This window comes from Pogoniulus pusillus, chromosome 9 (genome assembly GCF_015220805.1).
Source record: "Pogoniulus pusillus isolate bPogPus1 chromosome 9, bPogPus1.pri, whole genome shotgun sequence".
Classification (NCBI taxonomy): Eukaryota; Metazoa; Chordata; class Aves; order Piciformes; family Lybiidae; genus Pogoniulus; species Pogoniulus pusillus.
The window spans coordinates 4,984,833-5,228,625 of NC_087272.1; the positions used below are offsets into that span (position 1 = coordinate 4,984,833).

The 243,793-nt window shown below is 43.0% G+C and overlaps 2 protein-coding genes across 5 annotated transcripts; one reads left to right on the plus strand and one right to left on the minus strand.

The window, feature by feature from the left end:
- Nucleotides 1-32,035: 32,035 nt before the first annotated feature.
- On the plus strand, nucleotides 32,036-136,080 carry RAP1GDS1 (Rap1 GTPase-GDP dissociation stimulator 1). 3 transcript variants are annotated; one of them, XM_064148362.1, is made up of 15 exons: nucleotides 32,036-32,210; nucleotides 70,928-71,038; nucleotides 86,486-86,608; nucleotides 93,596-93,721; nucleotides 105,172-105,318; nucleotides 115,305-115,433; nucleotides 117,865-117,990; nucleotides 122,553-122,696; nucleotides 122,953-123,084; nucleotides 123,499-123,633; nucleotides 125,761-125,886; nucleotides 126,809-126,948; nucleotides 130,057-130,183; nucleotides 131,404-131,532; nucleotides 135,418-136,080. In XM_064148362.1, the coding sequence occupies exons 1-15, from the start codon at nucleotides 32,207-32,209 to the stop codon at nucleotides 135,543-135,545; spliced, it is 1,827 nt and encodes a 608-aa protein (XP_064004432.1). In that variant the 5' UTR covers nucleotides 32,036-32,206; the 3' UTR covers nucleotides 135,546-136,080. The 3 variants fall into 3 exon arrangements, with proteins under 3 accessions (XP_064004432.1, XP_064004433.1, XP_064004434.1); XM_064148363.1 differs by having other exon boundaries at nucleotides 70,931-71,038; XM_064148364.1 differs by lacking the exon at nucleotides 105,172-105,318.
- Nucleotides 136,081-139,556: 3,476 nt separating this feature from the next.
- TSPAN5 (tetraspanin 5) lies at nucleotides 139,557-233,939 on the minus strand. Of its 2 annotated transcripts, XM_064148380.1 has the most exons (8): nucleotides 233,457-233,935; nucleotides 168,664-168,714; nucleotides 156,189-156,335; nucleotides 153,353-153,523; nucleotides 148,974-149,099; nucleotides 145,475-145,522; nucleotides 145,232-145,348; nucleotides 139,557-144,705 (listed from the first exon to the last, which is right to left on the minus strand). In XM_064148380.1, the coding sequence occupies exons 1-8, from the start codon at nucleotides 233,535-233,537 to the stop codon at nucleotides 144,640-144,642; spliced, it is 807 nt and encodes a 268-aa protein (XP_064004450.1). In that variant the 5' UTR covers nucleotides 233,538-233,935; the 3' UTR covers nucleotides 139,557-144,639. The 2 variants fall into 2 exon arrangements, with proteins under 2 accessions (XP_064004450.1, XP_064004449.1); XM_064148379.1 differs by lacking the exon at nucleotides 139,557-144,705 and having other exon boundaries at nucleotides 144,707-145,348; nucleotides 233,457-233,939.
- Between the last annotated feature and the right edge of the window lie 9,854 nt (nucleotides 233,940-243,793).

Sequence of the window (243,793 nt, forward strand, 5' to 3'; positions counted from 1 at the left end):
GTGAATGAAGCTATTTATTTACAGCTGGCACAACATACAAGCAGATATTTACAGTATATACAGAAATGTACAAGATAAAGGTAATACAGAAAGATCTCAGGTCCAGCCAGCATGGGTTTAGGAAGGGCAGATCCTGCCTTTCTAACCTGATCTCCTTCTATGATCAGGTGACCCGCTTGGTGGATGTGGGGAGGCCTGTGGATGTGGTCTATCTGGACTTCAGCAAGGCCTTTGACACTGTCCCCCACAGCAAACTGCTGGCTAAGCTGTCAGCCCGCGGCTTGGATGGTAACACTCTGTGCTGGGTTAGGAACTGGCTGGAGGGCCGGACCCAGAGAGTGGTGGTGAATGGTGCCACATCCAGCTGGCGGCCAGTCACTAGTGGTGTCCCTCAGGGATCAGTGCTGGGCCCCATCCTCTTTAACATCTTCATAGATGATCTGGATGAGGGCATCGAGTCAGTCATCAGCAAGTTTGCAGATGACACTAAGCTGGGGGCAGATGTGACTGAGCTGGAGGGCAGAAGGGCTCTGCAGTGGGACCTTGACCGCCTGCACAGATGGGCAGAGGCCAATGGGATGGGGTTCAATAGCTCAAAGTGCAGGGTGCTGCACTTTGGCCACAACAACCCCATGCAGAGATACAGGCTGGGGTCGGAGTGGCTGGAGAGCAGCCAGACAGAGAGGGATCTGGGGGTACTGATTGATACCCGCCTGAACATGAGCCAGCAGTGTGCCCAGGTGGCCAAGAGAGCCAGTGGCATCCTGGCCTGTATCAGGAGTGGTGTGGTCAGCAGGAGCAGGGAGGTCATTCTGCCCCTGTACTCTGCACTGGTCAGACCACACCTCGAGTACTGCGTTCAGTTCTGGGCCCCCCAGTTTAGGAAGGACACTGAGATGCTTGAGCGTGTCCCAGAGAAGGGCGACGAGGCTGGTGAGAGGCCTCGAGCACAAGCCCTACGAGGAGAGGCTTAGGGAGCTGGGGTTGTTTAGCCTGGAGAAGAGGAGGCTCAGGGGTGACCTTATTGCTGTCTACAACTACCTGAGGGGTGGTTGTGGCCAGGAGGAGGTTGCTCTCTTCTCTCAGGTTGCCAGCTCCAGAACAAGAGGACACAGCCTCAGGCTGCGCCAGGGGAAATTTCGGCTCGAGGTGAGGAGAAAGTTCTTCACTGAGAGAGTCATTAGGCACTGGAATGGGCTGCCTGGGGAGGTGGTGGAGTCGTCATCCCTGGGGCAGTTCAAGGCAAGGTTGGATGTGGCACTTGGTGCCATGGTCTAGCCTTGGGCACTGTGGTGAAGGGTTGGACTTGATGATCTGTGAGGTCTCTTCCAACCTTGGTGATACTGTGACTACTGTGACCACAACTCCCCTCCCAGAAACCTGAGTCCCCAGGAGGGGCTCTCAACTGCCCCTTTCACCTTCCTCCTACCCTTCTCAACCTTACCCCAGTCCCAAGGAAGAATGGAGGTTCAGCCAAGAGGTTAGGAAGCAAAGTGGGTTAGCCCAAAATGGAGGGTGAGGTTAGAGAGATGCAGCTCAGCCAGCAGCCCCAGCAAGAGGTGCCCAGAGTGTTATCTAATGTTTTTATTTCTTGTTCCTATACATCTCAGCAAGGCTGTGAGCCAAGCAGACATCACCATTGTTTTCTTTCCACAGCCTGGAATCTAGTTCTTCTCACCAAAACATTCTAGCCTGACTCAAACTAGCACACATTGCCTGGATGATGGGTCAGCCACTTCAACAGAAATTAATAATTACACTCCTGAAAGATGTCTGCATTCTCACATGAAGGTGTTCATTACTTCCCTTAACAGGCAGAATCAAAAGCCATCAGGAGAGTTCTTTGAAGCACCTTTTGTCCCCTCCTTCCAAAAAGTTAAAGCACACACATACCTAAACTACTACCTGAAATTGTCCAAACCTAGAAATCAGAAGCTTATCTCAGATGGAAATCCTCACATCCCCAAACACCTTTTCAGTCAACCATTTAATCACCTTACTTTAGTCCTCCATTTGTACAGCTACAAGTAGCCACACAGATTCTACACACTGTTGCATGTACACTATTGTCATGGTTTTTGAAGAGAGCTGACAGAAATGAAGCTCTCAGATTGGAGAAAAACTGCAGAACTGCATTTGGAGAGGTACAGAAATCACAGAAGCAGAGACAACAGCCATGCTGAACCCCCCTGAATCTTCCCCCAGCCCAAAACTAAATCTGTAACCCCCAGTGCTCCAATCCTCCTCCCATGCCTCTGCCATCCATAGGCCTACACACAAGCCTCTGGAGGCTCCAAAACAGGCCAACTGCTTACATGCTTGTCCGATAAAGTGGCTCCCGCTTGACACAGGGCAGGAGGGGGAGGAAAGGAGAACAAGCTGGCCTTGCCATGAGTTTATAAAGAGCTAGCTGAATTGTGGCATTGAATATTAGCCTTGTAGTCCCCAGAGGGTTTTTAACTCTGTCATTCTCAACCTGGGACAGCTATTCATTTTGCTTATAGTTTTTAGTACACATGATGCCCTCCATTTGTACAACAGGCATCAGAGAAACTGAGATTGCTGCCAAAAACTAGCATTGGCCTGAAACACATTGTGCTAGTTTGAAGCAGGGAAGAATGTTTTGGTGAGAAAAAGCAGATCATAGGCTGTGAAAGGAAAACAATGGTGATGTCTACTCCCCTCAGAGTCTTGCTGAAGAAGAAGCAAAAAACATTAGATAACACACTCACCATTTTGTCACACTTTCTGGCTGGGCTTCTGACTGAGCTGCAGCTCCCTAACCTCACCTTCCACTCACCTTTGCTTCTTAACCTCTTGGCTGAACCTCTATTCTTCCTTGAGACTGGGGTAAGGTTAAGAGGGGCAGGGGGAAGGTGCAGGGGTGGTTGAGAGCCCCTCCTGGGGACTCAGGTTTCTGGGAGGGGAGTTGTGTTTCTGTATTACCTTTTACCTTGTATATTTCTGTATATAACTGTATAGATTGTAAATAGCTGCTTGTATATTGTGCAACTGTAAATAAATAGCTTCATTTATATTCCCAGAGCTGGCTGAGTCTAGTCTGGGTGATTTCTAACGTGTGGGGGGGTGGGGAACACCCAAACCATCACACACGTGGAAATGGTTACATCCTGGATCAGCTACATTATGTTGCTGCCCTATGATGCATAGCTTGGAAAAATAATTACAGAGGAAAACAGGAGTCAAAAATAAGCACTCTGTTGGTGGGTTTTGGTTTTTTTAACTTGGTTAATTATGAACCATAACTCAGTCTATGCTATTACCATTGCTTAAGCATCCTCTCTGTCATAAATCACAGTATCACAGTATTATCAGGGTTGGAAGAGACCTCACAGATCATCAAGTCCAACCCTTTACCACAGAGCTCAAGGCCAGACCATGGCACCAAGTGCCACGTCCAATCCTGCCTTGAACAGCTCCAGGGACGGCGACTCCATCACCTCCCCGGGCAGCCCATTCCAGTGTCCAATGACTCTCTCAGGGAAGAACTTTCTCCTCACCTCCAGCCTAAATTTCCCCTGGTGTAGCCTGAGGCTGTGTCCTCTTGTTCTGGTGCTGGCCACCTGAGAGAAGAGAGCAACCTCCTCCTAGCTACAACCTCCCCCCAGGTAGTTGTAGACAGCAATAAGGTCACCCCTGAGCCTCTATATATAGCTGATGTTACTGCTTACGAATCATCTCTCACAAGGAACAGCAAAGAGCAGCTACTGCAGTCTTTCCACTGGAAGGCACCTCAGTGTGCAACTTGAGATTACATGATAGAATCATTCAAGGACAGAGTTTATCACAATGTTGTATAAAGCTTACATGTCACAGCAGAACACAAGACACGTGACAGGATTTTGAATCTGCAGTGTCTGAAAATGGTTTTATAGTAGGAAGTCATCTCATCATTAAAAGAACATATGTTTTTCAGTGGGGATTTGAGAGCAGATTTACAGCCTTTCAGCTATGAAAGTGAGTGAACGGTCTGAAAATATTTTACTACTAATTCATTCTTTGAATAAGCAGTAGGTTGAGCTAGAACTATAAAAATACAGACAGTACAACAAGACTTTGGAGTAAGAATAATGTCATTTACAGTCTTTAAAAGTAGGGGAGTTGCCACTTTTGTCAGCTCCTGTGTTTGCAGTAGTCACAAATTCCAAGTATCTCTGGGGGGTGGACGGGTTGCAAAAGAACATCATAAAAAACCCACCTCTATCCCACTCTATTGTGACCTACAGTGATGTCATAGAATCATAGAATTGCCAGGGCTGGAAGGGACCTCAAGGATCATCTAGTTCCAACACCTCACACTAGATTAGGTTGCTCAAAGCCACATCCAGCCTGGGTTTAAAGACCCCCAGGGATGAGGCTTCTGCCACCTCTGTGGGCAACCTGTTTCAGTGTCTCACCGCCCTCATGGTGAAGAACCTCTTCCTAATGTCCAACCTGAAACTACCCACTTCTAGTTTTGCTCCATTCCCCCAGTCCTATCACTCCCTGACACCCCAAAAAGTCCCTCTGAGCTTTCTCGTAGGCCCCCTTCAGATACTGGAAGGCCACAATAAGGTCCCCTCAGAGACTTCCCTTACCCAGACTGAATGACATTCCATCATCCAATATGGGTTTTACCATTCTCACTTAGCCCCATGCTTTAAATGGTCTAATTCTTTCCATACTTGCACTGGTTTATATATTTTGTAGCTGTTGGCATTGATATTACTTCAGTCATGCTATACTTTTGTTCCACAACATTTACCCCACATATTAAGGCTTAAAATACTGTATTTTCATTTTTCTTCTTAACATAAGGATATAATTACCATCTAAAGATGGGTTTCATTTCAAGTTATAAGCATCACTCTTCTTTGAAAGTAGTAAGTACTGCCTCAGGCAAACAACATCCCTGCTCAGCTTCCCGTGGTAGAAGACAACGTTTCCACACATTTATCTTTCTTAGCAGCTAGGAAAGAAGAGAGCAAAAAATCCCCACTATAATGCTTAGAAGTATTTGAGAAAGCATTAGGAAGATGAGACAACTGCATTCCCAGAACAGGACAGCAATAGCAGCATTTCCCAGCGCAAGCATGAAGGAGCAAGGAGAGCTTGAAGGACATCTCTTTCCACAGATTTCACTAAAGTCATGTCCAACCCTGACTTTCTGACCTCATCCTGCCTTTGTGCTTCCCAGCTAAAACACCAGCAGTCTATGTGACACAAACTTAAAGCCACAGCCTCCCTCCAGCTAAGAGACCTTGCACCACGGCAGCCAGCAGGTCAGGCTTCAAAGCAGACTTCCCGTGGCAGCCTCTGCTACTGCATGCACAGCAACATCTGCTGCAGTCTCTGCCAGGTTTTGTTCCCATCACATAGAAACACAAGAATTACAAAGTTGGATCAAATTGTAAGTTCACTTGGCCCTGTATCACCACCATCTTTGCTGATCTGCTGTAGAAGGGTAAACACGCAGCAATGTTTCTCTAAATACTCACTGCCAGGTTCCAGCAACCTGCAGCTGAAGAACTTCCTACTAAAGTGCATTTAATATCACTTCAGAATTTCTACTTCCATTAATTTATCTATTTTTAATCACATAAGTAGGTACCCTTTTGTTCTGAACATTTTACTGGAAAATTTCACATAATATGCCTTGGGTTTTGCTATAGGAGGCAGGGGGGGAAATGAGAAACAGTCCCTTCTCATTCATCTGTTCTGTGAAATTGAACACTACACAGACTTACATCACCTTGGTTGTAACTCTTCCAGGACTAAGAACCTTAATCTATCTAAAGACTCCTTAACTTTCTTACCAATGATCATCTCTGTTGTCCTTCTCTGTATGCAATTTTTTAAGAAAATGGGTAACAATCATAGAATCAGTCAGGGTTGGAAGGGACCACAAGGATCATCCAGTTCCAACCCCCCTGCCAAGGATAGGGACACCCTACACTAGATCAGGCTGTCTAAAGCCTCATCTAGCCTGACCTTAAACACCTCCAGGGATGGGGCTTCCACCACCTCCCTGGGCAACCCATTCCAGGGTCTCACCACTGTCACGCTAAAGAATTTAGAATCATAGAACCAGCCAGGTTGGAAGAGACCTCCAAGATCATCCAGCCCAACCTATCACCCAGCCCTATCCAATCAGCTAGACTTCTTCCTAACATCCAGTCTGAACCTACCCATTTCCAGCTTTGTTCCATCCCCCCTAATCCTATCACTACCTGACACCGTGAAAACTCCCTCCCAAGCTTTCTTGTAGGCCCTCTTAAGATACTGGGAGGACACAATAAGGTCTCCTTGGAACCTTCTCCAGACTGACAAGCCCCAACTCCCTCAGCCTGTCATCACAGCAGCCCTCTGATCATCCTCATGGCCCTTCTCTGGACACCTTCTAGCACTTCCATATCCCTCTTGTAATAGAGGCTCCAGAACTGGACACAGTACTCCAGGTGAGGTCTCATCAGTGCAGAGTAGAGGAGGAGGATCACTTTCCTTGACCTGCTGGCCACACTTCTCTTGGTGCAGTCCAAGATCTGGTTGGCTTTCTGGGCTGCAAGAGCACAGTGACAGCTCATATTGAGCTTCTCATCTATCAGCATCCCCAGGTCTCTCTCCTCAGGGCTGCTCTCAAGCCAGTCACTGCCCAGCCTATATTGGTGCTTGGGATTGCCTCGACCCAGATGCAGGACCCTGCACTTGGCCTTGCTGAACTTCATGAGGTTGGCTTGAGCCCACCTCTCCAGCCTATCAAGGTCCCTCTGGATGGCACCCCTTCCCTGGGATGAACCTGCAGACAAAATGCAGCATTTATACAAGAACAAATGAAGTTTTTATGGCTTGTTTTCTATCCCTTTTCTAACTCCCAATAGTCTAGTTGCCTTCTTTTTGACTGCTCTTGTGCTTTGAACTAACATTTGCTTGTAACGAAACGTTAAGTTCTCTCGTGTGCCATATGTAACAGTGTCCTTCTATTAACAGGGAAAACAAGTATTGGTTTTCCAACGTACATTTCTCCACACTGAATCTCACGTGTCACTTCAGCACTCCATCATGCAATGCAGTCTTTCTACAGTTCTTTCTCACAGAATTTTGCTTTTGCTACCTTGAGTAAATCAGCACTGTGAGTAAATTATCACCTTACTCATCTCTTTTCCCCTTCTTTTCTCTTTGCTGACAATTATTAAACCTTGATACATGCAAGTTAAATTTAAACTTATTTAGTGAATGATACCATCCACAGCCATTCTATAAACTACTGTACAATACATTAGTTAAATCAAAATTCCTGCTTCCAGTGGGTTTGTAAGGCACCTTTTACATGTTGCACAGTCTCTCCCATTATATTACTCTGATCCACATGCCAACACCGCCAAATAACTTTGTATCAAAGCCAAAGCCACTAGTTCAACAGCTCCCAGGGTTTCTGTTAGAACTTCAAAAACATGTCACAGTATCACAGCATCACCAAGGTTGGAAGAGACCTCACAGATCATCAAGTCCAACCCTTTAGCACAGAGCTCAAGGCCAGACCATGGCACCAAGTGCCACGTCCAATCCTGCCTTGAACAGCTCCAGGGACGGCGACTCCACCACCTCCCTGGGCAGCCCATTCCAGTGTCCAATGACTCTCTCAGGGAAGAACTTTCTCCTCACCTCCAGCCTAAATTTCCCCTGGCACAGCCTGAGGCTGTGTCCTCTCGTTCTGGTGCTGGCCACCTGAGAGAAGAGAGCAACATCCTCCTGGCTACAACCACCCCTCAGGTAGTTGTAGACAGCAATAAGGTCTCCCCTGAGCCTCCTCTTCTCCAGGCTAACCAATCCCAGCTCCCTCAGCCTCTCCTCCTAGGGCTGTGCTCAAGGCCTCTCCCCAGCCTCGTTGCCCTTCTCTGGACACGCTCAAGCATCTCAATGTCCCTCCTAAACTGGGGGGCCCAGAACTGAACACAGCACTCAAGGTGTGGTCTAAGCAGTGCAGAGTACAGGGGCAGAATGACCTCCCTGCTCCTGCTGACCACACCATTCCTGATGCAGGCCAGGATGCCACTGGCTCTCTTGGCCACCTGGGCACACTGTTGGCTCATGTCATGCACACCACCAACTGTTCTCTGAATACTGACAAAAATGCAATTTCAGTTCATTTTAAAAGAGTTGTTTACCAAAAAAACAATAAACAAAACACACAACTCACTTGCATGATGTGACTTACAGGGACTCTGGTTGGGTATAGTTTTATTTGGGCTTGAGGATTCATTCTGCATTATGAACTACAACTAACACAAAATACACCACTGACCTGGAAGAATTCATATGCTGACAAAGACGGGTTGATGGATGGAAAGAAAGAAAACAATTTCTGCTATATTATCAACCAGGTTGGAAGAGACCTCCAAGCTCAGCCAGTCCAACCGAGCACCCAGCCCTGGCCAATCAACCAGACCATGGCATTAGGTGCCTCACCCAGGCTTTCCTCGAAGTCATGAAAAGTTGTCATTTTTAGGCTTAGTGAAGGTGAAAAAATTGAACTGGATTAAAACCATCATATTTATATGCTATTCTTTTTCTCCTTGTAACAAAAGAAAGAAAGGAGGGGAAAAAAAAACCACCAGAAATCCTCACTGCAAAGAAATATAAATACACATTTACACATCAGTGTGCACCAACTTCTACTCAAACTTCTTTCCTGAAGCAGACTGACTTCTGTTCAACATTTACTTCCACTGAAGTACACAGACTTCGACTGCAAATTTACTTCTACTTCAGGTAGAACTGGAACCACTCAGTTTTTAACCTTGAAGATGTTATTACCTCACTACTCAAGAAGGGCAGAGATATTTCACAAGAGTTTAACCTAGCGTGAGGAGAAAACGTGGTTTTAAGGTTTTTTTATGCAGAGCATAGGGAACTCCAAGCGCAAGTTAAGTACCTGTGACAATCTCGCCGAAGAGCGGAGCAGAGGTGAACTTACACCGCCGAGCACGGCCCGGGCCAGAGGCAGGCATCACCAACTGCAAGGCTGCGACACACGCACATGGCCGACCACCAGCTCCACACGGCCCGGGCCAGAGGCAGGCATCACCAACTGCAAGGCTGCGACACACGCACATGGCCGACCACCAGCTCCACACGGCCCTCACGCCTCTCCCGGCCACGCCGCGCCTGTGGGGAGCCAAGGCCTGCACTGCTGCTCCTTCACTGCCCGCTCTGCGCGCCTCACGCAGCCACGGCTCAGCGCAGCCCGCGCAGAGACCGAGCCCCCGCGCGCGGAGGCGGGCGCCCAGCAGAGCGGCCGCAGCACCGCGGGGAAGCGACATGGGGCAGGGCGGCAGGGGCGAGGTGGCGGCAGGTGCGGAGCGATAAGTGCGGAGCGGCAGGGGCGAGGTGGCGGCAGGTGCGGAGCGGTAGGTGCGGAGCGGCAGGGGCGAGGCGGCAGGGGCGGGGCGGCAAGGGTGAGGCGGCAGGGGCGAGCCCGGCGGCAGGGGCGAGGCGGCAGGTGACGGCCGGCAGGGGCGGGGCGGCAAGGGTGAGGCGGCAGGGGCGAGCCCGGCGGCAGGGGCGAGCCCAGCGGCAGGGGCGAGCCCAGCGGCAGGTGACGGCCGGCAGGGGCGGGGCGGTGCTGCGCTGCCGCCGCGCGTGCCGCGAGGTCCCGGGGGCGGGGCCCGGCCCGGCCCGCAGGGTGCCGCTGCACCGCGGACGCCGGCGCTCTCCCTCCGCTTGCTCGGCCTCGCCGCCCGGCTGCCCGCCTTAAGGTGTGCACTGAGGCACGGCTGGCGCGCCCGCGGCCCGCACTGCCTTTCCCCAGACACCAAGTCAGGCCGCTGGAGCACAGGCGTGCTCCGAAAGGGGCTCCTCTCTCCTCTTCTTTCGCTTTATGCTTTAAAGGGGTACCTGACCTCCAGCAGAGCTTCGCTTCACATGCATCCAGCAGTAGTGGCTGCCGCTATTAGCACCCTGAGAGCGCTGTTTTCCAAACTGCTGACACCTGGCCTCGGTGTTTGCTCTTGAAATGCAGCGCTCTTCTTCAAACGTGCCCTCCTTCTGCTTGGACCCTAGGAGCTGCTGGATTGCTTCTTTCTTTGCACCAGGCTCACCACTAAGTAGAATCATAAAATCAGCCAGGTTGGAAGAGAGCTCCAAGCTCAGCCAGTCCAACCTAGCACCCAGCCCTGGCCAATCAACCAGACCATGGCACTAAGTGCCCCAGCCAGGCTTTGCTTCAACACCTCCAGGGACAGCAACTCCACCACCTCCCTGGGCAGCCCATTCCAATGCCAATCACTCTCTCTGCCAACAACTTCCTCCTAACATCCAGCCTAGACCTCCCCTGGCACAACTTGAGACTGTGTCCCCTTCTTCTGTTGCTGCTTGCTTGAGAAAAGAGGTTGACCCCCACCTGGCTACAGCCTCCCGTCAGGTAGCTGTAGACAGCAGTGAGGTCCCCCCTGATCCTTCTCTTCTCCAGGCTAAACAACCCCAGCTCCATCAGCCTTCTCCTCATAGAGCTGTGTTCCAGGCCTCCTGAAGTCAGCTGGTAGCACAGCTTGGTAGATCCAATTAGACCATGCAGAAACGTGGGAAGACAAAGGAGCACATTTTCTCTCCTGGCATATGCAATCAGTCAGGAGATGCTATGTCAAGTATTTCCCAGTGCAAAAAACTGGCAATCATAGGTAAAGCAGTTACCTCCAAGCAGGCATGGAACAAGTATTCACCCAGTTTCTCCCAGTATCCCAAGCTGTCTTCCCAGTGCTCTCAACAATACCCAGCTCCTCCTGTTGTTCCCAGTAACTTCAAAATCCCTTCTAAGTAATTCTCAGTGACCTCATAGTGCTCCCTGCAAAGCCTTCCCAGTGGTCTCATTGCTCCCGGTGTGACACCAGCGCATTGCAACTCTACTCCTGCTTGCTCTGAGTAACTCTCATTGCCTCCCCAGCACCTCCCATTGCTCCCAGTAACTCCCAAATCCCTTCTCAATGCTCCAGGTAATTCGCATTGACCTCCTAGTGCCTCCCAAGAGTGCAGTGGTGCAGTGACTGCAAACTCCCATTCAAGTGCTCCCAGTAACACTGAGAGTCCTCCCAGTCTCTCCTGGTGTTCTCCCAAGTTTCCCAGTGCTCCCAGTAATCCCCCAATCTCCTTCCCACTGTTTCCAGTGTGGCCCCAGTGCCCTGCATTCCCTCCCAGTATTTCCAAAATCCCTTCCCAGGCCTTCCAGTAATACTCAGTGGTCTCCCAGTTGCTCCCAGTGTTCCCATGGTAGTCCAAATCCACTTCCCAGTTCTTCCAGACCTCCCAGCACCCTCCCAAAGGACCCCAATGTTCCCTGTATCTCCAAAAACTCATCCAAGTGCTCCAAGTAACACTCTGTCGCCTGGACAGATGGGCAGAGTCCAATGGGATGGGGTTCAATAGCTCCAAGTGCAGGGTGCTGCACTTTGGCCACAACAACCCCATGCAGAGATACAGGCTGGGGTCGGAGTGGCTGGAGAGCAGCCAGACAGAGAGGGATCTGGGGGTGCTGATTGATACCCGCCTGAACATGAGCCAGCAGTGTGCCCAGGTGGCCAAGAGAGCCAGTGGCATCCTGGCCTGCATCAGGAATGGTGTGGCCAGCAGGAGTAGGGAGGTCATTCTGCCCCTGTACTCTGCACTGGTTAGACCACACCTTGAGTACTGTGTTCAGTTCTGGGCCCCCCAGTTTAGGAGGGACATTGAGATGCTTGAGCGTGTCCAGAGAAGGGCGACGAGGCTGGGGAGAGGCCTTGAGCACAGCCCTACGAGGAGAGGCTGAGGGAGCTGGGATTGGTTAGCCTGGAGAAGAGGAGGCTCAGGGGAGGCCTTATTGCTGTCTACAACTACCTGAGGGGAGGTTGTGGCCAGGAGGAGGTTGCTCTCTTCTCTCAGGTGGCCAGCACCAGAACGAGAGGACACAGCCTCAGGCTGTGCCAGGAGAAATTTAGGCTGGATGTGAGGAGAAAGTTCTTCCCTGAGAGAGTCATTGGACACTGGAATGGGCTGCCCGGGGAGGTGGTGGAGTCGCCGTCCCTGGAGCTGTTCAAGGCAGGACTGGACGTGGCACTTGGTGCCATGGTCTGGCCTTGAGCTCTGTGCTAAAGGGTTGGACTTGATGATCTGTGAGGTCTCTTCCAACCTTGGTGATACTCTGTGTTTGTGTGAATACAACACATTGTGTTGTATCACATTGTACCACATGGTGGTAATGGGTTTGTCCGCCTCATTTGTGATGGCCACGTGGTAAAACAAAGAGAACCAGGAACAGGATGGTGATGCTGGTAAGCAGGGAGCACAGAGAGAGAGAGAGAGAACAGGAAGGCCCCCTGCTTTTATGGGTCTTTAGACAGGAAGGGGGAGCAAGCTAACCATGAATCACCTGGTGGTGTTCAGACATCCCCCCCCAGGGAGGGGTCAAGACCACCTAGGGTCAGGTTCAGGGTCACTCTCCCTGGAGGGTTAAACCTGTACAACTTCCTACTAGGCCAGGCTGCTCAAGGCCTCATCCAACCCAGCTTTCATTGAACAGAATGGTTTGGGTTGGAAGGAGCCTTAACGACTATGCAGCTCCAATGCCCGTACTGTGGGCAGGGACACCTACTAGATCAGGCTGCTCAAGGCCCCATCTGACTTGGCTTTTATAAACCAGAATGATTTGGGTTGGAAGGAACCTTACAGATCATCTAATTCCACCACCCTCCCCCACCCTGGCCAAAGGCAGGGACACCTCTTAGTAGATCAGGCTGCTGAAGGTCCCATCCAACCTAACTTTGAACATTGCTAAGCTTGGAGCCTCCTTCGGCAGCCTTTTCCAGTGTCTCACCACCACAGCTGTTTGGTATCACCAATCAGAGTTTGAGCTAATGACTTCCTTAAAGATGGAATAGTTTTCATCCTATATTACCAAGAAATGCTTCATTCTCTTTCTCTTGGTCATCTTGAGATGCTTGGAGAGTACAGCCCCTCAGTGCTGTGCTGTGATCAGGGACCTTTGAGGGTCCCTTCGCAGCCTGATGTGCTCTAGGGTAGAACTTGGAGCCTTCTGTGGCTGTGAGGCCAGGCTGAGGCAGCTGGGGTTGTTCTTCTGCCTGGAGAAGAGAAGGCTCCAGGGAGACCTTCTGGCAGCCTTTCAGTCCTAGAAGTGGGATAGTTACCTAAAGCTGCCAAGTTCCTTCCTTCCTGCGGCAAGCAGAGGATTCAGGCAAGTGTCTGGTTGGTGGAAATCAGGTTGGGAAATTTTCATCTGAACCTCTTAATTGCCAATGTTTTGTTTTTTGAGAGGGCAGATGAGAGAGTTGGGGTTGTTGAGTGTGGAGAGGAGAAGGCTCTGAGGAGACCTTCTTGTGGCCTTCCAGCATCTGAAGGGGGCTCCAGGAAAGTTGGGGAGGGACTTTTTAGGATGCTCTTGAGCATGAGGGCGGTGAGAGACTGGAAGAGGCTGCCCAGGGAGGTAGTGGAAGCCTCATCCCTGGAAGTTTTTAAAGCCAGGCTGGATGTGGCTCTGGACAACCTGCTCTAGCGCCGCCAGTGCTCAGTGCTGCCACCGTGTGTTTGCATGTGGGCACTGCAGTGGCGTGGCGGCGTGCGCTGTGCCGCCAGTGCTCAGTGCTGCCACCGTGTGTTTGCATGTGGGCACTGCAGTGGGGTGGCGGCGTGTGCTGCGCCGCCAGTGCTCAGTGCTGCCACCGTGTGTTTCCTTCTCCACAGCGCAGTTCCTCAGCCGCGGCGGTCCCCCGTGCTCCTGCCTCGTCTCTAAATGCCGTGCACGATTGAAGTGCCTGAAAGCTGAGGGGAGGGAGGGAGAGATGCGAACTTGTTTGGATTTGTAAGTATCCGAGTGAGGAGTTAAAAGCGGCAGCCACCGGGAGCGGGGCGGCTTCGGCGTCTGCGCTTTAGGGCTCGGCATTTGGACGCATGCGCCAGTGGGAGCGGGGCGAGGCATGCCGGGTGGAGCCGAAGGGAGCGGAAGTGGCGCTAAGCCGGCTACAACGGAGCGGCGCGCTGGCACGGCGTAGGTGTCTCCGCTGTGAACAAGGGACGTACGCAAACGGCGTAGGTGTCTCCGCCGTGAATAGGGGACGTACGCAAACGGTGTAGGTGTCTCCGCTGTGAATAAGGGAAGCTACGCAAACGGCGTAGGTTTCTCCGCTGTGAATAAGGGAAGCTACGTAAGCGGCGCAAGTCGCTGCTGTGAATAGCGGAGCAACTCAAACTCCTCCTTTTTCCTTTTTTTCTCTTCATTTCCTTTTTTCCCTCTTCCCTTTTTGTTCTCTTATTTTTCCTTTTTTCCTCTCTTCCCTCCTTTTTTCTTTTTTCCTCCTTTTTCCCCCTTTTTTCTATTCTTTTTCCTTTTCTTGTCTCATTTTTTTCTTTATTCCCTCCTTTCCCCCCCTTTCTCTCCTTTCCCCCCCTTTCTCTCCTTTCCCCCCCTTTCTCTCCTTTCCCCCCCTTTCTCTCCTTTCCCCCCATTTCTTCCCCCTCATTTCCCTCATTTTTCCCTTTCCCTCCTCCTTTTTCCCACCTTTTTCCCCTCATTTTTCCCCTTTTCTCCTCCTTTTTTCCACCTTTTTCCTGAGGAGTGTTTAACTTTCTCTCAAGAGTCTGCCTTGCAGCAAAGATTTTCAGCTGCATTTGAAATGAATTCTGCAGCCTTTCTTTAACAGACCCTAGTGGCCTGACTCGGAGAAACAGAATCCTAGAATGGTTTGGCTTGGAAAGAAACTTAAGAGATCATCTTGTTGTAACCCCCGGCCATGGGCAGGGACACCTCTTAGTAGATCAGGCTGCTGAAGGTCCCATCCAAGCTTCCTTTGAACACTGCTAAGCTTGGAGCCTCCTTAAGCAGCCTTTTCCAGTGTCTCACTGCCACAGCTGCTTGCTAGCACGAAGTAAAGTTAGAGTGAATGACTTCCTCAGAAAGGGAATCTTTCCCATCCTAGATTACCAAGAAGTGGTTCATTCTCTTTCTCTTGGTCCTCTTCAGGTGCTTGGAGAGTACAAGCCCTCGGTGGTGGGTGTGCGGTAATGGTGCTGTGCAGGCCAAGGCAGGCTTTGAGCAGGCTGTCCAAAGGAAGCAGCTGTCCGGTGCCAGCAGAAGCTGGAGCAGAAGCTGGAAGCCCAGCACAGGTAACTGTGAGAAGCATCCGAGTGCTGCTTGCAGTCTGCCTTTTGTTGTCTCTTGCAGCGCTTGACCTTTCCAAAAGAATGATTGTGTTCATCTGGATAGATGGATTTGCCTGCACTCAGGTTGTTGCCAGGAGCACTTCCAGTAGGCCGTGGCTGCAAACATGCAGTTGGTGCTTCCAAAGCCACTCCATGCAAATCTGTGCTGCTGTTGAATTCTGCAGGTCTCTCCAGCAAGCATGAAATGAGCTGAAGGAGCATCAGGAGCAGCATGGCCATTCTCCCAGGCAGCAGGATGTTTCAGCCAAGCACAAGCTCATCCGGGAGGAGCAGATCCTGAGGAACATCCCCCACGAGACGCAGGTGGCAAAAGAGGCTTGGTCAGGTAAAGCTTTCTGTAGAGTTTATGCTCCTTCTGGCAGTCAGTTCTGATGAGTAGAACCATGCACATGGTTCTGATGCACATGTTCTGATGAGTAGAACCATGGAGTCATTCCTGTTGGAGAAGAGCTCCAGTGCAGCCCTTAAGCCAGCACTGCCAGGTCACCCCTAAACCACGTCCCTGAGCAGCACAGCTGTAGGACTTTTCCTCCCTTCAGGTAGTTGCAGACAGCAGTGAGGTCAGTAATGAGACTCTATGCTCCTCAAGGCTAGCACCAGACTGACCCCACTTGGCTACAACCTCCCTCCAGGTAGTTGTAGACAACAGTGAGGTCACTAATCAGACTCTCAGCTCCTCAAGCCCAGCACCATGTTTGTTGCTGTGCAGGCAGATGCTGAGCAATGCCATGAGCATGCTGCACTGTTACAAATAAACAATCCCTGTTTTAACTAGAGCAAAGTACTGTCTCTGCAACCCACACAGCGCAAAGAGAGGCTCCCCAAAAATGGGGGCTGCTTAGCAAGGCAGGGAATGAAAATCACTGAGCTGAACTGAACCTGTACCATAACTGTAGCTATGTTGACTGCAATTACCCAGTTTGGAAGGAGGCCAGAGAAGAAGCAGCAGACAAAGTCTGCCATCTGTTGCAGCCACCTAATCTCACTAAAATCAATGGGCAGAGCTTGGCTCAACACTGGCTAAGCCCTTGGAGTCCTGGGACTTAATCACTCCAAGTGGCCAGGACCTTGGAGCTGTGCCTCTTTTAAAGGAGGAATAGATGTTTGATGGATTACCTTTAATCAGCTGACTTGCACAATCTTCAAAACAGTAAGAAACTTCTATGGCCACAAAAAATAGCTTAGAACATGACCCTGCCAGCCTGGAAGAGTAGGGGAGAAGAATCAAGTATCAGATCTGAAATGGGCTGCATTTTAATGTGTGCAGGGCAGTGCCATGAGGATGAGCAGAGGGCTAGAGCACCTCTGCTTTGAGGAGAGGCTGAGGGAGTTGGGGCTGTTCAGTTTGGAGAGGAGAAGGCTCCCAGGTGACCTCATTGTGAACTTGCAGTATCTTAAAGGGGTCTACAAGAAAGCTGGGGAGAGACTTTTTAGGCTGTCAGGCAGTGATAGGACTGGGGGGAATGGAACCAAGCTGGAAATGGGGAGATTCAGGCTGGAGGTTAGGAAGAAGTTGTTCAGCATGAGGGTGGTGAGAGCCTGGAAGGGGTTGCCCAGTGAGGTGGTGGAAGCCTCATCCTTGGAGGTGTTTAAGGCCAGGCTGGATGTGGCTTTAGCCAGCCTGATCTAGTGTGAGGTGTCCCTGGGCATGGCAGGGGCTTGGAACTGACTGATCCTTGTGATCCTTTCCAACCCTGACTTATTCTATGATTCTGTGATTCTATTATTCTATGACTGGATAGAGCTGATCTTGAAGGTCTCTTTCAAACTGGTTGATTCTATGACCCTATGATTCTATGTTTCTACACTTTGATAGGGCTGATCTTGGAGGTCTCTTCCAACCTCGCTGATTCTATGTTTCTATGCTCCTATGATTGGATAGGGCTGATCTTGGAGGTCTCTTCCAACCTCGCTGATTCTATGTTTCTATGCTCCTGTGATTCTGTGATTGGATAGGGCTGATCTTGGAGGTCTCTTCCAACCTGGTGGATTCTATGATCCTATGATTCTATGATTGGATTGGGCTGATCTTGGAGGTCTCTTCCAACCTGATTGATTCTATGATTTTATGATTCTATGATTCTTTGATTTTATGATATTATGATTCTAGGATTAAACCGTTCACAGTTCATTCAGAGACATCTCTTGCCATTAAGATGCCTCAGTGCCACAACTGGAGTGAGACTTCAATGTTTCTGAGCCTTAATTCAGTGCTCTCTCATCTGTCACTCATGACATGAAGTGTCCCTTAGAATTGCTATGACATCCAAACCAGAATTTAATGAAAATAGTTTGTTAACCTTACTCCCAATGCACCTCAATCTTTTGTCATGCTTGGATATGACCTTTTACATTGTTTCCCCTTTATTATAACCAAGTGCATGCAGAGAAGTTCCTGCTCAAAGTCACCTCTGCAGCCCTGCAGCAAAGAAATGGGAATGAAAAAAAAGTCTGGCAATTTATCTCCTCGAGGCTGCTGGCCTCAGAACTTTGCTTCCTTTCAGATAAAGGCTAGCATGATACTGTTAGCTTCTCATCAGAACTCACCAGCTTCCTCAGCTAGCATCACTTAGGTGCTGGAGATGGTTGTGAGAGATGTGGGGCTGTTATCAGAGAAGCACAGAATCAAGCAGGTTGGCAGAGACCTCCAAGCTCATCCAGCCCAGCCTAGCACCCAGCCCTGGCCAATCAACCAGACCATGGCACGAAGTGCCCCAGCCAGGCTTGGCTTCAACACCTCCAGCCACGGCCACTTGTGATGGTTTGGGTGTTCCCCGCCCCCCCACACTTTAGAAATCACCCAGACTAGTCTCAGCCAGCTCTGGGAATATAAATGAAGCTATTTATTTACAGTAGCACAATATACAAGCAGATATTTACAGTATATACAGTTATAGACAGAAATATACAAGGTAAAAGGTAATACAGAAACACAACTCCCCTCCCAGAAACCTGAGTCCCCAGGAGGAGCTCTCAACCACCCCTGCACCTTCCCCCTGCCCATCTCAACCTTACCTCAGTCCTAAAGAAGAATAGAGGTTCAGCCAAGAGGTTATGAAGCAAAGATGTGTTAGGCCAAATGGAAAGTGAGGTTAGGGAGTAAGATGTTGCTCAGCCAGCAGCCCGAGGCAGAGTGCGACAAAAAGGCGAGAGTGTTATCTAATGTTTTCGTGTCTTCTTCAGCAAGACCCTGAGGGGAGTAGCCATCACCATTGTTTCCCTTTCACAGCCTATGATCTAGTTCTTCTCACCAAAACATTCTAGCTTGCTTCAAACTAGCACAGCCACAGAGCAGTGGGGCTTGGAAGGCAACTCTGGAGGTCATCCAGTCCAACCCACCTGCTCATGCAGCTGCGCCTCTCTTGTGGGGAGCTTCCTAATCCACCTGGGCAAGCTGCTGTGGGTGACCCTGCCTCAGCAGGGGGGCTGGGCTGCAAGACCTCCAGAGCTGCCTTCCAAGCCCCACTGCTCCATGGCTCTGATAAGCAGCAAGCATGAAAAGTGATGGCTTCAGAGATCAACTTCTGCTGTCTCACTGCTCTGGCCAACAGGCCATGCAGAAGCTGAAGCCAGCTGCCAGAGGTGATTCTCCACACTCTGACCAGGCTCACTCGGGCTCCTCCAAACAACAGCTCCCTTCTGAACAGACTTCTGTGTTCAGTTCCTACAGCAAACCCACCACAAGGCAGCAATAGACAGATTCTAGAAATCAGCATCTCAAGAGGCTGCCCCAGCACAGGCTCTCAACCCTGAGGCCAAAAAACGTCACAGGAGTCCCAGCAAGTAAAAACAGCCTGTAACACCCAAGTGCCTCCTGTCCAGGAGTGCAGCATCTTCAACATGGGAAAGGCTTCCTCCCAGACTGAGGCCCAGAGCAACCCCACTGAAACCAGGACAGCTCCTCAAGAGCCACCCCAGCTGCCTCTTCTGCACCCAGCCCTGCAGCTTCACTTTCCACAGAAGGCAGCAACCTCTGGAGACCTCCAGCCTCACCTTGTTCTCCTCAGGGCTGAAACGGATGTGGTAAACAGCAGCCATGCCAGGTACTACTTTCTGGGACATATCCTCAGGGCCAACCAGCTGGAAGTAAGGAGAGCTCCCCAGAGTGACCTTCACCCACTGAAGAACCTGCAGCGAAGACAGAAACCAGGACTGTACCACCTGTGGAGCTGTGAGGAGAGGGAACCTGGCTCTCCCCACCTGCCAGCCTGCCCTTCCAAAGCACTCTCAGCTTTGCAGGGACATGCACACAGGACAAGGGAGGAGAGAAGTTCCTGCTGCCTAGGCAAAAGAGCTCTAGGGCAGAGGCTGCAGGCCAAAGCCCTGCTGGCAAGGAAACCAAAGGAGAGCCCCAGGACAGGAGAAACCGAGGCACACTTTCATGAGCAAAGGGGATGCTGCAGCCCAGAATATATGCAGTCAGTGTGCAACACACAAGTGCTGTCCCATGAGCGTCCTTCTAACCTTCCCAAACTAAGCACCAGACCAGGAATGGCTCCCTTTTCTCTAGGACTGCACCTTGCACTCTTCCCTGCCCAAGGCCTTCTCTCTCCAGCCGCAGCCCTGCCAAAGCCTCTACTCTCTGCACACACTTGGACTTCTTTTGCTGCTCCCCCACAGATTTTGCTCTCCCCTCATTTCCCCCAAGAGGCAGGTTGGGCAGGGGGCTCCTGCCCCTGCCCTCCTGCAGGCTGCTTCTGCCTTCCCACCTGCTCTCCTCTCCCCTACACATCTTGCTTCCCGCTGCAGAGAAGTAGCTTTCAGGGCACCTTCCTTTTGCTGCCCCCTCTGCCTCCAGCACACTGCCTGCTGCACAGCCATAGAACCCCCTGGCTGCACAGTGCTCTCTCATGGAGCACTTCCCAACTCAGCTCCTCTCCTGCTCCTGTCTCTTCCCACCAGCTTGCTCTGGGCACCTGCCTCACTCCAGCAAATGTTTCCCCAGCTGAAGCTCAAAAGGCCTCCAAGTTCTCTCTTTACACAGGAACAAAATTGCTGAGCTCTAGCTACAGCCTCCCTTCAGGTAGTTGTAGACAGCAATGAGGTCCCCTCTGAGCCACCTCTTCTCCAGGATAAACAACTGAGCTCCGTCAGCCTCTCCTCATAGGGTTTGTGCTCCAGGCCTCTCCCCAGCCTTGCTGCCCTTCTCTGGACATGTTCCAGTATCTCAACATCTCTCTTGAATTGAGGAGCCCAGAACTGCACACAACACTCAAGGTGTGGCCTGACCAGTGCTGAGTACTGGGGAAGAATAACCTCCCTTGTCCTACTGGCCACACTGTTCCTGATGCAGGCCAGGATGTCATTGGCTCTCTTGGCCACCTGGGAACACTGTTGGCTCATGTTCAGACTACTATCTACCAGTACCCCCAGGTCCCTCTCTTCCTGGCTGCTCTCCAGCCACTCTGTCCCCAAAGAGGGAGGTAGAGGCCATAACACAGAGCTAGGAAAGGCAACAGAGAAAATTGGAGAACTGTCATTTACATTAGGAAGGCTAAAACATAAGATACTGCTCATAAAAAATTCTTTTTAAAGCCTCCTCCTTTATGTGCTCTCCCTCAGCTTCAGCTTGCATTTTGAATGTTGTTGAGTGGCTGTGTTTTCTCTTCCAGACTACAGGTCCTATGCTGCTAGTGCAGCCCTCACCATGCCAAAAACCATCCAGAGCACACCAAGTCAGCACTGTAGGCTCTGACTCCTGCCTTCCCCATTCTCCTGATGGGGAAACATAACCTCCACTACCTGAAGATCAAGGCATGTGGTAGTTACATTTGTTACAATTTCCATCCCCACTTGCACTGTTATGGCTAAAATTTCAAGACATGACAAGTACCTACAAGGTCTTCCAGTTTGTCACAGTGCTCAACAGGCTAAAGTGAAAGCGGTGGTAGGAAATTTCTGTGGCACTAAAACAGGACAACTTCAAAACAGTTCTAAACTTCAACATTAGAAAGCCTAAGGAGTAAACCCAGTATATTAATACCCATTACTAAAAAAGTGTGGATCTAGCAGTTTTTAGAAATAGACCTGTGACAAGTGTACCTTCTACTTGTATGATCTGGAGGCTGGATCTGTATTGGTAAAGTCATGCTCAGCACACCCAAACACTGGGAGCACACATATTCAGCTGCTGGAAAACTAGGTCTGAGTTCCATCACATGGACTCAGAATATGAGTCTGTCACAGATTCACATCTGTCCCACAATGTTTTTCTCAGTAAAAAACACAACAGTGTAACTTTCCATACTTACACATTCTTGTGTTATGCCAGTTATGCCTCCAAACAAGGAGGAATAACTCCAACTTTGGCCTAAAATGCTAATGGAAGTAATCCTTACATTACTCATGCATTTAATTGCCTTTTTTTTGTTTTGTTTGTTCATCTGGTTTGTTTTCATAGAATCATAGAATCAACCAGGTTGGAAGAGACCTCCGAGATCATCCAGTCCAACCTAGCACCCAGCCCTATCCAATCAACCAGACCATGGCACTAAGTGCCTCAGCCAGGCTTTTCTTGAAGACCCCCAGGGACGGTACCTCCACCACCTCCCTGGGCAGCCCATTCCAATGCAAATCACTCTCTCTGTGAAGAACTTCTTCCTAATATCCAGCCTATACCTACCCTGGCACAACTTGAGACTGTGTCCCCTTGTTCTATTGCTGCTTGCCTGGGAGAAGAGGCCACCCCCCACCTGGCTACAATGCCCTTTCAGGTAGTTGTAGACAGTAATAAGATCACCCCTGAGCCTCCTCTTCTCCAGGCTAAACAGGCCCAGCTCACTCAACCTCTCCTCATAGGATTTGTGCTCCAGGCCCCTCACCAGCTTTGTTGCCCTTCTCTGGACATGTTCCAGCACCTCAACATCTTTCTTGAATTGAGTGGCCCAGAATTGGACACAGTACTCAAGGTGTGGTCTGACCAGTGCTGAGTACAGGGGAAGAATAACCTCCCTTGTCCTACTGGCCACACTGTTCCTGATGCAGGCCAAGATGCCATTGGCTCTCTTTGTTGGCTTACTCAGTAGATAATGAATATCCAGCAATATTAAAGGATCTTTGCATTTCTAATTTCACTAGCATTCAGTTGGGTCTATGATCTGATCCTCTCTGGCTGCTGCTATAGCCTGGATGCATTCCAGTTTGGCAGCTTTCCCTACATGTCAGAACACTACTGCTGACCACACATCTTTCCCACCATGCAATATGAACAGTAGATTCTTTTCATCTCTCTCTTGCCTTTTCTCCTGTTGCATCAAATCAGCTTTCCCACACTACTAAATATATATACATATATTTCTTTATCTCAAGTGTAATTTCACAGTACAAACATGCAGACTTATCATCTCCTTACTCTCTAGCCCCCCTCCTAGTCTGACTGCCACATCTGCCACTGAGCTGCTGTCATGTATCTGGAACTTTCAATCATCAAGTTCAAACACTGTTATAGCCTTTTGAAGCATCATCTTAAAAATTCTAGACTAAGCAACACTTCTCTTTTACATTCATCAACATAGAATCATAGAAGAGACCTCCAAGATCATCCAGTCCAACCTAGCTACCAGCCCTATACCATCATCTAGACCATGGCACTAAATGCCTCATCCAATCTTTTCTTGAACACCTCCAGGGACGGTGCCTCCACCACCTCCCTGGGCAGCCCATTCCAATGCCAATCACTCTCTCTGTGAAGAACTTCCTCCTAACATCCATCCTATACTTCCCCTGGCACAACTTGAGACTGTGTCCCCTTGTTCTGTGGCTGGTTGCCTGCGAGAAGAGACCAACCCCCAGACTACTATCTACCAGTACCCCCAGGTCCTTTTCTTCTTGGCTGCTCTCCAGACACTCAGTCCCCAGCCTGTAGCACTGCTTGGGGTTGTTGTGGCCAAGGTGCAGAACCCTGCGCTTGGCCTTATTAAATCTCATCCCACTGGCCTCTGCCCACACATCCAGCCTGTCTAGGTCTCTCTGCAGGGCTCTCCTACCTTCCAACAGATCCACACCTGCTCCTAGCTTGGTGCCATCTGCAAACTTACTGATGCTGGACTCAGTCCCCTCGTCCAGATCATCAGTAAAGATGATGAACAGTACTGAGCCCAGCACTGATCCTTGGTGAACACCACTAGTGACTGGATGCCAACTGCATGTGGCACTATCCACCACCACTCTCTGGGCCTGGCCCTCCAGCCAGTTCTTGACCCATATCGGAGTAAAACTGTCCAAGCCACGAGCTGCCAGCTTTGCCAGGAGCTTGTTGTGGGAGATGGTGTCAAAGGATTTGCTGAAATCCAGGTAGACTCCATCCACAGCCTTCCCCACATTCACCAGGCAGGTAACCTGACCATAAAAGAAGATCAGGTTGGTGAGGAGTTTAGAGGCATCTGAATCTGTCTTTCAAGGCAAGAATATTTCTTTTTTTTCAACAATACCATTTTTTATTTCCAGTCCTAATTGGAAAGGTAAAGAACTTTGTTTATGTGTGGAATATCAATGTGTTTGGGTTTTTACATGAACCAAACTTCACAAAGGCAAGCAATAGAAGTAGAGAAATGTGCTTAGTGAAGTACTTTTCATAGTATTTTGTGGGAGACAGTTAAAATTTCATATTTCATAACTTTTAAGCTCTCTTGATACTCTATACGGATTAAAGTCCTTTTTGGAGAAAAAATAAAAGAACATTAAGGAAGGAGAAACTAAGATAAACAGTTTGAGATATCAAGAAACTAAGACAAACAGTTTGAGATATTTAACTTTCTGTGGAAGCAAATCCCAAGATTGCTGCTGTCTGGGCTGCACTCACACTGCAGGCTCATGTTGAGCTTTTCATCAACCCAGACCCCCAGGGCCTGTTCCTCAGGGCTGCTCTCAGCCATTCACCACTCAGCCTGGAGTTGTGCTTGGGATTGTGCCGACCCAGATGCAGCACCTTACACTTGGCCTTGTTCAATGTCATGAGGTTGCCCTGGGCACACCTCTCCAGCCCGTCCAGGTCCCTCTGGATGGATCCCTGCCCTCTAGCAAGTCGACTGTGCCACACAGCTTGGTGCCATCTGCAAAGCTGCTGAGAGTGCACTCGATTCTTCTGTCCATATCACTGACAAAGATGTTAAACAGCACTGGTCTGAAGAAACAAACATCTAGATTTAACCTGGAAGTAGTTACAGACAGAATGAAATGCTTCAATGTCTCCAAAGTAGCTCTCGTGGCATTTAAAATCTCAGAATTGTCTTTCTGAAATTCTCAGCCTCAGTGAGCAGTACAAGCTTGCCAAGAGCTCACTGCAATATTTGGAGAACATAAAGGCCTCACTGCTGTTTTCTAGGTGCAAAATTTTCCCAATTCTTATTTTGGAAGACATTGATTTTATCTAGAATTGCTGCAACTTGTTCTTGATTACAGAATGTTTGGAGTTTGAAGGGACCTCTGGAGATCACTGAGACCAACTCCCCTGCCAAAGCAGGATTGTGTAGAGCAGGCTGCACACAACACATCCAGGCAGGTTTTGAAAGCCTCCAGAGAAGGAGACTCCACAACCTTTCTGGCCAGCCTGTTGCAGTGCTCTGTCACCCTCACCTCACTGATACTACAATGGATGTGGTTTAGACTAGTAATATTATTGCTGGTACCTAGATTTCAACATGGAAAAAAAGATTAAAAGAATGTAAAATTCACAACTAATAAACCAGAAAGAGACATTTGTCAATCCCTTCACAAACAGCAGCACGTTCATTGCCTGAAGCAGCACTTAGGGTTAATTGCTCCATCCAGCACCTTGCACAAACAGGCAGATATACACTCTGCTTTTGCTATTACACATTAATAACTTTCACAGCTGTTCCATCCTAACTTCCTAAGCCACATGGCAGAAGAAAATCCAAGGAGAAGACGATTGAGAGTGAGCAAATCAGAGCTCTGTCTGAAAACCCATTTGTCTTCTCAGATTTAGCAACGGTATGCTTTTAGTCATAGCTATCACAGGCTACACTTCTTGCAGTATCTCAGATAGGGTGTCCCTGCCTATGTCAGGGGGGTTGGAACTAGATGATCCTTGTGGTCCCTTCCAATACTGACTGATTCTATGATTCTACGAAATGGCCTAAGAGTTTTGAGAGCTTGCCTGGGGAAACTGACAACTCAAAAAATAACTTTGGATCACCAGATTATACCTGGAGCTGCTTGGCTGCAAATTGTGCAAAGTGGGCTCTATCCCTAAGATCCAGGTCAACAGGGTGCAACAGTTATTTATGTTCTGAATTGCAATCAGAAAAATATGTTACAGTAGCTGAATGGTGTTGTGGTGGGCCTGTAGGCCTGAAAATAGGCTTGTTTATGCCTTGCCCTGCCTGGACATGTTTTTCTGCCCAAACCAGAGGTAAACACATTAAGTGGATAAAAGGGACACAACAGACCAGACCTGGTGCCACAACGTCTGGCCTGCCAGGACCTCTGTTTGTAAACGTGTTGTGTAAGCCCCACACACCTAACTCATGTCTGCCTGGTATAAACCCATGTGATCCCCATACTTGGGGAAAGCCCAGGCAAGTGGCATTTGCCTATTATGGTAAGGTTTGGCTGACTACCAACCTGATTGGTCATTCTAGTGGCCAAAGGGGCCATTAATCTCAGCCCACATTCAATAAATAGGGGTACACAGGTAAACAATGGTCTCAGACCCCCCATGCTCAGACGCCCCTGTATAGCTCTGACTCACTTGCAGCTCAGACTCCCCTGCCTGCGTACCTTACTTGCAGAGCTCACTTAAGCCTGCCTATATATATGTGGAGCTCATAGTCTCCCAGCCAGCTGTGCACATCTGCATGGCACTGTGTTATCAAGACCACATCCTGCATTGCCTGCCTTTACCTACAGAGCTCAGACTCCTGAGCAGCCATGCACAACTTGCATGCCCACCTGGTAAGCACCACTGCCGCTAAGATAACCAGGAAGCAGACTCCAATTGTTTGCACAAGATCGGCCTGTCTGGCCAGCTTTAGACCATGCTGAGACTGCATGACATCCTTCTCCTGCACCTGAGATCCTGCCTAAGAATCCCTGGAGAGAGCATCCAGAAGAAGCCAGCAGCACAAAGGCAGAGACTGCATCCATCGCTAAGAGAACCAGGTCAGAGACTATTTCCCCAGAAGCCAGGAAGATTCATCCTTTCCCCACAAGCTGGGAGGACTCCAGCCTCAAAGTCCACGGGCAGAGATTCCCTGAAGTTTGGACACTAGGCATAGGCTGTGACATAGCCCCAGAGGGTGATTATTAATAAGAATTGTAAGTAATTGCTTGAAAGACTCTGTAATATCTGTTGTCTCTGCTATAAAACAGAACCAGTTTTCAGCCCATTCTGCTGGGCAAATAGTATATAGACCCCAAATGGTATTTGCCATGGGGAAAAACTCCTCTCTCTGTTTATAGTTTGAATGTTTGCTAGTTATTAATAAGTTACTGTAGATATTTATCCTAAAATGTTTTCATGACCGTGTGAGAATCCATTTTAATACTAATATACAGTGGTTGGGGGTGGTGAGAGTTCAGAATATTGAATCTAATAAATATATATTTTAATAGAATATTATCTCACACTAATTAATGTCTCCCCTCTGCCAAAATCGGCGTAGGTGGCAGAATACCCCTCTGGGACAAATGGGTAGAAAGAAAAAAAAAAAGGTGGGGGATGAAAAGAGATGGGAAAAGAAGGGGGAAAAAAAGGGTGTGCAGCTGCGGCAAAAGAATGCATTCGACAGGAATGTGAAGACTGTAACGTATTTGGGAAAGTGCCAAATACTACAGCATTGAAAAAGCCTAAGGATTTTGTCTGTGATGTTGAGTCACTAGTTCAGACCTCCACAAATGAAAACAGATCCTTTTTTTTTTCCAATTTATAACCAAATTGACAATTTAAAGACATCTGAGAAATATCTACGCATGTATACATTTGTGTGCATGTATCTAGGCATGCATACATATTAAATATTTGTGAAGACACAGATGTGTATATTTAGTGAAATCTATTTGCTGAAATTCCCATTTTGGAAACTCAATGAACCCTATGGCCAGTTTTTCATTAAAGAGTGTTGTGGAGGCAGGGAATTAATGTGTCCGAGTCAGGAATTTTTATACAAAAATATAGTTGTTTTATTTTCCCAAAAACCTGCCCCCAAAACTATATATACAAAGATTAATTTAGTTTAATTAACAGATTCAGTTGCTTGAGAATATCTACAGGGATGCCATCAATCATCTGACTATATTGGAAATCAGAAGTTGGAAAAGGCTTTAGCTATTAATTAATAGCGTTTTCTTACTAATAAAGTTGAGCCAAAATAACTCACGATCAGGCTGACTTCCTCCTGCGGCCTGTCCCTCTGTTCCTTTTCAGCAGCTGCAGGTGGATCGTTAAGGGTCGTTAGGCTTACAAAGGGTGTCAATCGGTGAAGCAGTCCTTGAAGGTCATATTTATACCCTCTCTAGACAAAGAGCAAAGTTACCACTTCCTTAGGTGCGAAAAGGCACAGCCAATCCCAGCCCGATTCCTGCACAGGGCACTCCTCGTGCGGGCAGGACCCCTTTGCTCACCCCCTTCACGCCTGCAGGGCAGGCAAGGGGGGGGGGGAGGGAACCAGGCATCTTTTCCTCTCCCATTTCAAGTGACTGAGGGAGAGCAATTTAGGGGTATACAGGACTCCAGGACAAAGAGCCACAAAAAATACAAGGTCCTGCATATATATATATACACACTCTAAAGAAATTTTGTGTGTAAATATATATGTAAATATATATTAAACCCAAATAATTTAATATATAGCCTATAGTAATGAATTCCTGTACTAAAGAACAAAAATAATTTAAATAAAGGTACATAGTAAACAAACCCCCTATTTGATGTGCTTCAAGCAAAGAAAGGATTTCAAAGGGCACCATCTGGGCAGATGGCTATTCCCTTCTCCAGATTAATGAAACACTAGCAAGTTGTGAGCAATAATGTGGTCAGACACTGCCTCTGAAGAGAGTCATCTGGCTGTCACAAATTTGTTAACTTCAGTCAGAATTAGTTCAGTCATTAAGTGTAGTGAAATTATTTCCCATCAGGGATGAAGCAAATTGAGTTAAAACAGAGTTAAAAGAATACTGGTGAAGGTCAAACTTGCTGGATTGCAAGGTTGAAAAAGGGCAGAAACATTTAAATACAAAAGGCTGATGTACACATCTCTTTAATTTCTTATTTAAATTCTGTGAGCTTACTAATGTTCTTAGAGCACAGAAGTATTGAACCTCTCTCAGAGGGATATACTATGTGGTACAGAATAGTGGGGTTTGTCTTGGACTTCAAGTGAGGAGAGAGGTTGATTCTATCAGAACACACACAATCAACAACAGCCCAATTCTTATCCATCAGTGAAAGGTTATCCTCATGGACATACAATCACAGACTAAAGTAACTTGTCTGTATTACCCAGAAAGTATAAAAGGTTTCAAAGACTTCAAAATGGGTCTGTTTTGTAACTCTACCCTAAAATGTCCTTTTGCTTGTACTGTAGTCTTTTGGTTTCCACATCACCAACAGTTGAACACAGTGGCCTTAGCTACACCTTAGCTCACTCAATTATTTCTTCTTAGGTAGAATTCAAATTATCTCCATTAGTATTATCAACTCAGAAGCTGTTTTTACAGAGAATAACTTACTTATGGGCTTAGTTTTCATTTGCATCAAAGCAGAGATATTGGTGGAATCATAGAATGGTTTAGGTTGGAAGAGACCTCAAGGATCATCCAGTTCCAACTCCCCTCCATAGGCAGGGACATCTCCCACTGAAATAGGTCGCTCAAGGAAGGCCCCATCCAACCTGGCCTTGAACATCTCCATAGAGGGAGTAGCCACAACCTCCCTGGGCAACGTGTGCAAGTACATTGCCAACATGACTGTAAAGAACCCTTGCCTAACATCTAGTTTGAATCTCGCCTCTGCCAGTTTAAACCCATTACTCCTCAACCTGTCATTACAAGACCTTGTAAATAGTCCCTCCCCAGACTTCCTGTAGGTCCCCTTCAGATACTGGAAGGCCACTATAAGGTCTCCGAAAAGCCTCCTCTTCTCCAGACTGCAGAGCCCTAGCTCTTGTAGCCTGTCCTCATAGCAGAGGTGCTGCAGCCCTCTGATCATCCTTGTGGCCGCCTCTGAACTCACTCCAACAGTTGCATGTCCTTCTTGTGTTGGGGGCTCCAAAACTGCATGCCATACTCCAGAGAGAAATAAACAGGGCATAATTCATACTGTAGAAGAGTAACAATATTAATGTAGTAAGAAATTATAAAACGCTTCATTACACTTACATAAAATATCTCTGCCAGATGCATGCAATTCACTGGGTTAAGTGCAAAACCATGTGATTTACACAGATGAGTATATATAAAAGCTGTACAGTTAAAAATAAAGAGCAGTGTGTGTCGTGGAGAGGTATTCTGCTGCCTATGCCTATTTTGGCAGAGGGGAGAAATTAATACATAAAAATATGTATTTATTAAACTCAATATTCTGGACTTTTGCCACCCTCAGCCACTGTATATTAAGATGTTCTACACAGTTATGAAAACATTCTAGGATAAAATACATACAGTGACTTATTAATTAACTAGCAAACACTCAAACTATAAACAAAGAGAGGAGTTTTTCCTGTGACAAATACTGTTTGGAGTCTATATACTATTTGCCCAGCAGAGCAGGCTGAAACTGATTCTGTCCTATGGCAGAGGCAACTTATATTACAGAGGTATTAAAGCATTTACTCACAATTCTTATTAATCAATAATCACCCTCTGGGGCTACGTCACAGCCTATGCCAGTGTCCAAACTTCAGGGGATCTCTGCCCGTGGATTTTGAGGCTGGAATCCTTCCAGCTTGTGGGGAAAGGATGAATCTTCCCGGTTTGTGGGGAAACATTTGGGACAGTAGCAAAGCCAAAGCAAAACCAAGCAAAAGAAATAAGGAGGCAAAAACAGAGGACAAAGACAAATTTCAGGCAAGATTTGAAAACTGACAGAACCTGAAAAACCTACAACTTCCCATCACAAGGACTCATTTAAGAATCCCAGTATTTCATTAGATATTGAGTTAGACAAAGCCCTTCAGTTAAAATTTCCAACATGTCCAGGTTTGAACTATTTGCAGCCACAGCGTAAAGAAAACAGTAACAAAAGTGATTTGGTTGTCTAGCCATTGCCGAAATATACCAATTTTCTATATCAGCTGCTGATAAACTTATCAGACTCTGCATACTGGAACAGTGGTCAACCCTGCTCAAGGTAACTGCAAAATTCTGATGTACTACAGAAAGTGTTGATGAATCATTGGGCTACACTAAATTAAGTGGACTAACTCCAACATCTTCAGTCTGTACTCCATGGAAGAACTGATTAATTATTCTTTGCTTGTCATATCACACTGCCTTTTATAGGCATGAAAGCTCCCAGTATCTCTTCCGGAGAGGAAACCCCTGGCAGCTGCTGACTGCTGCTGAAAGAGACTACTGCTGTCACTTGTGAAGCCACTGAGAAAGGTGACTCATCCACAACTTCTTTTTGCATCATTCATCTGAACTGTCCCTGGTCTGCCCATTTCTGAAAGAGCAAGCAAGACTCTCTATCACATTCTTTGGTCCTACTCGATTTATCCGTACTTTTAAGACTTCCTCGGGTAAACCTGTGACTACGTCAATAAGCAAAGATGTGGAAAAGGCAAAAATGCTACAAGAACTACTCAGTCAATGTCCACCACCACACAAAGCTGGTTCCCAATGAAAGCGCTGTAGCTCAAGGGCTGTGTGAACAGTTGCACATTGTTCCCTGCACTAGAGAAATGAGTACCCCAGGGTGAAAAGGGAACACCGAGTCAAGCGACTCATTTTCTTGTTTAAAATGCCTTCCACACAAGCACCTTGTCAGTTTTGTACGTAAATTGGTTCAGCAAAATGTACAGCAATTGGACTTCAGCTAGCAGCAGCCTTCACTGCTTTTCTCCTCATCGCACAGCCCACCTAAAATCCTCTTTTCCATCCATCTTAATTCCTCCCTTCTCCAAGATTCCCCTAAGCTGATCCTATATCCTTAAACATAAACAACCTGGCCACCCCTCCTGGTAGGTTCAACTTGGTCCCGACCCCGCGACGGAGGGCTGCTGGAGCACTGCGGCCAGGGACTCTCGGCAGGGCCTGGGCCTTGCGGGGACTGCCAAGAGGCAGCTGCCTTCCCACTCAGAGACCACCGGCCTTTGCCACGCTGCCTAGCCCACTCTCAGCTCCTCTCTCCGTCACCAGCCCGCAGCCCCGACCACAAGCCACAACCGAGGCGGCCCGCCTTCCTCAGAATACCTAGGGGTGACCAGAACGGCAAACACGTTCCTCACGCCGCCTTACGGTGTTGCTAACACTCAGCTCCCGCCTTGGGCACTCGGACAGGTGCAGGGCAGCGGGAAAATGAAGCAGCGGCCCCAGGCACCCGCAGAGCAGAGGGGTGGGGCAGCCAGCACGCGGCGCGCTCGCGGACGCTCCTCAGGGCTGGCCCCGCGCCCCTCACTCCCTCACCACCGCAGGATCCCTGCTGGACACCCCCACTCCGGCCCCTCGAACAAAGAAGACCCGGGGCCGCGCCGAGGGGCGGGAACGTCTGCCTCCCCGCGGGAGCCCGCCCCACAGCTCCCTCCTTCCCGGCCGGCTCACGCACCGCCTCCTCCGGCCATGGCTGCCCGCCCCTCCCCGGCGGCGGCAGCGGCAGCGGCAGCAGCGGCAGGGTGCCGCCGGGCGGGCGGGGTGTCTCCCAGGCGGCCTTGCCCGGATGTGCTACCCTGACTCATAGTCGCGCCGCACGCAGGCTCCGAGCCGCTGCCGCGCCCGCCCGTTCCGCGCACACGCCTCCCGCGGCTCCCTCCGCGCTGGCGGAGAGGCGGCCGTAGCAGCAGCGACAGCAGGAGGGGAAGGAGGAGGAGAAAGAGGTCGCGGCGGCACCATGGGTAAGTCTCCACAGCTCCGCGCCGTGCAGTCTCGTGCCGCCGCCCCTCTGCCCCCGGAGGCCGCCGCCGCCCGTCTGTGGCAGGCGGGGAGGGGCGACTGGTGCGATTTCCTTATCGGCCACCTTCCTTCTCTCCGTGTCTTAGCCCGGGAAGAGGGTCGGGGCAGTAGCGGGTCTCACCGAGCATCTCCAGAGCTGCCGTGGCCACTGCCTCGGCCCCTGCGGCGCGAAGTTTCCGAGGCTTCTGCGCTGGCGCTGGCCGGCTCTAGCCCAGCCCAGCCCGGCGCCCGGCTAGTCAGCCCAGCGGTGCTCGCCGCACGGCACTCTTGTTCTGGAGTGTGGATTCAAGTGGGGCCGAGGAAAAAGAATTTGCCCGATTACGAAGGGGGGTTCAGAGCAAGGAGTTATGTAAGGCCCCCCCAGGACGCTTTCCCAGTTACTGTTTGCATAATGGAGACAGTTAGGGTAATAGGTTTAGGAGATTATTTTATAATCTCCGTACATTGTTTATGGAAGACACAAAGATCTTCGTATTTCTCTGGCTTAGAGAAAGAGCATTACTCATACACACTAATGCAGCCATATTACTTCTGCCTTTTTTTTTTGTTTTAAGATTGCAAATTTAGTATTTTCACACTGATCTCCACTTGCGTGGAGCTTCCAACGCATGCCGTGTGAATCTGCAAAGTAGAGTATTTTTTTCTTTGCGAAGTGTTAAATGATTAGTTTTCTCCACCCCTTCCTCTTGTATGCCCTACAGCTCTCCCAGTGTTAAGCAGCTGCTTTAAAACAGATTTTGCATTAATCTTGTTATAATATAGATAGCAGAGATGGGTAAGGAGTGCCCTCCTTGAGCTGCCAAAGATTCAGCCAGTCTGCCAGATGCAGATCTGGATGGCCAAGGAGTTGTTTGCAACCAGAGAGAGGAGATGGAAGTTCCTGGATTCTGCTTGTGTTTGACATCAGCATTTCCTGTGGCCTTAAGTAAATCGGTAGTTTCTGTGTAGATCGCACTTCTTTCGCTTTTAACTGGAAGTTTCCATGGCAAGAAGCAGTTGCGGTGTCTCAGATAAATAGTTACTTAACTCCTTTAAAACAGTGAAGAATCTTTGGAGAAAATTTTAAAATCAGAAGCTGCCCAGGTCAGGTGTAAGGTGTAACTGTCAGATTCAGAATCAAGGTAAAACTTACACAGTGTAGTGAAGATTTCTCTTTTCATATGGGTGGAAAAGACACCAGAATTTAGTTTGTGTTCAGTTGCCTGCTTGCATTCACAAAGTAGAACTGTTGATCTCATCATACTGGTCAAAGTCTAATTGTAGCTAACTCTGGTTTGGCTTCCAAAAATGCTTCAGGGCATCATCTGAAAGCTGTTCAGAAAAGCTGGTGCAGAATGAGCACAGCAGTCCTTTTTTAGGTGCATCTGTGCGTTGGTTGCAGGTAAGTTTGTGAAGCATTGTGAGATTCAGCTGTGGCTTCCTGCATAAGGAAGGGTAATTACAGTTATCTTCAGGAAGGCTGAAGTGGTTTTCCTGTAAATTCTATGAGCACTTATCCATAATTGGCCAGAAAGATTGCTTGTGAAAATAGAGGATTTTTTTCCCCTCTCACTTAATGTATCAGGCCTGATTCCACTGTTTTTTTGTTTTGTTTTGTTTTTTTAAATCAAGGCAGCAGATCTTGTTATTCCTAGTGTCAAGGACTGAAATCAGTTTCATGTTGACTATCATTAATGCCTTTCCATATTTAAGATTTATATTTAAGTCCACACAAGCAGTGCAGTAGCTTCTCTCATCCAGCCTGTAGTATTTTTTGGTAATGCATTGCCCAAAGGCTGAAAATTCTAAAGATTGAATCAAGGATTAATTTGTACTTTCTGTACGTTGTGTATCGTTCCGTAAATCGTGTTCAACAAACAAGTGTTTTGTGACAGACTGTAGTTGTGTCTTGCAGTTAAACATATGATGCATTCTCTCTTTATGAAGGTTGGCATGGCATGAGCTGGTTTGTATACTAATGATAGAAAGTGAAATTCCAATGTAACCTAACTCAAATCAAAACATTTCTGTTGTTAAAAATACATTATGTAGACATGGATCTGCACTATCTTTACTGTATAGAAATATCTCTACAGCCACTCTGGTTGTAGTTGTCTGAAGACACTCTCATGGCAGTTGTTCTCTCCTGTTATTAATATCAGTTCTTTCCAAAACTACTATTTTTGTTGCTTGCATTTAAAGTTATGTCTGAGTACAGTTTAAGCAATATTCAACTTTTGGGTTGAAGAGACAGGTTGCTTTAGGTACTCTTGGCAGTAGAACACTTTAAATTCTTGAGATGACATGTTCATCCACCAGTGCTTCTTTTGCAAGACCAATTATAGCTTTTTTACTTCTCAGTTACCCCTTTCCCCAGGCTATTCTTCCTTTAACCTCAAAAACTCACAACTGATGTACTCTCAAAAACACTGTACTCAAGAAGATCCTTTCATTTTAGAGCAGTGTCTTGTGATAGTTACTGTAAGCAGGCTGCAGTTAGCCCAGCAGTAATCCACGGGCTGCAAAAAGTGGAGAAACACCACATCTAAGAGTTTTTGTCTAGAATACAAATACACATCACCATTTTATTTTTTAATGGCACATATCAGTTTGTTTGAAGTGTTCTTGTGGTCTACAATAGTGTAAACTTGTAAGTATTTTTCCATTTTGTTAGCAGCAAATGGAAGGTACTCTCTACTCTGAAACTTAATACACAGTTAGGTGCTTAGGTGGACAACAGACTGGAAGAAACCTGCTCGACTCTTTTTACAGTGCCTAGCAGTAATAGCCCAGTGACTGGATATGTAAGGTACAGAAGCTGTATTTGTCAAGGCTCAGTTCTGTCTGGGCACCAGCAGTTATTTAAGGAATGTTTGCATGATGCTTTTGTGTGAACTCGATTTTTTAAAACATAATACATGTTGAATCAAGTCTTAACTACAGCCATGCTTAAATAGCACTGAGAAAGAGAACTGTATCTAGGTCCCTCCTGTGCCTGTGGTGTCCAGGATCTCTGCTCTGACTTGAGAGAAAACATTTGGGCTGCAAGCAGGGACCTGGCTGCTCTGAGAATGGAGATGTATTTGGTGCAAGGGGATCAGTTTCCAGGCTCCGTTTTGCTTTGGTTGAGGTAAAAGTAGTTTTATCACATCAGGATTTGTCTAAACTAGTCACTTAGTAGCCTGTCATAGGTTGTCTTGCTGTAGCAGGGACATTGGGTTCTGGATGATCTTTCAAGGTCCCTTTTAACGCCTGTGGTTCTGTGGGATCCTCACCTCTTAAGTGCTGTCAATTTCGCTACACTGTTGTCAGGACAAGGGCCAATGGGTTTAAACTGGCAGAGGGGAGTTTTCGATTAGATGTTAGGAAAGGGTCTCACTACCCTTTACAGTGAGGGTGGTGAGACACTGGAATAGGTTGCCCAGGGAGGTTGTGGCTGCCCCTTTCCTGGAGGTGTTCAAGGCCAGGTTGGAGGAGGCTTTGAGAGACCTGTTCTAGTGGAAGGTATCACAGTATCAACAAGGTTGCAAGAGACCTCACAGATCATCAAGTCCAACCCTTTACCACAATTCTCAAGGCCAGACCATGGCACCAAGTACCACGTCCAATCTTGCCTTGAACAGCTCCAGGGACGGCGACTCCACCACCTCCCCGGGCAGCCCATTCCAGTGTCCAATGACTCTCTCAGTGAAGAACTTTCTCCTCACCTCCAGCCTAAATTTCCCCTGACATAGCTTGAGGCTGTGTCCTCTCATTCTGGTGCTGGCCACCTGAGAGAAGAGAGCAACCTCCCCCTGGCCACAACCACCCCTGAGCCTCCTCTTCTCCAGGCTAAACAATCCCAGCTCCCTCAGCCTCTCCTCATAGGGCCTGTGCTCAAGGTGTCCCTGCCTATGGTGGAGGGTTGAAACTAGATGATCTTTGAGGTCTCTTCCAACTTTAATCATTCTATGATTTTAGGACAGAGATTTATATTGCCTCTCTCCTCCCAATATACTGTAAGTTGTCTTCCACTTAAAGAATTACCACATGCAACTATATATCAAGTTTTGGAGTCAGCCTGGCCATGACCAAACACCAAACAGAACCACAGGTCAGGCTGTAACAAGGCACTGCCTGTCTTCTGGATGTCAGCTCCGGAACTAAAGGAGGTTTGAGGACAGAAACCTTCAGACATGGCTGTGTGCAATATTGCTTCTGAGAAGATTAGGAGTAAACTTGCCTCTTTTTTGTTAAAGAATTTAATCAGCGGCCTCAGATGTGAGAGGAATAAAAGCTAAGATAAAAAACCTCCTCACTTGAGAGTTGTCCTAAGTGTTATCTTATAAGAAATGCAAGTCAACTAAATAAACTGCTTGGAAAAGACACTGCAGTTGCACAAAATATTTTTTTTTTGTTCTTTCCAAGTTTTTGGTAAGACGGATTTCCAGCAACACCAATGTATTAGTTCTAGTGAGCCACAATACACTAGTTTGAACCAGTATAAAATGTTGTATTGTCATTTCCTAAAAGAATGGTTTTGGGAAGTCTTGACTGTAAAACAAACACACAGGAAATTGCATTTAGACTGCAACTTTTTACTTCAAGTTCCTCAAAATGTACTGCTGAAGCAGCCAGAGAAGTTAAGTTAGTCTGGCTGACTTGACTTAATGAATACTGCTCCTATATTCAGGCCAATAGTTGTGATTATTTTTTTTTTGATATGTGAGACTGAAAGCAACTGATTTTTGTCTTTAAAGACTTCATTAATTTGCTTCCTGAGAACAGATTTTTCAGAGGTAGTTTCAGAAGTCTTTGAGGAACATCTGATTTCTATAGCATCAAAATGACAGTGAGAAGAGAATGGGTAAAAGAACAGCAGAAACCTGAAGGAAACAAAGTGGTAATAGAGGAAATGAGAAAGGTACCAAGACAGGAATAGAAGGGAACAAAAATCCCTTAAGGGGAGTTTGAGGAGTGATAGAAATACAAGAAACAGAGGAAAAGCAAGGATAATCTTCACAGAGAGAGTGACTTGTCATTGGAGTGGGCTGCCCTGGGAGGTGGTGGAGTCGCCGTTCCTGGAGGTGTTCAGGAAGAGACTGGATTGGGCACTTAGTGCTATGGTCTGGTTGATTGGCTAGGGCTGGGTGCTAGGTCGGACTGGATGATCTTGGAAGTCTCTTCCAACCTGCTTGATTCTAGGATTCTATAATAATGGATAAGTGGAGCAACATAAGAAATAGGAGAAATTAAGAGTTCTACCCTGTGCCTTCCATTCCCCCACCCCAAAAAAACCCTGAAGACAGAAAACCCCAAACACACAAAAAAGCCCAAACTGGTATAAAAGCAAATAAAATCAGATAAATTTAACCCTCTTTTTTTGTAGTACCATCTGACAGTTCTTGAGAAGACTCATAATTTTTCATCTTCCTCAATTAAAGCTGATTTATTTCTGGAAGTTCTGAGAAGTTAATTATAATTTTTTTTTTTTTTTTTTACTAAAAAGAAAAGAGAGAGAAAAAAGAGAATGATAGTAACATAAAATAGCATTTGTTAAATAAAGGGGAGAGTGGTATCATCACCATTTGAAAGCTACGGAGATTCTTCTATGCCATCTGTCAAGCAGGTTGGTTGTTATCCCTTCTTAACTCGGTTGCAGGATGTAATTCATGTTTTAGGATAACACAGGGGCATTAGATAGTGACCTAGTTACTTACATAAGAGATAACCCACTTCCCACTGTGGACTACTCCACCTGGATCTATTCACATGCAGTGTGTTCAAGAAGACGAGCATCCCTGCTGTCTTGATACTGTTGGAGGCATTGCATTTCAAATTCTGCCTTGTTTCCCGATAAAATAGATTAGGAATGTTTAAGCTTCTGGAATAAGGAGTCTTAAAATGTTCACATGTGTTCTCCAGCTAATGGAGGATTTTTTTCAATGACAGTTTCAATTTTAGTTGGACAAGGAGATTTTCCTAGGAAGGTGGTTTTTTTAAGTAGCTTTCATTGGAAGTACAAGCTTTCAGGTCCTGTTTGTATTGGAGCTGGCCTAGTAAATTTTTTCTATCAACAAATTTTAATATAATGGCAACCGAACAAAATGTGTTTTAGTATAATATGATAGTAATGATTGTTAAAAGCTACAGATTTTTCAATGTTAATCTCCCTTCTAGCTGAAAAAATAGCTGTTGTGTATTAAAATTTACATGTGCTCCAGATATGCCTAGTAGAATTTGTAAACTCTGGAACAAATGGCTGTGGTTCAAGGAACCTTTAAATCTGTGCACACAGCTTGGTGATGTTTATTGAGACTGAAAGTTATGTGGTTCCAGTCTAGGGGTCTTTATGCAGGAACCATGGTAATCTGTTACCCATCTTAAGATGTAGTTCAAGTAGATGACAAAGTCAGCAGGTATCTAGGAGAATTTGTCAGATCTCAAAACTGCCTAACTGCTGTTCATTTAATCACTGAATCAAGCAGGTTGGAAAAGACCTTCAAGATCATCAAGTCCAACCAGAGAATTTTTTTTACAATCCCACTTTTGCAAAGGAAGTCCTTTAAGTGATCCATTTCACTATTAGGTTGCATTTTCCTCATGTTTCACAGCTCTTACTGCTTCCTAGTCATATATTATGGGAACATCTGAGGCACAAAACAGTTCTGAGATGTTATTAAAACGTTGACCTATTAATTGTGTTGGTGATAGCTCAGGGAGATTCACAAAAGTTAATCAATGTTGTTTAATGGAGCAAAGCTGGAGATAGGTGAGTTCAGGCTGGACGTGAGGAGGAAGTTCTTTACCGTGAATCATAGAATCAACCAGGTTGGAAGAGACCTCCAAGATCATCCAGTCCAACCTAGCACCCAGCCCTATCCAATCAACTAGACCATGGCACTAAGTGCCTCATCCAGTCTTTTCTTGAAGACCCCCCCGGGACGGTGCCTGAGAGTGGTGAGAGCCTGTAGTGGGTTGCCCAGGGAGGTGGTTGGGGCCCCGTCCTTGGAGGTGTTTAAGGCTAGGCTGGATGGGGCTCTGGCCAGGCTGATCTAGGGTTGGGTGTCCCTGCCCATGGCAGAGGGGTTGGAAGAAGATGATCTTTGTGGTCCCTTCCAACCCAGACTGATTCTGTGATTCTAAATCCGTCAGTTAGTTCTATGCACTGATACTTACCAGCCTCATGGACATAATTTTGAAGAAAAATGCAAAGAGTGTGTGTAAGTTCAATTTATCCTATCACAGTTGACTCAGATTTGACAAGTTATTTCAATATTTGATTAGATGCAGTTAACCAGGTTTTTAAATTCATGGAGAAAATAGCAGCCTTTCTTTCACGTTTACTGCCTGTGCTCTGCAAACATACTTGGAGGGAAAACTGGATAGAGAATAATATGAAAATTATGACAGAGATGGAGACTGAGTGAGAAGTCTGAGATTCAAGGAGGAGAGCAGCTAAGCACTGTGATGTGGATGATGTGATGAGGATTGAGCAGAACTTTGGAGAGGGACATCAAGGCTGCCAGGGAGCCTGTGGGGAACAGGCTTCTGTCTGGGAGACCTGAGACCTGTTGAGGTGACAGCTCAGCATCTCCTGGTAGTCTTGAGTTTGCACATCCACTATCAGCTGTCTGTGCATTTTTTATGACCTTCCTGATACACTAATGTGGAGCATCAGGGCACAAAACCTGCAGTTGAAATCCTATCCTTATTCCTTTCTCCATGTCTCAGTAAATGTCTTTATCTCTACATTACACTAGTCTAAAAAACTCCCTAGATATAACAGCATTCTCATCCTGTATTCCATACAATAGAGGTCTGCAGTTTGAAGAGACTGTTATATCCATCATTTTATGAACTCCATTCTCCCTCTTTTGCTTTTAGTTATACCCAGACTGGAAACTAAAATTGCCTTGTACCACGTGGTTTAATTCTGTGATAATGGATGGAAGCTGAAAATTCTATTATCCTAGGTATTAAATGTAGAAGTCATAAAATATGGTCTCTAGGGTGAGTGGAGAGTTTGGCTGGGGTGGTCTGCGTGTTGCTGAGTGCATCCTGCTCTCTGGCACCTAGGAACTTCTCCTGGGAGTGTATCAGAAATGCTTCCTGTCTTTGGTGTTGAATTTGACAATCCAGCTACTAATAGTACTACTTTACATTTCTGGCCTTAAATGCAACCTTGCAAGTACATGTCACTATTTACAGGGCCAGTAGCAAACCTTATTCCCTTCTCTAGCCTTGCTAAGTTTATTCCTGTATCCCTTCTCTGTGGAGAAATGCCCATTGTGATTGCAGTCAACAGCACCCAGTATCCTGCAGGCGTAAGTTGAGCTCAGTACTGCCAAATAGCTACTTGTGCTACATGAAGGCTTTGGAACAGTTCCCTTAAATCAAAATGCCAGTTTATCTTGACAGCAGGAACAAAGCATGGGAAGAGAAATGAGATTTAAAACCAAAGGAGGATTGTACACATCTTTCTTCTCTAAATCTTCTCAGACCACAGATGTTTAACTTGTCCCTCCTGGGCCTCTAGAGGAAACTGACTGAAGTCAGTTTTCTGAGTCTGATGTACCTGGCAATAGCATCTTCATATATGACCACTTCCTTCAGCAGTCTCTTCCAGTGTGCATGCTGGAAGTCACTGGGATGCTGGTCATGGTAGGACTCTGTTGTACAATATAAGACCCCCCTGCTGAACTTCACTGAGCAGTGTGCAGGAAATGGAGTGAATGTGACCATCAAGAGGAGTGAAAGCAGCAATGAGCTGCTGCAAGGTGTTTTCACACATACCTTTGTCATCTTCATTTTCCTCTATCCTGATTTCAGGAACAAGATGTTCTATGAGGAGAAAAAAAAAAGGCCACCTATGATGTAACACCTGTCTGTGAACACATTTGTTGTAAAAATGTCAGGCATGATTAAATACATTGAGAAAACTGTTATTACAGTTTACATTGAATACATTTGCTCTCATCCTGCAGAACCTGCTGGGCATTCTCTTTTCTTACCTGGTTCTTCACAAAGCTGAAGGAAGATAGACAGACATGTTGGCTTCTGGCATGTGGAATTAGGGGAAAAGCAGGAAAACATTCTTGACTGAGGGAAAGAGATGGTGGAACATGACTGTAATGGATGGTGCTTTAGTCCAATCAAGGATCAGAGACATAAAGTTCTGGCCCCCTCAATTCAAGACAGATGTTGAGATACTGGAACATGTCCAGAGAAGGGTGATGAAGCTGGTGATGGGCCTGGAACACAGCCCTGTGAGGAGAGGCTGAGGGAGCTGGAGGTGTGCAGCCTGGAGGAGGCCCAGAGATGATCTCATTGCTGTCTACAACTACCTGAAGGGAGGCTGTAGCCAGGTGGGGGTTGGTCTCTTCTCCCAGACAACCAGCAACAGTCTCAAGTTGTGCTGTGGGAGGTCTAGGCTGGACGTTAGGAGGAAGTTGTTGGCAGAGAGAGTGATTTGCAGTGGAATGGGCTGCCTAGGGAGGTAGTGGAGTTGCTGTCCCTGGAGGTGTTGAAGCAAAGCCTGGATGAGGCACTTAGTGCCATGGTCTGGTTGATTGGACCCAGCTGGGTGCTAGGTTGGACTGGATGATCTTGGAGGTCTCTTCCAACCTGCTTGATTCTATGATTTTATGAAGTGAAAGCTTTTCCACAGCATGTTTTGCAGACTGGGTTATTGTTGTGCAAACAGTTGTCTGGCATGGGACCTATGTTACATGCTGAAGACAAATCCTTAACTGAAAACAAAGCTCTTTTCAGAATTTCTCATTGGTCAGCCAAAAATGCTTTGTAGACACTGTAGTAAATGTTTCCTGAGAATAACGGGGGAATCCCTCCCAAAAAAACTATCTGGCTGAAAAAAAAAGTTTATTCCATAAGGTTAATGTGGGAATTTACTGGCTGGGTTCAGTAGCTGTTGCCAGGGCTTTGGGTTTGGTTTTTGTTGTTTTTATTTGCTTATGTCTGCTCTGTGAGAGGGTTTACCTCTCGTTTACCAATGCATTTATGTGCAGCAGTGCCTGAAATACATGATGCTCTTTCCAGGCAAACCCCACACTTCTCTCTCTGTTGTTACAACATGCTTATTTTCTTCAAGTCTTTTCTATTTTATCTGAAAGTTCTTTTGCACTGTCTTCCACAGACATCCTATTTATTCAGGTTTCTTTATTTCATTGCCCAGTTTACTATAATGTCTTCTTCCTCTCTACCTCCTCCAGTTATCACAGAATCAGTCTGGGTTGGAAGGGACCACAAAGATCATCTTCTTCCAACCCCTCTGCCATGGGCAGGGACACCCTACCCTAGATCAGCCTGGCCAGAGCCCCATCCAGCCTAGCCTTAAACACCTCCAAGGATGGTGCCTCAACCACCTCCCTGGGCAACTCATTCCAGGCTCTCACCACTCCCACAGTGAAGAGCTTGCTCCTTGCAACCAACATGAACTTACCCATCTCCATCTTCACTCCATTCCCCCTAGTCCTGTCACTTCCTGATACCCTGAAAAGTCTCTCCCCAGCTTTTTTGTAGGCCCCCTTCAGATACTGAAAGGCTACAAGAAGGTTACCTCTGAGCCTTCTCTTCTCCAGACTGAACAGCCCCAACTCTTTCGGTCTGTCCTCATAGGAGAGCTGCTGCAGCCCTCTGATCATCCTCGTGGCCCTTCTCTGGACGTGCTCCAGCACATCCACATCCTTCTTGTAATGGGGACTCCAGAATTACACACAGTACTCCAGGTGGAGTCTCACCAGAGCAGAGTAGAGAGGGAGAATTGCCTGCCTCGACCTGCTGGTCACACTTTTGCTGGTGCAGCCCATGCTCTGGTTGGCTTTCTGGGCTGCAAGTGCACACTGCTGGCTCATGTTGAGCTTCTCATTATTTGTTATCTGTTCTTTTCCTTCTTTCCTCCCATCTCCCACTCTTTCTCCTCCTCTTGTTCTGTCTTTATTAATTAAATGTGACAGCATCTTCCATGATCTGCCCCTTCTACTTTCTTTATTGAGGAAAGAGTTCTGATTTCAAGAGCTGAAGTGATTTTTTTTTTCCCCCTCCTTCAGTTAAATATCAGAATCAAGCTTCAGGTTTGCCTAATGTACAATGAATGTGAATACAGGGAAGAATGTGTCTCTTAGGAAATAAATTGTACAGAAATGGGCCCTCTTCATGTAAATACTATTTATACAGCATTCTTGTACCCACACAAAGCCCACACTGATGCCACTGAAGTCACTGGGATCTGGCTCAGAAGTAGTGGAGCTTAAACTGTCCTGTTTTGGTGAAACCATGTAAAATAGCATATATCACCCTAACCCTTCAAGATGTAATTATATTTGCTCTCCTGTTTATACAATTGGAGGGAAATAGGCAAACATTGGACTCCCACTGACCATCAGAAGCACTGTTAAAATGTGTTATTCATAGGTACAGTGCTATACTAACGTGTAACACTAAATTAAGAGCCATATCCTGTGATCAAGATTTGGTGAACTCCATTTTTCTTAAAAATGGAGGGAATGACATAGTTTATATAATTTGTTATATCAAAGAAGAAACAAATATAACATGGAGATCATCATATCAGAACATCCTCCTCATGCAAAAGGAACAGTAAGCACAGTGTCATAAGTTGTTAAAATACATCAAGTTATCATAGAATTAACCAGGCTGGAAGAGACCTCCAAGATCATTCAGTCCAACCTAGCAGCCAGCCCTATGCAGTCAACTAGAAAATGGCACTAAGTGCCTCATCCAGGCTTTTCTTCAACACCTCCAGGGACGGCGACTCCACCACCTCCCTGGGCAGCCCATTCCAAAGCCAATCACTCTCTCTGCCAACAACTTCCTTCCAACATCCAGCCTAAACCTCTCCCTGCACAACTTGCGACTGTGTCACCTTGTTCTGTTGCTGGTTGCCTGGGAGAAGAGACCAACCTCCACCTGGCTACAACCTCCCTTCAGGTAGTTGTAGACAGCCATGAGGTCACCCCTGAGCCTCCTCTTCTCCAGGCTGCACACCCCCAGCTCCCTCAGCCTCTCCTCATAGGGTTTGTGTTCCAGGCCTTTCATCAGCTTTGTCACCCTTCTCTGGACACATTCCAGTATCTCAACTCTCTCTCAAATTGAGGAGCCCAGAACTGGACAGAGTACTCAAGTTACCTTTGTTTTATCTTCTAGCAGCATAGGGGAAAGAGAAAAAATATGTTTTCAGAAGTCTGTTTTAGAACCTTGCTTTGTAGCCATTAGATGGTAGCTTTTGATACTGATACTCCTTGAAAATGTTAGGAATCCCTCTTTGTGAGACTACTACATGTTATGCTTCTAAGGATATCTATCAGAGTGCAGACATTTAATGCTCCAAAGGCAAGAATGGTGGAAAGAAATAAAAATCAATTCATACACTTCTTCAGAATGCATTTTGGTCCCAGAAATGACCTGAAGTGACTGTTTATCTTTATGATGACCATAACTTCTCCCTTTATGAGCAAAGGCAGCACAGTTCTTTTGTGGTCTGTTGAGAATGAGGTAGAATTTAAGACTTATACAGTCTCTGGAAGAGAGTGGAAGAGCTCTCTTGTGAATGTGAAATTTGAGTTTAGTGCATGTACCTGGTTCAAAACAGATGTCTGGGGAAAGAAATACCCTAGATAATACAGGGCTTTATGTTATCAAGGGGTGGGCATGTTTTAGTTTTCCCTTTTTTTCTTTAAGTTCATATTAAATAGTCTTTCTGATAAAAAGTTGAGGGACTGTTTTTAGCCTACTTAGCTCTTCCAGTTTTGAACATTTTTCTTTATTTCACTTACTACAACAGCAAGATGTCACCTGGAAGCCAGCATACTGAGCAACTATATAAACCAAACTGCTTTCTTCTCAAAAATCACAAATGGTCATTAATGAAAGAGCCTTTTATATGTATGTAACCATCTTTGCAAAAATCATGGAAGTTCTTTAATAGGCACATTATGCAAAATGGTTTAGTCTTTGGCAATGTTTTTTGAAACAGAAACTCTTCTGCTTGACAGAAACTCTTCTGCTTGACCCCTTTTATCATAGAATAAGCCAGTTTGGAAGAGACCTCCAAGATCATCCAGTCCAACCTAGCACCCAGCCCTGTCCAGTCAAATAAACCGTGGCACTAAGTGCCTCATCCAGGCTTTTCTTCAACACCTCCAAGAACAGCAACTCCACTACCTCCCCGGGCAGCCCATTCCAATGCCAATCACTCTCTCTGCCAACAACTTCCTCCTAACATCCAGCCTAGACCTCCCACAGCACAACTCAAGACTGTGTTCCCTTGTATTGCTGGTTGCCTGGGAGAAGAGACCAACCTCACCTGGCTACAACCTCCCTTGAAGTAGTTGTAGACAGTAATGAGATCACCTCTGGGCATCCTCCAGGCTGCACACCTCCAGCTCCCTCAGCCTCTCCTCACAGGGCTGTGTTCCAGGCCTCTCGCCAGCTTTGTTGCCCTTCTCTGGACACGTTCCAGCACCTCAACATCTCTCTTGAATTGAGGAGCCCAGAACCGGACACAGCACTCAAGGTGTGGCCTGACCAGTGTTGAGTACAGAGGAAGAATAACCTCCCTTGTCCTGCTGGCCACACTTTTTCTGATATAGGCCAGGATTCCATTTGGCACACTGCTGGCTCATGTCCAGCCTACTATCTACCAGTCTCTTTCTTCCTGGCTGTGTATCAGTGTATTTCCCTGCATTCTACCCCTGCCCTGCCCAGTGTTTTCCTAGACATAAGCTATTGATCATTCACTGTTGTAGACAGCAGTGAGATCACCTCTGGGCTTCCCCTTCTCCAGGCTGCACACCCCCAGTTCCCTGAGCCTTTCTTCAAAGGCCTTGTGTGCTAGGCCTGTTTTTTATGCTTAAAAAATAATAAATATATGATCCTCTTTTTTTATGCCCCATTACCAGAAATCACCTCCTTAAAATCAGAACTATGCTGAAGAGCCTGCAGGTGGGTTAAGATTAGTTGCTGCTTGGGCAGATAGAGATACAACTCTGTGATTAAGATATCAGACTTGGAAATTCAGGAATTCTTGCAAGGTCCTCAGTATTTTTAGCATTTTTTCTTTTCCTCAAACTTCTTGTAAAAGCAGCTGTTTTAATAGAAGAAGGTTTTTCTGGTTTTGATCACAATTTGGAAGGAAAATGCTGTTGGTTTAACACTTATTTTTTTTATTTCTCAAAGCACAGAGTAAGTTTTTGATATCCTCTGTGGTTATTCTATTTATGTAACAGTAAAGGGTTCTGTACTTAAGCTTTCATTCTGTAGGACATGTATGTCTTTGGTATCGTTTTCTAAGACCTTCAGAAGGACAGTGTAAGTTTAATGGCAAATTCTGCTTGTTTACTTGAGCTTATTCTTCTGCTCTATATTTGTGGAACTTGTTTGTCCCCAGAATTCAGTGTATCATTTGAATCTTTTAATTCTAGAGGTTTCTTCTGCTTCATCTAATGCAATCTAAGGGTCAAGTAAAATCGTTAGAGAAGAAAGTCGGGTTACTTTCACGTGAAAGATCTGCATGCTCAACACAGAGCTTAAAAAGAGGCATTAACTTAATGTAAATAAAACTTATTTGGTGTCAAGATGTGATGGTTTGGGTGTTACCTGCACCCCCCTGCCCCTTATGAAAAGCACCCAAACTAGACTCAGTCGATCTGTAAATTAGAATGAAGCTTTCTATTTACAGCTTAGTACAATATACAAGCAGGTATTTACAAGATATATACAGCTGTATACAGAAATATACAAGCTGAAAAGTAATACAGAGACACAACAGCCCTCCAAGAAACCAGAGTCTCCAGGAGGGGCTCCCAACCACCCTTCCACTTGCCTTCCACCCCTCTACCTTATCCCAGACTTTGCCTTACATTCAAGGTGAGTTTGGAGAATTGGCCAGGGGAGTTAGGAAGCAGAAGGATTAGTTACACAGAGAGCAGGTTAGAGAGAGAAGGGAGGCAGCCAAAGCCAGAGAGCAACTCTGTTATCTATGTTTGTGTTCTTATTTTTACACATCTCAGCAACCCTGTGAGTGCAGTAGACATCACCATTGTTTCCTTTTCACAGCCTATAATCTAATTACTCTCACCAAAATATCCCAGCTAGGCTCAAACTAGCCCAGACATGACTTCTTTGAATTAAATACAGAAATCTCTGTGGAATGACAAGTTTAAGTATATCTTGTAGTTTTAAATGATACTATATTGGAGCAGAGTATTTAGCAAAGGTAATGTCTTGAAACAAGCATTGCTGCTGAAGCCTCTGTGTAGTCACATTATGGCCTCAGTTCTCCAGTGTCCTTTATTATGCATAAAGTGAAGGCAAGTTTGATTTAAGATGGTAACTGGGCCCAAACTGTAGCTTATGTATTCTGCCTGCTCATAAATGCCCATAGGGTAATGGGTAATGATGTGGTAAGTAATAAAATGATACACATGATGCCTTCATATTTGAGATTACTTGGAGTCTCATTTTAAAGTACTCATCACAGTTTAGTGGAATTAATGGTTTTAAAATCTGTATGCAGTTTTGAGGCTGCTGTGACTCAGCTGTGGATGCCAGAAGAGGCTGCAGATACAGTACCCTGGAGTATTTGCTGCAGAAGACAGTTGGCACTTTTATTCTCATCCAGGCTGGATGAGGCCTTGAGCGACCTGTTCTAGTGAGAGGTGTCCTTACCTATGGCGGGGAGGTTGGAACTGAATGATAATTGAGGTCCTTTCCAACCTGAACCGTTCTGTGATTCTAAGACTAGTCATTTCAGTGTGATGTCAGGCACAGATGGGGAAATCTGACTTCTCAAGCACTGGAAAGAACAGGTAGTATAAAAAGACAAAAAAAAAAGAGAAAGATCAAAGCAAACAAAGAAAAAACCAACCCCCAGAAGCACCCCCCTCCCCCAGCAGTTGCATGAGCGATGCTGTGAAGTCAAATCTTCAGTGATAAAGTGGCAGTGCCTTTCTTTTTTGTGTTCACCCATTCACCCCATATGCAACTGCTGAGCTGAGGGCAATGTGGTGGACAGCTTGTGGTGGGCATCTCGCCCTCCCCATGCCCTTGGTCTCCCAGAGACAGCACCCAGCACCTGTCAGGGACCTTTTACTGGTGCTGTTCTCCTGAGCTGTTCCCGGCTGCCCCAGGTTTGAGGCCCTGTCCCTGAAGGTATTTAAGGCCAGGCTGGATGAGGCTGTGGCCAGGCTGATCTAGGGTAAGGTGTTCCTGCCCATGGCAGGGGGGTTGGAATTAGATGATCTTTGTGGTCCCTTCCAACCCTGACTAATTCTGTGACTCTACCATAGAATGATTTGAGGTGGAAGAGACCTCAAAGATCATCTGGCTTCACCCCCAGCTGCCATGGGCAGGGACACCGCCCACTGGTCTAGTTCATGTATTGCAGAATGCTGCTATTGACCCAGTTAGGGAAATGGGAAATAGTGGAAACTGTGTTTTTACACTGAACTCTGACTCATGAAAGTAAATAAGTAGCCTAACAATTGAAAGGCATGTTGTGCAAAAGAGATGCTGCTTCAATATGTATGAAAACATTGGTCCTAAGAGGTGGTTATCTAGTGTGACACTGCAGCATTAGAGGAGATGCCAAGGTGCATATGGTGTTATAATGACAGCTAGAATTCAAGCAATTATTTTCAAAGGCCTGTGTTCAGACCACAGCTCCTATTCATAGAATCATAGAATGGTTTAAGTTGGAAGAGACCTCAAGCATCATCCAGTTCCAATCTCCTGCCATAGGCAGGGACACCTCTCTCTAGAACAGGTTGCTCAAGGCCTCATCCAGCCTGGCCTTGAACACCTCCAGGGAGGCAGCAGCCACAACCTCCCTGGGCAACCTGTGCCAGTGTCTCACCACCCTCACTGCAAAGATCCCTTTCCTAACATCTAGTTTGAATCTCCCCTCTGCCAGTTTAAACCTATTACCCCTCATCCTGTCATTACAAGACCTTGTCAGTAGTCCCTCCCCAGCCTTCCTGTAGGTCCCCTTCAGATACCTGGGTATTTTGATAATTATTTCCTTATATACACATGTCCCAATAATTAATAGGCTGGGAAGTTCCTAAGCACTTGTTTTAATAGGAATGTGAGAGTTAATGTATTTTTGTAGCTCCACTAGTAAACAGTTCCCAAAGTCTCCCTTGTGCTGCTTCTGTTCCATTTATGTCATGCACGCTGTCATATCACAAATCTCAAGATTCTTTTTTAAACCATAATTGAAATTTTTAATACTTTTTTTTCCCCAGAGATAAAAATAATTAATAATCTTCCCTCAGTATTAAAATATTGCTACAGAAGAAAGCTTCATTCAAGCTCTTTTTGTTTGCCCTTACAACCAAAGAACACAGTGTAAAGGAGACTGTCTTCTCAGTTCTTTAAAACAGTGCTCAGAGCCTTCTGGAATAATTTGAAGGATTTACGAATCAAGATGATTTTGCATCATACTCAACATGTTGCTTTTTCCCAATAGTAAGACCTAACCTCTGTGACATTTTATAATCACAGTCTGTCTTCTCATATGTGAGAATTCAAGCAGCACCAACCATAAATAGGCTGTTGAGCAAAGGCAAGATAAGAATATCACAATAAAAAATAAGGAGTTTGTTAGGAGGAGAAAGGAAATAATTTTATTCATATAAAGAAGTCCTCTGTTACCTGTGTTTGGAGGAGTTTTCTTCTCGAGCTCCGAAGTGCTGCCTTTTGTAGAACAAAAGGGTTACTTGGATCTTTGGGAAGAAAAGATCTGTTACACAAAAGTTAGAGAGCAGGAATGGTCAGATCAGGATTTTCCAATCTGTGCTCTGCTAATTCTTAGTATGACCAAGCATTTACATTTCTGTCACACAGGAAGACTTAGATGTACCTGTAATAAACATGTCCTCCCTGATGGCACTGTAATGAGCTCTGTGTAGAAACAGTGAAGGTGTATTGAGCTGAAATGTCAACAGTTGCATGGAATCACAGAAGAAATACAGAGGGGTCACTTGGAAGGATTTTTGAAACCAGAACTGTTGCCAACACTAGAACCAGGTCATGTATGACTTCACTGCTTAAAGATTTCAGAGGCTATGCCCCTTCAGGTTACTGCAGCTCCTCTTAGCCTTCTCTTTGTCAGACTAAAGAGGCTACCAACTGCCCCTTATATGTCCTGTGTTGTGAACACATGCCTCTATCTTGGTAGCCCTGACATAGACTCTCCCCAGTTTTACAGCACCCTTGGTCTGTGACACCAAGAACAAGACAATGAATTTTGGGATACAAATCCTTGCCAAGCATCAAGCAGAGCCTTTGCCCTGCTGGCCATGCTCCTAATACAACCAATATACAGCTTGTTTTATTTACCTTGAGAGCATGCTGCTGCCTCATGTTTTACTTGGCATCCACTGCACCCCCCAGGTCTTTTCAGCAGTTTGTTCCCAGCCTGCATCCATGCCTCAGGTTATTCTGCCTTAGCTGCAGAACTTGGCACTTACCTTTTTTGGACTTCAGAAGACTTCTGTTGTTCCAATCCTCAGATTTTTGAAAGGTGCTTCGAGGTTGCAGTTTGGTATTTCAGCCATTCTCTGAAGTTTAGGGTTGTCTGCAGAGGATTGCAGAAGTGTATCTACCTTCAGGCTATACTGCTTTCAAACACAAAAACCTGCAGTTTAACCAGTTCATATAGGGCTATGTAGACTCACTTATGACTTCTTGCTACTAATTAAAACAATGATAAATACTTCATGTTTGTGACTGTAGGAAAACTAAAGGAGTCTGTATACTTGCAAAAATGCCTAGAAGTATTTGTTAGATTAGCATTTGCAGTTGCAAGTCAACATGAGTTACTAGCAACCATTTAATGCAAGTGAATAGAGGATGGCAGACCTTAAGGTTGTTGGGTGTGTACAAATTAATTCTGCAGAATCACACTGGTGATGAAACACGGATTCTCAGGTGTAACCTAAGTGGAATTTCAGTTCATTCTGTGCTACGTTACATAGAATGGTTTAGGTTGAAAGGGACCTGAAAGATCATCCAACCCCCTGCCATAGGCAGGGACACCTCCCACTAGAACAGGCTGCTCAAGGCCTCATTCAACCTGGCCTTGAACACCTCCAGGGACAGAGCAGCCACAACCTCCCTGGGCAACCTGTGCCAGTGTCTCACCACCCTCACTGCAAAGAACTCTTTCCTAACATCTAGTTTGAATCTCCCCTCTGCCAGTTTAAACCCATTACTCCTCAACCTGTCATTACAAGACCTTGTCAGTAGTCCCTCCCCAGCCTTCCTGTAGGTCCCCTTCAGATACTGGAAGGCCACTGTAAGGTCTCCTTGAAGCCTTCTCTTCTCCAGGCTGTGGAGCCCCAGCTCTTGCAGCCTGTCCTCACAGCAAAGCTGCTGCAGCCCTCTGAGCATCATTGTGGCCCTCCTATGGACTCCCTCCAATAGTTCCATGTCCTTCTTGTGTTGGGGGCTCCAGAACTGCACACAGTACTCCAGGTAGAGGTCTTAAGAGAGCAGAGTAAAGGGGCAGAATCCCCTCCCTTGCCCTGCTGGCCACGCTGCTCTTGCTGCAGCCCAGCACACAGTTGCTGTCTGGGCTGCACTCACACTGCAGGCTTGTGTTGATCTTTTCATCACCCCAGGTCCTTTTCCTCAGGGCTGCTCTCAGCCATTCCCCACCTAGTCTGGAGTTGTGCTTGGGGTTGTGCTGACCCAGGTGTAAGACCTTACACTTGGCCTTGTTGAATTTCATAAGGTTGGCCTGAGCCCCCTCTCCATCTTGTCCAGGTCTCTCTGGATGGTATCCCTGCCCTCTAGCAAGTCAACTCTGCCACACAGCTTGGTGCCATCTGCAAACTTGCTGAGGGTGCATATATCACAGCTAATGAGAAATGCATTGAGATTGACTTGCAGGAGCAATTGATGGGAAACCATTGGGTCCAGATCTCCCACTCATCCGTGAGAGCCCTACGGAGCATACTATGGCTTACACCTTGTTTACTCATCCAGTTTCCTTGCTACCTAAGCAGGGGACATTTCATAACTCGAGCTTTCTTTGACATGGAATATGGTGAGCCAGAACACAGAAGCCTGTCTGAATCTGTAAGTGTAGTCATAGCCAGAATGTGTCTCACATAGAGGTAAAAGCCCCAACCTAAATTAGGGTCATTTATCTGAACACATTGTGCTTTTACTTGTGTATTGTTATTCCCCCCTACCCCCTTCCAGCTTCAGTAATAACTTTTTATCAATTTGGAGCAAAAAGACACTTTTTCAGGACAGGTGAGTCTACACTATCAGAGTTATTTGATAGCATCTGCCATTATTTTTATCCCTCTAGAGCGTGATGTAGGCCTGAAATAGGACAATAAAAATTTCTGCTCAGACACATCAGAGAATAATTCCTTTTGACAGAGGCATTTAGTGCTTTTCTTGTGGAATGCAACAGTGCTGTCTCTCAAGGAATTACCACAGTGGGTCCTAGTCACAAGAAAGAGAGACTTCAGTATGGAAGGATGGAAGTGCACAAACATATTTCCTGGGATGTTTTAGATTCTTCAGTGATAGTAGAGTTTGTTATTCTCTCCCTCTAGGCCTTCGTGTAGTCTTTTCTGTAAAGGAGTTCAACTCTGATTACATGTGAAAAGTGCTGACATAGAATAGGGAAATACTTAGTCTGAGAAGGCCTCCTCCGTAGATCAGGTGCAGAAGGAGGTGTGCATGTCCTGTCATCTACTGAATTTATAGGAGATTTGAAATTGCCAAGAGTTACCAAACTACTACTCATTGTGTCTAGATGCCTATTTCAGTGGGACACAAGGAAGAAGAGAAATAGGTTGTGTTTATAGCTGAAACATTAGCAATTTTCCTTATAAATATTGCTTTAAAGCTCAGTTGCTCACTCCATATTACCTCAGTAACATCCCATATGAGGCTTTTGTGTATTAATAAAATGGAGAGGAAGGATATTAAACCTGATAATGCTTTTTAAAAATGTCATATGCAGCTTCTGGAATATCAGCAGCAAAAAAGCTGCACTGATTTATACCCTACTGAAGCACCCTGGTCTTTTCCTCATTTCATTATAACCTCAGCGTATCAACAGTAGTTAAAATTGACAGCAGCTTTAGGCTTATGCTTTATCCACACATGTACTCCATGAAATACATCTCTAAGCTTTCCTCCTATTGCATGTGACAGCTGCTGAACTATTAATTCCTTTACTTTCCCTTCCTTCCATGTTCAAAGGAACAATTATAGCTGAGAGAATAAAGTTTCAGGAAAAAAGCATAATTGGAAAAATTAATAGGAGAGATTTTTGCCTCAACTGTGGTCCATTTGTGGCTGGCATCTGTGGGAGTTATAGGTGCTGACCAAGAGCAATTTCCCTGGCACAAGCACTATGATACAGAGAGGACCATGCTGTTCCTTATGATGTTAGTGCAAGATCCTTAGTGGAGGATGGGCTAGAGCATGTTGTTGGGAGTTTTTCAGGCAGTACAAGACAAGACTGTTGTGAAGGTTCTCGCTCGCTCTTGGTTGTCAAGCAGTCCATAAATAACTCCTCAGTGCACTCAGTTATACTGAAGCAGCATCCATGTGAAGTGCAGTTCAGGAAATCACCTGTCAGAAAGTTGTGCTGGGTTTTGACTTCTGTTCTCTGCATCTCTGCCTTCTGAAGCATGACTGCATCTTTCAGCCCTAATGGCAAAAGGACTGGCAGTTCATCAGTAGCTCAATACTGTAAGTCTGTCAGTGTTGGGAAGTTTAGAATTGTAGAATCAAGCAGGTTGGAAGAGACCTCCAAGATCATTCAGTCCAACCTAGCACACAGCCCTAGCCAGTCAACTAAGTGCCTCATCCAGGCTTTTCTTGAACACTTCCATGGACAGCAACTCCACCACCTCCCTGAGCAGCCCATTGCAATGCCAGTCACTCTCTCTGGCAAGAACTTCCTCCTAACATCCAGCCTAGACCTCCCCTGGCACAACCTGGGACTGTGTCCCCTTATTCTGTTGCTGTTTGCCTGAGAGAAGAGACTGACCCTCACCAGGCTACTTCCTCCCTTCAGGTAGTTGTAGACAGCAAGGAGGCCACCCCTGAGCCTCCTCTTCTCCAGGTGATGTTACAGACAAGTGTAACAGAACTGCAGTTAAGTGATACACATTTCTGAGACAATGGTTAAAAGTGGCATAAAATAAAACCCCTGAATTGCACTGCAGTGGAAGTTTCTCTGTAGTCATGTCATTAAGGACAGACTGCCTTACGCACAGGCTCTGGATTTTAGTTGCTGGTTCCCAGTGTGGTATTCAGAAATCTAAGCCAGGAGTTTTGGCTCTCGAAATAGCATTGCCTGGAGAGTTCAGAGTAGTTTCAACTACTGAGCTAAGCAAGAAACCACTTGTAATTAATATGCATGCCATTTTCTGATCAACATACTTTTGGCCTGAAGTCCAGGGCCTGGGATTGTTAGAAATGGATGTCTGCACCTCTTCTATGGAAGGCTGAACATTCATTCCTCATTCTTTTCAAATGTGAAGGGAGGAAGGATCCAGTTGGGTTATCATCTTCACCCTCCTCAGGACAGACACATACTTCCACAGGAAAGGGAATAGTCCAGACTTTTTTTCTCTGCCCAAAATCGAAGCTGTGCCCTGAAACAGAACCAGAAAACAGCCTAATAGTAGTATGCATTCATAGCCCATTAGTCAAGGCACATTTCTTAAATGGTGGAAGTGTTGAGTTCCAGTGCTTTTTCCTGTGACTCATTTGTTTTATGCAATGAATGCTTAATATAAACTACATGTCAACAAGAAGAGGTAGAAAACAGGAAAATTAGAAAAAATTTTATTTGAGTCTGCTTCTGGGGAATAGTGTTTAAGTCCTTTCAGGCAGAGAGCATAATTTGGTTTATTTTCATGTTTAAGCTAACATGATAAGGCACTTTCCTGGTTTTGCCATCTACTTTCTGTTGGATTCTAGTGCCTTATTCCAGGGATTCCTGCGTCACCTGTGTGTATGAGGCACATTTTAAGAAGGGCCAAGAAGAAAAAAGGTTAATACATGGAATAACTGGTGGATAACAAGTTATCCGTGGCACAGCAATGTGCCCTTGTGGCCAAGAAGGCCAATGAGATCCTGGGGTGTATTAAGAAGAGTATGTCCAACAGATCAAGGGAGGTTCTCCTCACCCTCTACTCTGCCCTGGTGAGACCTCATCTGGAATACTGTTGTCAGTTTTGGGCTCCTCAGTTGAAGAGGGACAAGGATCTGCTGGAGAGGGCTAGGAGGATGATTAGGGGACTGGAGGGCATGGCTTATGAGGAGAGGCTGAGATACTTGGGAGTTTTTAGTCTGAAAAAGGGAAGACTTAGAGGGGATTTGATAAATGTTTCTAAGTATCTGAAGGCTGGCCAGGAGTTGGGGACAGGCTCTGCTCACTGCTCCCTGGGATAGGACAAGGAGCAATGGGTGTAAATTGCAGCACAAGAGGTTCTGCCTCAACACAAGGGGGAACTTCTTTCCTGTAAGGGTCCCAGAGCACTGGAACAGGCTCCCCAGAGAGGTTGTGGAGTCTCCTTCTATGGAGACTTTCAGGGCCTGTCTGGATGTGTTCCTCTGTGATCTGTGTTAGATAGTGTTGTCCTGCTCTGGCAGGGGGGTTGGACTCAATGATCTCCTTGGGTCCCTTCCAACCCCTAACATCCTGTGATCCTGTGACCCTGTGATTTTGTTATTAAGCTGCCTGAGAGGACTAGGAGAGTTCTGGGTTTGGGCTTAAGCTGAATGCATGTGAAACTTCAAAAGGGAAAAGGTTATATTTATCCAGAATTTGGTGACAGATGAATGGGACCATCAGAGGTAGGCTTCCTAGAATCCCCTCTTGTATATAAACTGGACTTTTAATTTTTCTTCTGTGATGTAAATGTCAGCCAAGATCTGCTTGGTCATCAGGGGGATAAATACATCTTTGAAAATACAGCAGACGTTCTTGATTTGAGCAACATAATATTTACAACTGTGCCTGGTTGTCACAAAGTCTTGTCTCCCTCATGAAACATCCCAAGGACTTCCTTGACCTCCTTTCATAAGAGAGAGCTGCAGATTTTATGCAGAGCCTGATCCATTTCAGTTTCTGTCAATATAACTCTTTACTTAGTCTGAGAGATGATTATTAAGCAAAGCACTCCTCCACTTGGAAATACACTTGGATCTGGCTTGAGAGGGAAGTACATGAGTTGCAATTTCATGTAAGGAGTGGCATTTTACAGAAATCTTGTCTTTAAAATATAATTTCATAGAATCAACCAGGTTGGAAGAGATCAGTATCACAGTATCAGATCTCCCAGATCATCCAGTCTCTTTCCCAGGCAACCAGCAACAGAACAAGGAGACACAGTCTCAAGTTGTGCCAGGGGAAGTCTAGGCTGGATATTGAGAGGAATTTCTTGACAGTGTGATTTGCCATTGGAATGGGCTGCCCAGGGAGGTGGTGGAGTCGCCATCCCTGGAGGTGTTCAAGCAAAGCCTGGATGAGGCACTTATTACCATGGTCTGGTTGATTGGCTAGAGCTGGATGCTAGGTTGGACTGCATGATCTTGGAGGTCTCTTCCAACCTGCTTGATTCTATGACTTAATGTTCTTTGTGTCTGTCATCAGTATTAGAGATTATTAAAAGTCTTTTTCTTCAAGGCATGAGGAAACTGTCACATTTCTATCAGCCCTTTAGTCATTAAGGAAAATTATTGAATTGCAGGTTCTAACAACTGTGTTGCGAGGAGGAAGGGCACATTCTTACTGATAGTCATTCCCTCCCTTCCTTGGGATGAAAATGTTTTGGCAAGAGTTAATTTCAGTAGGAGCAGTTACCACCATGTGAATTTTTAGTTGTAAGATATTTGTAAATAAAGAGGTTTAGAGTCAGGTAACTGATCTCTTTCTAACAAACTTTCATTCAAAACCAAGCCATAGTACAAATGGCAGTCAAGAACTCTTTCCTAACGTCCAGCCCACACCTCCTGCAGCACAACTTGAGACTGTGTCCCCTTGTTCTGTTGCTGCTTGCCTGGCAGAAGAGCCCAACCCCACCTGGCTACAACCTCCCTTCAGGTAGTTGTAGACAGCAATGAGGTCACCCCTGAGCCTCCTCTTCTCCAGGCTGCACACCCCCAGCTCCCTCAGCCTCTCCTCACAGGGCTGTGTTCCAGACCCCTCACCAGCTTCACTGCCCTTCTCTGGACGTGTTCCAGTGTTTGAACCAGGAAAAAAGAGTTTTCTGAGAGTGCTATGATCAACATTGGAAATTAAAACTAGGTGCCTGAGGATCCAGCAAAACACTTTCTTAGCTTGGAAGAGGACTGGAAATTTCAAGACTCTGTGATGTAAGAGTTTTTAAAGGGCTTACCATTTAGAAAGATACTCAAGGTACAGGCTTCTTCCAGTATAGGATGCACCTGCAGGCAGGTTCAACAATTTGTGTTCCATAATCACATGCAAAAACAAAGTAAAAAAAAAAACAAAGAACAGTTATTAACTGATAAAAATGTAAGGTTTCAGACCAGAAGTACAGAATCAGGTTACATTAATTGTTAATTTTCACTGACAACTTCATTCACTCCACCAGGATACCTTTAAAAATGTAACACTGAGTGATTATAGAACCTGAAGAAGCATCATTATGTGCTGTTATTAGGTCTTTTGTAGCCCTTCTTGAAAAATTCTCAAATTTTTCTAGGTTAGTCATTATTTTTTCACTGCTCAGGCCTACTTTTGTCCTCTAGTAAATTCATCTTTGAGTCCTAATTATATGTACATTAGGGCTTTGAAGATTGCAGCAGCTAGTTTTAATTAACTCCACAGTCTAGAGCTGGAAAAGAATGTCAGAGCAAAGATCTTTCTATTCAGATCCTATCCAAAACTCCCAATTTGTTGAATTGCCCACAAAAGCAATAACAAAAATAGTCCTGTTTTATTCCCTGTAGTACCTCATCACATGTTGGGACCTCCAGTTGTTGATGCACTGTAGTGGTTCTGGGCATCACCCACTCAGATCCACCAAGGATTCATCCAGACTAAATTCAGCTGTCTGCAAGTTAAAGAATGAAGCTTAGCACAATTTCCAAGCAGATATATGCAATATGATACAAATATTAGCACAATTTACAAGCAGATGTATGCAATATAATACAAATATTTACAACTATATACAGTTATATATAAGTTTAATCAGTAATACAAGACTTCTCACAGCAGTCAAAGGGCCCAAGAGGGGCTCCCAACCACCCTTCCAGCTGTTTTCTGCCCTCTCCCTTATCTCTGAACCTCTCTTAGGTGTAAGGTGAGCTGGAAAGGTCAGCAAGGAGTGTTAGAAGCAGAATACTCCAATAAGAATGAAAAACTTACTCAAAAGTAACTAGTGAGAGAATAAGGCTCCTGAGCTCTTACCCTACAGAGATTGAAGATATAAACTAATCCTATCAATGTACAGATCTTATAGTTCATTCAGTTAAAAGATGTTGAGGGCTAGGAACGAGGGATGTTGCTACACCACTTCTTAAATAGCATTTTTGTCTCACTTTGTATTTCTCACATCCCAGGCAATCGATCCTCTAGCTGAGTTTGGAGCATTTGGTATTGTTTTACTTGCCTCGTGACTTGATGTAATGCAGATGTGGATCACTTAGGTTCTCTCTGCCAGTTTTGCAGCACCAAATTCTCCCTGATAAATTGGCTATTTCGTATTGCAGACTGTAGACCAGGCCCAGCAATTCAGTGCTATGTGTTTATGATGTGTACAAACTTTCCAGACAATTTTTCATGTGATGCTATGAGCTTTAAGTCAGATACCAGAGGTTGCTGCCTAATACAGCCTCCTGTGCCAAGCTGGGCTAATACTGAAAGTAGATCAGGTTGCCTAGAACTTGGTTTTTAGTTGGAGTTTTGGCAAACCAATTTTGCTTTTCCAAGGCAAATTTGAATATAAATTATTTTTTCTGTATTAAATGCATGTATTTTAGAACAGTGACTAGAAAATTAACTGATTCTGGCACTAAAAGATATGTAATTAACACATACTGAGTGTAGTATCCATCCATTGCTGAAATGTCTCTCATTGCTCAGAGTGGTTTTTGAGATTTATTTCCCAAGTTTCCATACTGAACAGTTAATTTGCTCTCTGCTGTAGCTTTAACTCCCTGTTACCTACTCCCATTCCATTGGCCCTGGACAGGCTGAGCAGGTTCTTACTGTGTTTGCAGTTTTAGAGCAACTGTGCACAAGGTTTTCCCTTTCACATTGTGTTTGCTTAATAAGAAACTTGGAGCAGCAGCAGACTGAACAATCCTAAATGTTAGAGAAAATAAAGTATAAACCCAAGTAACAACCCAAAGAAAAAAACCTCAGCAGTTTACTTGCAAGGTTAGTTTCAAGTCTACATGCAAGTAAACTTGTTAGAACCCAACCATCTGTACACTATTAGGTGCATACTTGACCAAAAAAAAGGTGAACAAAAAAGCTGTCAAACTGCTCTTGAACATTCAGACAGCTCAGAGGCTCTTTGTGTGGTAATGTTGGCAGAGCTCCTAAGTGACCAGATGGAAATTTATTAACACTCAACAGAACAAGGGCTGAGATTTTGTTTCTTAACTTACTATATTTGAAACACTTGTAAAGAGTGTGTCAGAAAGCTTCATTTTTTTTTCTATTAAAAAAAAAATACACATGTACCTTCTGTTAATGCAAAGATGTAGACTCCTTCAGAGGTAATTTCTGTGATGTGGATAAGAAAGGAGATAGCTGATGTATGTTCATTTAAATAGAACAGCTTTTTAAGTGAAGTTTTAAAAGGTGGAATACTGTGTGCAGTTTCAGAGCTCCCAACACAAGAAGGACATGGAACTATTGAGTGAGTCCAGAGGAGGGCCACAGAGATGCTCAGAGGGCAGCAAGTCTGCTATGAGGACAGGCTACCAGAGTTGGAGCTCTTCAGCCTGGAGAAAAGAAGGCTTCCAGGAGACCTTAGAGTGGCCTTCCAGTATCTGAAGGGGGCTACAGGAAACCTGAGGAGGGACTATTGACAAGGTCTTGTAATGACAGGATGAGGAATAATGGGTTTAAACTGGCAGAGGGGAGATTCAAACTAAATGTTAGAAAAGGGTTCTTTGCAGTGAGGGTGATGACACACTGGCACAGATTGCCCAGGGAGGCTGTGGCTGCTCCCTGCCTGCAGGTGTTCAAGGCCAGGTTGAATGAGGTCTTGAGCAACCTGTTCTAGTGGGAGGTGTCCCTGCAAGGTGTCGCTGCCTATAGCAGGGGATTGGAACTGGATGGTCCTGGAGGTCCTTTCCAACCTAAACCATTCTATGATATACAGTTAGTGGTCATACACTAGCAGAATTTAGAAATAGGCTTTTAAATAAGCAGACTTAAAGAATATTTTTATAAGAGAGATCAAAAGTATATCTGTATTAAAATAACCTTGATTTCTGACATCAGTAACCACTGACAATGATGACATCAGATTTCCAGTTAAGAACTCTGGTAAACGTCTACAACTATATGAATGTAAGTAAGTCTTCCTTCTCTGGAATTATAATTGGTTTTTCAGTAAGAAGAATCTGAACACTGAAAATCTTCATCAGCTCTGATGAATCACAGGATGTCCTTCAAACCAGAGAGCTTAAAAACCAAAACCTGTAACACGCTATGGGCTCATCCTTTGCCCTGTGTCTTTTCATAGAATCAACCAGGTTGGAAGAGACCTCCAAGATCATCCAGGCCAACCTATCCCCCAGCCCTAGCCAGTCAACCAGCCCATGGCACTAAGTGCCTCATCCAGGCTTTTCTTGAACACCTCCAGGGACAGTGCCTCCACCAACTCCCTGGGCAGCCCATTCCAATGCAAATCACTCTCTCTGTGAAGAACTTCTTCTGAAATGTCTATCTTACAGTCCAGCCTTTGCAACTCGGGATTTAAGTAGTGGAGGAAGGATCGTTAGCAGACATAAACCAGTTACAGCAGCTACAGATCAATGTAGCTTGCAGTACTGTAAATATGTTTGTATTCATATCTATTGTTTACCTGGGACTACAGATCTCCAAGCTGGAAAAAAACCCAAATAAACAAAACCAAACCACCCAGAAAATGAGAAAAAGTTATTTTAGCTAATCTCTGTTTCTGCTTATCTTCAGAGTTGAACCTTTTAATTCTGCTTACAGACATATTATTGTGGCAGTTCCAAAGTAGTAAAACCCCCCTTGACAACACCACACTATCATTTCTGCTTAAAATTAGCCAGAATTCTACAGCAAAATGAAAATTTGCATTGGCAAGAGATTCCAAGTGAACCAAATGCTGGGTGATGCTACTTTGTTTAGGTTTCCATCCTGATTTTCAGTATAAGCTAAGTGATTGTTAGTAGGTATTGACTGACCTGGTAATTACAAAAAATAATTAGGTAGCTTACTGCTCAGGTGGCAATGAGTCATAGTGTGTCAGTATTTTTAGGTAATAAGAAAATGAAGCTTCAGGAGAAATCAAGATGTCAGAAGAACAGATGCTGAAGCAAAGGGATAAATGAAAGAGTAACAAGTCTCTAAGAGCAGATGGTATATATCTAAGATTCACAAAGTGTTTAAGAATGAAGCAGCTGAGCTGCTGACAAATATAGGTACTCTTATTAAAAGTAGTTACTATGCTAAAAAAGTAGAGCGAATCTACCTAAGTTAAAAACAGGTTGCAGCAGGAGCCCTGCAGTTAATGATCTATCAGTATTTCCCTGGAACTAGTAATATCAGATGAAAATAAAACCCAACCAAACAAAAAAAAAACCAAAAAACCTCACACATCTCAATGGACATGGCAGGACAGGAAAAAAAAACAAGCAAGATTTCTGTTTAAACAAAGAAAATAAAATTCCTCCCTGATTAGGATGTCTGGATTCATGGATTTAAGTGTTAAGGGCCAGGATCAGCCTCAGGACCTGTTCAGCACCAAAAATTCAGATAACACAGGAATTGCTGTACTGACTGTGAAGAAGCCACAAATCTTGAAGTCTGTTCAAGCTTGCTAGATGCAAACAGATGTCCCAGGAAAGTCTAAACACATCTGAGGAGATTTGTTTGTCTATCTTCTTATCTTGGTGAACCAGAGAACTGAGGTGCAATGTGGCAATGCAAATGCCATATGACCACCTGTAGCCAAAAGTCGTTGCACCCAGTTGTCCTGTTTCTAACAGTGAATGATCAATAGCTTATGTCTAGGAAAACACTGGGCAGGGCAGGGGTAGAATGCAGGGAAATACACTGATACACAGCCAGGAAGAAAGAGACTGGTAGATAGTAGGCTGGACATGAGCCAGCAGTGTGCCCAGTGGCATCCTGGCCTGTATAAGGAACAGTGTGGCCAGCAGGACAAGGGAGGTTATTCTTCCTCTGTACTCAACACTGGTCAGGCCACACCTTGAGTGCTGTGTCCGGTTCTGGGCTCCTCAATTCAAGAGAGATGTTGAGATGCTTGAGCGTGTCCAGAGAAGGGCAACAAAGCTGATGAGAGGCCTGGAGCACAGCCCTGTGAGGAGAGGCTGAGGGAGCTGGGGGTGTTTAGCATGTAGAAGAGGAGGCTCAGGGGTGACCTCATTACTGTCTACAACTACTTCAAGGGAGGCTGTAGCCAGGTGGGGTTGGTCTCTTCTCCCAGGCAACCAGCAATAGAACAAGGGGACACAGTCTCAAGTTGTGCCAAGGGAGGTCTAGGCTGGATGTTAGGAGGAAGTTGTTGGCAGAGAGAGTGATTGGCATTGGAATGGGCTGCCCAGGGAGGTGGTGGAGTTGCTGTCCCTGGAGGTGTTCAAGAAATCCTTAGTGCCATGGTCTAGTGGATTGTTTGGGGCTGGGTGCTAGGTTGGACTGGATGATCTTGGAGGTCTCTTCCAACCTGGCTGATTCTATGATTCTGTGATATTCTCAAAGCTTCCAGTAATCTGGTGTTTAGTAATTTCCTAATCCAGGTGGTTTATGCATATCATAGTATGTATGGACTTTAACTTCCTCATGTAGCATGTGCAGATCCATCTCCTTTCTGCAGCAGGCAATTGCTAATGCAGTCTGTGACTATGTCAGGTCTGTCAGACACAGTTCACGCCGAGGTTATCCTGGCTACATCCTGGAAGCATGTAAAATGCCACATTTGCAAGGACCTGCTGTCAGCCATTTGTCATTTCTGAGGAAAGAAGAATGTGGGAATCGAGTGAGTCACACTAGACTTTCTCTGCCATTAGAAGAGCACTGGTACTTCTGTTACTTTAGGAGGCAGCAGCCAGTAAGTTTCTTCTGGCATTACCTATCAAAAATTAATTCTTCATCTCCAATGGCATATATCTGCTTCCTGATCAGATGTTCAATCACAAAATTCCCTGGCTAGGCTAAGAACAGAAAATCATTTCTGGTAACCAATTGAGGTGGTTTGACACAAAGCACTGTACACTTGGGAGGATTTAGAAGGCAGCTGCTGTGAAGGAGGGAGTTATTTCTTGGCAATGGTCTAAACATGAGAACAAAGCTCTTTGGTCCTCAAGAAACTGTCTATATTTTGGGTATTTTGTGTGGCTGTATTTTGGGTATAGCACACACCTTGGTAGTTAAAATGTTGTATCAGACTAGGTATCCTCTGGCAAGGTCAAACAGGAAAAGCATCTCAGCTTTTCCCTATGCAGATTCATAAAGGACCCATCCTATGGATTACTGCCATCTTATTCAATGTCCTGTGAACTGAGTCCCTTCTTATCTGGGGAAGTGACATCTGATATCATGAAAGATCAAGGCATGCTGCAGATGTCACTAGTTGCTGCGCTTCCTGCTGCAAAAAGTAATTCAGGCTAGATATGCTGCTCTGCAGGCAGCCAGCTTCAGAATCAACAAACCACTCCCAAACCCATCCTCACATACATCCACACACTGAATGCTCCCCTAAATGTATTGTGTCTGTCTGGTCTTTGCATCAGTTCATAGGTTCTCAATTAATATAACTTTAATATTTCATAGAATCATAGAATCAAGCAGGTTGGAAGAGACCTCCAAGATCATCAAGTCCAACCTATCACCCAGCCTTATCCAATCAACTAGACCATTTATATATGTGTAAAGAGTGAGTGTCAAGAGAGGATGGAGCCAGGCTCCGTTTGGTCATGCCATATGCCATGACAAGGAGCAATGTGTGGAAGTTGAGGCATAGGAAGTTTCATGGAAACATGAGGAGGATTTTCTTTTTTTCCCTGTGAGGGTGACAGAACCCTGGAACAGGTTGCCCAGGGGGGTTGTGGACTCTCCCTCTCTGGAGATAGTCAAAACCTGCCTGGATGTATTCCTGTGTGATCTGTTCTAGGTGATCCTGCTCTGGCAGGGGGGTTGGACTGCATGAGCTTTTGAGGTCCCTTCCAGCCCCTGACATTCTGTGATTCTGTGAACATCATTCAAAAACAGTTGTGGTGTGTCCTCCATACAGTGAGTTTGCACTGAAATTAGAGGAACCTGAAGTCTGTGCAAGAAAAGTAAATAATTTCTGATGTCTAGTCTGTGTAGATGTACATGCTTGCATTTTAAAGATATCCTTGCCATTGTAACAGAGGCCCATAACATGCTGGAGCATGTCCAGAGAAGGGCCACAAGGATTATCAGAGGTCTGGAGCACCTCTCCTAGGAGGACAGACTGAAAGAGTTGGGGCTATTCAGTCTGGAGAAGAGGAGGCTCCCAGGTGACCTTCTTGTGGCATTCCAGTATCTGAAGGGGGCCTGCAAAAAAGCTGGGGAGGGACCTTTTAGGCTGTCAGGGAGTGACAGGTCTGGGGGTTATGGAGCAAAGCTGCAGGTGGGGAGATTGAGACTGGAGGTTAGGAGGAAGTTGTTGAGCATGAGAGTGGTGAGAGCCTGGAATGGGTTGCCCAGGGAGGTGGTTGAGGCCCCGTGGCTGGAGGTGTTTAAGGCCATGGTGGATGGGGCTGTGGGCAGCCTGCTCTAGGGTAGGGTGTCCCTGGGCATGGCAGGGGGGTTGGAACTAGATGGTCCTGGTGGTCTCTTCCAACCCTGACTGATTCTATAATTCTAAAATGATATAATTCTTTCTGCTCAGTTTGGTGGCTCACTGTTTCCTGAGAGGCAGTGAAACAGGCTCCAAAGACTCTGAGGCTAATAATTCCCTGCTATGGCAGAACTGCTTGAACTTCTTATCTGATCAGCCTGTTTCAATACATCCCATTTCAATGTCTATTAATTTTGAATTTTTTATCTGTTCAGCTTCATGTATAATAGAAGAGTCCCTGTAATAACAACAATATATGATGTGCCAATCAAAAGATACAGGAAATGTTCAAATGAATTCTTATTTATAAATTAAATATCTGTAATGGAAAAATACCCAAAAATATATTAAAAAGCTATCTAGACAACACCTATCCATCTAAATACTCAGCTAAAACCTTCTAAGTATGTTTTAACATCAGTCTGAGAAAATAGCTCCTTTTTTTTCGTGTGTACTGTGGCTTTTTCTGTGGTTTGAAGATGCTGTACGCTTCAGGCAAAATTAGCAAGCTGGTTCTTGTCCACAGAAGCTGCATTCCAAGATAAGCTATTGAGTACCTCGCAGAACTATCTGCAGCCTAGGCAGCATTCCTGTGGCCCTGACCCTAAACGACTACCACATTTCTTCAAGATGAAAGAACAGTTCTGCTGTGTGAAAACACATTAGTGATTGAAAATAGAGATGAGTCACGGAAAAGCTCTCAGAAAATGAGGTACAGGGACATGAAATGGAATATTAGAGCATTTACTTCTGTTAGTTTCTTACTCTTTCTCTCTGTAAAAAAAGCCAGTGCAAGAAACAGAGCAACAGTTTCTGAGAGATAGTAGTGATGCTCTGCCACCAGAAGCAACATGAGCTACTGTAGGATTTAAACCACCTCGTTTTTGTGAGTGTTTGTGTGGGAGCAGTTATCAGGGGAAAACCTGCAACTGTAGGTGGGATGTGCCAGACAGCTCTTGCCAGACTCCACTTCCTGATTTACCAGTTTTTATCATTAGGGTATATGGGATTAAGGTGTATGGGATTCAGGGCTTTCTGTCTAGATAAAAGAACCAAATCTTCTGAAAGCAAACCACTAATCCACATGTAACTGAGTAACTGCCTGTGATCAGGTTTCATAATAAAACTAGATACTTAGGTTAAATATCTAACTTGGTGTCTCATAAATTCATGACCTGATACCAGACTGCTGAACAACTGCCACAGGGAATATTACTACCCTTGTTTTTTACCATTACTATCCTGATCTTGCTCCATTAGGTCTTCCCAACAAATGTGAGCTTTCTCATGACCTTATACGTTAACAAAATCTACTTACATTTCCATGACACTCAGCCAAAAAGATTGTTTTTACCCACTGGGTTTTTATCACTGCAAATCTGATCAGCCTGTGCAGTAACAAGCCTACTGGAAACAGCTTCTGTAGAAAGGGAGGAAGAGAACAGGAGATAATCACAAGAAAACAATGGGGATTTGGTACATGAAGACAAGCATCCGCAGCTTCTTCACTAAATGACAGGTTTAGGGCAATTGTGGAACTGCAGAAGTAAGGAAGCCTTGTGTAATTGTATGGTGAGAGCCCACTAGAACTCTGCAGTGTTTCCTTTCTGAAATATGCCTGTCAGTGTCAGCTCAAAAGGTAAGATTTTGTTCTTCTCAGAACAGCAAAAGGAAGAAAAACAAAACCAAACGAACAAAACCTCTGAATCTGTTTAAGCTGTAATTGCATATGTCCAAGATTCTCAGGTTTCAGATTTAAATGTGACTTTCAAGGTACTGACCCTGTTTAGAAAACTTTGGGTTTGCAGAAAGAGGGAGAGAGGGCCAGTCTGACCTGTGTTTTTTTCCTCTGTGCCCATGGCCCTTTGACACCAAGCCAAGAGGTCTCTTGTTTCTACAGTATACCTACTTACTGTTTTTTCCTTTGCACAGTGTGCTAGTTTGAGGAGTATTTTATTGAGAGAAAATAGATTATAGGCTGTGAAAAGAAAACAGTGGTGATGCCTGCTGCACTCATAGGCTTGCTGAGATGTATGAAAACAAGAACATAGATAGACAGCGTGTGTCTCTGTTGGAGTTGGTGTCTATGCTTTTCCCCCGGGCTTTTGCTGTGTAATCCAATTATTTTTGCTTTCTAACCCCCCATGCTGATCCTCCAACCTCACTTTGCACATAAGGCAGACTCTGGGATAAGGAAGAGGGGCGGAAAGAAGATGGAAGGGTGGTTAGGAGCCCCTCCTGGGGACTCTGATTTCTGAGGGGGGTGTTGTATTTCTATATTACTTTTAACTTGTATATTTCTGTATATAGCTGTAATATATTGTAAATATCTGCTTGTATATTGTGATAAGCTGTGGATATAAAGCTTCATTCCTTAATTTCCATCTGACTGAGTCTAGTCTGGGTGATTTCATAAGAGTAGGGGGGGGCAAGTAACTCCCAAACCATCATACACAGAATGTGAAGTCTCAAGCAGCAGCAAGTTTAGAGTTGTATGTCTGTTAGAAAATCAAGGGTTGTTCTAAATGGGTTTAGAAGCATTTCATGCATATGGTTTCTAATTTAAGTTCTATTATTATTTTCCAAGTACTTACAGTATCCAATTATCTAGTGAAATGGCAGTTTGGCACATATTGCTGCATAGTTGCAGGAGACATTTTAAAAGGAACGTGGCATTCCGTTGCCACACCTGTCCATTGATGCTTGAAGTGTGCCTGAGGTTTAAGTTAAATGTCTACATATGTCAGTAGGATGTGCACATGCTCAGTACCATGAAAAAACAAGCTGCTTGTCCTAGGGGATGAATGAATAACTCTGCATATCATATGTAACTGTATCATATTAAAATAGTTTTCTCCAGAAAAACTTACCGTGGCACTGGATAGAAATGGGAGGTAGGGAGAAGAAGACTGGAGAGACTGTGGTAACTTATTAGAGGTAGCAGATGTGGTGTGAACTGGAAGAAGTCCCAAATATTTGAGATAAAGCACTCAGCTCTTTGTACAATAAAATTAAATGAGTGGAAACTTCAGATTTAGTTGGCACATGCAAGGTGGAAGAGGCTGTAGGAGAGAAATGAAGTTTGGGTGTTCTCTCCAATAACAGTAGCCTCTCTCCATAGTCAGTAAAAACTGGTATGAAGGTGAGCTTTTTACCTGTGATAAGTAACCCCCCCCTCTTTTTTATATATAGTAAGTTTAGCTCTCTCACTATAAATAGTTGCAACAGTTTCAAAGCTAAGTGTGTGACTATAAAAGGATGCGAGGTGCCTGTAGGGTGAAAGAGAGATGAAGAAAGAAATATGAGATGGGAGATAGATAAGGAAAGTACAAGGTGAAGTGGAGTGCCCAATGTTAAGTTGTAGTACTGGGGCTTGTGACTGGGTACCCTGCACCTCTGTCTCTTGACTAATTATAGTGTTATGTCCTGAATAATTGGTTTAAGCAATGAGACTTAGCAGTACATGTCCAGCTCTACTGTTGGTCACCTCATCCAATAAATTTGCTGCAATAAATCTGCTAGACAGTAACAAAAGTCAGTACAAGGGAAAATTGTATCTTTTTTCTCTTGGTATATTGTTCCAGGAGGTGTCATTTTAGTGGTGCAAGAGGTGATAGAAAGACAGGTATCTTAAGAAGCATAACTAAGTGCAGCTACCCCAAAAGCTTTTACAGTGTTGCCTGCACATTGCTGGCTCTGTGCTGGTTATAGTATAGCTAAGAAACTTGTTTGTTGCTGAATAGACACTAACTGCCTGATAAACAATTCCTTGATGGAGCACTTTAAAAAATGAAGCAACTTACCTTTACCTCTATGGGATATTGGGCTACAAAAGCAGACACTACTACGGAGATGGGACAAAGCTACAGCGTTATCTAAGAAGCAAAACAGCTCCAGGAGGAGTGAGATTCCATGCTTTGTGGGATGTTTGCTATATCTCTGCTGGGCCACCGCTGCCTCAAAGCCTAATAAAGGCAAGTTCTTGCCATGCCTCCTTTGCTTTGCGCCATTTCACATGTGGGCAAATGGAGAGGAGGCAAAGCTCAACATCTGCTAGCTTGTTTATGAAAGGAGCTTCCCACATCAATGTGAAGCTCTAAGGCAGCACTTGGCTGCCTTTGAGGTGCAGAAGATACCAGTGATACATTGCAAACAAACTGTACCTATGGTTCTGTAGGGCTTGGATCAAGGCTTTCTGATTAGTCCTGGAGAACAAAAGAAAGGTAGACACTATTTAGCATTATTTGTTTTGAGTAACATATTCTGCTTACTGACAGAGTTGGCATGGAAACTGAATCTGCTCAGTTTTAAAAGGATAGTTCATTCAGAGAGGGGTTAGTCATTCACAGGCAACCCAAAGAAACTCAGGCTGCAGCTGCTAACACTTAGACATTGCTCATGAACAGACAGAACATTTGAAGTGGTAGCTGTCATATAACCCCAACTTATGTGGGAAAAAATAGGCTTCTGTTGAGAATTACATTATGTGGCTTGGGTGTTGTCTTGTTGTTTTGTTTTATAAGGAGAGTAGAAATATTTAATTATCTGACATCCACAACAGAACTTTCTTATTTCTAGAGGATACCTTATGTGTTTATGGATCTGTTGAATTCAAGGAGTTAACACAGTTCATATGGACAGTGGTGATTCTAACATTGTGGTGGAAAATGGCATCATACTTAAAAAGCTGTAAGCTTAGCACTTAGCATCTGGGATGTATAGCTAAGATGGAAACATAGACAGCATGCAGAAAATGGCGTTTTCAATTACTTTCCCTTTACTGAGGCAGAAGTTCAAGAGACACTAGTTTCTATCATTTTTTCTTGCACACAAGCATAGAATTGAAGAAGCTGTTGCTGTGTTTCTGCACCAACTAGGCTGAGAAAATATTCATAGAATCATAGAATCAACCAGGTTCTAAGGGACCTCCAAGCTCATCCAGCCCAACCTAGCACCCAGCCCTATGCAGTCAACTAAACAGAGGCTTCTCTTGAACGCCTCCAGGGACGGCAACTCCACCACCTCCCTGGGCAGCCCATTCCAATGCCAATCACTCTCTCTGCCCACAACTTCCTCCTAACATCCAGCCTAGACCTCCCCTGGCACAACTTGAGGCTGTGTCGCCTTGTTCTATTGCTGGTTGCCTGGGAGAAGAGACAGACTCCCACCTGGCTACAGCCTCCCTTGAAGTAGTTGTAGAAAGCAATGAGGTCAGCCCTGAGCCTCCTCTTCTCCAGGCTGCACCCCCTCAACTCTCTCAGCCTCTCCTCACAGGGCTATGTTCCAGGCCCCTCACCAGCTTCATCACCCTTCTCTGGCCACATTCCAGTATCTCAACACCTCTCTTGAATTGATAGCCAAATTACCATTCTGTAGCATTTCATAAAGTGCCTGCTGGCAGCCTGTTCTCAGATGGGGAATGATAAATGTGCATTTAAATTTGAAAAGTTTCATTTGACCCTTAGCCTTCAACTCCTGACTTTATGTATTCTCACTTTTGTTGACACTGGGTCTTGTTTGCTTCACGGTAACTATTTACATTCAAGGCTATGATGCTGTTACCAAATTGATGAGGGCACTGATTTTTCTGATTTGTGTTTTTCAAGCAGATAATCTAAGTGATGCCCTGAAAAAGCTGAAGATAGCAACCACTGACAGCACAACAGATAGCTTGGAGGGATGCTTGGACTGTTTGCTTCAGGCTCTGGCACAAAACAGTAAGTGGCATGGACTTTTCAGATGTTATGTATAATGAGATATAATAAGAGTACAATGAGATCAGTCTTTCTGCCCCATTTTAATTCACTAACTCAAGCAGTAGGCTGTTGGATTGATTGTTTTGGACTTCAGTGTTATTAACCACTATACATCAGGAACATTCAGGTAACACTGAAAACAGTGACAGTGTGTACCTGGATATGGATTGGTTGTTTGGGTTTCAGTGTTTTTTAACCCCTGTATATCAGGAACATTCAGGTAACACTGAAAGCAGTGTCATTGTGTGTACCTAGATATGGATTGGTTGTTTTGGGTTTCAGTGTTTTTTAACCCCTATATATCAGGAACATTCAGGTAACACTGAAAACAGTGACAGTGTGTACCTGGATATGGATTGGTTGGTTGGGTTTCAGTGTTTTTTAACCCCTGTATATCAGGAACATTCAGGTAACACTGAAAGCCGTGACATTGTGTACCTGGATATTTGGCACAGCTGTAGTCCAGTCTTTTTTTCCAGTACAATGAAGCAGCATAATTAGTTTTCCAATTGATCACTCAAGAAACGAAGGACAGAGACAGGCAAATAAGCCTGATAGTATAGGGAGAGGGATATGAGAGCTGCTTGCTGATTCTGGTTAGAAGAGCATAGTTTTGTCTTTGTAATGTATTTTTCCTCCTACTTCTTATTACGTAGTTGTTATTTCCAATAGTTTCAATTAGGAGTAATAGGCTGGATGTCCAAAGATGGTACAAATTTGACAACAGCCCCAAGCAGTGCTACAGGCCAGGGACAGAGTGGCTGGAAAGCAGCCAGGAAGAAAGGGACCTGGGGGTAGTAGGTTGAACATGAGGCAGCAGTGTGCCCAGGTGGGCAGGGAAGCCAATGGCATCCTGGCCTGTATAAGGAACAGTGTGGCCAGCAGGACAAGGGAGGTTATTCTTGCCCTGTACTCAACACTGGTCAGGCCACACCTTGAGTGCTGTGTCCAGTTCTGGGCTCCTCAGTTCAAGAGAGATGTTGAGATACTGTAACGTGTCCAGAGAAGGGCAACAAAGCTGGTGAGGGGCCTGGAGCACAGCCCTGTGAGGAGAGGCTGAGGGAGCTGGGGTTGTTTATCCTGGAGAAGAGGAGGCTCAGGGGTGACCTCATTGCTGTCTACAACTACCTGAAAGAAGGCTGTAGCCAGGTGGGAGTTGGTCTCTTCTGCCAGGTAACCAGCAACAGAATAAGGGGGGACAGTCTCAAGCTATGTCCATGTGCTAGTTTGAAGCTAGCTAGAATGTGTAGGTGAGAAGAACTAGATGACAGGCTGTGAAGGAGAAACAGTGGTGCTGCTCTGTATATGATTACGTTAATGATATATGCATGCTAATTATAGTTCAGTAAATCATAGCGTTAGAGCAACGCTCAAAAATTAAGCCATGCAATGAATAGAATCATAGAATCAACCAGGTTGGAGGACACCTCCAAGATCATCTAGTCCAACCTCGCACCCAGCCCTAGTCAATCAACGAGACCATGGCACTAAGTGCCTCATCCAGTCTTTTCTTGAACACCTCCAGTGATGGCAACTCCATCACCTCCCTGGGCAGCCCATTCCAATGGCAAATCACTCTCTCTGTGAAGAACTTCTTCCTAACATCCAGCCTATACCTCCCCTGGCACAACTTGAGATTGTGTCCCCTTACACTAATGCAACTCATTCCTGTATACAGTATCACAGTATCACCAAGGTTGGAAGAGACCTCAGAGATCATCAAGTCCAACCCTTTAGCACAGAGCTCAAGGCTAGACCATGGCACCAAGTGCCACGTCCAATCCTGCCTTGAACAGCTCCAGGGACGGCGACTCCACCACCTCCCCGGGCAGCCCATTCCAGTGTCCAATGACTCTCTCAGGGAAGAACTTTCTCCTCACCTCCAGCCTAAATTTCCCCTGTGTCCTCTTGTTCTGGTGCTGGCCACCTGAGAGAAGAGAGCAGCCTCCTCCTGGCCACAACCTCCCCTCAGGTAGTTGTAGACAGCAATAAGGTCTCCCCTGAGCCTCCTCTTCTCCAGGCTAACCAATCCCAGCTCCCTCAGCCTCTCCTCGTAGGGCTGTGCTCAAGGCCTCTCCCCAGCCTCGTCGCCCTTCTCTGGACACGCTCAAGCATCTCAGTGTCCCTCCTAAACCCAGCAGTTAAGCCCAGTGTTAATGCAACATTGGTTTTTTATAAAGGAAATAATATTTTCCACAATTTCGGTTTGAACATATTAAATGTACGTAGGAATATTTCAAATGCTGTTACACTGCTCTTAATTGCTAATCATGCATGCAGCATAGGGTGCAGAAACAAAGAATAAACTTCTTAGTCTCTAACAACACAGTGACAATTACTCTTCGATTTACTTTTCATGCAGTCTTTTAACCTTTCATTATGTTAAAGCATTACAAACCACTTTCTTCTCATAGTGTCTACTATATAAAAAGGGATGACAAACTTACAATGAATGTTGTTGCTTTCAGTTTCTTTTTATGCAATATGCCTCTTTTTTCTTCAGCTTGGAAAAGCTTCTTGTGGTCTTCCAGTATCTGAAATGCACCAGAAAAAAAAGCTGGGGAGGGACTATTTACAAGGTCCTGTAATGACAGGATGAGGAGTAATGGGTTTAAACTGTCAGAGAAGAGATTTAAACTAGATGTTAGGAAAGGGTTCTTTCCAGTGAGGGTGGTGAGACACAGGTTGCCCAGGGAGGTTGTGGCTGCTCTCTCCCTGGAGGTGTTCAAGGCCAGGTTGGATGAGGCCTTGAGCAACCTCTTTTAGTGAGAGCTGTCCCTGTCTGTGGCAGGGGTTTGGAACTGGAGAAGCTTTGAGGTCCTTTCCAACTTGAACCATTATATGATTATTTTGTTTTTCACACTCCTCCAGACAGTAGCCTGGAACATGATACCTCCTGTCTGGCTTTACAAGCTGTTTGTCACAGCAGTCAAATTAAGGTGTATGCACACACACCTGCTGTAGTACTCAAGGGTAAGTTAAATACCCTAATGTGATAACTGCTGGTAAATATTTGGCAAGCCAAGTTCAAATTGGTTTAGCTACTATTTGTCTAGAGAGAGAGCTGTATAGCTCTTTCCATCTGAGACATAGGTCTAAAAATCCTGCAGAGTTGGTTTCTTCATGGGATATGTTTGGAGAGATGTATAGTCCTATTTATGCAGATATTTTAGTTCTTGTCTGGCACCAACACTCCTGGCTGAGTGCTGGAGCATGTCCAGAGAAGGGCCACAAGGATGATCAGAGGTCTGGAGCACTCCTCCTATGAGCACAGACTGAAAGAGTTGGGGCTGTTCAGTCTGGAGAAGAGGAGGCTCCCAGGTGGCCTTATTGTGACCTTCCAATATCTGAAAGGGGCCTACAAAAAAGCTGGGGAAGGACTTTTTAGGCTCTCAGGGAGTGACAGGCCTAGGGGGTTATGGAGCAAAGCTGCAGGTGGGGAGATTGAGACTGGAGGTTAGGAGGAAGTTGTTGAGCATGAGAGTGGTGAGAGCCTGGAATGAGTTGCCCAGGGAAGTGGTTGAGGCCCCATGGCTGGAGGTGTTTAAGGCCATGCTGGATGGAGCTGTGTGCAGCCTGCTCTAGGGTAGGGTGTCCCTGGGCATGGCAGGGGAGTTGGAACTGGCTGATCCTTGTGGTCCCTTCCAACTCTGACTGATTCTGTGATTCTGAGGCCAGTCTAGCACTAAGATAAAACCAAGGCATTTAAGCTGCAAGAGGTGGCAACAATAAGAGAGGAATAGAGATCAACCTGCTTTAGAAATGCTTTAGAACAATAAGAACATACCTAATTTTGTGTGGCCTTCCTTCAGCATTGCCAGTGAAGTCTGCTGGAGATGGCTCCAGACTTTGCACCCATGAAGAAAGCCTGCAGTAATGAGGACATTGCAGTAACATTAGTTTAGATTCTCAGCTAATGTAAGGTGACTCAGCTCCTTTCACCTCTGAGGTTCAGCAACTCTTTTTTAATTCAGCTTAAAAAAGCCCTCTGAGATTAACTATGTGTTGGAAAATTCATTTCAATTTTATATCACATGTGTCAAAATTCCTTACATTACAAATGGAGACTTTTAACAAATGTTCATCATTTTCTTCCCTCCTCTAACCCCCAGATGGACTAGATTAAGAAACAGCTTACCTTTCAGCTGTTTCATAAGAATGTGTGTGAAGAGGGAAGGAATTGAAGTCTGCAGATGTGGTGGGTTTTAGGAACTTTCAGCACTCCACACCACTGTTGGAATTTGCCAGACTAGCTCAGATGGCTTGGAAGTAAGATGAAACTCTGCTTACAGCAAAGCAAAATGTACAAGCATATATACAGAATACATTTACAAGTATTTACAACTATAGAATCATAGAATCAACCAGGTTGGAAGAGACCTCCAAGATCATCCAGTCCAACCTAGCACCCAGCCCTAGCCAGTCAACTAGACCATGGCACTGAGTGCCTCATCCAGTCTTTTCTCAAGGGACGGTGCCTCCACCACCTCCCTGGGCAGCCCATTCCAATGCCAATCATTCTCTCTGTGAAGAACTTCCTCCTAACATCCAGCCTATACCTACCCCAGCACAACTTGAGACTGTGTCCCCTTGTTCTATTGCTGGTTGTCTGGGAGAAGAGGCCAACCCCCACCTGGCTACAATGTCCCTTAAGGTAGTTGTAGACAGCAATGAGGTCACCCCTGAGCCTCCTCTTCTCCAGGCTAAACAACCCCAGCTCCCTCAGCCTCTCCTCATAGGGTTTGTGTTCCAGGCCCTTCACCAGCAAATAATACAGAAATCCAAACTTCCTCACAGGCAAAGAAACTGCCCAGAAGGGGCTCCAAGCTACCCTGTATTTCTCTCTCTTCTTTCCCAAACAGACAAACAAAACACCTAGCAAAGCTTACTCTGTTTTCTGTTAGCTGAGATTACAGGACAGATATTAGAGCAAGTAAGGAGGAAGCCAATAGATCCAGCATCACAGACCAGAGTGGGACAAATTGTTGACATTTTGGCTTTTTATCCCTCTCAGCAAACTAAAGAGTGATACAGATTTCATCATTATTTTCTTTTTACAACCAATGTTCTAATTTTCCTCCTTAAAATATTCCAGTTGGCCTCAAACCAGCACAGCAGAAAATCCATAGTACAAAACTGGGGGAAGGAGGGTTATGGTAGATGAATCTGGATGCATTTTTCTCAGAGAAGTGCAGTTGTGTCACTTCCCTGTGCTCACTGCAGAAGAGTGAGTTGCCTCCAGGTGGGTTTCATGCCGCTCCACAACCTCCCTGAAGGTGTTCAAGGCCAGGTTGGATGAGGCCTTGATCAACCTGTTCTAGTGGCAGGGGGTTGGAATTGGATGAGCTTTGAGGTCCCTTCCAGCATATACCATTCTGTGATTACATCCATTTACAATTTTATTGGCTTGGATATTTTTAATTGAAGCCTTTAATCAATGGCAGAGTAAACTAACAGAGAAAAATACGGTAACTTAACATATGCTTTGCTGCATGGAGTCTATTTCTTTTCAAAACAACTTGTCAAAAGGATTAGTAAAGCCCTTATGCACTGGAGAAAAGTGTTTTGGAAGATCATACAGTGGGATTTCTAGAAAGAAGTAGTAAATGCTTTGTATTTTTTATCTCACACTCAAAGGAAAATGCAGGCATATACTGTTGGATTTCAGGAACAAAAGGCTAATTGTATCCTCTAAGGAAATAAACCCCAAAACAGTATTTGCCATAATTTTATGTCAGCATATAAAGATTTCTGTCTGTTAAGACCTATCTCATAACTATTGTGCCTATCCAAAAAGTGCAGCTATCCCACAATCTTCATGTCATAGAATCAAGTAACCAGGTTGGAAAAGACCTCAGATCATCAAGTCCAACCTGTCACCTAACAGCTTCTAATTAACTATACCATGGCATTAAGCGCCTCATCCAGCCTCCTTTTAAACACCTCCAGGGATGAGGACTCCACCCAGGCAGCTCATTCCATTGCCAGTCACTCTTTCTGTGAATAATTTCTTCCTAACATCCAGCCTAACCCTGCCCTGGCACATCTTGAGACTGTGTCCTCTTGTTGTGTCCCTGGGTACCTGGCAGAAGAGACCAACCCCACCTGGCTACAACCTTTCTTCAGGTTGCTGTAGACAGCAATGAGGTCTCCCCTGAGCCTCCTCTTCTCCAGGCTGAACATGCCCAGCTCCTTCAGCCTCTCCTTGTAGGGCTGTGCTCCAGCCCCCTCACCAGCCTTGGTGCCCTTCTCTGGACACAAGAAATGAGGTCCACAAGAAACAACTGTCTGAGAAAAAAGGAGCTATGAAATAGAAGTTTTCTTTTAAATGGAAGGCCTTCTGGAATAGAATTATTGCAGCAACAAAAAGAAGTAAATGTTATTGCTAGTCCAGACATACTGTATTTCAGATCCAAGAGGCTATAGCAGCCATAAATAACCCACTTTTGACAGATGAGAAATCTGAAAATCTACTGAGAACATTATTTTGGCTCTGATATGCTGAGTGTAAGGAGGCTTAAAGTGCCCACTGATCCCAGTCTTCAGCACCTGGCTCTGAAATATATCTGGCATGGTAATGAAGGGCAAAGGCCAATACACCTGTTGGGAGGCTAAGAATATGAGTTTACAAGCTCCTGTGTAAAAGTCCTTAAGCAAAATCACACAAGGTAGTGCTAAGCTTAAGTAAGAGGGCAGAGCCCCACTTTTGGAAGGGATTTTGAAATTTTTGGGAAGGTCTTGCTGTTCAAAGAAGGTGGTTTGAAATAATGGACTTTGCCCTGAAGATATGGTTGAACCATTTCCTAATTGCTGGTTTGTGCTGATACCTGCTAACTCAAGGAACCATCAAATGGCACAGCAAAATTTCAAATTAATGTTTGGAACTGGACATGGATTATTATAGGCTGTCTTTGTCTGCTAGTTGGAGGCTAGCTAGAATACTTTGGTGAGAAGAATTAGATGCTAGGCTGTGAAAAGGAAACAGTGGTGATGTCTACTTCACTCATAGGCTTGCTGAGATGTATAAGAACAAGAACACAAACATAGGTAACAGAGTCTCTGTCTTGGGCCCTGGGGCTGCATGAACTTCTCTCTCTAACCATCTGTGTGACTAATCCTTCTGCTTCCTACCTGCCCTGGACAACCCTCCAAACTCACCTTGAGTATAAGGCAAAGTGTAGGGTAAGGCAGAGGGGTGGGAAGAAGGTGGAAGGGTGGCTGAGAGCCCCTCCTGGGGATTCTGGGAGGGCTGTTGTGTTTCTGTATTACATTTTTAACTTGTATATTTGTGTATATATTGTAAATATCTGCTTGTCTATTGTGCTAAGTTGTAAATACAGCTTCATTCTTCAATTTCCAGATGGGCTGAGTCTAGTCTGGGTGACTTTCTTAAGTGTGGCGGTGGGGGAACACCCAAACCATCACACTTTGGCATGTCACTTTTCTTCCCATGAATGCAGTTTCTTTAGGCTGTTTCCTTTCACCCTAAAATGTATTTTGGCTATATACTGTAGCCATATTTTGAATGTGCTTACAGTATTGTATCAGAGAAAATAACATGTTACAAACTCCCAGGGCTACTGCTACCAGTCTTTGCAGTCACGTCTGCTGTTTGAGCTTTATGGTGTTGAGATCATGAGCTCAGCCCTCCTACCTAAACCTTCTGTTCGAGTTTTCTCTTGGAAGTCATCAGTGGGTTTTCTGAAATGTGTTGGTTCCCATTCGATGGCATCTCAGAGGAGGATGTGGTAGCATCTGGAGTGCTTAAGATTTCTGCAGAGACTGCAGTTTTCTCACATTCCTTTACCAGTGCTGAAACTTTGTAGCCAATGGCCTGAATCTTCTGTAGGCATTTGCTTTCAAAGGCATCTAGGTTCTTGTCTTTGATGCTTTGGTGCTTTTCCAGTTCTCACAACCATATGTTAATGCAGCAGTTATACTTGAGTTGGAAATTTTACATTTGATTCTGTTCTTTATAGCAGTGGTTTCCATATGCTGTTGAATTTTATCATAGAATCAACCATGGCACTAAGTGCCTCATCCAGGCTTTGCTTCAACACCTCCAGGGATGGCAACTCCACCACCTCCCTGAGCAGCCCATTTCAATGCCAGTCACTCTCTCTGGCAACAGCTTCCTCCTAACATCCAGCCTAGACCTCCCCTGGCACAACTTTTAAGACTATGTCCCCTTGTTCTGTTGCTGGTTGCCCAGGAGAAGAGACCAAACCCCACCTGGCTACAGCCTCTTTTCAGGTAGTTGCAGACAGCAATGAAGCAACCCCTGAGCTTCCTCTTTTCCAGGCTAAACAAATCTGCCTCCTCTGTTATTTGTACTAACTGGACTTACTTATGGCTTTACCTAGAGTGCTCTGATATCATAGAATCATAGAATCAACCAGGTTGGAAGAGACCTCCGAAATCAACCAGACCAACCTGTCACCCAGCCCTGTCCAGTCAACTAGACCATGGCACTAAGTGCCTCATCCAGTCTTCTCTTGAACACTTCCAGGGATGGTGACTCCACCACTTCTCTGGGCAGCCCAAACCTTACTACAGATGCAGCTTCTACTGCCTGAAACATTCTTTCTCTTCAATACCATACACCGCATCCCTCAGAAAGGTAACATTACCAAGAAAACAGGCCTTTGTTATTTTTGTAGCTTTTGGCAGTGTAGCCACATCAGAATATGGATTTGCTGGTAGAAATCTGTCAAACCAAAAACCTGTATCTTGGCCCAGCATACTTACACAAGGAAGAACTTCTCATCAGCCTCTGATGCAGATAATCTCCTGTAGCAGATCCAGAGATCCAAACAGAATTGGGCCAGCTCAGCCACTAAAGCTCATTGCAGTCCATTAAGCTTACCTGAGAAGATTTCTAGTCAAATGCCCTTCTGAAAGGTGGGGATCCTGATGGATATTTTATAAGAGGAAGTTCTGGCACAAATACTGCATTGGAAAGCATTCCTTCTCTTTGCTGAGGAAGGTTGTTGCATTTTAGCACATGAAGCTGTTGCTTTTTTGTGGCACTGTATACATATAATCCAGAGATGCTTCACCCTAAGTGCTGCATATGATCTATTATTCCAGCATACCTACTTAATTGGAACATACTAAATCAATGTAACTGCTTTTTATTGGACTGCCTCCTGGTAAACCAGCATACCCTAATGATACTGAACGGTGATCACTGCTACTTTAGTAGGATTATTCTACAGAAATTCCTCTTAATAGCCATGTACTTAGTGGCAGATAGTTAAGTGATGTTTATCCAAGTGTTAAATTCCAAGTGCTATCCAAGTGTTAAATTCCAAGTGCTCTTCATTGAATACACAATGTGCCAAATTAAGATTAACTGATTTTTATATATATATATATATATATATATATATATTGCTGCAGAAGACATCAGTGAATTGCAGATCCAGATAATAGAATTGACAAATTTCTGTTTTAAACTGCAAAGTTTAAAAAGCAATAAAGATGCAAAGGGGGAAAAAAGGGTCTGCTTTTAACAAATAATTGTATTTAGAGATCTTCTAATTCACAGTTTCAGGTCTGAAATTTCATTCTTAGTTTTGTCCCTGTCCCTTATGACATAAAATGTGATCTTTTTTAGGTTAGTTTTTCCTTGAACTACTCTAGCAGCAAAACTTTTTAAAAACATCAGTAGCTTAAAAACTTCCAGTAAGCACTGGGCAGAATTTTACAGTAGGCATTTGAGTTCACTTGAGGGCACTTCTAAGAGATTGCTTAAAAGGATTACGAAACATTTCCTGCCTATACAGTGCACAGTTTTCAAATCTGATTTAGTTTTTAAACCTAACTGAACTGGGAAAAAAGGTTTTAAATTGTGGGCCTAGAATTTCTGTTACACAGATTGAGAAACTAAAGAATGAGGATAGGGCTGGGTGCTAGGTTGGACTGGATGATCTTGGAGGTCTCTTCCAACCTGGTTGATTCTATGATTCTATGATATCAGAGCACTCTAGGTAAAGCCATAAGTAAGTCCAGTTAGTACAAATAAGAGAGGAGGCAGATTTGTTTAGCCTGGAAAAGAGGAAGCTCAGGGGTTGCTTCATTGCTGTCTGCAATTACCTGAAGAGAGGCTGTAGCCAGGTGAGGGTTGGTCTCTTCTCCTGGGCAACCAGCAACAGAACAAGAGGACATAGTCTTAAGTTGTGCCATGGGAGGTCTAGGCTGGATGTTAGGAGGAAGCTGTTGCCAGAGAGTGATTGGCATTGAAATGGGCTGCCCAGGGAGGTGATGGAGTTGCCATCCATTGAAGTGTTCAAGAGGATGACTGGATGGGGCACTTAGTGCCATGGTCTAGTTGATTGGACAGGGTACTAGGTTGGACTGGATGATCTTGGAGGTCTCTTCCAACCTGGTTGATTCTAGGATGCTGTGATTCTATGATCACCTCCAAAAAATTGAAATCTAATTAATTTTCTCAGAGGCAGCATTTTAAATTACTAACCTACCTTTATTTTTTTCCCCCCTCACAATACTATAAAGCAACAATTAGACCCCAGAAACAAACAAACAAAAAACCCCAACTCTGTTCTGCCACAGAAGGTAAAACTTCTGCCTTTTCAGCTCAGGAGGCTCAGTCAGTTCACAAAGAATCACACTGATTGGACAGGACTGGATGATCTTTGAGGCCTCTTCCAACCTGGTTGATTCTGTGATTCTATAAATGTCCATACAGGCTGAGTATGAAACATGAAGATGCTGGGGGATGGCTTTTGTGCTGATATGCCAGACAACAAACTTGGCAGCCAAAGCACTAGTATCAAACTACTTCAGCAACTGTGCTACAGAAGTGGTTACCTCTGTCAGAGGGTGTGTCTGAAAGGATGAGTGGGGGAAATAACAGCTCAGATTAATCTGCCAAACTATGCATCAGAGTTCTGCACTAGATCCAGTTCAGAGACTCAGGGATTGCCTGACTTGAATATTCTGCTTGTGTTGTGGCGTAGCCATGGAAGTTTTGATATTTGTTAATTGAAGGCTAAGGTGGCATATAGTCCTATTAAATTCTGTCACTAGTAGCTGCAACAGGCTCTTCAAGGGGTGGCTCTCCTGAAACTCCATTTTATACTCTGGATATAGCTTTTGGAGAGTTTTATCAATGGGAATCACACAGCTAGTTGGTTGGTAAATCTCTCTCTCCATCTGTCCTTCCTTCCTTGTTAGAGCTGAGATTTTAATTACAAACATCTGTGCACTATCTCGGTTTCTTCATTAAAAATAGGAATTGAAGTTTCCCCATTGCTGCTGGCAGAGACAGAACAGAGGAAAGACCATGATGAAAACTTTCATGTAGCTACAGGAGAATCCTCTTGCCCTGTCTCCTAGGCATCTAGTTTGAAGGATAGGTGAGCAAGCAGATTGCATTTGATGGGATTTCCTCATGCGAGGAGGAGCATGGCAAAAGGAAGTTATATTTACACATTTATTTCTACTTATAAATTATTATTAGGGGGATTTTTTCCCCCCTGCAGAAAGAATTCTTAGATAATTAGAACAGGTTTATTTGGTTAAGGTATGTTAAGCAAAAGCAAAATTATTCTCTGTGTAAGAACACATCATTTGTTTCACTGAGGTTCTTTACCAGAGTACAAAAACTGTGTTGGAGTCAGACTAAAATATGCATTTTGTGGTTTGGAAATTACAGCAAGAGGCTACAAAGAGACAGTGCCTCTGGAGGGAGGCTGTACATGGAGAGAGCATCAATACTTGCTTTTGGTCACGTGAACCTTTTTTATTGTGGTGGTTAGGAAGATAGGGCAGTTAGATATCCTTGCTCCCTTCATTCGCCTCCTTGCTGCCTTCTGAAAGAACAGATGGAAGGTCCCTTTCATGATACACATGGCTCATCATTATTTGCTGTGTTCATCCTTCTGATGAGAGCACATGTGGGAGGGACATTACAAGGCCAAAGTAATTTTCTCTAGTAGTTTTGGGAGGTTTATAAAACATCTTTGCAAATAGAAATACATACATTTTCCAAAAGAATATGTTACATGGTTGGCTTAATAAAGAGGATACTCAGCTGCTCGTTGACAATTCTGTTGTCTGCCTCATTTCTCATGTTTGCCTCTGCAGCAGAGGAATTCTTGCAGTGCTATCCTTCACTACAGTTAGGTTATACTCAATAGTGTAACTTAAACTCATTTAGCATAGGAATGGTGAACCTGTAGTTTTGTTTTTCCTACCAAGGGCAAAGTAGCACTTCTGACAAATAGACCTAGCTTTTCCCTTCCCCCTCACTGCCTTTTCTTTCACTTGAAGGTAGAGGAAATGATGCAGGGAGGAGAAAAAAAAAGTGAAAGAGAGAGGAATTAAATTTCATGTGAAATGGAGCTGAGATGGGAAAGAATCTAGAATTGCATTTGAGACACTCACTGGATTTCTTTTCCTGTAGCGATTTCTGCTATTTAATTAAGCAGTCTGATACCCACGATGCTTAGCTCTCCAGCTCTTATCTGTGGCATTAATGAATTTCCTGCCCACACCCTTTATGATTCTGGCTTCAAGCACTGAAAAAAAACCTGTGAAAAGCAAGAATATTGACATTTTAACCACCCCAGCTATGACATTAGCAAGATTTTGGCAGTATGTGATCTAACACACCCTTTGTTTTGATATCTAGTGAGACAAAGGGACATCTGAAGCTGCAGGTTTAACCTTAGAGGTTTTTTCCCCTTAGTTATGCCACTGTGGCATATCACAGTGTTATATTATGTGCAAAAGGACTGTTTCTAAGGCAGCATTATTACAATCCTCTTTGCTTTAAAGCTGAGGACTTTGGGTGCTCTACAGGTGGGTTGGTGCATGCAGACCAAAAATCAGGCTTTGGAAGACAGTATTTGAAATCTGGATATCACATGAAACAGCAAACAGGACTTTGAAGTGCTGCTCCCTAATGTCTGGCTGCCTAGATTGAGTTTTTGTAAGAGATAAATGATTTGAAAGTGGATGTGGTTCTGCTAAAGGAGTTAAAACAGTAAGTGGAAGCCATTTTTTTAGTGTATGATTGTTGGCTGTAATTTCTTTTTCTCCATTATAGAAAGCATGGGAGGAGATTATGTGGTGGAGATTTTATCATAAAATAATAGAATCAAGCATGTTAGAAGAGACCTTCAAGATCCTCCAGTCCAACCTAGGACCCAGCTCTATCCAATCAACTGACCATGGCACTAAGTGGCCCATCCAGTCTTTGCTTGAACACCTCCAGGGATGGCGACTCCTCCACCGCCCTGGGCAGCCCATTCCAATGCCAATCACTCTCTCTGGCAACAACTTCCTAACAACATCCAGCCTAGACCTCCCTCAGCACAACTTGAGACTGTGTCCTCTTGTTCTGTTGCTGCTTGCCTGGGAGAAGAGACCAACCCCACCTGGCTGCAGCCTCCCTTCAGGTAGCTGTAGACAGCAATGTGGTCACCTCTGAGCTTCGTCTTTTCCAGGCTGCACACCCCTAGCTCCCTCAGCCTCTTCTCACAGGGCTGTGCTCCAGGCCCCTCACCAGCTTCATCGCCCATCTCTGGACACGTTCCAGTACCTCAACATCTCTCCTGAATTGAGGAGCCCAGAACTGGGCACAGTACTCAAAATATTTTTGCCTGCATCCTTCTTATGTCTAGAGAAACACATGGTTTTATTTGCTCTTGACTACACTGACAATACATTGAAATAGCAATTCAAAAAGAGAAAACTGAATGAAGCTAGAAGGAAGCAGATTGATATCCTTGACAAATAATACCTCTTTCATGCACACACACGCAGGCAGGGAGCAAGGCAGGCCTTTTTCAGCTTCTGAAGAGAACAAATAAAAGCCAGAATTAATGGTTGCCTGTGCTAAAGCTATAAGCCATTTCTGGTTCTCAGCAAAACCCAAAGCATCTCTTCTAGACCCAGGCAGTAGTATATTTGGCAACATTGATACATGGTCTTCCAGCCTTAGGGTCTGCAGAAGATAAATTGTAATTTTCACAAGCACAGTCAAAATAACATAAACATGACCTTTCATCAGCCTCTCCAAAGGAATAATGACACACACACACACTTTCCTTCATTTCAGTATATGTCCCTTTGCCTTTTATGCTTTTGTATAGGACTAGTGTTATATTAGGCTGTAGCCAGGTGGGGTTGGTCTGTATTCCCAGGCAACCAGCAACAGAACAAGGGGACACAGTCTTAAGTTGTGCTGGGAGAAGTATAGGCTGGATGTTAGGACAAAGTTGTTGGCAGAGAGAGTGATTGGCATTGGAATGGGCTGCCCAGGGATATGGTGGAGTCACCATCCCTGGAGATGTTCAAAAAAAGCCTGGATGAGGCACTTAGTGCCGTGGTCTAGTTGACTGGCTAGGGCTGGGTGCTAGGTTGGACTGGATGATCTTGGAGGTCTCTTCCAACGTGCTTGATTCTATGAAGATGAGCAAAAAAAAGACAGATATGCACGGGCCTCAATGGGTGGCCCCCTGCCCTAACAACTATGCCGCTCTCTAGTTGCAAGTGAAAAAAAAGGAGAAGAGAAACTTGGTTTAATTTAGGGTGGTTATCTGCTTTTTAATGCTGTCAGCAGCTGCAGTCCTTTACTATTGGAGTTACAACTTCAGTATGTCCTGCAGAATGCGATCTAGAGCTGCATGCATATACAGCCTCAGGCTGCGCCAGGGGAAATTTAGGCTGGAGGTGAGGAGAAAGTTCTTCACTGAGAGAGTCATTGGACTCTGGAATGGGCTGCCCGGGGAGGTGGTGGAGTCGCCGTCCCTGGAGCTGTTCAAGGCAGGATTGGACGTGGCACTTGGTGCCATGGTCTAGCCTTGAGCTCTGTGGTAAAGGGTTGGACTTGATGATCTGTGAGGTCTCTTCCAACCTTGGTGATACTGTGATACACGTGGACAGAATCACACACAAGCCTCTTAGCTCTCTCTTCTCCGGTTTCTGATTCCTACACTACATAAAGCTGTGCCTCAGCCATAATAATCTTCCTTGTCATTCCACAAATGCTTCCAATAATTGATCACTACACAGTACTGTGCCTTGTTTTTTACATAGCACTTTAGGCTGCTGTGCATCACTCCATGACTTTTAGTCTTTTCTACCACTCTCTCCAGTAGTTTCCCAATGTCTGCATGCGTATGTATCTGTATTTACTTACATAACACTGAGTCACCTTATAACAGTCAATTTATCAGGAATGGCAAAGTGCTAAGTTCTGTGAGCACATCATATAAGGTAATTAATTGCAATAGCAGTTCTTTTATTACGTGGGAGAATAATTACTTTAATAATTACCTTTGAGAAGGCTTAACTTCCCTTTTGCTTTTCTTTCTTTTTTTTCCCAAAGCAAGTAGATACACAAGTCATTTTTTTTTAATGTAATCTGTTTTTCAGATATGGAGACAAGTGAAAAAATCCAGAAAAGTGGAGTTCTTCAGGTGTTTGCGAGTCTGTTGATGCCTCAGTCTTCCTGCACAGCAAAAGTAGCTAACATCGTAGCCGAAGTAGCCAGAAATGGTGAGGTTTTCTACAAGAACTTTTCTGCTGGAACATCTTCAGTTTTTCACCTCACTTGTCAGTATGTTTTACTTCATTTATGTTTTTTCATTTTGTAGATTAGACAACACCTTTTGTATTCTTCTCCCTTCCACTCTTTTCTGTTTTGTCAAATTTTGCTTTGCCGCTTTTTAATACAACCAAAACAGCATTTAGCTGCTGGAAATTTTGTAGTCCTTACTTTCATGATGTTCATTTTTAAAGATAATCAATATTATAATTTATTGGGCAGGAGTAGCAAGCTATTGGCTTTCTGAAAGGTATATATTAAAAAAAAAAAAGAGATGTGCATAAATTCTTAGTGCCACGGTCTAGTTGATTGGATAGGGCTGGGTGATAGGTTGGACTGAATGAGCTTGGAGATCTCTTCCAACCTGGTTGATTCTATGATTCTGTGATTCTGCATCCAGTAGTTAAATCACTGGTATGTATACAGACAGTTACAGGATAGTAGATTGTTTGGTCTGAGATTTGTAATAACATAGTTGCCATTATAAGGCCCTTGAGACCACACCAAACCCAGTTATTGGTACCTAAAGAGCATTCATTATACATGTTAAAGAGACCAAGATCTCACATGAGAGTCAGGGGTCCATTTTGTATGTATTTTATACATAGAGTCATATATCTCAACGTAGGAGATGATCTAAAACTAATGGTTATTTTCTTTAGAAAGAATTATCTTAGAGCTCACCCAATACTCTATATAGACTGAGCTCCAAAAAATTGCCACATATCTATAGACAGCTGCTACTGCCAGACCCTATACCAAGGGTAGAGAAGGTTTGTAGCTAACTTTTCTTACACTTTGGCTTGCTGATGATCTGTGAGGTCTCTTCCAACCCTGATAATACTGTGATACTGTGCTGTCCCATCCAGAGGCACAGATTGCATTGTGCACTTTCCCTCCCCAAACGTGAGGCAGAAAAAAGTAGGATGCCTTATAATTGCTACCTGCATGCATGTCTGACAGCTCTTTCCCCCTCCACTCTTCATGCTGATGCTTCTTCAAAGGAGAGGCTTCATCCTTGGCACATTTCTGTTCTTGAGAGCCGCAGCAGTACAGCTTCTAACTGATGTAATCTCACTCGTTTTGAGACAATGGATATTCAGAACCAAAATTGACAAGAAGATATACATGGTTAGATGTTTAAGTTTTAAAATTAGAGAGGTAAATAGTTAAAAAACTGTCAACACAGAAATTGAAACTTAGGAATGTTTCTGAATGATAGAGATTCCATGCAACTGGATCACATGCTTATTCTGTACTTAATAAATTCATGGTAAAGACATTTAAAATATCACAGTCACCTGTGTACCCTCATAGTCCTTTTACCTCCAACCTCAGAAGGGGGAAATTAAGAATTACAGAGGTTGGAAGTGACCTCCAGAGATCATCGAGTCCAAACCCCCTGCCAAGGCAGGATCACCCAGGGTAGTTCACACAGGAATGCATCTGGGCAGGTTTTGAAAGTCTGCAGAGAAGGAGGCTCCACAACCTCTCTGGGCAGCCTGTTCCAGTGCTCTGTCATCCTCACTATTATTAAGTTTCTCCTCATATTGAGGTGAAACCTTCTACGTTCCAGTTTGTAGCTGTTGCTCCTTGTATGATTGCTGCTGACCACCAAAAAGAGATTGGCCACATCCACTTGATACCCACTCCTCAGATATTTATAGGCATTGATGAGACCTCTTCTCAGGCTTCTCTTCTCTAGACTAAACAGCCCCAGGTTTCTCAGTCTCTCTTCGTAGGGGAGATGCTCAAGTCCCTAAATCATTCTCGTAGCTCTCTGCTGGACTCTCTCCAGCAGGTCCCTGTCTCTCTTGAGCTGGGGAGTCCAAAACTGGACACAGTATTGCAGGTGTGGTCTCACCAGAGCAGAGTAGAGGGCGAGAAGAACATCCCTAGACCTGCTGGCCACACTTTTCCTGATGCAGCCCACTGGCTCTCTTGGCCACAAGGACACATTGTTGTCCAATGAAGAACTTGCTGTACACCAGGACTCCAAAGTCTTTCTCCACAGAATGTTCACAATAACTTTTAACTGAGCATTGTTTTCTGCAAGATCCTCTCACAGAGCACTTCAGCCAGTATCTTTCAAATCCAAATTAATTAATGGAATCTCTGAGTAGTTTCCAATGTATCATTTGCCCTGCTAGCTTACGGATTTGTGAGTACACTTTTCAGAAGAGCTGGCATACTCTCTGCTTCATCATATAAAATAGATTGTGTCTTTTTCTTAGAAGGTTTAGCAGGTGTAATTGGGCCCTCTGCCAGCCAAAGTTAAAGGGAAGATACACAGAAGTTCTGGCACGAGGTGCTTTCAAGACTGAGACGAGCTGAGTGTTGCTCTCTGAAGTGTAACTGTCAAAATAGTTGCTTAAGCAGGTTAGCAGGGAACACCTCATTTGAATTCTGTTGTTTGTCTTCTTGCATAAGCACACAAATGTGTGATGCTTATATTGCACCTTTTTTCAACAAGCTTCAGGGCACTTGGAGAAATTTGTGTTATCAGCATCCTACAGGCGTTAAACATAGCCAAATGAATTGATTTCCGTATGGTCATGGCATGCAGCACTGGCAGAGGTGGAAGCAGTGCCTCTGACTGAATCTGGGCTTTACTGATAAAAGAGCATCTTTTTCTTCCCAGCTTCTTGTTTTCCTTTCCCATTCCCCTCATCTGGTCCTACTCACACATCTGGTCACATCAAACTCCTCTACTTGCCTCAGTGGTTTTGTCATGTTTCGGCTCCTCCCTTTCACCTCTTTGTGCTCTTGCTTTGTTTCACCTCTCCAACTGACATGATACTTCCTCCTCCCAGCATAAGCTTATGTTAGTCTCTGCCATTTTAGACATCCAAACACACAAAACTCCCTTTAGCAACTCTTGTCTCTCCAGCTACACCATTTCCCTTTCATCTGTGAGTATACTGAAGGCTAAGACGAACTTGCTCTGTGGAGCTTTGCTCACCACTGTGGACCTTTTACCCCCCAGTTCTGAGGTATTTAGTCTCTTGTTCTTTGCCAGGTGTAGCAATGAGAACATCATCTTCACAGTCCATAATGCTACAATACAATTATATTTCACTTTTGAAATCTTGTCCTCCTTTGGTTTATGTTTCTTTGTCCTCAATGGTTCTCCTCCTAACTCAAGTGATTTTTGCTGTTCCCTTCAAAGGATCGGCTTCACTTCCCCACTAAGTTAGTGGAAACTTTCTAAATGACTCTCTTGCTGTTTACTTTCTCTTTCTTCTATTACTTCTATGTGGTATCACCTGCAGCTACTACATTTTTGTTGCTGTCTCACATCTATATTATTATATATAGCACCAATTCTTTCACTTCTTGCCCTTACATGACCTTGGTAATTATAAATTTTCTTAGTATATTGCCTAATTATTTTGCTGTTGAATGGTAAAGTCAAGGCTTCTGTTCACTCTGAATGAGAAGATGGTGGAGGAAGGATTTCTTATTCCTTTTTACTACAGGAGCAAGGACTTACACAACTGAACAGATTGAGATGTTTAAATCTTTTAGAGGAGAGCAAGTTCCATTTCCTGTCACAGACAAAGAGGAAAAAAAAAACAACCAAAAAAAAGCCCTGATTAATTTAGAAACTATAGCAAATTATCAGGTATAAACAAAAATGATGCAAGGAGAACTGAGAAACAGGAAATCATTTTTATAGGCAATTAAGAGAGAAAGAACTTGAGAGGACAGAGAAGCGAGAGGGAGAAACAATGCCTTTAGCAAATTAACACTGAGATTAAGATGAAAGTGGGTGGCAAGGAAATCAATAAAAAGATAACAAGGGCATAGGAAGACCAGTTATACAGAGAAAAAAGATAACTAGTATTTGTCATGTTCATTATGATTACTGCAATCACAATATATCACATTATGGCATCTGTCTACAGTCCTAAAATATTACAGTACATGAGGACAGATATTGCTGATTCTCCTTCATCTGCTTGTTGATATAGCCAAATTTACCATCATGTGAGGATTGCTTATCTCTGTGACAGTTATTTTGTTAGCTAAAAGAGCACTGCAAGACTTACTAGAAAAGACACGACATTTTGTAGCTACAGAAACATCAAAGAACATTGAAATAGTTTAAGTGCAGCAGAGGGAGTACTTAGGTGTATTCATCCCTCATGCATTGTTTGAAACATTTGAGTTACTGGCATGAGGTGTTCTGTTGGTCCAGAAAAAAAATCACATCTCTCTTGATGGGGACTGTACACCCTGGTTCATTCTGTCTCATAAATGTCCTGGTTTAACACAGCCTGATCTCACAAACAAGCCCACCCCACAAAAAAAACCCAAACCCCATGGAAGGGAAAGTAATGCAAGAAGCCTTGTGGTTGAGATAAGGAGTTTAGTGAAATTATACAAGGTAGAATTACCTTAGCCTGATTTTCAGAAAGCTCAGCAGAAGCAGAAGGCAGCAGTAAAACAACTCCCACATCCCCAAGGACTGCAGGCAGCCCAGTGAAAAAAAGCCAACACCCAAAACCAGAAACTGGCAACAGGAAGGCTTTCTTTTATGTTAAAATCTGAACTTCAAGCCTCATGACACTTTGCTCCAGCCAACACTTTCATTTTGAAGCTGGCATGACAACAGCATGGTACTGAATACACATCAGCAGATTCAACTGGCTAAACCCATGACAATAAATGACTAAGTAACATGAAGGTAAAGGATTTTGGAGGAGTCTAGGATCAGGAAGAAACATAATTTGCAGCTGATTGTAAATGAAAATATGTCTATTGCAATGTTACATACCTGAAGGGTGCTCTGTAGTAAACTATTAATCATAGAATCACATAATGTTAGAGGTTGGAAGGGACCTTCAAGGATAATCTAGTCCAACCAGAGCAGGATCACCTAGAGTAGATCACAAAGGAACACATTCAGGAAGGTTTTTAGTATCTCCAAAGAAGGAGAATCCACAACCCCCCGGGTAGGCTGTTCCAGTGCTCTATCACCCTCACAGTGAAAGAAGTTTTCCTTGTGTTTCCATGGAACTTCCTATACCTCAAGTTCCACCTATTGCCCCTTGTTTTGCCATTGGGCATCACCAAGCAGAGCCTGGCTCCATCCATTATGTATGACTATACCAATAACTACTGGTGTGTCAGGTGGTTGCTTCTCTAAACTCCCCATGTGAAATGTGCAGCACAGTGCCTGCCCGCCTGCACCTCCTTCTGGACACCAGAGCCTTACTTCTCTGACACCAGCTTAATTCTATGATTTGCATGGCTGTGAAGTAATACTTTGGACCTCTGTGACTCAGGGGCATAGCAGGAAAGAAGGACAGAAAGGCAGAGAGCTTCTCTCCCTGGAGGTGTTCAAGGCTAGGTCTTGAGCAACCTGTTCCAGTGAGAGGTGTCCCTGCCTGTGGCAGGGGGTTGGAACTAGATGATTTTGAAGTCCCTTCCAACCTGAACCATTCTATGATTCCCAGTGGATGGGTCTTCTGGCTTTCCTCCCATGGTAAGGAAATTTCCCATGTGTTAGACTGTGCAATAGTACAAGTCTTTGGGCTCATACAGTCTTTCTTATATTTCCCATCCTTTCATTTTCTTTTCTTTGTTTTCTAAATAATGACTCTATAACTTAGCTTTAATTCCTTTAAAAAAAATCAACAAAAGCAAAAGTTTTTTGGGAGTTCTAATTAAGGGAACAGGGAGTAAAAAATGCTGCTGAAGTGTGAATACTATTTTTTAGCCATCTTTTGTTTCATTTAATAGTTTCAATTTATGTTGAATCTGCTTCCTTCTGATGTTAAAAGCAGGCTCAGCCTGAGCAACATTAAATTTGTTTCCATGAAAGTCAACTAAATGCTCTTAATTCCTTTTAAATTAATGCATAATCACAGAGTCACAGAATGTTAGACTTTGAATGGCACCTCTGGAGATCACTGAGTCAACCCCCCCCTGCCAAAAGCAGGACTCTGTAGGGTAATCTGCACAGAAATGCATCTAGGTGGGTTTGGAAAGTCTCCAGAGAAGGAGACTCCACAACCTCTCTGGGCAGCCTGTTCCAGTGCTCTGTTACCTTCGCTGTAAAGAAGTATCTCCTCATGTTGAGGTATACATTGTCCCTTGTCTTACTACTTTGCACCACAAAAAAGAGATTGGTACCCTCCACTTGACACCCACCCCTCAGATATTGATAGCATTGATCAGATCCCCTCTCAGCCTTCTCTTTTCCAGACTAAAAAGTCTCAGGGCTGTTTTCATTGGAGACATGCTCAAGTTCCCTAGTGGCTCTCCATTGGACTCTCTCCAGCAGTTCCCTGTCTCTCTTAAATAGGGGAGCCCAGAACTGGACACAGTGTTCCAGGTATGGAAATGGAAAGAATATAACCTCTCCTATGAGGATAGACTGAAAGAGTTGGGGCTGTTCAGTCTGGAGAAGAGGCAGCTCAGAGGTGACCTTATTGTGGCCTTCCAGTATCTGAAGGGGGCTACAAAATAGCTGGGGAGGGACTTCTTAGGCTATCAGGTAGTGACAGGACTAGGGGGAATGGAGCAAAGCTGGAGATGGGTAGGTTCAGACTGGATGTGAGGACGAAGTTCTTCACTAAGAGAGTAGTGAGAGCCTGGAATGGGTTGCCCAGGGAGGTGGTTGAGGCCCCATCCCTAGAGTGTTTGAGGCCAGGCTGGATGAGGCTGTGGGCAGCCTGCTCTAGGGTAGGGTGTGCCTGGGCATGGCAGCGGGGTTGGAACTGGCTGATCCTTGTGGTCCCTTCCAACCCTGACTGATTCTATGAACTCCTGACTTGGGCTTATTCTCTGGAAACTTGGGTGAGAATTGACACTGTTTGCCTGTGCAGATGATTATTGTCACAAAAGGCCCAGTTGCAGGGCCAGTGTGCCTTAGGGTGCTGAAGCTGAAACCTGCTGGCATGCTCTAAGAGGCTTTCCATTGTTTGCAGAATTTATGCGGAACCCATGTGTGGATGCTGGGTTGGTCCCTCCTTTGGTGCAGCTCTTAAACTGCAAAGACCAGGAAGTTCTGCTTCAAACAGGACGTGCTCTGGGCAATATATGCTACGACAGCCGTGAGTGTTGAAATATGCCACCTTTTGTAATGCTCCTGCAGGAGGGAGGGGAGTGTTTTAGTTGTCTGTACCTTGTGTACTGTGGAGTCATTCTCCTCTTTTCTTCATTTTTACCACTTGCTCTTGTGATTGTGTGGGACAATTGACTGTCACACTTGCATTAGGCTTTTGTGACAGAAAGATTAAGGAAACACTTGTTTCAGTATTGTGATACAGCTGGAAATAACAATTCTACCAGCCTCAGAGGTGTGCAGAGCTACATACATGGCTGAAATGATGCCTTAAGCTCTGTTGCTGATTCTCATAATGTTTACATGTCAAATCAATTGCTCCAAGATTACAGAGTGGTATTTTTAGTAGTCAGGAGCTGTAGGGGGAGAGACTGGGGGGGGATTTTTTAGCTTTGTACGAGGACAATAAATTTTGCACAGATGAGCAATTGAGTTTTGAAGCACAATTGTGACCCCATGCACTGATCACGTGTATGGATGTGTCGTTTGCAAACCCAAACCACTGGCTGCGGTGTTTTGAAAAGGCAGCCTCATTATCCCTTACTGGAAACATGTGGATAAAAACCAGCACATATAAATATGATACAGAAGCAGGGACAACAGGAACCTCTTTCTATGCACATGGAATAAGCCTGTGGATGTCTGCAGATTGGAAGTGAGATGAAACTATAAAAACATTTTGTTTTCTTGTGATTTAGTGACTTAACATGGCAAGAAATTTTCTGTGTGCTATGAGCTGCGTTCACTAAAAGCTTTGCTGTTCTGAATACTGTCTGTTGAAGGAAATGGAATTATTAGCAGCCATTCTCTTTGCTATTTTTTCCATCCTAGTTTGGAAATTTACATTTTATATTGTTTTAAATGACCTTGCCTTCAACCTCAGGGAAGTTAACTAAGTTTTCCATGTTGGAATTTTCATTTACAGACAACTAGTGCTTGAGGATGTTAATGCATCATTCTTTCATTTAGGATTTTCTTTAAGGTGACCAATCAGCTAACTGCTTCCCCCTGGAAATCTCAAGGAGAAGATGCTGAGCTTTTTATAACAATTCATTTATTACATTTTATTTCAGGGTCTTGTGTGATGTAAAGCTCACTCTAAAATGGCAGTGGTTTATTTCATAGAAGTCAAATCAACATAGCTATTCCATGTCATTACTGTCACCTCCTTCCATGAAATTGAATAAAGACACATAGAAATTGTTTTGTAGTATCAGCTTGGGTTACAGCTGGCTTTTAGAGTGCAGGATTTACTCAGTACAGAAGAGCTGTGTTAACACACCTTTTGTTGCCCTTCTCTGGAGCAAAGCTGGCACTGATAATAATCTACAGCAAGCAGTGATGTGTTCTGTATGCCACTGTGCTCCTGTGGGAGGACAGTCACTACCTTCTCTGCGTATTTGGATAAGATTACTGTATAAAATGTAATAAAATGTCACAAAAATCAAGATTAGCATCTTGGATTTGAGTGAAACAGGCTACTTACCATGCTCATTTATCATATCCACCTTATCTGACTTTTATTTTCTACATTGTCTTAGTGTGTAATGATTATGTGGTTATGTATCCTATCCTAAATGCTAATTTAGGACAAATACTTTCAATGACTACAAATCTATCTATATATATATTATATTTATATTTATATTTTTATATATTTATTTATTTATCTATTTGTTTATTTATTTATTACTTCTGACTATTATTTTTCCCTAACAAAGAATGTTAAATTAAAAGAAAACCGAAGACTCTCAACATATAACAAAGACAAGATGTGGAGGGCTATAATTCTGAAGAAAAATGTTGTGTATTGATAGTCTTCTCAACTGAGAAAGAAGCAGCTCTTACCTTTCTGATATTTGGGACTCCTATAGAAACTAGGAGTACATGAACATAGCACAACTGCTTTTTGCCATATACAGGAGTGTTTTTTCACTTCTGCTGCCTATGTAGTTACTACATGCAGTGATGAGATCACAGGTCACAGATCACAGGATGTTAGGAGTTGGAAGGGACCCAAGGAGATCATCGATTCCAACTGCCCTGCCAGAGCAGGACAATCCTATCTAACACAGATCACAGAGGAACACATCCAGGCAGGCCTTGAAAGTCTCTAGAGAAGGAGACCCCACAACCTCTCTGGGGAGCCTGTTCCAGTGCTCTGTAACCCTTACAGTAAAGAAGTTCCTCCTTGTGTTGAGGCGAAACCTCTTTTGCTGCAACTTACACTCATGAGGAAGGCCTTTAAATCCTCCATCAGTGTTAGGCTGAAGTTACAACATCAAGCCCATATTGAATGACTCATAGCAATATTTCTCCTCATTGAAAGCCTCAATTATCCTGTATTTCTTCCCAGCAGGCATGCATCACTTTGCTTGGTGACATTTTGTGCAACAAGTTGTGAAGCAGGTGTCTGTTGCTGAGAGAATGCTGCATGGTGCAGAATTGTTGCGGAGGGAGGAATAATTAATTGGTGTGAGATGATATTCTATAAAAATATATAACTTATTAATTTCAATATTCTGAACTCTCGCCACCCCCAACCACTGAATTTAGTGTTAATATTTGTCCTTACACAGTTATGGAAGACATTCTAGGAATAACATCAAACAGTAACTTGTTAATAACTAGTAAACATTCAAACTATAAACAGAGAGAGGAATTTCCCCACGGCCAAATGCTGCTTCGGGTCAATATGCTGCTTGCCCAGTAGATGGGCCCAAGGAGCTCTTTCTGCTTTATGGCAGAAGGCAGTAGAAATTACAGGACTAGATCCTGTATTGCCTGCCTGTATCTATGGAGCTCAGTCGCCTGTGCAGCCGTGCATCCTACTGCACACCCACTGCCTTATCACTGCCTGGTAAGCTCCACTGCCACGAGCTACAAGGAGCAGACCCTGGATTGTCTGCACACAATTGGCCTGTGTAGCCAGCGTGACACCGTGCTGGGAACATACAGCATCCTGCCTCTGCACCTAAGGTCCTGCCAGAAGAAGCCAGAACAAGGTCAGAGACTGTCCTGCCCCTGAAGCCAGGAGGATTCCAGCCTCAAAGTCCACAGGCAGAGTTCCCTGAAGATTGGATGGACATTTATATAGGCTGTGACATATCCCCGGAGGGTGATTGATAATTCATAAGAACTGTGAGTAAATGCTTGAATACATCTGTAATATAAGTTGTCTCTGCCATAAAGCAGAAAAGAGTTTCCAGCTCACTCTGCTGGACGAATATAGACCCCAAATGGCATTAAGCTGCGGGGAAAACTCCTCTCTCTGTTTATAGTTTGAATATTTGCTAGTTATTAATAAGTTACTGTACATATTTTACCCTAGAATGTTTTCATAACCACATAGAACGAATGTTAATATTAACATACAGTGGTTGGGGGTGGCAAGAGTTCAGAACATTAAGTTTAATAAATACATACTTCTATATAATATTATCTTACCACAATTAATTTCTCCCCCCCACCAAAATCAGCGCAGGCAGCAGAATACCCCTCCCCGACAGCTCCAAAGCAGTGAATGTAACCACAGTCTGCAGACTGTTCTGTGGTGTCCTACAGTTTAAGAACAGATCCTTTACTGCATGTTCCTGTACAGGCTGTAATTGTTAAACATGCTTTATCTAGCATATGCTATATATACCTTTGCCCTCAAATTTTTGTCAAAGGAGGAAGTGCTAAGGAAAGAAATGGAGACATGATTTCCTCTCCTTGCCCTCCTGCTTTCTCCCTCACCATGTCTGCAGCCTGTACCAATTGCAGCTGCACTATTGCATCCCCAGACAATGGGTTCCTCAGCCTCACTCAGGGACAGAATTTTGACTGAATTCTATTACTAGATGCAAAGCTCCTAGCCCACTCATTCCTATTAACCACCAGTTTTGCTTTCTCACTTACAATCAAAGCTAAATTCTTAAGCATTGCCCAGTCAAGACCCTAAGACCCAGATCTCTATTGATCTATGCCTTAACACCAGACCTTGAACTCTGTACTGCTTCTCTTTAGAAAATCTTATTTTGGCTCAGCTGCCTGTCATATATGGTTGTACAGACCTCTTGCAGAGATCTGCAAAGACAGACTAAGTGCAAAAATGAGAAGCTACACAAATGCCATGATCTAGTTGACTGGGCAGGGCTGGGTGGTAGATTGGACTGGATGATCTTGGAGGTCCCTTACAACCTGGTTGATTCTATGATTCTGTAATTCTGCCTCAGGACCTAAAGCAAGAAACCAGACACTTCAGAATTAAATGTACTGGAAATAAGTCACATGCAGTTTTCTTCCAAAAATGGCATAACCATTTTCAGTACCCTATGGAAAACCAGCAGAATCCTGGCACACAACTGGTATTGATAATGGCACACTATTGTCTAATCGTTTTGATGAAGGTCACCCTTGTGGCATCTGGCCACAACCTTTTCATTGTAGTAGATCCTACCAAATGCAAATACCATCTACTAAGCTGCTTCCCAAGCAATATCATGACATTGAGACCAGAGGCTTTAAATTTAGGTCTACAACTACCTGAAGGGAGGTTGTAGCCAGGTGGGGCTCAGTCTCTTCTCCCAGGCAACAGAACAAGGGGACACAGTCTCAAGTTGTGGTGGAGCAGGTATAAGCTGGATATTAGGAGGAAATTCTTCCCAGAGAGAGTGATTTGACATTGGAATGGGCTGCCCAGGGAGGTGGTGGAGTTGCCATCCCTAGAGGTGTTCAGGAAAAGTCTGGATGAGGCACTTAGTGCCATGGTCTAGTTGACTGGGTGCTGGGTGGGACTGGATGATCTTGGAGGTCTCTTCCAACTGGTTGTTTCTATTAAATTGTTGGTTGAAAACTGATTTTTTAGAACAGTTTGCAGAGAATTAAAATTTCCGTTTTTAATTGTACAGTAATAATGTTTTACCTACAGCAATCTTGGAATTAGAAGTCCTTGGTGATGCAGTATTTTTTTTCCAAGCCTTTGCAACACAAATACTGCATCAGCTAAAAACTAAGTATGCCATATGCATGCCAACACATACATTCACATTAATATTTAGTACTTAACAGCAGTTAATCATAGAATCATGAAATCAGTCAAGGTTGGAAGGGGGACCACAAGGATCGTCTAGTTCCAAACCCCCTGCCGTGGCCAGGGACACCCTACCCTAGAGCAGGCTGCCCACAGCCTCATCCAGCCTGGCCTTAAACACCTCCAGCCATGGGGCTTGGATCACCTCCCTGGGCAACCTATTCCAGGCTCTCACCACTCTCATGGTGAACAGCTTCCTCCTCATGTCCAGTCTGAACACAGTATCACACAGTATCACCAAAGTTGGAAGAGACCTCACAGATCATCAAGTCCAACCCTTTATCACAGTGCCCAAGGCTAGACCATGGCACCAAGTGCCACATCCAACCTTGCCTTGAACTGCCCCAGGGACGACGACTCCACCACCTCCCCAGGCAGCCCATTCCAGTGTCCAATGACTCTCTCAGTGAAGAACTTTCTCCTCACCTCAAGCCTAAATCTCCCCTGGCACAGCCTGAGGCTGTGTCCTCTCGTTCTGGAGCTGGCCACCTGAGAGAAGAGAGCAACCTCCCCCTGGCCACAACCACCCTTCAGGTAGTTGTAGACAGCAATAAGGTCACCCCTGAGCCTCCTCTTCTCCAGGCTAAACAACCCCAGCTCCCTCAGCCTCTCCTCGTAGGGCTTGTGTGAACCTACCCACCTGCAGCTTTGCTCCATTCCCCCTTGTCCTGTCACTACATAATACCCTAAAAAGTCCCTGCCCAGCTCTTTTGTAGGGCCCCTTCAGGTCCTGGAAGGCCACATCATCAATAACAAATGTTCTTTAGAAAGTTGTTAAACCAGTATTATTCCAATTTACTTATTCTTCACTGGCTTCATCATTATGAGGAGGAAATCTTCCTAGAGCACCAAGAAAGATCTATTAAAGAAATCATTCTTGGGCTATTACTGTTTTTAAAGTGTACATTCTGATTACTAACTCTACTGAATTAAGCAACAAAACTCTCATGCCTTAAACCAGAACAAAAGCTCACATGGGGAAAAAAGAGGAATTAAAAAGCCACCAAGCCCAAATAGATTTGCAGCTTTTGCACTCTCTGAGCTGAAGGTTTGTTTTAAAGAGGTAGGTATGACATGTCCTACTTATTTTTTCAGTGCAAATATTTACTTCCTCCTGGTTTGTTTTTTTCTTTTTGGGGGGGAGGGTGTTTGTTTTGGTTTTTTTTTAGGAAGATTTATTTTAATAAACAGAATAAATAAGTTAGAATTCAATCAGTACAGGTCCATAGGAAATAAAATCTACGGCACAAAACAGATCTTATTTTTCAATTCTTTACGTGCTCCCCCTCAAGCATTCATTTGTAGTCTGTAAAGTTTGTGTATTGCTTGTATTTCAATAAGCTCAGAGGACACATCTGCTTAATTTACATCCAAAACAGAAGCCACAAGCAGCAAGGAAATAAACAATGTAAAAACAAACAAATAAATAAATGGAAGATGTTTCCAGAGCCTTAAACAAGGTCATGTGCAGACTTGGAAAGAAATCCTGCTTTACTCCCTAAGTCTTCCTGCCACTCTAAAAGACAGTTAAAAATTCAAACATTAAGGACTGGGCCCCTCAATTCAAGAAAGATGTTGAGTTGCTGGAACATGTCCAGAGAAGGGCAACAAAGCTGATGAGGGGCCTGGAGCACAAATCCTATGAGGAGAGGTTGAGGGAGCTGGGCCTGTTTAGCCTGGAGAAGAGGAGGCTCAGGGGTGATCTTATTACTGTCTACAACTACCTGAAGGGACATTGTAGCCAGGTGGGGGGTGGCCTCTTCTGCCAGGTAACCAGCAATAGAACAAGGGGACAGAGTCTCAAGTTGTGCCAGGGTAGGTCTAGGCTGGATATTAGGAGGAAGTTCTTCACAGAGAGAGTGATTGGCATTGGAATGGGCTGCCCAGGGAGGTGGTGGAGTCACCATCCCTGGGGGTCTTCAAGAAAAGCCTGGATGAGGCACTTAGTGCCATGGTCTGGTTGATTGGTTAGGGCTGGGTGCTAGGTTGGACTGGATGATCTTGGAGGTCTCTTCCAACCTGGTTGATTCTATGATTCTATGGCTCAGCTATTCATACTTCAAAGCTAAACAAAGTAAGAAAGCCAAAAATGCAGAATTCTCCTCATATTTATGAAGACTTTTTAAAAAATGTCCCTCTCAGGAAGAAAAGCTTTTACAGTTTCAGTAACAATGAGTGAACAACACAAGATGTGTAGCTCACTCTTCTTTTAATCCAACCTCTCTTTTTATCACTTTTCTCCTTTTAAGTTATTTGCAATCATTCATATTTGTAGACAACTGTACAGTCATGGTGCTTTCAAACCCCTCAGAGAATAATTCTTTAATTAATTTAATTCTTTAAGCTGTCACTTTTTTTCTTGTTAACTTTTTACAACCCAGTAGTTTGTTTTAGGGTTTAGTAAACTGGAAAAGAAAACTCAAAGGGATGTTACGGTAACGTATTTTGGGGAAAGCAAATTTCAAGTACTCATACTGCACTTTAAAGACCTACCAATCATGCACACTCAAAAAAAGATTGGCTTTTGACTTAGCCACCCATTGGGGCTGGCATGGCTGAGCTACAGGGAAACTGGACAAGAGCAGTCACAGTAATTTCATAATCTACCTTTAGTTTTACACAGAATTTCTGTGAGCAACTCATGATAGAGAAAGAAGCTCTACTGATTCTTAGTCATGGTTGTGGCACTGGGCTAAAGAGTACAGTGGAAGTAATAATTCATTGGGTGCTTCCTCCCTGGAGGTGTTTATGGCCAGGCTGGATGAGGCCTTGAGCAACCTGCTCTAGTGGGAGGTGTCCCTGCCTACAGGGGGGTTGGAGCTGGATGATCCTTGAAGTCTCTTCCAACCTAGACCATTCTATGATTCACGTTGAAAAAGACCCTCAGGATCATAGAATCAAGCAGAAGAGGTTGGAAAAGACCTCCAAGATCATCCAGTCCAACCTAGCACCCAGCCCTAGCCAGTCAACTTAGACCATGGCACTAAGTGCCTCATCCAGGCTTTTCTTGAACACCTCCAGGGATGGCAACTCCACCACCTCCCTGGGCCACCAAGTCCAACCAATATCTCTACTGTGCAAAGTGCACCCTAAACCCCAAGCACCACATCCAAACAACTTTTAAACACATCCATTCTGTAATAAATCATACTTTATCAGGGAAAAAAGATAATCCCTGTGGTTGCTTAGCTTGCTTAAACATACTTAAAACAGTATTGTGCATGCTTAAACCAAAAGCTGCATGCCAGCATTGTCATTAGTGAGCTGCAGCAGAGCGTCTTGAAGCAGCCATGCGGATGTGCTCATTAAACTGTTCGAGCACTGATCTCTTAGGAATAACAAATGTTTATTTAAAGAGGTCACGGGGAAAAAATTCAACACAGCTTCTGGGAGGCTGGAAGCATGTGAAGTGTTGGGAGTTCATAGAGCTGCTAAGCTGCAAAGTAGTAGTTGGATTGAGAACAAGGCACAGAAACATGCTATGGTCTTGTTTTGACTGTAAATGATTTGGAGTTCAGTGTGCAAAATCTGTTTCTTAGCGACGGAGCAGGGAGAATCAAGATAGTAATAAGTACGTAGAGCATTCTGAGTCAGAAGTATGGTGTTTGCTTGGGGATGCAACAGGATGGCATAGTGTGACCTTAGAGTGGGTAGTCAGGACCTTCAGATTTTTCCTCCCTCATTAGTTACTGGATTCTTTATGGCCCTGCAGTAATGAGCTGAGTTAATCCCCTTGAGCCTAAGAACGCAGCACCAGGATATCCTAATTATAGCACTAGCCCAGGTCTGGTGTTAACCCAACTGCCTAAGGCAAAGAAGCAGCTACCCAGGGTGAGCTCTAGCATGGGAAAGAACAGGAGCAAGAAATTCAATTAAGGCATCTCTTTTATGAATCCTCCAGCCTATGTAGTCATGGTACTGTCGTATCACAAGTCACCTGGCACTTATAGCCTGACACCTACTTGGGAGGGATCCTGAAGTTTGTTTTGCTCTAACTTTTTGATTATACTATAGATACAGAAAAGCATTTCTTGGAATAAGATTTACTTGTGATCTTTCCAACTTAGCATTTGCTATCTGGAGAGCAGAAGCTGATCCCTATTGTGTGGATAAGAATTTTGTTGTGTGTTTGAAGTGAGAGACTATTACCTACTTACAGATACAGCAGCTTTTGATATATAACTTTGGCAAAACAGAGAGAAAACAAGTAAAAGACTATACAAGTTTGATTTTCATTTGTTGTAAGATATTATCAAACAGCTATTTTCAGTGGAGTTGTGCCAAATTCCATCCAGGAAAGGAACTTGGCTTGTGGCTGGTTTTTGGATTTTTTAAAACCCTTGCTCCTAACCCTTACCCAACTGTCTACTGTTCTCTGCTCACATATTGCAAATGCAGTTCCATATCACAACATAGGTGCAAGACTGACAGCTCTTATCTCAAGCTTATTTTTTTTTAATGGATTTAGTTTGTTGGTTTCAATTGCATTATATTAATTTCAGGACTACATTCAGGCTGTCTGATCTAGAATCTGTGATTCAGTTTTATTTTGTATGGCTGTTTTGACTCGTAAGAGTTGAGTCAAATACAAAAGTCATGCCTTCTTGTAACTGACATCATAAAAAAATACAAGATGATGCTGGAATAAATAAGGACAAATAGAATAGGTTGTTGGAATATTCCAGCCAGTGTTGTTTTTTTTTCCCCTTGCTGGTTTGCTGAGTCTGAACACCTGACTATGTCATCTCACTGTTGGTGTAGGACTTCCTTTCATTTAGCATTACACTTAAGTTTGTCATTCCCTCGAGGGTTTGAGAGATTTATCTCTGTTATAATTCTTCTATTTTTAATAGTCCTTCCTTGACACAGAATTTGTTTAACTGTAAACAGATTCCATTTTCCCCTTTTTCAAGTAGAGATACCTACTTGCAGTGAAACACAGTCCTCTGATGTCATCACCACATTTAATGTGGAGAAAGTCATGGCAATGACCTTTTTTCCCTCTATGGCATCCCAGTTATTCTGCAAAACACTTATTACAGTGGTAATAAATTTAATAGCTTAGATCCAGCAAGAATTACCCTTCCTCTTTCAGCTCCACTCAACAAATTATCTGAAGTCCCTATATATGCCCCATAAATAGGTATGTGTGTGTATTTATATTCATGAATATATATATATAGTGTGTGGGTGTATATATCAATTCTTGTATGTGTGTGTATATATAGTACGTGAGGGGTATAATAGTATTAACAAGACTGCTGGAACACTTCATAGTAGAAGACCATACTCTAAAGGAAGACAGCCTTGGGTTTCATACTGCATACATTGCAGAGCAAGGAAAATCTGATAGTTTGGCCTCTACATGCAATGAGGAGAGCGCAGAGTGATGACAGAGTGAATAACAAGGGAAAGAGCAGATTTGCTTCAGGGCCATTAAGAAATTGAGGAGAGGGTGGGGTCTTTTTAATTTACAGAACTTTACCTTTAGTGATTTGCTCTCCAGGGTTTTGGTTTTGTCCAGATTTTCCAGTTGATTGTAACTGTGCCTCAGTTGGAAATCTCTCCTCTTGTAAATCGTGGAATTTGGGTTATTGACTGCTGTCGTGTTGTGGATTGCCTGCTGGGAAAGGAAGCGGTAATGTCAATTACTGTAATAGGAGGCAGTTCTTCTCTTACTCCTACACTGAGACATCTAATCTGATCTGTTACATAGGACTTCCTCACAAAGTAGTGTGTTGCTTTTGACACCTCAGAGCATTGTAGTCTTTTATATGTTAAGAGCAATTTCTTCCTTTAGCCACGTCTGAATGGCTGAGAATCTGATGGTGGCACTAAGTGGCAGGTACAGAAGAGCAAATGACATAACATGTGGCACAGTGAGCGCAAGAACAGTTTGTGACTGGGAACTGGTACCCCTGTCAGCTTTGGTTTGTTTCCCGTTTTGTTTCTAAGTAACCTAAACCAATTTGTTTTCTGTATTTCAATGTCTTGGTGTGCAAGAATAATTTACCTGGTCCATAAAGATGTGTGGACTAGACTTTGTGAAGTGCTCAGAGCCTCCCTCTTGCAAAATGTGTCTTCAGAATATTATTTATCAGCTCCAGCAGCTCTGCCTCAAACGCTGAACTCATCTGCAAAGGTATCAGTGCCAAGTGGTTAATCCCTTTTGTTGTAGGTGTTTTCACTTTCCTAGTTCTGTTGCACTAAAAGCTGGCCCTCAAGCATCCCTCTAGATGGATTTGACAGCACTGAATATGACTTCATTCTGTTTGAAAACTTCGTTTTGCATGTTACTGTTCTGTTTGGGACTCTACAATGGGGTTTGATTTCTTTTATTTTTAATGTAACTCTTTGTTTTACAGATGAGGGCAGGAACGCAGTTGACCATGCAGGTGGTGCACATATTGTAGTAGACCAGATAAGGTCACTGTGCAGTAAAACAGATCCAGCCAATGAGAAGCTCTTGACTGTCTTTTGTGGCATGCTGATGAACTATAGCAATGAGAATGGTAAACAACACCAAACATTTGCTTTATGTCTAGTAGGAGAACAACTTCCTCAAAAGAAAAACAAACAAACCCCAAATGTTAAGTGTAGGTTTATATTGTGGATACTAACACTAAGTTATGCTGAAAAGATCAAGCACCTTAACTCACAGACACAGTTCTCTGTTTCAGTAAAATTGTGTTCCCCAAAATGCTATATAGTTCCATATAGTACACAGTGTAAAAGTTCTTAAATCAACATCTAGAATTTCCTACTTTGCCTAAAAACAGTACATGGAGATATATCTTACATCTTAAGGGAAAAAAAACATTCCAGAAATGTGTGGACATGGCACTATGGGATGTGGTTTAATGGCCATGGTGGTGCTAGGTCTGTGGTTGGACTCGATGATCTAGGGTAGGGTGTCCCTGCCCATGGCAGGAGGCTTGGAACTAGATGATGCTTGTGGTCCCTTCCAACCCTGACTGATTCTATGATTCTATGAATGATCTTAGAGGTCTTTTCCAACCAAAATAATTCTGTAACTCAACAGAAGTAAACTAGAAGGCTACCTTAAGTCCTCTCTTTTTCATTTAGTATCAAACACTGCCATAAGAGTAATTTGCTGCAGGTGTGCTGTATTGGTCTTGATGATGATTTGGGGGTATGTACACCAAACAGTTTTCCTACATTGTTTGCTCCTTGTGGAATGTGTTACTTTCTTCTGAGATGAATGGAAAATAATCTATGTGTATGTCCAGCTCTGGTCTGTCTAAAAATGTGTATGTTAATGTTCTTTGTCTCCTTAAATGGAGATGTTTAGGGGCTGGGTAGTATCTTAAATGAGAAATCCTTGACCAGTGAGAGGAAGAAGATAGCTTCCTACACTAGTTATACAGATGTACTGATATTTTAGTACCTAGTTTGCTGCTGCTTGCAAGCATGGTAATATGCCAAAGCATAGTTACAGCATTCACTCATCTCCAGGTTTTCAAAAGATGAACCTCTAAACCAATTGGGATAAATTAGGAAAGCTCAACTTAGGCTGTTTTCTTGACCTGTAATGGCACAGACTGCAAATACAGTTAGTTTATCACATTGTTCCTTGGATCGTGCCCATTTCCTGCATTGTGCTGTTGTATCTGAGGAAGACATAGCTTCTTTGTTAGCTGTTTACCAGTTCCTTAAACCTGCCACTTGCTGTCACTTGCTTTCATACGTTCATAGAATGGCTTGAGTTGGAAGGGACCTTGAAGATCATCTAGTTCCAACCTCCCTGCCACAAGCAGGGACGCCTTCCAGTAGATTAGGTTGCTGAAGGCCTCATCCAACGTGGCCTTGAACACCTCCAGGGAGGGGACATCCATGACCTCCCTGAGCAACCTGTGCCAATGTCTCACTGCCTTCACTATAAAGAATTTCTTTCTGATCTCCAGTCTAAATCTCATTCTCTCTCCTATCATTACAAGCCTTTGTAAAAAGTCCCTTCCTGGCTTTCTTGTAAGGCCTCTCTCAAGTTCTGGATTTCCAAAACTTTTCTGCTTTTCAGGATGGTCCACAGACTTTTTCTTTTTAACCTTTACTGTTTAATTTTATCTGCTTAATCATCTCTTCTAGCATAGTGTGTTTTCTGTGCCATCTCTTCAAAACTCTCATCTCTTTGTGTTACCCATCCAACTCCACTGCTCTATGTGTCACCTCTTTCTCTTGTTCTTACATTTCTCCCCCTCTTTTCTTAGTATTATCTGAGAATATTTGCTTACAGTATTTCTTTCTTCTCCAAAGAGCAGCTTTCTAGTTCCTTTATTTCATACTGTTTTCAGAAACTGTTTTGCTTCATGTCTGCATTTGAGTGTGACATTTTATTATATTTCATGCAACTGACTCCATGTTGTCTTTGTTTGTTAAAATATTTGGAGCAAATACTTTCACCTCTAAGATCGCAGAATACTCTGGATTAATTAAGACTAATAAGCATGCAGTATATTTGGTAGCTCAAGACTTAGACAAGTTCAGAAGTGCTGCAAAGGAAAATGACAACTTATTAGCTTTGCTTCAGTGATCCCAGAAGATCTTCCAGAAAATTAATTATGAGATAAATTTCCCAAACAAACACCTTCTGAAAAGAGTCTCTGAAGCAGGGCTGAGAGCACAGGATCACAGGTTGGAAAGGAATCGAAGAGATCATCGAGTCCAACCCCTGAACAGCCTGTTATGAACATCAAATAAATGACTCATTCCACCTAGTAAGAGAGATTATTCTGATGCAGTTCACATGCAGTTCAGTGACAACTAGGTGGATCCACTAGCTGCTCCCTACTCTGCTAAATGACATCTTTCATCTGTGATGTAGTGTGAAGTGTCCCTGCCCATGGCAGAGGGTTTGGAACTAGATGATCCTTGTGGTCCCTTCTAACCCTATCTGATTCTACGATCTTGCACAAACTAATGAACAGACACAACATTTACAGGAGCCAATGTCAGAACTGAGAAATGCAGAAGTACTCCCAGCTTCTGGATTTGGGTACCACCACCCTGTTCTGCCACCACATCAGGGAGGAATACTGAGGGCTTACCAAACCTTTACCTGACCACTCATACCTAGTGACTCTTTTCATTGGGCCCTAGCTCTTGTTTTGCCCAGCACATGAGCCCAAGGAGGTCAGTCACTTCTATGCACTACAGAATCTAGTAGATAATATTCTGAGTAAATCTAGTTCTTTTCTGACCTGTTAAACATGAGAACTCAGACTTCCCTGCCAGTTCCTTGTGCTCGCAGATCAGCAGATAACCATTTCCAGGATTTGCTTGCAAAGGCTTGATCCCCTGTTAGTTAGGAAGTACACACTGCATTAGTTTTGCTGAAGGATGAAGAATATGGGATTGCAGCCTAGAGTCCCAAATTGCTTCTTCTGCAGTTACAGAAACAAATTGGATTTTAAAAACATGAGGCACGTGAGAAAGGAAGTGTTTCAGCTTCTGAAGTCACACCTGTACCTTCACTCTTCTTGTCCCTGTAATCTTGCCCTGCTTAGCATGCTATGGTACAAAATTACAGGTAGGCTCTTAGATTTCTTTATTGATTTTAATGACTTGTACCCTATTAGTTGCCCTGGCTATCCAGATAAGGATGATTTTAGCATATGTGGTTCTTAGTTGCATCTAATTGTCTGTGAACACCCTCACATTTTCTGATGCTTTACATAAATGCTTTGGGGTTTTTTGGCCTGTCAATTAATTGCTCTCTTTTTGCAATAGCTACTTAGCTCCTGCTTTATTCTTAATAGCTATCAATGTCTTCTTATTCCCTTTTTTTAACAGGAGAGACATTTTTTAACTAGCATAGGGAGTTTTACCATAATGGCAACTGTAAATGCTTTCTTCCCCTAAACAGAGCATTCTTGTATCTCATCCCAATTCTGGACACTTACCTTGCAGTTGTAACTCCGTAACACTGTTGTCTAAGCTTGAAAACTAAGATTGCAGTTACAAGGTTCCTGTGACATCTGCTTGTGCTCACGAATTATTTTTGCCTGCTGTCTCTAAATTCTTCCTTTGCCTCTTTGGAACCTGATTGTTTCATCAGTGGCTTCTATGATAACAAAACAAGCTTGTCTCTGGTATCTCTTGCAGTTCTTCTAAGCTTTAAAGAGTGATGGTTTTCAATTGTGTTGCTAGATATCAGAGTGTTTTTTTCTGATGTGACACCTTTCTTTTCCCTCAGCCCAGACTGTCTTGACCCTCTCTGTCACAACTGTATTTTACTGCTCGAATTCAATCAGATGCAAGTAGCTCATCCCTGCTTTCTGTTGCTCTTAAAATGCAAAAGTTGCAGGTATGTCTAGGAATGAAAAAAAGCCACATGTCTGTGAATGGTTTTGCTCATAGCTTAGTCCCAAAAGAAAAGTCTTTGTCTGTGAATGGTTTTGCTCATAGCTTAGTCCCAAAAGAGAAGTCTTGACAAAGCCCTATAATAATTCTATCTTTGTCAAGCTGTGCAAACTTTATTTGGGGTACACATACTTAAAGCTGCTCTTGTGTCACCTTCCAGTATGTTGTTGTGCTTCTCCTGTTTTGAAGACTATTATTATTACACATAGTCTCTGTGTAGCTATGAAATCTGCTTAAAAAGCAAGAGGCAAAGTAGGCTTGGATAAAGAGTGAAAAACTAATAAGTACTCTAATAAAACTGCTAATCATGTGCAAACACTCATGTGAAAGAATCGGTGATGTGAGTAGCTATGCTGTAGATCTCATAATCCTGTGAGCCAAGGCTGTCAGTTAATGAGATCAGTCTGTATGGTAGCTGGAGGTTTATAAAGCAAACCATGAAAGCATTCTTTAGGAATCACAGAAATGACAGAAGAACCAGGCCAGTTGGCTTACTAGGTAGTCAGACCGGAGGCCTGAAGTATACAGCACACATGTGAAACTGTACAGGCATTTAGATAATATGTAGGTAAAAATAATTCTGTTTCTAGATTGCTTGCTCATCTCATTTCACATTGAACTCCACTCTGTCAAGGCTGTCCTTCTTTCAGTGCCTTTGTAAAATGGAACATTCTGATGTTAAATCCCACACCTGCCAAGCCCTTCTTATTCTCACAAACTTAGTGACTGGAATGAATGTTGAGGACCGATTTGCACTGTTTACCATCTGTAAAAGCTACATAAAGAAGAAATGAAAGAGAGATTTATGGCACCATTATTAAGGTCTAACAGCAGTATTTCAGTAACCCTTCTTTCTAAGACTTACCTTTGCTGATTTTCACACTTGCTGTGGGTTTTGTTTCGTTTCCATCACAAGCTAAAGATGTCCAGCACACTTTCAAGACCTGAATATACTTCAATGCAAAGTAATGTAAAAGCAAATGGAAAGTCTGTTTCTTATGATAGTGTAGTCAGTGTAGTCACTTATGTGATGATTTAATACAGACACAGGGATTACAAACAGGTTTCTCTAAGGTATGCAACAATGCCATTAATTTGCACAAAAGAAAACCTCCTTCAGCATTATAATGACACTCATGAGACAGACAAAAGACTAGTCAGTTTTCTGAAATTCTGTCCAAAATCATGAACTAGCCTAAATCAGCATTTAAAATGCCCCCAGTAAAGTTCTCAATTTGGGATATTCTCCCCAGATCTTACTCTTTGGAGTTTCCATCTGTGTCACCGAAGGACATGGAGCCATTGAAATTCAAGTTTTAGGTAGGTAATTCTTTGTGCTGGCGCATGTATTGATTGCCTTTTATCTACCTGTACATGCATCTGTACAGCATCACTGTCAGTGCTTTTCACTATGAGAGAACACAGAGTCTTCTTCCTAGTGCAATGTACAGCAGTAGTGTAAAATCTGAGAGAGTTTCCTTTGCAGCTCTAAGTCACAGTTTCAGAAGAGGCATTTATTTTTTTCATGCTTCTTGCTCACTGTGCATCAATTCTGCTTAGGAAGCTGATACAAATGCTATTTCATCCTGAGACATGATGTTGCCTGGCTTTATGGCTCATTTTAATCCCGTGCTAGGCAACTGCACATAGGAAGGATGCATGTGTCCCCTGGATTTGTCTCTTGCTGTAGGAGGGCCCTGTCCATTTCCTGCAGTGAAAGGCTGAGATAAGCAGTTACTCTCTGCTACCCAATCTGCAGTCCCTTCAGCCAAGACTGACCCACTCAGATGCTTCTCATTTCTGTAAACTGTTAAGGGCTGCAGGTATCAATCTTATTTCTAAATTTCTTTTTAACAGACTTGTCTCTTGTATTTACAGGAGAACAAGCCTGCCTTGGTCTTATTGACAGATGTGAATTGCAGGTTCAGAACTTGAGAATTTCACAGTATCACACAGTATCACCAAGGTTGGAAGAGACCTCACAGATCATCAAGTCCAACCCTTTACCACAGTGCCCAAGGCTACACCATGGCACCAAGTGCCACATCCAACCTTGCCTTGAACTGCCCCAGGGACGACGACTCCACCACCTCCCCAGGCAGCCCATTCCAGTGCCCAATGACTCTCTCAGTGAAGAACTTTCTCCTCACCTCGAGCCGAAATTTCCCCTGGCGCAGCCTGAGGCTGTGTCCTCTTGTTCTGGAGCTGGCCACCTGAGAGAAGAGAGCAACCTCCTCCTGGCCACAACCACCCTTCAGGTAGTTGTAGACAGCAATAAGGTCACCCCTGAGCCTCCTCTTCTCCAGGCTAAACAACCCCAGCTCCCTCAGCCTCTCCTCGTAGGGCTTGTGCTCGAGGTCTCTCACCAGCCTCGTCGCCCTTCTCTGGACACGCTCAAGCATTTCGATGTCCCTCCTAAACTGGGGGGCCCAGAACTGAACGCAGTACTCGAGGTGTGGTCTGACCAGTGCAGAGTACAGGGGCAGAATGACCTCCCTGCTCCTGCTGACCACACCATTCCTGATGCAGGCCAGGATGCCACTGGCCCTCTTGGCCACCTGGGCACACTGCTGGCTCATGTTCAGGCGGGTATCAATCAGTACCCCCAGATCCCTCTCTGTCTGGCTGCTCTCCAGCCACTCCGACCCCAGCCTGTATCTCTGCATGGGGTTGTTGTGGCCAAAGTGCAGCACCCTGCACTTTGAGCTATTGAACCCCATCCCATTGGCCTCTGCCCATCTGTCCAGGCGGTCAAGGTCCCGCTGCAGAGCCCTTCTGCCCTCCAGCTCAGTCACTTCTGCCCCCAGCTTAGTGTCATCTGCAAACTTGCTGATGACTGACTCGATGCCCTCATCCAGATCATCTATGAAGATGTTAAAGAGGATGGGGCCCAGCACTGATCCCTGAGGGACACCACTAGTGACTGGCCGCCAGCTGGATGTGGCACCATTCACCACCACTCTCTGGGTCCAGCCCTCCAGCCAGTTCCTAACCCAGCACAGAGTGTTACCATCCAAGCCGCGGGCTGACAGCTTAGCCAGCAGTTTGCTGTGGGGGACAGTGTCAAAGGCCTTGCTGAAGTCCAGATAGACTACATCCACAGGCCTCCCCACATCCACCAAGCGGGTCACCTGATCATAGAAGGAGATCAGGTTAGAAAGGCAGGATCTGCCCTTCCTAAACCCATGCTGGCTGGACCTGAGATCTTTGCCATCCCTCAGGTGCGCAGTTATTGGCCCCAAGAGAACCTGCTCCATCAGTTTCCCTGGCACTGAGGTCAGGCTGACGGGTCTGTAGTTCCCAGGTTCCTCCATCCGACCCTTCTTGTGGATGGGGACCACGTTGGCCATTTTCCAGTCTCCTGGGACCTCTCCGGTGAGCCATTTGTATGGCAAGCTGAGGTTTAAGAGCAAGCACAGCAAATGGGTGCTGGCAGCCTTTTGTTTTCAAAGGTTTTGCCTCTGATGCCATTCTATCACAGTATCACCAAGGTTGGAAGAGACCTCACAGATCATTAAGTCCAACCCTTTACCACAGAGCTCAAGGCTAGACCATGGCACCAAGTGCCACGTCCAATCCTGCCTTGAACAGCTCCAGGGACGGCGACTCCACCACCTCCCCGGGCAGCCCATTCCAGTGTCCAATGACTCTCTCAGTGAAGAACTTTCTCCTCACCTCCAGCCTAAATTTCCCCTGGAATATCTTGAGACTGTGTCCTCTTGTTCTGGTGCTGGCCACCTGAGAGAAGAGAGCAACCTAATCCTGTGGCTCACAGGATTCTCCTGTTTTTGGCAGAGGAGAAAATGTATTCTTTTGCTTATGGCAGTTAAGGGATTGATATTTACCTAACAGGTAGTTATTGTTCTCCCATTCCTGCCACACTGTAGACCATCCTCATGTGCAGGTGCATTCCTTCTACTCCAGGGAAATGAGACTAGCATGGAGTCAGGTGTAATACCTGATTTTTTACCTAGTATAATTGTTCTTTCTTAATCTATTTTCTTTTTCCTTTTCTTTTCCCTACTGTGGAATGCTAGAGGCCCTTTAATTAGTGCATTCTGTGCTCTTGCACAACAATATATCCTTCTATTTGGCTCTTAAGGTTCCTGTTTCCATTCAAAGATGGATGTGTTTTCCCTTTTTCAACTTGTACTCTCCTCCTCACCGTTTATATCTTTTGTATTAAGAAAGAGAGAGCATTAAAGAAGACCCAGCTCAAAACAAAGAGTTTATGCTTCTGGTGTCACGAAGTCCCTAGAGATGAATTGCCTCTTTGTCCATTATAGCTGGATAAAGTGATTTTAGAGTGACTAAAGGCATAGGCGAGTAACAAAGCAATTCCTTTTCATGCAATTTTCTGTGGCATTTATGGTTTGTGTCTTTTTCTCCAGCTCTCCATGACTACCATTTTTCCTTCAGAATTTTTAAGTGTTCACAGGGGACAATCACAAACCAAGGACAAAACCAGATTATTTACCAGTAACTTGAGTTCTCCTACATGATCATTTTCTCCACAGAACCATTCCACCTACTCCTTCCCCAGCTTTCCTATTCAGAGGCAGCTTTTTACAGTCAGTTTGAAGTAGGAGGGTGTAGTAGTGACTCACACATCTGCTGGAGGTAAACTGGCACTCAATGCATGCGCTAGTGCAACTTGTACTTACCTGAAATTTGACAGCTTTGACAGCTCTTTGATGTTTGACATCAATTTCTTATCAATTGCTCTAAAGAACACGAAACCTGTGGAAGAGGTAACCCCTCACCCCAAAAAAAAAAAGGAAATTCAGTTACTGGTAAGTAATGAAGTCTGTTAAAGATGTTGAACCATAAAGATTCCTGCTCATCCCCAAGAACCTGTCATGACAATACCATTGACCTACTTAGTGTACCAAATGGTTACTTATTATAAAAGTATTTTCCACTGAATAAAAAAAGAACTAAACATTCATAATTTTTATTACCTTAAAGTTCCAAACACTTGACAGAATCTTGAAGGCAGAGAGTTTACCAAGAGCACAAGATTATACTACACTGGCTAGATTTAAGATACAATATGCTTTTGTCTCCCTGTAAAAATCTCTTTACTTTTGTGCCTCACAATTCCACAGATATAAAAACCCCAACTTCTTTCACTTGCTCAGAATTCATTCCTAAAAGAATACCCCTAAACTAATTTCCCCTCTAGGGCTTGACCAAAAGCTAAATTCTCTTGAATCCACTGGGCTTTAGAGGTCTGCAACATTTAAACCTGGTTAAAGTGCTTAGAAACAAAGGAAAAAGATGTTCAAGAGAATTTACTAAGCACCATCTGGTGTGTTTGTGTCTGCTTCGTTCTGCTCAGCTGTGAAACAATGCTTTTCTTCTTTGCTGCTGTAGGTAAAATGTGTCAGAGAAAATACCACTGTAAATAATCCTTTAAACCAGTCATGTTTCTGCCTAACCATCAAAGCATCTTTCTATTTGCAGACATCTAGGAGCAATAACTTACTTCCTTGTAATTACTCTAATCTTTCATCTTAAGCAAAACAAACATTATGAGAGTGGCTTCTAAGGACTTTGCTTAAACCTTCCTCTTTTTTTTTTCTTTTTTGTCTTCATTAAACTTTCTTTAAGCTGCTCATAATCTACATTGTGACTTCCTGTGTTTATTAAACTTCTCATGTTTATTTCAGTGCCAGTTTATATTTGCTCTAATTGTAATTTTCCTGGTTTGATCTTGAAGGGAAAAAAGTACATAGGAACACCCTGTCAAAGAGATAATTATTTCACTGTCTTGTTTGATTTCAGTCAGCTAGTGTCAGTGAGCTCAGAAGCAAACCCAACATGTTTTAGGTAGGATCCCAATAACCACAGAATTGTCTGTTGCTGTGTAATTCACTGTGCCTCATCAAGAGAAAGTATTTCTGGAAATACCTCCCATTGCTAGGGGCAAACGGATTTAAGAGGCCATGTCTTAAGTCTGCACCACATCCTAGAGCAGAAGTGTAGAGTGGGCAGAGGTTTTAATGCACCCTAGCCTAGGAGTTTGCTTTATATGAAAAAATGCCCTTTTTTGGGTTTAATGAATGGTACTAGGAACAGAAATGCTAACTCACTGTTGTACTTTCTTTTCATGTAGATACCCTGCAGTCACAGCTTATCAATATGGGTGTTATCCCTACATTAGTGAAATTGTTGGGTATTCATTGCCAAAATGCAGCTCTGACAGAGATGTGCCTTGTTGCATTTGGCAATTTAGCAGAACTCGGTAAGTTCCTGATACTAATCTCAATTTACACCTATTTTTTTGTAAAGTTACATCTTAAGACAAACTAAAACCTTGTACTTATGCTTGTTGCATTCCTGTTGGGACGTTCAAGATTTAAAGCAAGCAATTTCTGCTTATTGTCTCTATAACAAGTGTTTTTCTTATCCCACTCCCCCCCCCAGTAACTGAAATTTATTTGGGTACTTAGTAAAATCTTATGTTTTATGTTAACATTCCTCAGTGCAACTAAGCACATTTTAAATCACCTAAGCAGTATTTCAGGAGCAGACTACTTACTGGAAAGTATTTATTAATGATATGAATAACCTCCACAAAGTTATATCAGGATTAAATTTGGCAGATGGAAATCACTGAAGCTGAGACAGGCACAGCTCATAAATCTGCCTTTATATTATTTTTTGAGGTGTAGAGCTTTAACATGTCCTAGTCTAAATACTTGCATGTACAAACCATAAATACTACTGAAATGCAGATGTTCTTTTTAGTTACAATTTCATTTAAATTGAAGTTTGTGGTCTTGCTTTCATTCAGTGTATCTAGGGTAGGGTGCCCCTGCCCATGGCAGGGAGATTGGAACTAGATGATCCTTGTGGTCCCTTCCAATCCTGACTGATTCTATGATTAGCTTTCCATCAGAATTCCATCATACGTAAACAGACAGGTTGCTAGGGCTTAGGTTTTGTTACCACTCGTCTTTCACATTGCTCTTTTTCTTTTGCCAGCTTGTTAGGTGAAATTTTAGGCCTATGATTGTTGGGTTGTTTTTGTACTGGAGTATAATGATATAGCAGTTAAGATAATCATCTTGTATTTCCAAGAAGACTCAGCGGTTCAAACTATGAACAAAATACCTGTGACTTTGTACTGTTAGGGGCCTGAAGTTACTCACAACTACCCTGACTTCATAGATTTTAAGGGCAGAGAGAATAATCACATTATTTAGTGTAGTCTGATCACATGCATAATAACTTTAGCTGCTTAATAAATAAACATCAGCAAGAGCCAGCAAAATAGCACTAAAGAAATTGTTAGATCAGAGATCTTCAAGATGGGCACCAAGTATTTTATCTGCACAGTATAAAGCATAATCTGAGTTGTATACTGGAAATTCTACTGCTAAAGTGCAACTGAACCCATAAAGATATTAAATATAATAAATATTATATTAATTGAGAACTAAATTTTCTTTCCTTCTTTGGAAAGATCCAGTTCTGTCCAGTTGAGTAGTAAGAATGATGAGAAAGAAGCTTCACAGCAGCTGCTTCCCCTCCGGTTCCCATAGGCTGAAAAGATATTCTTAAAGATTGGCACAAAATTAATTTAGCTTGTAATACTTTAATCTCCCTTAAGCAACAGCTTAGTCAGTCACATTGTAACTCTGATATTTTATTTTTGCCTTGTAGCTTCAGGGAATTCTATTGTGAGGTTGTCATTTTTCATCACTTAAAAGACAACTGCATTGCACAGATCCCTTGAGATGCGTTATACGAAACTCTCATTCTGTATCAAAGCAGGGCAAAAACCCAATACAGTGATGGCTCTGCTCTTAAAAACACTGAAAAGGTCAAAAAATCCACTTAGATGATGCTATGCAGTTGTGCATATTCAGAGAAAACAACAACAGGTTTGCACAAAAGGGTCTAGGTCTGCAGTTCATGCATTTCCCTAGTCCATGATGTCTATTCTACGTTGAAAAAAATCCATCAGAGCACTAAAAAAGGCACAGGAAGGTTTTCTGCCTACAGTTGGCGCTCAGGAGGTGGCAACTGGAGAATGCAGGACACCTGCATCCCCTGTAATACTGCCAACAAGGAAGAATAAGTTACAACCAATGAAATAAGTGATGTTTTTGTTGAACCTCCATTTGAAGAACCGTTATCTGCTGGCCAACCTCGTGGTAGCAGGCTGCCCTGTCTGTAAAGCTGCTTTATGCTACCTGTGCACTATGAAATGGCCCCACAACAGCCACACAGAGGTTTCAAAGTTCAGGTCACCACCACCGTGAAACCATGTAAATACAGAAGCATTCAGTACAACCCTTCCTCTCTCCCACACAAAAGGCAGTGTATAATCAGCTACCCTTCCAAGCTGAAGGAAACCAAAGACTTAATATATATTTGTGTAGCATCACTGTTCCTACAGCTACCTTTACCTTCTGTCAGGCAGAAACAGCCCAACAATCTTGACTGTATATTTATGTATATTTAAATAGCCTTAAACATAATGAGTTCAGGTCAGTATGTTTATCTTAAAGCATCAGACCTTTTTCTTTTCATTTAGTGACAGGCACAAGATTGTTGTTCTTGTCTGTGAAAAGCACTATTAAATAAACTTGGTAATAGAGAAGAAGAAAATAATCCTACCTTTTGATGTGTTTACTTGATACTGAATTTTCCCTTTTGCTTCACAGAGTCAAGTAAAGAGCAGTTCGCCTACACGAACATTGCTGAGGAACTCGTGAAACTGTTCAAGAAGCAAATAGAGCATGACAAAAAAGAGATGATTTTTGAAGTTTTGGCTCCCCTGGCAGAAAATGGTAAGAATTTGAGATGTTCTTTTTTTCCATACACTATTCGGGGTTTTTTATTCCCCTATAGGTATTTTTGAATAGAGATGTTTTTTCAGGAACTAAAAGCAGAGTAACTGGCTGTCGTGCTCAGAAACTACCAGAGCAAGGTTTGTGGTAATAGTATTGCATTAAGTGAATAGGTCTTCATTGAGTATATGCCAGGAGCTACCACACTGTCAATGCTAACTACACCTCCAATTCATTCTGGACATGATTATGTCACATTTTATTTCGCTGTGCCGACGGTGGGAATACCAGAAGCTGGTTTTTTAGAGGGCCTTAATGTTTGTCTGCACAACATAGGCTCAGGCATTCACAGTCCATTGCAGCAGGAGGATGTGTGTGGGTCATTGTGTCATTCCTGGAGTCACAGAACTACCAGCAGTTCCATTTCCTATGGATGTCATTTTTACAAGGAGGATGTTAATTGCCAAGGGCTTCAATGCCATGGGCATCAGAAGAAGAGATGGGGCAAATGCCTGATGCAAAGCAATTCAAATCCAATCCAATCCAATCCGTTTACTGCATTCACAGTATCACACAGTATCACAGTATCACCAAGGTTGGAAGAGACCTCACAGATCATCAAGTCCAACCCTTTACCACAGAGCTCAAGGCTAGACCATGGCACCAAGTGCCACGTCCAATCCTGCCTTGAACAGCTCCAGGGACGGCGACTCCACCACCTCCCCAGGCAGCCCATTCCAGTGTCCAATGACTCTCTCAGTGAAGAACTTTCTCCTCACCTCAAGCCTAAATTTCCCCTGACGTAGCTCGAGGCTGTGTCCTCTTGTTCTGGTGCTGGCCACCTGAGAGAAGAGAGCAACCTCCCCCCTGGCTACAACCACCCTTCAGGTAGTTGTAGACAGCAGTACGGTCACCTCTGAGCCTCCTCTTCTCCAGGCTAACCAATCCCAGCTCCCTGGGACATATGTTTTTATACCTTTCATCAGAAGGCTACAAATTGTATTAAACTGCAATTGGTTACATGTGCTTGTGTTAGAAATTACATACTAATTAGCGTAGACATTCATCATATTCTCTCAGCAACACCTACATTGTGTCTAAGCAGAGATAGGAGAAAACCACAGACCCCAGCCTTACATTTGTTTATATTTGTTACACCATTCTCTAAGGTCATTCCAACCTTCCACTTTACCTCAACTCAGCACTTACTGAGCTTGTGCACTCTCGCTTGTCCATGGCTTATGTTCCAGTGTATCAAATTCCAATAGCTGTACCATTCCAACATTTCTATAGAATCACTACATTTAATATTATTATACCAAACAGAGCTTAAGAGCTGGATGTGCTAACTCTGCTTTTCATTGAAGGATCACAGGAAATTGGGTGCTTGGTGGCATATATTACGGTAGCTTCAGGTAGCCTCAGGAAACTTGGCTTTCATTCACTGATCAAGCCAGTGCTGGAATCACGGGTGCCAAATCACCCCTCCAGGGATCTTCCTCCCAAAAGAGTTCTGGGTGTTTTGTATAACCTACCACCTGTCCTTAAAGAAAATGAAGAAATGAGCTAACAGGTGGAGCTGGACTCAAGTGGGAAGCAGTTCTGACTGTGGAAGACATGACAACACTCAACGGCTTTACAGCCTTGTGGTAATCAGCTTGACATTAAAGCTAACAAACTACTAGAGAGAACTCTTTAAAGATTCAGGTGTCATCCTACTCTGTTGTACACACCACACACTATCTGCATCTCTTTTACACAGCACAAATCAAGGTAAAGTTCTGTTGTATGAAGCAGTATGTGAAAACAGGATTCAGTTACAAAAAACCCACAGTTTGCCCAAGTAGGTTCATTGATTATATAATAATTAACAAGTTGGACCAAGGTAGCTCCATCCTTGGAGACTGACACAAAATTGATCAAACCTCTTGCAAGTTTGACATAGTCCAGATGCTTTTAATTTTATTTTTTTTAGATTATGTTTTCTAGTCACAGTAGAATTTGATGAGCTTACTGCTGCTGTGTGTAACTCAGGTGCTTGCATGTTACCAGGTAGTCAGCTGCTCTGCCACTGAGGATTCAAAGCGTGCTTCAATGAGCTCACTGTGCTGGTACTGCATAGGTGCTTTGGATTGTAGATAATTAGCAATAGGTCAGGAGACAAAAATATCTAAATGAAGTGTTTGCAGAGTCCTGATTTTGGTCTTTGGGGGTTTTTTTGAATTTCATTTTGTTTTGTTGTTGTCTGAAGCACACCACTCTAGCAGTTTATAGATCAAATAACAGAACATCTGCTGCCTGGTATTCTGTAAGGAAGGGAAAACTACGTTTTTTCACGTGCCTCAGTTCCAAAGTGCCTGTGTAAAAAGATCCCAGATGGATATTTTGCATTCCCTAACAAGGTCATGAGAAGGTCACCTACGTTTAGAGAAACAATGAATGGAACTCAGGCAAAAAGCCTAGTGACAACAGGAAATTGAGAGTCAGACACATCTGTCACCAGAAGTAGAGCGCTTTTCCTCACCCAGCTGTTGCTTGTAAACTACATAAAAAAAACCAACACACATTTCTAAAGCTTTGGCCTTTAAAAGTATTTTGTAAAAGCACAGAAACATTCAGGTTGGAAAATACCCTCAGGATCACCAAGTCCAACCAATAATCCTACTCTACAAGGTGCACCATACCCCCAAGCATCACATCCAAATGACTTTTAAACACATCCTGGGACCCCACCACCTCCCTGGGCAGCCCATTCCAATCTCTGACCACTTTTGCTGGGAAAAAATGTTTCCTAACCTCCAGTCTAAATCTACCCAGTCACAGCTTGAGGCCATTCCCTCTTGTTCTATCAGTATTTACCTGTGAGAAGAGACCAACAGCAGCCTCTTCACAAGATCCTTTCAGGTATCTGTAGACAGCGCTGAGGTCTCCCCTCAGCCTTCTCTGTTTCAAACTAACCAGCCCCAGCTCCTTCAGTCACTCCTCATAAGATTTACTCTCCAGGTCCTTCCACAACTTCCTTGCCCTCCTCTGCACTTACTTCAGCGCCTCCACATCTCTCTTGTATTGAGGTGCCCAAAACTGAACACAGTGCTTGAGCTGTGGCTTCACAGTACCAAGTATGACTGGGATAAACTTGATAGGACACAGTCTCAAGTTGTGCCAGGGTAGGTATAGGCTGGATATTGGGAAGAAGTTCTTGGCAGAGAGAGTAATTTCCCATTGGAATGGGCTGCCCAGGGAGGTGGTGGAGGCACCGTCCCTGGGGGTCTTCAAGAAAAGACTGGATGAGGCACTTAGTGCCATGGTCTGGTTGATTGGATAGGGCTGGGTGATAGGTTGGACTGGATGAACTTGGAGGTCTCTTCCAACCTGGTTGATTCTATGATTCTATTCTATGATACTGTTACTACATCTTTTCATATAGAAAGCTGAGAGAAATCCATTTGCTTTCACATTTCTGCAAAGGTTTGTGACTGTGTTCTCTAAAATCAGCATGCAAAAACTACCAAAATCACTTTCACATAAGAAAAAGATCTAGCACAGCATCAGGCCACCTGCCATTCCCACTTAACAGAAAAGGAATTTAGGCACATGAAGAAGATTCCCAGCTCCCAAGTTCACAAGGATAAAAGATCTGTTAAAGATTGTGTTGTACAAACAATGGAAAAAGTATTGTTCCTGAGTCTTATGTCACCACCTGAAAACCAGGTTCATTACCTTCTCTGTTGAGTTTTGTTGCCAGAAATTCAGATGGGTTTGCTTCATCAGCTTCCAGTTCTTCTTCAGTCATGGCAAATTTCTCTCCCAACTCAGCCTTTCGTATTTGGCCTTAGTGTACTTCTGCAGCCCTTTCAGCAGGTGGCAGAAATCTTGCTTCAGCTGTTCAGTTTGGAGAGAAGTCTCCAAGGTGACCTTGTTGTGACCTTTCAGTATCTTGAGAGGGCCTACAAAAAAGCTGGAGGACTTTTTAGGATGTCAGGTAGTGATAGGGCTAGGGTGAACAGAACAAAGCTAGAAATTAGTAGATTCAGATTGGATATAAGGAAGAGGTTCTTCACCATGAGGATGGTGAGACACTGGAACAAGTTGCCTAAGAAGGTGGTTGAGGCCCCATCCCTGGAGTTGTTTAAGGCCAGGCTGGATGAGGCTCTAGACAGCCTGATCTAGTGTGAGGTGTCCCTGCCCACGGCAGGGGGATGGGAACTAGATGATCCCTGTGGTCCCTTCCAACCCCGACTGATTCTGTGAAAGCAAGAGGTGATCACTTGCTCTGAGATTTAATCACAAAGCTCTGTATTTTATACGTGCACATACCACTGAAGTCAGTATTCCTTCTCTACATGAAGCAAGACAAGGAACCCTAAGTGTTCTGCCAGGGCAACAGCTGGTAGGTGAACAGTAACAGCCACTGGGAACCTGCAGTTTTATGGACACAAGCAGTCAGTGAAACCATCGACATCACTACTTCTTTCCACACTGTCCCATGTGTGCGTACTGACATGGATGTATTTAAACTGAAGTCACCCTTCTGACTCTCTGTTATTCATGATTTGCTTCAGATGTCATTAAACTGCAGCTGGTTGAAGCAGGCTTGGTGGAGTGCTTACTTGAGATTGTCCAAAAGACTGTGGATAGTGATAAAGAGGATGATGTTGCAGAGCTTAAAACTGCTTCTGATCTTATGGTTTTATTACTGCTTGGAGGTAAGTCTGGTCTCTCACTGCCTTTCACAAAGCAACTGCAGCTCCTTGTAATGCAATTTGGCTGCTGAATTTTACTGTTTATTCATTTTCTGAATAACCTAGAGGATCTTCTGCCTCCCAGTCAACATGCAATAGGTCAAGATTTCCTCTCACCCCATTGTAGGACAGGAGTAATTGTAGTGAGACCAACAGAGCTTCACAAACAAAGAATTTTCCCTATCTTCAGCTTGCTGACTACCTATGCTTTTTACCCTAGACGAGTCCATGCAAAAGTTATTTGAAGGAGGAAAAGGCAGTGTGTTCCAAAGAGTACTCTCATGGATTCCTTCCAACAGCCATCAGCTGCAGCTTGCAGGAGCACTAGCCATTGCAAATTTTGCCAGAAATGGTAAGACTATGCCTTAAAGCTTTATGTAAATTTATCTGTGCTCTCCTATCATGCTTTTTCTGTACAGCTGTAAGCACGACCTGTGTGATGCAGTAAAGCTGGTACTGAGCTGTACAACATCATCAGTAATTTTGTACTTCATGCTTTTTAAGAGCATTAAGCCCAGTTTTTAAATGCTGTTTCACTTTTGCAGAGCATAGGAGATTTCTGCCTTCTCCAGTGTTTCTTATGTCACTCTTCTAAACTTGTCATGATCGCTGGTCATGCATCCCGTGCCACGGATGAGAGCACTCAAATTCTCAACAAGGAAATCTAGAAAGGAGCAAGGAAATAACCCTTTTATTCTGCAAATGCTCTCGTAAAAACTTTAGCAATCATCTTCCATTGATAAGTGACATGTGTCATCTTGCACAGATGGAAACTGCATCCATATGGTGGATAATGGCATAGTTCAGAAGCTGATGGATCTGCTAGACAGACATGTGGAGGATGGAAACGTAACCGTGCAGCACGCTGCACTGAGTGCTCTCAGAAACCTGGCTATTCCTGGTAAGCCTCACTTTGCGGTACCCAAAGGTAAAACTCTTCTCCCCCTGCACCCTGCAGAGTATGAGGGTGGGAGAACTGACTGACCAGTCCTAGAGGCAAGTCAGACTGGTGCCCACCATTCATGCCCATCATCATTTTTATGGCTTTTGCACATCAGTAATGTTGAGCAGTTCTAAACACATGGCAGGCCTATCCTTAGGCACTTTGATTCCATGGTATTATCCCTGCCCCGAGGAAAGGGCAGATTTGGGATAGGCAGGGAACTGAGGCCTCAGATATGATTTCTCAATCCTTTCTGCACAGACATCTGCATTTTTGTGTGTTTCATTCTGTTTCATTTGGGATTGCTCTCACAGCTGAAGAGTCCCTGACAGAGAGCAGTGCCTGCTTCATTGGAATGCCACCTTCCTGTAACTTCCTGAGGTTTGGACAATTCCTAAATTAGAGCTGGAGGCAGGCTGCTAGAACAGCCAGCTTATTGCAATTACTCTTTGTAGGCAATAAACCCAGTGCTAATTTTGTCACTTTTAATAACTTGCATGAGTTTTGATTACCCAAGCATAGAAGACTGAGCACATGCACATAGAAGCAACGCAGATCTGTAAGACTTGTGGATGCTTTCCTGTACCAAGACAAAAGTAATCATTCATCTGTTTAATCTCATTATAATACTTTCAACTTTGACAAACAAAAACCGCCTAGAAACGATCACACATACATGACCAAACCCACACAGCTGTAGTGCTGTGCTATTTGCTTACCTTTCTCAGGTGAGTAATGCTGCGAGCTTCTATCGGTCACCAAGCTCCCCTGTGGCTTGTGCTCAAGGACGACTGCCAGAGGCCCACAGAACATTTCATGTATATTGCTACTGCAAAACGAGCAAGTCCTGACTCAGCTCAGCGCTTAACTGCTAGCACTTGTGCTTAGCTGCTTGGGAAATGCTACTTTGAATATGAAATCAGTGTCTCTTGACAAGTTACATACTGGACCGAGCTTGCACCTTACATACTTATGCTAGAGAGCTCCATGAAACCAGAGAACATAGACAAGTGGAAAGGATGAAAGAGAGTTTAGGGAAGTATCCCAGTTTGGAGCCACGAGCTACCCAGGACTGGAGGACAGAAGTGACTCTTACTCCTTTCTGAAGAGTAAGAATGAAGACACTGCACACTGATTGGAAGTTTAAATAGAGATTCTGTTTACAGGTGCACACATGCAGATGGCAATCAGACAGAATGAACATATCCACAGTTAGGCCAAATCTATCAGACTAAAACCTTATAGAATTCTCCACCCTTTCCACCCTCAGCAGGCCTGAGAGTAGGCCAGAACTGCCCTCCCCAGCTTAGGCCTACAAGGCCTCAGCAGGCTGCATGATTCAGCTCAATTCCCTGCCAGCCAGGAGACATCTCCCACACACACCTTGAGATGAGGAGGGACAAGCTCTGCCCGGAGAGAAGTGAAGGGAGGAAAGGCAGGGAGGAAAAGAGGAGAGAGCCTTATAAGTTGTGATACCAGAAAGTGGAATAACAGCATTACAATATCCTGGGATGACCAGCTCTGTCCCCTGGGATGGGGCTCTCTAGTTTTCTTAAGGGAACCTGGGACCCCCTCAAACTACCACAGAGTGCAACATGAGGACTGCAGGCCAGCCTGGCAGGCACAACCACAGCATGATTTGTGTAAAGTGTTGGAACTGGCTAAGAGGTTATCCTGCTAATGCAATGTTTTAGTTCCTTTTGTTGTCTATATAAAACAAAAGCCTGATGAGAAGTTTCCTCCTATTTTCTGAGTGTAAGTTCTAGCCTGGGCTTCTACTTGATGCATTTTGTGTAAGAGACTTATCCTAGAGCAAGGGGGAAGGTCTAGCCCTCAGTTTATGTTCAGGCTGAACACTGAAAAGCAGATGTGCCTGCTAGGAAAAAGCATTGAGTTTTGCACCAGTGTCTTAGCAACCAGGACATTTTTCCACAAGGCAGCACTGCTGGCACACACTTGTGCTCCTAAAGCCTGCATTCAGGAGCTATTTTTCAAATCACATTTGAGCCTTCACTTCAAGACTTTGAAATTAACTGCATCTTCCAGAAATGTTCCTGAGATGATCCCTGTTCTTTATTCATGCAGTTTTAAATAAGGCAAAGATGCTATCAGCTGGTGTGGCAGAAGCTGTATTGAAATTTCTCAGATCGGAGATGCCCCCTGTACAATTCAAGCTTCTGGGAACACTAAGAATGTTAATAGATGCACAAGGTAAAAATAATCTGTTCTCTGTTCAGTGATTTCTCTTTGGTTCTGTCTGTTGATATGCTGCCAAGATTTTTGTTAAGAGAGAAGCAGAGAGGGCTTTAACATTTTATTCCTAGAGTACTGGAATAAATCTAGTATATAAAGGGAGAAGAATGTGGGTTGATTTTTTTCCCCCAGAATCCCTAACATGACTCAGCAAGATGCTCAGAATAAGGTGTCAAATGCTTATTACTTCAGACCTCTACACTGTCACATTAGTAGAGTGTATTGAGGTATGAGTTTTCTAAGCCACCACTCCTGTTTTGCTGTTCACTCACCTAGCTCCTTGGAACAGATTCATTCACTTGTTAATCAATAAACTGCAATTTCAAGATGAACAAAGCATCTTCTAGTTCAATGACATGTTCCAGGACAAGGACTTATCAAATCAGAAGTCTGCTAAAAAACAAAACCAGTTAATGAGATAAATTAGTTGAGTGTTTATTTTTTGACCCAGTCAGTCCTGCAGATTTTCTGGGAAGATCCATTACAGTTTTTGCAAAGCTATTAGATGTGAAATAGAAATTCATTGAAGAAATGTGTGTGACTTGAAGTCTATAAAACATAACTGAGCACAATGCTCCTTTCTGGCTCTCTGCTGGTTACCTCACATGGGGGTGTGATGTTACCTGTGTTTTCCCTGCTCTTAATGCAAAATCCTCAAACTGGGCTAATAAACTGTTGCTGGATTATAAGTATCTTCCTGAATTGTATCCATTTTTACTGGCTTTACTTGCTTCTATGCAACCTAGGCTTCTCCCACTGTTAGCACAAGTTACTGAAACAGTTCTTAACTCCTCCTAATTAGTAACTTTCAGCTTATTTTTCAAGCACTTGCTTAAAGTGACACCTTTTTTGTTGTGTTGTTGGCCCCGGCACCGTGTAGCAGAAGCAGCTGAACAGCTGGGCAAAAACGTGAAACTGGTGGAGCGACTGGTGGAATGGTGTGAAGCCAAGGACCACGCAGGGGTGATGGGAGAGTCCAACAGACTACTTTCTGCACTTATACGCCACAGCAAATCAAAAGTAAGTCAGAAAATCAAAAGACAGCTTGTGAGAACTAAGAGTTACCTCTGAACTTTGGTGTGGAATCCTTCTAGAGAGCCAGGGTGGTATATTCATGGGTTACATCTCCTCTGCCTCTGGGACCTGCCAGTCAGACACAAGCACGGGTTTAAATGCTCGCTGCAGCTGTGTAGTTTAAAAAAGAGCCAACCTAATTTCAGAGTAGCAGGTCAGTTGAAGGAACACTGTTAGGATTCACCTATCTGTCTTGTCTTAGTTTGATTTCTGTCTTTACTTGGTTTGATTTGTATCCCCTTGAAGTTTAGCATATTCTACATGAGGAAGTGTTGCGCTCAGTTGTTATGATCTTGGTACATAATCATAGTAAATTGAGATCCAGAAGCAGTGTATCCCCCTACTCTCCATATAGCATGTTTCAGAGTGTTAAGATTCCAGCCAAGCACTAGAAACTACTCAGGTTTTTTTCTAACAAAAGCTTGCTTGTACATGGCAAAAGAGACTGTGGGACCAAAGACCTTCACTGGAACCAAAGTCTAAGTGCACTGTCCTTGCTCAGGAGACCATTAGGCAAAACAGAGCTTCAGAAAGGAGAAAAGCATCTCCTCTGAAAACAAGCTATTTCAGGCTCAGACTTCATTTAGTGTGTTCACTGATACAAACACAGCCTGCATGACTGAGCTTAAATAACAAGTCTGATGTGGAGAATTCAGACTTCAACAGCGACCTCTTGATTCAGGCATGGCCTTTGCAAAGTGAAAGACATCACTGACCTAATCTCTGCTGAGCCTGCCTAAAACCAAATCAATAGGCCTTACAGAGATTTCGGTTTCAGTTGATTTCTAATGCTACTGCCTCTTTCTAATGCCCATTCTTCATGTTCAGCCTCTCAAACTGACCAGTTTTCATTTTCCCCCAAGTTCTCCTATTTTTCTGCACCACACAGACAGAGGCCTCAAGATGCCTGTGCAGGTGACACATGCTGCCACTGATGCAGTAGTTTGTTATCAATGCTTAGGAAAACAGAATCCAGCTCTAAATAAAGAGGTGCTATTGATAGCATCAAATAGATATTAATGCAGAAGTTAGGTATGGCCTTTGTGTGGTTTCTGTACTCACAGGAAACTTACTTGTGAAGAGAGACAAGGTAATGAGATTTTTAATGCTTGTACTGGCCTCCAGTTTTGAATTAGTACAACTGTGCAGTTCTCCACACCAGATTTGGCTTTTAATTTTAAAGGATTTGGGGTAATATTTACAAAAGCAATGGTGGTTCAGAAAGCCCATGTCTTATTTTGAAACAGTCACATAAGCACCAAACCTGACTCCTGCCATCATTTCTTCTGTCTGGTACTACCTTTTAGAGGGCCATGTCCATTTTTTCCCATCAAAAATGTTGATGGAGGCCCAAGGCTTAGACAGCCAAAATTCCACACCAATTCAAACAGATTAGCAGCTCACAGATTATTCCATGAAGTCCCAAGAGTCTGGGAGCTTCACCATCACAAACAATGCTTACATGCTTGTGTACATTGTGTCATTCAGTAACAAAAAACACACCCAAACACTGTTTTACATGTGAAACTCTTCTGATTCATCAGGCTGTGACCTGTGCCACTGGCATCTTCAGTGTGATTATCCAAAAATATTTCTTTTTTCAAGGATTATCACATAATGGGTGTCTCTTGGCTTTGTCTGGGATAAAGTTAATGGTCACAGGAAGCTGTGAGAAGATAGAGCCACTAGCCAATGGGATATTCCATACCATTCACTATATAACTGGAGGATACAGCTTGGGAAGGGGCTAAGCATTGAGTTCCAGGTTATCACAAGGTGCATGGGCTTAAAACACAACATTGTGTCTGTTTCCTTGCATAAAGTATGTCACTGCAGAGCCTGTGCAAGCACTGGAACAGAAATCATTCTCAACACACCTGTCAGGTAATGAGCTAATGAGCTTTGGCTTGTGGCTCAAGTTAGAAATGAATGTGTGCTTTAAAATGGGAAGTCAACACATGGGTCAAAACAAAAAAACCAAGACAACTCCTCACAGTACAGATAAAGACCAAATCACATTTCTTCATTTTCCCTTTGAGGTGCCAAGATACAGCATTCTCAGACAAACATTTTGCAAGTATTCTGAGACATACAATGATGAAAGCATGCAAAATGGCTTCTTTAAAACAGCAATTAAAAAGCAACCAAAGAGCTGCAGGCAGCAGAAATTGTTATTCATTCTTTGTGACACGCTCAAGTCAGACCAAATGTGGGACTTGACAATGGAATGCCAGTCACCTAGTTTTAAACTGCTTTAAAGCTATTGAACTCATTAAGCATTTTCATTTCTATGGTGGGAGTTGGAAATGGATGATCTTTGAGGTCACTTCCAACCTAAACCATTTTATGATTCTGTAGTGGTCAAGAGTTCATTTTGATTGCTGGCTTTAGAACAGAAACAGATTTGTATCCTGTAACCTGCTTTGTGTTTGAAGAGCAGTTCCACAACAGTGCAAGAATGCTGCTCATTTACCTGCCCAGCTCTAAAAACCTTTTCTCAAGTACAACCATTTCTGTTACAGAGTGAGGTGCAGCAGCTGTGGTCTCACCTCCCTGAAAATACTAAAGGAACTCTGAAAACTCTTGGAGAGAGGTGAAGCATTTGATAGCTTTATTAAAGCAACATCCTCACGTCTCCCTATCCCAACATGGGTTGTTGGGTGCTTTTGATAAGCTGCTTTGAACATCACAACATAAAGAAGGGAGAACTAATCATGCCTGGACTCAGCTCAAGGTGTTCAGAGATAAAGCAGAGTCACTGTTAGGCAATCAAGGACACGCCACAAGAACTTGTACAGCATGACTGGAGTCAGTTACATGTGTCTTAACTTAGTCATGTGGCTAACTACCTTGGGTTAACTGCTTGTATCCTGTGCTTGCAGAGTCACAGCAGGTGTTTGCAGGCCCATGGGCATGTACCTTTAGGTATGTGATTACTTGTGCATAAAGCCATCGAGTGCTCTTGCCCAAAGAGAAGGTGGCACTCACGACAGTTTTGTTCATTAGTATTTATATGCTATGGAGAATTGCTTCATCACTTGTTATTTATTTTAGGATGTAATTAGGACCATTGTACAGAGTGGTGGCATCAAGCATTTAGTAACCATGGCAACCAGTGAACACGTAATAATGCAAAACGAAGCTCTCGTTGCACTGGCACTAATAGCAGCTTTAGAGTTGGGTAAGTATCCAGGCAGTTCACTCTGCTTGTTCTCTTTCCAGTCTGTGAAAGAGGAGAGAGCTCCAGGGAGAGCTGTCAAGGTAGAGCAACATCCTCCTTCCACCTGCCTTTCAGAAGCATGGAAAAGTGTGACAGCTCATGTCATAGGCAGGCAATAAAGTTATGCAGAGCACTGGTGTTTGCTGGTAGTGTCTGCTCCATCTTTCTGGTAGGTGATTCCATGCTCTAGAAAGGCCTTTCAACAGAACTTTCACATTCGGGGCAAAATCACTGCTTATAGTGAAGACTGTATTGACTGACTGCATTCCTTCTGAGAGGGCTTGTCAAAGTACAGCTTTTACTTACCTCAGCAGTGAGAGCCAAAGAGTATGCAGAAGTGGAGGATGAGTTTACATGACGAGTTGCCATTTGAAGACAGAGATGATTACGTGTCTTGACCTGCCTTTGAGGTATTTCAGCTTACCAAGCAGAAGGGTAAATCCCCAGAGAGGTTTTGTTTACCCTGTTTGCTTGCTTGTCAACTAAGATAAGGAACTGAACAACAACATTACATAGTTTTGCTCTTGATTTTACCACTTGCAATTCATTGCATACTACAGGGATGACATACTCCACTTCTGCATCACTTTTAAGGCAGCAGGGAAATGTTTTCATTAAAAGGGATTTTAAAATGTTCCAATTTACATGAATTGTCTCAGCCTTCTTTGTCTCATCTTCAGACATTAAAGCTTTTGATCCTGAACCAGTATATAGTGTTTCCTAGAAAACTGCAGAGGAAAGAATTCACATTCTAATCTTCTAAATGTTTCACAGCCTTTATACTGGACCCTGAGCTCCCTCTACCCTGGAATCAAGAATTACACCATCAGTATTTACTCAGTTTCCAAGAGCAAATCCAGACAGCAAAAGTCTGGAAAGCTGAAACATTGCAGGTGTTGGCCTAAACAGCTAGAAAGCCTGGTGGCTTTTCCATCAGCTCACTGCGTGTGTTTGGATTGTGTCATTAAACTCTGTGGTTGTCTTTCCAAGCAGTTAGGCTATTCTACATTTTCATACCAAGAACTGTGATTTCTGTTTTCATACCACCTTATATATGCTTCAATTCTATGTACCACAGCATCACTTCCACTACAGTGAGATATCCATTTCAGTAAATGACTAAAAGACAGAAGCAAAGCAAGCAGCACTTCTGATTTACAATCTTTTCACCTGTGTTTCAGGTACTGCTGAAAAGGATCTGGAAAATGCTCAGCTTGTGCAAATTCTACACAGACTGCTCTCAGATGACAGGAGTGCTCCAGAAATAAAATACAACTCCATGGTGCTGATCTGTGCCCTTATAGGATCTGGTAAGTACTTAGGAGAGGCTGCTGCCCTAAGAGGTTTCTGTGTTTTAAACTTCATTCTGTCTTTTAGCCTGAGTGTAGAACACATGCATACACTCTGAGACTGGTTATCCAGTCACAAGGAGTGTATACAGAAGGGTTCCATTTACTGTGACACTTTATTTATGGTGTTTTCTAATGTCACAAAAGAGGCTATTGCTCAGTTTTAACTGCAGAAACTGGACTGTGGCTTCTGCAGGGTGCAGCCAGTTGACATTTTGCCTGACAGGATGGAAATGAAAGGCATTTATAACAGTACCACTATCAGGATCTCCTAGCAAACATGGAGTTAACAAGAACTTTATTTTCTCCTTTAGCTACAAATTCCCCTTAATCAATGTGTGATAGCTTGGTTTTTTTCAATTGGTCAGCTTAGATAAGTTCAATTAGGTAGAATTTTGCAAGCAGCAGCCTCACTGGTAGTTCTAAATTCCTACCAAAATGGTAGGAAACAAATAAAGATACAGGTAGTGTTTGCAAGGGCAGGTGTGCACACAGCTCAGTACTTACAACAAACCTGCCTGAGGAGGGCTCCCCACACCTCACTAGGACAAGTCCTTCCCTCAGCAGCCCTCATGTGCTTGGCCCACCAAGCACAACTGTTCATGATTGCTTTGAAAGGCAAGCAAGACATGCTCTGGCTCATCAGTGCTGGACAAAATGAACTAATCTTTCTGAGCTAACTGTCTGCTAAAAGGTCAGATGTTCTAAGGGTGGTGTAGCAGGCTGTGGTTTGATACTGCAGCTTCCTGCCTCTCTGTGGGCACATAAAACTGAAACAAAAAGCAGCAAGATTTCATGGGGAAATCCAATTTCCAATTGAGATTTCAAGTAGCAGCTACATTTCCTTCATTAAGTTCTTTAAGAAGTGCTTACTCTGTGGAAGGAGAAAAAATTTCATTCCATAAAGATTTCAGAAACTGACAGACAACTAAGGTGACAATGAACTGGATTAAGTACAGGAAGGTAGTCTGTCTGCATATGACTGGCCAAGTGTGAAACACCTGAAGGTTCTTGAGAGATGAATTTAGAGTAATTCAGCTGAATTAAGGTATCACAGCTACATGTGTACTCTCTGCAAACAAAGCTGCCTTGTCTTTCTCTCTTAAACAGCACTCACCATGCCTACTGTAAGCATAACTCTGGGGGCCTGTACATCCACGTGGGTGAATGCTGCATTGCAGCCATCTTAAAGAACAAGTAATTGTTTGAAGAGCAGCATATACGTCTCAGTGTACAAAGGTTGTGCTCAGACTTTTCTAACAAGCCTCAGCTCCCTGTCGGCATTCACCTTAGTGTTAAGACATCTAATTTAGTTGTTACTCAGAACCTTCTTGAGCCATTTTGTGCTTGAGTATCTATTCATTTTACAGCCTTTCTGCAGAGGGTACCCCTCAGCCTCACTGTGATGCCTTGTGAGCATTCCCACTGCTTCCAACTGAAATCATCATCCTCAGAAATTCTGCCTGATGCTTGCATTTTCCCTTCCCTGGGTCTTGTCAGCTACAAGACTGACAGTGTTAACACTGAATACCTGTTTCTATTCCACCAGAGTATGGAGCAGTCTCATCTTAGGGTTTTTTTACTGTTACCCAGCTGGCAGTTTGTTCTGCCACCAAATCATCAGCTTGGCCTAGACATAAGGTGCCTTATCCCATGACCAGGCTCACAGGGAGCAGAAGACACATAACTGCAATATGCAGGCCCAGAGTTCAGCCCTGCTTCCTGTTTAAAAAAATCAGTGAGCACATGGGAATCCAAACTGAGCACTCCAGGCTTTCACTTCTAAATTGTAAACATGGCAGGGGATGTCAGAGAGTAAAACCTGCTCTTTGCATGTGAAAATACTAAAATACATCTCTTTCCCAGCAGTAATGCCTCTTATTTCTACCACCAGCTCCACACAGTGAGCATTTATAATTACAGTATCACAGTATTGCCAAGGTTGGAAGAGACCTCACAGATCATCAAGTCCAACCCTTTACCACAGAGCTCAAGGCCAGACCATGGCACCAAGTGCCACATCCAATCCTGCCTTGAACAGCTCCAGGGACGGCAACTCCACCACCTCCCCGGGCAGCCCATTCCAGTGTCCAATGACTCTCTCAGGGAAGAACTTTCTCCTCACCTCCAGCCTAAATCTCCCCTGGCACAGCCTGAGGCTGTGTCCTCTCATTCTGGTGCTGGCCACCTGAGAGAAGAGAGCAACCTCCTCCTGGCTACAACCTCCCCTCAGGTAGTTGTAGACAGCAATAAGGTCTCCCCTGAGCCTCCTCTTCTCCAGGCTAACCAATCCCAGCTCCCTCAGTCTCTCCTCATAGGGCTTGTGCTCAAGGCCTCTCACCAGCCTCATCACCCTTCAGCTCCATATTCTGCTGAAATCAGTCATGTGCAGTCATTTTAAAGGAATTGACCTCAGTGTAGTTCCATAAAGACCAGAAAGGTCTAAATATTGATAAGTTTAAATCTCCAGAGACTGCTGCTGTTACTGCCCTTTGTTACAGGGCATCTGGCACCACATTTAACTTGATACTGCCAACAGCTGTGTGCTAAGAAATATATACATATATCATTTTAGCCATCTGAAAGTTGCTTTTCGATGGAAAGAGAAAACAATGAGGACCATGGAAAATGGAAACATGGAACATCAGCAAAACCAGAGCATTAACAACTAGCACAGACACCACTCTGTGTGTGAGTCTCCACGCTCCCAGGAACCTGGATGTTAAGTATAGTTGAGTAGTTTAGTTGAATAGCAGAGCTGAATAACTATTCAGCTACTGTGAATTCCTGAAACTCTTCAGAAATACCTGCTTAAGCACGATGCTATCTCAGAAAGAGCAGAAATTGCTTAGAGTATAACCATCCTGAGCACATCACTGATCCCACTCTGCATGCACAGGTCCCCTGGCAAAGAGCAGCACCAAAGTTCCCAGCTCTTACCCTGTAGGGGTTAAACGGCAAGAAAGCTGAAAACTTGCCAAGGAGAAAGCAGGCAGGAAGAGAAAACAGATGTCACAATTTGCTACTGAAAAGGGCATACAGCACAGCTATCTGAAACAGAGGATTGGGAGTTCTCCTGGGAACCTCAAGGATGGGGCCCCCAGCAGCATCTGGGAATCAAAACCATGTAAATATTTGTGGCTGAAGGGCAGTTCACTAGAGTGACCTGAACAGGACACAAAACAAACCTATCTCCTTTGGATCTCAGCTGTGCGATATGCAGAGCACAGGCCTTGGAGAAAGCTCATTCCAGTTTTGTTCTTGAATTGCTTCATTTTTGTGGGTTGTTCTCAACCTCTCCTTATTTATACACAGTATGCTGCAATCCAGGATCAGCATTGTAAGGCAGTCTCTCATAGTTTTGAGTAATAAAACATAAGCACAGCACTGGACGCTGCACATGTTGTTAGTATTTGAAACACAGAGTTACTAATGACAGCTAACAGTGACCAAGTGGTGACATGTCCATTAAAGAAGCACATCACCCACTCCAGCCCCTCACAACCAACCAGAGCTCATTTGATACATTGGTTTAAAAAATAAAGTTGAAGAGTACTAAAAACATTTCCTAAGCACCTGTTTTAGAAAGCAATCCAGGTAGATCTTTTATCTGCTGTGTGACAGCTTTCTGATGAATCTCTGCCTGAAACCCATGGAGTCTGGGCATGCCACAGGCCCTGGAGAGTTTCCTTGCCATCCTCAAAAGCAATTAAGTCAATAAGACAACACACACACTTATGCACTTGTGCGTGGAGGGGTTCAGCAGAAGGGTTTCTTGCCCTCACCAAGCTTTTCTGTTCCTGGCTGGTCTCATACAAAGTGACACTTCTTTTCCTCTTTTTCCAGAACCTCTCCAAAAGGAAGTGCAGAGCATGGCGTTTCTAGAGGTTGTATCGAAACTCCGCAGCCATGAGAACAAAACTGTTGCCCAGCAGGCCTCACTAACAGAGCAGAGACTTGCTGTAGAAAGCTGAGGAAGGTCTTGTTTCCAGCGCATCCCGTCAAAGATTTCACCTTTGTCCTCCGTCCTGCTGCTGCTCCTGCTCTGTTCTCCACTGTATCACTTGTGCATGCGTGTAATGTTCCCACAAGTTGATGAACTGCTGTAGGTACCACCCAAAAAGGTTTCTACAGATTCATAGGTGGTGTTAACATGAACCTGTCTTCACTTGTAACTGTTCTACTTGTATTCTTGTTGCTTGGGCCACGTAGTAGAATGTGCATGTTGTAGTCCTATGATGATGTAGAAGTGGTACTACACAATGACTCTTTCCTCATGCCCCTAACTGCATAATAATGTACTACTAAATTAGGGACAATACAAGAGGCAGCAAGTCCAGACTAGCGTGCTGACTGTGAGAATAAGTAGTAAATCTAGCTCCATTTTTGGTGCTTTGGAGATTCAGGTTTGAATGCAATGTACTGCTGCTCATTCACTGGTCTTGCCTATAAATGTCAAATTCGTGGTACCTAGAGGTAACAAATAAAAATTTCAGTGCTCTCACTTTATCCTGTGGTTTGTCCTTTATTGTAATCACATCCAGAAGCCATGGCTGCACCACCACGCACTGGTGAGGGGCACTTTTTGTTCCCAGCTCTGGTCCTGATGTAATCACTGCCTTTCAGCTGAGCAAATAAAAAGGAAACTCTTCCAACCACTTTTCACCATGTGTGCTCAAACGGAAGCACTGTGTGATTGAACAATCCTGCTTTTTCACAGGAATACACTGGACAAGCCTTCTTTTGTGCAGATGTGTGGTATGAGCACTCTGGGGCTTGCTTGGAATTGCTTTTTGTTTGTTTGGGTTCTTCTGTAAATGGATTTTTAAAGGCTTATCTTGCAACAACTTTTCAACAGAACCCCATCAGGGGAGAAACGCAGCATGCAAGAGTCTTCCTTTTTCTCCTTTCCTAGGTAAAAGACTTGGGAAATTGCCAGTTTATCTTAGAGCTGCTCTTTTGGAGATCTGTAACATGCCACTGAGTGAACCTGCAGGCAACTCTCATGGAAGACACAGCAGTTGGCAAAGCAGTTTCCAAGCAGCACATTGTTTTTGGCCACATGATACTGTTGTTCAGCTTCATCAGGGACACAACGGACAAAGATCATAACACCTATAACATTTTAAAGCAAATTCAGCACTATCAATGCTGAAGTGCCAGCCTCAGAAGTTTCAGGCTCCTTTTTCAATCAGCAGAGGTGGCAAGCTCAAGAAGCCAAGTGCATGCACAATCCCATGCCATCTGGTTGTGAAAACACTGCTACTGACCTTCCCAAATTTCACTCCCTAGCTCCCTGAAACCACTGGCTATCTCACGTACACTGAGAGGGGAAGGTGTCAGTCATCCTAGGAAGAGGATTACATACATAAGCTGGGTATAAAAAGGAACTCGCCTCCAATGGTCAGTTTAAGCTCTAAGGCCACAGAAAAATGCAGATGATGCTAGAGGAGCATCTCGTGGCACAGGTTCCACATCCATTTAACCCAGTGGCAGAAACATGCGGAAGCAGCATCTAATACTAACAGGTTAACCCAAGCCCTAAGCTACCTGCTCCCCCAACACAGAGGAGAAAAGTAACAAAACTCAGGGTTGAGATAAAGAGATAAGATATGGTATCTTCTATTAAACTCTTAATCACAATGCATAATTACCTTAGCTAATAATCTCATTTGTCTAATAATACAATGCACGATTACCTTAAAGACTATTTGCAGAAGCAATCAAGTGAAATACAGGGTAGGAAAAAAAAAGCAGCATAAACCAGAAGGCCAAACACAGCAGCTACCCAAGTCCCACCTGTCTCACTGCCATCCCTGCAAAAGAGTGCCTGCACTCAAGACCCAGAACCCCAAAGCCACAACAGGAAGCCACTCAAGTTGCAATCTGAACTTCAAGCCTCAATGTTTTGCTCTGGTTAGCACTTTAATTTTTGAAGCTGGCATGCCTGCTGCATGGTGTGAATAACAGCAGCAGGTTCAACTCAACCTATGAGAACTGTACAACAGCTTCTTATTTAACAAGAAAAAAAATACTCCAAAAACATTGGCTAGTAGTGGTATGACAAAGGCAGTGACAGCACAGAGCAGCAAACATAGACCAGGATGTTGTGACATCCAAAACAACATCGCTGAATATAAACAGCAAGCTTACAATCACAGGTCATAGTGACCCACACAACCCCAAGCTTTCCCTGGCAAGGAAATAATGTGCATTGATCTAAAGAGATTTCAAAATACATTTGAAAGATGTTATCAACGACTTACCTGGTTATAGGGAAGACTCTTCTTTTTGACATAAGTATAAACTCAAAATGCTCCCACCACTTGATCCTAACTGTTCAAGTTGTGACACCAGCAAAACTCTCAACCACCTGGTCATCTTAACTGTACCTTAGACCAGCACCTATGTCCTACTTCCAGATGTTTTCCCTGGATGGAATATCAAGCGGCTCATTTCTAGACAAGATCTAGGCACAGAAGGGGAGTCTGCCTAAGAACAAATCAAACAGGGTAGCTGAGGAGACTCTGTCCATCCATGCACACACTATGCTGTTCTGAGGTATGCTGCAGCCAGCAGTTCATCTACCATTTAAGCCTGGTAAATCATTTATTCTTGGAGTCTCTTCTAGTAAGAGAAACAGGACTTAAAGATGTTACCATAATGTGCATTTCAGTACTCGATGGAAGTCAACTGAACTGGAACTGCTGACAGAAGTTCTGATTGGGTGATCAGGACAGCTTGGTACCTGCTGCTCAGACTGTTTTCACAAAGGTGAAGCCAGATATGGGGCTTTTTGATTTGCCACAGCAAAACAAGCCAAAACTGTTGCTGCTGCCACACTACACAGGCAGGCAGCACCTCCCTGGTGGGCTATGCTTGTCTGCACCTGCAGGATTTTCAAGACACAGCATCACACCAGCCAGGAAGACAAAAAGCATGTATGTGTTTTCACACTGCAGAAATACAAGAAGTCTCCTCCTGGGTAAAGCATAAACCCCAACAATATGGGCCATGGATCCAGAGTGGACCCATTGGTCAGGTGAGACTATCGGACCCAGAAGTCATTTGTTTCAACCACCACAGAAATGTTCCCTAGGCACAACCTGAAGATTGACAGAATGCAGACACCCCTCCATTATGACCATAGCTTATCCGTGCGCGTTGCATCTGTTGCACACCACAAAGATTTAGGCAATACCTTCAACTTCTTTTTGGCTGAATTCTTCCTTCCTGCGTTCTTCTTTTACCAAGTCGTTTCCCTACATTCAGATAACTGTATGTACCTGAAACATGCAAATGACATTGGACTTCAATTTGGATATGGAAACATTCTTTTAAATCACTCACAGTGGTGTTTTGTGAGCAAAACTGTTGGCTTGAGATACTGAACTGGATTATCATTATCATGCTCTGCAGTGCTAAACAAAAAAAAAAGGGTCTTCTTCCTCCTCTCTCTAAACAAGCACAAGACATTGTCACCCCTTTTTACCTCCACAATAAAATATGCCACCTCTCACAACTTTTGTTTAGAAAAAATTCAATTCCCACTTCCCTTTACAGAAGTTTAATTAACATTGTGACAAACCCCTTTAGTGCTGCTCCCTTAAAAGCAGCAACTTCTGAACACTTCAAGCTCACTGTAATTATGATGGGGAGAGCTCCAACAGCTGCAGCAGCCTGAGGAACACCAACAACCTGTCAGGAAAGAAGCAGAGCATGTTTGTTAGCCAGAGACTTCAACAGCAGTTGACAGTAGATGTGGGACCTCCTCACATGAGGTTGTACTCTTTGTGTATTAGCTTTTTATTCATTTAAGGGCAGCTGCTGGCAGCACGACAACGCACTCTGTGACTTGATACTAAATTCTTCATTGTCTATAGAAGACTTAGTTTGGGGAAGGGCAGGAAGGAGGCTTCTCCTGGGTGTACCTTTGTACCATGAGGGTGAAGGTGCTGCATCAAGAGCAAGCATTTACAACATCATATTTCACACCATTTTATTTATAAAATTGTCATTATCTAACAAATTGCATATAAAATGATTTTACTTCAAGTAAATACAGAATACTGCACAACTATTAAAACTATTGTGTTGTCCATCATACGTGTATTAAAACATTCCTAAAAAAATGCCTCTATTAAAAACCAAGAACCCAAGAACACAAGTAGCATGATCAAGACCACTTTCAATAGCTTAAAATGAATGAAGAGGAAGTTGCATTCACTTCCCAAGTAGAATCCAGTTACATCCATTGAGCTCAGCATGTGATACAATACCACAGTCTAATGCTAAAGATAAGTAATACATTATGCACCTGATCTATGCTTTTCTCCTAGACTGAAGGTAACCAGCCCCAAAAAAAAATCAGAAAACTAAAGCTCAAGTCAAACTCTACCGGGCATGCAGTTGTTATAGCAATACTTTCAATCGTGTAGTTGGCTCTTACAATCAATATTACAACTGATTTCAAAACCAAAAGGATCACAAGAGAATACATTCATATAAAAAGGAACAATACACAGAGGGGAAATAGCGACACCTTGCTGGACACCCCAGGATGAACCCGAGAGAGACTCAGTTGGAACTCATCTTAAGTCACAAAACCCAAATCCCAGGGTCTTCAGAGCTCAAGGTAGTATTGGGTCCATCTTGACCACGTACACACATGAACACGCATACAGATGGAGCTTTCTGTTAACACATTTCTATTGCTGAAACACAAAAGACCACTAGCAGTGCTGCCTGCTGCACACTAGCAGTCACAACACTTACTGTATGTTAAAGGAGATGGATTTTTATTCTTCCAATGGCAAAATTTGGTAACTAATAGGGTAGTTGTATCTTGTCCATTTTAGACTGTTTCATGACCAGTAACAGATACCTGAAAAAGCTTCTGAGAGAAGACAAAAATGGGAGGAACTACAGAACTTTCAGTGGTGTTCAACACCCGTTGAGATCTAATCTCCTTCCCAGGTACTTGCAGAACTGCCATTTCAATGTACCCAGAAGGCACACACAGCAAAAAAGGAAATAGAATCAAAATTCCACGAGAGGTTCTCCTGTCATCAACATTATTAATCAGAATTAATTTTAGCAGGGGCATTTCTAAGGTAGTAAAAAACTGATTAATGTCCAGGACAGTTCTTGTAGCACCACGGTGAATCTTGCTGCAAGTGATGGCAACTTCCCATTAACTGATAGGGGCTGCTGACTCCAACCCTCCCCGTCTGGCAGTCTAATGCTGCTCCAGTGCCAAGCAGCAGAGGAAAAAGGCAAGGGAGGTCCTGCTACTAACCCGAGCGCAGGTGGGTGGGCAGGGTTTCGCCTCCTGCCGCGGGTGTCTGCTGCAGACCGCTGGGTAGGCACTAGAGGGCAGGCGATGAAAGCACTCCGGGCTCACCTCCAGGAGAGGCGAAGCCGGAGCCACTTCAGCATCGTGCTCGGTGAACACCTTTCCTATCTACTACGAACGCTTCTGGGATGAGAAAAACAGTCATGGGCAAGAATCATTTCATTTGCATGCTACTATTTACATTACAAACACTATTTACACATCAAAACTACAGTTAGCAACTCTCTCAAAGGGGAGAGAAGGTGGCTTTCAGGACAGACACTTGAGCAAGCACCTCCACAGCTCCAAACGCTAAGGGACACAACAAAATTACAGATTTTTAAGCCAAAGGATCCTACTTCTACTGAAACAGACACACAGAGACGAAACAAACATTTGTCTATTAAAAAAAAAAAAAGCATCAAACCCACAAGAAAAAGGTCTGTGAGTATGGAGAATGCCTAGAAATCAAAATAATGACTGCGATGCCCTTTGGCTCAGTGAGGAATTTGGAATCATCTTCAAATTCAGGGCTCCTGTTAAAGCCACCACACTTCTCATTAGCAGTGCCACCATCCCACGTGAATCACCCAAACAGCTACTTCACACTCCACAAGGGCCTGACAGAATTTCTGAACAACTACTGCACATTAAAAATAACTAGACTGACCTCTGAACTCAAACCTACCGCACAACCACACTGGGGTGACTAGAAATTGCCAAGTCATACTGCCTACCACATCTTATTGCTTTAGAAAATGAGCCCCTGCAGCCAGCAGTTGTGCTCTAGTTACAGCTCACCTGAAGTTTTCACAAAGTTTTCTGGAAGAAAGCTTGGTTGCATTTAGCAGGCTCTGACAACAATAGGTTTGATTTCCAAGGCCTCCCGTATGCTTTCCAAACAGGACACCTAAGCTGTTGATTAGCTGCTGACAGGGCGTTTCTAAGGCGTTTTGCCCAATCTGTACACAAAAACATGGGATTTAAAAGTGCAATACAGACAGCTAATCCTGAACATTCAGTATGCATCCACCAGGCAACTACAAAAAGGAGGAAAACAAGAGCATCTCTTGGTAGCGGTGAAGGGGTGTGGGAAGAGCAGCACCTGCAGCAATAAAGACAAGCTCTACCACAGTAGGTTATTTAGTGGTTTTTAAAAGAACAGTCATTCTGGAACTCAGAAAAGATGCTGCACATTCTTGTGTACACGTGCAAGTAGTGAGAACAAAATCTGCTCACCTTGCAGCATCTACTTTTCTATCAGTCTGACACTGCTAACAGCATGTCCAGCAGACTGGAACTCAAAGAACAAAGTGACAAGACAGAAGGCAATACAGTACAACCGCAGAAATTCAAGTAGAAGAATGGGATTTTGTTCAGAAGCCCACAGCAGCAACAGCAGTATTCAAGATCAGTGGCAACAAGGAATGTGTCTGTAACGCAGGCTCTTTCTTTTTCTGCAGACCAAAGCACCAGGTCACAACCTCAGCTCTTGGGTGTAAGGGTTGCTTCCTCCTGATTTCTCCCCACATCGTTTTGTCTCACTGCTGCAGCCCACTGGTGCTGATGATCTAGTTGCCTTGGTGCTATCAGGTAAAACGGTGTGCCCCCTTAGGGGAAACAAACACCATTAACTCCTCAGGAGTGGCTAAGAAAAAACATAACACTGTGGTGAAAGGGAACCAAGTTTATTAAGGAGAGTAAATTATAACTGCTTTCAAAGGCTTTAATAATAAATTACTCTGAGTCATGGCTGGCCTTTAACAGCAGATAGCAAAGGATATGGAGGCTGCCTGATTCAGAGCCTGTCAGTGGGAGTTAACCAGAAGAGGATGAGGTAATGTTCAAAGACAGGAGGACAACAGGACAGTTTGAGGCAGCTGTGTAGCACCGGTGTGCTTACCACCAGCCTCCAGAGGGGGAAAAAAAAAACACGGCCAGCTAAAGCACAGAAAGGCAAAATGTGCAAGGGTTCATATGTTTAAGAGTCAAAGGACATTAAGAGGTCACCAGACCAGTTTTCTTTCTATTCATTCCCCAGAACAAGGCAACTTTGAAAGCAAAGCATTCGTCTCTCCTACTCCACATCATTTTAAGAAGCTCACCTCAGAAAGATGCTAAGATCTCAGAAAGAGATGCTACACACCCTTTGCCACTGTCGGACCAAAGCAGGAGCCAAGAGCTCCTTGCTTTCAGGACTGGTTCTGCAGATACTGAGAAGGGTCACACAACAAGATGTATTTATACAAAGTGCATAAAACTACCCAAGCCATGGTCAGGTCTGTAAGTTCACTATTGTTAGTGAAGAATTAATCTAAAATTCTCAGCTGGATGGAATCTGATTTAATTCTTCTTCAACTATTTGTGCTTCATTTCTACTCTCTTCTGTCCAGTTCAAAAGAGTCTGTCTTGACTGTTCCCAACGCACACTTCCATTTCAGAGCTTTTATTCCACTGCTTCAAGAAAGCTTTTTGTTGCATTTGGAGCTACAAAGGGAGATGCATCTTTGTAACAAGGATTTGTTCCCTGGAGGTAAGCATTTATTCTAGAAGTGTTCTCTCCAACTCTATGGAAAGATCATATCCCTTCAATCACATGCATTTACCAATAAATAAGTTTGGATTAGACTGTATTAAAATGTATGCACAGATTTATAGCACGGGAGTGGCACAGATTTACTCCACAGCTCATGCAAGTAAAAAGAAAAGAAATCAAGAAAGACCAAAGCTTCAGCTAGGAACAGACCAAGAAAAATAATCTCAAAAGAAGTTCTGCACAAGTATATCAAAGCATTGATATTAGTGCATTCCCTAAATACATTAGGTTACACTAAATTCCAGAGAAGAAAAAGATTTAGCCACATCAGATATATAGGTTTTTGATATCTTTTAAGTTAACATATAATTCAATCTTTGAATAATATTACTCACTTGGACCCAACATCCACACTGCTTTCATACATTTATACAGTTGTACCCCATCCTTGCCTCAAGAGATTGATGTCCTAAGGTATGGCAGCAACCAAAGGCTCGACAAAGCCTTGCTTGTCAAATAAAAAACTCCTTTCCCTTCAACATGAGGGTGGAGAAGGAAGAGAGATGTTGGTAAAATGTAGCAACTCTCCCTGTGAGCTTGCTGATTCCAGCCTTTAAGTAATGCAAGGAGATGGCTGGAAGCTTGAATTTAAAAAAAAAAATCCCTTGTTTTAAAAACTATTTCTTTTACTGTACAATAGATGCATAGAAAGTTGCTTCCTGCTTCATGGGTTTAGGCCTGTAGCTATGTTTAGCTGTGAAAATAAAGGAGATCGTTCTTGAGTGATGAGGAGAGAGATCATCTCAGGAATATTTGGCAGCCATTGAAGAGCTCATGACATGAAGAATAAACAGCATATCCACAGACTACAATGATGCAACTTTGTCCCATTGAATACACCAAGTTAAAAAAAGTGTCCACTTGTTACTCAGGATCAAGAATACAGTAGAGATTCACGGCTCAACAGCTTTCAAACTGGTGGTGGCTTAAAAGAAAATTGTCAGTGAGCAGCAGACTTTACGTAGCCCGCTCTTCTCTCCCCCTTCCCACAGAAACATGAGTTCACTGCAGTATCATGGACTTGGGAGAGAAGGCTTCCCTGTCACCCATTTCCATACAGCTTGGTGTCAGAGTGACACACTGGAGGTTTCAGAGCGTTTCGGTTATCCAGTGTCTTGTTGCAGTTACTTCAGCAGTTTTACCAGCTGGCTCTGACAGCTTCAATGTCACTAACCAAATTCTGAGCTAAGCATATCCCAAATATCTGGAAGAGACAAGAGTTTATTCATCCGGAGCATCAGACAAATCTTTTCACACAGGCAAACTCCTCAAGACAGGCAGAAATTTGATAAGAAAAGCAACAACAGAAAGCTAGATATCAATTTCAGTGTCAGAAGGAAGAAAGAATCTTGAAAATCCCAGGATTTTTGTAGTGCCACTGGGTTCCACAAAATTGAATAGTTCTAGACTTGCTTCACAAAAACAACTATAAAAGCTTTTCACTGCTCATTTAAGCACTATCAGAAACAGCAGGTCTCTACAGGCTTAAAAACCTCTACTTAATCTTTATGCAACCCAGATTGTTAGTTTTGAACTGCAGATAGTTGGAAAGATACCAAGAAAAAAGAAAAAGCATCCCTATAGATAAAAATCAAATATTTCCCCTCATTAAAACCTACAACCATTCTATTTCTTAGTATTTCCAGGTCTCACATACAGCTCCCCCCACCATGCAGGCTATTTATCTGCTGTTCTTCCACATGATTCATTACAGGGAACGCACTGTTTACCTGCAGTAATGCTATCCCAATGAATATACCAGCAACTATGGTAAGATTGTCCTGCAACCATTTCTCAAACTGAGGGACACAGCCTTTAGTGTAGATAACAATCTGCTGATCAACTTCCTGCCAAGGAGAAGAGGGAAGAAAACAGACATAATTACATTCAACTTATCCCTTCAGTAGAATAACCTGCTCTTGCAGGAGATTTGGATCCTTAAGATACCACATTAAATAAACAAGAAAGCTTACTGGTTTTTGCCTTGCATCATAGCCACACTGAGTGTTAATAACATCTTCCTAGGAGAGACAGAAGAGAGGCAGTTAGTGAAATGTCTTCCCAACACCCTTGCCTACCTCCCCAGGTTTGTCCTGTATAAAAGATAAAAACCTCTCTAACTTTGGTTACCATATTGCTCTTTAAAAAACCTTCATTTCCATTCAGTGCTTTTCATTATTTGAAAGAAAAAACACAGCATCACAAACTATTTTCTGCTCTGAGGACAGCAAGTTGAGAAAAGTGGCCTTCCCCCTGGGTCAACTCCACGTTTCATAGGCAAACATTCAGAAGCCAGAGTAAAGGGATGAGGGAACATCTATTTTAGACTGAAAGAACTTTCTGCTGCAAAGGTCTTGTCTATACTGGAAACCATGCCAAGACTACTGTTAATATTTCCAGGGTTCAGCCTGTGCAGTATGAAGAGGCGAGAAGGGGTAACTTTGTTGTACAAGGTGCAAGCTCTCACCAAGGATGTCTATAGAAATATATACAGTACCTAGAGTTTGTTTTCTTTTTCCTGCCTAGTTTTTGTAGAGACAGTAATGTGTTCTTACTGCTTAGCCTTGCTTGATAGCAATAGGAAAGGAGGGTTCTTTCCTGCTGCCTCTGCTTTAGTACTCCCAAAGCACAGGTAATAAAATAAGCTATGGCAGAATTTGGAAGCTGAAGCTGCATTTACTCTGTATACTGAGTTATTTCAAGGCAATAAAATGAAACAACTACTTCATCTGTCAGCCACAATAGCAGCAAAATATTAAGTTACTGGCTCATATAACAACAGTGAGCAGGAGGAGGAATTTTCTCAAGGAAGTGAGAGCACCAGCTTGTTCTTGCCAGGTGTACTGAACACCACATTTTAATCAAATTGTGGCAAGTGAGACAGGCAGTAAGCAAAAAAATAGATTTTTTTTAAAGAAGCAAGAGAGACAAAGAGATCTCCTGTCATCAGTTAAAGCTCCTCCAACAGTTTCCTCACTTTGCAAAAAGTACATCAACAGGTTGCATCCTGTCGTTCGTCCAGACTGGATTCCCTCAGCAGGCCTTCAAGATTTGAGCAACTTGCACCTTGGAGTGCAATGAATGCTTCAGTTTCAACATCTAAAATTAACAGTGCCATGTACTTCAAGGCTGTAAAAGCAGAAAAGAGTCCATCAAAAGGATTTTAGGCTTTCTTCTATGTACTGAATGCCTGCTTGCTTTATCAATGCTGTCTCACACCTTTAGCCTTGGAATTTGTCAACTGAAAGGAAACATTAAAAATTAAATAGAAATAAATTTTAGTCTGGAGAAGAGAAGGATTTGATAAATGTTTGTAAGTATCTGAAGGCTGGCCAGGAGGGGAGGGACAGGCTCTGCTCACTTGCTCCCTGGGATAGGACAAGGAGCAATGGGTGTAAATTGCAGCACAAGAGATTCCACCTCAATACAAGGGGGAACTTCTTTACGGTAAGGGTCACAGAGCACTGGAATTGGCTTCCCAGGGAGGTTGTGGAGTCTCTATCTCTGGAGACTTTCAAGGCCTGTCTGGATGTGTTCCTCTGTGAACTGTGTTACATAGGATTGCCCTGCTCTGGCAGGGGGGTTGGACTCGATCTCCTTGGGTCTCTTCCAACCCCTAACATCCTGTGAGTCTGTAAATCAACTTTTCTAGGCCTCACCTGTAAAGGAACTTGGAACATTTCAACCTGATAAGCTGTGGCAAAGTGAACTATACAAATCCAAACCCATTTTAAAAGAGACTTAGGTTGGCCTACCTTAAACTTAATCCTTCCTGATTTAAGCTACACTAAAAGCTAAACTGTAAGTCCTCTTCAGAGAAGCATCCATACAACCTTGTCAGTCCAACACTGCATCCTAATTCCAAAAGAAACATTTGCTTTCCCACAGAATAAGCCTGTGTTTATCACTCTGAACCAGACACTGTTTGGTTACATCCATTATATGCATGACCTCTGATACTTCTGGAAATACTATTTTTGGTCTTTCTTTTAAAGGCTTTCCTACAACAAATAAGAATCAGACTAATCTTTGTATTTCTCGTCGCTGCACGAACCCCTAAGAAGCTGCATAACCATACACACACAGAGATAACTTTAGCATGGATTATGTATTCATAGGATTACCTTGCACTACTGTCACTGGCTTGGCTTTATAACATCTATATTCTTAAAACTGGGTTGTGATGACCTCTCTGTGTGGGTAGGTGGGCAGACAGGGACACAGTAGGGAGAATCCTGGGCATATGATACTGTGATAATGTAACACTTGAGCCTACCTTACATTTTATTTTAATAGTGCACTAAAACATTTTCACCAATATTCATGAGAAAGGTTCAAAGGACTGTGAAAATGTGTTTAGGGGGAGAGGAAAGCAGCTTGTGCAAGTGGCAGGAAGGGAGGGAGAGCAGCACTAGTGACTGGATGCCAGAACAGTGATTGCTGGTGTATTAGCAAGGCAGGAAGCACCTGAGGTGCCTGTATCAATTTGCCTAAATTTAGTCAGTGCTACAGACTCATACATTCAAGGAACTGTATGTCACTCCAGGTGGAGAAAAAGCCACAGCTGAACTACTAGGTAAAACAAGCACTCACAGGCTGATTCTCTGAAGGTATACCAAAATCATATGTATGCAGTGTTAGGCATGTTAAATTTCCAAGCACATCTATCCCTGCTTCCTTACACTTTACCCTTCATTCCTGATTACGTCCGTACTAGGAATGCATGGTTCCAACATTTTCTGCTTGATGATCCAGAACTGTAACTAAAGACATGAAAATTTACCAAAGAGCTGTTCCTTCAAACACCTTCTCAATTTTCAAGTCTGATCTAGGGTGACAGAAAGTTAATTTTGAAGTGAATAAAACTGTGTGTAAGGAGATCCATTCTCAATTCAAGATTTTATGGCAAACGTAGGTCAGTTCTTCAGGGCACAAACTGTCATCCCTTACTCTACCCAGCACAAAATGGGTCCAACTGGCTGCAGCTGCTGGACACTGCATTACATAATGAGTAGTACCTGCTTTAGAGTGTCTGATCTTAGAGCTGCTCTTTGTTAAGGCAACAACAATATTAAGCTGAAAGCTCATATCACAGAATCACAAAATTGTCAGGGTTGGAAGTTACCTCAAAGATCATCCAGCTCTAGCACCCCTGCCATGGGCAGCGACACCTCACACCAACTCATTAAGAGCTTCAGCTTTTTATATACTTGATAAAACTAATACACACGTTCAGCCAACCCCACACTTCCCTCATTCTAATGAAAACAATACACAGTGAAGACCTAAGGTGGCTCAGGATTTTTGCTGCAGAAAATTTAGAGCTGCACGTATGGAAGAAATACAGGTTGGTGAGAAGGTAATGATCATGCACAATTTCCAAAAGAAAGGAAAAAAAAAATAAAGAAACTCTCATAGAATGATTTAGAACTGGAATAGCAAATTCATCCTACCCTCTTAACTCCTACTTACAGCAGGGTCTTTTGTGCAACAAGAAAAGGGCACACCACAGCGCTCTCGGCTTGCATTGGAGTCTGTGCAGTTGAAGTAAATATTGAGGTTCCAGTCATCAGCTCCAAAAGCCCCACAGCACTGCCACTAGAACAGAGAAAGGAGAGCTTCTTGACTTCAGAATCAAATCAATCTCAGCATCAGTAACACACACTGCTGCTGCCAGTTTCTCTTCAGCTTTCAAATAAGAAATCTGAGATTCTCCTTGGTTTCATTGAAGCTGGCATGGTGTGATGGTTGTGTTGGTTCTGGTGGCTGGTTTTGGTCAGGTTTTTTGTTTGGGTTGTTTTTTCTACTGTTGTTGGTTGTTGGTTTTTTTTATTGGTTTTGTTGTTGGTTGGGGTTTTGTGATGGTTTGAGAGTTATACCTGCCCTCCCACTCTTATGAAATCACCCAGATTAGACTCAGCCAAGCTGGAAATTTAGCAATGAAGCTTTATATTTACAGCTTAGCACAACATACAAGCAGATATTTACAGCTATATACAGAAATATACAAGTTAAAAGTAATACAGAAACACAGCAGCCCTCCCAGAAATCAGAGTCCTCAGGAGGGACTCCCAACCACCCTTCCAGCTTCTTTCCACCCCTCTACCTTATCCAGACTTTGCCTTGTATGTAAGGTGAGGTTGGAGGATCAGCAAGGGGGGTTAGAAAGTAGGATTAGTTACACAGAAGCAGCCCAGGGCACCAACTGCAACAGACACACACACACAGACTGTCTCCCACTGTCTTATCTATGTTTGTGTTCTTGTTTTTATACATCTCAGCAAGCCTACAAGTGAAGTAGACATCACCACTCTGCCCTTTTCACAGCCTATAACCTAATTCTTCTCATTAAAATATTCCAGTTAGCCTCAATCTAGCACAGGGGTTTTGGTGTTTTGTTTTTTTAAAACCAGACTATTCCAAACTTGCAAGTTGTTCTAAAATTATGTGATTACAGTTACATTCATACCCTACAACACTGCTCTCCACAGAGAAAGCTATGGAGCAGGCTGCTAAGCCTACACACCACCAAGAGTTGCACAGGCCTGCAAACTCAGGCCCTAGAGAGAGCAGAGCCAAGACAACAACATTCTGTCTGGTCTAACCTGCCCTGGGTTTTCAATAGTCAGCTCTGAGGACTACACTAATACAAGTGCTCCTTTTGTCACTTGGGGGAAATCTTTGCCTGGCTGTACATCAGACAGCATGAACACATTGCTTCCTGAGCACCACAAAGGGCTGGAAACATTTGCTGAATATACAGAGGGGAGATCACTGGCACACCAAGGCTTTTACAGCATTTGTGGAGCTAGCCCAATGAACCCATCTGTGTCAACTTAAAAATATATATTTTTTAAACCCTGTATATTTTACAAGCTTCAGAAAAACAATTCTTCCTGTTCAGATATATCACAGTGCCATTTGCAATGCCAGAATATGTTGTCTTCAAATATTATTTCTACTGGCTGGAAAAGTAGCTTGCCCTCCAGGCTCTGCTGTCCCTAATTGATCTACTAATATTGCTAATCCAGTTTGATGAGCAAGTTTCACATAGTGCCTGCAAACCTGGACTGCAGCTTGTCAGTTACATGCAAGTGGACCACTGCTTTCAGACTGAGGTGACTCCTGATCTCTCAGTTGAACAAGATTGTAACCACTGCAAGGAACATACTCTGTAACTTAACATTTTTCCTCCAAAGTGCATAGAAGCAAATCAAACACTGAATGAAATTATTTTAATTGCAGAATGTATAAAATCTAGTAAACATGACTTCAGTCAAGATTCAACCATGTTACAGTTACACAGAGCCAAATTCCAAGAGTTCAAAATGGGCCTGAACTGAGAACTGGTAAAATAATCTATGCACCAAAGTCTATGCAAGACTTCTTTCTGCACACTGACAAAATCACAGAATCAGAATCAACCAAGTTGGAAGAGACCTCCAAGATCATTCAATCCGACCTAGAACCCAGCCCTATCCAGTCAACTAGACCATGGCACTAAGCGCCTCAGCCAAGTCTTTTCTTCAACAACTCCAGGGATGGTGACTCCACTCTCTCTGGGAAGAACTTCCTCCTAACATCCAGCCTAGACCTGTCCTGGCACAACTTGAAATTGTGTCCCCTTGTTCTGTTGCTGGTTGCCTGTCAGATGAGACCAGCCCCACCTGGCTACAGCCTCAAGTAGTTGTAGACAGCAATGAGGTCACCCCTGAGCCTCCTCTTCTCTAGCCTGCACTCCCCCAGCCTCTCCTCACAGGGCTGTGTTCCATGCCCCTCACCAGCTTTGTTGCACTTCTCTGGACACATTCCAGTATCTCACCATCTCTCTTCAATCAAAGAGCCCAGAACTGGACACAGGACTCAAGGTGTGGGCTGACCAGTGTTGAGTACAAGGGCAGAATAACCTCCCTCATCCTACTGGCCACACTGTTCCTGATGCAGGCCAGGATGCCATTGGCTCTCCTGCCCACCTGGGCACACTGCTGGCTCATCTTCAGCTACTATCTACCAGTACCCCAGGTCCCTTTCTGCCTGGCTGCTCTCCAGTCACTCTGTCCCCAGCACGTAGTGCTGCTTGGGGTTGTTGTGGCCAAAGTGTAGAACCCTGAACTACAGAGCTGGACCTGTACAAGCGTGTGCACTTCACTCTTCCCTCCTAAGTGCAGATGTTGTCTTGTTTAAAGACTCCCTGTAAGAACTTTGAGTTACCTATTTGATTAGGCTAATTGCATTAAGTCTACTTACAAAGAAAACAACGTAGTTTCACTGCCACTGCTGTGTGGTGCAGCACTCCTAATGTTGTTAAAGCTACAGCAACATTCATCCCAGAAACAAATTCATCTAGAAAAGCAGATGCGATAGCTTCTACAATAAAACACTTTGAACATACCTCCTCCCAACCAAGAACCCTAGAGTATGTTTGTGAAGTGTTTATAGCTAACCTCTTGTATTTGATCTTCCTCAGAGAAGTAGACATATTAAAAAAAATAATTGTTTTTTTCATTTTGAACTTCACCACAGGATTGTTCTGAAGTCAGTCAATTGTGTGCTCACAATTTAGCCCCATGAAGTAGAATCATTGAATTACAGAATGTTTTCAGTTAGAAAGGACCTTTAAATGTCATCTAGTCCAACCACTCTGTGCTCAGAGACATCTGCAACTAGAGCAGGTTGCTCAGAGCCCTCAGTAACCCGACCTGGAACATTTCCAGGGACAGGGCATCTACCACCTCTCTGTGAAACCTGGGACAGTGTCTCACCACCTTCAGCATAAAGTATTTCTTTCCTCTCACCAGTCAAAATCTCCCTCTTCCAATTTAAATCCATCATCCTTTGTACAGTCACAAGAAGTCATGCTGCTGATTGATACCCACCTGAACATGAGCCAGCAGTGTGCCCAGGTGGCCAAGAGAGCCAGTGGCATCCTGGCCTGAATCAGGAATGGTGTGGTCAGCAGGAGAAGGGAGGCCATTCTGCCCCTGTACTCTGCACTGGTTAGACCACACCTTGAGTACTGCGTCCAGTTCTGGGCCCCTCAGTTCAGGAAGGCCATTGAGATGCTTGAGCGTGTCCAGAGAAGGGCAACGAGGCTGGGGAGAGGCCTTGAGCACAGCCCTACGAGGAGAGGCTGAGGGAGCTGGGGTTGCTTGGCCTGGAGAAGAGGAGACTAAGGGGTGACCTTATTGCTGTCTACAACTACCTGAGGGGAGGTTGTGGCCAGGAGGAGGTTGCTCTCTTCTCTCAGGTGGCCAGCACCAGAACAAGAGGACACAACCTCAAGCTACACCAGGGGAGATTTAGGCTGGAGGTGAGGAGAAAGTTCTTCCCTGAGAGAGTCATTGGACACTGGAATGGGCTGCCCGGGGAGGTGGTGGAGTCGCCGTCCCTGGGGCTGTTCAAGGCAGTATTGGACATGGCACTTGGTGCCATGGTCTAGCCTTGAGCTCTGTGGTAAAGGGCTGGACTTGATGATCTGTGAGGTCTCTTCCAACCTTGGTGATACTGTGTGTAATATGCTCCAAAAAGCTGAAAGCAAGTCACTAATGGTTAACCTGGAGATCTGAAATGCTAAGCCTTGGAGAATAAGTCATCCCAACTCTCCACCTTGTTTTACTCAATCATACATCAACAAATAAGCCACTTGTCACAGGTGTTGTGTGTTTGTAGAAGCTGTGTAAAGATAAATATGCATACATATATATACACACATACACAGACAAAAGTATTATATGCTATTATATTTTTGTTGTTCCTTGAAGAAACCAAACAGATGGCAAGGAAAAAACAGAGTAGGTTTTTCTTTAAAGTAAGCTCTAAACACACAAAAAAATAAATGTGGTCCAACTTACATATTCCTGTGTGAAGTCTATGAGGTTTTGCAAATCAATGTCATCTCTGTATGCTCGGATGTTGTTGTTTATAAAGAAATACAGCTGGTCCTTTATCCAGTCTTTGAAAACAAACGCTAGAACACCAGCAGTGAGTTCCAGGAAGAAAATAATTCCAAGAAATACTGAAAACTACAGGAGAGAGGAGAAAAAAAAAATAAATAAAAGCCACACCCGTTAAAATCACACCTATTTCTCAAGGCTCACAGTTATGTCCACTGTTAGGACTTCATCTCTTTCACAGGATCACAGGATATTAAGGGTTCAAGGGGACTCAAGGAGATCGAGTCCAACCCCCCTGCCTGAGCAGGGCAATGCCATATAACACAGATCACAGAGGAACACATCCAGACAGGCCTTGAAAGTCTCCAGAGATGGAGACTCCACAACCTCCCTGGGAAGCCTGTTCCAGTGCTCTGTGACCCTTACAGTAAAGAAGTTCCCCCTTGTGTTGAGGTGGAACCTCTTGTTGCTGCAGCTTACACCCATTGCTCCTTGTCCTATCCCAGGGAGCAAGTGAGCAGAGCCCGTTCCCCAACTTCTGACCAACCCTCAGATGTTTATAAACATTTATTAAATCCCCTCTCAGTCTTGTCTTCTTCAGACTAAAAAGTCCCAGGTCCCTCAGCTCCAGTGCAAGTTCAAGCTGTTTCAGCTCATAGGAAATTTTAGATGAAAAATATGCCATCTAATTCAGGCTGTAGTACAGGAATCTTAGTTCTATTCTTCAAAGAATAAAAACACCAACAAATTCAAACTTTGAACACTTCATTATATAAGAAATATATTTAAGAAGGACATAAAAGTGCTGGAGTGTGTCCAGAAAAGGGCAATGAGACTTGTGAAGGGCCTGGAACACATGACCCACAAGGAGCATCTGAGGGAGCTGGGGTTGTTCAGACTGGGGAAGAGAAGGCTGAGGTGAGACCTCATTGCTCTCTACAGCTCCCTGAAGGGAAGCTGGAATGAGGAGGGGACAGCATCTTCTCCGTGATGGCAAGTGACAGGACCAGAAGAAACTGTTTCAAGTTGCACCAGGCAAGGTTCAGGCTGGATGCTAGGTAGTATTTCTTCACAAACGTCTCTCAAACATTGGAACGGTCTGCCCACAGTAGTGGAGTCACCATCCCTGGAGGTGTTTAAGTAGCCTGTCACATGGTTTAGTGTTGACCCTTCTGTATTGGGTCAAAGGTTGGACTAAATGACTTTGAGGATCTCCTACAATCAAAGAAATTCTGTGATTAGAATTTCCAAGATAACCAGGAGAATTCACTCAATTTCAACAGAGACGGTTACTCACTACCTGCAGGGCCCTCTTAAAACTCAGACTTCTGTGTAGGCACTTACAAATGCACAAACAGGCAAGAGTGTTACTGAAAGGATTTATAAGTGACTTTTTCTTTAGACACTTTCCTTGACAAAGCTTTGCGAAGCAGACAAAGCAAAATTGGTAACAGCAGAAATTAATTCGCGACTAAATTGGAGCAGAAATTCTACAGAATGACTCACATCCACAGCAAAACCAAGTGAGGCTACTATGATTAATGCAAATGCAACGGATGCCAAAAGCATTACTAATGATCTGCCACTTTCTCTCAGCATCTCCACTGAGTCTACCCTGCTATTAAAACACACAGGGGTCCTCATATACTGGAGTTCCATCCCTTTTGCAACCACACCCTTTGACTTCCATTTTAATAAGCGCTCTGTTTGCTTGGGTGCATTTAAAACAGCTTCTTATGCAGCAACTGCAAAAGAAATTTCTGGTGCACCAGATGGGTTCATTTTAGGCAAACTAAAGGACGCAAGGAAGAAAAGAAAAAGTGTAACAATAGCTCCCTATTGCCCCCCTACTCCCTTTTTTGTTTGTTTCACCAAGACAAGAGCAAGCTAGAACTATCCCAAGCTGCTTTTTAAATGCCTCAAGGACTGCAACTCTCAGCTGCCTCCTCCTCTTACACAAGATGTCTATGGGAGCTAAATATGCCACTTGGAAAAAGTTTTTTCACTGGAAGCCTTTTCATGTATGTATTAATAGTTAATGCCTACGAAGACATAACTACTACTCAGGCTGTGCTCACCTCTGGAAACTAGGGTGGTGGAGAAAAGAATCTTGACTTTTAATTATAAATCTTATCTCAACTGGAACGTGATATTGTTACCCTCATCTTCAAAGCTCATAGGAGAAAGCCTTTCAAAAATGAGAACCGTGCTATTCAGCTGAAGAAGTTTTTAGTACTATGGTATGTTTTAATTTCAGCAGTCCAGCCTAGAGCTCGAGACAACAACTGCTGTTTTCTTTACCCATTCTGGGCACATTTTCCTCTCTTGCTACCCCTCAGGCTCCAGCACTGACACTGAGCAGCAAAGCCTATTCAAATTAGCTAAATGGTACAGAACTGAGGGTATCAGCAACTAACACCTTGTAACAGTTCTGCCTCCTCTGTACCATGTGGGACACCTGCACATCAGAAGTGGCACATGTGACATTAAGTGGTGCATTTACACTCCTTGTACTTCATAAGCAGCTCGTATGGACTCAAAGTTCAACGTGCAGATTCTTAACAGCATTTCCTCTTTTTGTGCCAGGAAAGCAAAACGTTAGGTTACATCTATATAAAAAGCAATAGTTCCATGTTATAATTCTCATCAGAAGAAAAAAATTAAACCCCAAATCACTAAGCACCAAAGACTGAAGAACTGTAAAGCATTAACAGTTTAGCAGAAGCATTTCACAGCAGAGAACATGAGTTATGCCAGGTAACTAATGCATGCCACAGTTGCAAAGGCTACTTACAAATTTGAGAAGAAAGGTATTTTCTCTCAGAGCTCCGATGCATCCTGCAAATCCCAAAATGAACATAACTCCTCCTACCACTAGGAAGAGCCAAACTGGATCAAAGCCTCCCAGATCCGTGATTGAGGAGATATTGGATAGCACTCCCTTGGAAAGAAACAATGCCAAGATATCATTATGTTTAGCTTTCTGTTGTAGAAATTCAAATTGCATTTTTCTTTTTGAAAAGGTAGACTATAGCAAATAAATCTTCTGCAGCACAGCAAGAAAATACAATTAACAAAATCTTTGCACTCAAAGAGAAATAAAAAGAGCCACTTATATACAATATTTTTGAATCAACATGTGAATGAACAACAACAAAACATCTCTCCAGAGTCCTCTATGAGAAACCCACAGGACCTTTTGCTGCTTCTGTAGCTGTGAGAATTAGTCTGCTACAAAAATAAATTGGAAGAGATATTTGAACAAAATTTAACTCAATCTTGTATTACTCATGCTGAGATGCATTTTACCTATCATGTACATAGTCATCTAAGCACACAGTTACAAATCTTGTGATAGAAGGGTCAATAGCAAGAACATCACCTTGAATTTAGAATTTATGAACAGTGTTCACAACAATTCACAGAAAATAAAAGTGAGCTCCTAGGTTGAGCTATCTTGCAACCAAATTTTGACAACCTAGAAACCTGGCCAATCCAACTTCAGGCACCTACAGTGTCAAAAACTCATTATATAAATCAACAGGGGGAAATGAAAAAGATATTAAGTCTCTGGGCAGGACATAAGGCAGCTGAAGGATTTGTCTTTGGAGATGGTTTACACTAACTCAAGATAGAGTTATCACTTAGTAAAGAATCATAAAATTATAGAATGGTCAGGGGTCAGAAGGGGCCCCAAAAGACCATCTGGTCCAGCCCCCCTGCCAGAGCAGGATCACCTAGACCAGATCACATAGGAACATGTCCAGGCAGCTCTTTAATATCTCCAGAAAGACACTCCACAACCTCCCTGAGCAGCCTGTTTCAGTGCTCTGTCACCCTCATAGGGAAAAAATTCTTCCTCAGGTTCACATGGAACCTCCTATGCCTCAACTTCCACCCATTGGCCCTTGCTATGTTTTAGATATGACAGCACAGCCTACTTGTAATGCCACTGACTCTTAGAAGCAGAGCTTGAATTGTGATGGCAGTAATCTTGAGGGGAGCTATTTTAACACATTTTAAACAGAATTTGGCTGATGTCAAACAGATGGGTCACATCCTTGAGCGTGTCCAGAGAAGGGCGACAAGGCTGGGGAGAGGCCTCGAGCACAAGCCCTACGAGGAGAGGCTGAGGGAGCTGGGATTGGTTAGCCTGGAGAAGAGGAGGCTCAGGGGTGACCTTATTGCTGTCTACAACTACCTGAAGGGTGGTTGTGGCCAGGGGGAGGTTGCTCTCTTCTCTCAGGTGGCCAGCTCCAGAACAAGAGGACACGGCCTCAGGCTGTGCCAGGGGAAATTTCAGCTCGAGGTGAGGAGAAAGTTCTTCACTGAGAGTCATTGGGCACTGGAATGGGCTGCCCGGGGAGGTGGTGGAGTCGCCGTCCCTGGGGCATTTCAAGGCAAGGTTGGATGTGGCACTTGGTGCCATGGTCTAGCCTTGGGCACTGTGGTAAAGGGTTGGACTTGATGATCTGTGAGGTCTCTTCCAACCTTGGTGATACTGTGATAATACAAAGTCTTCTTTGTTCCTGTGAGTTTCCTAAAACCTTGTAGAAGCAAACCAGCTGAAGCATCAGTATTTCTTCATTCACCTCCCCAGCGCTGTAGGTTAATGCAAAGCATGCTGCTGTAGCAGATATTTCTCCATATATTTCAGCAATGAACTCTGAACACATGCCAAGCACTTTGGACTACTGCTTTCCCTACTAACTCTTGAAGCTGTGGCTTGAAAAGCAACAATATAGACCTTCAACTCCACAGCTTATGCACAGAATTTTTAAGTTCATAGACCCATAGAATCAACCAGGTTGGAAGAGACCTCCAAGATCATCCAGTCTAACCTAGCACCCAGCCCTAGCCAATCAACTAGACCATGGCACTAGGCACCCTATCCAGGTTTTTCTTGAATAGCTCTAGGGGTGATGAATCCACCACCTCCCCAGGCAGCCCATTCCAATGCCAATCACTCTCTCTGCCAAGAACTTTCTCTTAATATCCAGCCTAGACCTCCCCTGGCACAACTTGAGACTGTGTCCCCTTGTTCTGTTGCTGAGAGGCCAGCCCCCACCTGGCTACAGATTTCCTTCAGGTAGTTGTAGACATTTCTTCATCCTTTTTTCTTTCCCTTTTTCAAAACCCATTTGTTTCTCTGAAACATTCCCATAAAATCAATAGCATCATAGAATTAGTCAGGGTTGGAAGGGACCACAAGGATCATCTAGTTCCAAGCCCCCTGCCATGGGCAGGGATACCTCACACTAGATCAGGCTGTCTAGAGCCTCATCCAGCTTAGCCTTAAATACCTCCAGGGATGAGGCTTCCCCCTCCTCTCTGGGCAACCTGTTCTAGGGTCTCACCACCCTCATGGTGAAGAACTTCATCCTAACATCCAGTCTGAATCCATCCATTTCTAGCTTTCTTCTATTCCCCCTAGTCCTATCATTACCTCATATCCTAATAAGTCCCTCCCCAGGTTTCTTGTAGGTCTCCTTAAGGTACTGGAAGGGCACAATAAGGTCTCCTCAGTCTCCTCTCCAGACTGAACTGTCCCAACTCCCTCAGTCTCTCCTCATAGGAAAGGTGCTCCAGCCTTCTGATCATCCTCATGGCCCTAAAAATAATAATTTTGAAGGAAGCTATCAGAACTTCATTTACCCTACTGCAGGTTTAGATTTGTGATTGTTTTTATGTACTGGAATATTTTGATGAGAAGAATTATAGGCTGTAAAAAGGAAACAATGGTGATGTCTACTGCACTCATAGGCTTGTTGAGATGTATAAAAACAGTAACACAAAACATAGATAACAGTTGCAGTGGCACTCTGTTGAAGCTGGTGCCTGTACTTCCCTCCCTAGCCTGCTTTCTGTGTAACTAATCCTTCTGCTTTCTACCCCTTCTGGCTGATCCTGCAAACTCACCTTGCATGTAAGGCAGAGTCTGGGATAAGGTAGAGGGGTGGAAAGAGGGTGAAAGGGTGGTTGGGAGCCCCTCCTGGGGACTCTGGTTTCTGGGAGGGCTGCTGTGTCTCTGTACTACCTTTACCTTGTCTATTTCTGTCTATAGCTGTATATATTGTAACTATCTGCTTGCACATTGTGCTAAGCTGTGAATATAAAGCTTCATTCCTTAACTTTCAGCCAGCTGAGTCTAGTCTGGGTGATTTCATAAGAGTGGGGGAGCAGGTAACTCTCAAACCACCACAGGGTTTTACTCACAGAGGTGAGATAGGTATTCAACAGTGACCCCTTGCTGGATTCATCTGCAAAAGCAGCCTCCTGGAACTGCAGGCAATATCCAATAGCTTATATCCATGCGGCAGAATCCCAAGGCCAATGGCAAAGCTGCCAAACTAGAAAACAGCTCAAGCACTTCTTCCACAAGTGAGATGACTGTGGAGAGATGCCAGCACCAGAATGAGAGGACACAGCCTCAGGCTGTGACAGGGGAAATTTAGGCTCGAGGTGAGGAGAAAGTTCTTCACTGAGAGAGTCATTGGACACTGGAATGGGCTGCCCGGGGAGGTGGTGGAGTCGCCGTCCCTAGGGCTGTTCAAGGCAGGATTGGACGTGGCACTTGGTGCCACTTGAGCTCTGTGGTAAAGGGTTGGACTTGATGATCTATGAGGTCTCTTCCAACCTTGTTGATACTGTGATAACACACAACCTCCAACCAACACACAACCCTCCGCCCCAAACACACTCCAAATTCCCGTTCAATCAAGTTCTTCCCATATGAAAGAAAGATAATTCAAATGCCAGAAGAAATCCAAATGCAGTTCAGCTTGCATTTGTGGACAGTGCTCTTACAGAAACTAGTCAAAATAAAGAAGTGGTAGTGAAAAGAAACACAGCATTTTACATTTTGTCCCATTAAAATAGATGACAATAAAATCTAGTGAGCCAATTCTGAACTGCCTCTCTGATCACATCCTTTCCCACCTTATTTCATTTTCTAGCATTGCCAGGCTCTTGGCACTTTAACATGTCACATACCGGCCAGCCACTTGACAAAAGTTACTCATCTAACTTCTGGTGTCCTCCAGGCTTCAACTCCCCAGGGTAGCTATGATCTGACACATACTGAAATAAAGCTTGTGGTGTTCTATCTGCCAGTATTTACTGTCCTTGGAATGCACCTTGATATCCATCTTTTGCTAGTCCACATATGGCAATCATAAGGCTAGCTTGGATAAACCCCAAATAACACATCCTGACAGGACAAATCACATACTGCATAATTCATGTTTGTACCCTGTGTGTTCTCTGCATATGAATCCCCAGTTAACAGTATTCTGGAGGGACAGTCCAGAACAGCAAATCTTCAGAATGGCTTTGGCAATAAAACAATTACTAGCAACAGGAATGACAAATAGACAATGCTCTGTGGTTACAGCTACAGATGCACAGAAGCAGTCTGATAGATGGTTGCTACTTAATGCTGAAATATCATTTTCCACTCTTTTTTTTTCCTGGACACTTACACTCTCTTAAGAGACAGCAGTGTAATACTTGAAGTGAAAGCATATTTTGCATCAAGCACTGGGGCAATGACTGGTGAATACTGTCTCAATTGATTATTATTTCTCTGCTGTTAAGAACAACTAACCATGCAGTCCTACAAACATCTACTTTTCCTATCCACTGCAAGTTCCCATGTCTACTATCACAATATTCAGAATTTCAGGCTGTAATGGCTGCTTCTGGGCAAACTTTGGCAGAGATGTCCAAACACCTGGTAGAGATCGATTCTGATTTCATCCCATCTTTAGCCAAAACCACAAGGGGATGTTTCCAGAGGTGCATGGAGAACCTTGCACCCTCCAGAGACATGCTCTGGATCCTCAGGGTGACTGGTCAATCACAGAATACATGATGTCTGTTGAGTGGTCTCCTGAATCAGCACTAGACCTAAACAAGCCACCTGTAAATCCTTTGAAGTCAGCCTTTCTCAAATACAAAGCAGTTTTCTCAGCAGCACTACTGCAGTAGTCCCCCAGTCTTTACTGTTGAATAATTGCAAGTACTACTGATGCTTTAGCATGTGAAAGGAGGAAATAATTCCTTTTTCCTAAACTCACCTTCTCATTTTGGAAGGATGGTTATTTTTCTAGGGTACACACATTATCACTTCCTTGCTAATTTAGGCATGTGTGTAACCTTTACGTGGCAGTAAGCACTTTGTTTGCACAAAGCTGCATCTCTAACATTTTCCTTCTCGTGATGGTGTTAATCCAAGCCTCTGCTGTAGTTCCACAAGGACAGCCAGGAGGACGTGTTCCCTGGATGATCTCCAGCTCATCTGTTTGCTCTCTTCCCCCACCCTTAGTTGCCTGTTATTCATAACAGTGCCTAGGTTATTTCTTAACCTTTTAATCCACAAGTAGAAGTTGTGAAGCAGCAAAAGCATCATCCATAACTGAACTGAAATCAGTAATGGTGAAGTTACGAAAAAAATTCCTTTGGCTATGAAATGTATCCCACTTCCATCATCACCAGGATGGAACAGGAACAATTGACCTCATAGTCCTACCCCACCTCAAATTCAGGAGTGGAAGCAAAGCAAAAGAGTAGGACTTGCTCCTTGAAAGGACAGGATATTAGAAGAGGCAGTCATAGTGATTCCTGTCGCATCCAAGAAACATGAGATAACCAAGCCAGGTCTGCCAGAAGCTCTTGTAGAACTGGACTTCTTCCTTATGGAGCACAGGCAATAAACCACTCTTTGAGAGATACCTCAATCCAGTGACAGATCCTCTGTTGCCCTACCTTTTTATTTCCATGGCCAAAGCCCTCCCTGCTACAAGATGAATCTCATGCATAGCTCAAGGGACATCAGGGAAAAGAAAAAATCCTGGTCTTGAAGACAGCAACTTGAGAAAGCCTTTCCTGATATTACATCTTGTGCTAGTTTGAAGCAAGCTGGAATGTTTTGGTAAAAGAACTAGATAACGGGCAGTGAAAAGGTAAACATGGTTGTCTCTTCTCTCACAGTCATGCTGAGAACTCTGGGAAGAAGTAAACAATTAGATAACATTGTCCATTTTGTTCTCACTTCTGCCTTTGTCTTCAGACATAGCCACATCTCCTTAACCCCACTGCCACTAACCCTCCTTCTTAACCTCTTGGCTGCACCTCTATTCTTCCTGGGAACTGGGGTAAGGTTAAGAGGGGCCAGGGAAGGTGTTGGGGTGGTTTGAGAGTCCCTCCTGGGGACTCAGGTTTCTGGGAGGGGAGTTGTGCTTCTGTATTGTTTATCCTTTATATATTTCTGTATATAACTGTATATATTGTAAATAGCTGCTTGTATATTTGCTGCTGTAAAATAAATAGCTTCATTTATATTCCTAGAGGCCTTTATGAGTTAGCTGGGGCAATTCCAAAAGTGGGGGGGGGGCGGGTAAAAGCCCAAACCATCACACATCTGCACAATTTTTTTCCTTTACCCTATCAACTAAGAATAAGCAAGTAACAGTCACTTAGAGGTGAAAGAATGCCCTCAGCCCTTCTCCATATTGTATTCTTCAAGATCATTAGGACAATTTGTACTACTTGCAAGGACAAGCTCCCACTTCCATCTCTCCTTCGGTGTGCATCCTCACTAGCATTTCAAATCAGATCCAGGAGTCCACTTAAAAAGGGGCCATACACAAGTAAAGCTTCAGTTCGCACCAGTGAACAGTATCAGAGCACACAGAATAGATGACAAATACAAATAAAGATGTCTCTCCTGGAACATAACTCCTGTTGCAATTGGAAGCAGGACTTTATTCAGTCCGTGATATCACACTAGAATTAGGTCAAAGAAAATTCTCACCTTTCATAATCTGTAGCGTGTGCAAGTTGGATCAATATCATTTCCTCTCCTATTTTTCCACACTACTTACCTAACATTCTGTGATTTTGCAGAACCCAGAATGTTAATCTCCCCAGAACATATGATTGCCAACACAGACATGTTGGCTGAAGCAGTGCCCCAGTGCTGGCACATCTACACAATCCTGGCCAAACAGAACAGAGTCCTAAGCACATTAGCAAACTAGTAAGAGTTTCACATCATCTGTGGTTATAATTAGTGTAGAGAATCTACTGCCATGTTCAAGAGTCAGAAGTGTTCCCCCAAGTTTGCTAGACCACTGCTTCCCTTCAGAGTAGCTGATTTCACAGCTTCAATTGAAAACACTCATGACATGAGGAGACTCTGCCTGTTTCACCAGACAGGAGCAACTTTTAAAGACTGACCTCCAGTAATGAGAATCCATGCATCTTAAGACAAAAACAGCTTAGGAAAATCATCATCCTAGAGAACTGTGACCGTTTGGGTGTTGGTCACCCTCCCACACTTGTGAAAATCACCCAGACTAGCCTCAGCAGCTCTGGAAAATTGAATAAACCTTTATATTTACAGCTTAGCACAATATACAAGGAGATATTTACAATATATACAGAAATACCCAAGTTAAAAAGGCAATACAGAAACACAGCAGCCCTCCCAGAAACCTGAGTCCCCAGGAGGGGCTCTCAACCACCCTTCCACCTTCCTCCTTCCCCTCTACCTTTCCCCAGACTTCACCTTACGTTCAAAGGTGAGTTTGGAGAGTCGGCCAGAGGGGTTAGGAAGCAGATGGATTAGGCAGGTTAGAGAGAGAAGTGCAGCCCAAAAAGCCCAGAGAGAGACTTCCTTATCTACATTTGTGTTCTTGTTCTTATACATCTCAGCAAGCCTACAAGTGAAGTAAACATCACCACTGTTTCCTTTTCACAGCCTATTACCTAATTCTTCTTACCAAAATATCCCAGCTAGGCTCAAACTAGCACAGGAACAGAGATGATACTCTTTGAACACACATGGAATTTAGTTCATGAGAGTCCGTGTAAGAGAAAAGTACACAGCATAGCAGTTCTGTAACAAACAATATTCCAGAGGATCATGAAAAAAAGAGGAACAGCAGTAGGATGGGAGAAATCAAATATATTTTTCCACTTCTACCAAGGTGGGGTAAAACCATCCTCTGTGCTGCGCAATCCCACTGCTGGGCAGGACAAAAAACAGGAGACAGTCATAAAAAGCCTCAGCAGATGATTAGCCTTTCATGAGCTCGTCTGCAGGATTTAAAATCATTGGTAAACATGCACATGAGGGTGATGGGAATTAGAAGTGTTTCCAAATCCGTGACTAAACCAGAAAAAGGTCTCTACTTTGTAACTCATGAAAACCCAGTTTCTCCAATCCATGCGCCTGAATGAGCATGGGGAACAGAACAATAGTCATTGAAACATGCCAAATGAATTCCACTCCAGAATTTTGGCTCTGTCAACAAGAAACTAGGCAGGGGATGTTTACAAATGTTATTTCCTTAATTTTTGTTGGTTTTGCATTTCCCACAGCAAACAACAGCGGCAGAAGTTGATTTTTCAAGTACCTAGTAAAGGAAAATAAGCCTAGCTTTCTTGGCATGATGAAGCAGAGCTCAGTATGTGAACAACTGGCAGAAACACACACACCAGATAGATTTTCACATTTCAGAATGTTTAGACAATGCATGGTTATGGACTAAAATTTAGTTAAATACAACAGCAAATATTAGCATCCCTGTCTCTTCCCCAGTCCTCCAAAACACACACCCAGTTCTGGCTCAGCAGCAAGATACGTGATTTTCCTTCAGCCCATAAGGGCCCACAGGAGATGCACACAATTTCTTTGTCAGCAACTGTTTTGAAGAGAACCACATGACAGACAAGCACGTACAAAAATTATTCATTACTAGGGTATCACACTGGGATGGTAAAAGAAAGGAGATTTTTTTTCCTGATAATGACTGTAGTTCTCATTTCAGCGCAAGAGAGACAGACTCAGTTTGGCAAATTGTGACTGTTTCTATGCAGGAACTTTAGCCTGTCCCAGAACACTGAAGCTGGCCTAACTCGCCTCATGTCAACATGTTAAGTCTAGCTTAAACTTGAGATCTAGATTTTGAGCTCTTGCTTGCTAATACTGTGCTGGCACACATACTGATGCCCCAAACTGTGCACAACTTGAGTTCTGATGTGGGGTGTCTTCTAGCTACACTGGTTTAACAAGCAAAGCCTAGAAGCTTAACTTAATGCACATCACCACCCTCTTTTTCTTCTCTCTCTTTCCTTAGCTCACTTTCAGACACAAAGTAAACATAACCAACAAATTTTGCAAGGATCTGCAGATTTTTTCCACACTTCATTGCTACCTCCTACTTAAGGTATACCCCAAAACCAAGGCACTTTTGTTCCAAACATTCCCTCACCATAGACAGTCTTACAAGGTCTCAGAAGACGTAACAGCAATTCATCACTTAGACTAACTCCCTTTAATAGACATCTTCTGCAGGTAGTGAGAGAGCCAGCAAGTTTATTTTCCCAAGCACCTACTGACATTGTACTGTGAACACTCCCAGGGAGCCTTAAGAACAGATTTTACAATATAACCAAGAAGGAAGCAGACATTTTGTACAAGCCTAGCTTATTTTTTAAAGAGTAGGCAAAAGAAATTCTTAAGTTATTAAACAAAAAAAAAAGTGAAGCACAAACATTTTTCCTGTGCTGCTGAGCAAAAGCAGCATTGCTTGGGCTTAGTACAGACTATTTAGTACAGACTCTTTATGTTAACAATGTTCAAGTCACTGTTGGGGGTGGAAGAGTGGAAATCAGCTGCCATGCATGAACTTTGTTATACAAGCCCAAGCCTAGTGTGCCTGAAAACACTGTGGGATTGTGAGCCATATAGTGCATCCATGTATAGCTAGCTTTATTCATTCTCTGAGTCTATTGCCCCCACCTCGCCCACCAGCTCTCTTTCAGGTTCATGCCTCAGAATGCTAATTGCTCAGTTTTTGTTTAGGGTGGTTGACTGGCTGTCAAGCCAATTCTATTGCCTATTTGACAAATGAGCTCTTTGGGCTCCCTGCAAAAGCTGTAAGGAAGGTCATGAGACTGTATAGCGTGATTTTGTTTTTCTTCTTTACAATAAAGTTTGAAGGGGAGAATTCAAGCCAACTTAGCCCAGAAAAAAAAAGTTAAACAAGCCACCAAACCCCTAAATCTACCCCAACAGTTCTCAGCTGGCAGCAAATGGGACTTCCATAAAACATGGATTCTTTCTTTACATTCTGCATTTTTAATGTGTCATGGCACACTATCTTTTCATCAGCAAAAGTATACATGAGTTAATGGCTGGGTTACAAAACAACACAGCTGAATATGAAGCCATGCAATTCAACACAGAAGTAAACCAAAATTCTTCCCCACTACCAAATCAGTTTAGAATACAGTCCTCCTGAAAACCCCATCTTCACATTTAGGAGGCTGCATCAGACCTGGTGGGTGCAGGTCTCAGGAGTACCACAGTCTTAGTGGATAAATCACTGCTTAGTTGAGCTGGCCAAGCTTCAGCACCCTCCCTGCACCACCACCTGTGCAAACTGCTGCACAGACTGCCATGCCACATGCCAACTGACACACTTCACTCTGCCTGCCTGCTCTCTAGTTCCCTGGTGCTTCCCTGTCAAAGCAAAACTTCACTAAACCCCCTGTATGGAGACTGATGCTGACCAGAACGGTTCTGAAGTAGCTACTCTCAGCAAGTGGCTGTTCATTCCAGTTGTGGTGTATTTAAACCTCCCACCATTGCCCACACCCTGTCACCTGCTCCATGAGATCTGCTGGCTCGTGCCAGGTCTCTCCACTCCTCTGGCATTTACTTACCAAAGGAAATATACTCTGTGCATGCTCAGAGTATTAAATTTGTTTCACATACTTGCTGAATGAAAAAAAAAAATCTCAGTACCTCTTTCCAAGCTTATTCAAACCATCCAACATGTGGTACATAAATATATCTCTATATATGGATGCATATATTGTAAATTAGTTAAGATTTCATTACTGTATGTACTTATCTGCATTCAAGGCACATTCACAGAACAAATAAAACCTAACAACTCGCTTCTGAACCAGCAAAATTTGTCCTATGTTTTCCTGTGGCAAAACTCCAGTGTTTCCAACACATTATTTGTTCTGCTGCAAGCACCAGTCATTATGCCTTAGGTGAATATCAATTTGTAACTTACTCAATGTTCTCCATTAAAGAAGAAAATGAAATATTATGTAACTGAGTGTTACAGCACCGCTGTAATCAGACAGATTTTGTTATTTTTGATCTTTTAAAAAAAGATAAGGAAGCTAGCTTTAATTTTAGCTGTTGTCTCCATCCAGTAACTCAACACATACTGACTTGGCTTTTACACCATGTCTTGATATTTTATCTTCTTCCCAACCTCTGCAGCAAGCAAACTAAAACTCAGACTTTGGTTCACAATCATGTATCTCCTTCTTCATTTCTGTTTCCAAGTTGATTTCACAATCTTGCTACAGAACGTGTCAGTGCACAGGTTTATTTGCACAAGAAAACACAACCCTTATTCCACCCCGGATTTGGCTTGGGTTTTGGAGTTCATTTAGGTTTGGGCTTGTGAGGTTTGGTTTGCTTAAGAGGAACAGTAATCTAGTATCTGAAGGGGGCCTACAGAAGGGCTAGGGAAGGACTATTTACAAGGTTTTGTAATGACAGGATGAGGAGTAATGGGTTTAAACTGGAAGAGGGGAGATTCAAACTCGATATTAGGAAGATGCTCTTTACAGGGAGGGCGATGACACACTGGCACAGGTTGCCCAGGAAGGTTGTGGATGCTCCCTCCCTGGAGGTGTTCCAAGGCCAGGTTGAACAGGGACTTGAGTGACCTGTTCTAGTGGGAAGTGTCCCTGCCTATGGCAGGGGGTCAGAGGTGGATGATCCTTGGGGTCCCTTCCAACCTAAACCATTCTATGATTCTATGCTATGTTACGGCAAAGCCAGGACAGCTTATTTTCAGGAAGCTGCCCTCTGAGACATGTAGGCTCCTTCTCCATTCCCGGGGACACACATTGTAGACACACTGCTAATACTTCTTTCAGTGGAGTGTCCTAGTATCTGAACTCCAGTCTGAGTGTGTACGGATTGAAACGGTTGTTTTATGTGCAAGTGTCAGCCATGATTTCTTGCCAAGGCACTTTTGGGAAAGATGCCAAGGATCTTCCTCTAGGTGAGCTGAGCCAAGCTTTTACTTGACAGAGGAGCTAGATTTTGTTTCAGTAGAAACTATGTATAGAGATACAAAATGTACAGCATATTACTATGCAAATATTTCATCAGGAAAAGAGAAAGAAAGGGGAAAAGCATAAAGTTTGGTGTTATTTCAACTTACCTTTTCATTCCATGCCCACAATCCAATCCCAAGAAATGCAATGCCAAGGAACTAAAAGGGGGAAAAAAATAGTATCAGAATAGGAACTACAAATTTATGCATTGATTTTTTTTTTGACTCACCTTCTCTTCTGGATAATCAATTTTATCAGGGCTGCTGGGGCTTACCAAGAGTTTTAAAATACATATGTAGCTGTTTTTATTTGACAACTCAAATAATTGTAATTGGAAGAACTTAAAATGCAGAGCAAACAGGAATAGCAGGTGTAACAAATGTCATTTTCCTAGCATTGAAGAAGGTTCTTTTTGAGTTGGTCAGGCTCAAAGCAAACTCCAGCCAAGCAACACGTTATTTCACCATTTTGTTACTGCCACCTACACAAAGCAACCATCCTCACAGCTCCTTCCTAGTGAGAGAAAGCAATTAAACCAGTCCTAAAACTGATAGTACATGTGTATTTATCAATGCTGTCCACAAAAGCATAGAAAGTTGCTTAAATGTAATACAAGTCATTATTTTTGAGGGGGTAAAATATAAAAAACACTGGTCTAAAAGATTAACATAACCTTTCTGATTCTGAATGTTGTTGTACTTCATAAAGGTCCCTCCCTCCTCCAAAGGACTTAAAAGCACCAAACTTAAAATAATAAGCACTTCTCCCCCACAACAGAAAAGAGAACAGCCCCTATGATGTGGGATTATTCCTGTATTCTGCTCCACTATATAATTGAGAGGACAGTTTCCCTAAGTACTACAGAGTTTCCATACAAATCCCACACTAAGGGCCAGTGAAACAAGCAGAATGAGCACTCTCTCCCCCAACATCACCGCAGCACATCTTGCATGAGACAGTGCCAATTATGTAGAGTGTTTAAAACAGAGTGGATGTCCAAGCACATCTCTAAATGTCCATCTGTCCAATACTCATCTCTGTTTTTTAAAACCTGTGTGTTAGCTAAAAAGAAAACAATATTCATTCTAGTTTCAGAGCATGTAACAGAACACTGTTCATATATCAGACCTTGGCATTGTTTGTCTACACAGCAGCATACAGATTTATTTTGGCACATAGTACACTTTCTCTTAAGATTTATGTCCAGAGTTAAGTATTCTAATGATTTTTATTTTGCAAAGCAGAACAAGAGTGTTTTTCTGTTTAGAACTGGGGGGAGAAAGGAACATCAACTTTAAAAGCTTTTCCAGAAGTTACCTCAACAGCTTCAAAGCCTGACTACTTTTTTTCCCCCAAATGACAATTTTAGCTTTATAACACAGAAATATATGTAAAGTATGATCTCAAGTGAAATATGCTCACTGCAATAGCCTAAAGTTTCCTAACACTCCCTGAATCTTTGTGACCCCAAATGTCCTTTGCCAACTGATTGATGGTATGCTACCATCCAGCAAGCAGGCCCAGAGGCCCATTTGTACTAACTGGAAATGAAACTCTTCTTGGCTTGAACAGCCACGTTGGTAAATTTAAACAACACTACAAAGCAGTATTCTTCAAAGGAAACTGTTGTAGGCTTGGCTATATTTTAATACAAGATAAATGGAGGTATTTCCAAGATGGAAAGACAGAACCTGCTGGCCAAGGAGTCTGCTTTTTTTTGGCATCCTTATTGTCTTAGGAAGTAGGAGAAATGGATTAGAAAATGTCAGTACAGTCTCCTGTCATGTGCCACATGAGCCTGTCTTAGAGGTCATCTTACTTGTACTGAGACTGCTCTTTCTCTATGGTTTGAAAGCTTCCCAGAAGAGTGTGTGTAATACTCCTGACACTCCTTGAAACTCAAGATAAAGCTGTAGAAGTTTTCAAATAACTTTTGAGACAAATACAGTTGAGTTTGTTTCTGCTATAACATGCTCCTTTTTACGCATCCAAAAGATACCAAGGTTGAAAGAAAGGAAAGGTAAAAAGCTGTATCATAAAAATCCATAAACTGCATTCAGAAGCAGCAGATTGTTGTTTGCATAGAGGTTCAAAATGTTACTGTTTCAACAGAATAAACATGAAAAACTAGAATGAAGGAGTTTGATGAGTTCATCCACATGTAACTTAACAGCCATACATGTCAGCTGCAAGTCTGGCTCAGATCTATCAGCTCTATTAAATTTAATCCTGTCAACTGTTCTCATCCTTCACCAGAACTTGAGACTTCAGGGTAAGATTACTTTATGGGTTGCAAAAGTGATTTACAGTAGCCTATACAGGTCTCAAGCCAGGCCAAACTCAACTCAGCTTACAGACTGGTAATGAGACTATGCTAACACTAAGCTAAAGCACCTAAAAAGCCTGAGACTGTCAAGCTTCTGGCAAGCCAGTCAAGAAAACCAGGAAACATGAATTACATGCTGCTCAGTCTGCTCCATATCCCCAAGCAAAAACTTCTGTCCAGATGCCTCTGGAAGCAGCTAATGAAAAAATGGACAAGATCCTTTAGGAAAAAACAGTTCAGAACGGAATCAAACTCTATCACAGGATGCTACAGAAACCAAAAGCTAAATGGCATTCACAAGAAAAAAATAGACACATTAATGGAGAATCCATAGCTATGAAAAAGCAATTCTGAGACAACTTCTGGCTCCAGAATTTTTCACACTGTATGCACTGTTGCTTAAATGTCTCTTGCCTTGGACAAACTACTTCCATGACTTGAGACTAAGTACTCAGCTAGGCAAACCACCAACCTAACTCCCTACAATCAAGCTCTCTAAAGGCTCACAGCTGCACAAAGACAATCTGCCATGAAGCACATAGGAATCCTCTCAGTAATCCCCACTGGCAGAAATGATCACATGGAGACTTATGAGATCTTCGCACCAGGATTAACTTTGCATTTTATGGGCAATTATGAAAGAAACTGCTGCATAGTCGAAAATAAAGCTGAATGTGCTAAGCAAAGCCTCCTCCGTATTTTGGCTGTTAAAAGTAGAACACATATCCTACTTATCTCACAGCCACTCTGCAGAAATCTCCAAGGTAGTCTTGTTCTGCTTGCTTCAAATCAGAAAGAAAAACCTCTTTGCCTATGAAGCACATGGGGGGGATGCTGAGATGGCACATACATCATCTCAGTTAAGTCTGGAAAGTTTCATTTCCATCCATTAAGTTATTCCAATGAGTAATAAAAAGGTGGAAGTTTGCCTCATTATCTACAAAACACTCTACAGAGAATAAGAGTCTTAATTCTCCAAAGACTTCTAGTGAGACTATTTAGTCTCACTATAAATGGTCACCACATCTGGAGTAGAGCTTGCAAAAATGTTGCTCTTTTTTTTTTCCCAACAGTAATTTGCAGGAGAATATTAAAACATTCCTCTGGAGTATTACAGTCTTAAGGAGAAAAGGAAACAACACACACCAACACGCTACTTGTTTAGTAGTACTTTCTCAGTCACCGCTTTTCTGTTCACAGTCATCAAACAAGATGTGTTCAACTATCTTTTTCTAGAAGGATGATGTGTGTTTATGAGTAGAACGTGTAGCAGTACTTGTAAGGTCACCGTACTTGCAGAGTTCACATGCAGTTTTCAGAAGTGGATTGATCGATAAGCGTTTCAAGCTGCACATCTCTTATTCCCAGTTTTGCCTGCATAGGGGAAAAATCATTCTCTGTTGCTAAGGATACGGCATCATACAGCACAACATGTGATTTAAAGGGTGCTGGGGCAAATACTAATGCACATAACAGAAAGTTTGGGGGATGAGCTTAATTGTAGAACGGTCAGAAGATACTTTACATCCTGAATTTTTCATCTCAGCTGACATTCATAAATAATTTGGTACCAGCTTCCAGCCAAAAGGATAATCACAGGATAAGCAGTAAAAGGCTGGCTAATAGGCCATGCACAAGAACCTCCCTCTATCTGTATGTGGATACTTTACAGACTTGTGCAAGGTGGAACTACAGTGCCGCCTTCACTCAATAGTATGAATACACTGGCAGAGCTTGTCAAAACGAGAGTTCAGAACCAAAGCTTCTTCATGAGAGCTAGTTTTCTCTGGAGTCCTGTATTTAGCCAGGGCAGCACAGGAATATAAGGTACAGTATTTACTGACAAGCACATCAGTGATCAAAACAATGTGAAGTTCAGTATTTGACATCCTGAAATACAGAGCTTCTGAGCTTCGCACATAAAGTAGCATTGATAAGTCTCTAACTGACCCTAGACCCCCAGATGAACATTTTGTCCTTAAGCACACCACTCTGCTCAGCCTCACCCAGAGATACTCCAAAGTTAGAATGCTCACTGCTTTCCTTGAAGTATTTTACACCTAATCAGTCTTTTTTGCTTTTTAAGCCAGAGCAAAAAGGAGCTTAATGTCTGTGTCAGAGCACAAGGGATTTTGTTGTTTGGGTTTTGTTTTTTTGTTTCCCATTTGTTTTTAAATAGCACTGACAGAGAAAGGGCATCAAACCAGCAATTAAAATGAAGTTTTACACCATTTTTTTCTTCTCCATTTTAAGCATGTCAGTTAGCATTATTTCAAACAAACTAAGGAGGATGTCTTCTCAACTCTCCAGCTTTTGTCTGGACCAGTATTAGAGAGAAGGCAGGCAACAGAAGTCTGCCCTGTTCCTTCTTCCATTCACCCCAGTTTCAGTAACTTTCCTATTCTCAACACAAACTGTTACAGCATTTCATTTTCACGTGGCTAAACATACATGGTCACCACAGGACAAGGAAACTGCTCAAAGCATAAAAAAAATACATTTACATATTTGTGCTAATGCATACACAAAGAATGAATTCCCCTGCGGCCCATTTCTTGTTTGCCTCGGGGCATTACCAGTAGGAAAACTTCATGTACTACAGTCAGTGAATGAAGATGCTGCGTAGGTGACTAATTACCATTTTGGTTCACAGCAATGTTCAGATATAGACTGAATATAGACTAAAAGATGTCAAACCCATTTCTATTTTATGTGCAGCTTTTAAAAAACATTTAATTATATTTCAGAGATAACTGCCTCAGTAAAACCTTTCCTTCTGGATACAAAACACACACATGCAGAAGAGAAAAGATCCCAACTACCACATATACTGCTCATCTGAATCAGAGACAACTCCTTTTATAGAATCAAAAAGGGAATTACACCTGAGCACACAATGAGAAAAAACTGTTGACTCCACCTTTCAGGTCTCTTAGTGTGAGGCTTTTTAATGAAAAAGTAAGCACATCTGACCCCAATTTTCAAAGCAAGACACCATGGCTGTTAATATATTTTTCATTTTCACCAGTATGGTGCTTTCCTTTATGTGTAACAAGCAAGCAAGATCTACACACTTCCCACATCCAACACAAGAGCATGGTCAGTTACCATAGTTTTCTGATTGCCTTCTCTAATTGCAAAAGCAAGACATCTGCTTTCTGTTACAGTTGCTCTGTGTATGTGTGTATCTTATTGCTTTCTGGTGATGCAAAGCACTGCCAATCAGCTCGGAGCAACAGACCCTAAATACTGAAGTCACTCTCAGTTTGTCCACAGAGACCGATTTACTGAAAAAGCAGGATGAGTTAGACTATTTCCCCTGCTTTGACTTTTGAGCAACTCCCTTCAGGCTGAGATAAATTTATCTCTTTCCAAGTTCACAATCAGACTTCTCCAAACACAGCTCCTGCTGCTTAAAGAAAATACTCTATTTGGAGGTTGTTTGGTTTTTTTAATATCAAAGAAAGACAGAAACATTTGGGTTGGAAAAGACCCTCATGATCACCAAGTTCAACCCATAACCCTATTCTACAAGGTAAACCCTAAACCATATCCCCAAGCACCACATCCCAAGGACCTTCAAACATATCCAGGGTAGATGACTCAACCACCTCCCTGGGCAACACATTCCAATGCCTGACCACTCTTGCTGGGAAAACTTTTTTCCTAATGTCCAGTGTAAACCTACCCAGTTGCATCCTAAGGCCATTCCCTCTCATTCTATCAATATTTACATATGAGAACAGACCAGCAGCAGCCTCTCCACAACCTCCTTTCAGGTAGCTGTAGACAGCCATGAAGTCGCCCCTCAGCCTCCTCTTTTTCAAACTAACCAGCCCCAGCTCCTTCAGTCACTCCTCATCACATTTATTCTCCAGGCCCTTCCCAGCTTCGCTGCCCTCCTCTGCACTTGCTCCAGCACCTCCACATCCCTCTTACACTGAGGTGCCCCAAACTGAACAAATACTCAAAGTGTGGCCTTACTAGAGCACAGTACAAGGGGGAAATTGTCTCACTATTCCTGCTGAACACAACATTTCTAATCCAAACCAGAATGCCATTGGCTTTCTTGGCCACCTGGTTACACTGCTGGATTATAGTCAGTTGTTTGTCAGTTAGTACCCCCAGGTCCCTTTCTGCTAGACAGCTTTCCAGGCGCACTGCCCTAAGCAATGTATTTCATGGAAGTACACACAAAACTAAGACATAGCAGTCTCTTTGTAAAATTCTTCAATAAAAACTGTTGGGAGTTTATAAAGGTTGTGTTTCTTTGAGATCTAGCTGACTTCTGAAAACCAGCACCTTTATCTCATGGAAGAAAAAAATTTTAAAAAATCAAATGCCTTTATGGTAAACACTGAACCACTACCACACAGAAATAATTTAAAGGTCTACAATACTGAAGCAACAAAATATCTCCATTCAATGGCACTTTACTGCACCAATCTCACCAGGAACTTATTCCCCTCTCGTCAACTCTTCTTTGTGCTCTCTTTCGGTCTTCATTTCACCATCCACTTTCTGCTCCCCCTGAACAACCTGTGCAGACTAACAAATTCAGCTGTGCACACCTCTCTATGGGATTCCTCCCTACCTTCACCTTCTGAACTACGTTAAGTACTTTATATCCCTCTACTTTCCTACCCAGCCTTTGCTCTCTTCATCAGTACCATTTAATCTCTGGCTCAGTCAGTCCTCTCTGCTGCAGCTTCTCTGCCTGAAGTCACTTTCTATTTTTAAAACTATCAAAAAATTACGTAAGAAATACTGTAGCAGTGACTGAAAACAGTATGGGCTTAAAACACAGCCACAAGCAGCAGCAACGTGGAAAATGAAAGGAAGAGAATTAAAAATCACCCAACACCCAAGTTCCATATCCTGTATCAGCATGCTGACCATTTCTCCTAGCCAATTTGACATGGCAAAGACATAAGCCTTCTCATTCTGGCCCACAGCTAAGAAAAAAGTATGACAGCAAAGTAAGTATATTCTGCTTCAAAGCAGGGTAAAGTATCTGGAAGCAATATTCCAAGTAGGTCACTTTACAGGTCTGCCTTGTTGCCCAGGGCTAGCAGCTTCCTACACCAGAGGACACCAAGACATCCTCCAGCTGTTCTTCCTGCCACTGCTGCCTAATTCAGCCCAAACAATTCTACCTGAGCTGCAGGCTATTTCGGTGCAGCCCAACATGACTCTTCCCCATATTCTTTTTCTGATGCTACAGTTCTATTTAAAATAAAAGCTTAAAACCCATAAAGAACCAGACAAAACACAATTGTGAAATGATGCATACATTAAATTCTCATTAGGAAACTGGTACACAAATGCTCACTTATTTTCTCTACAAACAGTGAAGTCATAACAACTAAGTCATGCATTCAATACAGCAAACAGAAAGGACCTAGGCTAGTCTTTTCCCTTAGTAATGAACAGGCAATTACATTGCCTATACAACTGATTTAAGTAGCTAAGAAGATACAGAGTGCAGAGGCAGGAAATAAACAGGTAGGCTTGTCAACACAGGAGGATATTCTAAATGCTCAGCAATTCCTTTTGGGAAAGCAGCTTCAGCTCTTAGCTGCGCTTCCAGCCTACAGAGAAGGAGCCCCACAAATCAATACCAGCTACACAACCTGCCACATCCCAGACTATTTCAATGAACTATAATCAGAGATCCAGTCTGTCACTTCTCAGAGAAGTAAACCCATATGGAGAATGAGGAAGGCATGAGAAGACTGAATGAGTCTGGACAGACAGGCACATGGAGCAAACACCACCAACTTAAATTTGGGCCAAACAATTTAATCCTGCTCTCCTTCTCTATGCTTGGTTGTTATTTTTCTGTAGTAAAAGAGAGTGAACTCCAATCAAACAATGAACATAAATCAGACTACAAATGAGCACAAAACTTTTTCTGGCACATTCTACAGAAGCTTTATTGCCTTTTTCCTTCATCAAATGCTAATTCCTGGTTCTTTTTCAGGGACTGCCCAGTAAGATGTTCAAAATCATTTAAAAATATACTGGTAGCTCATACATTAAGAAATTATAGCTTGAAAAGGTACAAGTGAGTCAGCGCAATTTAATAACATGCCAGAAGCCAAGCTCAGGTACCCAAAATCCTGGCTGTAACATCATGTGATTGTATAGCCTGTCACACCAAGACCAAATACAACTCAGGACTATAAACTCCATAACATCAAATACATATGCCATATATATATACACATACATATCTTATATATGAAGTAAATCAACTTCTAATAGTTGCAGCAGTGAGTGCTGAGGGGACAGATGATAGAAAGGAACACAAGAGGGGCTGCAGTAGGTTTACTAAGAGTTGACAGCCTAGCAACATTTTGCTTTATGAAAGGTGAAGCAGAGAGCACACATAGACCAGTACTACTTTGTCAGCACAAGATCATAACCTCAAAAGTCACAACAGCTGTGTCTATGTGTGCCTGCACATATCTCCATTTTCCAGAGAGACGTGGGGAAAAGAAGCCAAACCACTAATTAGACATTGAATTTATTTTCCAGTAAATACACACAATCACAAACAGCAATCCTGATGCACAAAGCCAAAGCACAAAGGATGTGTGCTGTAAATACTGAGCAAACCTTTTGTTTTGCACCTCATAGTCATTGCAGTAGAGGGAAACGTCTCTAAAAGCACTGTTTTCAGCTACAGTCAACCCTCAACATGTCCAGTGTATTATGATGTAACTACTGACATCTAAAAACTTCAGATTATCCATTAAAAATAGACCTTTCAGTGCAGCTTCTAGAGGCACTAGATGATCTGCTGACCAGAGCTCTGAACGCTTCTGACTGTAAAAGCTACCTTAGGTGTTCTGATGTAGACAGCTTCACAAGTCTATTCATAAAATCAAGCCATTTTTTTTCTCATGTTAGCATTAACTAATGCTTTACTAGCTATCTTTATACTATAAATGTTCTTTCAAATTCCTAATAGAAGTAGAATTAAGAGAATTTGGCAGCCATTTGTCATTTCTGCAGTAATACAACTTGGCAGGACTGAAATTGGTATTAGTTGTTTGAGGGGGTTTTTTTGTGTGTGTGGTTTGTTGTTTTTTTTTTAATAGAAGTGACATACAACAAACCTGAGGCAGCAAATTGTCACAATGCTGTTTTTCTGAAGGTTTGATTCCTAGGCAAATGTTCCATAATTTAGCAGAAATAAAAAGTGGGGGAAAGGCAGCTATAAACCAGCTGTTTGTCTAAACGCAACAGACTGCTGACCCCTTGTCTAGTTTGCAGACAGCATCTCTACTATTTGTCATTCTCAAAAGAGGTATCAGGGGCTTGACTAAACATGTAGGCAAAATACCCATCACTTCTGGAAGGGTGCCCCTTCAAATCACAGTTGTTTAATGTGATACAGCAGTCTGGAGAGGTTCTGACGACACCATCCTTGCTGAACATCTACACAATGCTACTTTTCCAGTTTCACTAGAGATTCTTAAAACAACAGAACTAAGATTTCATTATGACAGAGCTTATTATTCTGATACAACTCCATCTTGACCAACAGTGTCAGCAACATGTAAAATGCTCATTTGCTAATGTCTGCTCCTCATTTTACTTACACTGAACTACATTACTTCTGTAAATTACAGTTCCTGATCAACCTTTGCCTGTTATACTTCTGTGGTTTGCACAAACACTAATAGCTGATCCCTCCTGTCGTCACTTAGCAGGAAAACAAGGATTGGAAAACTACTTTAAGGCATATGGAAATGTGACTGTAGTACATAAGGATGGCTCCATGAGAGAAAGGCTATAAAAAGCAAGTGATGTTGCCTCACTAAGATCCTTCTGCTGCATAGCTGTGTTCTTGCAGTTAGTAATTCTTTGCCTACCACTCTTCCAGGGTGAAGGAGGAATTTTGGTATTGCAAAGATGACTTGCAAGAGAATGCATGTGCTGGCCATATAATCTCATTTTCTTCCCTATCCATAAAAACAGAGCAGCTGCTCTTAAGATCCTACTTTATTTACTTGTACATAGTCATTACCAAGAAGAACAGTATCTCAAGATCACTTGTAAGAAAACCTTGGACACTGAAGTGATCTTAAAAGTCTTCACGTCACACTTCAGTTTCCCAAGCCCCACAAAAAAAAACCCCTAAACAAACTACATATCCAAAACCAACCCGATAAAAACAAACACAACAAATGCCACAAAAATCATCAAGCAAAAAACCCTCACCACCAAACAGTAACAAACACTACAAGAACCCAAACAATCTCAGAGAACTGGATTTGGTTTGACCTCCTGCATTTGCCCATCATTTTTAAGCTGGTCCAGAAACTGCAACTCCTTACATAGGAAAAGTATTTTTCTCCAAGTCTGCTCAAGCCCAGACAGGTTTCAAGGCACAAAGTTTGAGGAACAAAGAGTAGCCATTTAGTCATAAAAATACAAATATTGGATTAATTTCTATAGCCAGCTGGACATAGTTACAAAAGAAAGCAGTTTCCACTATTGAGTGCCAGCAGTAAAACTTTGGCTGTTTCCCATGGAACACTGAGTCACCCTATAGAGACTCTCAAAAGGGACCCCTGCAATCCAGATTCAACTTCAGCTCTCCAGGCAAAACCTATATACATTTGACTTCCTAAGCTGCAAGGCAACACGACTGCCTTTAAAGTCACACATGATCTTGTTGGAACAGTGTTACCTTGGGCATGCTATGCAATGACAATGCAAATTGAATGGAACAGATCTCCACCAATCTGAGGGGCTCTCAAAGCCTCCTGACCATCACCAGTAGCAGACTTCTCATGAGCAATATTAAAGGATAGAAGATCAAGAAATATATTCTAACAAACCTGTGATAGAAACAAAGGCAAAAACATAAAAAAGGGAAAGTTTAAAAACAGCTTAAAAGGCTTCATTTTGTAAAGGTATGTAACAGTTTATTTTCATTACGAGTTTATACAGCAAAGGCAGTGCAGCTCAACTGATTATCAAAGATCATAGAATCATAGAATCAACCAGGTTGGAAGAGACCTCCAAGATCATCCAATCCAACCTGTCCCCCAGCCCTAGCCAGTCAACCAGACCATGGCACTATGTGCCCCATCCAGGCTTTGCTTCAACACCTCCAGGGATGGTGTCTCCACCACCTCCCCGGGCAGCCCATTCCAATGCCAATCACTCTCTCTGTGAAGAACTTCCTCCTAACATCCAGCCTATACTTCCTCCAGCACAACTTGAGACTGTGTCCCCTTGTTCTTGTGATGGTTTGGATGTTATCCGCCCCCCACACTTTGTGGAATTGCCCCAGCTAACTCAGAAGGCCTCCAGGAATATAAATGAAACTATTTATTTTACAGCAGCACAATATACAAGCAGCTATTTACAATATATACAGTAATATACAAAGGATAAACAATACAGAAGCATAACTCCCCTCCCAGAAACCTGAGTCCCCAGGAGGGGCTCTCAACCACCCCAACACCTCCCCCTGCTCCTCTCAACCTTACCCCAGTTCTCAGAAAGAAGAGAGGTGCAACCAAAAGGTTAAGAAGGAAAGTTAGTGGCAGTGAGGTTAATGAGATGTGGCTTAGTCTGAAGGCAAAGGCAGAAGGAAAGACAAAAATGGAGAATGTTATCTATATTTACTTCTTCTTCCCAGAGTTCTCAGCAAGACTGTTAAAGAAGAGACACAACCATTGTTTACCTTTTCACTGCCCATTATCTAGTTCTTTTCACCAAAACACTCTAGCTTGCTTCAAACTAGCACAGTTCTGTTGCTGGTTGCCTGAGAGAAGAGGCCAACCCCCACCTGGCTAATTCCTTTTAAAAACACCAATAGAAGGAAGGTATCATAGAATCACAGAATCAACCAGGTTGGAAGAGACCTCCAAGATCATCCAGTCCAACCTAGCACCCAGCCCTAACCAATCAACCAGACCATGGCACTAAGTGCCCCATCCAGTCTTTTCTTGAAGACCCCCAGGGACGGTGCCTCCACCACCTCCCTGGGCAGCCCATTCCAATGCCAATCACTCTCTCTGGGAAGAACTTCTTCCTAACATCCAGCCTCTACCTACCCTGGCACAACTTGAGACTGTGTCCCCTTGTTCTATTGCTGGTTGCCTGGGAGAAGAGGCCACCCCCCACCTGGCTACAATGCCCCTTCAGGTAGTTGTAGACAGTAATAAGATCACCCCTGAGCCTCCTCTTCTCCAGGCTAAACACCCCCAGCTCCCTCAGCCTCTCCTCATAGGGTTTGTGCTCCAGGCCCCTCACCAGCTTTGTTGCCCTTCTCTGGACACCTTCCAGCACCTCAACATCTTTCTTGAATTGAGGGGCCCAGAACTGGACACAGTACTCAAGGTGTGGCCTGACCAGTGCTGAGTACAGGGGAAGAATAACCTCCCTTGTCCTACTGGCCACACTGTTCCTGATGCAGGCCAGGATGCCATTGGCTCTCTTGCCCACCTGGGCACACTGCTGGCTCATCTTCAGCTTACTGTCTATCAGTACCCCCAGGTCCCTTTCCTCCTGGCTGCTCTCCAGCCACTCAGTCCCCAGCCTATAGCGCTGCTTGGGGCTGTTGTGGCCAAAGTGCAGAACCCTGCACTTGGCCTTGTTCAATCTCATCCCATTGGCCTCTGCCCACCAGGTCCCTCTGCAGGGCTCTCCTACCTTCCAACAGATCAACACCTGCTCCTAGCTTGGTGTCATCTGCAAACTTACTGATGCTGGACTCAATCCCCTCGTCCAGATCATCAGTAAAGATATTGAACAGGACTGGGCCCAGTACTGATCCTTGGGGAACACCACTAGTGACAGCTGCCAACTGGATGTGGCACCATTCACCACCACTCTCTGAGCTCTGCCATCCAGCCAGTTCTTGATCCAGCACAGAGCAGGGGTAAACACTTGAGCACAAGCATAAAGGAGAACATATGCAGCATGAAACTGCTAAATAAAGTTCAACACCTCACTGTCTGCACTGCGACTTGAATCCAAGGCAGAAGAAAAAATAAACTATTTTGCAGTATGGAAGCGCAAGCAGAACACTTGGTAAGAAAAACAACTCATGTGAAAAACATTACCAAAGTTCTGCCCTTATCTGAAAAAAACATTGCATAAGTTTTACCCAAAGGCAATAGTGTCAGAGTTTCACTGTCCAGTCACTAACTGTGACAAACACACAAACAACAGGAGATGATTTGGGAAGCATTGGGATGCCTTCCCAGAGAAGGATTTGGAAAGGAAACTGCTCTTAACAGTTTCTCCATCTTTCAGTCCTGCTTTTGTTTAATTGCAATATTATCTGAAAGTCACTTCTACACTCTCAAGAGTAAATGCAAACAAAACCAAAAACAACTAAGTGGGCAAGGAAAAGCAGTATCAAACATTTTTTCCTGTTCCTCAACAATTGCATCACTTTTTTGTAACAACTGAAGCGATTTGTATCTTGACTAACATGCCCTAGAAAATCCAGAATGTTCCACTTGCCTTCTCTTCCCTTTCAAAATACTTCAGCCTGCGAAACTTCTCCGTTAACCTGTGCTGTAGCTCATCCACTACAAGGACATAAGGAAACTTTTAAAACATTATTTTCTTTTATTTGTATACTTACAGATTTTTCTTCATTTGAGCTGAAACACTGGGAGAGAAAAAGAGGTCTTTAGATCTGGTTCTTCCCTACTGCATAAACACAGCAATTAATTCTGCACTGAGCTATCCAGAGAAAGAGTGAAAGATCTTCAGTAACACACAGCTGTACAAACTGTCACCATGCCTGTGGAATCCTTCCCTAGTACCTCATGCCCTTTTCCTTCACATAGTGAAGAAAGGTGACCACAACAAACGGGAACAGTAGGAAGGCTGAACATATGGGACATGCAGATGGAATGGAATTCAACAATCCAAATACAGCATCTTATACTTAAGGACTGTGAAAATATCTGCTATAAACTGAAAATTTATTCACTGGAAACATAACAGAAGACAGCCTTGGAATTGCATGCATCAGTCTGCGAGCTAGCAAGCTGATGGAACATGCTGAAAGGCAAAGTAAAACTCTGTGACATTTAATGAAGTCTTCTCAGAAATAATGTAATTCCCTTCTCTAAGTTTCCCACAACTCCATCTCTCTACAAAGGTTTAAAATGGCCAGCACCACTGGTATGGCCATAGCCTGCTATATAATTGCAAGGTCTTCATTTAAATGTCACATCAACATCCACAACATCCAACTATACGAGTTACTGCATGCACTGCAACTCCTATACAAGGTCCCACTGCGCCACATAAATGCCTGGCAATAAAACTGGGTTCTCAGGAGTGCTGCCTCCAGTTCTGGAGCGTGTCCAGAGAACGGCCACAGGGATGCTCAGAGGGCTGGAGCACCTCTCCCATAAGGACAAACTGAAAGAGCTGGGGCTATTCAGTCTGGAGGAGAGGAGGCTCCCAGGTGACCTTCTTGTGGCCTTTCAGTATCTGAAGGAGGGCCTACAAAAAAGCCAGGGAGGGACGTTTTAGGCTATCAGGGAGTCACAGGACTCAGGGGAATGCAGAGAAGCTGGAGACTGGAGATAGGTAGCTTCAGACTAGATGTGAGGAAGAAGTTCTTCACTGTGAGAGTGGTGAGAGCTTGGAATGGGTTGCCCAGGGAGGTGGTTGAGGCCCCATGGCTGGTGGTGTTTAAGGCCAGGCTGGATAAGGCTCCAGCCAGCCTGATCTAGGGTAGGGTGTCCCTGGGCACGGCAGGGGGGTTGGAACTGGACGATCCTTGTGGTCCCTTCCAACCCTGACTGATTCTATGATTGTTGTGCATGGACCCATAACAATTAGTATCCAGCCAGGCCTGCTCATGGAAATCTATTGGTTCATTAACTAGACTTCAGCCTGTTCTGGAGGACCTGTAGGCCCAAAAGCAGCCTTATTTACGCCTGCTCTGCCTGGACATGTCTCTGCCTGCACCAGGGGTAAACGAGAACAAAGGGACACCTGATTGTGTAAGTCCCCACATGCCCAGCTTGGGCCTGCCTGGTGCTGGGCCCAGGTGATTCCCATGTTTGGAGTCCAGGCCTGTGGGTTTTACCCAGTGTGGTAGGGTTGGGCTGGCTGCCAACCTGATTGGTTCATTCGAGTGGCCAACGAGACCAACTCTTGGCCCACATTTGATAAATAGGGGTGCACAGGCTCACGTGCAGCCTGCCCCACGTTACTTGCGGCTCCGCCACACGCTTGCTTGCCTGCATACTTCCTTGCAGCTTTATGCCTGCCTTTGTATGAGTGCCTGCTGTGCACACTGCTGTGGGTTGCTGGGAGCAGACCCACTTGTCTGCATTCAATCGGCCTGAGGAGCAAGCGTTGGACCCCTGCTCAGACTGCACGGAATCCTGCCTTTGCACCTGGAGATCCTGCCTGTGTACCCCTGGAGAGAGCAGCCAGCAGGAGCCAGCAGCAGTAAGGCCAGAGCCTGCCATTTCCCCTGACGCTGGAGGATTCCAGCCTAGAAGTCCAGAGGCAGAGATCCTGAAGAATTGGACACTTGCAATAGGCTGATGCAGCCCCAGAGGATGATTAACAATTGATAAGAATTGTGAGTAGATGCCCCTGTAATTTCTACTACCTCTGCCATAAAGCAGAGAGCAGTTTTCAGCTCAGCTTTGCTGGGCAAACAGTATAAGACCTCAGGTGGCATTGAGCCGCGGGGAAACTCTCTCTCTCTGTTAATAGTTTGAATGTTTGCTAGTTATGAATAAGTTTTCTATAGATATACATCCTGGAATGTCTTCATAACAGTGTAAAGAATCCTTTTAAGTTTAAAGTTTAGTGGTTGGGGGTGGCAAGAGTTGAAATATTGGAAGTTAATAAATATACATATTTTTATAAATACCCCCTGGCATTAATTAATTTCTCCCCTCCGCCCAGTCGTCGTAGGTCGCAGAATACCCCATCCACGACACAGCCTAAAAGATGCCAGGGGGATGAGGCATTCCTGTGAGTATAGACTTCAACACAAGCATACAGAAACCTACAAGATGACACCCCTAACTCCTAAGGTTGTCAAGGTTTTTGACTAGGGAACATGTCTTCAGCAGCTCCTGTTGTGAATGGGAAACTCAAGTTTCCTCACATCATCAATGCAAATAGCAAGTACAGGATTTTCTAGGATCAGGCCCGTAATTGCTTTGCTCCAAATAAAGTCACTCTCTCCCATGCTCTTTCACTCCAACCATCCACGGGCAGCCCTTCCCACTTGCTCTGAAAGCACAACCCATTGTTTGCCCTTACACATGGCGTTCCTCAGTGCGTACCATTTAGATATCTGTCCATAAAAAACACAAATTAATTCCATGCACGACATTTGGTACAGCCCTGACCCCTATTCACACGGATGCATGAAAAGAGCACAATGTAATGCAGCTGCATTCCTGGCACTGCTGCGCTCCTCTGGCTGCACTCACATGACCTCTGCCTGGTTTCTGTCACTGCCAAACGGGCATACAAGTGAGTGTAGGGTGGCACGTCAGATCCTCTCTCTCAATGCTCCCAATCAAGCAATTATGCTCCACAGCAGTCACCCTCAGGGCATTAAAAAGAGAAAAAGGGGAACACTGTGCATGAAGGCCTAGGCACATCACCAACAGCTTTTCACCTCTTTCAGTTGATACAGTAATTAGCTCTACCAACTCTTGCCTCAGGCAGAGCAGAAGAAAAAACATCCAGTGTTGAAGTGATACGCCTCAAATCAAGAAGAGGGGTCGTTTGCCTGCCCTTCCATTACAGTCAGTGTGCATGGTGTTGATGTAACAATGCAGGACAACAAATCTATCCCATAGCTTTCTACATCGTCAGTGTAGTCTACCACTGACTTGTTCAGTGCTCCTACTCTTGCTTCTCCTACACAACTCCTGACAAGATGTGGATCTCTCAGGATGTGCTACAGGAACTTAGAAGCCCCATTTTGTAAAATGAGCCCCTGCACTCTCAACATAATGACATGTATGCACAAACAAAAAAGCTTCTGATCAGCCATGAGGCTGCGTGGAGGTTGGAGCTGTGAAAGAAGCAGCAGAAGGAAACTACCCACACTCCACAATGTTTCCAGTGACTAAGAGAGATTGATTTTGGCTGCTGGCTGAGCCAACTGTCTGTCCCTATAAGACATTGCATCTACCATCAGTCTAGAGGTATAAAACAATTTAAATGTTACAGTTTTTTAATATATAATGCAGGAAAAAAATGGAATCATTAATTCTCAAAAAAAGGATGCACTACAATTTGGGTATGCAAACATACCAAACTGTGAACACAATCCTTACTGATATCCCTTTTGAGTTCAGTAGCAGCTGAGAACTACTGGAAGCTTTTGAAAACTCTCCCCCTAATTACTGCCAACATCCACAGTAGCCAACTTAAGAGAATCAAGTTATTACCATAAAGGTAAACAGGGAAGTGGGAAAAACCCATAACATTAAACCACTAACCTTTCTTTAATTCAGACATCCTCCAATCATATGACAGAATCAGTAAGCTAAAATTAGTACCAACATAATTGAAGCCAGTTACTGCATCTTCTCTTCAAAAATATTTTTCCTATTGGAAAAATAAATTTTAATGAGAAGACCTATCAGCATTACCAGATCTTCCACTTCGTCACTTTACAATGCAAGGAAACAGATTCACAACTGAAATTGTTTCACCTCTCTATCCAAGAATAGCTACCTGCATTTTGTGTTCACTCGTGGAGTGCATCAGCCCAGTTTACTTTCTATCACAGCTATCCCACATGCAAAGTGAAGGCATCTCACAGATGCCTTCTTTTCATCAGTTCAAGGACTGCCTCAGTTCTCAGCTCCCAGTACGTGTTAAGTAAATTCATCTAGTTTGAATCACAAGAAAATACCCATATATGCTTGTTAAATACATCAATTTCCTTCTCAGATTCTCTGATCAATGTAACACATATAAACAGAGACCCTTGTGCTCTTCCTACTTCTGCCCTATGAACCATTAAGAAGTGTAAGAGCAAAACCAAAAGACCCCAAGCTCCTCAACATACACCAGTATGAAGAGAAAAGATTTTTTGCTACTTCACTACGCTGCTATGCAGCCTTTACACACGCCATGGCTGAAAATGTTGGAAGCTTGCACCCCAGGTTAAGATGACAGCTATTCCATGGGTCAATCTCAACAGGCAGAAGCAATACAATTAAGAGCTCAACTTTAAGCTCTAGCATACACTTTCTACTTAATTCACTCTTCCAAATCCTGTCACCAAGGGCTTTCTGAGTAATCCAGCCATCCCATTACTGCAAATATATGCAAGAACAGCAATAATACAGTTGATAAAATCATAACACACACACAAAATACACTTAGAACTCTGTACAAAGGTCCTCCTCCCTGGTATACAGTCTAAATTAATGAGAGGTTAGGAAAAGCAAAATCAGAAATCTGTTAAAATTTTGTAGGAATAAAATTTCTCATGTTCATGAGAGTATTTCTCTGGCTCTAAAGGATAAAATATAAAGACTAACAAAAACACACTTCTTATACCTCAGATTCTTCTCCTTTCTTCCTTTTTTTCCCTCATTTACAGTGTGCAGCTCTCAGTCCTTCACAGTATTTACACTGTAGTCAAACTCACAAATTGGAAGTTTTCTTCTTGTGTTCAAAACTCTCAACCTGGGATTTTAATTCCTGTGTTCAGTGACCTTGAAAATTGCTCCTCTGAAGAAGTCCCTGTGGAATTACACTAAACTATTGCTATTCTTAGCACATACAACACATGGTAAGTAAGCTGCATGATAAGCACCCAGGTAAGTTCTCATTGGCAAGGTACCTCATTTCATAATGCAAGTCTGTATACAGCCCTGTCAGAACTTGTCAAATGAAAATAAAAACACCACCAAAAAAGACAGTACCTGTTTGTAAAAGCTGAAAAGGTGAGCTGTGTTCAATGAGTGACTTCTATATTAAGAAAGACTCAGAGGTTGGTCTTGCTCTTCATGAAATAATGTGCTTCCATTTCTTCATAGCTGTGGTTAACAGTGTCAATGTCTGTCACATGTGCTGCTCATGAGCATTACAATGTGCTTCAAGGCCTGCACAACATCTGCCATTTCTAAAACAGTGCCTGGGACAGGCTTTGTTCTCCTACTGTGCTGGTTTGATGCTAACTGGAATATTTTAGTATGAAAAAATAAATGATAGGCTATGAAAAAAAAAACCAATGGTGATGGCTACTTCACTGAAACTTGCTGAGATGTATAAAAACGAGAACACAAACATAGGTAAGGGAGTTTGTGTCTCTGTCAGAGCTTGCGTCTATGCTTTTCTCCCCAGGCTTTGGCTGTGTAGCCCAACTAATTCTGCTTTTAACACCCTTGCCAATCCTCCAAACTCAATATGCACATAAGATAAACTCCAGGACAAGGTAGAGGGGGTGGAAAGAAGATGGAAGGGTGGTTGGGAGCCTCTCCTGGGGACTCTGGTTTCTGGGAGGGCTGGTGTGTTTCTGTATTACCATTACCTTGTATATTTCTTTATACAGGTGTATACATTTGTGATATATTGTAAATATCTGCTTGTATATTGTGCTAAGCTTCATTCCTTAATTTCCAGCCAGCTGAGTCTAGTCTGAGTGATTTCATAGGAGTGGGGAGGTGTAGGTAACTCTCAAACCATCACACATACTCTGTATAAGCAAGTCAGGTCAGGAAGGCACTGACTGCAGCACAATCAGCTCATGAGTCACAATTTTTCTTTTTTTTTTTTTAAAGCATCCTTGTTGCATCACAATTTTCACTTGCAGATTTTTACCCTGAACTTGGATATTAGATTTTTTTCCATTCCCTATTAAAAGAATAAAACCCCAGAAACACTGTTACATTCTCAAATCCAATAGCATTTAAGCAGCAGTCCTTCACCTAGCCCTTCTATGCCTTTAAGAAGGGGCACTGAGGAACACTTTATAGCCAAACTATGTAAGTTTTACCATTCAAACTGTAGAAAGATAACTATTTTTAATACAGTGATTTAATACAGTGGAATGAGCTGCCCAGGGAGGTAGTGGAGTCATGTTCCCTGGAGGTGCTCAAGAAAAGACTGGTTGAGGCACTTAGTGCCATGGTCTAGTTGACTGGATAGGGCTGGGTGCTAGGTTGAACTGGATGAGCTTGGAGGTCTCTTCCAGCCTAGCTGATTCTGTGATTCTACACTTTTGAATACTGCTACCAATGTTCATTTTCTATGGGTGGGGAAATATATACACATATATAATTCCTTGTGGAAGTAACATTTTTTCACCCCAAGAACCAACATCAACTAGGTTCTTCTTGAACCTATTGAAAAAGAAGTGGCAATAAAATGTTTACACAGAAGAAAGCTCAAGTTCTTGTCATCTCTCTGTTCACACAAAAGCAAGAACAGATAAGCTCATTTTCATTGCCATTTTGTAGAAATTGCTCAGTTCCAATCCACAAAAGGAATGCTGCAACTTGGAAAATAATTAAAGATGAAGTACTGTTTGAATTAGCAAGTGGAATTACTTGTCCACTGAATTACTGAGTGAAGAAAGTACATCCTTACATTGGCTCTTTTGGCCACCTGGGCACACTGCTGGCTCATCTTCAGCCTACTCTCTCCTAGCACCCCCAGGTCCCTCTCTGCCTGGCTGCTCTCAGCCACTCTGTCCCCAGCCTGTAGCGCTGCTTGGGGCTGTTGTGGCCAAAGTGCAGAATCCTTCACTTGGCCTTGTTCAATCTCATCCCATTGGCCTCTGCCCACCCATCCAGCCTGGCCAGGTCCCTCTGCAGGGCTCTCCTACCTTCCAACAGATCAACACCTGCTCCTAGCTTGGTGTCATCTGCAAACTTACTGATGCAGGACTCAATGCCCTCATCCAGGTCATCAGTGAAGATATTGAACAGGACTGGGCCCAGCACTGATCCTTGGGGAACACCACTAGTGACAGCTGCCAGCTGGATGTGGCACCATTCACCACCACTCTCTGGGCTCTGCCATCCAGCCAGTTCTTGACCCAGCACAGAGTGAATCTGTCCAAACCATGAGCTGACAGCTTGGCTAGGAGCTTCTTGTGGCAGACAGTGTCAAAGGCTTTGCTGAAGTCCAGGTAGACTACGTCTATGCATTATAATCTCTTGGTACTAATTTGTAATTCTTTTCATTATTAAAATTTTGTCTGTCTACCAAAACTCAACTAACTGGGGATTAGGCCAACCAATTGTAATCATTTCCCTTCAAAATAAGAAGGGGCAACTCACGGAAGTTAAACATGAGAAAAACTAAACTTCCAGCCATTACTAATTTCTCCTATAAATCATGAGGAGACAATTTTTAAAACACAAAAGGAAATACATAAGGACGAAAGATGGCCACTGAAATGCCAGGGGGGCTATGGGTAAGTGTGGCTATCCTTGCTTTTAGCCTGCACACAAAGTACTTTGCTTCACACAAAATCTAGGAGCTACTTTCAGTTCTAAGCTGTGTATCACCATCTACCTTGTTCCCATAGCACTGAGATTAGCAGAAAACAGCTGTTTTTAGAGAAGGGCTCTCAAGTTTCTCCAGTTTAGAATGCTCTCATTCCTTTAACCAGGATGGGGCTGTTGAGCTGAAGGCATTTTGTTCTGATGTACAGATCAGAATTCTCTATTTTTGTCTAAAACCACCTAACATATTACAAACCAAGAGCTACTGTTTTACACACACAAATATGCCTGCAGTTAAACTGCAATTTCCATACAGTCCTTACACTCTACATAAAAAGAGTCGTAAGAGTTCACTACCATTAAATGAATCCTCAAAATGGCATTCAGTACTGTTTAAATCCTTATTATGTTAAAGGAACTTGGAACGGCTTTGGAAGATGAAATCACCAAAAAGGGGATTACAACGTATGGAAGCTGTTGCATGCATAACAAAATTGAGTACTTGCAGCTGTGCAATGCTGTAGTTGCTGATAAAAAGCCTTAGGCTTGAACTCCGAGGTACTTCACCTCTCACTGACTTTACAGTAAAAACAATTGAAAAACCACCTTTTTTTTCCCTTCATTTTTAACAGCAGTAACCCAAATCAGGAACTTTCATTAGTGTTTCCTAAGGTCATGAACTTTTATTGACAGACTAGACAGCTTGCCATGTAGTGTCAATAATCTGCTGATTAAAGGTCTCCCTAGTCCTGCAGACAATATAGACCATGACAGCTTAATTACCTGCTTATTACAATCTAGTGTAAAATACTTTTACAAATGAGTATTTTCTTGTTCTAAAGTAGTCTTCAAATTTATGAAGACGTTAGAAACAAGACTGTAAAGACCTTTACATGATGGGCTGAAAGGAGAGAAGAGAGCATCACCATCACAAAGCTGACAAGAACCATGACCTTCAGAACACACATCTCAAGTTGATCCAAGAGTGTTTGGAAAGTAAGAGCCCACGGTCAGCACTGTGTGACCTGGCAATGAGACAGCAGATACAACAATGAAGTTCTCACCATGGTTTAGCCACTGACCTGCAACAAGGCCCAGTCCAGGTCATAACCTTTTTGTGTCTCAGTTCTTCCCACTCTCCTTTGTCTTGTCTAAATGTACTAAATTCTCCAGAACAAGGCTTGCTGCAAAACTGACAGTCCAGTACAATACCAGTCCTATTGCACAGAGAAAAGACAGAGTAGTTTCTCAGAGAGGGTGAAAGTATTGGTGAAATAGTGGTTTCTTGCTGTTCAATTAAGACTGGATCTGGGGTTTTACAATACATTATTGCTGGTTCACTTCCACTTCAACATACCAATCATACAAGAAAGATATTTGAAAAGACATTTCACTAAGGTTTCATTTAAGCAACACTGCTGACACTCATTTGGTTTCAGCCTTGCATTATTAAAATGGGTTACAAATCCACTATTTGATAGATGTTAAGTCCAAAAGACAATACTAAGAAAGGAAAAAGAAGATAGATGCAGCTGTAATGCAGTGGCACTGCTGTCATATGGCAAAAATACCTAGAAAATACCCACGAGAGATTCAAGAGAGATGCAGAGGCTCATCTTTTCGAGTGGCCTGTCTTAAACCATTCACATCTGACAAACTTTCATCAGCATCAGGACATTAAAGACTGTTTTGATACCTCTTAGGCACAGCAGACAGCTATACTTTAAAAGATGCAATTACCTTGTCTGACAAAGGCAGACTTCCTTTTTTTTTCTTAATAAAAGCCTGAGAGTCAAAGGACAGAAACAAGAAAAACAAAGCAAAGAACACAAAAAGCAGAATAGAGGGAATTCGTGTGACTTGTGCTGTCTGGTTCCTTTTCTCCTTGCCTGTCCCAATTAAAGTGCATTTGGGATCAACACAATTAAGTCTAACAATGCCACAGAAGATCCTGAGAGAGCAAGGGCAATAAGCTTGTTTGCTGCAAGCTGCATGTTCCTGCCTTTGCCTGGGTAATCTGAAGTGCTGACTAGACCTCGAGCAGCCCTTTGTGATGTTTCTGTCACATCACAAATGAAAATCAGGGAACTCCAAGCTGGTAGAAGCTGGTATCACAAGTAGAACCCATAGAAGGCAAAGAAAAGATGCTAGCAACAACATGAAAACAAAAGAATTCCCCACATTTGTGCAGAAGCTCCTGTTAGCTATCTGTGTGGCAGTACTAGTCATCCATTATCTTGTGTTCTAAAACCTCTGCCAATTCAAGCATTTTTAGCATTTCCCACAAACTGTCACAGAACAAAGTAAAGTTTACATCAGACTTGCAGGGTAGCTAAATTTTATCAGCTCTGTGAACTAACAATCCATTTTTAAGTGCTTGAAGGCTTGAAAAGGTAGTGTCTCCTTAAATACTACACATTTTTTTCCCTCTACAGTTCTCTAAAGCATTTCTGGTAATCAGTAGAAATAGAAGGGGGAGGATTTTAAAAAGGGATTTTAAACTGCTGTTGTTTTTCATCTTACAGGAGTAGACCAGAATCAACACAGGATCCTAATCGTAGTATAGGACTGTTTAGGCTGGAAAAGACCTTTGAGATGATTAGTCCAAACATTCTAACGAGTCTGGGACTAAACCATGTCCCTCATCACCACACCTCTGGGGCTTCAAAACATCTCCAGGAATGGGGGAATTCAAGCACCTCCCTGAGCAGCCTGTTTCAGTCTGAGAACCCTTCCACAGATCTGCTTTATCTATCATGTTTGCCAGATACCAAGGCATATCTTTGTCAGGCCTTGCTTCACTTGAAAAAACAAGAGAGTAACCTTTATCTCAGATATTTATCCAATTTCCACAATCAATAATGAACTGAAGAAAAACAAATAATAAATCATAGTTTCTTTTCCTCTTTTCAGAGGAGGATTAACAAAACTAGCAAAACAAATACATACATATATCTGTCAGCTGTCATTTTCTTTATAAAATAAAACTTGACAGATCTTAGCAAGACTATTTTTATTATTTCATGCTCCAAGACTGCACTTCAGGCATTCTTAGAAGATTCCCACCACACTTTGATCAAAGATGTTTTCCTGGGGACTTGCACTGCAGTTGTGCTATGCACCACTGAAACTATTTTCATCAAAGTCAACATACAATGCAAAAATCTTACTCCTACAGCAACATCCACCCTTAAGTTCTTAGCCACATCATCTGCAGTAAGACTACCTAGTGTTCAGCAGTATCATAAAAGCAACCAGGTTGGATGAGACCTCCAAGATCATCCAGTCTGATCTAGCACCCAGCCCTATCCAGTCAACCAGACCATGGCACCAAATGCCCCATCCAGGCTTTTCTTGAACACTTTCAAAGACAGTGACTCCACCACCTCCCTGGGCAGCTCATTCCAATGCCAAATCACCCTCTCTGCCAAGAACTTCCTCCTAACATCCAGCCTATACCTCCCCTGGTACAACTTGAGACTGTGTCCCCTTCTCCTGTTGCTGGTTGCCCAGAAGAAGAGGCCAACCCCCACCTGGCTACAACCTCCTTGCAGGTAGTTGTAGACAGCAATGAGGTCACCCCTGAGCCTCCTCTTTTCTAGGCTAAACACCCCCAGCTCCCTCAGCCTCTCCTCACAGGGCTGTGTTCCAAGCCCCTCACCAGCTTCATTGCCCTTCTCTGGACATGTTCTAGTACCTCAACATCTCTCTTGAATTGATGACCCCAGAACTGGACACAGTACTCATTCTGCAGGAATTTGGACTAAGACACTCTTATAATCAGGTTTGGGTTGTTTTAGTGACTCTACTAGGATGACACTGTGGTGAAATGGGATGGGAACGAGGTGAAAAAACTAATTAAGACAGTAATTACCAATACTTCAATGTGAAAATTTAAGGATGTGATAAATAAGATTTCAGGTCCTATGTCTAGCATCATTCAATTAATGAAGAGGACAAAGAAAAGCAGTACATTTATTAAGCCTTCCTGTAACAGAATGATACAAATCTATTTTAACAAAGTACCAAGATCTAGAGAGAATGAAATCATTCATTCAGTAGAGACAACATACTCAAAACTACTCAAAAGCTGACAGTCTCAAGTGCAAAGTGCACTGCAAAGCACAACTAGGTACATGGCAATTTGTCACAGAGAGATTCAATACAGGACTACTCAAATATTTGACACCTTTTCAGATTCTCATTACATGTAAATTCTGCCCAGACTTCAAGCTTCCATACATATATATATATACACACACAGAACTTAAACAGGAGGATGTCCCAAATCAAGTTTTTCCTCACTCCAGGATGGCAGCAGCAAAACACTGCTGCAACTTCTGCCACAATAATTATGTGCCTCTCTGACAAATCCAGAAGTCACAGAATCACAGAAAACAGCCACTTGGAAGAGACCTCAAAGATTGTCCAGTCAAACCTTCAACCCAGCACTGAAGGGTCAACACTAAACCATGTCACTAAGCACCAGCTCCATAGGCTGCTTAAACACCTCCAGGGACCGTGACTCCATCTCTGCCCTGGGCAGATCATTCCAATGTCTGAGAACCCTCTCTGGGAAGAAGTATTTCCAGCGTCCAGCCTAAATCTCCCTGGGGTAGCTTAAAACCATACTACATACCACTTTCTTATTAAAAGGACATAATTTAAAAGTTAAAGATTAAAAATAATAACTAGACTTGTGATAAATGGTAAAGTGAATGAATAAACAATAAAAAAGCCATTGCACAAAACACTCACAAGCTTCATACAGGAGGAAAACAAAACAAAATAGTCTGTAAGATACAGAGAGTAATCCTGATGTTATATTTAGTCCCTGTAAGGCTCTGCCAGGTGTTTACAGGTAATGCTTAGCATTTAGCTTCTACAAAGATATGAAATGTTTAGAGTATCTAAGAAAGCAAATAAATGATTGCTGCACTTAATGGAACGTACAGGCTTAGGATATTTACAGACACCAAGGACAGCAAACTGCTGCATAAACAAAATGGAATAATCTGTAGTCTGTGTTCATAAAACAAAAAGCCATAGGCTGATATTTAATCCAGAAAGATTCAGATGAGATACCAAGTAAAACTTTTTAATCAGCTTCTCTGACAAACCCCTGTCCTATTGCCCTCCTGAGGTCTTAAACACACTCAGTACTTTAGCCTTCCCTGAGTGAGCCATTACTTAGTTGCCTCCCTATTCAACAACCCCATGTTTTCATTGAGCTTTCGTCTGCTGCTGGTAAACTTGTAGAGGCCTTTCTTGTTAACTATTGTGTCCCCACCGATCTTTGCACTGCCCAAAAGCTACACCTTCTGTTTTGCCTCTTTGCTTTTAACGAGCTCAAAGAGGATGGAAGAAATAAAACTCCTTGTTTAAACATTCCTTTCCCTGAAAATCTTAGTCCTCCTGCACAGTGAGATGATTTGCTCTCAACTTCTCCATGAGTTCTCTTTACAGACCCCAATCAAATCAAACTTTTAGTTGTTTTCTACCATTAACTATAAACTAAATACAAGATTTTGATTTGGCTTATAAAAAAATCTTCCTTATACTTTCCTGAGATGATGCAACAAGCCACAAGATGGGGTTAAAAATTTTAAAAGGCAAATGGTGCAAAAAATTTGTAAAGATAAATTATAACTGGAGCTACTATAGACAAGCTAACAAGCTGTCATTGTAATTATTTTGCCACTTCTCACTTCATCTCCCACACCTTCAATGAATATGCAATTCTTTGCTTTTGAGCTAAAAGCTTTTCTAGGTGGCAAGAACAAGCTAAATGTATTGGAAGGTTTCAGGAGTGAGACAAAATTGTGCAACGTGAAGACTAACACAAGTCCTCAACTTCAGCAGTATATGCTAAGGACAACAATCCCTTACACCTCAACCCTTTCAGTATTATAAAGGTTGCACAGCTCTTCCTCACTATGAAAGAAATGAAGTTTTACCATGCTGTAAGTGATCCCTTTGAGAAACCTGGTGATACCACTTGTTTCCAGGTTGGAATGGGAGCTAGCTCACCCCTTAAAACTGGCATCTTCCTGATGATGTATCTCTGTCCTCCAATTGTGACACACAATAGAACCAATTAAGAATCACGGGCTCTGAAGCCTAGCATTGTCAAACAGATTTTCATGGTGTGTAAATTCAAGTTCAAACCACTTGCCCCTTACAAACTTTTTCTCATGAACCTTGGACCTTCCACACAATACCATGGTCTATAATAAAATAAATATTAGTGCAGCTTGATTTGTAATACTTAATTTTTAAAATTAAGAATGAAAATCTAATTCCTACTGCTAAAGAGGCTAAGAAGTTTCACCAAGGGGAGATCTGAGAGGATACACTATAGCAAAGGTTGGCAACAGTCACAGTATTAGAAAAGGAAAGTCCTCAAAACAGATAGGCTTCAGCTCTTGAAGGTGTTTTTAAGGACCCCATAATTATTCTGTTTTTCCACAAAGCTCTGGCAACTCATTACAGCTGGCTCTAGCTAGTTTGTTATTCATTGCTTGAGATTCAGCTCTGTGTTTTTTACAGACACAGAAAAAAAAGTCATTCTCACAATGCTAACTTAGATTATGACCAAAAATTAATAAAGTCACTTATCTCAAGGCTTGCACTGACAATATCAGGTATCATTTTGCTGAGACTATTTTATCAACCGATCTTACTGTTTGTGTTAAGAGATAAGAAAGCAGTTGTGATGGTTTGGGTCTTGTTACGTCTAACAGATCAATACTCTCTTCAATGTATGTAGCACATCTTAGGAAGGGCAAATAATTGTCAGCAAAAAGGCCTGTCAGCATCACAAAGCTCTTTATAGGAAAGTATAATAAATAATTAATAAGCATGCAGTTACTGTTTGCAACCTGTTATGCAGCAAGGGAATACATGCAATTTCCACTTCGTGTTAAAAGGTCATTGACACAAAAGCTGCAGCAGTAGAGGGCTCATGTCTAAATGTTCTGGGAACAGATTTCCTGACTGCTGGATCCTAGGGATATTATTGAACTCCCAGGTCTTGCAGCAAGGTCTGAAAACTGATTCAGAAGAATAACAACTATTTCTGCTGATTGGGGAGGCATCCTACTCCCAGCCCCTTGTCTCTCAAAGCAAACAAATGACAACATATGATACTACGACACTGAACAGTAATTTTGGGATTCTTTGGGGTGAAGAACAAAAACAAGTGTTTCAGTTGTTCCCAAAACCAAACAAGTCAACAAACATTCATGTAATTTCACAAAGATAAACGTTGTGCCTTTGCAACTTATATGCAAATACCAATTAAACAAGTTGCAGAATGACCAACTGATCAAATCCAGAACAAAACATCTCATTCCTAAATGAGCTTCACATAAGACATGCATCAAATGAAAAAGGACTGAGATTTTAATACAAGATTTGGGTACTCAGTTGTCCAATGACAAGCCAGATCTCTATATAAAAGGAGGAGCAGACTTGAGAAGACTGAAGTAACTTCAATGTCTGAAGTAGTACATGTACAAAAGATCAGAAGCAGTTCTCCATTATATAGGGAATGTAGTTATTCATAGCATTGGCTTAGAAATAATGATTTTGATCTTCAAATACCACTGAATAAAAGTCTCTCAGTCCTGACAATAAATTGAGGGGAAAAAAAAACCACATCAAAATCCAGGGAAAAAAAATACAGTAACTGAGAGCTGAGACAGTTCTATGGAAATGCAGTGAGATTTCAGTACCTTTAGTCCTAGATCATGTATATTAAACACCCACTATTGTTCACACTGCTTTTAGTAGATGCAAATAAAAACTACTGAGACAAACCACACAGAGTACTGAGAGCAAGGTAAGCCAGAAGGGGCTGAAGAACAGAGAAACTGAGACCCACCATGAGATAATGCTGTTTTATGGCCAGGAAGAAAGGGACCAGGGGGTACTGGTGGATAGTAGGCTGAAGATGAGCCAGCAGTGTGCCCAGGTGGCCAGGAAAGCCAATGGCATCCTGGCCTGCACTAGGAACAGTGTGGCCAGTAGCACAACAGAGGTTATTCTTCCCCTGTACTCAGCACTGGTCAGGCCACACCTTGAGTGCTCTGTCCAGTTCTGGGATCATCAGTTCAAGAGAGATGTTGAGGTACTGGAACATGTCCAGAGAAGAGTGATGAAGCTGGTGAGGGCCTGGAACACAGCCCTATTAGGAGAGGCTGAGGGAGCTGGGGGTGTGCAGCCTAGAGAAGAGGAGGCTCAGGGGGGATCTCATTGCTGTCTACAACTACCTGAAGGGACACTGTAGCCAGGTGGGGGGTGGCCTCTTCTCCCAGGCAACCAGCAATAGAACAAGGGGACACAGCCTCAAGTTGTGCTGGAGGAAGTATAGGCTGGATGTTAGGAGGAAGTTCTTCATGGAGAGAGTGATTGGCCTTGGAATGGGCTGCCCAGGGAGGTGGTGGAGTCACTGTCCCTGGAGGTGTTCAAGAAAAGCCTGGATGAGGCACTTAGTGCCATGGTCTGGTTGACTGGATAGGGCTGGGGGACAGGTTGGATTGGATGATCTTGGAGGTCTCTTCCAACCTGGTTGATTCTAGGACCTCTTGAGCAAGAAGCTACTCTATGCCAGGTAGCACTTGGTGGGGTTCAAGAGCTTCCGTTCATCAGCTGCACTGGAAGCAGATACGATGTTACACAGGTTAGCAAAACCAGCACTCTGCTATTGTCTCAAGAGTAGCTAACTTTGCTGTTTCAGAATGACTCTACAATTAACATTCAGGTTGTACACTGCTAGAGACAGAATCCTTAGAAACGAGCCAAAAAAAATCAAATAGGTTATGTAAAAGAACATTTAAAATTTTATTTTACTTTAAAAGTTTCCAAAAAGCAATTACTTGGAGAAAAAGACATTTTGCTATCCTGCAGTGGTTCCAGCAACTTTTAAAAAGCTTCCCATTCACATCAAGAAATTAACAGGTTTCTTTAATGGATTATCTTGAGTTATCACCACAGTAATCAAGAGTCCAGTTGCTTGGAAACTTGCTTAGGATGTTAGAGATCTTGTTCCATTTAATTATTCAATTTAAGCCAAAGGCTGAATCTGATCTGAACCTCTTATGCAAGACAGAGTAAGAAAACTAAGTTACTAACTGAGCTAACAATTCCATACTGGAACAACAAGGAATTCAGGGAAATGTTTTCCCCTAAACATAAAGTAGAAATTAGATATTTCTTGGTAAATTTCAACTAAACTGGTATTTAATAGGTTGTCACAAAGTAGTTGACCTTAGAATGCTAAATTTTCCTTTTTTATTGCTGAAATTATTTAATTTGGTAATCTACAAAGGTTTATCAGAGAGCCTTTTCCTGTCTCCATCCCGAAACCCAAGAGTGCTTTCCCCATCTATGCTTTCACAGGTGGATGAACAGTTCCTGGGATCCTTGCCTGGACTGACACAGACCCAGCAAGCAGAAAGCTTTGATTAGCTTCCAGCTGACTGCTGGAAGGGCTCGCACTCCTGTAAAACAGCATGAGAGGAAGTTACTCTGTGCACAGGGTCACATGAGATACCCATTTTCAGAGAGTAATGGCCTGGCTAACTCAAGCTCCCGCTCTACTACTTTGCTATAAAGAACATCCTTGTAACTTACTCAAAGAGAACTGTCAAGGGCCAGACTGACTCATTCACCACAGAGTAAGTGTGGTGTCCCAAAGGAATTCAGTACTTTCACAGCTGAGAAACTGCAATGGCATTTACTGAAGTACTTTAGCTGCTCTATTTCCTATAATTACTTCTTCAAACCCTAATCTATTTTGATTGGTATAAGTCCATAGCTAGCAAGGAAGCTGTCAATGCTTCCTTTGGGGAAAGCTGGGATACAGCTTCACACAACAAGGCTTTTAAATAAGAAGTACATTTTGCAGACAAATTGGCTGGTGTTCAATATACGCTTCTAATTTTTGTTAGCACCACTTAAATACTGCATTAGAAGGATTCTGACCCCCTCCAGTTTAACATCTCCTTAATCTCTGCCAAGCTACTTAACATCAACTGTATCTGAACCCCTGCCCTGCATATTACCTTCACTAGACAATGTAAGATTAGCAAATACACGACTAAAGTAACAAGACAGGAAAAAAGGCTTCTCTTTGTCCCTTCCCCTTAAGATTATGCTGGTCAAGAAGCAACCTGTGACTTGTGTGGACCTGGCAAATTGCCATTTGGACACAGAAAGCACATGGGTAATGAGCTACTGGATACTGAAAGGCTGAGACAGAGAAGGAAGAAAGGACATCCTGAAATCCACTCCTGAAAAGTCTCAACAAAAGGCAGCTATCCTTGCTGGCAGGCAGTTCATTTTGATAATGGATCAGTGACACCACTGGTGGTTCAAAGGCTGCTACACTGATGCCTCATTAGTTCTCTCATTTTAAGTCCAAAAAGAAAAAAAAAACTGTCTTCCAACAATCTGCACAACTTCCTAATTTAATCAAAAGTCACATGAGGAACCACCAAGATGACAGCTAAAGAAATTGGGGTAAAACCCTGGATGAAAGCCAGCAGCCCCTTCAAGGGCGACTACAGGGTAACACACAGTAACAAATTTCTTTGGACAATACTAATACCTTCAGACAGAGACTGGAGGATTAAAACACAGGGAGTCTGTGAAGCCAAAGAAGATAACCCCAAAAAGAGGCAGATGTAAGAGAGAGATGACATTTTCAGCTTTATCTCAGTTGATTGGGCAGAAGCACACATCACTTGGACCTTTTGCCAAGAGCAACAGAAGACTGGAGATGACAACAGGAAAAAAAATAAGAACCTAGAGTACAGAACAAATTCACCCAAGAATTTATGTGAGACTAAATTCCTGCACTGCTTCTCAAACAGAAAAAGACATAAATGTCTGGCTACTTATGAGTAATTATCACAGCTATTTAAAAAAGATTGGTTAAGAGAATTTTGGCTGTTATATAATTATCCTGTGGGTCACCATCTGTCTAAGTTTTCAAAAAATTAAATGTATGTTGTTTCCACCAACTGCTATAGTAGATCCCACAGTCTCATCCTGCATACATGCTGCAATGTAAGAAATCTATTCATATCACCTGGAATATGGCAGAGCCAAATATCAAGCAGTGCTCTACTTGGCAGTTTCTTCTGAAAGCCAGATCACCTCCTCTCATGTCTGACTAATAACTCAAGGCTATAGATCTCCAAGCTATCATACATAGCCTTGCTCATTGCTTTGCTGCACCTTTATTTTGACAACAGAGTTATATTCTGCAGTGTTAAGGGATGGTTTGGTTATTCTTAGCTTTTTTTTTCCTTTCCCCTCCTTATCTCTGTTTTTTCAATTTCTGTAAGAGGACAAAACTCAGAACTTTAACTGTTCTAAGACTTTCTCTGTAGCAGGTTCCTATTCCACTGCTTTGGATAAAGTGTTACTAGTGAGAACTCCAAACACTGCTCATAATCAAAAGCATATATTAATTTTCAACCCAAAAAATATTGCAGGTGTGAGCCAAAAGGTTTCTAAATTATAGGTGAGGAAAAAGAGGATACAATGTCTAGCACTTTTGCTTGAACTGATCAAGGAGGTCAGCAAAAGTTTGAAGATTACTCTTTGAGCAGTGGCACAAGAACTGTCACTCAGAAATGTCATCTTTCAGGCCACTGAGGAAATAGAACATGACCAAGATTTTGCACAATTCAATTTACATTGGCTATTTACATATGCCTTGCTATTTCAGGAAGAAAAAAAGTCAAACCACAATTAGTGACTGATAAAAAAAAATGCATGACTGAACTCTCCAGAAGCAAGACCACATACAATGAAAACATGAAATAGAATCCTTTACCCATATCTCTGTAGTTTTCAGTACAGGAGCCCTCAGAAACAGACTGCAACCAAGCATGGGGCTAACAGCACTGCTGACAAATGGAAGTTAAAAACAAACCACATTTTACCTAACAAATCCAAATCTCTGCATCAAGTCTATATTAGTATTTCACTTCCCCCTCCCCCCCATAAGCAAGGGGGAGTTAATACAATTTGTCACAGCCACAGGACAGTGACAATGCAATCAGCTGAAGTGAGCTGCACCTCTTTTGAACTGCTTACAGAAAGAACAATAAACAATCTCTATAACCAAAGTAGGCAGAATGACCACTTTTTGAAGTGGTGACCAGCAATTTTTAAAAAAGCCTGCCAGATGTGAAATAGTCTTAATTTTAAAAATTGAATACACTGTTGATTTGGCACAGTACTTGAATTGCAAATGCTGAAACTCAGTACAGGTCATCCAAATTTAAGTCCAAAATTTGGCTATCAGCTTTTAAACAGATGTGCACTACAATGCACCAAAATCATGTAAATTAGGAAAAAAAACCAGCAGTAACAATTCCAACATTGGAGCCTTCAGGCAAGAGCCATAAAGTGTGCCTTATACAGAGCCACATGTGCTGAAACTGTCTTCAGAAGCTGCCAACTTACGGTTTAAGAATTACACAGTACTTGCTTTGTGTAGCCACATACACCATTTAAGTAGCACTCTGCTCCACTGAGAAGGAAGGACACAGTGTTTGTAGCAACAGCACTCAGCCTGGTCCTGTTTTGAAGGACCGAAAGGAAATTACAAATGCAAAACTCAAGGATGGAACCAGAGGCGTCCCGGTGCTGAGCCTCTCCAGCTACCTGTAGTGCTTTCCATTCAACACTAGTCAACACACTAGTTTCCGCTGGCTCCAGGTGGCATCATCTTTCCTGCTGCAAGTCTTGCTACATCAAATAGAGAGCTGGACAGCAAAGGGACGGTGGCACTTTTACCCACCCCCACCCCTAAGCTGTGGAGATGGCAATTGCCAGACCTAAGCCTGATTAAATCAGTCTGAGCTTCTTGCTAGGACACTTGGCCCCAAGTGACCCTTTATTTTATATAGTGTTGGGCTGCATGGAAAGGACCAACTGTCATGCCTGCTATCAGGAAATCCACTCTACTAAGATATGCCTCTGGCAAATCTCCATCTATTCTTTCTTCTCAGATCAAAATAAGCTTGCAATTGATTTGCATTTCACCACTCCAAGAGTGAGTTAAACGGAAGGCAAGACTTGTGGAAGAAGTTTTTCAAACCATCTCCAACCTTCAGCATTCACTGGTTAGAGCTGTTCAATATTTAATGGCAAAGTAGCCAGGTAGGAGTTCAACATCCAAACTTATTGCATATTCTGTGGTTATGGTTCTCTCAGTAGAATTGTGGCTGTGGAAGGGGGGAGCAATCAGAATCACAGCGTCACATTTTAAGAACTCAGATACAAAGTAGACACTTTCAATACTTTAAAATACTGTAACCTAAATGGCTAAAATCATTTCACATGCAAGCAAGCTGCCTACTGACAAGGCGGGGGGGGAAAAAAGCACAAAGAAATCAAAACACATAAAATCCCAGAGACAAAAATCATCTGCAAACTGACATACTTTTTTTCAAACACCTTTACTGCTAATGTTAAGTTTCCCTATGGTAATAGCCTTCTGAAAAGGCATCATTTCTAAGATACTCCTCTTTGGTTACTAGACAAAATAAGAACCCCAACTGTAGATACACCACCCAGAGCAAGAGCTATCTACTGGCAGCATTATGCACATTCTGAAAACACTGAAGCCGTTTTACAAATGTGGAATGATTATCAAACTTGCTAAACAGCAGTTTTGCAAATAACATTCCTTACACTTCCACTGGATTACATGAAGCAAAGCCTCTGGGTCTGAAACCCTTAGGAAACTGAACAGGAAGTCTGAGGAGTTCACAGAAGCCTATTCCCCTGCCTGCTGCTGCTGTCTCTTCCTAGCCCAAGAGTTGTCCTGGTAAAGCAAAGCAGCAGCAGAGCAGCCTGAGGAGTGCCAGCCTGAGGCAGCTCCTTTCATGGCAAGAAGGGCATGGTCACTGCATGATCTCTGTATTAAAAGCTTGATCTTCAGTGTCAATACAAAGAACTCTATCAAAATGCAAAGGACTGAAAGCACTATTGTGCCCCAATGTCCAAATAAAATCATCTCAAGTAAATGAATACCAAGGAACAACAGTTAAGTGTCAGCTACAAATCCACTGTTAGAAAGAGATTATTTCTTTATCACTAGCTGCTATAAATATATTTTGATCAGCACTTGTTTGTTGATCCTCAGGTTGCTTTGCATCCCTACAGATTATTCAAAGTGGAAAACAAATTTATTTGAAATGCTACCCAAGGAAAAAAAAACACCACACATTACAACATTGAATCTTAGTTCTTGTGAAAGGTTTTTAAACCATTCACCTAAATTCACTATTAAACTGTCATGTAAAATAGGCTTTCAACAGCCTCAGTGCCAGTGCATCTCACAGAATGAAGTGATTTCTAGCAGACTTCTAGCAGAAGTACATCTTCAAGGAGAAAATATTAAGATAAGGTCTCACTCCAGCTGCTCAGAACAACCCACTCACTATGAAAGCAAGAGTGCTGCCCTTTTCACATACAGGTAGTTCTGCTGCTCTTTTGTATGAAAAGCAAGTTCTACCATATCATTCCTTCCAGCAGTGCTGCTTTTTTCCCCCGAGGTGTGCCAAAACCATGAGTGGAGTATTAACAGTGTTAGTGAAGGTGACAACAAACCTTTGTAGGTAAAGAAAAGTACACCTAACCATATCTGAAGAGGAACTCAAGATCATGAACTAGCAACAAAAGAACCTTTGCAACAAGTAGTTTTTCATCCACTCCTTCAAGAGCATAGGGTCATATTTCATTGGAGGCAGAGCACATTGGTAACGGCAAGACAGGAATGCAGTATTTGAAACTAGTCAAGGAATACTGGTAGGGAGTGACACATGAATGAGCACAACTATTAACCATCCTATGCTCAACATAGAGGTAGAACTCAAATATTGTACATTATCACCAGGAGGTTTGGACATCCCCACCCCAAAGAGCTAAAAGTCAATAGGCTGTGTACCAGCTATGTAAAGTTTCTCTTGACAATACTCATGATTTAATAAATGTGTTACTTCCTCAGAATTGGTGACGAGGCAAACACTGAAGCTGCTCAAGAATGAGCATTAATCTTCCAGTTACTAGTTGATGACCATATTGCCACACTTAAGTGTTGAAATATGCCACCTAAACACCACATGGATACAGCTGGACTTTCATATCCATCTCCTATTTATTTCATTCAGAATGTGTGACCTCACATTTTGCAAGGCAACTCAGTGTAGGGTATTCTCAATTATTATTATCTATTTCTTACTATTTCAAAGCTATAATTTATCATTAAAGGTGATGAGGTCCTGGAGCAGGCTGCCCAAAGAAGCTGTGAATGCCTCATTAGTGGAAGATGTCCCTCCTCATGGCAGGCAATGTTGAGCTAGATGATCTTCAAAAGTCTCTTCAAACCCAAACCATCCTCTGATCCTATGATCGTGGCTACATGCCAACAATGTCATCTATACTGCAGCAAGTTCGTAACACCAATTCTCTCTTGCTAAAGTTCATCTGCTACAGAGGTAAGAGGACTTTCCTGCCCTATCCCACTCAGCATACATCCAGTAGTCACTGTGCAAGCCAAAGAAAATCAAATAGTAACGCAATCCTAAAAAGAATGTCCCAAAAGTTTCAGGTCAAAGTAAGCCAAACCACATGCTACTCTGCAGGTCACACACTCAATTTTACTTCTCAGGTATAAAGTGAAAATGCAGGTTACACTTGGCAAAAGTTCAAAGCAGGATGCAAAACAATGCTGAAGTGCAGAGATCTACGTCCTACAGAGAACTGCTGATGTACTGAGATGAAGCAACAAAACAAAAGCTCATTGTGTAATTACACTAATACCCAGCAATTTACTTAATGGAAAGGAACTATTACAGAGTCCTGCAGCAAGCAGCTTGCATTAAAGAGAGAAAAATATAGCTGAGGACAAGCTGGAACAACAGGTAGCTACAAAAGCAACTAAAGCAAAGTAGATTTGGTACTTCTGTTAAAAACCACAACCTTCAATAAACTTGTCAAACATCCCCCAATTATCACATCCCCATGCAAAAGAAGCTTTTAGGTTTGGGGTTTTTTTAATGGTTTCTACTATTTCAAATTCACTGTGCCATCACACATAGCTAGCAAGTAGAACAGGGTGACAACAACACAGAGCAACACTGAATTCCCTTACACAGGATCAACTTCTTTTCCAAGATGACATGTGCACACATACTGGTGTCCTCCCCTTGTGGGATTTAGTCTATGCTTTTACAAATAATTCTTCCGTCAGCAGCCAATCCTAAACCTCAGATATTCCTTCTGTTTCTCATTCCTGTTCCACCCTGGGGACAAAAGCTGCTTTTTCCTCAGGACACTAGCACCTCTTTCCTCAGCTGTTCTCTAAACGGGAACTGCAAATCATATAGTTTTAAAATTAAATAATGATATAAAATAAAAAGCTTTATGTAGTTTTGCAACCTATATACATTTCACCATTTCAGTTCAGAAACCTGTCAAACCAACATTTATGCCGGCACAATTAATAGTGTCACCTACCAGCAGATGGTGATTTTACCACCAAGACAGTCAGTCACTTCGTATTACATCTAGCCAAAAGTCATTGAAATTGTTCTGAAAGGATGATCCTCAAACTATGTAAGCATCATTAAAGCAGACAGGATTTTCTGTTTTGCTTTTCAAGGAGTTATTGAATGTGACTGGAAGAAATGGAAGAAACAACATTACTATACAAAGATACATCCTAATAGCAGAGTCCTTCGAATTAAAGCAGCAGACATATCATTCACACCTTATTACTGTCTTGAGAATCTGTTCTGCAAGGGACTAGAACATACCTGACAATGATCCAGATGCAACATTTAAGCAGTTATTTTGCATACACAGCATGCTGCACAGCTAAAGTTCTGATCAACAGATCACAGTCATCAATGCTATAGAAATCAAAAAGAACCATCACCCTTGAGAGAAGTCCTTATTTTCTACTCCATATGCCACCACATCTCAAAGCCCTTCAAGACCCTGGAGAGAAAGCTAGTGAGGAAAGTAATCTTTTCTAGTAGGCACTGCAACACACAATTCACTCCATGCCATGGGACTCAACTGACAGTACAGCTACTGTGAGAATACATTGCCACATCATCAGTGCCAGTTTACATCAATCTGGAACAGCTGCCGTCACTATTTGACACTGCTCTTTTAGCTGTCCACCAGTTTCACTCCCTCAGAACACCATGCTTTCCAAAACCTTGGAGAAAACAGATATTTCATCACTGCTAAAATTAGCTTAAGATTTCAGCATCTCCCTGTGATAAGGCTGCAGTACCATTGTCTAAAGTGCCCAGTTGGATTCTTCACAGTCCTTCTCCATAGTCCCTGGTAGGCTAGGAATACAACTCATGTAAGCAACCAGCAAAGTCCTTTTTAAGCTATGGTAAGTAACAAGCAGAAGTGGAAGTAAAGGGAAGCCATCCTGCAATACATCCACCAAGGTGGAACAACATTTGGAGTGACTATTATTATGTACACATGTGCCCCTTCTATTCCAGCATACCGCCCAGACCTTCAAAGCTGAACTTCTTTTAAAAAGGGGAGGAAAAAAAACTGACAAAATTGCCTATGTTCCTGTCATTAAACATACAATGAAAAGCTGTGGAAAACCAAGTTTAATCATAGCTTTCCTATAAGCATGAGAGCTGCTCTTATATTTACACTGTGCCATGAAACAGTTAGGATGACTCCAACATACAAGGGCAACTCCTCTGCATGTTTCTGGCTTTCATTACAAGTACTGATTTGAATAACAATAACCAGATGCTCTAGTTATGTAATGGGCTCTTAAAATATTCCCACATGTATTTTCTACAACAGCTGAGACATTGCTCCAAGTGACACTTTTGCCTGTCCCACAGCAGAGAGTGCCTTTACTTTGCATTCACATAGACAATCCAATGTTGCTTTACACAAACACCTCCAATACACCATACTTCAGAGTGTTTCTGTTTGCATACAAATACTGTGAGAGCATTAAAGGTTATGTATAACATGTGCTGTTAAGAAAAAAACACTAAGTTAAACAAAAGAAAGTATTAAAGATCCAGCAGATGGGAATGCTTAATGCAGAAACAGAAGTTACAGACCTCTATTTGCAATTGTCACTTTGATCATCAGAAACTCCTCCTACTTTCTCCCAAAAAGTGACCGGGAGAAAGGCAATAGAGTTTAGGGAGTGGAAGGTGTTGAGCGCTTCTACAGAAAGCAACTTATAACAGTACTTAGGGAATAGAAATCCTTCTTGTTAACAAGTTATGTTACAAAATATGCCACAGTAACTGCTCATGGGCTTAATTCGATTCCAAGTGGAACAGCAAGACAGATCCTCCCTGTCAGATGCTTGGCCTTTCCATTTTTGCAGTTTTCTCCAATGCACCCATGGTTGTTACTAACTGAATAGTGAAGGCACAGAATTCTTTCCAGTACTCTCCCACAGTGTATAGGCAAACAGCAATCTAACCAGCAGTTCCTCATGAACACTTTGTTCATTCACATGGCAGGTATTCATCATGCAAAGGAAGGATTCATTAGCAGGTAACTGGCTTGGACCATATAATCTAGATGTTTTACTACCTCACAACATATGTGACATGGAGATCTACTTTTTATCTCCCTCTCTCCAGTCTTTACAGTTGAAAAACTACTTTATATGTCTTAAGTGTGTGATAACTACAACTTTTAATTGCTTGTGTTGAAATCTGAAGTTCTTTACCTATTACGGAGTCTAGCTGTTGAGAAAGACTTATTTGATGAGTACAAAGTCAGCCAATAAGATCAACAATTCCACCGGCACACAGCTCTTGCAAGAGGTTGAGATCAAATGAAGTACAGCTCCTTTTATAAGACCTTGAATCAGTTGGAGGAATTCGGTAAATAATATATCTTCAAATCTGGTTTCATTTTGCCCATGTTCACTGGAAACCAGTGAAGAGGTGCAGTGGCTTAAAATACACTCAATTCAGAGAAGCTGGTATGTGAAGAGCTCAAAAACTCGTTAAGCCTTACATAGTGGGTAGTCAGCAATCTTCTTCATCAAGTACAAACAGGAAGTCATGAACAGCAGGTGATGGTGGTATTGAATATTCAGAGCTATGTCAGCTACCTGTTTTCTTTCCACTATGTAAAACCACTTGAGAAGTCACATAACCACCATCTGATTCATTTGCAGAACTCACCATACAGAATATGCACCTCTCCCTCAACCCCAAGAAGGGTTTTTTCTTAGGAAAAACAAAATTATTGTTTCCTTCACAAAATATGCTCTGTCTTAAGAATCTACATGAAAGGACAGTGTAGATGTGGAAATGAAAGACATGGCTTGCTGGTGGAGTTGGCAGCATTAGATTTATGGTTGGACTCAATGATCTTAAAGGTCTTTCCTAACTCCATTGAGTCATCCAAGATACCTTATCTTTGTAAGGCGGTATGAAGACAACTGTACTGCTCTTTTCTCAACACCAACACTGTACTCACTCGGAGCACTGTGGAGTAAGAGAAAAGAAAATTATCAGAATAGCAGTTATCAAGAGCTGAAACAACATCAAGAAAGAAATGCAGTATCATATTATCATAGAATCAACCAGGTTGGAACAGACCTCCAAGATCTTCCAGTCCAATCTAGCACACAGCCCTATCCAATCAACTAGACCATGGCACTAAGTGCCTCATCCAGGCTTTTCTCTAACACCTCCAGGGACAGCAACTCCACCACCTCCCTGGGCAGCCCATTCCAATGCCAATCACTCTCTTGGTGAAGAGCTTCCTCCCAACATCCAGCCTATACTTCCCCCAGTACAACTTGAGACTGTGTCCCCTTGTTCTATCGCTGGTTGCCTGGGAGAAGAGGCCACCCCTCACCTGGCTACAATGTCCCTTCAGGTAGTTGTAGACAGCAATGAGGTCCCCCCTGAGCCTCCTTTTCTCTAGGCTAAACAACCCCAGCTCCCTCAACCTCTCCTCACAGAGCTGTGCTCCAGGCCCCTGCCCAGCTTCATCACCCTTCTCTGGACACATTCCAGTACCTCAAAATCTCTCTTGAACTGATGATCCCAGAACTGGACACACTACTCATGGTGTGGCCTGGCCAGTCCAGAATATTCTGAATTGGAGTTATGGGGGCAATATCCTTTTTTCATTTGGTTGTTTTTTTATGAGCTTTTTCTTACAAACATTTCGGCACAGCCCAAACATGCAATTGTTAATGAAAAGAGCTGACTGGCATAAATGGAAATGCCCATGAAGATGGAGAGCCCAACAAGGCTCCAGGTTTACTTATGAAGCTGCAAACAAGCTATTTATTTCCTTAAGCAACATGGGGACAGGATCATCCACCCACAGCAAGCCCCAGCACCACACAAACCACGCAGCTCGTGGCACACAACTGCAACATCTGTGACTTAAGTCACTGACACTACGTCCTGCACACACACTTCACATAGTTTAGAAATTGAACAAATCATAAGAGATACAGCTTTAAGTTACCTGCATCACTATCATTGGTCCCTATACAACAGTTTTTGAAGCTCATGTAGGAGCCCAAGTAGAACAGCACAGAGCTTTGATGGACTCGTGTGTCTTGATCACATTACCAAAAACATCCCCCTTATCCTTTCTCCTCCCATTTGCTCAGTTCTCAAACTTCAACATTACTCCTCCTACCCTTCTCATTAGTTACCCAGGCAGTTCAACCAGTGAGCCAATTTCTGTGAGGTTTTCCTTCACAATTCATAAGGATTCAGCATTACCAGTCCCAAAACCATCCCCACTGCTGCAGCTTCAAAATTAACATTGTAACAATTAAACCTTTGTAATGTTGCAACAAAAAACTACCAAACTAGCTAAAACATAAAACCCACCAGACAACCACGCAGAAAAACCACAAAAGCATGACAAATGAACAACTTCTACACCTAAAAAGTTTTTGACTCCTCTCTTGACCTGCTCAACAAATGCCATTTCCTGAAGTTCACTTTAAATCCAAAATCTGCATCACTGTTACCTGGAATGGAAACACTTCTAGAAGTATTAACCTGCATGGTGCTCGGCAGTAATGACAGATGCAACCATTCATTAGTCATTCAGTTTCTTTTAGCCTTGAATGGGTGTATATATAGGAGTTATACAAGATAAGCCATTACAACACAGATACTCCTACTGAGGGAAAGTACAGTGAGGAGCTGCACAGCAGTGTGAAACACACCCTTGTGCTATTTTACTTAAAGATTTTTTTGAGAACTCCATCTCTTTCCCCTTTAAAGCCTTTCACCTACAAAAGAACAATGCTTCAGACAGCCAGCAGTCTGTTCTGTACTACACCAGGGCGTTTGTCTCCTAGGAAACAAGCAAAAGGGGAAAAAAAGGACAAAAAAGTATCCAGTACATTAAATATGCAAATAAACTAGGTCACACCAGTCATATTTCACTCAATGGTGCAAAGAATCCACAATTCATTATCATTTGGAATACAGGGTTAGTTTTCCAGTAGCTGCTCAAAACTTTTTTTCACAGGCATCTGGGAAGCAGACTGATTTTTATGAACAAGTGCAAACTGAATGAAAACACACATATTAATGCCCCCCCAAAATATTATTGATACAAACATATTCTAACCAGCTATCTACATAGCTTACCAAATTCTGAGCAAAGCGCTGCCAATAGTAAGTCACAGTATTATTCTTGTCCAAAACCTTACCAAATTCTAGGCAGGTTTCCACTGTGCTTGTCTGTAAGACAGAGTAACTGGCTTCTTAACACACAGCCCAAGCCAAGCCTCTGCAGTAGGAAGTAGAGGAAACAATCAACTGTCCTTCTGAATAATACTTTTCAGCGTCCTGAAAGTAATGTATCACCACTTGTTTCCCCACTTCTCATGAAAAAATGGAAAGAGTCCAAGGAAGAGTGAACAGGTCAGCCCCCCCCTCCCCCCCCAAAAAAAAAATTAAAACTCAGACAAAAACCCAGCAGTTGCATGCCTCATTCTTTCTTAAAGTCTCCCAATTCCACTGGCTTCCAGGGAATTCTTATTTCAATAGACAAAAACCCAGATGCACACGCACAACATAATATTGTTAGCAACAACATCTTCATTAGTACACTTGTAATGATATACTAAGAATACACCTGATAAGAAGCAGCACAACTATTTGTATTACAGTGTTTGCACCAGCACCCACAGGAAATACAGGCTAGTACAATCTGCCCAAATGAAGCTTCACAAAACTCAAAAACCTCACAATCAGTCTGTTTGAAAGCATGGCAGTCACCTAGCACAATATTAGATGAACAAAGCAGCTTATGTTGTGAAAGAGCCATGCTAGCAAGCTGAAAAACTGTCAGCTGAGTCATACCAATATCAGTTCACAGAATAATGAATTCTGCACTGAAACTACATGCTCTTTCTCTGACACTGAGCTACTGCTAAAGGAGTCTCTTCAGTTCACATTAGCTGGGGAACTGCAACAGAAGTGCATTGGTCATAATCAAGGGTGGCAAGAATATGGAAAGAAAAACACACCAATGCTATTTATACTGCTTGTAGTCTTTGCAAATCACAGCATGCCAAGTGGTTCAGGTACTGTTCCTGTTTGCTGATTTTCCAGCCCACAGAGCAGACTAGGGCAAACACAAAAGGTGCCCTCGTGAGCTCTTACTATCCCTTTGGTTAGTTATGGTACTAAATAGGAAGAGGATGTCGATATGCTGCACAGTCTTCTTCCTCACCTTTAAAGGCTAACAAACATGAAGGTATGCCAGGAGTCCAGGAAAGTCTTATTTATTTAATCAGCCATGGAAAGACAGGGAGGAGCTTCACACAAAAGCTCATCTTCAGAATCCACAAGCAAGACAAGCAACAGAGGCTCACATAAACGCATTCAAGGATGACACAATTTCAGAACTGAAAGTAGAGAGCACTGACACAGCTGACAGGAATGGAACAACTCTCACAACTAAGTTAATCGAGTTCTCAGCAACATTTCTGGGTATATCACTGCACTCTGAACTCTTTCTACAAAAATAATCTCAGACTGATCAGAATTAAGCTAAAATCTACACTCCTCCATATCATCACAAACAGCAAAACAGTGCACAGACTAATTCTAATTCTATCTGTAGAATAGTTCACTGTGTACCAAAACAAAACAAAAGGAGGGGGGGGGGGGGTGGTGTGTGTGTGTTTTGAGGGAGTCGAGTGAACCAAGGAACTGGTACAACAACAATTCTCCAGAATAACAACCAACAAAGACAAGACCAACTTAATTCAAGCGCTATTTGGCCAGTTCACATCAGAGATCTGCTGTAGTTTGTTCCAGTTGGGGTGGGATTACCAGGAAACTGCTATCAGCAGCTACAGAAGTTTCTGCCACTGCTCCTCAGCAAGGAAGCTTTCCCACTTCATTCTGCTGTAGGTGGCACAAATACAAGATGCCAGCTTGTAAGACTAATTCTTTTGGCACCTGCTAATAGGACTAAACTTACTGATAAAAAAAACCACACACCACATTTTTCACTGTGTGTATTTGCCTTCATGTAACAATTCACTTGCTGAATGTTGTCCTCCTGCCCCATCAACAGAGTAGCTTTCAGTTTCCTAATAGTATGACAAAATGAGCAGCACATGCCAGACCCGTTATTTCCCTCTCCCCAAGTCCATAAAGTTATCTATAGAAATCAAGACATTTCTCAGTACCACAGCTGTGGATAAAAAAACAGGTTCTAAGCTTTGGCATGTTTTGGTTTCAGGTTTCCACACTGCAGAATATTAAGTATGACAAAATGGGATAGCCTACATATCAAGAGAGTTATTTGAACTACCATTTGCATTTGTTCACTGCTTCCAGATTTGGGGAATTAGACCAAGAAACACAGTTATCAGTTTGATCCTGAACACCATTCAGATCCCTTTGGTAAAGCTCCCCACATGCCATGTGCACAGTCCCATTATAGTCCTCACCTAACCTAACAGCAGGACAATTCCACTCTGATCTATAGTTATTGAATATAAAATTGCCATTACCATAGTCAGTGAAAATTGTGGCAAGAGTAACTCATTTGTTAAAAGTTAAAGGCTGAAAACCTTTTTTTCAGGGTGAGTGGGTTTTTTTAATTCATATGACAGTTCACTGGGCAAGGAGGAGGCAGCAGGGAAGGAACATTTTTTTCCTACTGATTCTGGAAGAATACTTACCAGGATGTCATGTTTAAAGAAGGGGACATCTTGATCCTGTTGCTATGTCACTATATAAGCACCACACATAGAAATAGCAATTAGAAATATGGAAACATTAGCTCTGCTCCTCTTGCATCTCATTACTGCATGCAATTGCATTAGGCATTACGGAAGATGTTCCAGATACTTATATTTTCTGTTAAGTCCCTAGAAGCAGCTGCTCCATTAGCACGCAGTCAGGCAAGACCAGAGTTTCATTAAGCAGCAAGGAAGCAGTTAAAGCACCCAGCAGCCAATTCCAGAGGTATTCCATTCAATTATGATTATTCATCTGATTATGAAGGTAGTAACAGCATTCTGTTCTCATTAAGTCCAATTGGTAGACAGAACAACAATTTCATGGTTGGTCCCATGATTATTTCCAAACGTTACCATATGCTTATACAATCTCTGTAACCACTATTCTTTTAAAGAAAAAAATTAAAAACTGGGCAAGTTTTCAAAGAGCATTTACATGATTTAGAAATCTTCGAAACACACAGCACACTGAAGTTCATGCTGAATTAGCAATGAGTAATTCTTATCAGCCTTCATCAATCTAAAGTCACTTTCGATAATGGCCACAGCTTGCACTACTTTTGAAAGTTTACTCAAATTCTCTTTCCTCTGCACTGAGCCTTTGCAAGTGAGGATTCCTTTTTCATGCTACCAAGGCAGTGTGCCACTGGTTCAAAGTAAGTGCTTGAAGTCTATCCTTGTTCAGCTAAGGTCTAAATAATTCTTTTTTTAAAAAAAATCGTTTGATGCTCACACTTGGCTTTAAAGATCTCTGGGAAAATGTTGAGACTGATCCCTGCAGAACCCACTGAGAAGATGCTGATAATCAGATCAATACATTTACTAAATGCCCCAGTGGCCCTAATCAGAACTTAAAGCTCACAATTACATGCCAGAAGAGGACAGTGGAGAAAGTCCATTTGACTTGAAAAGACACTCAGTTCTGAAGAAAATGAAAGGGTTGCAAAAGCCTTCATGGCTTAACCTTGTCCTGAAAATTAAGACAATGCAAAATTTACGTATGCAGGTATCAGTACATGCACAGCCAAATTATGTTTTCTTTCAAACTAGTTTCCAAGACTAAATCAGTTAAATTCTGATTGCATCAGAAAGATAGTTGCTGTGCTGTAGAGGCTTGCACTTAAATTACAAATACTTCTTTGCTAAAGAGAAATCATGAAGAAGCTCCATAATGTAGAGAGCAGTGAATCCAATGATTAGAGGATCAGACTAAAGCTGCATTGAGAACTAGCTGCCAAGTACATAAATAGACATGCAAAGAAAATTTCTCATGCCTTACATGTCTTTCAGAGACAAAAGATTAACTGTTTACTGAAATGCTTTTCCTAAGGCACATCTTCCAATTCTGACAATGCCCAGAAGAGAACTCCATTATGACAAAAAGTACAGCATAAGGGGAAGAAAGTGTAAGAGATTTTTCTATTCCATGAGGGTCAAAACCAAAGAAAAGACATAATTTAAAAATAAAAGTTTCAAGGAAGACTTAAAAAGCACAAACAAAAAAGACTTTAAAAAATCCTACAAGGACATTGGAGCTCAGCCTCCAGCAGAAATAGGTAAGCTAGAGAACAGGACTATCAAGAAACATGGGCATTCTTCCTTAAAGAAGGACATTCAACACCACTGGCATGAACCAAACACTGATACCCAATGTAAACCAAGCCAGGAAAAAAGTAGAGATGTGGTGAGCATAATTACTTCAATAAGAATAATCATCATCACTACCATACATCATCACTTGTAAGGAGGGGGCCTCATATTTGTCTCAATGTACTTATATGCTATATCAGAAACATGTGGTGTAGAAACAAAACAACTTCCTAAAAGTACATGCATAGTTGTGTAAAGAAACCTACAGACCCCAGAAGCTGCTGCATCCATAAAAAGCAAAAAAAAAAAAGTCAAAGCTCAAGAGAGATGAAACCCACATTGCTAATTCTTCTCTCTGCAAACTGGTCCAGTAGCTCAAGTACATAAAACGACTGGAGCAATTGGACTGTTTCTCCCATTCAGCCAATGGTAAAAGACTGTGACTGATACAAAGGCAGAACAAATTCTTGAGAAAGTCAAGTGAAGATGATGTACGAAGGGTCTGCTCAGCCATTGCACTGTCAGTCAAGAGTGGCCACAGGAGACCTTTGTATTTTAATTTACGCTCTCTCAGTCAGGCTGAGGAGCAGAAACTGCTGCAGTAAGCACAGAGAACGCACGGCTGTCAGCAGAGCAGACAGAAGGGCAGTCCTTCTGTCTGCTACCCTGTGGAGAGAAGAAAGATAGCAGGAAAAGATTTCCCCAGCAGGAACCCCTCACTGGAAAAACAGATTCTGGCTGGCAAGAGCAAAGCCTGCCCTCTTCAACAAGCCTCGGCAGCATCAGTGCGCAGTACAAGTGGAAAAAAAAAACCAAACACAGGAGACATAAATAATAAACAAACAAAAACATATACACAGAGAGAAATGTAGCTGTATATATCTATAAAAACTAACATCCTAATGCACACTGCTCATGTTATAGTTCATTAATTCTAGTAGGAACCACACTTCTAGCAATTACATGTTTGGGATTATACCTATATATAGAGGGGGGGGGGGGTGTATACATATAGCCTAAAGCATTACATCTATTGTGCAGCATGGGCTGGGCTTGTTTCTCATTCAGCACAATATCATATGAAATATGGGGGTATTATGCAGAACATAGTACACAAAAAGCATCAAGATGAGGGTAAAGAAGGAATCATAGAATCAACCAGGTTGGAAGAGACCTCCAAGATCATCCAGGCCAACCTAGCACCCAGCCCTATCCAGTCAACTAGACCATGGCACTGAGTGCCTCAGCCAGGCTTTGCTTGAACACCTTCAGGGACGGTGCCTCCACCACCTCCCTGGGCAGCCCATTCCAATGCCAATCACTCTCTCTGCCAACAACTTCCTCCTAACATCCAGCCTATACTTCCCCCAGCACAACTTGAGACTGTGTCCCCTTGTTCTGTTGCTGGTTGCCTGGGAGAAGAGGCCAGCCCCTACCTGGCTACAACGTCCCTTCAGGTAGTTCAGGAACAGCTCTTTGCTGCTGCCAAGAAAGCATGAATTAATCTGATTACTCCATACATATATGAAGGGTTTTATATATACACACACACATATATATAAAGAACACAATAAAAGTAACTCTCCAAACAAAAAAGCAAACAAAATAAACCAAACACACACAAGAAAATTAAGAAAAAACAAAACTATCAACCAAACAAAATAGCACACCTTCAAATGCTAAGCCTTAAAGTGTTTAAAGTGTTTTGTTCCGTTGTCCAAGCTTCCATTGAAGTACTTCTAAAACAGATCCTTATGCAGCAAATAAAACAGATTTCAGGCCAACTATCTACCAAACTTTTCTCAGACCTTTGTTAGTTTCCTTTTTGTTGCTGTTCTGTGGTTTGTTTTCTTTTCCTAATGGAATCAGATCATGGACCTGGGCCCTGGGAACATGGACTCAAAGGCATTCAGAAGCATTCATTTATTATTTATTGAGAAAAAAAAATGCCTTAAAACTCTGTAAGCTTTTGTTTGGTTGCTGGGCTTTTTGTGGGTTTGGGTTTGTCGCTCCCCCCCCCCCCCCCCCCCCCCCCCAAAGGTACTAAATTACCTTAAATCTGACATCAGCCTCCACATGGCTAGACTTAAAGGATCTCTGTCAGAATCAGAACATTAGCTTATGTTGCTAACTTGACTCTCATCCTCTTTGTCAGACAGTAAGTAGGAGTAGTTATCCATTCCCACTCAGGGTTTTCTTCTCCCTCATGACTATTACACAAGTAAACAAGAAAAGTCTCACATTTTATTTATCACATGTCAAATGCTGTGGTATAATTTAAGATGACTTCTATAAATTTGTCTCCATTGATAATTTGCTTGGGGTACAACACAAACTTAGGGACCCGGGAATGCCATGCTTACACAGCACTGAAGACTCCGTCGCAATGCCTCAGCACTTACTTACAATACACAACTCCTCTCCTTGCACAACATCGGTCTCTACTTCAGAGACAGCCTAGGCAGCAGGCAACACTCCCCAAAAGCCACAAATTTGCTTCTGGACTTTCTCGAGGGCCAGATGAGCAAGAATCTTTCCACTTTTCCTTCCAAAATAAAGACTAAGCGCCACATTTGAGCTTCTATATTAAAGCTAGCTACTGGAGTCTTCCAAAACAGTAAAAGGAAGTAGTCTGGTGCCTACCTGACCTTTCAGATTAAGCTGCCCATCACAGAATTCTCATCCCTCATCCTATTTTATTGCTGATTAATGATCCACTACAAACAGTAGCAGAATTAAATAAGAATATGGGGAGTGTAAGCTTGCTTGTTTCTTTCTTCTGGGAGGCAAGGGGAGGAGAAGATAAAGGACAGAACTGTGGGCAATTCCAATCCTATGTAAAAACTGCTAACTAGATATGTACCTTGTTGTTAATCATGGCCTGGGGTGAAAATGGTTTAATTCAGTAGACCTGGAGGAGATGTGTAAAGATCCAGGCAGGTCTGGAAACTTAAGACAGGCTTTTTCACCTATGACATGCAGCTGTAGCTGTCTTGGACTGCAAGATTTACTTGACTCTAAACACCTCCAACACTCTTAATTCAACCATCTGTACTACCAAAGTATCCAAAATTTACACACAATACTATTGAGAAACAGAAGTCGAGGGCAGAATACATTCAGAAAGCAGATAAAAGTGTTTCAAGCTACATTCTCCAGGTGCAGGATTTTCATTGTGGTTTCACAGAATCTAAGCAGATACCATGAAAGTTAACAGACTCCAAGCTGCAGAATGCTTTATTGCAAGCCTGCTGGAACTTCACCCTTCCCAAAAGTAAGCCAAAACTGATGGGGAAAATGGAGAATCAGATAATGGATCACATATACTTCAGACAGTCAGAGATTCAAGGGTCAACCAAATTCACAAAGAAAAATACATCTTGGGAGGGTACTAAGCATTAAGATCTTAATTCCATCTCTGAAAGGCTGACAACTCAAGGCATGTTCCCCAAGAATTATCACTTCCTGCCTGCCTCATTCCTACACCAGCCATCTACCACTGACCACTATTGTAAGGTTACTTACACCTTTTTCCTGGTGTAGCATGATCACTAAGACATTCTCTCTATTGCATGTCTAAAAAGGTTCTTCAAGGACTGCCTTGACAGTGTTGCCTTAAGTTCTGTTCTATATCAAGAAATGCTTCAACTCAACTGTAATGTTACATGTCAAGGAGAGAAGATGGGCAGCTCAACTAGAACACATCATAGCACATCACCTGTGAGAGCTATAAAATAACTTCCCATCCAGCCCTGTGCAAGTTTTCATCCTTGCACAGTATTCAAATGGAAGAATGTTCCATTTCATTTCAAATGCAAAGTGTACCTTGGTAAAGAAAAACACTGCTATTTTAACAAGAAAATCTAAAATAATTACAACATTCAAAGTCAGGTATAATTACACTAATAAATCAGTTTCTTGAAAATTTCAGAACCACTTCAATAAAGATCACAACATTACTTCCAATAATTACTTTTGAAACTCAGACTACTGCACCTTTTGCTCTCAGTTTCTTTACTGTCATGGTTTGTTATGAGCATTTCACAAACAGCAATTTCACAACCTCGCCCTACTTTCAATATATACACGGAGAACTCGCTTTGAAAATTCCTAAGTTTACAAAGACTGTAAAGTCCAAATTGTTGCATAATCTCAGGTTAAAGAAGAATTTTCATTAGACACAAAGTCATACCAAAGCTCAAAGGAGAAAGAAAAGAGCACCCCTTTACTAACCTTCAGTAAAGTCAGTAGAAACTCATACTGAGTCATACCAGACAGCTTTTTCTGCATTAACAGCTTGGTTTCCATTACCTCTGTAGTAGTTACAGCTCTGCAGATTTCAACATACCTTTCCTAATTCAGCCTGGAGCTCATTAAATGTATTAGACCTTGAAAACACCAGGGGAATGACAATACATCCCCCAACTTAAGAGCTAATTAAAATTAAGTATTTCCAAGGGAGATTGTTCAGTCTACAGCATTGGGGTTTTTTTAGATTTGGTCTGTTCGTAGACATTATTAATTTTGTCAAATATTAATTGCAGGGTCAGTGTTTGACATGGACAGTACTCACAAAAAAAAAACAGCACCCAACCACACAGCCTCAATTCAAGGCAGTTACATTAGGTGTTTTACTACAAAGTGGTCTCCTGAGTTCCACTGATCAAACTCCTACTGAAGAAGAGTACTTTTCTTCTTATGCCACCCTCCACCAGCCTCTCAATTGGTTTAGGAAGTCATATCTTACACTGCACACTGGCACACAAACTGTTTTAAGCTGATTTTGCCAGCAAAGAGATCATCTTGAAATACTCTTAGACAAAAACATCAAATCTCCAAACTACCTTTGCATTACATTGGACTCCAGCTGGAATGTAAGAAGAAAAACCCCTTCAGAAAGATATCCTTTGATCACATCTTGCACACCACACAAAATGCACCCCACATCATTTTTCATTAGAAAGGAAGCATTCTAGGTATTTAGAAGTTGTTGGCACACACAAAGTTAACAGAAATTGAGACTACATGATATTAAAAAGCATTTTTTTCAATTCCCAACTACTAAAATTTATGGTCAACTTGTTTAATAGTATTGTGGATATACTGATGTATTGTTTCTTCACACAGAGGAAAAAAGGAAAGCAAGATTCTTTCCCTTAGGGAGCTGCCCTGTACCGAGTCGAGTCAAAAGGCAACGCTCAGCATATCTCCTCCAAAACCTTGGGGCAATTTTTGGCTCTGTAGGTTCATGTTTCATTTGAAGATATACAACAGTCTAGCAGATTAAAGATTCAGTGCTCAAATAGTTCAAATGTGCTTCACTTCCCTTGGTGGCATGACAATTCTAAAATCAGGGAAAGTTAATCTTCCTTTGTTTTTTTAAAGCTACCATAAGAACCAGGTTTACATTTTTTCAAGGCAGAAGGAAAGGTGATTTTTGTCATTTACTTCTAGTAGTATTGAAATTATGGGTATGAGCAGACTGAAACTATCTGCTGAAAGCATCTAACAGTAGAAATAAATGCAGAATTCATCAAGTTCTGCATTTAGACTGCTGCTGCCTTTTCTCTATCAATCACTGACACAAACAAACTGAACTAGTCTGAGACATGCAGTTTCCACTCAGCCATAAACTGATTTTCTGCCTTGATTTATATACACAGCTCCTTTTACACTTTGTTTACTGAAATTCTTTTATGGGCCACACTAGCTTACTCAATAAGACACCATTATCAGTAATAGAACACATTTCATGCAGAAGCTATTACCTTTAGCCTAAGATGTTGTTAAAGTTCAGAAGCCATTAATAAAACAGTGATTTCTTATGTGACAAATGTGAGACCATATATGTAGAGGTACCTAAGAGATGAGCATTAGTAGCTCCACTGCACACAGATTATTAAGTTGCTACTATTACGTCTGTGCCTAGCAAAAGCAGGACTAGTACTCAATACAGTACCATGCATTGCTATGTATAAAAAAAAAATCAGAGTGGTGGTCAGCTTGTTGCCCAGACCAGCTGTAAGGCACACAGTTTGCAGAAACCACTCACAAAGTGGTATTTCAGCACATTTAAAGCTATTGCATACAAGCACACCATTTACTCTACAACTAGAGAGTAGTTGTGAGCTGTGGATGAACTCTTAGCCTGCTCCAACAGCTAAGTTCTCTCAATGCTACAAGTATTAGAGTCAGATGTAACTCCTATTATTAAGGGGAAGCTTTCATTTAAGTGATCGAAACGGTCAGACAGGAGGCTTACTCCAAGAAACAAATTAGCAGAAACACTCCCTGATAGGTTCCACTGCTCTCTGCCAGAGTTTCCAGGGTTTTTTGTTAGAACAGTGTATTACACTATCAGCTCCTAGCTACATAGGCAATTGAAGTAACTGCTCTAGCTTTTTTTGAAGTCTTTTGAATATTTTGTTTGGAGACCTCTTTGAGCTTTTTCCACTCCCACTCTTTTCTCATTTTTTTCTTTTCTATAAAAGACATTGCTTGAAAACCAATTATGCAGCTGCCACCAAAGGATTCCCATTGAAGTCAACAGGAGCTACACTTATGCAAGAGCTCAAGCATTTACAGTGCTGAAAGCCTCTGCGCTCTAGACCCTGAGTGCATGGAGGCAAGCTATGCAGGAGGCTCATTCAAAATTAATACTACATCAGGAAGTGGATGAGAGAGAGGGAGGGCACTTAATAATTGATCCCCACTTTGGGTTTTGTGAATTCTGAAATGCTTTTATGTCTGGTTTGGTTTGCCTTGGGTTTTGTTTTTTTTTGTTGTTGTTGTTTGTTTTGTTTGGGTGTTTTGTTTTTTTTGGTGGGCTGGGTTGTTTTTTTTATTAAGATTGTTTTTAAAGTTCTATTAACAGAGTGAAACAGTGAGAAAGCTCTTGAAGTGACATTTTGATTACAGCTGCACAAAAATATCTACCCAAAAGGCAAAATGGAGATGGAATAGAAAACTAAGCAGGTGTTATTTAGACTAAGTATTACTGCCTTCTCACTTTTAGATTATGTTCTCAACATTAAGCACTTCCTGCTTTATCAACAACCAATGTATTCCACTCCTGCCCTTTCAGTGAAAAGTTACAGGTTTCTCTTCTCCACACCATTTATACAAAAAAAAAAAAAAAAAAAAAACACAAAAAAACCAAACCAATCAGTCCTACCCCAGAATGCTGTCAAAGTCCATCCTTCCAACTTACAAAGTCCTTCAAACTCAAGCTAGAACAGCAACATCAAAATTGTTCTACCTTGCTCTATAATTATCACCTGCAGTCATTTCAAGGACATGCTACAGGGTGGAACAAGGTGGCCTTTTGGAATCAATAAAAATCTGACCCTAGTATGCTAAGGAAATTTAAACAAATAGCAGTACTCACTGAAGTTCTGATAGGTCTCCCAAAGACACAAAGAGAGTCCAACCAGCCCCCAACTTAAAACAGAACTTCATATTATACTTCTAACTAATAAAAGCAGCAGCAACAAGCACCAGCCTCCTCAAATTTAGTCCTGTAGCCTCAACTTACATCGAGATGCTGTGCAAGAGAAATTAGCCTTTCACGTGGTTCAAAAAGGAGACCTAGCACATCACTCAAATCTCTGTTGACCATGCCAGTCTCTGTCATAGTCCCATCCATTCCACTTCAACTGATTTTACATGGCTCAAGTCTTGCAACAACTGCTTACGAAGCTAAAATGTGAAATTCTGTACAAAGTCATGTGTACAGTTTTGCTACCAGCCTTACAGTTTAACACATCAACTACAGGAGGATGATCTCTGCGGGTGGTCTTGCACCAGCATTGAGGTTTGCTGTTTCAAAAGGAGATATTTCTATGTTACATTGATAACAGGTACATGTTTGTGGAAAACTCATATAGGAAGAAGTGCCTTATAAAATGGCATCTAAAAAAACCTGTGGGGCTTCAGTTTGGGTTTTTTTGGGTTTTGTTTTTTTTAACTACTTCTTCTCTGTGGACTGGTGGCTGAACTCTAGTAAAAGAGCCAGCAATCTGCCCTGTAGAAAGTCCTCTCAGCACAGCAGTGACAACCCAGGGGCTCCTGTGGTCTAAGGGCACAGAACCCAGCTGATGCTTCCAGTTTCAGATGACAGGAATAAGAACAAACACATAGCAAGACACAAAGAAAGACTACCTTGGAGAATAGAAAAGAGAAAACAGCCTCTTTGAGCTAGGGTAGAGAACAAACTGAAAGGACCACAAAACCAACAAGAATCAGATATTTACAACAGGCATAGTAATTTATCTAGGCAGTACTCAACTGCTATCGACAAGAAAACCACAGCAGAGATGAGTATATTGTTGCTGCCATTTAGTGAGCATGGCATGTAAAATAGCACATTAAACACTGGATTACAGCAAGCTCACCTGTGCACAAAGCTTTGCAAGGGGGAAAGCAAAGGCAAAACCAGTTGTTGCCTACAACTGTTCTTTTGCCTCTGTCAGAGATCAGCTATACTGCAGAACAGCTGATAGGGGCTCATGAATCTATGGGAGATAGCAGAGTACCTCCAAAAGAAGGCAGAAATGATCAGAGGGATGCTACAACTTATTCACCTAATACAGTGGCAAGAAATGTGTATCAGTCTCACCAAGACTGATATCTCTTTTCTTTAACACACAAAGCTATTAACCACATCTGCTCAGGAGCTACCTTTTTTCCCACCAGCATGAGAGTGGTTTAGGAAAAATGAAGGAGAACAGAGGTAGGCAAGGATGTAACCATGTGAAAATCTAACTGGCTTGTGTTCTTGAGCCAAACACACTAGTCACTTGCATGGAAAAGATCCTGCACAATAAAACATTGATTCACACAATTATCACAAACCTTTACAGTACCTAGACAGCAGTCTCACCCATCTTCAAATCAGCATGACATCTTGTAAGGAATTCTGCTTACGTGAAGAAGAAACTGAACTCAGCTCCAGGTAGCTAAAGTGGGAACACTACTGGTGACTATGCCAGGACTCCCAACAACATCACAACAGTGGAATACAGCCCGAGGAAGATCAATGCAAGATGATGCTCTTTGCATGCAAAAGCGTGTCCTGAAGAAACTGTAAACCCATCCAACTGCTGTTAAGTGTGTAAATCAATGAACCACTGCTATAGCAAGCAGAAATTATTTTTTAATACCATGTTATTCTATATACAACTATATGTGCATATACATTTATATAAAACACACACTCATTTCCAATATTAAACACACCTTTCACTTCCAACAAAGCCATCAACAAGAACACTACTTTGGAATGGATAATCGTGACAAACTCTCTTCAGAGACACCATCTGCCACCCCTTCCAGAAGGCCACTCCAAAGTACTACCTTCTAACAGGGAGTACCAACATCGTGTTTGAAACAATGTTGACAGGAAGGAAAAGAAATCAGAGAGGTAGACATTGGAGCTCTCCACTAAAAGTTAAGTTTAAATTAAGCCTCTACTACAATAAACTTGGTAGACAATCATTATTTTTTTCTTTCTCCAACATCTCTGAACAATTAGAAGACAGGTAACCACCAGAAATCTTACTGAATCGAAGTGCACTGGAGGAGCATTCCAAGTAGCATGTACGGTGACATGATAGTCCTCAGGCTGAGCCAACTAGTAACATGGCATCACGCCTGATGCCTCTGTGTGTTCCACAGTCCAAAACCACTTTGCTTGGAGCTGAAACATGCCATGCTTGCACTAAGTTGATCTATACAAGGAAAGAAGTCAATCCTGACATCTTCCAACACTTCATTCTTGCAACCAAACAGTAAGTCAATAGAAATTGACCCAGATCAGAGCTCTCAGTCAGATCTGGCAACTGATTGCCTTCAGCCCTCTGAAGTTGTACTTGCACATCCAGTTCTGCAGCCCTGTGCTAGCCTCTGCCATTCGCAGCCCCCTACTCATTTTTACACCACAATTTGCATGGTAGTACACCAATATCAGTCATGAAACCACTTACACAAACAAGGCAGGAAGCAGCCCTGCTACGGGAACAGGCTCCATCAGTCATTCTGAGAGGAAAAGAGTTGACTTAGACTCTTAAAGCAGCAAGACTTCACATGCTCTAGAATTTCCACAGAAAGGAAGAAACAAGGGGAAGATTGAGATATCAAGTAACGTGGACCAGAAAACAAACCCTAGTTACTTTTTAACTACATTGATACTTTTTGTATTTTTATATATGCACTTTTATGGCCTTCACATAAGTGAGAGGGCTGAACTTTCCTCCACAAATTAATTTCATAACTCCTTGAAAAACAGGGCTTCTAATTTTACAAGTTTTTCCTCTGAATTACTTTATGTATTTAATTGTTGTTGGACTGACCGAAAGCACACATTCCTCTAGACCTACACCCATATAAACTGGCACTCAGGAAGACAATTTCTACAAAATGCTGTATTTTACTTGCATGGAGAATGGAAGGTTCCTGGGTTTATATTTCAGTAGCAAAATTAAACTAAACAAAATCTGAAGCCCTTGTTTTGTGCAAAGTAGAATACCCCAGCACACTCCCAGCTGAAAGTGGCCTAAGATACTTGCCAATCCTCTTCCCCATTAGCTGGCAGGATGCTATGTTTGGAATTGTCACATTTTCCAGATTCTGTTCATATATCTAGTTTTCTTTTAACTACTTATTTGAAGACATTACTACAAGGAATCACCAAGCACTTTTAGGCTGTTGAGGAGGAAGAGAACTTACTGGAGTCTGAAAGAAACATATTTTTTCCCAGTGCCCTGGTAAATAGACAGTTCATTCCTAAGATCCTCAGTGTGCTGAAATACTTATTTTGAATGCTGTCCCAAAGAAAGTGACTGGGAAGTTGAAACATTAGCTGAAGAATCTGATGTGGAGATTGATGCACATGAAAATAAATACTGCTCTACATTATACAGCTAAAAGCAGTTGGATCTGACTGGTTTTAGCATCTCCACAAGTGAGGCCATCTGGAGGTTATGAGATCACTCCGAGTCAGAATTTGATATTGAAATCAAGCATCTCTGAGTGAAAGCCTCAGTGTGTTAGTGGCATTTCTAAATGCAAGTGCAAAGGAAAGGCTGGACTGCTCTAGATCGTTGTATATCTTACAGAAGCAGCTACACAAGCCATTGTACCAACAATTATGTCCACCCATAACAACCCTTACATCTATAAAAAGTCCTGCTGAAATCAGTGAAAAATCTATATTCATTGTGACCCATGAGGAAGGATAATTTTTGGCAGGAGAGACAACACAACCACAGAAAAGAAACCAAATACACAAAAACACCCATCCAGATGGTTTCCAAATTCACACAATAATACAGTGGAAAAGAAACAAATTAGGCCTTAAACCAATAAAACAATCTATCTTTTGCTAAATTCCATGCTGGAAAACTGTAATGAACCCAATTCAGTACATTGCTTAAAAAAAAAAAAAAAAAAAATCACTCAGCTTTTTATTTGTTTTAATTCTTTTAAAAAATGCTAATATTGTTGCAACTCAGTAATGGGATAAAACCCAGAAAAAGGTACAAAAGTAGAAAGTCACTATGGTATACTGGCTAATAAAGTTAGATATTTACAGAAGTTTAAAAAAAATACCATACTGGAAGGCACTTAATGCTGAGTGACACCTGGGCCATCACTAACTGAGACAGATTACTTCAAGAGCTATTCAGTTTCTTGCTCCTGCCTACATCAATAAAATTATTACAGGCTTCATAGGCCTTTGAGGATCATGCTGTACATTTCCAGCAAACTATGAAACCTGATTCCATCCTATAGAACTATGTTTTTTTATTGGGTAAAAAGTTTTCTTTCTCATCTCCAGTTTTAACTGGAAGCAAAACTTTATATTCCAAATGCTTATAGCGAATCTTCTGCTCTTGGTTAATGGAGTATAAACTGTTGAAGTGCCAAGACTGAGCCTTCAGCAATGTATCAGCTCCTTGCTCCAACTGTAAAACTTCTAGTAGCCCTGGTAACATAAGTTTATAATACATATTCAACAAGAAGTCTATTTGTAGGAATGGGGCTTTAAAGAAAAGTGTTGTTTTGCTAACTGTAAGCCCAAGTTTCTTATCCTCTAACCAATCATTAAAGAGTGTGTCTTAAAGACTTGAAGGAATAAAGAATAAATAAGTTTGCTAAGCAGTACTCCAGGATTATTGTAATCCACGAAACTAAGTCTTAGAGAGTGATCCTCAAAAGCATACTACATACATGCTTTCTGACCACTCCAGTGGTTAGAAATACTTTGAGACAGATGTACCACCAGGTAAAGCCTAATACGATTCAATTAAGGTGGGAGACTCAAATGCAGTGTCACAGTATCACCAAGGTTGGAAGAGACCTCATAGATCATCAAGTCCAACCCTTTACCACAGAGCTCAAGGCTAGACCATGGCACCAAGTGCCACGTCCAATCCTGCCTTGAACAGCTCCAGGGACGGCAACTCCACCACCTCCCCAGGCAGCCCATTCCAGTGTCCAATGACTCTCTCAGTGAAGAACTTTGTCCTCACCTCCAGCCTAAATTTCCCCTGACGTAGCTCGAGGCTGTGTTCTGTCGTTCTGGTGCTGGCCACCTGAGAGAAGAGAGAGCAACCTCCTCCTGGCTACAACCACGCCTCAGGTGGCCATATTCATTTTTAACATAGAAGACAAGCATTTAAGCTGCATCTGATAGCTTCAGTAATATTCACTTGAAGTACATTGATACTAAACATGAGAAGTCACACAATCAGAATTATTCTTTTCTAGTTCCTGTGCCCTTATGCTTTCTCCATCTTTAGTAACTGGAAAACTCGTAAAGTTTAAAATATTAACATATTTACAAAGACCTTTTGGCAACACAAATACTTAGGATAAAGGAAACAGCTTCATCCACATTCCTCATCTATTTATTTTCTTTTTTTTTTTGACACAGTCTGCCAGAACATTACAAAGGAAGGTCAGGCAATGAATTTTTTCTTTATTCCAAGAATGACCTCTACAATTACGAAGCACATCCTGTAGAGCCAGTAGATTTACTGTGCTTCTGTACGCATTTGGAGGTCTGGGGCTACATCTGCTGAAAGAAACACTAAGGAATTCAGGAATTGCAAGCTCGTGACAATGCACCCATTTCATCAATACATACATCACCACCTCTCACTATTATAGTACAGTTGCATGTTTTCCCCAAATAGGCATTGTTCTGTTTCTGGCAGGGCCATTTGTGAAATGTTCCCTAAATTATCTAAGTTAAGAAATTATTTTTAATCTTTTTTTTTTAATTAAAATTATCTGATCATGAAGGAGCAAGAGAGAGTAAACAGAATGCTTCCACTTCACTGGAAGGGCATCTTCCCAATGGCATTTTTGAAAAGATCAAATGCTATATCATATTTTTTTAAACATTGCAAGGGAAAATTACATAACCAAAGCTTCCTTGTTCATATCTGAAAACCATCTGATAGCAGAAAACTAACTTCTGCCTCTTTGAAAACTGTCCACAATGTACAAATTTTTATGAACAACCTGTTTGCCCATTAAAGATCAGTGTGCTTTCCCAAGACTTTTTCCACAATACACTTATAGAACCTTATTCACTTTTCTTTCCACTATGTTTCTATAATTCAGAACACTATTTAGACACCCACCAAAATCAGCAGATGTTGAGCAAATTAAAACACAAATTATGACTTGTAATATGCTGATGTATCATAACGGTAGCATATCTCAACTTAGAGTGAGTTATCAGACAAAGCAAAGGTTTCTGAAGTGTCAGTGCTTTTGATACATCTTTCCCATTAGGCTAGAGTCAGTGGAATCAAGCATGGACTGAAATTCAGAGTTCAGCAATATTGTATGTTCAGTTTCCATAAAGTAAATTAAAGCACAGAATTGAAAACGGTTCCTGGAACTAAAAGTCAGCTTAAAACCATCTTGCAAAAGTGTAACAGGAAAGAAGGAGAAATAAATTCTTGCCTTTTTAGAAGCATGGCAGCCTACTTTTTGCATTGTGAGTTTCACATCATTCTACATGGAAGTCCAAGGGGCAAGCAGGAGAGAAGGCAATAGGTTTCTTGTTTTAACTACAGAAAGATGTTTTCTGTCACCTTCTGTTAAGGCTGCAACTCTCATCTAAATCAGATTATATTATGATTTACCCAAAGACATAAAGGCTCATTAAAAAGCACTATTTGTTCCATCAGCCTAAAAAAGTACCAGTGTGGTGCTTTTGCATGGGCATTATGCTAGCCAAGCTAAAGCTCAGGTGTGTGCCCTAATAAACCATTAGCTGAAGAGTGGCAGCTGAGTAATGGAAAGGGAAGTATAATATTGGATCCTAACTTCTGACTTAGATGTTATTTGTACCCATTTAGTGTCAGCTCCTAAATTTTACTTTGGCAATGGTTAAACGTGATTCTTTTCCATGGGAGCATAATATTCTCATTACATAAGCTTCTCTAAACAAAAGCCTCCAGCATATTTACCAATAGCTATAGTGAATTATCAACAAAATCTTGCAAATACACCTAGAACATGAATTATGTACACACTCACTAGACAATATCGTCATCTTCTACAACAGTATGAAACATGTAGTTAGACATTAACACATCACCTGGGGTGGTACAAGACTGAAAGCTATCTCCTAAGTAGCATACAATCACTTTTAATTACATCTACATGTAGAACTTTCCCACATTCAGTATTTTAGTAATTCAGTTGCATTGAGGAAAGATAGAAGAAACCAGCACAAAACCAATAAATTGACAAAGAGTTCTGATAATTTGTCTATATTTTGTGGCATATAAAGCCTCCATTTTTTTTCTTTTGTGTTCAATTTGAGTAGCATATGCAACCATTCACTGCTTCTTTTCAGCAGATCTATACCAATTCTCTGCTCAAAGCACTACTTTCTTCTCAGTTCTCTTTGAGTCCGTTGTTTTACAATGCAAATAGAGAGCATCTCCCCATTTATTTACATCAACATTTTAACAGGTTGCATCAAAAAAAATGTATTAACAGCGTTCTATAGAAGTTAGTATAATGGTGTTCTACATATTTCCATGCTTGCAAGATCCCTGAAGAGCATCACAGAGTTAATATAATGATCTCTTTATCATTTCAATCTATTTACGATGACTAAATTAGTGACTAATTCTAATTATCACTTTATGTGAACAGGCAATCAAACTTGCAATCTTCATTTACAGCTTTTCTGGCCCAGTTTCATGATATATTACTGAAGAGTTTGCTATTAATTCCATAAAAACAAGATGAAAGCATATCCTACAAAAGTAACTGCCTATGTTTTCACTCCAAATCATGACAGACACGTTAATAAATGCAGGCTTCCTCATAAAGGGTCACAATGTTCTGAAGAAATGCTAAACTCATATAAAGTGATTTCTCTGCAGATTTCAAGAAGTTTAGCCAAGGACACAAATGAGAGGATTAGCATTTTGCAGGAGGGGAAAACTGTAAGCAAGTGCTGCCCATTAAGCAAATGGCAGAGCAGGTGATGTACTCAGGTCTTCAGATTAGCAGGATATGTAACTTCTTATAGATTGGCAGTGCTTGAAGGTACAAGGCAACGCATTTATGTGTATTTTGCCGTAATTTCCCTCTTTTAGCCAAAGGACATGGCACACAAACGCTTCTCAAGCTACTCTGTCCCCTGCTGAAAAACATCTGTGATCACAGCAATATGTGCCCAGGGCAATCAAAATGAAAAAGGAGACAAGCAAAAGAAAGCATGACAAACTCAGCTACTTAAAGCTCCTAATCACTCATCTTCACAGGTCGGCCAAGTAAACACTGACAAGAAACCACAATCAACACCGCTTTACTGCCTACCCTCTTAAGTACGAGTATTTCAGTACAAAAGTGCAATTAATCAAAACTCCCATCCTTCCAGAATCACCCTCTCTTCAGGCACCTTTGGCAGGAGCACAGACACGAAGTTAGCCACAAATACCTGCTATCCAAGTAACCATCCTCCTCAATTCTCACCAAAGCTCAGTACTGGTTAGAAAGCTTTCTCTCATCTGTTTTTCCCCCCACTTTCACCTATTAAACTTTAAGGTGGGGAGCTTTATTTTTTCCACCGGCTCACCTTTCTAGCCCCACTATACCAAGATACGTACTCAACACACCCTGAAAACCACATCTGACCTACCCGAGTTTGTGCATGTTTCTCATCATTAGATGGAATCTCGCATGAAAAGAAGCGTACATGTAAGAGCCTTTATCCAACTTTTAACATTCTTAATAGAAATAAAACCTCTTAATCTTTATGAAAACGCTCATCCTCTTCCTCTGTACCGAAGAAATTCGGCATATGCAGCCAAAGTCAACTGTTTGTTTTTTTCTTTCTCCAAACCCAACACAAACTGAGAAGATGCTGGAAATACTATTACATGCAGCTGACATTAGACTACACAGCGCTGCCTGCTCTTCTAGCCAGTACTAGAACGGTGCAACAAGACACAGCGCAGACCGGCGAACAAACAGCAGCAGAGCCAGGAATCCCAGCAAATGCCCAACCAAGCCTCTCAGGCGTTCACACTTTAGGGATGGGTGGGAATACTGCTCTTCCTCCATCCTATTAATGCTACTATAACTACTATATGGCAGTAGCTAACCATAATAAATCCGTGCCGCACACGGCCTCATCATTGTGTAATCATTGCCTCAAACAGCACTGTCCGGAGAACGCCAGATGCGATTTTTTTGTCCTTTTTTCCTATTTAACAAGGGTAACGCCACAAAACCCACACGCATCAATTCGTTCTCCAGGCCTGGGTGTCTAGCTGCTCCCTCCCCCACACAGCAGAAGAAGGGGAAAGAAGGAGGAGTGAAAAACGGAAAGAAAAGCACCGAAACCCTCTCCGTACCTACAACAAAAGCAGTCAGGAGGGTCGGAGCAGCAGAGGCGGCGGCAGGTTCGGAAGGTGCAGGAATGCAGCACGCCAACTCGCCCCAGCAAAGGCTGCCCGGCGCCGGCCGTGGGGGCTGAGGCGGCGGCGACCCCGGCCTCGCGCCGCCGCCAGCTCCCCTCAGAGCCCTCGCCCCCGGCCTCGCGCCCAGCTGTCAGGCGCCAGCCCCGGCCCCGCCGGCTGCACGCTCCCCGCTTTCCAGCCCGGCCGTGCCCAGCCCGGGAGCGGAGGCGGCGGACGAAACGGCGGCAGATAAAGACACGGAGCGCCGTGCGACCGGCTCACTTACCCAGAAAATGACATTGAAGCCGAAAATGAAGTATTTGATGCAACAACTGACTTCAGGCCCCTTGTAGTGCTTCCCGGACATCCTCTGGGCTCATGAAGACACTTTGCTCGCGGCCAGGGTGAGAACCAAAGCGGGGGAAATGCAAAAATGAAAAGAAAAAGAAAAAAAAAAAAGGGGGGGGAGGGGGAAGAGGAGGGCTGAAATCGGTGGAAGAGGAGTAGGGGGTGGCGCGGCAGAGAGAGCTCACCGCCGGCTGCGCGCCGTGGGGAGATGCGGCAGGAGCGGCTCAGCGGCTTGTCGGCTCCGACTTGCCGGGCGCCGGGGACAGCCGGCGAGCAGCTCCCACCTCCTCCTCCTCTTCTCCCGCATGGAGGAGGCCTCGGCTACTCGCGGCGGGAGGAGGAGACAGAGCAGAGGGGCGGCCGCCGAGGAAGCAGATGGCGGGCAGAAGCGCGAAGCTCACCGCTGCCCTAACGGAGCCGCAAGCGGGTCCGCCTCGAGCGCTGCTCGCTCGTTAACTGTGCCCCTTCCCTGCCCCCACAGCGGCGACGGCCCCCGCGCACGCCCTGCCCGCGAGAGAGGAGGGCGGGGAAAAGCCGCCACTGGTCGGCCTGGCGGCGTGATTGGCGTCTTGCCGCGCTAATCGCGCTGCGCGGTCGCCGACCCTAGGCGCCCCTCTGGAGGCGGGGCAAGGGGGAGCTCGGCGGCGCCCCCTTCCGTCGTGGCAAGCCGTAGGGTGGTTTGCGCTGTACGGGGGAGGTGGGGGAAGAGCAGGGTTTGGCGAATTGGACGGCCGTGATGTGGCTTGCTTGGAGGCTGATGGCAGGGGGACTGTGTCCGCCGGCCTTTGTCTGCGGCAGTGAGGGCGGAGGGCGGCCTGGAGACTGCCGCCGCAGCCGCAGTCTGGGTTACGTAATGGAGCCGGCGGGCCTCAGAGCGGTCGTTGGATCGGCCGTGTCGGGCAGTGCCGGCGTGGGGAGTCAGTCGGTGGGGTGGGTGTTAGAGCCGCACCTGTGAGCGCCTGAGTAAACGCAGCTCATTTTGTCTTGGTTCCGGTGAGAAGTAACCCTAACCGGCGATCCTCTGTATTCGTTGTGGGTTTGCAAGCCAAAGGCGAGGTTTATTGCGACACCTCCCTCGGCTAAGCCCCCGGCCAGCTGCCCTAGCCGCGGACATGCCAGGCGAGTGGGCTCCCTGCCTGCTGGGGCATGGCACCGACGAGCCGATGCCGGGGCCGTGGGGAATAACACAGCCTGGCTGCTCTGAGGACAGCGCTCCTTGTCATGCACGGGGAGAAGAGCCAGAAGATCAGCGTGGCTGTGTGTTGGCTGATGTAATGAGAAGGAGCAAGCCTGTAATTGTGCTGGCGAGCTTATGCTGAATGAGTGCCTTCAGATCACCTCAGGTGTGAACTGAGATGAATTACACAGAGGAATGCATGAAGAACTATTTTACAATGTTTATAAAGTTTGTATTTTAAGGTACTGTGAATCTAGACTGAGCCTGTCAATTGTAAGTTTATGTGGCTTAGCTGTATCCAGATGCTGTTGGGGATACAGAGTACACGTGGTCTGGCACTGCTAGCATAATTAATAGCTAATAAATAGCATCATTTCAGTGTTTCAAGTCTTTAAAGCTTCATGGTCCAGTAATCAGTGCAATATTTTTAATTCAGAGGGTAGAAGATTTCTTTGTGGTAAATTATTCAGGGGTGACATTATTGCTGTCTACAACTACCTGAGGGGAGGTTGTGGCCAGGAGGAGGTTGCTCTCTTCTCTCAGGTGGCCAGCGCCAGAACGAGAGGACACAGCCTCAGGCTGCGCCAGGGGAGATTTAGGCTGGAGGTGAGGAGAAAGTTCTTCACTGAGAGAGTCATTGGACACTGGAATGGGCTGCCCGGGGAGGTGGTGGAGTCGCCGTCCCTGGGGCAGTTCAAGGCAGGACTGGACGTGGCACTTGGTGCCATGGTCTAGCCTTGAGCTCTGTGGTAAAGGGCTGGACTTGATGATCTGTGAGGTCTCTTCCAACCCTGATGATACTGTGATACTGTGTGATACGTTTCACATCTCTGCAGGGCTGCAAGATAAACACCTTCAAAAGTATGGTACTGTTGGAACTACAGAAGACAGTGTTTGGTTCAAGATGCTGGTGATGGGGCCTTGGTCATGTGTCTCTTTTGAGAGAAAAGGAAAATATTTGTCAGGCATGGTAGATGTTAAGAAGAAAAAAATAATTTCCCAAAATAAATCTATGAAAATAAGCAGTGGTAAATGAATTAATGTGTGGTCTTTGTACAAGTTAACTCTGTGTATCAATACACGTGATTACCAATGAAAGCTACTCCTCTGTTACTAAGAATATTGCTAATACTGTGTCCTTGCAAGGCCATCCATTGGAAGAGGGTAGAACAGGGTAAATGATAAGTAAGAGCACATCACCACTTAGAGTAGGGTATGATAATAATGTATTAAGGTGCTGTTTTTACAAGTGGCTTCAAATACTAATGACAACCTGTACAAACATAATATTACTGTCATAACACCCTTCTAATATGTATTGGCTCCCTTTAGCATTTGAATGCTTCACAGGCACAAGGAAAATATTGCAGAGCAATATTTATGATAAATTCAGTAACAATCTCAGATAGTTTACCTAGCAATCCCTTTATACCAAATCAACAATTTCCAAAGAAGTGCAGCCTACCTCAGTGACAGCACATTACACAACCTCACTTGCTTTCTCAATCAAGAATATTGTAATTGCCAAGTGTCATTTTGAAGTCAGAAACATTTAACATTGTCCTATCGCCTGAGCAGTTAAAGGGGAACTTACTTGAAGAGGGTAATGAACACAAAATCATGCTCTTAATTAATTTTGTGGGTACAGTTCCTGTGCAGCCTCAGAAATGAGCATTCAGCTAGCAAAGGCAACAGAACAGCTTTGATGTATGTAACTGATCTTTCAGAATGACAGCTGGAACGCAGTCCTCTGTACCTCCAGCAGTCTCTCTCATTACAAACACATTTTATCTCCTCTCCTAGACAAACAGGAATTAAGCATCTTTTGGTTTTGTGCTGTCTTGTGGATCACTTCTTATATGCTTTGGCCATCTAGGTCTGGAAGCTGAGCAAGACATCTATGACGGCACTTTAAATTCTCTGTTTGTTACCAGTCAACATTAAGTTCGAATGTGATGATGTGGCACAAAAGCCTGAGGCAATACTAAGCAGGGACAACAGTACCTTTCCTTGCAGTATAGCAAGACAATTATTCTAATTCTGTTATTTTATAATTCACCTGCCACCAGAGTACCAACAGACAGTGTTTCAATGACAAAGCAGTGTTTCTAGCAGCACAGTGTTTCATAGCACTAGGCAATGCTTTGAATTACTGCTCACATCAGAGAGCATCCCTTCCAAATGATTAAGCCTACCACCTAGATGTAGGTAGTAACAGACTTCTAACCAAAAAGTGCCCAAGTCTGAGAGCAGGAACTTGGAGACGTTCCTATCTTAAAAGGGGCATAGTTGCAGACTCTGAAATTCTTACTTCCCACCAAGTAAGGAACTCTCAGCCCAGTTACTCGATTCAATCATTTCTTAGATCCAGCTCCTCTGTCTTTCTGTCAGTTGCTGCTTTTTGATCTATGAATTCTTTGACATTTTGCAGGGAAGAAAAATGCAAGACTGAGTGACTTGAGATGAGAAATTGCTAAGCAGCACATTGAAGACTGTAGTTGGATGAGTTATTACATTGCTAATCTACCCACGTGCCACACAGAGAGAAAGAACTGCGGTCCAAGAAAAATTCAATGTCTGTCTCTGTAAGTCTAGTTATTTCCTAGACACTTCATTTTAGCTGAAATTCATAGCTCAGCAGTATTTTGCATGAGGAAGCCATAGAGTTTTCTGACATGCAACAATAGAGATGTTATCTATCTCCAAATATTTTCCAGTATAAATATCATAATAGCTTGTAATGCCACTTTTGTTCATTTAATAGTTTTGCAATCATGAAAACACTTTGTTTTCTGCTTAGAAAATGAATGACCACTGATGGAGGGAGTGGTTTTTAAGTTTACAAGGAGCTCTGAGAAAAGAATTTCATAGGACCAAACTCAAATGGTAATACAGATTGTATTGGCCGTGGTGGAATTACGTGCCATATGGAAGCTGTGAGCATGCCTTCAGCTTCCCACAAGAATAACACAGATCTTTTCACTTAATTCACAACTGCAAGTACTAATTACTGTTGTGGCTAAAACTGGTTAGTGGCTTTCTGGGGAGTACTGAGCTGCTTTGTCATATGAAACTTAGCTCTCAGTACTGGATAATAATATCCTCTTGCATGACCAAACCATCATCATTATTATCTGCTAACAACAATGTTGTTATGATGACTTACAAAGCATTAAGCATATATCTATATATCAAGGCCACACCTTGAGTACTGTGTCCAGTTCTGGGCCCCTCAATTCAAGACAGATGTTGAGATACTGGAGCATGTCCAGAAAAGGGCAACAAAGCTGGTGAGGGGCCTGGAACACAGCCCTGTGAGGAGAGGCTGAGGGAGCTGGGGGTGTTTAGCCTAGAGAAGAGGAGGCTCAGGGGTGACCTCATTGCTGTCTACAACTACCTGAAGAGACACTGTAGCCAGGTGGGGGGGGGGGCTCTTCTCCCAGACTACCAGCAATAGAACAAGGGGACATCTAGGCTGGATGTTAGGAGGAAGTTCTTGACAGAGAGAATGATTGGCATTGGCTGCCGAGGGAGGTGATGGAGGTGCCATCCCTGGAAGTGTTCAAGAAAAAAGACTTAGTGCCATGGTCTAGTTGATTGGATAGGGCTGGATGACAGGATGGACTGGATGAGCTTGGAGGTCTTTTCCAAACTTGCTGACTCTAATTCTATTCATCCACAAAGTTAGAACCAGAATCTGAGGTGAAGGCACAGCAAATAACTGATAAGCAACTGCATTATGTCTAATTTTACTTACTCAGGATAATGTGTAGCTGAAAATTATTTTTCTTTCTCTAAGTGCTGTACTTTTGGTGTAAGGATCTGTTATGTCAAGTGTTCTGGATGTAAGAATAAGTATATAAAGAAACTGCAAGTTGTATTCACTCCAGTTCCAACCAGGACCAGGCAAGTTTTGAAACAAAGATGATAAGAGTTACTAACTGGTATGCAAATTACATAAGGAGGGCCACCAAGTATCAGCAATAATGGCCACAAAGCCTGCTCTACCAAGCTCTGCTGCTTGCCATCTGCAAGCTGGTTTGTTCATGATGAGCCTTGACAAGTTTTGCAGTAGGCTAAGCAGATACACATGAAGATGCAGAAGGCACTTTGGAGCAAATGTATGCAGAGTGGGATATAGAGTGTTAGTGTCAAAAATACTACTTTGAAACCATAGAGAATAATAACACACCCTTCTTTTTTTTTCTGTGAGAAAAGGAAAAGAAGACTGACACAGAAACCCCTTTAGCCAGGACCTCCTACCTCTGCTGTTGGTGAGAGGAAGGGTTGGGAGCGGTGGCATACTTCCATCGTCACGCTGTGAAGCCAAAGGCAAAGGAGCAGCCAGGCTACAGCTGCACTGTGGTGCTGCTTGGGGCAGGTATGCAGAAAGGCAGCTCTGTTCCTGTAGTGCAATGTTTCAGCAAGCCTCTGTTCTGCATAGTTTCACAGAGCTCTTTGTTATTGAATTCCCTGACAGGTCTATGCAATGATGAAGCAGGACTAGTACGATATACCTGATGCACAGCTCACAAGTGTGGTTCCAAATATTCTTACATCAAAACTGGATCCAAAGTGCATTAACTATGAAGTGCATCTTACAAGCATTTTGTCCATAATGAGCCCTACTGCTGTCCTAACATAAAACACAGGCATTATTCTACAAAAGACACAGATTTGCAGTCCTGAATTAGGCTACAAATAGGGAAGTTGTGGCCTTCCCAAATGCAGACTACTGCATTTATATAGTGTATATATATATATATACACACACTATATATCCTATATCTTATATACTGTATATATACCTGGAGGTTCTGATGTAATTCTTCTCTGCAAAATGGCAAACAATATTTATCCTATAATGAAGCATTACATCATTGAAGTCCATTATGTTTTTCAAGGCCCTCTGAATTGCTCTCATCAAATAACACAGGACCCCCCTTGCTTCACAGCTCAGAGGTTTAACATCTGGTGTTTCTTCTGTAATAGCACTCAGGAGAGTGAGGGTTTTCTCTGAACGTTTTTAATGGTGGTAAGACTTTCTGCAAATCCACTATTTCAAGTAATCTTTGAGTATGTTTCCCTTGGGGGTTTCTTTTACTCAGCCCTAAGCCACCTGTGCTTCCCCCATCCCTCTTCCTGTGCAGATTGTTGTTTTCTGCTGGGAGCCTGGATCAGAGTTGTCCACACAAACAACCCCTCAGGAATCAATCTGGCATCTCTTTCTAGACAGATCTGTAAATCTGTCAGAAGGTCATGGAGTGGAAGCAGGAGGTAGCATGAGAGAGCACAGGACTGCAAATCTAGTTGCTTTGGGCTTCAAATGCAAGTTGCAGTTGGAATGGTGGGTGGGGAGGCTAGCAGACTAATTACTCTCAGAGCCCAGCTTTTACAAAAGGTTTCAGCCATGGCCACGGACAGTACTTAAGCTAAAAGGCATTGGAGTAGATTTTGGGTCAGCCTGGTCAAGAGTTCATGCCCAGCAGTGGTAAAAGGGTTGCTGTCTTTGCTGCAATGTGTCTCCTATTTGCCAGGGTACACAACAGAGTGTGTCCAGGGTCTCTAACACTTTATTAGGACTGTATAGGAGTTCTGCAAGTGAGCTGTAATCCCAAAAGAAGGCAGCTGATGTGTTAAACCTGATTTCCTTACATCTTTGTTTCTGGTTCTTTATACACACCTTCTCTATTCACAGAGGACAACAGTTGCTGTATAAAAAGGTAGCAGAGTTTCCCTTACCTTTGGTATTGATAGTTTTCTCAGACATTACACAAAGAAAGCATAACACTTAATAGATATTTTACAGCAATATCCTGTATATTAGTAGACCTGCATAGGACCAAGGTAAATAATTCTTTTAAAACATTCCCAAACAGCATAAAATAGCAGTACAGGAGTCATTACTAAACCGTGCTCTATTGTTTGACATTTTTACTTCCTCTAGTGTCAGGAGAGGAATACACAATACCTGTGGTAGTGTACGTCTTTGGCAGATAGTCCTGTGCTCAGCAATAGCATGCCATTTGTGACAGGATCAAGTAGCAGAAAATAAGACTCAAGCCAGCTACAGGATTCTTCAATTTACTTGGGAACTCCAGAGCTTTGGAGAGTTCAGAGAGTAAGCAAACTGAACTCCAGACTTTGTTTCTGGACTGCTTCCCAAGGGTGAGGTTACACTTCATAAATAACCTGCACATAAATAACCTTCAGGCACTTTTATAAAGAAGGTACTCCCAGAAAAATACACAATTTATTTGTTTGCAAGTCCAGTAAGTGGAAGTTTTCAAGCCTTTCACTCTCTTGTTCCCTTAACGAAACCAGAAACCTTCCTGCAGGTGAGAGCAAAGTAACCACCAATACTCTTATTGGGCTAAACAATTACTTTTGAAGACTTGTTTCAGAACCTTGTCATTTGTTAATAGGTAGTGAAACATATGTTTCTCAGTCAGTTTGGATGGGTGGAGCTTGTTTTCATTTCCTGTTCTTCCTCTACCATACTAATTATACCATCAGCTTCTTCTTTTGGTTTTCTGTCACAGCTTTAAGAAAATTGAACTATAAGTAACTGATACCTGAAGCAATATTTGGAAAAGAAATCCCACTCTAGACCTATTCCTAGATTAATCTCTATTTTACTATTTCATTTATCACCATATTTAGGCACATCTTCACATATTTTCAGCCCCTCACAAAGCAAAGTGACCTGAGATTTCCAGGTTTGATATTTTCAGTTATGTATTACTTGTCCTTTCCTTGTTCCTGCACGTGGCAAGCACAAAATGCTCATGTTATGACAGCAGAACAGCTATTTTAATACATACCTTTCTGTTGCTTTGAACCCAAGGATACGAATCTATCTATAAACACACAATGTGAACCCAGTAAATATATAAATAAGGGATCTAAAAATGCAAAGAGGAGACTGATAAGGAAAAAAAAAGTGTTATCTTCGAGAAACAGAAGCATACTTGGTCTGTTGCTCCTATTTGTTTTCAGGCAGAAGAAATCTGCCTTTTGAAGTAGGCCTCCTTGCTCCTGCAGTCCTCAGGAAAGCTGATTTTTTTCCACCCAAAAGTCTCTTTCTGAAGAGACTGACCATGAGGAAAATATTTTTTCTTAAAAGTTGGAGTTGTTTAGCCTGGAGAAGAGGAGGCTCAGAGGAGACCTCATTGCTGTCTAGAACTACCTGAAGGGAGGCTGTAGCCAGGTGGGCCAGGTGATTGGCATTGGAATGGGCTGGCCAGGGAGGTGGTGGAGTCACCATCCCTGCAAGAGACTGGATGTGACACTTAGTGCCATGATTTACTTGATTAGATAATGTTGGTGATAGGTTGGACTTGATGATCTTAAATGTCTTTTGCAACCTAGTTGATTTTGTGATGAAAGCTAATTTTGCTCAATACAAACATTTCTCCCCCAAATTGCAGCGACATAAGTGTGACATAAATGTCACTGGCTGAAGTTGTAAACATTTTACATCAGCAAATTCACCAGATCAGAATTTGTGGCTACTCTGTCACAACTTCTTTGGACTTTATTATGCTATGTCCCAGTCCGAGTGATGGACTCTGAAATGTTTCACACTTATACATAAACCTGTGAAATCAAAGACTCTGTGAAAGTTGCATTCCATGTATAATGTAATGAAACTTAGGCTGGGGTTGTTTAGCCTAGAGAGGAGGAGGCTCAGGGGAGACCTTACCGCTGTCTACAAGTACCTGAGGGTAGGTTGTAGCCAGGAGGAGGTTGCTCTCTTCTCTCAGGTGGCCAGCACCAGAACAAGAGGACACAGCCTCAGGCTGCACCAGGGGAAATTTAGGCTGGAGGTGAGGAGAAAGTTCTTCACTGAGAGAGTCATTGGACACTGGAATGGGCTGCCCGGGGAGGTGGTGGAGTTGCCATCCCTGGAGCTGTTCAAGGCAGGATTGGACGTGGCACTTGGTGCCATGGTCTGGCCTTGAGCTCTGTGCTAAAGGGTTGGACTTGATGATCTGTGAGGTCTCTTCCAACCTTGGTGATACTGTGATACTGTGTGATACTGTGAAAAAAAAGAAGGGAGTGGTTTGTTGGGTTTTTTTGTTGGTTGGTTTGTTTTTTGTTGTTGGGGGCTTTTGCTGGTGATTTTATTTTTTTGCTAAACCTCTATCCTTTGAAATTTAGGCACAAGGTCCTTGAAATGCTTGTCAGGTTTCAATTATTCATTATAAATTTGCTAAAAGCATCAGCTGTTGAAAAATGTTAAGCTGTAAAGGAGATGGGCAGAGAGCTTACAACGAGTTTATTGTTCTGCTCTAAGTCACTCTGAGCAGGGACCATAACCAGGAGCTGGACAAAAAGGAGGTCCAGCCATCTAGTGGTAAATAACGCTGGTGTGCTGCCTGCTGATGTCTGTCTTCCACAAGGACGTTCACAGGGCATCCATGTGTTTATTTCCCACAGAGATAAAAAAAAAGGAGTACTTCCCACATTTTGAAAGGTGGAGGACTCAGCAGCAGCGAGGCATCTAGGCAGCATACTGAACTGCATAGGACCTTGCAGCTGGACTGGGAGAAGGCTTGGCAGGAGCAGTAACCACATCAACCACAAAGCCCTCTTTTACTAGGTTGTCAGGGAAGTGCCTGCAGTCAGTGTTTTCAATAGAGAAGTACACCTATTTACAGTTGCCTGCTTACAGTACTTTTCTTCAGACTATAGCTGCGTCCTTGCACTTACCTGCAACTGTACAGAAGTAATCAAGAGAAATACTGGGCAATTTTCCACAGTTTCATAGCAGAGGACAGCATGTCCAGAGCATACACACAACAGAACAACACAATGCGCTCACGTCCCACTTCACACCAGGACAAGAGAGGTGCAAGCCAAATCATCATGCTTCAAACAAGAATGATGCAATCAAGTATCTACACAAAGAACACCATATGCTTAGTCCAAACGAGGATAAAGCACCTACCCAATGTACTGAGAGAACTGTTTCACATTTTCTGGATGGTTACAAACTTAGAGTAAAATCTTCCATCTTGGCAAGGCCTGAAGAGCCATGTCTCCAAATCAGCAGCCATGAAATACTTAGGAGAGAATAAAAAACATACAATGTG

What these genes read in the sequence shown, in the direction of transcription:
- RAP1GDS1 (XM_064148362.1), top strand. An exon ending in GGTTTTATTACTGCTTGGAG is followed by an intron (nt 122,697 to 122,952) that starts GTAAGTCTGGTC and finishes TTTTTACCCTAG; the next exon opens with ACGAGTCCATGCAAAAGTTA. An exon ending in TACGCCACAGCAAATCAAAA is followed by an intron (nt 126,949 to 130,056) that starts GTAAGTCAGAAA and finishes TATTTATTTTAG; the next exon opens with GATGTAATTAGGACCATTGT.
- TSPAN5 (XM_064148379.1), bottom strand. Translation starts at nt 233,537, where the DNA reads ATGTCCGGGAAGCACTACAAGGGGCCTGAAGTCAGTTGTTGCATCAAA. An exon ending in ATACCTTTCTTCTCAAATTT is followed by an intron (nt 153,524 to 156,188) that starts GTAAGTAGCCTT and finishes TCTCTCCTGTAG; the next exon opens with TTTTCAGTATTTCTTGGAAT. An exon ending in GTTGCACAAAAGACCCTGCT is followed by an intron (nt 145,523 to 148,973) that starts GTAAGTAGGAGT and finishes TGTCTCTCCTAG; the next exon opens with GAAGATGTTATTAACACTCA.